Source organism: Myiozetetes cayanensis, unplaced genomic scaffold (assembly GCF_022539395.1).
Source record: "Myiozetetes cayanensis isolate MyiCay16 unplaced genomic scaffold, myiCay2020 scf28, whole genome shotgun sequence".
NCBI classification, from domain to species: Eukaryota; Metazoa; Chordata; class Aves; order Passeriformes; family Tyrannidae; genus Myiozetetes; species Myiozetetes cayanensis.
The window spans coordinates 1868041-2128412 of NW_026087499.1; the positions used below are offsets into that span (position 1 = coordinate 1868041).

Below are 260372 nucleotides of genomic sequence, written 5' to 3' on the forward strand. Positions count from 1 at the left end.
GGCGCCCGGGGTGGTGGAGAGGCCGCGGGAGGGATGCGGGAAACGAGGGTTTGGGATGGCTCGGTCCGGTACAGGTCGTGGGTTCGGCGGGCTCCAGGAGAAAGGGTGGATACTGAGAGGTAAACGGGGCGTTAGGAAGGAATAGGATGTTAGGAAAATCGGGTATTAGGAAAGTTGGGTATTAGGAAAGGAATTCGTGGCTGCGAGGGTGGGGAGCCCCTGGCACGGGTTGCCCAGAGAAGCTGTGGCTGCCCCATCCCTAAAAAGTTGTCCAAGGCCAGGTTGGAGCAGCCTGGGATGGTGGAAGGTGTCCCTGCCCGTGGCAGGGGTGGAAGAGGATGAGCTTTAAGGTCCCTTCCAACCCGAGCCATTCCATAAGTCTATGAACCCTAAGGGAGATTTGTGTCCTTGTTTGGCAGGTGGCCAGGAGGGCTTTTTAAAATCCCCTTCTCACTGCCTGCCCCCAGCCTTGTGCCTGGGTGAGATTAAGTGTCACCACACAGGAATCTGAACGCCTTGGACTGTAGAATCATGGAATCGTGGAATGGTTTGGGTTGGAAGGGACCTTAAAGATCATCCAGTTCTGCCTGCCACTAGACCAGCTTGCTCAGAGCTCCTTCCAGCCTGCCCTTGAACCCAAAAGCACAAGTTACTACTGTGTTTATATTGGCTTTCAGAGGCAATTTAGAAGTTTGTGTCACATCTCTGATGACGATACTGATGACATGTGTCCATGTAAACCTCTCCTGTCTGGCATAGGACACACACAGTCCACGGACTTTACCCCTGCTGAGGTCAGAGACACCTTGAGAACACGCTGGCTAAGTGAGGTAACACCCTGCACTCACCACAGGAATATGGCAGCAAGGTCATAAAGAAAAATCCCATGTGCCATCCCCTCTTGCCCATCAGGAGCACCATCAGAGCCCTAAAACTCAGAGGAAACAAAGGATCAGGCAGCAGCATTGCCTGGAGCTCATGGAGAGTGAAGAGAACAAATTTCTGAGACAGTGCCACAGCACAGTAGCTGTTGCTGTGAGTTTTATGCCTACAGGGTACAAAGGACCTGTCCAAAACCAAGCTTGTCACTGCCATTTGATAGAGCCAAACAGGAGGACTCGGTGTCCCTTGTCCTCTGTGTTGCGAAAAAGTGATGTTGGCCAGGCCGGTTAAACACACGTTGGGCTGACTGTGAACATGTGAAATGATGAATTGATCTGCCTTGACCCTGACCTCAACTGTGTCAGGTTGTTTCTTATGTGTTTTGTTGTTTTGTTCTTTTTTGTTTGTTTGTTTTTGCGGGGTTTTTTGTTTGTTTTGGTTTTGATGTTGTTGTTGTTGTTTGGTTTTTTTCCCCAGCTAATCTCTCTTTAAAAATACAATAAAACTTAAAAAAAATTAGAAAAGTGTGTTAGACTATTTGTGAAGGTGCCTTCTCAGGCATCAGCAGCCCCCAAATCACTGGGGTGAAATGCAGCAATGAAAACTCGCGTTGGGTGTTAGGGAAAACTCGGACTTTGTAATGTTTTATCGCAGCGGGCTGGAGCTGCACAGCACTGGATACGGGAGAGAAACCTCTGCTCTCACGTGGCCCTATCCTGTTTTTTCAAAGACATTGCCAGGAATCGTTCTTTGCCCACTGGATGCCGCTGTTACACAGAAATATCCACCGACCATTTCCGAGGCTTCTTGTTAAGCACCTTCTGTGGGCCATGGAAGCAGCTCCAGGGTCAGCCAGGCCATATGGATTTAGCCCTGTTAACCTGCTTTTTTTTCCTCCCCAAAGGGAGCCTCCTTAACATTTTGCAGCTTCCTGACATGGCAATGTCAGTGATGTTCTTTAAAGGTGAGACTGTACATGGAAAAAAACCCCAGGTTGTCCAAAATGTGTCTTTGGGTCACATACAGAAGGACACTTTCCCCAAGAACTGCGTCCTGCAGTGCTGTTTTGCATGCTTGCTACGGGAATTTGTACATGGAAAAAAAATGATGCAGAGAATTGTCTCCTTGAAAGCAGAGCCTGGAAGCAGCAGCTTTCCCTGGACCCTGCCCGGGTGTTCCAGTTACACCTTGTGGCACTGCCTTCGGAGGCACTGACCTGGATAAGAGCAGCAAGGGTATGTGTGCTTCCAGTTTTTAGAGGAAAACGGGTGGTATTTATAGCTCAGCTCAGTCTCAGAACAAAGGAGAGTGACCTACATCCAGTGCCCAGCTCTGGGAATTAACTTTGAGGAAATTCAGTTCAGACTGAATTCAGCAATTCAGACCTAAATTCAGATTTAGGTCTCTCCTCTGAAGCAAATGGAACCACGGCTTAATAGAACGCAAACCCGAGGGGAATTCCTCTTTATTCCTTTCCAACAATTTTTAGCACTGTAAAACAACAGGAAAATGCACCAAGAAGAATAATTAAGAGCAGTTGTAGTGGGTGGGGATGACAGAGAATCTCCCTGTGTGAGATAATCACCTGTGCCAGCAGTTTCTGCTGTTTGCAGTGAATTTGGAGTCCCCTCTTCCTACCATGGCTGCTCCAGACAATATCTAAGACAGGACCCATGCAATGCTCAGCATCACTGAAAAACAGGAAAACTGGATCAGTCTGTTTCCTCCAGACTTCTGGCCTTTGCTGAGTGTCCAGGCAGTGGCAGGTGGAAGACTGGCTGAATTCTGGGATGGCTGTGCCTAAAGCCCAGGGTTGAGTGGAGGAATCTAGTCAGGAAACTCCTAATAAATTGCTAAATATCAAGTCCTCCCCCTGCCCCCTGCCCACTTCCACTGAAGCACATCTAGAGGCTGAGAAAAAGCCATATGTAAGAAAAATAGGCACATTCCCGTTCAATGACTTCATCTGTTTCTAACTTCATGGTTAAAGCATTTCAAAATCAGAAATGTCTTCTCAGCCTCCCCCCTTTAATATGGTTTATTTGTTGTGCTGGAGGAATCCAGCATATGGAATTCTGCGAGGGAAGCCTGTCCATGCTGCTATAATTAGCTGGCAATGGTGACAGCAGGCATCTTGGCTTCTTCATTATTTTAAAATTCTCAGCACTGTATTATGGGATGAATTTCTACCACCTCGGAATGCTAATGCTCGGGGAAGCCTGTGAGTGCAGTATCCTCCTGCTGCATTGATGTAGCCTTCAAAATCCCAAAGTGATCCCAAGTGTGACTGCAGCGAAATCAGTGGGATTACACCGGAGTCGAACGTGGTCCCAGCCACGGAGGAGACAAGGAAACTAATCCTGCTTTTTTTTCCCCTGCTCCTGCACTTATTCAAGCAACTTAACTCATGTACCTGAGGTCAAGTTCTGTAATGAATGTTTGGCTTTGTTCCTCGCTGCACCAAGGGGAGTGAGGTCCTTGTGCCTCCCTGGCTGCACTCTACACACAACCCTTTCATGAGCACTGCCCGTGCTGGAAACGGTGCCAGGTCCGCTCTTAAAACTAAGGTAGGGAGGACATGCCAATGGTACATAAAAAGAGCAGAGAAAGAGGGGAGTAACTGGCAGTGTTTCCTAGAGAAAAAGCTGGAATATCAATATAATTGTCCTGTGCCTTGTTCCTCGGGGTGTTTGTCAGTGCACTGTGGGACTAAACCTAACAGGCAGCGCACTAACCATCAGCTCATCATCTGGAGAAGAGGGGCTTGAATGACTTTGCCCTAAAGGGGCTTTTTTCTTGTCTAAATGGTATAAAGAGGGCTGGGAGAGTCCCTTTCCACAGGGTTCATTATTTAGTGTTATGTAAGAAGCAGAGTTTGTGCTCCTTGAGGTTGACTTTGCAGGCAGCGCTGGCCAGGACGTGCATTTTTGTGCAGGAGCTGAGGGCCTGCAAGCCAAGTTGGCTGCCTGTGCCTCCAGCCACAGGATCTGAGGGTCACAGGCACCTCTGCAGATTGTAGCTCCAAATCCAGCCTCTGGTATGAACAATGAACAATGTGCTCCAACACTTCTGGGCTGGTCAGACACGCAGAGCTGGAAATACAGGCAGGTAACAACTTCTCGTGTTCAGAGGTCTCTCTGTAATTAGCTTGTTGGCCATGGAGAGAATTTCTGACAGGCTACTGTAGAACAGGAGTTGATTTCCATTTTTACAGCTCCATGTTGTTCTCTCTGTTGAAGTCTTACCATCAAACATATCCCTTCCATGCCATGGAGGTTGGTGCACACCTGGAAGGAGGCTCCTGAAGGCCTCAGGAGGATTCCCAGATGGTCTGAGTGGCAGATGAGATCCTCTTGCTCTGCAAACAGATGTGGACCTCAGACTCAACATCTCTGTGGTAAATACATTTAGGCTGTGTTCCCCTTATTTGTGTGCAGCTGAGTGAAACCTGCAGAACCAAGAACATGAGTCAGGAAAGCCTATTCTATTTAAAATCAACAGTGATTAAGCAGCATATAAAATCTCACCATAAATCTGTCGATGGCTACAGTTAACACACAGTGACAAAGCAGAGATGACTTAAGCTCTTGGCTTATGGGGGTATTAAAAACCAGCCTGAAATCCTCCTGGCTGACACCTCACAAGCAGGGATGGCAGCTGAAGTTGCTCACAAATGATCTTTCCAGCTTGATGTATCACTCTGAACAGCACAAAACCAAACCCAAAGCAAAACAAAGCAGCCCTGTGTCCAACTGAGGAGGCTGCCTGATTCCAAGAGAATGCTTGTGCAGGCATGAAGCTTCCCCTGGAAGAACACTGGAGTGAGATCATGAGGAATTCACATCTCTGTGTCATCCCAGGATGCCACATGGCGCAGCAGAAAATCCTGGGGGAGGAAGCAGAACATGCAGATCCACTGCTGAGTGTTCTGTGTCAGCTCCGTGCCTTTGAATCCAATTCCCGTTGCTTTGGGTTCAAACTAACCCAAATCACAGACGGGTTCAGGACTGAAGGCAAAATACCCTCCACAGGAAGATTTCCAGTCCAAAGTGTGAAAGGTGAGGTGGAATTCAAAGGTAAAGATGCTTTCTTTTCCCAAAGGAATTCAGGTGCAATAGCTCACACGATGGAGGTTTTCTGCACTATAAGTTCTTGGAATAAAGGTTGGTTTTTGAAAGAATAATGAGTTTCTCTCATAATACTTTGACTCTGGGAGCTGATGTTTCAAGGCAAGCACCACGTGACATTCCAGAATATCCAGACATCTTCTGGTAACTGTGGGTGTAACATAATTCCCTTTGCAGTCCAGTTTCTAATACTCTTCTAGGTGATGAGTTTGACCCTAAACCTTGTCAAAAAGACAGAGTTTATGCTCATTTTGCTCCCCTGTTCCCATTCTTCTGCGTTATGGCCCAGTTTGCTCAGTGCTTGTCCCCGAGGCTCTGACAGGGCTGTGAGAGCACCAGGGGTTCTCAGGATCCCATATCCCCACTTTTAGGCACAGCACATCCTCAGGCCCTGGGGAAGAGAATGGAGAGTGTTGAGCCAACATGGCATGAAAAATAATTCCAGCAAGGCATCCCGAGAAACGGTCCCATCGACAGCTCTAATGAATCCTAATTAGAAGCTGTCACTCCTCGTTATGGGAAGGAAGGAATGGTTCAGCTTTCCCACCCCTTAACCTTGGAGACACACAGGGATGAGACCTGTCCCTAGAAATGGTTTAATTTAGGGCATTTCTGCTCCTGTAAGACATTCTTTGGGAATTGCTGTGTGGGGAAAGGGCAGGCACCTCCAGGAGTGCTGGCAGGTTCTTCTAAAGCTCTAAATTCATGCACGTACAGATGCCCACCTGAGAACACTTTATCTTTTAAACACTCGTGCCTGTCATTTCTCATTCTCTGGCCTCCTGCCTCAAACTCCTCTCCTGCTCAGCCTATTCCCTCCCCCATTTATGCACTGGATTCGCAGAGTGGATCCCCCTGGAATGCACATCCAACCCCCAATAAGCCTGCAAGGTGACAACGTCCAGTTTTCCAAGGGCCGTGGATGTTGCCAAGTGTAACAGCAGGTTTATAAAACACTGCTGTGAACCTGCAGCCCCTAAACAATCCAACCTCCCCTCTGCCTCCTGCTAGCACATTCCTTACATCCATCTTTTTGCAGACACACGGGTTTCTTGACAGCATTTACATAACCTGGCTGGAAACGCTCCCCCCCCCCGGCCCATTAAACGCCTGCTACGAAATCCAAAGCTCCCGTTAAAAGGATGGAGCTTTCCAGGACTGCAGCACTCACACAGATGGTTGATGCTCGTGGTTTGTTCTGCACGGGGAAAGAGTGGTGTTTTCTTTACCAGCACGCACGGCCAGAGCTTTCCCATGGGAATTGCTTGCTTTGCTCAGATTGTTATTTTAAAGCTGTCGTCAGATGTGATCACCCACCGGATTAGAGGGAGCAAAAGGAGATGATCAGATAATCTCCCAGGCACAAAAGCATTTTGAGTTGGATTTGAAGGGAGCTCTGTCACCTGTGGCCCATTTGTGCAGCTCAGGGTTCTCCCTCCTCTGTGTTTTCCTAAAAATGCTCATGCCTGGTGGCAGTAGAGCTGTAGAGATGTGGGATGTTGTAGTAATTTGCACAAGGAAGAATCCTCTGCATCTCACAAATACTGGCAGAGCACGAGCAAGAAGCAAAGCCTTTGGCTCTAACCGTGGCTGTGCAATTCATCTGGCCCGAGATCTGGTGCAGGAATACAGAATTAAATCTGTAACTGCCTTTATTGCAGTTAGTGTAGTAGAAGAGTAAAGTGCTTGATCCCAGAAATTCTGTCAGTCAAATCTTTCTCAGATAAACATTCCCTAATTCAGGATTTTAACCTTTTCCAGACTCCCCTCTTCAAAGCCTCAGAAATTCCCAGTGTTTCTCAGGCAGGAACCAGCACATCAGAAAGTAATTAATGAGAGCAGGAGAAAAAAAACCCCAAAGAATGTGCTGAATAGAGGCAAAACTGGAGACTCAAAGCCCTCATCCCATGGGCTGCCTGCTCAGTCCTCAGGATGCAGACAAAAGACATTCCAGCTCCTGACAAAAGGCCTGAAGAGATTCTGGAGCATCCAAAAACCCCCCAGGACTTTTGTGTCCCTGTGGGACAGAAGGACTGGCAGATACAGGGAAGGTGGAGTGCCTGGAACTGAGAGCTGTGAATCAGGTTATCCCTGCTCCTACCTGTAGGTGATCCATGGGAGACAAAGTCTGCATGGAGCATCCCATCAGTGCTATTCTGAAAGAAAGAGCTAAGCAGTAAGCCTGAAATAATCAGTTAATTCATTAAGCAAAACCTGTAATGTTTTCTGGAAGCTGTGCCCAGAGCCAGGACCACCAGCCAGTTAATCCCATTTCCAGCAGGCTGAGTCTCACCCAAGGTCTGGCAGACACCTCAAATCCACTCCAAATACTTTGGAAAAGCCCCCACCATAAAAAAGTTACTTTGGATAGATGATAACCTTAAAGGAATTGCTGTGCCTCAGTTTTCCCATCGACAAATTCGGGTGACAGAAATGCCACTCAGCTAATCCCCTGCAGTGCTGTAAAGATCATTTGCTTAACATTTGCAAAACCACACATGATTCCTAGAGGGGAACTGCTGATGAAGAACTGTTATGATGGTTTGCTTATTCCCCTGATGCCTGAAATATGGAACTTGGCAGGATTCCAGGGGGAAAATCCTTGTGAGCTGAGAGGTGAGCCAACCTGACAGTCAGACCGTTGGTGCAGGCAGGAGTCATCATAAACCTGGGGGTCTGATCTGAGCTCAGAGCATGGGCAAGGCTTTGTCTGAGCCATGGAGTGCAGAGTCATGTCATGGTTTGGATTGGAAGGGACCTCTAGGGAGCATCTAAGCCGCCTTGTGCATCACACACCTTGGTAAAGCAGGCTGGTACCTGCCAGGAGAGAACACCCACTCTAAAGGCAGCTGCTTAGGAGAGGCTCAGCTGCCAGGAACACGAAGGTTCCTCCCAGACAAGAGGTGCCAGCACAGAAAGCTCTTGCTGTCCATGGAGAGCCAAGAGTTGCCCACCAAGTGCACGTGGTGGAACAGTCCAATTTCAGCACAGCACTCCTGCAAGTGAAGAACTGCCCTTCCACCCAGGAAAGACAGCCCTGGCCCTCCTTCTCTCACGTGCACTTGGTGGGCCACTCTTGGCACTACGTGGACAGCTTGAGCTTTCTGTGCTGGCACCTTTTGTCCTGGAGGAATCTCCTGGAGTCCTTTGCTTGCAGGAGCCCTGCTCTTGAATTGGCAGCCCGCTTCCCAAAACTGACCTTGGAATCCCCCATCCCTGGAAGTGTCCAAGGCCAGGCTGGTTGGGGCTTGGCGTAGTGGAAGGTGTCCCAGGGGGTAGAACAGGATGAGCTTTAAGGTCCCTTCCGACTCAAACCATTCTGTGACGGTAGGAAAAAGCCCTCCCGTGTCCCTCACCCACCTCCCGCTCCCAACAGGTGCCGGCAGTGGGTGCGGCCGCTCCTGTGGATCAGGGAGGGGAAAACACGCACGTGGGAGAGGTCGGGGGGTCGAGGTTGGGCTGGGGGCGTCGGTGCCGCTTCCTCCGCAGAGGAAGGCGGGTGGGACCTCCCTGCGCCACCGGGGCAGGGGCAGCGGGTCCCCCACGGGTGTCCCTGGGTGTCCGCAGGGGCTCGGGGCGCTGAGGTCCCCCCGCTCCCCCCCCGGCCCCTCCCGCCTCGGGGGGCGGACTCGCCGCCGCCGCAGCCCGGATGCCACCGCCGCCGCTTTCCTGGCCCTGCTCCCGGCTCCCGGTGCCGCCGCTTCCTCCCGGGAGCCGCGGGGAGGGGGCCCAAGGGCTTCTCCTCCCGCCGGGTTATTTTTTCCGGCCGCTGCTCCAGCGGGGGAGGTGGGAAGAGCCAAAGGCGGCGGTACCCCCTTCCCGCTCCCCCCGGCCGCTGCAGCACATGGGAAGCAAAAAGTTTTCCTCCTCCTCCTCCTCCTCCCGCTGCTCCTCCTGCTTCTCCTGCTCCCGCTCTCTCCCCTCCGCCGGCTGCCCTCGCCCCGCAGCCCCCCCGGGCCGCCCCCCGGTCCCCGCATCCCGAGGATGCTCCCGCGGCCGCTCCGCTCGGAGCCCGGCCGGGAGCTGCGGCGCTCCGCGATGGACGGCCGGGAATAGAGCGCGGCTGGAGCCTCTCCCGCTGCTCTGAGCGCTGGGAAGGGGGGAAGGCGAGACTCGGATCGCATCTTCCGGAGGGATCTGCGAATTTGCGGAGGAGAGGGGCTGTTGGGCAAATTTAATCAGATGGTTTAGCAGCGCCGGCGAGGCAGCGCCGCATCGCTGCGCTCCGGCCCCACCATGGGCACCGGCATGTGCTCCAGGAGGCAGAAGGGGCTCCTGCAGACCGCCTTCTGCCTGGTCACCGTGGCGTGCCTGGGCTCCGGAGTTTTCCTCTACAACCACTTGCAGCAGAAGGTGCGGAACGCAGAAGCCCTGGCCCAGAAATACAAACAGCAGCAGGAAGCGCTGTCAGCGCAGCTCCAAGGTGAGTGACCTGCTCTGTGCGTGTGTCTGTGTGTGCACACTCTGCCCGGACTTCCCTCGCTGGCTTTGCTGCCCAGCCACAAGCCTTGGGCACGTTCAGCTTTTTAAAGAGCTCTAAGATGTTCCCGTTTCTTTCCTCCCCCGTGGGTGTCTGGAATTAGAACAGCCGCGAGTGTGAATTGCTGCTCGCAGCGAGGGGAGCGGAGCGTGTCGGATGGGCGAGTTCAGCTGCGTCACGTCTATTCCATTTCTTCTCCCTTTGGCTGCAAAAATTAAACCTCTGTGAAGCAGCACCAGCTCAGACAGGGCTGGCTGGGCAGGCTCCGAGATGTGGCTCCACTCTCTACCCTGTGCCTGTCCGGGAAGTGGAGGGAGAGGGAAGGGATCCTTCAGTAAAGTTTGTTGTCACGCTGTGCTGCCCATCGCCTTTGCAAGGAAACGAGCCCACCTTCTTCTCGAGAGGTTGATCCGTGGCTACAGAAGGTTTGCCGGCATGTTTGGGGCTGATGGATGCAGCGGCATCCAAAGGGGGAGGAGGAGGAGGAGGAGGAGGAGGAGGAAGAATTGGCTTTTCTGAGCCCACTGACCAGCACTTGGCTCCTCTGGCAAGAGCTGCCAGAGACCGGAAGGCAAACACAGTGTGGGTATTCCTCCTCCCCCTTTCTCCCCTCAGTTGTCCTCCTTCATAAACGCCTGACTGTGGGAAAATGGCATTTTAGCCCAGGGGAGGTCTGGGCAGGGAAGGCTGAGGACACACGTTACTCCATCCATGAACTCTTACCTCCTTTGCCTAGTCTGTCATCCCAGCCTCAGTGCATCTGCCAGAGCGACGTTTCCAGCAGCTGTCACCAGATTTGGAGTCTCCAGAGGGATTTGCTGAGCTCCCCGTGGAGAGGTTTGGTGGGAACCCACTCCGGGGAGCCAGCACTTGGGTGTGTAACGCTGGAGGACGGGCTGGGTCTGGGCGCCCACAGAATGAATTTCATGTGGGCAAAATATTGTTTGCTGGGGTTCTACTCAAGGTCAGGAGATGCATTTAACACCCCCCCCCCTTTTTTTTTTTTTTTTTTAATCTGACAAGTCGGTTTAGATCGCAGTGTTTACATTGGAGCTCTTCCTGGGGCTAAAATCAAACACAGGGTATCCATCCTGACCCCTGTGGACCCGTCCGGTGATACTGTTTCCAGAGCTGAGGAATTCTGCAGATCTGTGGCTCGACGTTCATGTCTTTTAGGGTTAAATCTTCTCTGGTGGTTCTGTGTGCGGTGTTGTGATGCAAATGTAACATCCTCCAAGGGCTGCCGGAGCCCAGGGCTGTGTATTTGTGTTTGTAAACAGCGAGAGCAGAGTGTGGTGCGTTCCTCTCCAGGAAACACGCTTTAAAAAAGCCATCAGTCTTGGAAAGGGATCTAACTGGGTGTGTTTAGGTTCACTGCTATTATCTTAGGGCTGTTCCCATTCCTTCTATCAGGCAGTCAAACACCTCTGGTGTCGCTCGGTTCCAGCCACGATTTCCACCTGCACCCTGGGTTGGGGAGATGCAAAGATCAGCAGGGCAGAAGTTAACCCACATTCCTTTCTGGTGTGTCAGCATCTCATGCTCCTCTTGGAGAGAGGGGCTGATTCTTCAGAGAATAAAACGACAGTGGTAGCCTCAGGGAACCCCAGCTTTGGCAACAACAGGCTCAAGCCAACAACTGAGCCAGGCTTATATTTTTTTCCACCCAAATATGTTTGAATGGCAGAGCTGTTGCCTGTTGCTGGGGTTTCTAACCCCCTCCTATTCCTAAATACAGTTGTTGCCATGGCTACCCCTCTTTATTTTGAGAAGACACTTGCTCGTCCAACAAATTTAACAAAGGCAAGGCTTCTCTTTGGGTTTTGCTGGTGGGAGAATCCTGGTGGCTGGCAGAGAGGAGCCAGTTCATGGCAGACCTGCAGTGCAAGGCTGTCTGGCTCATCTGGTGTCAGTGCTCTGGTGCTGGACACAGCAGAGCAGGGAGCTGGGGCTCTGGGTTCCCTCCCTGCCCTGTGCTCACTTGTTGCATGACTTTAATTCCTGTCTCTTGACTTTAATTCCTGTGTCTTCTGCATCTCATTCTATCTCTTCAGCAAGGCACTGCCAGGAGCTTCATTGTTTCAGCACCTCAAATTCTGCATTTTGGCTCATTTGGCAGCAGGTGACGGTTCCTTGGTGCCGAGTTCTGGCTGAATCCCAGGATTTAGACTCTCACCACCCTCCATCCTCCCTTACAATAGCAAATTGTCAAAGACTTCCTGGCTCCCTGGCCTGTGGAGCTGTACAGTGCCAGGTTGGTTGGATGAGGTGCCTGTTCCACCACCAAGATAAGTCCTGAATAGAGAATCACAAAATTATAGAATATCCTGAGTGGGAAAGGACCCACAGGGATCATCAAAGTCCAAGAGCAGAGACACCACTCTCTGTAAAGCTGAATCCACCTTCTCTGGGCTCTGGACACCTGGAGGAATAGCAGGAGATTACAACTTTCTTTCCCAGTCACTGGGATGTGGAGCTGTTCCTGAAGCCTCCCCTGCTGTGGGATGGAGCACTGGGATCTGTGGCTGGGGGTGCTTGCACCAGCCCACCCCTACAGATGCTTTTCACTGCTGCTGTGAGGTTCCCATCACACCAAAGGCTTGCCCTCAGGAGCTCTGCTAGATAAGGCTGCAAGAAAGGGAGATGCTTCTGGCAGAAAGATGAGTGCCCAGAGCTCCCAAATCCCTGGGGAAGGGGCTGATGTTCTCAAGGTGACAATTTCCTTGAACAAGTAGTGAAGGAGCACCCAGGGTGTGTGCTTAGCTGGGGAAGCCCTCAGGGTGACATCTGAGTAGCCTGCTGGGAAAAGTGTTCCTAAAAGTAAAGCTGTCATGAAGTAGACACTTGGACAGCTGCAGTGATGGCTTTAGCAGGGATGCTCTGCAAGGGAAACCTCCCTCCAGATGGAAACCTCCTATTTCTGCTGGCATGGTTTGAAGCACGTGGGAGCCTCCTCACTCCAGAGGAACATCTTAACCAAGCAGCCCAGTCCAGGGGAAGCATCTTCACCACTGGGGTCTGTCTGTGTTATCTGGGGAGGGTAAGGAAGAGAAGGAGGGAGACAAAGTGGCTGAGACAATGGGAATTCCAGACCTAGGGCACTGGTCCTTCCTGCTTACCCCACTTAGTTCATTTTCCTGGAGATTGTGTGTTATGGCACGAGTGGCCCCCAGAGGTCTTGGCTCTGGAGGGATCTTGGCTCTGGAAGGTTTCTTTTATCACCTGTCCCCTCTGACTGGCTGCCCAGTGGTGTTCTGGCCCGGTGTCCATCTGTGCCAGGGGGATGAGGGGCCTGTTCCAGCTGAGTGCTGCTGCTCAGGGAGAGCTCTTGCTCTGCATTCAGATGTCAGGGTGCATTAAAATCACCATCCAGCAGGAAGCTTCCGTGGTGCTTTGGTTTCTCACGTGGCTGCTGCTCAAAGCAGCCCCATCCCTGTCCCTCCTCTGCTCCTGTGCATGGTGAAGGTGCTGCTTTGGGTGGGATGGCACAGGGAGCTGCCCAGCTCGCTTTTCCTCACTGGCCTGAGGGCCAGTCAATGGAAGGGCAGAAAATGCCTCTCCTGCATGCAGGAAGGCTCTGGTTGCCTTAACCCTGGCTGGGCACTTGGCCCACAAAGACATAATTCAGCCCTTGCCCACTAAAAGCAGCTCTTGGGCATCACAACTCGGGCTCTGAAGCAAAACCTGAGTGCAAATACCCACAGGGTGTGTGGTGTTGTATCGTGAATATGACAGCCTCCAGCTACCAACTGTGCCCTCCCTGCTCCAGACAGGGGAGGAAATAGGTGGGGGAAAAAAAAAAAAAAGCCCTGTGTGAAGGAATGTGAGGCCTCTCTGACTCTGTGCCCCTCTCTGCTCCCCAGTGGTTTACGAGCACCGCTCCCGCCTGGAACGGTCCCTGCAGAAGGAGCGAGGGGAGCACAAGAAGACGAAGGAAGGTGAGTGCCTCGCAGGGAATGTCCCAGCAGTGGCCAGACAAGCCCCCAGCTGTCCTGGGGCCCTGTGTGGCTGTCCCTGAGTGCCCCCAGGTGAGCTCAGCCCTGGTTTGTAGCTGGGGAGCAGAGAACTCCCGTGTTTGTTGTCCGTGGGCAGAAGGTGCTGGGAGGGAGGTTCTGTTCTCTCCTACTCCTACTCATGTCCTCAGTGCAATCTGTGAGTAACAGTGCCCAGGATGTGGTGTTTGAGCACTTGAAGTGGTGGCTAAACCTGGCACTGGATCAGGGTTTGTTTTTTTTTTTTTTTCTTGGAAATATGTCAGCTTTCCTCTAGAAGTGAAGATGCTGAGCTCTACAAGTGCTGAATGGTATCAGCATCACTGCCCTCCACGGCACATGGACAATGTCAGATCCCTTAGAGCTGATGCACATAAGGAGGTATAAACATGCAGGATATTTTAAGAGCATGAAATCCAACAGGAAACAGAAAGCCAACAGTTTAGCCTTTCAGTGGAGGGCTGTGCTTGGATGTCAGGCCCTTCTGCACCTGATTCTTGCTGGCAACTTAATAACTTGGGTTTTATCTTCAAATCTGGTGTAACACCAGTGCTCCTTACTCCAACATGCTCTGTGTTTCTGGAGGTGCTGCCATGCAGATTTGGCTGCCTCACTGAGGGAGAAGCTGCATTTCTGCCACCTCTAATTTACTTGGTGGGGACTGACTGAGGAAATACATCCTAATATATGTTGTCTAGTCATGGCACCTTCCCATTTTAAGAAGGTGGTGCAGATGAGATCAGCAGATTCATTCCTTTTGGCCTCACGGAAGCTTTGGTTTCTCTTTTCCAAAGTCTTTTCCTTCTGCAGCCTCAGAGACATCAAACTGTAGCCTTTTGTGTGCTGAAGTAGGAAATCACTTGGAATTTCTGTAGGCACTTGCCTACAGAATGGGAAAGCAAAGACATTTTGGGCCAGTCTAGCTGGGTGGACAGCTCTCATGGAAAATACTCCCATTTTTCCAAGGGCATTGAGTGGCCTCCTGGCAGCATCTGCATTCCAGCTTATTGACTTGCAGCCTTTTGCTCAGCAAGGGGCTGATTCCCTCCTTCCCTCCCCCTCCACCCCAAAATATAAACCAGATCCCTGTTAAATTCCAGCTCGTCAAATTCTCTTCTCTTCTTCCCCTTCCAGATTTTTTAGTGTATAAGTTAGAAGCTCAGGAAGCTCTCAACAAGGAGAAGGTGGGTCAGGTTTGTTCCTCGGGGTGTCTGTGTGATGTTGGGAAATGTTTTCCCGGCCCCAGCGGGGTTGGGAGGCACGAGGGGCTCCGTGTGTGGATGGTACAGGGTGAACTTTGGCTGACTCCACTGGGCAAGGCTGCTGGTGTGTGTGAGGATTTGAGCTGCTCTGCCTGTTCTCCCTCGTGGGGCAGCCCAGGGGACGATTCCCAGCTCCTGGTGCAGCCCCAGGCTGCAGTCTGAAGGGAGAATTCCTGCTCCACGCTGCAGGAGAGTCCTGGAGAAACTGAATTCAAGGCACACCACGGGGGAACAGGGAGAAGAAAGACCATGTGGTGTGGGGAAAAGCATATCCATTGTTTTGTGTCTCCAGGGACCGTCAAATGATTTTCACTTGCCTGTGGACTTCTCACGCAGCGGGAAAGGGCTCTTCAGTGAGGGTTGGGAAGAAATGCATCCCTGGGATACAGTCTGTCACATCCACTTAGGTTGTAAGGCTGGGTTTATTCCTTTCCCAGAGCATCTGCTGATGAGATGCTGGAGAAGGGGAATGGCTTTTAGCCCCTCCATCTGGGGGTCCATGTCAGCCTGTTACAAGAAAACTCAACGATGAACATCTGAATTTTTTTAACCTGTGCTCATTTGCTGGTGATATTTTGTTCCATATTGAGTATTTACCACATAAATTGATTTGGGGGCTGTAGTGGGAATGTCTGCATGAGGGTTAGTTTGCTGTTTTGTGGATCAGCCTCGTTGCTTTAAGGTCCCCAGACGCAGGTCCCAGTGGATGTTTGTAACCCTGCGTGTCCTGGGACAAGCTCAGGTGCCACTGCTGCCCTGGGGACAGAGCCTTTGGGCACAGGGGGTGGTGACTTTCACCCCTGCTGTGAGGAGATGGTGGTGCTGTGGTGAAGAGTGGCACTTTAGGGGCACAGGGGAAGAACATGACAAGGCACGAGCAGAGCTGCTGAACTGCTCCAGACCCCTCCGTGGGCACATGAATCCCTCTGCACTGCTGGTTTGTGCCAGCTGAGCCTAGCCTGGCTGCTGTACCCTGGTTACAGAGCTTGCTGTAGGCTCCCTCAATTGCCTAGTGATCCATTTTTTGTTAAACGGTGCAATTTGGGTGTGTAGGCGACGGGCTCAGCTCTGCTGCTCTCTGCCTCCCCCTCAGCTGCTGCCAGGAGAGCTCAGCCTTCGGGGAGGGGGGTTCACTGTGCTCAGCTCCTCCAGCCTGGGCCTGGCCTAGATACAGAGCTGAAGGCTGAGGAAAAACTGCTCTGAAAGTGAATTAAGAGTGCAGTTAATGAGCTGGTTTGAAAAGGTTCTTCTCCAGCCCTGCGTGTTCTGCCGGTCACCTTGGTGGGCTGGTCCCGGTCCCCACCTGTGTGTGTGAAGTGCTTGGGTTTTTTCTCCCTGCCCTGGGTTTTTCTGGGCTCTAATGGCACTGTTGAATCTCTTTTTTTTTTTATTCCCAGCAAGACTCCATGAACAGATACGGGGCCCTCAGCTCCCAGCACAAGATCCTGAAGGTAAGGGAGGAGGCTGGGTCATGGATTGCCCATCTGCTGCACATTAAAGGATGCTCCTGGGAAGGAGAGTCCTAGGAGGGAGGAGACCACTCCGTGCTGATCTACATTCCTTCCTGACTGTTCAGGTCCAGGGGAGTTTCCTATTTATTCTGTATCAGGTTACAACTTTCACCTCCACCTCGGTTCAGTGGCAGCCTTTGTGCCCTTTATCACAGGGGATTCTGCTGTTCAGCCTGCTCCTTTCTGGGTGCCTTTGGTGTGAAAATGGGTCTATTCATCCTAGCTTGCCCTTTGGGCTAATACAATATATTCCAGCCCCTGGAAGAGGCTCAGAGCAGGGCAGTTTATAGCATTTTATAGCTGATCACCTGCCCTACCTGGAGCATATCCTGATGTTAAATTTTCCTTTTGTTGGAGCAAGGCAACCGGGGCTGGTGGTGGTTTTTAAAGGTTTTTAGCTGGAGCTTTGGCAGGGAGATGGTAATTTAATTCTGGGCTGTGGAAGGAGGGCTGGGTTCCAGCAGCCCTCAGCACCGCTGGGTTGTATTTCCTGAGCAGAGCTGGACCTCCAGCTGCCTGGCTCTTGGATTCAAACTTGGGGAAAAGGGAAGTACAGTTCTGTCTCTTGGGTATTATCCAGCACTGTGGACTCTGGGAACGCTTTGCAACAGCAACATTGCTCCTCATAGCAACTGCAGGCTGAGCAGGATGCTCTGGTTTGCTGCTCCCGAGGGGACAGGGAGAGCATTTCGGGCTGGCTCCCTTTCTCTCGCTTCCTTTTATTGGAGGGGTGGGGAAAAAAACACCTATTTTTTTTTTAAACTACATTTACAGCTGCTGAAAGACAGACCAGCCCTTGGGGCTGCACAGTGGGAGATTTCACACACACCCCCACACCCCAAAAAGCAGCATTTAGCCCAGCTCCTGCTAGTTAGGAGCCTGTGAGTAACACTTCTGCTGCTGGAGCCCAGGCAAAAGTGCTTCCCCCTGGAACTGGCTTCCTCAGGAGGAAGATTGCTGCCAGGATATCGTCCTCCATGGCTGATTTACATCTGGAGCTGGCACAGCAGCCCAGAGGGGCAAGGGCCCTGACTCGGTCCAAAAATAGCAGTTGTGATCACTGCCTGTGCTGTCTGAATTCCTGCTGGGGCCAGACTTTGTCTTACAGTTCCTTTCTCCCTCTTGAGTGGAGGTGAAAATGTTTTTTTGCTCCCACCCCTCTGCAGTGTATCCTGGCATTCTCTGGAGCAGGCAGGGAGGGAGGGGGCGGCCTCAAACAAAGGATTTCTGACATGAACTTCCTGAACTTGCTGGAACACCAAAACTAGCAGTGAGCTGTGCCCTTCCTCTGCTCGTGGGTTAAGGCATCCACCTACTGATTCCACTTTGTGCACTGCTGTCCACAAAGCTGCTTTTGAATCCCGGCAGGAACACCCGGGTTTGAGGGACTGTTATTTTCTTCTCCCCCTTCACCTGCCCGTTCCCCCCCAGCCCTCAGTGACCCAGATCTGACACATTTGGGCACTCCCTGTTGTCTGAACAATGAAGGGAAGGTGAGAGATGAGAGAATTCCTGCAGCTGAGCTGGGGAACTCCTGAATTTTGGAAGATGATCTGACTCCTGAGTGATAAGATTTCCCCATGTGAGCACCAGAGAAAAGCCACGACAGTTTGGCTGCCTGGGTCAGGAATGATCTGCCTGCAGGTAATTAAATTGTGTCTCTGAAAATAGTTTAGTGTGTTCCAGACTCCCTGCCTGCCAGTGACACAAAGGCATCTGTGGGTTGCTCCCCAGGGCTGCACACACCATCCCAACACCTCAGAAAGCAGCTGAGAGGAGGATGCTCCAGTGTGCTCAGTGAGGAGGCAGCCTCAGGTGCTGCCTGTGACCTTGGGCAAGGCACTTATCTCCCTCTCCAGCTTCCTGCTGCTGCCAGAGGATGAGCATTCCCTCCCTTCTTCCTGCCTGGGAGCAGTCTGGGGACACTCATTATGCACATCCCCTTCCAGGCAGAATATGGGTTAGGAATTAATTGACCTGAGCTGATGAGGACTTAAAATTCCTTGAATTTCTTACGGGTTTCTTGTCCAGATCAATCCTCACTCGCTAATGTTGGCGGTTTCTGATGTGTTTGGTATCAAAATGATTGTAGGGAAGTGGTTCCTCCACAGGGCTTTCTGCCAGGGGCTCTGATGAGAACTGCAAGCACCTCATGTCTGTGAAAATCAAAGCAGGAATCTTCTGTGCTCTTTATTTCCCCTCCAGATCTTGTGATCTGATTAACCTGACATCCTTGTGTCTCTTCTCTGCCCTGGCTCCGGGACCCCTCTGCACCAGCAGCCTTTTCCTCTGCATCACATGTATTTTTGGAGCACAGCTATATCTCTTTTAGTGGAGGATAATTTAACTTCAGGGGGAATGCCAGGGCTACAGACACTTTGTTTTCCTGGGGGCAAATGCAATCATCAATAACATTTAGAGGTTTGGGTGTTTGTTGTTTTATTTTGGCTTGGGTTTTTTTAAGATTTTTTTTCCCCCCAGGAAGGCAGATTGAAATGACTGCCTGAGTCCTAAAGGGGGATTGTGTGGCAGGGCCAGGGTTCACCTGAGAGCCAGTCAATCTGCATACATAATTGGTGTTGACAAACTGAATGTGGAAGGAATCTCTCTGGGTTACCATGGGAACAACAACAAAAAAAAAAAAAAAAAAGGAAAAAAAAAAGGAGGTGAATTCTGGTTCAGCGGGTCCCAGCAAAAGGATGTCTCTGCATGTTTTGTTCTTGGGCCCTGCAAGAGGGGAGGGGAAAAGAGAACAGCCGTTCAGCCCCCTTCTATCTGCTGAGTTCTTGGCCTGCTTGAAATACTCTGTGGTCTTGGGCGAGTCTTGTTATCCCGGAATTTGATGCTCCTGAGGGGAATGTGGGCTCTCTCTGGTCCCTGTCAGAGGCTGTGGTGTCCTTGCACAAGCTCTCCCTGCTCCGTGGGAACTTCCCTTGCAGGTAAAATCCTTCTGCATGGTTGGGGTTCTGGAGAGGACCCTGGATTTGTGAAGGATTCCACAGGGATTTGGTGTGACAGCAGCAAACATCCCAGCCTGTGGGCAGGGGGGCTGGGAAGGAGCAGGAGCAGTTCCTGTGTCCTGGAACAGCTCCTGTGTCCTGGAACTGCTGCCAGTTTAGTGGCTTCCCAGGAGACCTCTCAAGGTGGAGTTTACCTGGTGTTCACATCCCCCTGAACCCCTGAACACAGGAATACCTGGGATTTGCTGCCTCCTTGAGGGGGGGAACAAACATCCCCTTCCTCCCCAGGCAACCTGTTCAGCAGAGGCACTCAGGGAGCATTTGCCAGTATTTAAATCACTCCCCTCCTTGCGCTGACTCTGTCGCTTCTCTCGTCCCCAGAACCAGCACGACGATGTCAAGAAGCAGCTGCTTGACCTGCAGCTGCAGCACAACAGCCTGAAGCTGGAACACCGTAAGGCAGTGGAGAGCCAGAGCCAGAAATACGCCCAGCTGCAGCAGGAGAAGGACAGCGAGGTCACCAACCTGCAGGGTGAGCGTGGGAAAGCAACCAGGCTGAAGGGCTGAGCTCGGGACAGGGCAGAGGTTCCTCTGCAGGTCCCCAGAAGGGTCAGTGGACACCCCAGAGATGTTCCTGCGTGACAATGTGCAGCACCTTGGCCCTTCTGGACCTCAGCCAGGTGGTGGGGCAGGAACAGCCTGCAAACCCCAATATTTATTTGAGCCCGGGAGCAAATTTAACACGCTTTTTGCAATTAATGTTGCAGGTCTGTAAAATGCCTTTGATAGTGCAAGTTATCACAGACAATGCTGATCCCTTTAATTCCCAGAGAGTGGTTTATATTTGGTCTGCTGTTTAATTACATCGTGGGGTTTTCGAGGTTTACATCTGTTCTCACTTGATTAGGTTTGGAAGAGCGAAATCTGATGATGTTTTGTTTGTTTTTTCCCCTTCTGGTCAACAAATCCTTCTGTAGTATCTGATGAGCACTCCTGGGTTTGAAAGGGGGGAAATTGAGGACAAATAAGTGAAACCTAAATATTTAAGAGGCAGCTTCTCTCTGAAGGAGAACCTGAACCCCCAAGATGTGATAAGGAGCTTCTCTCCTTAAGGAGAGAAGCTCCTTATCACATCTTGGGGGTTCAGGAGACCCAAGAGACCTCCCTTGTGGTTGTTTCTTAACCTTCCAGTCCCCACAGGGAGGGACAGAGAGTGCTGCTCTTCAGCTGCAAGGGGTAAGAGAAATGAAGGAGCAAATATCTCCCTCTGGAAGCAAACATGGGAAGAGCCCTACCCTGAGAGCAGTGGGTGATGATGATCGGGTTTGTCCATCTCTGGCTCGGGCTTCGCTGCAATTCCTGGGCTTGGGGAGATCTGGGAGGTCCAGGCTAATTTATAATAAAATACTACACTTGCAAAACCAGCTCTTTCAAGCCAATTTCTTCTCCTCCTGCAGATACAGTGTTTAAACTCAGGGAGGAGAGCAAGCTCCTTCGGAAGGCCCACCAGGAGGTTCACTCCCAGCTCCTGAATGCCCAGGTAACCAGCCAGGGGCTGCCTGTGGGACCCTGGGGTCTGCAGGCACATCAAATATCCTCTGATTAATAAATCTTACCAGCTGTATTCCAGTGAATAATTATAAATATAAATAATAAACCACTGCTGATAGGTGTTGGTAATGTAGATCCATAAGAGCAAAATTTTCCAGCCTGGCAATCTGTCCCAGGTGATGCTGCACAAGTCCCTGGGGGTTCAAGGTAGCGTCAACCAGCACATTCCCAACCCTGGAATGCCTCCTGTCACCTCCACACATCTCAAACACTTCCAAATGGTGGTGGGTTGTCTTTGTTTACGCCTGTAAAATTAACTGCAGAGAGAAACAACGCCTGGTTTGCTGAGCCCCCTGACAGGCACAAGCTTTGCATCCACCCTGGTTGTTCTGACTGGAAGCAGCATCCTCCAGGTTCATATCCCATGAACTGCTCTTGGCTGCCTTCTCCTCGTTCCTCTCACGTCAGCTGCGCTGAGTGTTTCTGTAGGGGTTTGTTTTGTTGTTTTAAAAGTCAGTTTTAAGGTCAGATTTCAGGGGGGAGGACTGAGATCAACAGAGCCTGCTCAGGAATTAATTTCCTGCTAAACTTTCCTTGCTGCTTGGAAGCTTTCCTCCCCAGCCCCGTCCCTAATTTGGGCCATTTCCAGGTACCCTGGCAAGCACATGAAAAGCTCTCCCCCCTCGCTTTCCTATAAATAACCAGGGTGGAAGTGGGGAGCTTTTCCTGAGTGGCTTTTTCAAGCCCTACTTTTTGGAGCTGAAAGGAATAAACTGCAGGAGAGAAAAAAAAAAAAAAAAAAAAAAGAGGGAAAAAAAAAAAAGTGTTGCATTTGCATTTGCAGTCCAGGAGAATTGATTTTCATTTGTCTTGCAAAGTAAATTGGGTTGTCAGGTTGGATTATGCCAATTATTGTCAGCCCTGCTGAGATGAGCACATCCAGGGAGAAATGCTGCAGCTGGGAGGAAAGAAGTTGACCTGGAGGTACGTGAGTGTGAGGCACAGGAAGGAGAGGGAGGCACAACTAAGACCCAGGGTACAATTCTCGTGCCAAGGCAGGACTTGCAGCAAAGGCTCATGCACGGAACAGCATCAGGAAAAGGACCAGTGTCACAGCTCAGCACTGCCAGGGTGAAAATGTCCAATAAGGTGCAAGACTGGCACAGGGGGAATACAGAACAGCCATGAAATCTGGAGGGAAAGCTGAAAACAGGCTTGTCATTAATGGTTGTGGATTTTCTCTGACCTTCCACGTGTATAAAATACCTCTCTTTAGAGTCCTCCTGTGCCAAGGGTGGCCGTTCCCAGCAAGGAGGTCCTTAACCCTGTTACTGTGGGAGGTTTCTCTGTGTCCTTCTCACCCCCTCAGGCCCAGATGGAAGAGTTCAGGCAGCTCAAGGAAGCTCTACAGAAGATGCCAGGCTTCAGAGGAGGAGGAGGAGGAGGAGGAGGAGGAGGGAAGGGGCAGCAGCCCGTGGTGCCAGCCCACAGCCAGCTGCAGCTGGGCAGGCAGAAGGTGTGGTATTCCCAGGAAAAGCCTGGTAGGAGCGTTCTGCAGGGCTCCTGTGGGTTTCCAGCACGGGGAACAAGCCTAGCTCCCTCCAACAGCTCTGAACCTGCTGCTGTCCTTTCTCCCTCGCAGGGTTTCCCGGTCAATCCAGAGGATGGGATCCCGTTGGCCTCTCCCGTCTCCGGGTTCCAGAAGCCGGCGGAAATCCCGGTGGTGCTGCAGGGACAGAACTCCTACAGCCAGGACGGCCCGAGGCCACAGCCCGTGGTGCCCTTAACCCAGCCCACCCCACCCCGGGGTGCCAACTCGCTGCCAGAGGCCGTGCCAGCCTGGCCGGCGCGGCGCGGGGACGGCCACGTGGTGAGGTTCACCCGGACCATGAACAGCCTCCCCAACGGGAACCCCGTATGTGTGGCCTTTGCCTGGGGAGCTGTGGGAGCTGCAGTGCTCTGGGGGTGGGAACCCCACGGCCCTGGGGTGCTTTCGGGCTCCTGGGCACTTGTGGTTTCACCACTGGGCTCAGCGGAGCGGGATGAGGTTCTTCTGCCAGAGCTGCAGAGAGTAAATCATAAAATCAGCAACCCCTCCTCCTCCCCCTCCTGGGCTGATTGAGAGAGAGTTATGGAAAGTAAATATCTAAAAAAAGACAATAAATTGCAGTGTGGCTAGACTATAATTACAGTGACTATTATGAGGATGGGAGGTGGGGGGTTTAGGGGTGGTTTTGTACCTCTTTCCTTGGAGATTCACCTACCCAAGACAGGACCTAACTTATTTCCTTTTGTCTTGGAAGGAGAAGGGCCTGTTCTACTGCAGGCTGGACAGGACTGCAGATGTGTTCTGGAGCACTTCTGAGTCTCTGTTCTCTGACAAAGAGTTTTCTGGCCCATAAACCTGCCCAAATGCAAGATGTGGGGGTAGATTAGACTTTGTGCACATCCCAGGTGTCTTCTCCCCAGGATGTGAAGATGGTGATGCGCATCCAGGTGAGAAGCCACGAGGAAAGCCAAGCTCCTGGACTGGCCCTGCCTGGTCCCAGACAACCCCCTGCAGCAGAAAACCCTCCAGTTCCAGACAGCCACCTCTCCACAGGGAACAGGCAGGGGCAAATGCAAAGGTTGGTGACACACAACTCCCTTCTGCTCTCAAAAGTTCAGGCTGAAGGTTCCAAACAGGGGCACCCCTGGTCTCTCTCTTCTCGTGTTTATTGTGGGTCTACCTGAAAGGTGGGTGAAGGAACAACCTTTCCTGGGTGTGTTAGTGGTATTGTCTGCTCAGGATCCTGTTGTACTGGATGCTGTAAGGCACTGGGGAGACTGTTTACTGTCTCAGCAGCACTTTAGGAGACTGGTTTGTTTTGCAAAGGGAAAAAAATTGTCTCTGTGCAGCTGCAATTCATCAAAGTCTGGCCATAATCCAAAAAGGGACTCTGAAAATAGTGCTTCCTCCTTTAACTTATTTATCCCCTGTGTGGGTCCAGGTCCTATCTGTTCAGTTTACCGGAGCAAACAGGATTTCATGTCTGTTTTATCTGTAGGAGAAGCTTCTGGATTTCACTCTAGAGTCAGCCTGACCCTTTCTGCTCTTCCATTTTTGTTTGTTCACTAAACCTGCAACCTTCCCAGGGCAGGGATTGTGCTTTTCTTGCTCCTTTAAAAGGCAACGTCCTCCCCGAGCTGCTGTGACAGGCACCATCTGCACAGGCACAGGAGCTGTGCCCAGGGGATGTTCTGCTTGTTCAGGGAAGGGCTCGCTGAGGGTGAGGGGGTGGTGGCAGAATGGTTTTTCCTCAGCCATGCAGAGCCCAGCCAGGTGACCATCACTCTGTGAGACTGAGAACGCAAATGTTGACGTGTTTGGCGAACGGTTTTGGCCAGGCCACACGTCCTGGCGTGTTTGGTGAGCTTTGCTTTTCCTGGATCTATCATCAAGGAATTAGGGAGCAGCTGGAGGCTGTTGTTTACACTGTGGGAGATTTGTGATAAGGAACACATAACCCAACCTTGTCCAGGCCAAGAGCAATAAGGGACCTCAGGGCAGCACAAAGAGCCCATGGATCCAAGGCCAGGAACTGCTGCCTGGGGTGGCTGAGATTGCCTTGATGGGGCAGTTTGCATTTTGATGGTTTTAAAAGGCGGGAATCTGAGCTGAGGGCTGAGTTATGATTTTCCTTACTGAAGGTTTTGTGTGCTGGCTTGAGAAGCTGCTGAAGCCAAGGCCACTTTCTCAGCTTTTAAACACAGAAAGTGTATTTTTTTTTCTCTGCTTGCCATCATGAAATAGCTTTATCTGCTGCTGCACTGAGGCAGGGGGGTCATGTTTTGTTTCACGCTCTTGTTGCAGCTGGAAAGACATAGTGAACAAGGTGAATGCCCAGATGGATGAAGAGCAAGCACGTGGTTACCCAAAGAGCCTTCAGTTTGCCCCCCAGCCTGGGCAGGAGGTGCAGAGGGACAGCTCCCAGGTCCCCAGCCAGGGGAGAGGGGAAGAGCATCACAGAGCTGAGCAGGGAGGAGAGAAGGAGAGGACGGATGAGGAAGAGCTGGAAATGGGTATGGCTTCCCTAGTGGCACTGGAGGAGCATTTCTCTGCAAACACAGAGCGCTGGCCTCCTCAAATCCCTGCTTGGCACAAAGTTAAGACACTGGTGACGCTGGCTTTGAGACACCACTGACTGTGCCTGTTCCTTGCAGATGCAGGAGTGATCGAGAGGGAGGAGAACTTGCACCCTCAGAAACAGACTGCTGTCCAGGAGCCGATGGTAAGGAATGGTGGAATCAGAAAACCACAGGGTGGCTTGGCTTGGAAGGGACCTCAAAGACCACCTCATTCCAACCCCCTGCTGTGGGCAGGGACACCTTCCACTAGACCAGGTCACTCAGGGCCCCATCCAACCTGGCCTTGGAAAGTAGCAGTGCCACTTTTCTTGTCCAGATGCCAGATGATGCTGCAGATCCTGCCCAGGATCCCAATAACCAGGGTGAGGATGAGTTTGAGGAAGCTGAGCTGGAGAGACCTGACTTCGAAGAGAAGGTGGGAGGTTTGGAGAAGTTCAAGGAGCCCAACTTGAGAGAAGAGTCAAAGGAGAAGCCACCGAAGGTGACTGACATGAGGGCAACCAGCAGGGCCAGGGAGGGACCCCCAGCTATGGAGGGGGGGAGGCAGAGAGCTTAAGGACTCAAAGGAGAATGTCATATTCCTCTGGATGGATCCATGATGCCACTGCAAGGACGTGGCAGGCAGGAGGAACCTCCTTCTGAGGGAGAATTGGTGGGTTGGTCAATCCCAGAGCTTGTTCTGGCTCTGTCCTCTCTGCTTGTTAAAGTCACCCCTGGCACTTGGAGCACCTACCTGGCTGGAGAGACGTGGAGCAGGGGGTGGCTCACCCCCAGCTGCTCCTGCAGAGGGGCTGTGGCTTTTCATGCACTTGAGACCAAAATCAGAGACAATAAAATGAGTCTCTGCTCTTCTGGTCGGTGCAGCCCTGCCTGTTTCAGGCTCCTGGCAGCAGTGGCAGCACAAGAGAGCTCAGCCTGCTTGTTTGCCTCCTTGCAGATGGAATCCATTTACTTCCCAAAGTGTTTCTTGCTGCCTGAAGCCAGACTTTGCATCAGGGAAATGTTGGCTTGTTTTGACAAGCAGCTGAGTGTTGCTTGTTTTAAAAAAGGAGTGTTTTATCTGCCAGGCTTTAAAATCATGATTAATAGTGAGATTAAGGAAAAAAATAAAAGGCATCCAGGCCAATGAAATCAAACAAGAGAGAGATGCTGGCACCAAGAGAGTAACACCTCCTGGAGATTAGTGCAAATGTGGAAAGAATTAGTGACATCAGTACCTGGCTCTCAGATGGGGCTGTGCTGTGTGCCCTAAATAACTCACAGATTCCCTGCAGTCCTGGGACTTGAGGCAATGGACCTGGGACCTGAAACCTCTCTCCACAGTGGAAGGAGCTGGGAAGAGAGACTGGATGGAGGAAGCACAAGGAGTTTGGGTTGCCTGATTGTCTCTCTGCTCCCCCTGATTCCTGGGGCAGCCCAAGCTTCCAGACCTGGGGCTCTGATGCCAGGGAGTTGTGTCCCTGGCAGGGAATGGGAGCAGGCTGGGGCACTGTCAGCAGTGTCTGACTGTATTTTTCAGGATGCTGGCAGACCTGCCAAGCCCAGGGAAGACCCAATGGATGACTATCAAGAAGATCAGGAGCAAGAAATTGTACGACACCAAGGTTCTCCCCCTTTCCCTCTCTGGTGTGGTTGTTACCTGGGAGTGTTGGGAGCCAGGAGCTGGGGAGGATTCAGATTTTAGGGAGCCACTGGCTTCAGGTTTGCCCTGCCTGCCCAGTGAGGTGGGTCTCCAGAACAACCCTGGAGCCCACCTGCCTCTGCTCCCTCTTCCAGGGGTTCAGAGTACCCTTTATGCTCTGTCTCCCCTCCTCACTTCTGTCTGCATCCATCTGCAACAGCTGAGCTGTGGGATGCTTCCCAAACAGGAGCTGGGGGGAATTACAGGCTGTGCCAGTGCAGGATCCCTGTGTTTCTCCGAGCATGAGCTGGAGAGGATCACCCAGAAAGCTTCTGGCTCACGTAGATAGAAATGAGGAATCCTCTTCCAGTCCCACTCATCCTCTCCCTGCCCTTTGGGAGTAGCTGCTGTGGGTTTTTTCCTGCAGTTTCAACATGATTGCTGAGGAATTGAGGGCTTGGGCTGCCTGCTGGGAATGAAGAGAGTGGGGAAACAAGGGGTGGGCAGAGCAGAGCTGGTGTCAGGAGGTTTCCTTTCCCTGTGTGAATCCAGACCTCTTGTAGGTTCTACTGGATTGCTGGACCTAAAAGTGTCCCTGGAGGCTGTGCTGGCTGCTGATCAGGGGTGGGATTTGGGACACAGTTTTCCACGTGGTAGATGTAGAGTATCTTCTATGGTGTCAACAAGCTGAGATGTTAAAATTGCACTGTAATGCCAGGACATTGAATGTGCTTAAAACAAACAGGCTGATCATGGCAACACCCCTGCCTTGGCTCAGTGGCTTGCCAATCTCACCTGGCAGAGGTGGATTCTTCCCTGTTTTCCCAAGTTTCCGAGCTGGGCTGGTATGGCAGAACAGCTGTAGCCAGAAGCAGCACAGTGTGCTGCTAGTTAGGGTCTCCTTTCCCAGGCCTTGCTGATTTTTCCCTTCCTGGCTGTTCCCTCTGCACCCAGGAGGATCATGGAGGTGAGGTGGACGACAACGATGACCTGGAGCTTGTCCAAGAGCAGAAGGACCGTGCGGGCCTACCGGGAGCTGGTGGCAAGAAGGACGACTACTACTGAGAGATGCTGCAGGAAAACGGGATACTCTCGGAATGAGGGGACGAGAACTCCTCCTGGGAACTGGCTCCTGTATTAAACACTGCCCAGAACAAAGGCAGGAGGAGGTAACTCTTGCAGGCCCCGAGCAGGGGCCTCGCAGACGTGCGTTCCATCTCCGTGTGGGGGTCTCCGTTGGCTCTCCGGTCGATGGCATGGAAGTGCTCTCAGACTGTAGGAATGATTTTATCCTGCTGCTTTTTCTTAGAAGCACTTTTTGATTTACAGTGTTCTTCACGTTCTTGTTTTCCATATCCCCTCCAAAGCCGGAGAGGGGCTTTTGGTGTTGGTTTTTGGGGGTATTTTACCCCCCTGGGCAGCAGAGGGGTGCCTGGACCGGCCCCTGGACTTACTCGACCGATTGCTAATACAAAGGAATCTCTCTTCGTAAAATATTTTGCTCTGTGGTGTTTCTTTAACACAGCCTTTTTGCTCCCCTCAGAGTAAGGTGGGGAGGGAGTCAGAGGAAATTATCCTGCTCTTTGTCTGGAGCAGTGCAGGGATGACAACCAACCCTGAGCTCCCGCAGACGGGACTGTGCCAGCAGTGTGTGTGTGTGTGTGTGAACAACTGAATCCTCTTCCTGGTGCTGAGACCTCCCAGTGACCCGGAGGAGAATCCTGTGGAGTTCTCCTTTCCTTGGCTTTGAGCCATGAGAGTCCTGCTGGGCTTGGAGCCTCCCCATGTAATGCTGTGCATCTTGGCCTGGCAGTGCTGCTGCTCCCTGGGTTCCTGGAGATGGGGGTTAGGACAGGCTCTCCTCCTCTGTGCCAGGGACTGCCATGAAAAGAAATGGGAAAGAAGGAATATTTGCAGCCCAACTAACACAATTCCACCCTGTTCAGCTCATTTCCAGTCTCCCAACGCTTGACAGGGAGCTAAGAGCAATTTGGCGTCTCCTAGACAGGTTTTAATCAGCAGGTTTGATATTTCTAGTGTTCTGTTGATGCAGTGGATTGAAACCTGTGGTGCTTTACTTGATCTCCAAAAGACACCTTCCCTGACCTCAGGTAGAAAGAAGGAATGAGTCAGCTGGAGTCCCCAGGATTTAAGGAGGCAGCTGAAAGGAGAGTGGGCTTAATCATGATATCTCAAAGCCCAGGACCTGTTTTAGTCATCCTAAGAGGGCAGAGCTGTCACACTCCCTGCCTTGTGCAGAAGCCACATGTCTGAGCTGTCTCCTGTTTCCTCATCACCACTCAGGAGTCCTGGACCCCAGGACCTTGCTCATCACATGAATGGTTTGAATGTGGTCACCTGGTAAAAGATCACAGCAGAGATCTTTGTTCTCTGTTTGAATTAGTTAAGCTTTTTTAATCCCTGGTTTGGGGCATACTTTGTAAGCCCTTTTAGACACTTGGGAAAACAATATTAATTTCCCAATGAGCTCAGACTTTTTCATTCTGACAGCCATCTGACATCTATTAGCCAAGTGCCAGAGCTGCTCATGTAGCTCACTGAGGAGCTCGCTGCAAAGCTACAGGGGGGATTAAGACATCCAAAATGCCTTGAAATGGTTAATGCTGCCTTAGTGCTTTCTATGCCAGCCCTGCTGTATGATGCAACACCGCTGGGCCCTCAGTGCCTGCTATAAATAGCACATTCAGAACAGATTAGCTGGAGTTGCAGTTACTGGTTCAGAGCATCCTGATCAGAAATACCTCCAGTTCTCAGCTGGGCTGCTGAGATGTCATTGTTTCACGGCTCAGTGCAGGATCCATGACCTCACAGAATGTGGCCTGGCTGCCAAACCTTGGTGCCCAGGCTGCCTCAGTGAGGTATTTAGTGCAGCTCTGTGCCTGCCACAGCTCACTCGCTCCTCTCCCGTGGCCTGGGACTGTCAGAGCACACAAGTTCAGCCCCTGCTGGAAGTGAATCAAGCGCTGGAAATAGAAGCCCAGTGGGGGAGAGGCTGCACACTGATTCAGGCTGCAGGAGCTCTCTGGATCAGGAGGCAGGTTCTCTGCCTTTGCATGTCTAGGATGAGTAATCCTCGAAGTTATGACTTGGAGGGAACTGCAGCAGCTCAGGCCTAAATGTAAAGCTCCCTGCTAGGAGGATGCTTTAGCAACCATATGTCATATGCTGCCCTTAGCTGAGAGCTGAGCATCTCTGCTCTGGGGATTGTCTGCCCTGGCCACATCCAAGACTAAAATTAGCGGAGGGTTGCATAAATTGTGAGCTGTGGTTGGTTAGTGCTTCCTTGCCTGGCCTGCAGCGAGTTGCCCCCATTTTAATAGTAGTTCACTGTTTCCTCTAACAGGAGACAATAAACCCAGTGAAGGAGAACCAGAAAAGCTGAAAACCCGCGGTGCTGGGTCTGTCTGAAGGCCTCCAAAGCAGTGTGGGACGCTGCTGGTTTTGACGTGCTGCTGGGGGTTCACTGCTGACAGCAAATCCTGGTGGTTTGCCTGAGCAGTGAACTCTTGAAGTGATGACATGAGAAGTCCAGGCTGAGTTTTATTGCAGGCTAGGGCACAGAAGAAGGGCTTGGGAAACAGCTGGATTACTAAGAGAACAAACCATGAGACAAAAGGTTCCTATGAAGCCAGCACAGGCAGACTGACCAAACCAAAGCACGTGGGTTTGCTTGGCCCCTGCATAAATAATTGGTTTGTGCTCAGAGACACAGTGAAGAGCCAAAGGACTCGGGGCAGAAGGTGTAGTTAACCTGTAGTGCTGGTACAAATTTTTGACAGCTCTGGAGTGCAATCTGCTCTCCGTAGTAGCTGGGAGAAGTACACAAAGTTGAAGGAGGCAAAACTTGCTCGGTTTGGCTCCAGCCGTTTCCTGAACAGCCTCACGTTTCTCGGGAAGGGCTTTCAGATCTTCAGTTTTGCATCCAGCTGGAATTCCACAGGTAGGTTTGCCTCAGCCACAAGAAGTGCCTTCAGCAGCACAGCACCTCTTACTGCTCTGATAACAGTGTTTTCCAAGGAGAGCAGCCATAACTACAACTTCAGCATCCTTTTCTGTGCTGAGCCTATTTTTTGGTTGGTACATCTTGGCATTAAAAGAGATTTCCAGCATCTTTTTATAGGCTAGCAGACACCCCCATTAAATTTGGTTAAAAACTAGATGTGGAAATAACTTATAATACTTGGTATTGTTAAATAAAGAGTTCATTAAGGACCATATACTTTAAAGGGCCAGTCTTTTCTGGCAGATCCTTGAGTTTTGTGGATGTTGCATCAGAAAATGAAACTATTTAAACAAGTTCCACGTTGCTACAAATAACACTTTGTGTGTAAAGTAACACCTTGCAAAGCAACTTTACCAATTTAACTGTTCAAAGGTTCTTCCAGCACTGCTTATGTCTGTATTTTTATCAGTGTTTCATTAGGATGCTTTTGTTTCCACATTTAGACAAGCCTATACTCTCCTGTACATCCCTCAAGGTCGTTCTGAGAGCATTAATTACGGTGTAATGCTGGGATGGAGCACTGCTGTCTCCTGCTGTGCTGCACAATCAGCTTGCTGGCTCCACATCCAAGGGATGGATTGGGGTTGGTGCTGCTGCAGAGAGAGGAAATGGCATTTGGCAGAAGACAGGAGGAAGAGGAGTATCCCTTTTCCTTCCCATTGTGTACTAAGACCCAGAGCGTTATCACCGCTCTCAGCTGACCTCCCGGGGTGTCTTTCTCTCTGTATTACATCCGTGCCGAGTTTATTTAAATTTGCAGCGCCAAGAGGTTAAAGCAGCCTGGATCCGAAGGTATAACCATTAAAAAATAATAATAATTAAAAAAAAGTCTGCATAACCCCCGTTTCTTTGAGCAAGCTTTGCATCAGCTGGAGGGGAGCTCTGCCACTTCCCACAGCCCTGCCGTGGATCTGCATCCCTCCTGGCTTTGAGCCCCCGGGGGGGCAGAGGCACCTCTCGACCATCCGCGGCCACACTTCTGGGGGTTTAGCCATGTAACGGCGATAATTATTGCATTTTTAAGAGTTAAATATCGACAAATGCTTATGATCTGCTATAAAAACTAAAAGAGGATCCTATGTAAAACCTGATCAAAACACGCACACACACAAAAGGCAATCCCCCCCCGAGGAAGCTAAAAACAAAACCCACACATTTTTTTCGGTGCGGAATGAATCTGGAACTCGGAAAAGGCAGGACTGAGCATCGCTTGGAGCCGCGCTCGCCAGCCCCTCGGGGCCGCAGCCCCGGCCAGCGGCAGCGGACGCAGCAGAGCCCGCACGGCCCGGGGGAGGGATGGAGGGAGGGAGGGGGGCGGCCGAGCATCCCCTCGCCGGTCCTCACGGGGGTCTCATCCCTCGGGGCACCCCGAGGCGGGGGCTGCGGCCCCGCTGGGGGTCCGGAGCGGTGTCGGGGGCGGCGTCCAGCCCGGCAGCCCCGCGTCCGGGCGGTCAGAGGCGGCGCGGCGGGTGCTCCGCAGCCCAGCGAGAGTTAACGGCGGCGCCGCCTCTCCATTGGCGGCCCCGCAGCCGCTGCGGGAGCCCCGCGCTTATAACGCGCCGCGTCCGCCCCGCTCCGCGGCCCGGGCTCCATGCGGCGGCCGCCGGCATGCCCGGCATGCCCAGCCTGCTGCTCGCCCTGCTCTGCCTGGGGGCGCGGGGGGCCGAGCGCGACCCCGAGCGCGACCCGGAGCCCGACGAGCCGTGGTGCCCCTACAAGGTGGGCGCGGATGGCGCGGAGGGGGCGCGGCTGTGCTTCCGCCCGCCGGCCCGCGGCTTCCAGTGCGCGGCCCGCGGGTGCCGCGCCCACCGCTCCGCGGGCGGCGCGCTGGTGGCCAACGTGCTGCGGAACGGCAGCGTGCTGCTGCAGTGGGGGCTGCGGCACTGGGGGCCGCCTCGCCCGCCCGCCGCCGCCGCCCTGCGCGGCTTCGCGCTCAACTGCTCCTGGGACGGCACCTACACGCGCTTCCCCTGCGACAGCGTGGAGCTGGGCGCCGCATGTCGCGACTACCTGCTGCCCGAGGCGCACGGCAGCGTGCGGTACCGCCTGTGCCTGCGCCCGCGCTACGCCCCGCCGCGCCCCGCGCCGCCCGCGCAGTGCGTGGAGTTCCGCGTGGAGCCCGCGGCCATGCGGGACATCGTCGTGGCCATGACGGCCGTGGGGGGATCCATCTGCGTGATGCTCGTCTTCATCTGCCTGCTCGTGGCCTACATCACCGAGAACCTCATGAGCCCCGCGCTGGCCCGCGCCGCCGCTGCGGCCCCGCGCCGTGCGTGACGGGGGATGCTGCGGTCATCCCTCCCCGGTCCCGCCGTGCCGAGGCTCCCGGTCCTCCCGCGCTCGGGGGAGGGAAGAGGTTTTCCAGGCTCTTCTCGCAGCCGTTCCCCCAGACTTCCAGGATTTGGGGTTCACCGCGCCCGCCGCCGTCCTTCCAGCGCGTTCCGGAGAGGGAACGGGTTTTCCAGACTCTTCTCGCAGCCGTGGGTCTGCCACTCCTAAACCTCGAGGATTTAGGCTTCCCTCGGTGTTTGGAGCTCTTCTTCCTCCTAGGCTGGCTTTTCAGCCAGAGCTATGCGTGGTTACTGAACTCATGGGATCTCAGCGGATTGAAAAACAGTGGCAGAGGTCCACAAGTGCTAGAAATTGTCTGTTTTTAAGGGCAAGCAGCAGATCTTACAAGGGCCTGTTTGAGAAGACTCTCCAGAAAACCCTTATTTTAAACCTATGCCTAAACCCTCCTGCTCTTAGACCTGTGCTTGATTTTTTTTTCCTATGGGCAAAAGTTGTTTAAAGTTGAGGAGAATAGACCGCTGGAACCACAAACAAACCCTGTAGCTAAGTGTGTGTTTGATCCAAGGCCCACTTAAATCTCGTGACTTAAGTGGGTTTTGTATCACTCCTCAACGCTGGTCACAAATTCTGGGGCCTGTCCAAAGCAGTGGGGGTTTCTGGTCAGCTCGAGCGAGCATCAACATCTTAACACCTGCTTTTCTCCCATTAGAACTGTCATCTTGGTAGTTCCACAAAGAGCGATGGCAAAGGGACAAACTGAGTATGAAAACTCCATTTTGTTGAACAAGTACGAACCAATCCTTAATTATAAAATAAGTACAGTGTAAGTGAGCACCGTCCCTCCCTCTGAGATCCCCTCTTTTAGCAGTGCTGTGTGCAGCTACACTAAGGTAGACGCTTCTTGAACACAGAACTCACTAATGTAGCCGAGCGTTTTGAGCGTAGGAACACTCCTCATTAACTACTCACTCGATGCTGTAGTAAGTAAGGTTTTAGCCATACTCTAGTATTAATTCTATTGTGCCTTAGTGCTAAGAATTCATCCCATTTTCTTGGTATATCTGTTCCTGTAGTCCTCATAGACAAGTGTATCTCGCTCGTGTTCTTGTCTCTGAAACTGGTGGTTGTTGGTCTCGTCTCTTTGGTTGTTTGTTTTCTTAAAAAAAAAAAAAAGAAACAAACTCGGGCTGATCATTACTTGAACTTTATTATATATACACAAAATAGTTACCGTCAGGTATTTATTCAGTGAGCTAGTTTTTAGTTCGTGTTGTTTGTATGTAGTTGACTGCTGTAACACGGAATTAATTTATATCACTTAGAAACTGAGCACCTAAAGCAAAAAAGAAAAGTAGGGGAACGACTCTTCTGTAAAGGGGTGTTGCTGTTAAAACACGTCAGGTTCATGTGTGATCTGTTTGTGTAAATGTTTAGCACTGGTGAATGACCTGTTTGCTTTTCTTTGTGAAAGTAGTTTGTGAAGTATCAGCTTGGTAGTAGAGGGTAAGTATAGACAGTATATGGAATCCTTAATAATACACAGTATTTGTACTGGTCATAATCCCTTCAATAACTTGGGAGTGGCTGAGAAACTGAAGGTCTGTATTTCATCAGGCAGAAACACCTTTTATTTGTTTGTTATTCTTGCTTCGTTTTCTTTCCCACATGCAGCTGACTCAGTTTAAGTGTTCTCTGTTTATTATCTTGCCTGTATACTTGATTTTGGCAGGCTGGCAGTATCCAGCGTTGTGGTAGCAGGAAGATGGTGTCATCATGGTGGATGAAGGACAATCTCATAATTTTTCTTTTTTTTATCTCTAGGGAGGTTGACTGCTGAAAGAAAAGGCAATCAATTTTTAAGAGCATTAAGACAAATTTTGGTCAAAGGTCTTTTAAAGGTTTCAAGTCAGCCTTTCCTGTAGCCAGTTCTGCACAGGACCATGAGAATGCCACTGATTTTGTACATCTCTGTCAACTTCTGTCAACCAGTGTTACTGTTCTGTTCTTCATCTTGTCACGAATTGCCAGATGTGAAAATCAACTGTAGAAACAATGAGCCTTGTACTACCTTGGCATTGAACTTAATAAATTAAGAGAATAATGAAAAGAAATGAAAACTTCATAAATATTTAATGGTTCGAGATCTTGTTTGACTGAAAGTGGGAAAATCTGCCCAAACATTGGTCATAATGGTATTCCATTGCCTACTGTAAAATTATGACAACATTAATGTATGCAATACCATACATGTACCGTACGTGTGGTACGTTCTTAGGTGTTGCATTAGCCTGCATTTCTGCAGGAGTTGAAATGGAGAATCACATGCTCATTAACAACCTTTTTTTCCTTGCCTTGTGCTAAATGTGAGGAAAACTGCTGCCTAAATGTGAGCAGCTCAAAGCCCAGCCTGACCCCAGCTTTTCTGGAGGAAACAGTCTGTGCCTCAGGCAAAAAATCTCTCTTAATTGCATTATGATATTTTTTGTGGTACATAAAAGGAAAAGCTGCTCATCTTTATTTGGAGGTGCAAGTGAAAGCTGGTATTTTGCTTCCATGGAGACCTGGAGTTGTAGTCTTACAAGACTGCAAACTGCTGCTGTATTTCACCAGTATGTTCCGAAAGAAAGGCTGGGAAGAGTGGGCTGAAAGTAGAAAAAAGTGGCAGATAACAGTGTCACATTCCTGTTAAAGGCTTGGAATTACAGCAGTGATGCTTGGACGGGGTCTTTGGCAGTTTTAGCCTAAGCAAACACCCCCTGACTGGTGTTTCATTAGGTCTGGTTGCTACATCTCCGATAATCCACTTAACCAGGGATCCCAGAACCACCAGACGATCTCCAGGGTGCCTTTGCAGAGTAAGAATTAAGAAAGCAGTGGGCAGGGTGATTGGGAATGGCTGAGCAGACACCTAAAGGAAGAAGGTTTTGCAGGAAGGGCCGAGGAAGCTCTGAGGGGACATGTTTAGGTGGGAAACGCTGGGCGACAAAATGGCTATGTGAGAGGGAAGATCTGAGGGGAGAGGGAAAGATTTCTTTGGGAAAGTTGAGGGAACAGTGAGAGAAGGGATTTTTTTTTTTAATGGAAAATACAAGAGGAAGGGTTTTACATGGATGCACTGAGGGAGGATGAGGCTTTTGTCAAGGAGAGAGGAGAGCAGCGGGTTGTGGGAGCAGGTGATGAAGGTGCTGAAAGGTGGGAAAAGGCTCCTCTGGAAGTGCTGAGGTGACAGTGTGGAAAAAATTCCTCAGAAAGCACAAAGGAAAAAAATACCAATGGGAGGGCAGAACATATTTTTAGAAAGCACAGAGAAGAGTCCTGCCTTGCTAGTGAAGTTCAGCTGGGCTGGGGAATAGATTTGTTCCTTTGATGTCCTGATTTATCTTGTCTTTCTCTTGCTCCCTGTTACCTGCTTCTGCCACTGAAACAGTGCAAGTAAACCAAGTTGGAAAAGCACGATGAGATGGAAAACAGAAAAGATGACGAAAGCCTCAGGGAAAAATGGAATTGGGCTGGGCTGAGCAAGGAGCACCATGACAATTTTGATCTGTCTGCCTGAAAACAATCCTGAAATCCTTGCATTTTACAAGCCAGTGGGTACCTAAATAACTCCTTGTTTTGGCCACTCTTATTTGTGCAGTTTTCAGTAAAAGCCTGAGCGTAAACGCTCCTAAAAGGCGTAATTTCATGATTAATTGTAACAGCGAGCATGTGTCTGTGTTATGTTCACTTCAGATCCCTCGGCACAGAGCGCTCCGGGCACAGCCATGGCGGTGGGATTATCCAGGGTGTCGGACCCAATTTTCTTCCTCGGGATGACTCAATTCTCCATCCAAACGCTTCCCCTCGGGATCTTTCCCGTGTCCCAGCCCAGCTGCCCCACCGCTGACATTTGGATGCCACCTAGTGCCGAGAGAGAAAACCATCCGAACGCCCTGCTTTTCTGACGAGTCGGTGGTTTTAAATTTCGCAGCCCGAGGAGCCAGCAAGGCTGACGAATTCATGACCCACAAGGATCGTGACCCACAAGTCGAACTCCGCACAGACACCCCAACAACAATCCCACCCTGTCCCCTCAGGGAGCTGGTCAAACACTCCTTGAGCTCTGCCAGCCTCGGGGCTGTGACCAAACCCTGGGGAGCCCGTCCAGTGCCTAACCACCCTGTGGGGGGAACAACTTTTTTACTGATATCCAAACTAACCCTGCCCTGGCGCAACTTGAGGGCATTCCCCCGCTGATCGCCGGAGGGATCAGCGCCCGCCCTTCCACTTTTCCCCCTCCTCAGGAAGAAGCCCTTAGGCCGCCATGGCGTCTCCCCTCAACACCCCCCCTCTTTCCAAGCCGAAGCCACTCCTCACAAGGCTTCCCCTCAAGACTCCTCACCACCCTCCTTCGCTCTCTAACAGCTTAACGCCTTTATTATATATATATATATACACACATACACACTGGTTTTTAATATTCTTTAATGCCAACCCCCGTCAAACCGAACGCAAGTATTCAAGGCGGGAGCGCGACTACCCCGTCCCTCCATGTCGTGCCTGAGGGCGCGGCGGAGCCCCAAATCAACCATGCCACGGACCCCCCTAATTCCTGACAGCGTCCCCCCACAAGCCGCGGACCCGAGGCGAGGGGCGGGCGGCGGGGAGGCGGAGCGGCGGCCGCCGCTCCGCCTCCCCGCCGCCCGCCCCTCGCCTCGGGCCCGCGGCCCGGCCCTGCTGACACGTCCCGTTCCCCGCCCGCCGCGCCGCGCCGCCATTTTGTGCGAGCCGCGGCCGGCAGCCGCGGGCGGGAGCTCCTTCTTTCCCCGTCCGTTCCCCTCCTTCCCTCCCGTCCCCGCCGCTGCCATGCCTTCCGCGCCGCTCCGCGTGGCCGTGGTGTGCTCCAGCAACCAGAACCGCAGCATGGAGGCGCACAACATCCTCAGGTAACTGGGGATGGGGTGGTGGTGGTGGGGTGTTTTCCTTTAGGCCCCGGCCGCTCCGCTGTCAGGGCGGGCCGCGCTCGGTGAAAGGGCTTGAGGGACACGCTCCTCTTCGGCTCCCGATCCCCTGGGTCGGATTTGGGGGGGGTCCCGGAGCGGTGGAGGCTGTTCCACCCTCCCTGGTGGACCCCTCTGGAGCCGGCGCTGAAAACACGGGTTGGGCCCTTCGACAGGCGCAAAACGGTGTCTCACCGCTTGGAAGCTTAAAAGTTCCTTTTTTTTCAATTTATATTTTTAAATATTTTTATTTTTTCATCCCCCTCTCCCCCTCATTTTTTTCTTTCTCCCCACTTTAACGCATCTGAAGGGGGCCCTAGAGGGGGAAGCCGGAGAGGGACTGACTCTTCCTGAGGAGCTGGAGTAGCAATAGTAATAGGACAAGGAGTACAGATTGAAAGAGGGGGAAATTCTTAGGTTAGATGTTAGGAGGAAGTTTTTTTTACTGCGGTGGAAAGGGTGGTGGGGCACTGGCACGGGATGCCCAGGGATGTTGTGGCTGCCCCAGCCCTGGAAGTGTTCAAAGCCAGGCTGGACAAGGCCTTGAGCAACCTGGCCTAGTGGAAAGTGTCCCTGCCCATGGCAGGGGGTGGAACGAGACGATATTTAAGGTCTATCCTAATCCTTTAACGTCCTATGAAGACTGGAACCACTCCACGCCCTGAAAGGGAGCCCTTTCCTCTTGCGGAAAAACCAGACCGAGTGTTTGGGTCAGAATGTTAAATGTCTTTGAGATTATACGTGTTAATCTGTTTAGGACTCCAGGTGTTTTCAGCTTGGCTGAATTCAGAAGGAGACATGGGAGACTGGGGATGGACTGACGGGCAGGAGGAGACCTGATCTGCCTGAAATCATGTCCCTCAATCTTCCCTTTGCACTGCAGGAACATGATGAAAGTGGCTGGGTTTATTTTGTTGAAGTTCTGCGAAGAAACGTTCACATTAAAAATACACATAGCTGGCATAAGAAGCCGAACAGCTGTCTGTAGGTTGTGTGCTACATTTAAATACAAATAATAGCCTTGGAAGGAAGAAATAATAGAAGCATCTGGTTCTGGCAGCCATCTTACTGTGAGCAGCATTTCGTGCTGTCAGGGATTAAACTTGGCATCATGAAAACATCATGAAAACATGATGCTGTTTTCTTTTCTGCTGATAACACTGAAACTGAGTTTTAATTGTACCCTGAGTACTAATGACGGGGTTAAATTTACTTCCAACGTCAGGCCTTTTCCTTCCTGTCGTGTTTTTGCAGAAGAAATAAATCACTTCCGGTGTGACTGGTGTTTGGCAGGCATGGGAGGGGAATGTTCGGGGTTTTTTTAAAGTCTGTTCTCCCTCAAAATCTTAATTTAAACGTAACAAACTGAAACGTTTAGTTTTGTGTCATTACGGCAGTAGTTGGCAATGCAAAGATAAGGAAATAACTGCCCCATGGAACGAGAATGGTGGTTTGTCAGGAAAATGTCTGTGTTGGCTCAAAGCCCATTATCTGCCTCACCAGTTCAGGCAGTGTCTTGCTGTGTCTTGCACTGCAGTTGAAAAAGAACACATGATTAAAAGAGGAACAAACTGAGGAATTGGGAAACTTTCAAGTATGTTGTTAGTGGATTATAAGACTTTAAGGGATACAGATTCTATCAGGAATACAGGTAACTATCAGCAAACAAAGTCTGGGGCCCAGCCTTCAGTGTGTGCTTGTGTATTTTGTAATAAACCAGGTTTAAACACTTTGTTCTACTTTTCCAGCAGAAAAGTCAGGCTGGAGGTCTGTGTGAAGTTTGTTGATAGGATAAGAGCCATCACCACAGGGGGCTGTTGGGATGTGGAAGCAAAGGGGAAGCAGGAGCAGCAGTTAGGGCTGTGCAGAAGGACATGCTCCTCCTTGTCAGGGGGTGTGGAACCAGTCCCTGGGTTACATCTTACTCATCCTGCATTATTCACCACCTGACCTGCACCCTCATCCTGCTGGGGCGGGGTGAGAAGCACAACAGGCCTTGGTGCTGTGTGAGCACCGCTCAGCAATGACAAAATACCCCTCTGTTACCCACACAGACCCAAACCACTGCTCACACCAACACAATCCAAACACTGCTGCTGTGAGGAGAATTAACCCAGCACACTCTGTAGGTCTCCTTGACTTTTATTTGCCCATGCAGGCAGGCCATGGTTCTCCCTCAAACACAGAGGAGGGAGGCAGAAGAGTAATTTCCTTTATAACCAAACGTTTTTATGCAGCAACTTCCACATTTCCATTTGTGTGTGTTTGCTTGGTAGTACCTTGATGGCCTTGAAAGGAAGTTACTGAGTTCAGTCTCTGTTCTGCTGTAGGATGCTGATACACACTTAAACCACATATTCTTTTGTTATAGGAAACAATGTCTTAGGAGTGTCTTAGGGGCAGTATAGAGTTTTAAATATCGAAACCACAGTGGCTAAAACTTAAATTTCATATTGATGGTAAGACTTCAACATTGACCCTGTGAGAGAACTCAAGTTGCACCAGTGCTGTTTGTGTAATTTGTTAGTCACAGCTTCTCTCCTGGCATCATCTGTCAGCAGCTAAATGCAGTGAGGTATTGGCATTTATATTTCCTACTTAAGCTGTATTATGAAGCCCTCAAGAAGAAGGAAATGTTCTCAAAATTTTAGATTAAAACACTTCATTTGACGTCTTGTTAGTGATGATGCAAATTACAGCAAGTTGGTAGTATTCAAAATCAATTAACAGCACTTTTGTCCTGCTTTTTAACAGTATGGGGTTGTTCTGGGGGATGGGATTTTTTATGTTTATTGAATGGCATAATATGCTGTCTAAGTAGCCTACAAGGAGGGCACTGTTGGGAATTATTTTCCTGCTACATCTTCTGGAAAGGGTTGTGTTCAAACTAGTGATTGGTCCCCTGAAAATCTTCACCACTACCAGCTGCAGTGGCACTGCAGGATTGCATTTGCTTTAAGTTTAGTAATACTGCTGGCCACTGTAAAGAGAAGCTGTGCTGCTGGGACTGTCCAGAAGGCTGAAAAAATACCTTAAGAAGGATGTGTGAGATCTTGAAATAACAATGACACAGAAGAAAGGTGTGGACAGAAGTTCCCATCTCAGTCTGCACAGGTTAATATTTCTGCTCTCAGTACCTGAAGCTGAGTGGTACCAACCCTGTGGAGTGTCAGTGCTTTGCTGGGGCAGTGCTGTATTGCTTTCAGCAGCACTTGTGTCCCACTGAGCAGGGCTGTTTGCAGTGAGCTCTGAAAATGCTCAGGGGCACATGAGTAGAGCGCAGTGAACTCATTGTCAGGAGCTCTGCACTGGGACTGAGGTGAGCACAAAAGGAATCCATGCACTGACTCACTTTGTCCGTAATGTATCGGTAGTTCATCTGCATGGGTCTCAATGCTATTAATAGAAACAGCTTCCTGAAGTGTGGCACCGTGTATAGTTCTGTTAATGTTTAAGCTCTGTGTTTGCAGAGATCAGTGCTGGGATAGTCTGTAGGTCCGTGCCACCCTTTGCTGTTCATGCCAGAGCTGCAGCTCGTTGTTTCCACCTCCTGGGTAGTTTAAGAACAAACCCTGGGTTCAGGTTGTCTTGCAGGAGCCATTCACGGTGAACAGGCTGTGCCACGTGAGCACACACACACACGGTGACTCACTGCACTGGATCTCTCCAGCTGTTTAAGAAAAGCAGGCTGGTGAATAAAGGCTCTGTGCAGGCATCCTCCCCTCTCCCGTGCCCCAGCTGTTGCAAGAAATGTGTTGAAACACTTCTAGAGTATTTCCTAGCAGTTCACCCAGTGTGTAAAAGTTGACACTACCAGTTGCCAGGGTACAAAGCATGAAATTCCACGTGAGAAACACATATTCCAGCTCTAAGGAAGCAATTTTCGATGGGTCACAGGCCTTGGAGGCACCAGTTTTTGCTGGGTGAAACATCAAATGAAGATTTCTGGTTTGCTTTATATGAGATCATTCAGGGACACTTCCAGCAGTGGGAGGTGGGGGTTTTGATCCTATGATGCAAACAGACCTCTTTCAAAGATAATATTAAAAGAACAAAGTAAAAGTTAGGAGGAAACCATAGAAGAAAAGATTAGTTTGAAACTAAATTATTAGCATTGCAGTTTCTTCTATACATACTATGACTCACTTTGTGTCCAGTAGGAGCAGCAGAATAAAAACATGGGTCTGGAAGTATTGCAGGGAAAATAAATTACCAGTGACTCATAACTGCACCAGTTACATGTGATGGAGGGCTGGGAGGGGCAAAGAATTGCACTTTTTTCCACTTGCATCCGTTTTCAGTCATTAGTCCTGCAGAAAGAAGCAAAAATCATCATGTATCCTGTCTGTTTACAGAAATAGGGACCTATAAATAGTTGCTGGAGGAAAAAGGAGGGGAGCAAGAAAAGAGAAAGGAGGGGCTGTGTCCTTATAGGAGGAATGAAAGGAAATAAGTGTTGATAGCTGCAGAGCAGTGTCTGAGCTTGGGGCAGAACTTGATCCCAGCAGTCTGTGCACAGAAGCATTTTGGGTCACTCTGAAGGCAAACAGGCAGTTTGAATCGGTGGGTCCTGCTGGATTTCCTTGCTGGTTTGTTTGTGCAGACCAAGGAGTCCAGGGGTGACTCTTGCACAGGTCCCCAGTCTCCTGTTTTCAGAGGCAAACTCTACAAATTTGGGGTTGTTTTTGGGGAGGGGGAAGGCACAGGTGTTAGGTTGTTTGCTTGCTTTTTGCTTTAACGTTGTTCAGTCCATTCAGTCTCTGCTAAAATCATTGAAGCTGGAAGTGGGAGTCCTGGAAAAAATAGATTAAGTCATGGTCTTGACCTGTTTCAAGTTACATTGTCATTATAGACCCAAATGTTTCAGCCTTCTGGACAACAGCAACAGTATCTTACCATGTAACTTTGTCCATGAGACCAGAGAAAACAAATCTGGTTTTGGTCCTGTTACTCCACAAATATATTGACATGTTTGTAAATATTACCGAAGGATGTATTGAGGTTCAAGTACAAATATTTTGGTTAATCAGAAAAAATATTTTGACATTACCCCTAAAGACAAGCAGGTTCCTGCCTCCCTTTTTTTTATTTTAATTAGAACTATTCAACAAGTGGTTGTTCCTAAGAATGGAATGGAGCAGCCCCTGGTTCACCCCACAGTTTTAGGCACCAGCCAGCAGAATATCTCCCCCCTTGTGTAAATGTAATTACACTGGATGGTTTGCAGTGCACTTGAGCAAAGTGCCAGGCACACAAATGTTTGTCTTGGGCTAATTAAATTACACCAGAGGTAGTTTGGGCATCAGAGTGAGAGGAATAATGTAGTTATCCCAGGGACTTTAGCAGAACATTTAAGTATTGATCAGTTGGTACTTTTACTTACTAATACAAAGAGAAAAACATCTCTGCCTCTATTGTTAAGAAGTGAACACAAAACACACGCTTTGTTGCAAATCCAGGATGTCTGAAAGCACAAAAGAAATATCCAAAAAGCTGTGTACCATAACTGTAAGAAAATTCCTGTCAAATATAAGTGCTCCTTTAGAAAAGGTGTGTGAGCTGGGATTGCAACTGCAAGGAAATCTGCACATTGGGAATGCCTGATGGTTTGGTTGCTGAACTGTTTTGGGGTGTGATTTGGCTGATTGCTGAGAGGTGTTTTGAAAGTTCACTGTGTTGTTCAGTGCTTTTCCTGTTGGAAATCACCCAATCTCACTGCCTCCCCTCTCCCCTTCCCTCCTGTCTTGCAGCAAACGAGGATTCAGCGTCCGATCCTTTGGCACAGGGACTCACGTGAAGCTGCCGGGACCGGCACCGGACAAGCCAAATGTTTATGACTTCAAAACAACATATGATCAGATGTACAATGATCTGCTTAGGAAAGACAAAGAACTGTATCCCCGTGGCATGGCCTCCTTAAAAAATCCCATGTGGTTCATCCTTGAAAGGTGTAATTCATTACTTGGCATTATGCATTAGGAACAGGGAGTTGCTTGACTGGAGAACTTAAAATGATTTCAGGTTGTAGGTTTTTTATTTTTTTACAATGGGCCTCTAGTGTTCCCTTGTAAAATTGCTGAGTTACAATGCACACATCCCCAAATGCTCTTTTGTAGTGTGTTAACATGTTTAGCTCTTGAGTGAAAGCACATCAGTACTCACAGATTGCCCATTGGCTGCTCTGCACTGTGGATCACACGCTCTCAGTGCAAAGACTGTCCTGATAATGGAGCTGGGAAGAGCGACCACCTCGACATTAATGTTGTATTTAGCTCAGACAAACTGCCAGGTAAGGTTTACAGATACTTTCTCTGGGAGAGAGGATACCTTTCATTAAAGAGCTCACCCTTCTCACTGAGGATTTCGTGGTATGTGATCTGTGCACCAAGAAAAAAATAATCCTGTAGTGTATTATAAAGAATGGACATAGGAGAGCCCAGTAACATATTTGACCCTGGAGAGCAGAGGTGATCAGGGTTAGGCACACTACTAAAAACCATGACTAATGTCAAACTGTGTGATTTTAAAATACCTATATTTAAAGTTGATTTTTTTTTTTTTAAATTATTGTTAGGAAAACCCACAAACCTACTATAAAATTGGGGCACTCACTCTAGATACTCTTTTTTTCAACAAAGATCTTTTTTTAAAAAAAAAAAAATTCAAAATGTAGGATATAGGATATAGTCTCTCTGGATCACATGTGATGTGCTGGTTTATTTGTTAGTTGGGTTTTTTTTTAAATCCCTCTGCCTGTAGAGAAAAGGCAAATCTTGCAAACCCATCATATTGAGGTATGTCATATCCATATCTTGATTAAAAGAACTGCTTCAAAAGAAAAGAACTTGAACTGAGAATTAATTTTAACAAGCACTAACGACTTGTGATTTCCTTTTTGCATCCTTCATTGCTGCTGTACTGAGTATGGCAGTACTTAAAAAAAAACAAACAGCAGAAAGCCTGCCCAGCCCCTCCAGCATGTTTAGGAGTTGCCTTTGTGGTTCTGCTCCATGCTGGACATGGTTACTGTGCATCTGCAGTGTCCCAGTTAACCCTTTTCTCAAGAGGAAGGGAAGCAGCTTTGAACAACAGCCATCTGAAGGGAAATAGTGCAGGAGCAATTGCCTCTGTGACTTTGCTTTTATGGTCCTCGGCTGATTTGAGGTTTTCAGACTGAAGACTCAGCACAGAAGTCAACTCCATTTCCAGAAGTGGGTTTTGAGGGTAAAGACTTTAGGCAAAAGCAGAGCTGCTCTCATCAGCGAGGTGTGGAATAGGTGTTTGTGAACCAGGGGCACAGGGACCTCAGTCCTTCTGGGTGAGCATTACCTGCTAGGGGTGGGGGGCATGTGGGCATGGCCTGGGTGGGGGGAGGGCCTGCTCTTCTCCTGGGCTTGGATTGGGGTGGGGAAACAAAGGGACCTGTGTTTCCATATGATTGAGCTGCCTGTTCTGTTCCCCAGCCTTGCTTCCATCAGCTCAGTGGACGTGACTCAGCTGTAGCCTTTCCATGTGGTGTGAAATGGAGTGTCCTGGGGACATTCCCGGTTGGCAGCAGGAGCCACCGGAGGTGTGAGGGCTCAGCACTCAGTTCTGCCTCACTCAGGAGTGATCTCCTTCCAGTCCCACGTGCCAGCAGGGATCCCAGGCACTGTGCACCCCACATAACCCCTGAAATTGGGGCTGTGAGGGACACGGACCATCCCCTGCCCAAAGAAACGACCCCAGTTTCCAAAAGCAGTGGTCACAAACAGCAAAGAGCTGCTGCAGTGTTGGACCTCCCTCAGAGCAGGGTTAAAACCATGTTAGAGAGAAGATCCACCAAGCCTCTCCTGTTCACTTGTGAAAAGGGGGGACAACTATTAAAAACCCACTCTACAGAGACTAAAAGCACCTTCATTATAGTTAATTAGTGAAATATAGAGCACAGGCTCACATACCTTGGAGGCATATGTTGAATTTAAGAAGCACAGGAATAAGAGATTCGCTTGAGTAGGTGGTTACAGTGTCTCTAAAATGGAAGTACTTCAAAGCCTTTTAAGATGTGGCAGTTAAAACTTAGAGTTAAAATAAGTACCCACATCTCCCATTGCATTTGGAGAATATAGCATTTAAATTCCCTGAGCCCTAACAGGGGGCTGTGACAAAGCTGTTCTGAATGTGGCTTTTGCTTGCCCTTTTTTTTTAAATATTCCTCTATTATTTCTAGGACAACAGTAGAGGATTCTACTGCTAATCTGGAGGAGACATGGCCATGCAGCACCTCTGGGGCTGTGTGTGTAATACATGTAAATTGTACTTGCATGTGTAATCCACCTTTCCAGGATCGTGATTACTTGCCCCTTAAAAGTGTGTGAGGGGGTTTGAGGACTTAATTCTAATTATATGGTGTGACTTCAAAAGTGAAGCAAAAATAGAGCAAAACTGGTGAGCCCTGCCTTCAGCTGAACTCAAAAATTAGTCAAGGATGAAACTTGCTAAACACCAGTTTAAATCTTCATCAGCAGTTGCTTTTATGCCCAGGGATAGGATCTGTTCTTCCCTCTCTTACCTCCTCTTTTAATGTGACCTGCTCTCTAGATAGCATTCCAGTTTTAGCTCCACAGTTACATGAGGATATAAAATTGAGGGGAGGGTGGAAAAGGTGTCCTCAAGATGTTCCTAAAGATGTGCTTGTTAGAGGGAAAATTTGAAAATGAAGAAGAGAAACTGGCTTGGTACATCTCTCTTGAAGACATAGTGATTCTTTTCTGTCAAAAGAAAGGTAGTGCTGATCTTGGTGATTGGGATGTAGTTCTGCTCTGAGAACTCCATGCTGAAGCTGGATGCCCAGGTGGTATTGCCCTGTAGCTCAGTCTTGAGTAGTAACTTATTTAATTCTACTTCAGGTAAGCTCTTCATGCATGTGTTTATCTTACATTTTATCTGGTTTTCTCGTGGATTTGGAACTGATAAGCAGTTCAAAGCTTCTGTTCAGAGCTGTCATTCCAGTGGTCAGCAGGATAGCTTCTCTGTCTGGAAACCACTCTGGGATGGTTTATTTTAGATATGTTTAGGGTTGGGTTTTGGTTTGTTGGGGGTTTTTTTAGGTTGGATTTGGTTTTTTTCTTCTCTGTTTTTTTTTTGAAGCCTGACCTTCCAACAGCTAAAAATAGTTGGAGTCATGGCCTGCCTGTCAGTGGCAAAATTCTTCCAAATGCAGTGCAGTACAAGTCTCATTTTCTTCCTTTACATGTCTTTCAAAGTACTTCAGTGCTCCTAGAAATAGAGGGAAGGGATGAGGGTGGAAAGCAGTGTTTAAACTGCATTTGAACAGGCTTCTAAGAGGCACATTTGTGTGAATCAATATGCTTCCAGCCACAGCTGAATTCCAATCCCTTTTTCTCCATGAAGGATCATAAGACCAAAACACTTCACAAAGTCCCAGGCCTTTCCAGCACAGCAGTTTTCAGTACTTTTTAGTCTGACTTCTGATCAGAATGCCTTTAATCTTGGCTTCATTTGCATTAAAAAGGAAATATATAAAATTATTAAAAATATATAAACTAGAAATGTATTATTTAAATGCTATTTCCCCTGTGTTTGAAACTGCAGTCTAATATTAAATGCTTTTCAGCACATAAAACATCTCTGCCATCCTGTCAGTCTGCCAGGTAGTCTTTGGAAGGTTTATTTCCTTAGCCAAGGTGAGTCCCGAACAGATGCTCTAAGGAATTCTGACCCAAGGATCCTATCTGAGGCTGAGGACTCCTGTAAAATCCACTTAGAGTTGCAGTGATTTCATTTATTGGCCCAGGTTTGGCACTTTCATCCCCACTTAAAGGAGAGGAGCGTTGAAGTCTTTACCTCCCATCAACACAAAACTGCTGTGCCAACATAAGGGATGCTTATAATTCTTTTTTTTCCCCTTAAAATGATACCAAATCCATTTCCATTTTCATGGTAGTGACTGTAATTTCTTAAACTGGCATTAATTGCAAGCCAGTGTTGCACTGAGGACTGTTTCCTGCAGACTCATCCAGGGTGCTGCTTCCCTGGTGTGCTGCTGTTCCAGAGTGGCCCTGCTGGCTTTGTGATTGTGTTCTCAGCTTTCCCAAATGCCTTAAATGAAACGGCTTAATTGATTTAGGGTTTGTAAATGCTTGTGGTTTGCTTTCTCTGAGCTTCCCTATCCATCCCGAACTCCAGGTAGCTGAAAATTACCTGTGGCTTTTGCAGCACAAAGCAGTGAGAGCAGCAGAAGGCCGTTTGAGCAGGGCTGCTGCAGCCCCTGCTTCCCTGACACGTTCAGTGGGCTGACTCATCCTCTCTCCCAGACCTCCCTCTCTCTCCTCACAGCTTCCTCAGAGCTCTTCCCCCCTCACCCCATTTTGCTGCTCATCCTCTGGATCCTGGCACTGGTTTCCAAAGCTGAGAAGAGCCTCTAAAAGTCCAGGGTGACACTTGTGAGCTTTCTTGCCTGCTGGTCCTGACAGTGACTGTTGTGGTGTTTTTTTTGACGTGTCCCTGTCACGTTCTGGACTTGGCAGTAGTTTGAACCAAGTGATCAAACACTTGAACATTCCAGCATTCCAAACTCCTCTTCAAGTTCACCCTTGGATGAAGTGCACAGTCAGCTGTTGGATGGCATGGGCAGACATGCCACATCTTCCAAGTCATCTGGTGGTCTGTCTGCTCTCCTTATCTTCCTTTAGTCCCTTCAGTACATCTGTGCCATCCCTTCTCCAGGTCTTTGGTTTTCCCATTATTCCATTTCTTGTCCCCTTTGACAGCTTGTTTCTGTCTAGTTCCATCCCCAAGCAGTCTTTCAGCTCTTCAGCACCAACAAGTCACTGGCATTTGAGCTCTGGGCTTAAACTCCAGATGTTTCCTGCTTCTGCTGGTGTTTGGGTACGTACCCTCAGCTCTGGGGCTCAGCCTCAGGCCTGAGGGAGTGAGCAGGGCTGCCATGTGGTTGTATCTGGACCAGCTCCTTTGAGCAGGCTCAGCTGGGCTTCTCTGTGCAGTTTGTAACTTAAAAATCCCAGGTAGTTGTACTTCACAAGGAAAAACAAGTTCATTTCTTTGCAGGTCATTAATGCAGGCACAGATGTTACCAGAAATGCTACTTAACCCAGCTTAATATCTTTGTTGGGGTTTGGAATGGCATGTTTTAGAATCAAACAATCCCAGAATGGGTTGGGTTGGAAGGGACCTTCCAGATCATCCAGTGCCACCCCCTGCCACGGGCAGGGACACCTCCCACTAGCCCAGATTGCTCCAAGCCCTGTCCAGGAGCAACCTTGGACACTTCCAGGCATGGGGATTTTAGATGACTATGTAATTAATTTATATACCCCAAAACTTCCAGCTCAGATCACTTGGGAACTGCAGCTTCACGTGGGACTTAAAATGCAATTTACTGAATACTTGGATCAGTAAGATCATTTTCCCATTATCATACAGGATGAGAGACTTTATGCTCATGGCTAAAAGTGTCCCTGTCAGGGACAAATTACTGATAAAGTGGTTGGAGGGGTGAGGGATGTTTGGTAAAAGGCATTTCTGGTGTCTAGGACAGGAATTTTAAATTTTGGGTAGCAGAAGCTGTGAAAGCTTTAGTGGTTTATCCAAACATGCACATAACTTCCTTTTTTTTAAGTACATGTATATCTTCATCTCTAGAAACTATTGCAAAAACCCAACCTGTATTGCACCACCTCCTTTTTGTATCAGGTCTTTCCACTGCTGAGCTGTCATGCAGGAATTCCATCCCACTGAGGATCTGTTTAGAGTAGTCACTGCAATAAAGGTGAAATCTGAACTGGACCTACTATCAAAATGTGATGGATTTACTATGCCAGTGGTTTGCAGGAGGTGAAGGGCTCTTAGAGAAATGCAGGCACGTTGTGTTGAGTGTGAGCAGGGCTGGGAAGGTGTGACAGCAGGGAGGGAGTCTTGGGAGCACCTGCTGAAGAAGTGGCTGCTGAAGAGAAAAAGCAGAGATGCACGGGATAGGGAGCGTGGAGCTGAAATCTCTTGGAAGGAGCTTATTTCAGTCTCCTATTATAGGCAGATGGACCCTTGGAGGGAAAAGGAAAAAAAAAAAAAAGCTGCAAGTTGGCAGCAGAAAGCTCGGCTGTGAGGCAGAAAGCTTGTGTGGGTTTTTGGAATATGCGTAATTCTGTCTCCAGGCTCAGTCAGGAAAGCTAGGGGACAGATGCCAGCAACATTTTATCCTAGAAAGGGAAAAAAGAGAACCCAAAAAAAAGCGTGTGGGATGTTGTGGATTTTTTTTTTTTTTTTTCCCTTTGAACTGCATGGGGTAGAAATGAGGAATATGGAGCCCAGAAAGGGCTCCCCTTCCAGCAGAACAAAACAGCACAGCCAGGTGTTGACAGAGATTTTGAAAATGGTATCTTGAAAATGCAGTCATCTTCAAAATGCTCTAGAAATAACCAGAGGTCAGAAATGGCTTCATCAAAGTGTTGTTTGGGTTTTTTTTCCCCAAGCATGACAAACCCAAGGAGAGTTTACAGGGGTGCTGAGAGGAAACAGTGGGTGCTGCTGTGCAAGAGAGCTTTGGGCTACGAAGGACAATTTTTAATAACATAAGGAGAAATCTTTTGGGAAAGAAGAGTGAAAGAAAGGCTTGGGAGCGACCTGGAGAAAAGAAACGTGGTAGAAGTCAGTTGGCTGAGAGAGAATTGACAACATATATTTGTGATAAACAGCTCATTCCACTTGTTCCCAATTGAAGTGGTTGACCTGCAGTGGTGCAGACACAAAAGAACTGAATATATTCTCAATATAATGTAGATCTAATCGGTAGAACAGTGAGCTCAGGTTTTGACAGAGCTCAAACACTTGAGAGATTTAAGAGGCTGTTTGCTTGAAGACTGTTCAAGAACACCTTGGGGCACGTGCTGCACATCTGGCTGCCAAGGGGAGTAGAACTTTGAGCTACCAGAGGGCAACTGCAAAAAGGTAGGCAGAAAGTTGTTGGCCTTTTGTTACAAAAATATTAGGACTGCTCTCTGAAAAGAAATACATGTATGTGACCTTTTCAGCAAGGAAATAAGCCAAGATGACCCCTTACATACTGCTGCTAATGATTTTTTTTTCTCAGAATCCTGTTATCTCAAGAAATTACAGGCTGCTTTTTGAATGTAAAAATATCTGCTTAGATGGCTAAAAATACAGCTGTGTTGAAGTAAGGAAGAGATGCATCTGCTTTTCCAGGCTTTCTCCATTCAAACCTTTCCTGGTAATCCTGATTTGCCCATACAACTTGGCCTTCAGAGGGAGTTTGGTTTTTCTCAGGCGAGCAGATTGGTGTGACAGTCACCCCTGGAGTGCTCCTGATGGAACTGCGTGTCCCAGAAGGCTCAGGAGACAGTGGGGTTGATGAATCCTGCCTGGAAGGGGGGTGCAGGATGGTAAACCTCAAGGTTACAGTAGCAGCACAAATATAGCTCCCAAGCAGCATAACAGATTCCTTTCACACGGTGATGAGGCTCTGACAGGCACAAAGTCAGTGTTTTTCTTATTCCCTAAATGGGAATGTATCTTGGGATATTTTTAAGGGATGTGCTTCTGTTGTTTCCTTGACTTTCTCTGGGAGTTCAGTTGCATAAACCCAGGTAGGGCTTTGTGCAGGTGACACCCCAAACCCCCTGGAATTGCCTTTGGAGAGGGAGGCCCCTGAAGGGAATGTGGGACATTCTGCTTGTGCCAGCAGAGCAGGCTGTGTGTTTCTAAACATTATGGCTATAAAAATAGTTGTCCAAGAAAAGCTGTGCTTCTGAGCTCTTCTGAGGGCCTTCTAAAGCTGTCCTGCTATTGCACTGGTGACTGATAGATCTCTGCATGGATTACCCTGATGGGGATCACTCTGTCATCTTGGGAGTCTCTAATAGTCATTGAACTTTATATTTGCAAACAGAAAGAATCTTATTTTAAAGATACAGTAATAATTTAACTTGTACCGGTCATTTGCTCGAAAACATGACTTGTCTTAAAGTGAAGATACTTAACTCCAGCGACTTCAGATACACACAGAATGGAATTTTACACATGTTGGACAGAAATAAGAGAATCAAGCCACGACCAGAAAGATTCCAGAACTGCAAAGACGTTTTTGATTTGATCCTAACGTGTGAAGAAAGAGTCTATGATCAAGTAGTAGAAGGTAAGGACCTTCAACTGATAAACCAAGTTAACTTTGGCTGCTTTCCCCCCCTCCCTCCTCCTCCCTGAAGTCCTTCACAATCTGGAACCACCTCTGTCTCCTCCAACTACTGCTGCTGGGACACCAGTGGGGACAGGAGCTTGCAGTCCTTGATGTAGACTTTGTGTCCCCGAGCTGGGATGGCTGAGCACTTGTTTCTAAAAGATGTTGGCAGCTCCAGGGAGTGTGTATGGGTAGCAATATGAAGGGCTGACATGGGGAAGTTTATGGAAGCTCAGGTACGTGTTTGGTTTGGAAATGCCCGTGGATCTCAAAACCCAACAAGTGGTATGTGATGAGCGTTTTTCCACCCTGGGTTGATGGAGCAACAAAGCCTTCAGATCTGTCCCTTATGCAACTTCTGCCTGCCCTGCAGGCAGCTTCCTGTGGCCTCCTGAGCAGTTTCTCCCCATTAAATACCTCTTGTACAGGTGGAGAGGCTGTTCCTGAGTGCTGGTAACACCGTGTAAATGTGCCATGGCCTTGCCTTGAGTGAGTCAAAGTGAGATGTGCCTGAAGCACCTGGGCTGGAGGTTGGGTCCCACCTGACCTCAGTGCACAGGCTCCACGTGAGCTCACCCAAAACCTTGGGCTCTCAGCACTGACCCAGTTCCTGGGCTGAGAACCTTGTCTGCCTGTGGAAATGCTGGCTCCAGGATTTGAGGAGTTCCTGTCACACCGAGGGACCAGCCAGCTGAGTTGTTATCATACACAGGACTTAGAGGGCTGTTGCCTTGGCTTTTCCATCCTCAGTGGCCACGTCACAGCGAGTCAGAGCGCACTGGGGCTCCTGCAGACCCAGCAGTCAGTGCTCTGAGTGCTCAAGGGAAGGGTTGAAATGTGTAAGTTAGTTCTGAGGGCAGCTCTGGTTCCTGAGGGGCCTTCAGCCAGCACAGAGTGTCTGATGTAGCGTTCCCTCTGGTGTTTCAGGTGAGTATCCTGAGGAAGGGAGGGGGAGATGAGCAATTAAACCCCTCCAGGTGAGAAAGCCCAAAATCCTTCTTGATTTTTGAGACTCCTGAGCGTGGCCTTTAAAGAGTAAAGTGAGCAGGAACCTTTCTTGAGCAGAGCAAATAAACTGTCGTGACCCTTCCACAAATCTGAATTGTTCTGTGTCCAAAATCAGTTTCTTGTTTCTGAAATGAAAGGGACAACGTGTAAGGCAATGCTAAATAAAAAATATTCTAAAAACTAGTTTGGGGAAAGACTGATGTGACAATGCCTATGCATTTTTAAAAACCTTGTTAATACTTCATGTACAACATGATACAGTTCCACCCCAAGTTTTGTTTCCTTTTGTTTGTTTGTTTGTTTGTTTTCAAATAGATTTAAATTCCAGAGAGCAGGAGACGTGTCAGCCAGTCCATGTGATCAACGTGGACATTCAGGATAACCACGAGGAGGCCACTCTGGGTGCTTTCCTTATCTGTGAGCTCTGCCAGTGTGTAAGTAGAGAGGGCTCCTTGCCTTGGACTGCACAGGGGCTGGGCTTTGTTTGCTCAGTGCTCCTGAAAGGAGCTGGCTCAGCAAAATCCATGTCAAGGTGCAAGTTCCCAAATTCTTCTGATTGTTTTCAGAGCTGTTGGGCAAAGAGATGAACTCAGCCGGGTTCGTGGTTAAAACAGGTTTTTAATTACGTGGGATTTAAAGGTCAGAGCTGCATCCTGAATCCCAGGGTTCCTGAAAAAATTCCCGTCTAGGTGTGTTCCATAGCACCACAGTGCTGTGTGTGTGATGTGCAACAAAAGAGTGGTGCCCCAGCCCTTGGTGTGAGAGTGAGAGGAGCTGCACTGCCAGTGGAACTGAGAGCAGAGGAGGGACCTGTGCCCTTGGCACTGCCCAGCTTGAGGAGTTCACCTGGGCCAGGGTGGCTTTTTTTTTTTTAAACTCCAGCCTGTGTGGTTCTATTTTGGTCTCAAATCCTTTCCAGATTCTGAAAGCCTAAGAGGGTTCAAGGACTTGAAATTTTAGCCATCTGTTCAGTGTGCCTGGAGCTATTCTGGAGGGTTCTTATCTGGTGGGGAGGGATGTTGCCTACTCAACAAAGTACTAGTGAAGTGCCAGTTGGGTGGGTTGGGGAAGGAAGGATCTGCAGATAAACATAAAGCAGAATATCTGTGCATTTGGGAGTGCTGGGGATGCCAGTAAAGCACCCAGGGCTGCACTGTTGGGCACAGCCTCTGCTGGGTTACATTTCCCAGCAAGCCAAAACCCTGGGATTGTTCTAATTTTCTGAACAGCAGCACGTCCTTGGGGTCTGGTTGCTGAGCCTTTTTTCTCTTCTAGATACAGCACACAGAAGACATGGAAAATGAAATAGATGAGCTGTTACAGGAATTTGAAGAGAAAAGTGGAAGGACTTTTCTTCATACTGTCTGCTTTTATTAAAGCACATCTGTCTCTTAGGCCTTAATACAGATGAGGGAAGCATGTGTTTAAATTTCTGATTATACTGTATTTTCCTGGAAAATGAATATTGATCTTTTGTTTGTTTGTTTGTTTGTTTGTTTAAAAACTCCTTTTCAGTGTCTTTTTGTTTCAGGTGTTCTGTCACAGGTAGGCAGAGGTACTGGTTGGGCTTGTACATATGAAATGATTAAAAGTATACACAAAGGCCACCTATTTAAAAATTAAATTCAAGTTCTTTTTTAAAATCCTACTTTAATTATTACAAGTAGGTTTTTAATTATAAAGAGAATGTTTCTTGAATATAAGTTTATAATGTATTTTTCCAGCTTACAAATTTATTTTATTTCAGTTGTGCTTTTTGTTTGTTTGTTTTCTTTTTTTTTAGATTTTATTTTATTTTAATGTGACAGAATGGCTGAGGATGTGAATGGAACAATTAAATAACTGAATATCTGTATATTATTAGCTATAAAGTTGGAAGCATCCAATAAAAATGAAAAACCTCTAAGTTTGTCTGTTTTCAAAGTAGCAGCTGAGGAAGTGTCTGTTCATTTTGAGGTAAAACACAAAGTATCTGGGTGAGATGAATAAAACTGAGAGCCTGTAACTGTAACAGTCAGGGCCCAATGTGTGAGGAAGATGGGGAGAAATGGCAAACTCCACTGGCAACTGAAATAACTTAAATTTGGAGGTTTGTTTTTTTTTTTAACCAAATCAGTTTTGAATAGAAGCATTTTCCTCCCTTACAGCAGCGGTAAATGTGGTTGCCATGGCTCAAAATCCAGGAGGTGGGGATGTGTGTACAAACAGAGCAGAAACCTGCTCAGACTGATGGAGGTGAACCCAAATTATTGCACACTCAGCATATAAAGTGCTGTTGCTTCCAGGCAAGAGAAGATCTTAAAAGCTGTGAAGAATTTGGAGCAAAGGAGGCTCTGCTGGGGTAGCTGAGGACAACAACCACCAGGTTGGAAGTGAAGCAGCATCAGGTGGGGGTTTGTCCTCCTGGCTTCTCCCATTCCACCACTGACCTCTGGCAGCTTGCAGGAATTACCTGGTTTTCCTTGCTCATTGTTTTGCCCATGCAGGAGTTTGGTGCAGGTGTTTCCAGTTCAGGAAAACGTTACCCCTTCTGTGCAGACAGCTCTGGCTGTGGGGCAGTAAATCCTCAGGTGATGCTGCTTAACCTCTCTCAGTGAACACACAGCCATTAAAGAGAAGCATTTGGGGTTCCACACCTGAGAACTGCAAGTTCAGGTTGGAAAACACTTCCTGGTCGGGCCCCCAGAGAAACCTTACACCTCGCTGCTCCTGGGATCTTGGGGGGTGGCTGTGGTTTCAGCTGCTTTGTGGGAGAACTTAGACCTCTGCCAGCTCAATCCGTGTCCTGGCCAGTGTCCAAATGGGTCAGTGCATCATCCTCGGGTCCTGGGAGTGTTTAATATCCCTGAGTTACCTGGGCTGCTTCGCTTGTCTGTTTAAAAATGCTTAAAAATGTCGTGGAGAGGGACTGGATCAGAACAAACAGGGGCTGGGGAGCTGGAGCAGCAGCTGGGACGAGGTTTGCAGGGGGTGTGATTTCCAATTGGCTTGTCCTGTCCCGTTTTGTTCCTGGGGACTCTGGGTTTGATGGATTTCCTTGGCCTCCTCTGCTCCTCCTCGCTGGTGTGTCTGATACCATCTCTGTTACCATGGGGATATTTTACAGCCAAGGGAAGGAGATGGTGCTGTGAGGACTGAACTGCTGTAGTGGATCTCTTTAAAAAGACATTCCAAGCAGGCACAGATTTTTTTGGAGCAGAGTTTTCCTTCCCCATGCAGCACCAGCACCGAGTTCTGCTCTTGGCAAGGTGAAACCTGGGGAGTGTTTGAAAAATGTTTTTGCTCTCAACTTAATTCGCCCTAAACAGAGCTCTTTGTTGTTATTTCACAGAAAGGCAGGAAAAACCCACACAGGGTGTTTTAACCTGAGTTTTGTGTTTATATTGGGATTCACAGCAGAGTCCTCTTTATTGCAGGAAGGTTGCACTTCTCATGTGTGTGGTTGGCAGAGAATTCTGGCTGCTGTGCTGCTAAGTGTGGAATAATTAGAACTTCGCTGCATCTCTTAACCAAGAAGCCTAAAACCATAATAGAGTGTACAGGATGTTGCAGAGCAGTTCTTTCCATCCTAAACATTCTGTTCATAAGCCAGAGCAATGCTGGGAGCTGGTCGTTTGTCACTTGTTTATTTACCAGTGTGCAGAAGGATGGATGGATGGACAGATGGATGGATGGATGGATGATCTGGAAGGACAAGTCAGTATTTTGAAAGATCCACAGTCAGTATTTCAGCTTTCTTTGAGCATAACTTGTTCTTCAGCTAAAGCTGTTCATACTCTGACATGTTACTTCTCATTTAACATGAAAAATTTATGCATTTGTGTAGTTACTTTGTCTCCACACGCTTCATTTGCATCGAAATCCTCAGATTCCAAAAGCTCAGTTTATACAGGAATTTTATGGTCTCTTGTTTGAGGTACACAGAAGTGTAGAGGTATAAAACTGTGGCTAAACACAAGGTCAGAGCTATTTTCTGTGTCAAAAAAAAATTTCAAGGGAAACTTTGGTCTGCAGGAAATGGGAAAAATATCTGGGATATTCTCCCAGCTTCCCTAAGGCCAGGAGAGGTGGCTTTAAAATGCCTGATCCATGGGGGTGGCTTGGAGATGAGGAACGTGGATGGGTAGCCAGGCAGAACTTCACTTCCACACCGTTCCCTGGCACTTGTCTTCAACTCTGAGGAGCTGGGCAGGGTGTGGCAAGCGATGCCTTCCTAGGCATGAAGTGCCTGGCTTGTCAAACGTTTCATGTGTGTGGTTTAAATTAAAAATTAAAAAAAAAAAAAAATCATCTGCAATGCAATCTGTGCTCTAATTTGAGGACACCATTTAGTGGTTTTAATTGTGTGACAGTATTTTGGTATTTTCAATACCCAGTAGTAGGTTAATGACTGTTCCTTGAAGAATGGAGTTTATATAACACGAGTCATTACATAAGAAGGCTGATTGTGGCCTGAGGAGCAGAAGGAAAACAAATATGCAAAAAAGCAAAACCCAGCACCAGCAAACTCTGCTTTGATGGCCCTGAGAAGCCTAAAAAAATAAATACCTGGGTTGTAGCAAGGTGAAGCTCACCTTGAGGAGGGCTGAGGACGGGGCGGTGAAGGCGCTGCAGGACACTCCAGCCATCAAGCCCTGTGCTACCACGCATTTCCCACGTGGTGGCTGGAACCGCTTCCCTTCAGCCACGTCTCCTGCCTCACAGGGAAAGGAGCGACAGCCAAACGAGCAAAAAGTTACCGGCTGGCCACTTATTTCCTTTTAATTTCCCCAGGAGCTCCTAAACGTGGTCTGGGTTGGACCGACCAACCCCGCGGTGAAACAAAGCCGTGGAGAACCCGAAGCACGAGCTGTGCCTTGGCCCTTGGATCTGGGGTTGACAGAGGGGGCAAAGCTGTGTTCGTACTCGCGCCCCAAAAGCGAGGCAGGGGTCTCCTGTGTCTGCACCATCCCAGCTTTCCTCAGGGGCCGGCTCCAGGGAGGTGGGATTTGCTCGGGGCAGGGCAGGGCACCCTCAGCCTTTCCTGGGAGCCCTTCTGGGCGCTTTCCCCGGGGCGGGGGGCGCGGGGCCGGGACCCCCACCCCCCAAGGGCCGCTCTGGGTGCGGGCAGCAGCGGGCGGAGGGAGGTGCCGAGGGAAGGCGTGTGCGCGGCGGAGCCCGGGGCTCGCACCCACCGCACGGGCCGTGCCCGGACCCCCGGCCGGGCGGGGGGTCCCGGCGGGGCCGCGACGCGGGATGCGGCCGGTCCCGCATCCCCCCCCCGCCCCGTCCTCCGGGAGGCGAGAGGGGCCGGGGCCGACCCCGGGCGGAGGAAGGGCGGGGTGAGGATGGCGTGTGGGACTCGAAACGCGGCCAAGCGCCGCTGCCGGGGCTCCGCGTGCGGCTGCGGGGCGGGGGGAGCCCCGCAGGGCCGGCCCGCAGAGCTGCCGCCGCCGCTCGCCATGAGCCGCTCCCGGAGCAGCGCCTCCCCACGTAGGTAAATGCCCGGGGTGGGGAGGGGGCGGCCGGCGCTGCCTGGGCGCATCTCCCCGCTGCATCCCGCATCCCTCCCCTGCATCCCGCATCCCTCCCCCGCCGTGCGGGGCCGGCCGGCGGCGCGGAGCCACCCGCGCCCGGGAGGGGCTGGGCCGGGGGCTGCCGGCGCCGAGCGAGCGGCGGGGACACGCAGCCCCGAGCAGGGAGGGTTCGTGGGGGCTTATTTTTGGGGCGGGTGGGCGCGCTGATTTTGGGGTGTGGGGTGGTGGGGTATATTTTATTTTCAATTCTATTTCGCAGCGGGGATGATTTTGGGGAGGGTCGGGGGAGAGGATGCGATGAGGCTCCCCCGGAGCGGGTGATTTTTTTGCAGCCTGCCTCCTCCTCCCCCAACCTCCCACCCCCAACCCCGCACCCCGGGTTTGGCTGCCTCGCTTCCCAGTTGCTGCATGAAGGCTGTGCTTGTGGCGGCGGGTGCCCGCTCCCGAGCCGCACACCGCCGCGGCCGCGGCCGGGGGGAGCCCGGGGCCAGCGAACGGGGGAGCACATTTTTTTTTATTTATTTTTTTTTAATTTTTTTTTTTTTTACCTGTCACGTTCGTCCTAGAAAAATAAAAAAATAATTAAAAAAAAAAAAAAAAAAAAAAGGGGAGGCAGGGGCGCGGGAACCCGAGGCATCCCCGGCACGGGGGAGTGCGTGTGTGTGCGCGGGGGGCGCCCCGCCGCCCCGCCGCCCCCCGCCGCACCGCAGCGTGCGGGCAGCGAGCGCGATGCGCCCCGCGCTCGGCTCTGCGGAATAGCGCGGCCGCCGCTCGCCCTCCGCGGGCTTGGGGCGCACGGACCCGACCGCTGGCCATCCCCTATTGATGTCCATGAATGCAAACACCATGATTTTCATGATCCTGGGCGCCTCTATCGTTATGGTAAGAGATTTTGCTTATCTCCCTCCCCTCCATCATCTCCCCCCCCCCAACACACACACCTCCCTTCCCCTTCCCCCCCCACCCCCCGCACTGTCCCTCAGCCCGAGCACCTCCGTGTGTGTGTGTGCGTGTGTGTGCGTGTGTGTGTGCCCCGGTGAACACCAAAGATTATTTTCTTTATGACTGCTTCAGTCTTTGGCAATCAAACTAGAGTCAATGTTTTATTCCATCATCCAGAGTTGACCAGATGCCTTGGTTGTGGGCTCTTACAGGCAATAGCTTGCTTGATGGACATGAATGCGTTGCTGGACAGATTTCACAATTACATCTTACCGCATCTGAGAGGGGAAGACCGAGTTTGTCACTGCAACTGTGGAAGGTAAGTTCACCTGCAGAGGATCTGCCCCCCCTGCCCCCCCAGCCCCTTCCCACCTTGCCTCACAGGGGAGGCACAGGGGAGGTGATGGCCAGGGAGCCGCTGGCTGGGCTACCATCTTTGCATTCTGGCTGTGTCTCACCTTGCTCACCAGCTCCTGCATGAACACAGGGAGGGGGGGATTTGTTTTTTTTTTCCGGAAGAAGAGTTTTCTGTGGGCTTGGAAGTCCATTCTCCTTTGTGTGCGTGTTTGTGCAGGTGCATCCGCCAGCCCTGCCAAAGTGAGTAACTTTGATGTGAACGGTTGTCATTTTGCCTTTGCTGTCAGCAGGTTGTGATGGTTTGGGGTCCTCAGCCTGTTTGGGGTCTGGGTCTTGCAGTTGTGTGGCTTAAACCAAATGGGGTTTGGAGGACCGAGAGGATCCGTGTCCAGGCTGGAGTGTGGCTGTGTAGGACAGTGTCACTTTGAGGCTTTGAGATCTTTGATCAGATTTTTAATTCCCCGTGGCTTTTCCTCCCGAGAGTTGTGATGCTGCTGGACACAGCACCCCGAGGAGGCTGGGCTGTGGTTTTGTGGAGCGTTCTGTAAGCCAGGTGGATGCTGTGCCAGGAGTGATGCCTTTGCTGTGCACAAGTTTATGACTGGACAAATCCCTGCCTCTCCCCATGGCTGTTGGGAATGCTGAATTCTCCTAAACAACGTCGTTCTTACGTCGTGTGTAATCGCTTGAGTGCTCAGCTGGGAGCTGGGAGCTGGGAGCTGGCTGCTCCCTGTGTTCAGGCCTGGGGGCTGAGCTTTGGGGAGGTGAATTTCTCTCTTCCTTGTGGGATTGCTGCCGGTGATCCTTGTCCTGCGCTCCTGGAGGCCTCGCTCCCCTCCTGTGCCTGGTTACTCACAGCCTGCGGGAGAGTTTCTTGTCTGTGGGGGAGTGAAGCAGCGTGAGGCTGTGCCAGCTAAAGGACACGCTGGGGGAGCCCTCCCTTGTCACATCCAGCGTTTAAATTGAGCTTTACTCCCCTTTGAGCTGCCTCTGGAAGCAGCTGCATCCTGTCTCCCGGGCGTCACATCCCTCTGGTGTCCCTGGTGTGGGAGCTGAGCTGGAGCTGGGATGTGCTTCGCTTAATGAAGAGAAACTGCTTTGCCCTTCCACTTGTGCTTCAGGCACCGAAGGTGATCGGTGCCTTCCTCCCCAGGCTCCCGGGGCAGAACAGCAGAGAAAGGTGCAAGCAGCACCTCCAGGGCCAAATTCAGCCGGGCTCTGGATGATACAGTGACAGACCCTAAATTCCTGGTGCTCCTCGGGCACCTCAGGCATCTCCCTGTTAAGGTCAGTGGGGAAGACTGTGGGCAAAAAACACCCACAGCATCTTTGGCTTGTTTTTGGCAAGGCTTAGCTTTTCCCCAGCTAATGTTTTTTGAGTCCTCTTGATGTTTTTCACTGGTTTAGATTTTTTCCTCTGCCCCTTCCACCAGTTTTTGTTTTTTACTCGTCACAGCTTGGTTCAGTGGTGGTGAAAACTGGCTGCTGACGAGAGAATTTAATGTTATCTGAAGGGGCTGAGGAGCGTCGGGTCTCGCTGGTGGTTTGGCAGAGTGTCCTGCCCAAGCCTGAGAAGGTGGCAGGGGGACTCTAACTCTCTGTCTGCAGAGATGCTGTGGAGGCAGATAAATTAGCCATGGCACTCTCCCCAGACATCGTTAGGTCATTTCTTCGAAAGTGCCCAAAACAGCTTCCAAATCGTCGAGCGAGGATCTGAGAGGAGGCAAAGAAAGCAAAGTTTACCAGTTGCCTCAGGTGCGTAGAAGCAACGGCTCTTGCCAACAGAAACACCAGAGCAGTGCCTGCTCCTGAGCCTCGGCTCCCACGTGCTCCTGCCCCGATGCAGGAGAAGCACCCTGAGCTGTGGGACGTCGCGTGGCCTCACGCTCGGGTTTGGGGTGTGATCCTCTCTGCCCCTCTCCCCTCCCGTGCTGGTGTTTTGGGCGCTCTGATTTGAAGGCAGGTGGTGCTGGATGTGCCTTGTCCTTCCTTGCCAGCTCTCCAAGTGCTCTGAGCAGGGGGCAGGGAGCCGTCAGCAGCTCTGCCTCGCACCAGGCAGGGCCGTGTCCTGGAGCGCATTGTCAGCGCCGCTACCGGGGCCTTGATGAAGAACTTAATTTGCCAACAACCAAAGGGAGTCCTTGGAGGAGGGAGCTGGCTGCAGTTCAGTGTGTTGCAGGGAGGGAATGGGGAAAATAAGTAAATGTTGCAGAAATGGAAGGGAAGGAGGAATTGGAACAAATGAAGATTGATGTGCAGTGGGCTGAGCTGCTGCAATTAAGGTTTTCCCTCCTGCCCTGGCCTGGGTCGTAGTGTCAGTCAGACCAAATAACTCATTCAGAAACGCTTTCCTTCCGCTCTCCTGCCCTGGTTGGACCCTTCCTTGGGGTGTCAGAGTGGCCCCCTTCCCCAGGAATGGTCTGCCATGCTCAGGCACCCCAGGCTGGACTGTGGACCTGGCACTGGGCACCAGTGTACCACAGGCTGTGCTCCTCCAGGAGGAACTGGAATGTGCACCCTGTGAGGGGCTGGGAGCTGTCCTGGACTGAGGGTGGCTGTGGGCAGTGAGGGCTGGCTCTGTGTGTGCCCCACGTGCCAGCTGATGTGTGCCAGGGGATGTGGGGCTCTGTGCTCTGCCAGGCTGCCACTGGAGCATCCATAGCCTGGATCCCCACTGCCCTGGCAGTGGGATGGGCCCTGGCTGTGTTTCCAGTTCCAGGGGAGGAGTCTCTTGTTCCTGTCCACACTTTCTGCTCCCTGGTGAAGGGTGCTGGGGCGTGGTGCTGGTCTGTGGTGGGAGGCTGGCAGGCAGCAGCATGAGTTGTACCCAGGGGTGCCCCAGGCTCTGTCCATGTTTTGGGGGCTCTGGGGTCATTGTCTGCTCTGGCTGCCTCCTCAAAGAGCTCTTCAGGCTCATGGGGGCTGTGCTGGGGTCTGTCCTCGTGGGCAGTGATGGGCCTTTCCCTGGACTCTGCCTGTTCTCCTCTCCATGGGGCACTGGCCTAGCAGGAAGGTCCCAGACAAGTGGAAGGAGTGCTGAATGGTTTTTTCTCAATATCCTGAGAACTCTGTGTGTTCAAAGTGGCTGGAGAGTGTCATTAGGGTCAAAACATTTGGGGAAGAGAACCAGCCCCATCTTCAGGTGCTACTGGAGGCTGAACACTTGGCTCTGCTGGGGCTCATCCCAACCCTTGCCGTGCCCATCCCCACGGAATCAGAGCCACTGGGGCTGCTGGAGGCTGGAGCTGTTGCTCATCACTTTATGCCAGAAGCAGGGGAGCAATTTTGACGGGGCAGGAGTGACCTGGCTGGGCCCTGGCAGGTGCTCTTCGGGTTCTGTGATGTCAGATGGGAGCTGTGGCTGCTCTTTGTGGAGAACCAAGAGGGAGCTGGTGACATCTGCACTGTGCAAAGTTTCAGTGACTGCTGGAGGCTGCAGGAACTGGATCCCGAGGGTGTGGGGTGCTGGGTGATGCTGCCTGGGGCTGCACTTGCTGCCCTGCTGCCCTGCCCAGTGCACAGAAACGTGGCCAGGGCTGGCCCACTTTTGCAGTCTTTCGGGTGACAACGTCCATGGAGCCACAAATCCTCAGTTTGAGGGAGCCTGGGTGGAGGGCAGTGCCTTTGGCCTGGAGTGCTCCTGCTCTGAGGGCTGGGATGGGCATTGCTGTGTGCTGAGATGGGCACTGCTGTGTGCTGGGATGGGCATTGCTGTGTGCTGGGATGGGCATTGCTGTGTGCTGGGATGGGCATTGCTGTGTGCTGGGATGGGCATTGCTGTGTGCTGGGATGGGCATTGCTGTGGGCTGGGATGGACCTTGCTGTGTGCTGGGATGGGCACTGCTGTGTGCTGGGATGGGCATTGCTGTGTGCTGGGAGGACTGGCAGATGTTCTCCTCGTGTTTGGCTGGGCTGTCACCAGCAGGCTGGGCCCCACCAGAGCCAAGGAGGGCAGGGCTGGCAGCACCCCCGGGGCCACCAGGGAGCACCCACGGCTGTTCCCTGGGAAAACAGTGGCTTGGGGAGGGGGGCTGGTGTGGGGATGGTGCATGGAGCGAGGACGTCAGCAGAGAGACGGGGCTGGCCCTGGCACCTGCTGCTGGTGCTGAGCCTGCACACGCAGGCAGGGTGTGACAGGGACTGTTCCTCTCCCAGCATCTGCCTCCTGGCTGCGGGAGGGAGGGGTGACAGCCACATTTACACTCCTGCTGGCTCCTGTTGACGCCGTGCAGGAATGTGGCTGCTGGAGCAGATCCCTGGGGGAGTTGGCACTCCCTGTCCTCGGCGTGTGGAGCATCCAGGCTGTCCAAATCACCAAATCACCATGGTGGGTCCTCCTCGCACGCAGGCTCTGGCCCTACCCCCTGGGGATGTGGCTGTTCCCAGGGCAGAGCAGGGCTGGGCAGGACTGCAGAGGTGTCCGAATTTCTCCGTCCCAGCCAGCAAAGGGTCCTCTCTGGAAGCAGAGAGCTGGCAGCAGATCAGGAGCTGGGTGATGTCATGCAAAGGAAAAACACCAAAGGGCGTCCGTGGAGGCAGAGGGAGCTGGAGGGAACAGATGACACCTGCATGGAGCAAAACAGCCTGGGGGGCTTGCAAGGCCCTTGTCTGGAGAGGACAGGGACCTCAGCAGCTCTGGCTCGTGTTCTCCTTGCCACTGACCTTCTGGGTGACCTTGGATGAGTCTTTCCCTCCCAGGCAAAGTGTCTCCCGTGAGCAGGGTTGGAAAGGAGCAGGAGGAGGGTCAGGCTCACCTGAGTGCCAACACCCTGCAGCAGAGCTGGGGGCCTGGCCAGCCTCGAGTCAGCTCTTGCTGTCCTGGGGATGCTTCAGCCCTGCTGTCCCTGGGCCCTGATCCAGGAGGGAGAGGCTGTGCTGGGACCTCTCCTGAGTGACTGATGTGCATGGAGACCCTGCCATGCAGTGGGCTGTTTCCTGGGAGAGCAGGGTGGAATGTGGAACGTGTGAGGAGGCTGCTGGCTGGGGTTGCTGGTGATCCCTGGAGATCCTGGGATCCCTGCCCTGCTGCTGGGATCACTGGTGAGGGTGGCACTGCTGTCATGGGGAACATTTCTGCTCTGTTTCCTCCTTTCCCAGCCCCTCTGGAGAAGTCATTACACCCCTCAGCCCCTCTGTGGATGTGCTGGGAGGCTGGGAATGCTCACTGCCTGTTGCTGGAGACCACCCTGGGCTTCTGGGGGCTGTGACAGTGTGCTGTGTCCCAGGGAGACGTTTCCAGCTGTGCAGTGGTGCCACCACACTGGTGTGCAGGCTGGCCCTGCTGGGAATGGCTCTGAGAGGTGCTGGGCCGTTTGGAATGTCGAGGAATGGCTGCAAGGTCAGGCAGGGATGCAGGACAGGGAGGCTCTGCCCTGTGCAGGGCATTCCTGGGGGGCTGGATGAGGCCCAGTCCCCAAATGCTGCTGCAGCTGGAGGTGGGGAGTGGGCTGGTCCAGCCAGGATGTGGCAGCTGCAGGATGAGCCTGGGAGATGTGACGTGTCTGCCACAGGCAGAGACAGACAACACCTGCCCAGGAGGGAGCCGAGCCCAGCCGGAGCATCCGCCGGCTCTCGGCCACCCCCATCCCGTGGGAGGGGTGATGTGGGAACTGCAGAGGCACCGAGGGGCTCTCTGTGCTCCCAACAACAAATCAGTGGGTTCTCTAGAGGCTCCTGAGCCGTGCTGTGGCTGCAGCAGCCGGAGCACACACAAGGTCACTGGAAGGGACAATGGCGCTCGGGGCACCGGAACCCCCAGCCTTGGCACTGCCCTGCTTGTCCTGGGGAGGAGAGGAGCTGTCCCCCCTCTGTCACACCCTGGGAGCAGGGACAGGGCTGCTGCAGCTGGGGCACACCTGTACAGACACACACACTGTGCTCCCTTTGCCTGGCAGCTCCAGTGTGTCACCTGAGCTGGGCTGGGCAGCAGCAGCAGCTCCAGCGTCCCATGCGCTGCTCACCAGACCCTTCTGCCTCTGGAGTGCCCCTGGCCTGGAGTGCTGGCACTTCTGTGCCCTCCTGAGGAGGCTCCAGCACACCCAGGGTGGACACAGCTCAGGATGTTCCACAATCCCCTGAGGGTGGGCATGGTTGAGGGGAGGTGGCTCGGGATTAACCCGGTCGGAATAACTCGCCCTGGATCTGCTGTGACAGCTGATCCCAGCTGGAATTGCCACCAGCTGGCCCTCAGGTTACTCAGGACATATTTTTCTTGTAAATAAACGTGGACAGAATGTGGGTTTGGCTTTTGAGGACCACGTGGAGCCCAGAGACCTCCCTGCAGTGCCAGTGCCCTGAGCCAGGGCTGAGGGGGGGCCGCTCTGAGGCAGCTTTTTACTTCTTCTCAAAGCCTTTGATTGGTGAAACAGGCACAGCCAAGGACTCCACAGCTCTGAAAACAAGGTTTGGCCCAAAGTGTTTGCCCTGAGGAGCCAGAACCTGCTCTCCAGCACTCTCTGCCCTCCCTGGAAGTGCCTGGCACGGAGCTGGGTGGGTTTCCTGCACCCACCCTCTGCTCAGCTCAGAGGTGGCTCATTCCCTCGCTGGATCCCAGAGCCATCCAGGGCACGTTCCAGATTCCAATCCCCTTGGCATGTGGTGGGGACCTGGACCTCTGTGCACTATTAATAACGTGCTGTGCTGGTGTGACCGTGTCTGAATCACTCCTGTGACGTCCCCGAGGGCTTGAGTGGCAACAGGAGCCTTGTGGGGGTCTGTCCCTGCTCCCCTCCCCATCCCAGTGGCACCACTCGGTCCTGCCAAGGCAAGACAAAGGATGGAAGTCCCTGCAGCCCAGATCTCCCAACTGTTGCACCAACAGGAAAAAAATTCGCTTTCCCTGAGCTTTGCTAAACCCTTTCTGGAAAACTCCGTGGGGTGGAAATGTCCCTCTGGGACCTCCTCTGTGTGGAACTATTCTGGTAGCTTGGGGTTCCCAAAAGCTGCTTTCCTGGGGAGCTTTAGTGACAGGAGGCTTTATTTTTTTAAGGAAACCTGCGCTTGGGATCCAGCTTGGATTTTTGATGCTTGGGTTAATTAAGTTGCCAAATCCAGGCAGGTCAAAGGTTTTGCTCTCTATTGAGTTTTGCCTCCCATGAAGTGGAAGAGACTTCAGCTCTGTGTGGCCTCTGGAATGACAGGAACAGTCAGCACGTGGCAAGGGAGCTGAGAACACAAAAGGAGAGCCAGGCCCTCCCAGCTGCCCCTGCCCAGCCCAGGGATGAGCACAGGGAGCCAGGAGAGCTGGAGGAGATCCCACTGCAGTGTGCAGAGTCAGCCTGCACCCAGCAGGGACGAGGCAGGGAGGAGGTGACTGTGTCCCTTCCCTCTGCCTGGTGAGCAGGAACAAGGGCTGTGCAGGGAGCAGGATGGGGGGAAAACCTCCTGGGAAGGGTGTGAGGAGAGCCCTGTGTCCCGTGTGAGCACAGCTGGCCGCGTGTGAGCCGTGTGTGTCACGTCCCTGAGCACTGGTGGGTTTGGCAGAGGGAAGGGGGAGGACTCCAGGACCTTTTTCTTCTGGCTCTGGGCTGAGACTGTCCATGGAAAGCACCTCCTGTGTGGGGACAGGTCTGTGCTCACCCACTGGGCTTGGATCTATCCTGGATGTGCCTGGGACAGACACAGAGCAGAGGGGACACACCCCAGCTCCTGCTGGGGAATTCCAGCCCTGGATCATCTCTCAGGGAGCCCAGGTGTTGGGAGGTGTCTGTGGATCCCGTGTCTGTGTTGGCAGGAAGCAAAAGGGAGTGAGTCAAGGACCTGCCAGGTGTCCCCATGTCACGTGCAGGGATTTGGGAAGCAGGGAATGTGGGAGTTCTGTGTGCAGGGATTTGGGAACTGTGGAACACATGGGAGGTGTGTGAGGCTTCTCTTTCCCCCCTCTGCAAAGCTGGTTGGGTTCATGGGAACCTCCCAGTCATGGCAAGAGCTCCCTTTGGAGGAGCCCTCCCTCACACCCCCTCTGCCCTTGGGTTTTCCCAAACCAAATGAGGGAAAGACCAAACCAGGGCTGCCCTCACCCCTGAGGTGTCTGTGAGCTGCCATCAGAGCTGGCCTGGAGGCACCTCCTGCTGTTACATCCCAGTCTGGTCCCTTTGCCTGATGGAAAGGGGGACTGGATTCCCACTTCCCACCCCCGTGCCATGGCACCAGGCTGTGCCAGCCCTGCCAGTGCCGGTGCCTCTGGTGCAGGTGGCCCCCATTAAGTCATCGCCGAGATTAGGGCTGTTTTCAGAAGGTTCCTTTGAGTGGAGGTTTGTTTGTGTAAATATTTGGACGTTTCTCAGGCGTGATTATCGAGCAACCTGCACCTCATGCATATTCAGAGGCCTCAGCGAGTGCCTCCTCTCCTGCGAGTGGGAGCAGGGCCGGGGCCGTGGCTGGGGATGCTGGGGACGCTGGGGACACTGGGGGTGCTGGTGGCAGCACTGGGAGAGCCCGGGCAGCTGTGCCCAGAGCTGGGAGCACTGGTGATGCCCCCAGTGCCAGGACTCCTGGCTGCTCCCCGGGCGATGCTCAGGGCGGTGCAAAGCAGATGCAGAGGCTCCAGAGCAGCCTGGTTTGCATCCCTGCATCCCCCAGCAGCTGGGATCCTCCCACCCCACAGGCTCAGCTCTCAGGGACCTGTCACTGCTGATCCCCTCCCATGCAGCCCCCACAGACCTGCCTGATTTTTCCTGATCCGCAACTCCCTCACTCCATCCCTGCCATTTTCCCGCTTTTCCCAAGTTAACCAGGGGTTTTCCAGGCAGTTCAGCTTCATCCCAGCCTTGGTCCCCATCACCTCATTGCACAAATGAACCCAGTCTTGATCATGCAGCAGGAGAACCTGAGGTGATCTTGGATCTCGTGTGACTTTTCCAGGAGCGATGCTGAGGGAGGAATTCCTTCCTCTGCTGTTGGAGGAGGAATTCAGGGATGCTCTCAGGAGCCTCCTCCGTGGCTCTGAACACTCTCTGCTCTGCTATGGGAGGGATTCAAGCCTCATTTGGCTCTGGGATAGAACAGCTCAGCCTGGGGCTGTCCTGCAGGGCAGGGACAGGACAGTTCTCCCTCCTGCCAGGGGATGGGTGGTGGTGACCCTTGCAGGGCCACACAGCTGCTCCCAGCCCCTGTGTGCTCACAGGAACAAGTGGCCTCTGCCCCAAACACAGACCTTTGTGTCCCTGGGGGTGGCTGCTCCGACCTCGTGCTCTGCTCAGCATTTTCTGCCTTGCAGATGAGGAGAAGCTCGGGCACGGGGAGCGCTCCAGGGTCAGCTTTCTGTGCCTCCCTCCCTCCCTCCCTGCCGGTTCCTCTGCCTGGCATCGTCTCCAAAAGCCAGGACAGCCCTTCAGCTCCCTGGGGTGGTGGTAGGAGCTGGGAGGAGGGTGCTGAGCAGTCTGTGAGTGGGTGGACAGGGAGCTGACCCCTCTCGCTGTCCGTGTCCCCACCACAGGCACCACGTCCACTACGTCATCCCGTACGACGGGGACCAGTCGGTGGTGGACTCCTCGGAGAATTACTTTGTGACTGACAATGTAACCAAGCAGGAGATTGACCTGATGCTGGGACTTTTGCTGGGCTTTTGTATAAGCTGGTTTCTGGTGTGGATGGACGGGGTTCTCCACTACGCGGTGCGAGCCTGGAGAACCAGCCGACGGTATGGTAAGTGCAGCCCCACGGGCTCCTGCTCTGCCCTCACACCCCTGCCCCGCCCTTGGAAGCAGGTGGAGAGGCAGGAGATCCACGCTCCTGCCACCTTTATTCCATCTGGGTTTGGCCCAAGTCTGGCCAGACCTATCCCAGCCCTTTCTATCCCGGGGGTTGGGCTCGATGATCCCTCGAGGGTCCCTCCCAGCTCGGGAGGTTCCATGAGCGTGTGAGAGCAGCAGGAATGTTGATGTGGGAAGAGCCAGCTGAGGATCCCAGCCCCGAGGGTAATTAATGCGTGTGTGGGTGCAGAGGGGTGTTGGAGGCAAAGGAAGGTGTTTGGGCAGGATGGTGATGGGGGTTCTGTGGCTGCTCCTTTGGGCAGAATGTTTTTCAGGCCAGGCCAAACTTCCAAAATCTGGATTTAAAAAAAAAAAAAAAAAAAAGGCTAATAAAAAATCTGGATTTTTCCAATTTACAACCAGGCTTGTGCTGATGGGGAGCAGCCTCGTGTGGTCATGTAAACCTGCGACATTGTGGTGACAATGACAGACATCTGTGCCGTGTCACCTGAGGTTTTTCCCACCCTCTTTGCTGTCCAGATGTCTCCAGATGTGGTGACATCAGCCCCCCAGGGGAAAGTGCTGGGCAGGCTGGTTAGTCTTTGGACCAGTAAGCTCAGCATCCTGAATTAACACCCTCAGAAGGACAAACAGATGCTCCTTCCCTTCCCCCTACTCCCTCAGCATGGACACCCCATGGACTTTAATCTCTGGAAGGAAAAAAAAAAAAAAAAAATACAAAAAACCTATTAATCCAGGGAATGGCTTGAAATTCCCTCACACTGTACCCATAAATCTCGGTGTCTCCAGTTCTGACTGATGGTGCCTGTGAAATTGCAACTCGGAGGAAAAGGAGAGCGAGCAAGAGGAAGATTTATCTGCAAAATTCTAATTAGGGAAGTGGACTATCTCCCTCGAAAAACTCAGATAAAAATGATATTAATTTCCCATTAGTCTTCCCAAATGCTGTGTGAGCAGGCTCTGAGTCAGGGCTCCCTCCAGGCTGTGGTGCTGCTGTTCCCCAAAGCAGAGGGATGAGTGGCAGGGTTTGCAGTGGGATCTCGGGTGCTGAGCCAGCGTTGAGACCCCGACCCCTGTTTTGACTCCTCAGCACCCAGGAGGTCAGAGCTGGCAGGGGGTGTTGTGGGGAGCAGGGAAATATTGTTCTTCCTCAGAGCTGGAGCTGTGAGCTGCACTTGTGGTATCACCATCTAACCCACCCCTTGTGAATGGAGACTGCAGAGGATTTTATTTTTAGTAATTAATTTAGTGTTTAAGCTAATTGATCTCTTTTGTTTCTTTTTTTTTTTTTTTTTTTTTTCCCCTCCCTGTCTATGCCCATTCTAAGCCTTTAAGAAGGGTTTGGCCAGTGGTGCAATGTTCTTTTAGGTATTTCCTATTCATTCAGATCATCTGTTCAAATTAGGCATTTTAAAAGGCAATAAGCAGAAAGGAATCCCATTTCTTTGTGGAACAAAGCTGAAATTTTCTTCTAAAGAGAGAAATGGTGCCTGTGAGGGTGAGACAGGGGTAGGGTAATCCAAATTCTGTGCTGGTACAGGACGAGGAGCCCTCCCTGAAAAACATGAGCACCACTTAGCAGTGACTCAATGTCACATTGGGGCCTGATCAGCTTAAATCATAACCTATAGCTCCTTCCCCATGGAAGGGGTGGCTTAAAATAGAAACTATTCCATGGAAGCTCAGCCAGCAGCCTGTGCTCCGTAGTAGCTTGGTCAGAGCAGTCACAGCCACCTCATGGCAGCTGCAGTTGTGGGCTCAGGATTATTTGGGATGGAAAAGACCCCTGAGATCACCGAGCCCAATCATTTCCCAGCATGATTGTTTAACTTCACTCTATCTGTCGCTCTCTGGGACTTCCCAGCTGTCCTCTGGGGGGGTTTCTGGGGGGGAATCACCCAGAGCTCTGGTGGGACTGGAGGGCAGCTGAAATGTTGCTGTTTCAGGGGAGGTTCAGGGGCTGAGAGCTGAGCCACTGGGGAACAAAATGACATGTTCAGTGCCCGAGCTGAGGGGCAGAGAGTGGCCCAGTGGTGCCACATCCACCTCGTCCCTGCTCCGTCCCGATGGTGGCTTTGCTGTGGGACAGCCCTGGGACAGCACAGCTCTCACCACTCCTCTCACATCTCACCTCCCTTCTCCTTTCTGCCTTCCAGACAACTCCTGGTCTTGGATCCCCAAATTTTGTAACTTGAAGGAGTTCAGGAAACGTCACCACAGGCAGTACGAGGAGGCCACCGGGAACATGGTGCACATCAAACAGAAGCTGTACCATAACGGGCACCCCAGCCCACGGCACCTCTGAGGGAAACCTGCCCCTCCTGGGGACTGCAGTGAGCTTTTAAAAACAGGACTTCTGCTCTTCTTCCAGCTTCTGGTTTGCTCCTCCATGGAAGCCCAGCCGAGGACACGATTTTACTGATCCATCCCGTGTGTCCCCCCCCCCCTCCAAAAGGGACACACCACGATGCACAACTAAGCCAGTCCTGGATGCTACGCAGCCAAGACATTGCACTGTGGTCCACATTTTATTGTCAGACTTGTGTATATATGTAAAAAAAAAAAAAAAAAAAAAAGCAGACAAACTAAAACAAACAAACAAAAAAAAAAAAAAGAGAGAGAGAAAAGAGATTTGCATTATACTTTCAAGCCCCCTGAATTTTCCCGGCGTTCCCGGCTGTCCTGCACATCCAGCTGCCCCCAGGGGAATGTTGGTCGAGGGGATGGAGGTGGGACAGCACGAAGATGATGCAGAGTGTCTCATCCAAGAGCTCAAGTCCCCCGTTTCTTTGGTCCTTTGGCTTGGTTTTGCTCTGCCCTGTCCTTTCTGTTGCTAAAATGGCGTGGCTGGTCACAGGTTTGGATGGGAGCTGCTGCCAGCGGGCTGGGAAGGCACAGCGCCCCTTTTTGCTTCGGTTCATGTTTTGGGGAGTTGTTGTGGGGGAAGGAAACGCTGGGAATGTGTAAGTGGTTTGTTGTTTGAGTTGCTGTACACTGAAACCTGCCTTAAGCAATCCGGGGAATCTCAGTGCCAGCCCCAGTGGGGCAGGGCTGGGCATGCCTGGGTCACCCCTCTGGTGGGACCTCGGTGGTGTCAGCGCTGCTGCTCCTCACCAGAGCTGGAGAGGAGGGAGGGAGGGAGGAGTGGGATGGTGTTGGATCTGACTTTGCACCCTGATCATACCCCTCTGCTCATAAACACCCCCCACCCCTCACCTGGGAGGGAAGGAGCTGCTCCCCCCTCTTTCAGAGAGAGAGCCCGAGGCCCTGGTTAAACCACCCCAAAAACACTGGCAGTGCAGCGAGAGGGTCCTGTGAACAGCCTCACTGCCCCTGCACATGAACAAACACCTCTCTCCCGTGCTCCTGCCCTGGGCTGGAATAGCAGCAGGTCTGGCCTTGGCTTGAGGGACACAGAAACGTGGACCTGAAGCCAAACTCCTCTGCAGAGTCCCAAATGTCCCAAACATCCCACGTCACAACGTTGAACCAAAGTGTGAGGATGCCCTAATTTGCTTTCCCCAGTCACATTTTAGGTGTGGGGTTTAAGGCCTGAGCATGACCAAGGGTCTGAAACCAACCTGCACACCCAGAGACCTCCTCCAGTTGCAGGCAGAGGTGGCTGAAGGAGCTGATAAAGGCCCTGTGTGGGGGTGTCTGGTCCTTGCAGAGGGTTGTGTTCTGCTGGGGGAGAGCAGCAGAGGTGCCCAGAACACACCCATGCCTCTTGCAGGTGCTGGGCAGCAGCACTTCTGCTGCCCGTGGTGGGCAGAGAGAGGAACAAAGGAGGGAGATGCCCCAAGAAGCTGAGATGGTAGCCCTGAAATCACTTCTCCTTCATTCGCCACTTTGTATCGAGTGGGTTTGTGCTCAGGTGGGGAAAACACCCCAAAGAAGGTGAATATTGGCAGAAAGTGCTGGTTTCTTCCATGGGTTCCTTGACACTGGCAGTGGCCTCCCATTGTCTGATGGCAATCCCTGTGGAGGGAGAAGGACACCATCACTCCAGCTCTTCCCTCCCTGCTTCAGCTTCTGTGTCTCGGAGTTTGTTTTCTTTAATTTGCTATGCCCAGGGTCAGTTCAATCACAAGCCCCAAGAGCCAAACACTCCCATTTTTCTGCCATTCCTACCTTTGTTATTCCCTAGGACCTCTTGTCTTGGAGCCCCCAGTTTGTGTCTGGGCCTAAATAACTGCCTGGTCCATAATTGTGTCTGTTTGACTGGCTGGAATGTCTGCAGCCACCTGTTGGGATCTGAGGAATGACTTTTCCTGGAGCAGCTCCTTTCCCAGACACACAGCTTTGCACCCTCCCTGAGCAGGCAGGGGAGAGCAGGTCCTGTGTTATCAAAGTGTCTTCAGGTGGGACAAACATTTTGCAGAGGAGAAAATTCCATCGTGGCAAGGACAAATATTGAGTCTCTGGAACTGGTTATGGGAGGGGGGGGGAAGGAAAAAGCACTTTAAATAATCTTTCCACTTGGAGCCTCTCATGAGAGAGACTTAAGGCAGTGACTTAAAGTCAGACTGAATATAAAGCCTGGTTCTGCCCTGCTCTAGCAGCTGCCCTTGGTTGAAATATTATTAAATATGGGACAACTGGAAAGAGTGAAGTGATGGCTCTCACTCATTAAGTCTGATCTGTCTGACCCACAGTGAAATTTCAGAAGAGCAGGAGGCTCTGGAAGAAAAAGAAAAAAAAAATCCCACACAATACATAATCCCATTATTTAAGAACAGATTTTTTTCTTTTTTTTTCTTTTTTTTTTTTTATAATTTGGGTCTGTAGCTCTCACCTTGTGAGCCTCTCTCTTGTTCACACAGCCAAAAAAAATAAATCAAAGACGGTCTCAGTGCAATTAAATTTACTGGGAGTCAGTCATTTATGGTCTTAAATGCACAGAAATCAGCCATGTCCCCTCTGTGGGGAACGAGGTGACAAAGCCCCCAAGAGAAGCAGAAGGTGGAGGAGGTTTTTGGGTACCCATCACTGCACTGCAGCCCCTGCTCTCCCTGCCTGCCACCCTCTCAGCTGATCCTGCTCCAGGGGGAGTCTTCCCAGTCCTGTCTGATGTGTCCTCTCTCGTCCCCCTGTCCCAGTGAGGTTGCTGCTCTTGCTGTCCGTGGTCTGCTGTTCCTCTGTGCACGTGTTTGTTTTGCTTCTCTCTCTGGTGTGGGGGTGTTTCCTCCTTGTTCAATTGTCCCAGATGTGCTAGTGTTGACTTGTTTGTTGTTCTCTTGCCTCTGATCCAGTCTTCACACACACACACACAAAATAACAAACCAAAAAAACCAACCACAGATGGAAAAAACAACAACACCCAAACCCAGCAACAACCCCAGGCAAAAAGGGTTCGGTTGGGGGTGACTCTGGCATCAGGGAGCTGACAAAACAAGGGCAGGCAGAGAGGAAAGGGGGTGCAAAGCTCTGAGCTGGCAGCTGTGGCCGTGCTGGCAGCTCTGTGGGACACGGGAACAGGATCTGTGGGACACAGGAATGGGATCTGTGGGACACAGGAGTGGGATCTGTGGGACACAGGAGTGGGATCTGTGGGACACAGGAACGGGATCTGTGGGACACAGGAATGGGATCTGTGGGACACAGGAATGGGATCTGTGGGATACAGGAACGGGATCTGCAGGGCAGGGGAGTGGGAAGTGCCGGCCCCGTCTCAGCACTCGCCCGCCAGATGCTTTGAGAGAGGCTCTGGTGGTGCTGGTGGAGGGTGAGGGGGGGTGTGTGGGATATTTTTAGAGCAGAGACAGAGCTTAAAAGTGGATGTGTCGATCCTCCAGAGCTGGGATTGGCACTGGGAATGTTCTCCCGTGTTTTTGGTGTGAGGAGCCCAGGCCTGGCTGCCTGCACATCCCATGGGTGTGTGCTGGTTGCTGCAGAGGGGAGGAGTGGAAAGCCAGGTGGAGAAAAGCAGGGGACTGAGAAATCCATTGCATCAACCAGTAGCTCCTTTTTAAAATCAGATCCTGTCCTCAGTACCAGCACTGCTGAATAAACCCCTTTTGCCCATAGAAACATCAAGAAGGACCTTTCCTCTCCGAGGAACAGTTTGGGAAGGTGTCTCATGTGATTCCATCCATCCATCCATCCATCCATCCATCCATCCACTGTACCCTCTTACTGCTCAGCCAGCCCTTGAGCCAGCCAGGGACACATCCACTGGCCCATCCTGGCTGAAAGACCTGGCAGCACTTTATCCATAATCAGTCCAAGGCCAGGAGGGAGCCTGGAAGGGCACTGGCAGCAGGGTGGGGTGGGTTTAGTTACTCTCACAGCTGTTCTACCTCATTTTCTGGTTGTGCTCAGCTGGGAGAAGGGAATCCCTGATCAAAAGGGATGTTAAACACAGCCAACTAAGGTGATTAAGGGACTGGAGCATCCCTTCTGTGAGGGAAGGCTGGGAAAGCTGCTCTGGGTGGCTGTGCTTGAGCAGCAGAATTGGACTAAGTGAATTCCAGAGATCCTTTCCAGATCAAACCGTTCTGTGGGGGGAAAGTACTAGAGCATGCGGTACAAGCAGACACTGGGATCAGTGGTTTTCCAGCCTGGATATTTTGGTGGGATAGATCTGGGATGGAGGGCAGGGGACAGGCAGGGCAGGGACACAGGACTGCAGGTTCCACCCCAGGATGGAGTGCAGATGAGGTGTCCTCTCAGTCCAGCCCACTGGGGTGCTCAGGAGAACCTGAAGCAGCAAGTGAGCTTAGTGAAAAAAAAAATAAATTAAAAAAGCCAAGTCTACAATCTTTCTGCAGGGGCAGAGAAGGAAGCAGAGGAGTGGGGAAGCGTGGCAGGTTAAGGAGGAGCTGGGCTGCCCATCTGCTGGGTCCTGCTGGGCCCCCAGGGTCCCACTCCGGGTCCATGTGTGTGCACTCCCAGCCGTGTCCTCACGTGTTCACTGCATGAGCCTCCTCCTCCTGCAGTGCCTCCCTCCCATCTGCACTCACTGCTTGTCCAAAGGGGTTGCCACTCCGAGTCCCCTCTGGGAGCTGAGGGGTCCCAGGAGGGGCGAGCCCAGGGGGGCTCAGGCTGACCAAGGCAGGGAAAGCCCTTGCAGGACAGAGCACTCAGCTGGGGTGGATTTTGTCACTGAGAACGACGAGAACAAAGCTTGCAGTGCTGTTTTCCCCTGATTGTTACTCCTTCTTTTCTGTTTTTTTTTTCTGCACCCAAACCAGTTTTGCATGCACCAGGCAGGGAGAGGCACAGCACACGTCGAGACTGAGAGAGAGAGGTCACGCTCTGCCCCGAGTCTGATCACAGAATAATCTCTACTGTGGTTGAAAAGCAATAATGGCTAATTTTGTTTTTTTATTATTATTATTCAATATACTTGCACGGGCAGATGTCACCCAGGGTTTGTGCTCTCCAGTGGCTGTGCTGGAGGGGTGACAACCTGTGCTGAGGGAGCAGCTGAAGGCGCAGAGAGAGCTTGGGGTGAGGGGGGAGGCAATAGAAAAAGCACACTGTGATTTTATTTGGGTCAATGAGTGGAGTGTATTTCAGCCATTCCTTCCCTTTCAATAAGATGTTTGTACATAACCAGTTCAGCTCCTGGAACTAAGCCCGTCCTTTGCTGTTTGTCAGTAAAATAGTTTTTTGCATGTTTTGCATCTGAGTGGTTTTTTTCCAACCCTTTGAACCCCCAGGGTACCCCCAGGGCAGGGGCTGGGGCACTGCAGAGCAGCAGCTCCCCAGCTTTGGGCAGGGGCTTGAGAGGAGGAGGAGGAGGAGAAGGTACCAGCAAGGCTGGAAAGGTGTGGGAAAACCTGTCCTGATCTCTGAAGAAGGGCTGGGTGATTCCCCCCAGGTTATGTGACATCACAGGACGCTGTCCCAGATTTTCACCTGCTTGCCTCCTGCTCACTGGGATCACAGGGAAGCTCCAAGGTCCAGAAGTGATTTTAAAGGGAGATAAATATTTTAACTGTTCAATTGTGGGTGCAAGTTACCTCCAGAGAGCAGCCTGGGCCCCTCGTGTTGCCTGCACAGGCCAGAAAGGCAGGAAAAGTGCAGGGAACTCAGGGCTCTGGCACGGAGAAGGAAAAGTGGGAATATTTCCCATTCCAGCAGTACCAAAATCTGCCACCATCACCCAGCCCTTGACCATCCTTCAGTCTGCTCCTGGCTGGAACAGAACCACACCCACAGACAGAGCAGGTCTGAGCCCGGGTGGGACCCCAGTCCTTGTGCACAAAGATTGTGTCGCTCTCCAAGCCCGGGCACATCCCAGGCCCGGCGCAGACTCCCCGTGAGGGCAGAGCAGTAAATAAAACCCAGCACCCAAGACAAGGCATTATAAAAGACTCTGAGTGTTCCTTCTCCATTCCAAACACAGACACAGGTTGGCAGAGAAAAGCTTCCCGGGCAGACTCCCCCTCCCCGAGTGCCACAGCGCACGGTGCTCACACCCTCGTGCTTCCACAGCGGGACTTTGCTCCCCCTGCGTCACATCCAGAAGTAAATACTTCAAAGGATGGCAACAGGGAGGAGACAGAGGTGACCAGGCTGTAAATCTGCCTCCCAGCTGCAGTGCTGGAGCACAGGGGAGCACGTTTGAGCTGGCACAGACCAAGCTGGGGAGTGATGGATTGCCTGCTAATCCATCTGCTCTGAGATTTGCTCTCCACCACAAAATACCATTTTAATAAAGTGCTGTTGGCTCGTAACTCACTCAGTGTCATGAGAGGAGCTCACCTCAGCCTGGGGTTGCCATCCCCTGTCCCTGCAGGGAGTGTTACATAGCTGGGTGCCACCTCCACAGGGACAGCAGTCACCCTGGAGCTGATGGCCTGGGAGGCTGCCAGAGGTGACAGGGCCCTGCCTTTAGATCTTGGAGGAGGCAGGAGTTCCCTCCCCTGTCCCACTGCACAGGAGCAGCAGCAGTGACAGCACCAGGGTGGGCAGCAGAGCTGGGGACACCAGTGGCCTGCCTGGTTCTGCTCCTGAGCCCACCAGCTCCTTCCTGCCAGGTGAGCCCCTGAGCTCAGCCACAACCACCAGTGAGAAAAGGCTGCTGTCGGTTCCTGTGTGAGGAGAACAGCTCAGCAAGGCACTCAAGGGCGCAGATTTGGGTCATGTTTGCACCATGTAGTTACAGAAAGGGCCTCAGAGCAGAGCACAGGGTTCAAATGCAGTTCAAACTCAGGAAAAAAAAAAAATCAGGAGATGTTCTGACCTGTCTCTTATATGCTCACAAGCAGAATGAATGTCAGCTCATCAACACAGGCTCGTGTTCAGGACTTGACAATGGCACAGTTCTCAGCTGCTCCAGAAATGCAGCACAAGACTCGAGTTGCAAGAGCAGCTGGAGGGCAGCAGTGGGAGCAAAGGAGCCCCTGTCATCTCTGGAGACTGTGCTGGACACCTTTGTGCCAGAGAGACCCCCTGAGCCCTGCCTGCTCACCTCCTGCAGAGAAAGGGCAGTTACTTGGGGGAAAAATTCCTGGGGCTGCTCTCAGACTACCTGTGTGGACCCCAAGGTAAGCAGGTGAGTCACACCAAATCCACCCCTGGAACACAAAGCCTGTTCTGAGCCTGTGAAGGACAACACAAGAGGGATGCCACGTGGGGATGTGAGCAAGGAGGTAGGTCATGGATCTGGGGAAAAAGGGTGAGAAATACCTCTGCTGGACATAAACCTCACAAATGAAATACATGGGAGTAGCAGGCTTGGACAGGCCCTTGGCTCCCACTGGCTCTGGGACACTGCAGAAATGTGAAATGGCTGGAAGGGATTTGGGGTTTGGGCCCCTCCAGCAGGACAGGCCACACAGACCAACACAGCCAGTGGTATTTCAGCAAAGGGGTCCTTTAATTCAGTTGCTTCTGCCTCCTTTAAACCACGTTGCTCTCTGGAGCAGTTTAAAACCACGAGATCCAAGGCAGGCTGAGGCAGCACCCCTTCCCTTGCACCAAAGGACACACCTCTCCCAACCGACCATCCCACCGAACCACAAGACCCTCCCAGCTCTCTCCCGGGGCCTCAGCCCCACGCGCGCTGGTCCGAAGCCCTGCAGACTTCTCACACCGGGGTTCCTCTGGGGAAGGGCAGCAGGGGGTTCCCACCAGTCCCTTTGTTTTCTTCAGCACCTTCTGTTTTCAGCCACTCCATCTTCTGCCTGTGCTGCTGCACAGCGTCGGCCACGCGGGCGTCGATCATGGCCTCGGTGAGAACGCCGTCCTCGGAGGCGTAGGCTGCTGCCTGCAGAGGGACAGGCAGGACACACAGGTCAGGGATGGCAGCTCTCTCTTGTTCTCCGTGCATGTTTTCCCCCACACCCCCCCAGCACAACCCCCAGGCTGGTTCTCAGGCAGTGGTGGCACCCGGAGCGGTCGCTGACAGGCACGACAGGCACCTCGGCCCTCCTGCCTCTGGATTTCCCGGGAGATGAGATCTTTGCTTTCAGAAGAGACAAAGTGAACCCTGCTGAACTCATGGTCAGGCTGCAGCCACACCTGGCCTGTTGAAATTCCCTGTCCTGCTTCAGCAGCCCTGCACTGTGGGAAGCCAGTGAGGTAAAGAGCAGCAGGGGCAGGATGGGGATTGAATGAGCCCACCCAAGGCAACAGGAAATGTTTGAAACACCTGCACAGCAGAACCAGCACCAGTGCTGGGGTGAATATGGGCAAGGTGGCATCTCTACAGTGATGTCTAACACGCAGTGATCTTGCTTTCCTCATGCTCAGCTCTCCCCCTGTACCCTTTTGTCCCCCTTCTTTTCATCCCACAATTCCTGTCCCTCCAGTCGTGCTTGGTAAGCACTCGGTCCTGCAGCTGCTACAACAGGCAGCACAAATCTGATCACAGCCCCTCGGAGAAAGGGCTGTAAACTCCTGACAGCCTTGCCAAACACCCCCCAGGGGATGCAGGGCTGTGGGACTCCTCTCCAGCTGCAGCAAGAGGACTGTGCCCCTGGCCCACGCAGCCAGGGCAGCTGGAACTGCACTGATCATCCTGCAGGTGACAACGTGCAGCCAGTCCCCTCCGAGCAAGGGGAGGATGTTTATGCTGTTAACTGCACCCATCTCCAAGGAAACAGAGCAACTCCCAAGCTGCAGATTTCTAAATCTGGTTCCTCCCCCTGCAAGTGCTCCCCTGCAAGAGCGAATCCATGTCCTGTTCCCTGTGCAGTTATGGAATGAGGGGGTTTGACACCACGCAGGGTGGGACCCCCTCCAGCTCCTCACACCCACACTGCCTGCCCTAAAGAGCCCCAAATTTCTGCCCACATCTCCCTCCACAGAGCTGTCACGGCCTGGACAATCTCTCTGCAGGGTTTGCAACATCCCAGGCAGGAATATTAACCTGGGCTTTCACGACAGACTGAGGTGTTTGTAAGGGACTGCACGCAGGCTCCATCAGTCATCAACAGTGCAAAACATCAGTTATACCAGGAAATGAAGTTTACTGCACAAGCACCACAGAAATAAATTCCAGTGAGACCATTTCCTGCACCCCCTGGCCAGAGGTGATGATGATGATGAGGGAGGAGACAAAGCCCAGGATAAGCTGTTGCACAGGTACCATCCCAGTACTGTAGGTTATACCTGCCTATTAGACTGGTGTTACCTCACTGCAGGAGGAATAATTATATCAAGAAATGAGCAAAAGGTCACCCAGTTTGGTTCTCAGCCTCCTCTAACCTACTTTCCAGCCCTTTTTGGGGAACTGGTTAGCTCACAAAAGGGCTTTCTGCACAAACCACAGAGCTGGTTTTTCCTGCAAGAAGCATCAAACCCTTTGCAAAGATCCTTCCCTGTGCAAAACCCTTGCAATCCTTCCTTCAGGCAGCAGTGAGAAGTCAGGCTAATGCTCCTGCTTGAGATTAGGAGTAAACAGTGGCCACAGGGAAGGAGAAGGTCTGTAAACAGAGAATTCACTCTGCATTAAAAGCACTTGTCCTGCTTTCACCGGCAGAGCAGGAGGCATCCTCAGCACAGCCAGGCTGCCACTTCCACCCCACCAGGAGGAAAGCACAGCTTCCATAACCTGCCAAATATTTACACAACACCCACCACAGCCTCACCTGCCTTCCCTCACCCCCCTGTCCAGTTTTTTTCTTGCAGGACCTGCCAATGCAGCCCCCCCCAGGCAGGAGCACGGGGTGTCTGAGAAGGGCCAAGGTGCTTTCCTGGGATGCACTGGGGTGTCTGCACAGCACAGACAGAGGATGCCTTCCTTCCCTCCCCTCCCCTCCTCCCTGCCACTGCACAGCCCATCCAGCCCACTGTGGAACCTCCTGCAAAGCTGTGCAGTTCACGCTCTGCTGATTTTCTCAATGACTTTCTATTTTTAGAAAGCCTCAGGCCCTTGCTGTCAAGAAAGCAAATGGGAGAAGCAGCTGCCCCTTCTGGGAGTAGCTTGCACACACACAAAAATGGTACCAAGGCTCATTTATATTCATACCTCTGCCTCCTGCATGGACACATTTTAACCCATTTTCTCCTAGTGCAGCTATTCCTGGTTTACAGCTCCACTCCAATCACGAAATAAGCCAAAAACAAAGTGTTTGGTGGGGAAGTAGAGGGAGGAACAGATGACAAGTCTAGCCTAGATGACCTCATGCTTCATTTCAGCCAAGACTCCTGGTTTATTTTAACCTGGCCAGACTAATCTGTATCCTTCGAATCACATTTATAATAAAAATAGCCTGATAAAAAAAAAATCCCACACAAGCACTATTTTTAAAACACAAACAAGGTTCAGGGAGTAAAAAGGCATTTGTGTCAGTGGCATAAAAGGCAAGGAAATGACAGGAAGCTCACACTGGGACATAAAACTCCTGGGAATTCTCCTGATGTGCTGCCAAAACAATTTTCCAAGATTACAGCTTGGAATAGTGAAAGGTTGATTGTTTTGGTTTTTGTTTTGGGTTTTTTTTGACATTTTATCTAAAGCACATCAAGGGGTTTTAAGCACAGGGTGCAGAGCTAGAAAGGCTGCACATTACTACAAACAGATCTGAAGGGAGTTTTTCAGTGTATAAATGCACCCAGTCCATATTCTAGTCCTAAAGGGTTAGATCTGGGGGATGGAAAAGCACAAGGACAAAAGGGAATGCTCAGTCTCCTGCAGAAGAGATTAAAATGGATTTCTAGCACGCAGACTATTAGCTGTGCCAGACAGCAATATTTTTCCCAGTGCTAGAGGTTACACTCTCTGCCTCTCTGCATCTTATTTTTTTTTTTCTGTTGGTAAATTCAGGACAAATCAAACGAGACTGAAACAAGAGTGAACCAGAACTTGGTGTAAATGACAGCCAATCCATCTCAAGCCCAGCTTATGGTGGAATTAAGCCCAGGAAAGCTGCAGCTGTTGCTCAGTTTAACTGAGATGCTTTTGTTAAAGGGCAATATTGGCAGAAGAATCCAAAAAATATTTTCCTGGGAACTTGGCTGCAGGGCCACAGGGCAGCAGAGTGGCACTGCTGCTGCCCAGGTACTCCTGGCAAGGGCTGACAGTTGTGATGGTTCCTCCTCCAGCTGCTTCAGAACTTCACCCCTCCCCAAACCACCCCCGAGATTCGGTTCTGGCCAGGAGAGGTGACCCCAGGGAAGGCAGGAAGAGCTGATGGCATCTCCAAACTCCATCAGGTCCCTGATTTCATGGGTAAAACTCAAGTGTGCATTCACAAAGGTGCTGCTGATTATGGAGTTTATCCTGGGCAGGGCCAGGGGTTGGGCTTTGATGATCCCTCCCAGCTCAGGATGTTCATGGATTCTGTGACCAGGTTATTTCCCACATCAGCCATCTCTGGCATGCAGCACCTTGAATCCAAAATTCAGCTGTACAGGGAGTTTAGGAGACCAACAGCTCAAGAGTTAACAGTGGATCTGCAGCACACAACCACCCTACAGCTGTTCCATGCAGCTGAGGGAAGCCTGACAAGCGTTTTTTGAGTCAGTGATGCTGGTTCCTACAGCCCCTACCTCCCCTGATCCCCTCCCTGGGATGTGCCACAGCACTGTAGCTATGCAGTTCACTTGCCTTGCCAGGCTATTTTTAACTCTGCTCAGCTCCCTGACCCAGTTCACAGCACAGCCATGCACAGGGGTGCTCCAGCACCAGGGGAAGGGGAGCAGGAAGGCAGGAATGTAAGGCAGGAATAGCACTGCCAGGAATGCTTGTAAATGCAGCTTTAATCCTGCCCTGATAGCCCAGAGCGCTGCACCAGCTACAGAGATCTCTACAAGTTCTCTGTTGGTGCTAAACCCAGAACACCAGCACCACTCAGGAGATCAGCAGGGGTTTAGAGTTTACAGCTCTGCCAGGGAGCTCCCAGGGCAGTGCTCCAGACAAGTTTTATCCCATTCTGGATGCCCTCACCAAGGAAACACCATCCACATGTCCAGTCCCCACCTGGCACACCCCACCTGCCCAACAACAGAGCCCCCTGTTCCAGCACACCAGCAACTTTGATTCTGACACAGATGAAGCTTCTTGCAGCTCCTACATCAAAGCAATCCGTGTATTTTTTGCCCACCCTCTCCTGCACGGTTTTATTTTAAACCACTTTGAGCGTTTTATGACAGCAGAGAGGAGAGAACTTCCTGCTGCAATTTGCCATGGAACCTTGTTAATAGGCCTGGCACTATGAGGCACATTTTAAAAAGCTATCAGGGCAACGCTGAGGAATTAGTCACCCCCACCTTCCCCTTCCTTCATGATCACTTAAAGGATAAATGATAAAAGCTGAGGTCATTGCTGGGGACTAATGACAAGCTTGCAGATAAGGGGTGATAAAAAGCAACAGGATCATTTATCACAAGTTTTTATTACTGGAAATACCTGGCAGTAAAGCCTTTAGCACACATGGGGCAGATGACAGCACAGAGTTTGAAATATGCTTCAGTAACACAAAATTCACCTAGTAAAGTTAACCAGCTGTGTGCTACCAAAGAATAAAATAACAGCTCTCAAATGGCTGCTTTGGACCCTCAGCTCATGATTGCTGAGGTTCAAATTAATTTAGGTTAGAAAGGATAAATATTTTCTGTACCTTTAAAGGTGGAAAAAAACAGTAGTAGGAGGAATGAAATGCATAAACTTTGTAAAATGTTGGTGACCTGCTAAACTAAATAAAAAATTTAAAAACTAAACAAAAAGCCACTTTGTTTGTTCAATCCCTGAAAGGAAGCTGACATGGGTAAGCTACATGAGGTACAATTTGGAGCATATTCCTTAAATTGATATTTCTAGGTTAGTTCATGAAAATGCACAATCCCTAAGAAACTGGCAGCTGTGACAAAACAAGGTGAAAGGCTGATTTAAAAATAAAAGAAGCGCTTAAGCTTGTTAAGCAGGTGAATAATTGTACTCCAAGTGACTGCTTTTTTTATTTCTATATAGGGAGAAATAAATGCTCCATTTCCAGTTGGTTTTGTTTCTTTAGTTACTCCAGTTGCACTACAAATGTGTTTAGAACAAAGTAGGGAAGCAGGGGGGTTTAGTGCCCTAATGCTGTCGATACCTGAGGCACTTCCTGAGCTGGACCATCAGTCATGGCCAGCATGATTTGCCCCCAACCCATTTCAAACTCACCTGCTTTACCTAAATTCAGTGAGGGATTTTCTACCAGTGATGGACTTGATGATCTTGAAGGTGTTTTTCAACCTGGATGGTTCTATGGTCATCAAAACTATTCCTGTTTATGAGATGAGGAGCTGTGCTGATACTCTGACACCCACCCCAGAGCCAGGAGCGTTGTGGGACCACCCTATGGACATAATGGAGCTTTCAAAGGGAGACAAGCTCCAAGAATCCAAAATCTGACCCTCAAACCTTCCAGAAGGGGAGAAGGAGCCCAGTGTGAAAGCCCCACTCACCTGCCAAGCTACAGCAAGCTGTGAGATCTCTCTGCCAGACATGCCCTCGGTCAGCCTGGCGATCTCCGAGCACTTCTTCCCATAGTCAAACTGGGCCAACTTCAACCTCCTGGGAGACACAGGAACCAGGGTTAGTTGACATTTAGCCACATGACACTGGAGTTCCAATGGTGTTGCTACTTGCATTATGGCCTCCACTGCAGCAGCCTCCTAAATTTTAAGGCCACAGCAAACCGTGACACAAAATCCTAGGATGGCATCTCATCCTGTAACAGGGAGAGGCATCTCTCCAACTCTTCACTGTGCCACTTGGTTAAAGTGACAAAATACAAAACACACAGAAAAGGAGGTGAAGAAAAGCCACAGAATTGCCCAGGGTGGGAGGTGTGCAGGGACACTCACTGTTTGCCCTCTGTGGCTGGTTTCAGGACGTGCCGATCGAAATACATCCGGACGAGCCGCTCCCGCTCCTCCAGCTGGGGCAGATCAAAGTTCACCATCTCATCTATCCTGTCATTGATAGCCCAATCAAACTGCTCAGGCTGGTTGCTTGCTAAAACAAGCATAAACCTGGAATGATGAAAACAGGAGAGGAAAGACTCAAAAAACCCGTAAAAACAAAAATCAATGAACTCGTCTGAACATCGGGAACTGCCACGGTCGGTACCAAAGACATTTCATCACCTGGGGAGATGAAGATACCCTAGAAACAGCTTTGTAACAGCATCTCAAGGCCCATGCTAAAATGCAGTGCTGTTTGGGCTATTCAGAACAGTCTCATGTGTGCAGAGAGACATTCAGAATGAACATCATGAACCAAAGCTGCTCTGTTTCACCAAGCTCTGCTCCGCTGTACAGATGTGCTGCTTCCAGGTCCTGCTCTCTCCTGCTGCATTTTGAAGCTAGAAAATCCTTTTTTTTTTTTTGCTTTGTAATGATGCTTCTTCCCTGTGCCAATACTTTAATGCTTTAATTGATGTTACCAGCTTAATAGTGCACAATAATTTGCAATGGGCTTTTAACCACAGCTATTGGAATATCGACGTTCCTCTTGTCTGTTTGAATCACGGTCTACAAGGGGCCGTGTTCCTTGCTGTCATTTCTGAGGATAACTCTGCCAACCCAAGAGCCACAGAGGCAGGAAACTGTGGCTTTTCTCCCCAACAAGGACTTCCCCCAAGCTGCAGAAACACAGCCTGGATAAAGGGCTGATATTCAACCTGATCCTCAGGCACTGCTCGTTTCCATCATGACAACGACACAAATGAGCAAGAGGTGCTGGCACAGTCTGATACCCCAGCAAGAAGATGTTGGGAGGTTTAAGCCAGCAATTCACATTGCTCAGTTATGCTGGTGACAATTCACTGCTCAAGTAACAGTTCTCCTCAGGGTCTCACCAAAGCAGCCACATTTACATGGCCCATTACACTTATTCAAGTGAACTCCCGTTCATGGATCCAGGACTCCTCCTTGCCCAAAGCAGCAATAAGGCTGTTGAGAAGTCAAAAGCAGTGCATGAATCACAAGGGCATGTTCAGCGTCCTAGAATGGCTCATGGTTTAAAGCAGGGCTGAATTCAACATCTGCTCAACTGCTCTGAGGGGAGGCAGAGCACCCCCAGCACCCAAACAGAGCCAGAGCAATTTAACAGCAGGGGAAAGAAAGAACCCTCCCCTTGAAAGAACCCTGACCCTGCCACCCCCTGCCTTGCAAGTACAGTATCATTTAATAACAATAAACTCAGCCTTACAGAGCAATTCTCTGCATAATTTCAGAAGAGATTTGCTATCCTCCCAAAGGGAAAAATGAAGCTCTTGCAGGCTCAACACCTTGCTTTCTAACCATTTATTTCAAGACACCCCGAGGATGGAAAATGCCCTGCTTTTGTCCTTCCTGAATGTTCCTTTCAATGTCATGAGGTTACTGTAACAGCTATTTCATTCCAACACTGCTAAGGGAGCAATTCATCACAAGAAACTCACTCTCCTGCATACACACACTTTTCTTGTTGGCTCAATTTCTTTGTACAAGTTTAACAACTAAGTAAAGTTCACACACACACACACATCCCCAAAAAAATCAAATATTACTTGAAAAAGGTCGAGGAAAGGTCACCTCTCTATTCTGGGTTTTGTTAAACCAAGCAGTGCTGTGCAGGAAGTTCACATCAATGTGACATGGTGAGCACGGCTGGATGGACAGTGACAGTCACAGACATCTGCCAGCTCAGCCCTGCAATCCCACGTTCAGCAAACCCGGGAAGGGAACAGCTCTGGGATCCCTGAATTCACGAGCAGCGCTGCTCACAGATGTTCTGAGCAGCTCAGGCGAAAGGAATGGAGTCAGATTTGAACTCATCTGCCCCCAGGTTCCTGCACACACACATGCACCAGGTGGAAAGAGGTCACCAAGGCACTGGAGAGGAACAGCAGCTCAAAGAAGCACCTGCTGAAGTATTTTTTTCCAAGAGCATCCAGCCAGGATCAACTCCGAGCTCTCTTTTGTGATATTGATTTTCATGGGCCCAATATTGTTCTTGTATAAACAGCCACTTATCAAAAAAGAAAACATTAATCAAGCTGTCCAAACACCATCCCAGTCTCAGGAAACAATTTCTCCACAGTTCTGTTTTCCAAGTGCCAGGAAGGGATAAAGGAGGAGCAAGTTGCACTCAACACATAAATTGAAAAGGGGAGATTGTTTGCAGATTTTTTTTTTAAGCCCTCAGCAGCACATATCATTCCCAACTTTCATTTGTACACCACAGACCCTTTACAGACCTTTCCTCCATCCAGAGAAATCCCAGCTGCTGGAAGGGCTGGAACTGGATACTCACTTGTTGCTGTGCTGCCCTGTTCTGTGCAGGAATGCATTTAAAGTTGCTCTGAGATCTTCACTGATTTTCTCCTGCAAAGATGAAATCCAAAGGGAGATCAGCTGCTGGGCTCTGCAGCCAGGTCACAGCTCTAAGCAGCATTATGGACAAGGGGAGTTCTGTTATTGTCAAGCACTTGAATTACAGTAGAACCCAAACCACTGTAATACCTTGGGGGAAAAGGATCAATTTATATACCCAGGAGAAATGTTAGGAACTAAAGGTTCCAGTAGAGATTACATATTTATCCACACTCATCCAGTGATTTTGATTCCAAACCCAAGGCTGCAGCCACTGGCCCAGGTGGCTTTCCCTGCTGAACACTATTTTAGCTGGGAAGTCCAGCAAGATACAGGAAAATAAGCCAGAGCAAAGACTTCACTTATACACTCAAAGCAGTTTTCTAGAGAGAGCTCTTTAAATAGACCACTGGGGTTCAAGCAGCAGGTCCAGACTGAATGCACAGTGTGGTGACTGACTTTGAAAACACAAATTATTTGTCGAGGGGAAGATGCTGGTGCAGCTTTGCTAACATAGCAAAAAGTAGTTTTGTCATGAAAAAACCCCCTGAGATAAACATCTGCTGGGAGAAAACACAAACCCTGCAGGGCACCAGCTCTGCAGTGTGAGCAACCTCCCTCTTGTTTTCAAGATATGCCTCTTTCCTTGCTGCTGTGCCACCCATCCCCTGCAGGGAGGGACCCTCAGTCGGGCTGGAGATGCTCATTCCGCTGAGCTGCGAGATGCTGATGTCTTGTCTCTGCATCAGTTAATTAGGTGAGCACCGAGGCCCCTGCCAGCCCTCATCTCTTGCCAGTGGAAGGCAGTTAATGAGACTGAACAGGGCTGCTGGCTGGTGACAGACACAGACAGAGCACTCACCGTGGCCCTTTTCCGCAGGAACGCGTCCGCCTCATCCACGAACAGCAGGAGGCTGCGAGAGGAAAGCACAGCAACAGGACAGGTAAGTGAGGCTCAGACAGCCCAAGGATCCTCCTGCCCCACTGCCAGGCACCCAGAGCTGTGCCCAGGTGAGCTCCCAAAGGATTGCACAGGCAAACTCGTTTCTTCAGGCAACGCTTCCCACCGAGCTGCAGCAACATCTCCATTGCCCAGCAGTTGAGAAAGGGATGGGATTGAGACACCTCAGGCCATAAATCTGACCCCAAGCCTCTGGAGTTGTGTTTTTTTCCTGCTGTTCAGAAGACTGAAGCAATTCTAGGGCCCATGACCTCAAACTCCCCCAGATTTTTAAATACCTAGGAGTTTTCACAGGCAGGGTTTGGCAATGGGCTTGTATCTGACAGTGCTGGTGTGTCACAGCCAAGCTGCAGGAGATATCTGAAATGCAGAGAGTGCTTATTTTATCATTGCCTCCTATTTAGAGAAATGTGTGCAGGGTTACAAGACAGGCACACAAGCACAGAAAAAACCTTGGTGGCAACAGCACCTTCCTGCCATTTTTCTTCCTTGTGCCATTCTGAAGAACCTCAACCCAGAGTCCCCTCCTCAACTTGCTTTGTTGTTTTGAGAGGTTTTTTCTCTTCCAAACCACACTGGCACTAAGGGTTTTTACTACCTGTGGAGCAGTGAATTAATAAAGTCCATGAATTATTCACAAAAATAAATTCACTTATAACCCAAGGGCAGTGCTCTTCCCAAGAGACTAAGCCTGTAAAGATGTTTATCAATAACAGAAGTTGCTCACAAAGCTGTCACAGCTTGTATTACCTCCTTGCCAAGCTTCAAACCCAGCTTTTTTTCCAGGGGATTTCAGGGCCTATTAACATCTTTTACTCAACCCCAGCCTCTCAGAAAATATTCTCAGCTACAGAGGAGTGTCTTTTATCACAACAGCTTTCAGCTAATAAAGGCAACACTTCCTCACAGCTAACACTGGTGGAGATTCAGAGTAACACCTGCTTAAATCCTTCAGTGTTACTGGAGGTGAGAATATTCATCTGGACACATGTAACCTTTGATCAGGCTACCTGAGGTGCATGAAGTTCAAGTGCACGCAAGTTTTTATCAGGGCAGAGGAACTCAGAGCCAGGCAGTGCTGTGAGAGAATTCTTTAGTGGGAGCATCCAGCAGTCTCCATCCAGCTGAGTATCCTCACATCTCTTCCAATTTCTGTTTCTGAGCTCGCTTAAATTCTCACACCTTCCCTTCTATAGCTCCTCAGGGTAGGAGAAGCTTAAAAAATTTAAATTCTTAGGACATTTCTGTGCCTTTTTTTTTTTTTTTTTGGGTTAAGGGGAAATAGAAACATTTAGGTGATGAATGCAGCAAGGATTAAAACAGACACTGCAAGATAATGTCCATCTAAAGCAATCAGAGAACACATAAATCACTGGTTGGCCATATTTACAGAAGATCTGAGATCAAGACAGCACAAAACCCAAACTGACACCCACTGAAAATTCTATATTTAATTTAAACATCCTGGCTGGACAAGCAACTTCTCAGCTACCTCTGCACTGCAAAAATCCATTTGCATTAGGATGAGCAAATTAACTCCATACTCTTACAAAATCAGGGAGTCAAGATTTAGCCTCAATAGCTTGTCTGCAGACAGAAGTTTGCTTTTAAAGGTGACTGAAAAAGCACAACAGCTTGTGACTTTTACACCTAATGCCAACGCCTTTAGCATCTGTCTCCTCCTTATCCTCATTTATTTCTTATAATTCACTGCTTCTGCTTGAGAACTCAAAAGTAAACACTATCAGTGTTTATAATCTGGGCAGCAGAAGAGGGAAGATAATATTCAGAGAGTGTAAACAACTGGTTGCACCTCCATTTGTGCTAAATCTTCTAACTTCTGTCAGAACACTCATCCCCCTGAAAGAAACGTGTCCCAGCTTTCAAGTGGGCAGCATCTCCCCCCCTGCCTGGTGAGATCAGCTCACAATCCAGTTATGACTGATCTGGAAAATCTGAGGTAAACAAGGAGGGTTTGAGGGAAGAGAAGAGCAAAAGCTTTCAGCCTTTTAAATATTACCAAGCAGGAAGAATTCCCCCACTCCAGGAAAACTTCAGATGTCACGTTTGGTCAGTGTTACCCACCCTGTGCTCTAGTATTGCTCAGTAACAGGAACTGAATTGCTGTGGTGAGGTTTTTAGAGCAAGAACCTAATCCAGGACCCAGGGAACAGGTACTTACCCTCTCCTACTGGTGTTGGCCCAGTCAAAGAGTTTGTGCATGGCTGTGACCCCCTCCCGCCCCATGGGGGCCACGTCCCCTCCTGTCATGATGGCATAATCCATGCCTGAGTGCACAGCTAATTTCTGGAGGGAAACAAAAGCAGAGAGTTCCATTCACTGCAAGGCCCCTGAAGATGAGGGAGAAAAGATGAGTTTACTCCTATCAGTGTGCTTATTGGCAGAGGCTCAGTATGCTCAGAGAAGAGAGTACTTTAGTCACTTGGTGTCAACTTTTACTCGTGTATTGTTTATTTCTTCCATTTCTGTCCATCTCTACTGTTTCCAAAATCCAAACTAGGTGGCACGCTGCCAGAAAAACTCCTGGGATAGGGGTTTAATGGCAGGGTTGTTACCTTGGCAAAGAGAGTCTTCCCAGTGCCAGGAGGACCGTACATGAGAATGTTCCTGTACAGGCTTTTGTTCTTCTTGGTGTTCCTGGTTGCTATGGCAATGTCTCTCACACGAGCTTCCAACTGTGGCTGCAAGACAAGAGTTAAAACTTAAGGAACAGAAAGGACCAAGAGACCTGCACCTATGCCAGCTTCCCAGATCAGTACCTGCAAGAAGGAGGCAGCATCCGACAGGCTCAAGCTTTTAAGTCTTAACTTCAGCTGCTCCTGACTCCAGACCAGGCTCATTTCCTGTCCTATGTCAGGATTTACTTCATTTTCTGTCCACTTGGCTACAGTTCTTTTGTAAGAAAAAGCAGCAGTGCAGGAAGCAGTGCAGTAACTACTACAGATAACACCTAAATATAATAGAGTAACTACTACAGGTACCACCTAAATATTCACTTCCTACTGGATGCCCTGGGAGGGATAAGTCAGAACACAAGCAACTCTTTGCAGTGCTAATTCCTTCACAAGTCATGTCTATATTTACTACTGCAATTGTGGATACTGGGAGAAAGCTATTCCTGCAGGAGCATTTTCTCTCAGCAGCTTCAAGGAGCTCTTAAATTTGCCTGATATATCCAGGAACCAAACTCAGAAGCAAATATACAGAAGCAGCACTAATTAGCAAGTCAAGAACCATTCAAAGGTGGGCAAATGCACACAGTGCTTAGGACTTTTTGGCCTACAAGCAGATCAAGGTCCTTAGGGATCAGATGGGACAAGTGGAACGTCAATCTTAACATGCTGACTCCAGAGAGAAACTGCAGCAGAGCAAGGACTGAGCTACGATTTCCAACTGCTTTTCACAGAGGAGAAAAGGTTAACAGACTGCTTAATGCACGTCACACTGAACACAGGAGCTTATTTATGGTCTCGGTGCCCCAAGGGTGCTATGCCTCCAAAATTGCTGGAATTACAGCTTTTGAAGTGAGTTTAAGGAAACAGCCCTTCTTATTTAGATTCTAAAGCCATCCTTCACGGAGCAGGCCAGGCAAACAGAGTACTCACACTGAGAACAACTCCTTCAAGGGCATCCTGAGCCTTGCTGGTGAGACGTTTACCAACCTAGAGGGGACAAATTCAATTACTCACATAGAGAACAGCCACAGGATTTTAACAGCTCACCTGGACAAAAAGGTCATAAAACACCAGTGAGCTCAGCCCACCTCTGCTCCCTCCAACACTGGGTTTATTCAGAGACCCCCTGCAAAGGGAGTTTTGCATCCTCCTGGCTGAGGGTGACACAGAAGCAAAGCTGAGCTGTACCTTGATAGGATGTTTCAAAGCTTCCAGCACAGTGATCCGGGAGGTTTCCCTCACCAGGGAAGGTTTGCCCAACCGTGCCTCAATGTATCTGCCCGCTACTGCAGTGGCATTTTTGGCAGAGTAAACCCCCACTGCCAGCAGGGTCAGACCTGCCACCTGCAAAGAAAAGGGGGAAGGGTTAGGAAAAAAACACTTGGCAAGGCAATGGTGTTGTGTGGAGCAGCCCCTGGTAGGGAATTGAGGTTCAGGGACGACTGCTGAGCAAGAGGGGGTTATTTTTGGTGAGGTGTCACTGTCTCACACTCCCTGTTCATGGGACATTCACTGCACAGAGAAAGGCAGAGGAGTCACAAGGAAAGGATACAGTCCTGGGTGCAGAGGTATGTACATCCTGCTCAAAATGTGTGGGGCTTTTCAGACTTAAAATTAACTTGAGCAATGAAGACAAACAGCCACATCAACCAGGTGCTGTCTGCCAGACCTCCCCTCACTGTGCAAGACAACGAATGCTGAATTAAAGATGCCAGGATGAACATCTGAACTGGGGCTGCCACCGAGGCAGTGCACAGGAGGGAACAGAAAGGACCAGCCAGGGAACACCTGCCAAAGGTGACAGTCCCAACATGCCAGGGAAATAGGCACTCCAGAGTACCACAGCCCAAACCACATGGGAATTACCACCCCTGAATTAGACTGTTCTGTCAGAAACCCCAGAGGATGAGACATTGCCATCGATTCGCCAGTGAAGCAGAAACACTCCAGGCTTAGGAGTCAGCTTAAAGCTGATGCCAATAATTTACATCAGGGAAAGGCCACACAGACAAAAGAGCAAACTGCAGCAATTGCTTTTAAAATAAGCAGGCTTCTCCTGCAAGTACAGCCCAAGGTCAGAAGCCCCAAGGACACCAAGGATGGCACTGCTCAGTAAACCATGAGACACCATCTGTTCGCTCTCTCTGCTTAAATGGGTGACATCACTTTCGCTCGGGGTGGAAAACGTGGAGGGTTCAGAACTGAGAGCTCTGGGATGCAAAGAATAAGGGAACCTCCACACCTGATTCATGCACTCCCACACCACCCAGTCCTGAGCAAAGTCACAGCTCACACCTCTACCTGGATGGATCTGATGTCAGTATTTCAGATTTTTGGACTTCCCTGACGTTCATGTTACAAGAGACAGAGAAATGGAGCTGTAAGACTGACAGCTCTGTATCAAAACAAGAACCCAATTACCACGCTAGCTCTAAAAATCAGCCTGATTACAGTGCCTACCTGGTTAGCATGCAAAGGGCTGGATCTCTGATCAAGGAACAAAGTGAATTTCCACTAAAAAGCATAACAAGCCCCAAAAAACATGGAGCAGAACATCTGGGGTTCTGCTTGGATGGGGAAGAGGTAGGAAAAGAGCAATACAATAAGCAGGAAGAGCTGAAAATTCCAGCCTCATTCCCAGGAACCCTGAAATAACTGTCTACTTCTTACCTCACAGTCATTTTTCAAAGCAACAGAAAATATGAGTTCCAGCTGTGTTATCCCCTTTCCAAATAATACATTTGCTTTTTCTTTTTTTTTTTTTTTTAACCTAAATGTCCCAAATTCACAAGACAAGAGTGTGTCAGAAGCAAAAATGACCACAATGCAGGAAATCAGTATCTGGGTCAGGTGAATACACAGCTCAAAGCACCAAGCACTGATCTGCACAAGGCTCTGAATACAGAGGCATCCCAGGTACAGATGACAAAAGGATCCATTAAAAGCATGCCTTGTTCTCCCTCAAAGTGTCTTTTGAACCAGCCTGTGTGTATAAAATCAGAGGGTGGAGCAGGTGATGGTGCCTGACTTAAAGCAAAATGTCCATTTTAACCAGCCAGGCTACCAAAAATGTATTTTCACTGGAGTTTTGTGGTAAGAAGTACAATTGAGAAACAACTTTGTGTCCCTAAGAAGCCCTTTTGTCCTGTGAAAAGATGTTGGTCTGGCTTTTAATGAATTTATTTAGGACACATAACAGATCTCTAAGTGCTCTCTAAGCTACATCAAAATTAGATATAAAGCTGTGATAAAAGCAGCAAAGCAAGTTTTAGGTCATCATGGTCTCCAGTTTATAAACACACCAAAGCAAGGAGTTGGTTTAACACACATTTACAGACAGACTTCTCTGGAAGTTACTGGCAGGTATCACAATCTTACCGTGGCTGTAACTTTATCCCAGTCTGTTACAAAAGCACGGAATCCTTCCCCAAAGAGCATCCCAGCTGTCCTGTGGTGAGCAAACAGCAGGGCAAGAAGGAGAAAAAAGGGATTTCAAAGACTGAATTGAAACAATTTACAGGACAACTTGATAATGATCTCCTTCGGAACCAGTCCAAAGCTAAGTGAGGGCTCACCATGGAACTGAAACATGAACAAACACAGCAAATGCATTTATAATCACCTGATGTCTATACCTGATCTGGGATTAAGTCCAAAAAAACATTTGGCCACAAGATGGTATGTATTTATTTCTTTAACACATTATTGGTGCTGAACTGCACTAAAAGGTATTTAATTCTAAAGCTCTTTTGTTATTCCAAATCTCAAAGGACCTAAAATTGACAAATTCCAAAGCTAAATACCCACCCCTCCGGAGACAGACTTTATGGTATACGCTCAGAAAGTGAAAGTACTGAGGGGTTTCAGAGTATCTGAGTCTCAATATTAGAGGACAGGGTTTGAAATAATATGATAGAAAAATTGTAGAAAACTCCCAAGTCTACAAATAGCTTCTCTGGTTCACATTCAGGTGACAGTGTAGCAAGACAAGTGAAAGAGAGGGTTCTTGTTAATACAATTCCTGCTGTTCAGAATCACAGAATATGCTGAGCTGGGAGGGACCCACAAAGGATCATCGAGTGCCGCTCCTGGCCCTGCACAGGCCCATCCCCAAGAGCCACACCATGAGCCCAAGAGGATCATCCAAACGCTCCCTGAGCTCTGGCAGCCTTGGGGCCGTGCCCACTGCCCTGGGGAGCCTGTTCAGTGCCCACAAACCCCCTGGGGGAAGAACCTTTCCCTGAGATCCACCCTGAGTGCCCGGGGTACAACACCGACACTCCTCAGAGCTCTGAGGAATAAACGAGTTTCCCTACATGATGGGAGGACTCTGCCAAAGGAACAAGGCAGGCTGTGCCCTCCTGCTCGTCCCTGCCCGTACTTGAGGGACTCCAGCACGGTCTGGCGGTGCTCAGCGGCCTTGAGGCGGATCTGCTCCCGGATGATGTCCGCGTTCTCCCGCTCCGCCTTGGCGCGGGCTCTGGCCTCGGCCTCCACTCGCAGCATCTCGTTCTTGTGCCTCAGCTCCATCTCTCTCTCCACAGTAGCTTGGGAAAAAATTAAAACCACCAGAACAGCTCAGTCTTTTGGACTGGCTTAACCCCAGGGAGCAGAACCCTTGTAAGGATGAGAAGCAAAACGGAGCTGCCAGGCCCAGATGGGATTTGGGAGGCTCTGTTACTGCAGACACCAGGAATGGTGGCAGACAGGTTAAGATTAAATCTCCTTTCACATCAGTGAGAAACCTAGAACAGCCCAGGAGATGGGATGAGGGTTTCACAGCCAGCATCCTCTGTCTTCACAGGAAGAAGGAATCCTGACTGCACCAGCAGGGCTGCTTGGTACCTCAGTGCTGCCCACGTCATGACATTCGTATTTGTGAGCAGGGGGATACTACAGGAGTAAAATAACCCACTGCAGGAGTAAAACAACACACTCCTACAGGGTTTCAGCACTGAGCTTTGTCACATGGATGCTACAGCACCTCCCTCAGATGCTGGGAGTGCATTAGATGGCAGCCAGCAGAGGACAGCACAGCCATCCACATCCACATCCATGCTCGGAGCAAACCGGCCTTTCATTCCCCCAGAGTCACACACGAACTGCCTTAACAATTTTAAGGTTTGGACCCCAGTGGAATCCCACTGGAGTTCTGCAAACCCCCAGGGCAAATGTTTAGAACTGCAGCCAGTAAAACTAATCTTGGAAGCAACTGGTAGTTCTGGTACTACCAGGATTTACCTGTTACTTGCCAATGTGACATTAAACACGTGACATCAACGGAGCATCAACCGATATGGACAAAGAGTCAAAGATCAGTACAAGGAATTCATGGGGCCACACACTCTTACAAGCCACAGAAAAATGACTTACCACGCCTCATGGCCTCCTGCTTCTGCACAGATTCTTCCTGCTTCCTCAGATTCTCCTCATTAGCAAGTTGCTACAGGCAGAGATGACAGCAGAAGATGTGTTAAAAGTGGTAAGAACTCCATCAAGTAGGCATTTGTGTAAGCTCATGCCCTACAAATGTTTTCAAGAAGCCAGTGCTCAGGTTGAAGTGCATTCTTCCCATCTCCCAGATTTATTCCCCTAATCCCATGCTCCTGGCTGCTCTGCCCTAATTCCCAACCTTTGATTTGCCTGGCCAGCAGTGCAGATGCCAAGCAGGTAGTACAGATGAAAGCAACTGTGCCCAGCACCAGCCATTGGCCAGGGCACAGATCCAGATCATCTCTTGGGTTTAAGAGAGCTCCTACCCCATTCCCAGCTGGATCAGAGGAGGAATCCATCTTACCTGCTGTCGCATCTGCTCGTCGTAGCGCTGCCGTGCCAGCTTGTCCTGGTACTGGGCTCTCTTCAAAAAAAAAGAAAAACAGGACTCAGAACACAGAGATTTGGCAGTGAAGAGAGAAGAACCTGAGGGAAATGAGGTTTGGAATGTGCAGGGGGGAAAAAAGCAAAATAAAACCAACCCTGGGTTTGAACATGAACAGGGCAAGATATGGGACAGCCAGTGTCAAAAACTCCTCTGTGCTGAAAAGTCTACAAAGTCTTTGTTTTAAGGTGTTACAGAAATAAAAACACAGAACAAGTGTTTCTTGGCCCAGAAGTTACTTAATTCACTGGGAAAACCAGAGTTTTCGTGCTCTAAAACACAATATTTGGACTGGTGACCGCAAGCAACAGACCTGTCAAGATGTGCTGCCTGTCACACGGGCTCTGGTTTTGACAGATTTACCTGTTCCTCATTTATTTCTCTATCAATTTTCCACTGGCAAATAAACCCAAGCCACCTACACTCCACTAGAAGCGGTCTGAGGGTCCATACCCATCAGCAAGGAGAACTCTGTACAAGGGATGGAACCATTCCCTGTTCCAAACAGATGGATGGGGGAACAGCCTGGAATTGATCTCCTCAGCCACTGTAAAACATGGCACTCCAGGAGTAAATCAGGGCTGAGCTTGTTCTGACTTCAAATGATGCCTTGGGAGCTGCAGGGGGTGAAGAGCCAACTTCCCTGAGCCAGCCCCGTCCAAAGTCCAAACCCTGACAGGATAAAAAGCAACATGTGCCAAATAAGCACTTTCAGCTCATTTCCCAAGCGAGACGATCCATCAGAATTAATCAATTCCCTCATCTCCTGTGCTCTCAAATTAAAAAGCCACCACATATGAGCTATCAGCATAAACTTGGCAACGAGAGCTCAGGAGGACAGAGCTGCCTGGAACTACAAATCAAGCTCAACATTACCAAGCCAGGAGAGAACACGGGCTCAGCCTGTGAACATCCCCACACCTCTGGCTGCCCCTGAGCCCCTTTCCCCCTGCCCCAAAAGGGGTAATTAAAGCACTGGTGGCTTTTCCACGAAGGAAGACACAAAGAGGGTTTCCCATCACTTGGCTTCCCCCTGATCCCCTTACTGCTTGGTGCTGTTTGGTTTCTTCACTGAGTGTTTTCCTCCTCTCCTCTGCCTGTACCCGGATCTGCTCGTTCTTCAGTTGCTCTATGGCAGCTTCATACTCCTGTTAAAATGGATAATTATCACAAATGAACTTAACAGAGAAATGCTACTGACAGCTACATTCTAAGAAATCCATCTGTAATCAGAGTGGTGCCCTTAAAAGGTGACCAATGCCAGTAGAAAGTTAAATAGCATCATAAAATATGACTGTAAGAAATCTCATAATTAACCATTTCAGGATTAAACACTATTTTTTTAAAAATACACCAAACCAACCCTCAAATAACCCTTAAATCCCTTTATAAAACATACGTAAGTCTGTCCTCACCCAGAACAGGCCAAATCAGCTTGTACTTCACCTCCCAGAAGTGCTTTTTTTTAAAAAGAGATAAATAACTTCAGCAAATAATGCTGAACCTGAACAGCAACAGGAAAACCTCACCATCCTCTGCAGGTAGAGATTTGAACTCCTGTCCTCCCCAAACCTGGCAGCTGCCTCAGGTGGGCTGGGTGTCCAACACAGCAGGAGTTCCAAAGCTCCAACATACCTTGAGCTTGGCTTGCTGCTCCAGCTGCAAGGTCTGCTCCTGCATCTGGGCAAGGCTGAGGGCATCTTTGGCGTGGCCTGCAAGGGGTAGCAGGGAGAGATTACAGGCAGAGAAAGGTCTTTTCTCAGGGAAGATGATGCTCAGATCATTCAATCCATTCTGGCTCCCTGGAGCACAGCTCTGCAGCTGCACACTCAGCCCTCCCTGGCAAAAATGGATGTGTTCCCACACAGCAAAGAAGTTCTTCCACATATTCGGGGGAACTTCCCAGGCATGAGTTCCTGCCTGTTCCTCTTGTCCCATTTCTGGGCATCCCCTGACGTCGGGGTTTGGAGATGTAAGTGGAATGTACCCTAAAAACTACATCTAGATAGATAAATCACCAAGTGATTTAAAGGGACTAATCAAGCAGAACAAAGAGACGATGAGGAGGGGAACTGAGGCAGCCAGCCAAGCACACACAGCCGAGCTGTATAACCAAGTGAACTGCCCTGAACAAGGTCACAAGGCAGAACTACAGGGTGTTCAGGCAGAGGAGAGCACCAAAACCCCTCGAAGAAGCCCCTCATGAGGTCTCTGAGGGGATGTTTATATATATTACCAGGATATGCACGTGTGCTAACAGGTGTTGGGAAATGCCATGAATATGCAGCAGGAATGCGGGGAAAACGAATAACCACGTAACAGCTGCTATGGAGATACCCCGGGCTGCACTTTGGCCAAACGATGACCGAGGAAAGAACGCCTTTCTTTGACTTCTGAAAATCACCAACAGGACTGGGGGGTTTCTTTCACGCCACACCCCGAGCAGAGCCCGGCGCATCGCCGAGCACCCCCTTTTCCCCCCGTTTTGGCCACCCCCCCGCCCCGCTGAGGCACGGATGTCCCCAGCCCCTCACGCACGGGACGCGTCCAGCTCCCGCGCCGCCTTGGCCGCCCGCTCCAGGCCCGTGGGGTCGAAGTTGCTCCATTTGTCCTTGGGCGCCTGGCGGTCCCCGGCGCCTCCAGCGGCGGCCCCGCCGGGGGCGGGGGGCAGGGAGAGGCCGCTCCCCCCCACCCCGGGGCCCGCGCCGGCCCCTCCATCCCCGCCGCCTCCTCCCGGGGCGGCCCCGCGGCTGAGCCCGAACAGCCACGACATGAGGGAGAGCGCCCCGCTCCACGCGCGCCTGCGCCGCGGGGCGGACCGACAGCCCATTGGCCCGCGCAGGGGGCGGACCGCCCGCCCGTTGGCCCGCGCAGGGGGGCGGATCGCCTTGTGATTGGTGGCGGCAGAGCGCGTGTGAGGTTTGATTGGTTGTGCGAGGGGAAAGGGGCGGGACAAAGGGCACTTCCGCGTAGCAACGGGAGAGCGAGGCGTTGCTAAGGGCGGGGCGGGAAGTGGAGATGGGATATCGGGATAAAGGGAGGGATTTCCCCTGGAAATGGGGTCCTGGTGTGACTGATTGGAACGGGAAAGGCTACACAAGAGCCTTTTAAAAAAACAAGAGGAGTGGAGGGAAACCCGTCTAGGCGCTGAGCCAGATTTTCCCTGAAAATCAGCTCCCAGTCCATCTGCTGGGAATGGGAAAGTGGACACAAGAGCCTTTGGAGAAGGGGAGGGGAGGGAAGTGCTGTGAGAGTGAGAAACGGGTGGGATTCTGCAGCCTGAAGTGGTGTAAAATGTAGAACAAGGCCGGCTCCTGCCCAGCCCTCAGCAGGCCGGGGATGCCATTCTGGTGGTTTTTTTTGCTTTAAATCTTCCTGTTTCTTCCCAAGTGCACACTTGGAATCACAGAATCGTGGGATATCCCGAGCTGGAAGGACACAGAAGGATCAGGGTCCAGCTCCTGGCCCTGCACAGGACACCCCAAAATCCCCCCCTGTCCCTGGGTGTTATTCACAAGTATTTACCAGTTCTGCCAAGATTTGGGGGACATTTACTCGTTGGCTCCTTGTAAACCCATCCTTACTGGAGCTGAGACTTTACTGATCCGTTTCTATTTATATATTTCCAGCACATTTTTTGAGGGATGGGGGTGAGGTTTTGTGTAAATCAGACTGTGAAGTCATGTGTTTTTCCAGCCATTTAAAATTAAGATGATTTACCAGCTGAACTTGGTGATCTCAGAGGTCTTTCCCAGCTTTTATGATTCTGTGAACACCAGCTTTGAAATAAAAGCTACACTCCCCAGATTTGCCCTTAGTGCCATCGAGAACAAAGTAATCATTCAATAGCTCTTGTATTTATATTTAATTATTTTCCAAAGGGGTGTGTTACAATGGGGGGAGGGGGGTGACATGTTAATGGATTAATAAACTACGCAGGGAGTTGTGCAAACTTAATTTCTGTCCTACAGCAAGAACGAACAAGACCATCCTATTGCATGAGAGGTTCCAGAGGCTTGATCATCCCTTCAGCAAGGAGCTTAATCAGTCCCAAATGCACATTCCAAAGGACACAAATCCCAGGAAATCTCCTTATGGAGTTAATGAGTGACTCACCTCCCTCCATCCCTTCCTCCTGGGCAAGACACACCTTGGAAAATGCTCCACAAACCTACAGGTGATAAAATTCAGCACTCAGGAGACAAGGCCAGGGATAAAGTTCCTCTCAGCTCCCAAAGGAGCTGTTTTAAGAAGTCCAAAGCAGGGTTTGGGACGCTGAGTGGGGCTCTCCAAAAAAAAAAAAAACCAGCACAGCTTCAAAAAACGAGTTCCACGTGTAGGACAAATAAGCAATACATTTAAAACAGAGCAGGTGCTACTGAGGGAGGGTGTTCCCACTGATCTGGGGTTTAGCAGAGAAGTATTTACATTTCTTTACAGCTCTAATTTTGAGACCAGTTGCTGTGTCACTAGGTATTTAATTTGTTTCTTTTTTTTTTTTTTTTTGCCAGCTCCACTTTCCAGGGGAGCTTCAGTGACAGCAAATTCAAGCCTGGGGCCAAAAGGAAAGAATCAGATTTACTCTTCTCCCCTAAAAACCTGATTTTGAAGTGTAGCTCAAGCTTAGCACTGGGTGGAAGCCCAGGACAAGACACTAAATATGGGCTAGGTGTGTGCAGAGGAATGATAATGCTGGAGACTTAATGCCTGCAATTAGTCACAGAACAGGCTGATTAATCTCCATATAGCTGCTCTGACAGCAGGACTCACATCCAGTCTGGTGAAATGATTGCAGTGGTGATGAGCCAGGCAGGACTGCACTGCTGTTTGGAGGAGAAACAAAAATAAGTGCTCTAGATGGTGTTGCTGTCTGGCTTTTCTGGACTCACTGCTGCTCCTTGAGCTCAGCTGAGGGCTCAGAGCTCTGGAATAACCCACTGGGAAAGCAAATTCCCAGGGTTTTGAGTTTCCTGCTCTCTCAGACTCCAGGTTCAGTGGCTGTTGAGAGCAGGAATGGATTTGGCCACACGGAATCTTCCTCAGAGTACCCTGGATGAGAGGCCAGGGCAGTGAACAGTCAAGTCTAGAAAGTGCTCAGAAGCTGCAAAAATAAAACTGTGTTGACATTTAATAAATAGAGAACAGGCAGCAAGCAAGCAAGAGTGAGGGTTCACCACTTTGCCTTCTGTTTGTTATTTGCTGGGCATATTCCTATAAAAGAGGGCATGGATTTGGGATCTGTTGCTCAGATTGCTTGTTCCACCCAGCCAAGCCAAACCTTTAAGCTTTCAGAGAACTTGGCTGAGGACACCTTTGGGCTCCACCACCAGGACACCTGAAGGGACGGTGCAGGCTGGGAGATGATCTCTGAGCTTCCCCTGAGCCCTCCTTTTTGTCCAGGTGTTTGTCCAAGCAGGATCCCTTGTTCTGCTGGGAATCTCTTCCCTCCGGTCCGTCACGCTCTCTGTCGGTGCCTGTACCCCTGGGCCTCTGTCGCTGCAAGAGCACAGGAAATACCATGTCAGCTTTCTCCACCCTTCCCCAAATTTGACTGAGTCAGAGATCTCACCCCTGAGGTCGGTTTTACTCTCCCTCCAGCCTCTTGCTGGGAAAAAGCTTCTTTTTAGCTCTTACTTCAGCCTGTCCAGAATCCCTTCATGTTCCGTGGCAGGAAGTGGCTCCTGGGCAGCAGGAGGAGGAAAGCAGATGTGCTGTGTCTTAGTAACTGGCTTGAATAATTGCCTGGTCCCAGCCACGTTGAAGGGTAGTCAATATTCTAAATTAAAGTGTTTCCAATGCCTGTGCCAGCTCTTAGCAGTGTTCCCACCCTTGTTATCCCAAAGTAGTTCCAGGTCTGTCTCCACTGTACGCTTTTCCTCCTGCCTGCCATACGCTCCACTAGGAGGAGTCTTGCTCCAAAAAATAGGGGACAGAACCCATCTTGGGTCACTTTGGTGCTGTGATGAAGCCCCAGGACAAGCCAGCTGATGAGCACAGAATATTCCAGCCAAGAGGGCTCCTCTGGGCTGGTTCTCCAGCACCTCGGGGCTGATATGAGAAACTTCCCTCACAGCATCCCAGAATACCCAAATAAGGAACAATGTAATCTTAGAGAAGCCCTGGAGAATTAGATAAGGGACAGAACTCAAACCAACAGCACGTAAACCGAGCTCTGTGTACCCTAACAAGATAAAGAACAAATGTTACACTTTTTGGGGGGTGAAATACTATGATGCTGTGGCTGCTCAAGAACTGAGGCCAAGACAAGGAGGAAGACCAAAAAAAGGACTTCCAACAAGGGTGTGACTGTGTAAAGCAAAGCAATGAATATGCATTAAGCAAGCAAGACTATCGAATGACTATGTGTAATAAAAAGCCCTGTCCATCTGCCATTTGAGATGAGCTCTCCTCCCCACATCCCTCGTGCCGATGAATAAACACCGCCCTTTCTCACACCTGCAAACCGGTGTTAAGGAGGGTTTGGAGCACCAGGGCCCCCACAGGAGGTGCCTTGTCCCCCCCCAGCTCACCTGGCTGCGTGTGCACCGTGCGGCAGAGCCTCCTGCCGGGCTGGTTCCTGTACACGGGCTTCACGCACACCTCGGTGGCGGTGCCGGCGGCCAGGTCGGTGAGCAGCACGCTGTGCACCCGCGGGGACACGCTGAGCACCGAGGACGGGCCCGCCTGCCGCCGGCACCGCACCCTGTACCCCACCACCTGCCCGGCAGCAGAGTCCCACGAGGCTTTCAGGGTGTTGGGGCCCACGTCCTCGAAGCGAAGGTGCCTCACCTTGGAGCCCTCTGCAGAGAGAAGATCCGTGTCACTGTGGGACAGATGGGTGGAGAGGACGTTCCTGCCTCCCTCCCTGTTCCCCCAGCCCGAGGAGGGGCTGCCAGCCAGCCTGGGCTTTGCTTTGTGTTGTTCACTGTTTTCTAACAGTGCCAAGAGATGAAGATAAGATAGCAGGGACAACTAAACCAGTCTGGGCCATTCCACAGTTGGAAAGGCCCGATTTCTGCCTGCCAAGGATCCTGCCTCTCCTTGCTCTCCCAGAAGCAGGAGGGGTGGTGATTGAGGGCTGCCACACTGGACATATGTGGCTTTAAAAAGGCAAACTCAGATGATGTTACCAATGGCTGGTATTTTGCTTAAAGCACCAACCCCTGGGTTCACGTGGGAATCTCACCTCCCATTAAAATCTCAGAGCTTTTACACCTGGCAGATGCACTGACCCAACATAACTCTACATCTCCACGCTGGAGGAGCTCGACCTAATTAGCCCTTAACTTTGTCCAGCACAAAGTACTTTTGTTGGCACCATTAGGCACTGATTGTCACCTCCCACACCCTCAGCCCTGTCATTTCCTGAGGTCCTCACTCTTGAGTCCTGATAAGGGCTGGACTTTGCCTCCTGCAATACCTTCACAGGTATTTCTTCAAAGGAGAAGCTTCTGCTGGTTAAACTTCTACCCCTCGAATGCTAAATCACAAAGAACAGGCACTGAGGAGACATGAGGGAAAGGAGGTTTTCTTTCTCTTTTAGAGAGATCCAGGGATCTCCAGGTCCGTTCTGCTTGTGCTGAACCAGCAGCATCAGCAACCCCTGTGACATCCATCACGCTGTGCGTGTCTGATTCTCTTCAGTCCTCACACATCTGCTGCACCCTGATGGCACATCACTGCTCCTCATCAGGAGCTGCAGCTTTCCCCTTGACATCCCACCCCAGTAACTGGATTCAGAGTTCTCTGGCCTCACCTAGAGGCAGGTGGGAAAGACACAGGGACACTTCAGGGACTCCTCGTGCTGCTCGCTCACCTTCCTGGGTGCACGCCTTGGCTGACAGGGATTTCTCCTTCCCCGACCTGTAGATTGCGGTCACTGTCACCAGGTAGGTGGTGTTGGGTGCCAGGTTCTCCACCACGGTGCTGTTGTGCCTCCCATCCACCTCCAGCACCTTCACTGAGTTCCCTGGGAGGGGTCCATACAGCACCTGGTAGCCCATCACGCTGTCCAGCGTGGGAGCCCAGCTCACGTGGAAGCTGCGTGGCCCGGACTCTGAGATGAGAACCTGAGCTGGGCTTATTTCCTCTGCAAGAAACGAAGAGAGATGGGAGTGAGGATGGAATTCAAGGCATAGGAATGCTGTCACAGGAGCATAACTGACCTGCACCGTACCTGGCTTTCAGGAGGTGGAAGAAAATCAACCCAGCACAACCCCACTCAGCCCTAAGAGATTGGTTTCTCTACCTGTGCTGCATAGACTGAGCAGAACTACCCAGCCAGGACTGTTCTTGCTCACAAAAAATTAATATCAGATACAAATCCACCTTGACTTTGCCTAGGTTTTCAGTGCATCCAGCAGAAATCTAAGTTACCCTCTGGCCCATATGTCTGCACAGAGGGACTGGTTTCTGCTCCGAGCGCTCCCCCTCTCCTTCCCTCTTACACAGAGAGTTCCCATCAGTCACATACACCAGCTTCCAGCACGCTCCTCTCCCCCAGCTGCTCCTCCAGCCTCCAGGTAGGAGACAGGAGCTCCTCGTTCCCAGAGCAGCTGCTGCAGCCTTGCACATCGTACCTGCCAGCGTGGTGACCCTCGTTGTCTGGGGAGGGAAGTAGTGGACGTTGGACTCAGGAATGAGGGCCACCTCGTAAGTGGTTTCTGGTGCAAGGTTGCTCAGCAGGAGGCTGGTGTGAGCCCCAGACACCTGCTTTGTCCTCTTCCTTGCTAGGTCATCTGTTGGGGCGTACTGCAGGGTGTAGTAGCCAGTTTCCTGGGAGAGGAGCTTGGGCCACATCAGACGGAAGCTGCTTGAGGTGACATCGACTGCGTGGAGCCGGTTGGCTTGGAGAACATCTGCAAGGGAAAGAGGAGCAAGAATCGACACCCAGGACGTGCAACACCTGAAATCCCAGCCCTCCTGGGTGGGAGATGCAGCTGGCAGCAGCACTGGCCGATCCCTGAAGTCACCAAGGCGTGGCCCATCCTGAGCTCCCTGTGGAAATCACCTCCCAGTGAAGCCAAACATTCTGTCCTGTGTGTGAAGCAGCCCGGGGTGTGAAGAACTCCATTTTTCCCTGCTCTCTGCCAGTGCCCAGTGGCCAGGAAAAAGGGGCAGGAACTGGGGACTGCCCAGCATTGCTGAGCCAGCTCAGTTCACCCCAGCTGAGGTCACTGCCCACGGGGTTTCACAGAGCTCTGTTGTTCGGTGACATTCAACATTCAGAGCCCTCTTGTGCCGTCTCACCTCTCCCTGCCCCTGCACAGAGGGCTCCTCTTCAAGGCTCACGCTACCTTTGAGTCTCAGACCCCAAATGCCAGGCACAAATACCTCTTCTGATGCTCACAGCTGCCCCAGCTTCCTCTGCTACTTGACCCTTCCCACATGTGTGGCCTCCCAAGCCCATCTTGGGCAGAATTCCAGTGTTCTCTGGTCTTGCAGAGGGGCAGAAACACACAGGACTTTGTTTCTCCAGGGGAGTGACATATGAAAACATAAAGATGCTCTTTTGTTTCTAAAGAATTTTTAGAAGCACCCTGAGCCTTGAAACTTTATGATAGAACCTTCCAGCTCATGCCTAAATCCTTCACAGAGTCCTGGGGGTAGTTCTGTCTGGCTCCCCACTGCACAGAGGAAAAAGGAGGCACAAAAGTCTGCCCAGACCTGCGAAATGGGGTCACTTTGCACTCCCAGACTTGTCCTTTAGCAGGGAGAGGATCAGCTTCTCCTCCTCCGAGCTGCTCTGAGTCCCTGCCAGCTTCCCTGTACCAAGTAAAACAGCCTCAGTTTTTCCTCTGAGCTGTTCTTTGGCTCTCCCAGGCAGGCAGGAACATTTCCCTCCCTGCTCCATGCCCTACCCTCCCATCCACACGCTGCCAGCCAGCAGCACTCCACCCGCTCGGAGCGTGGAGAGGCTGCGAGAAGAATCAGAGGTCCTGGGACACTGCACCCTTCTGTGAGCCCCACAAACACCAGTGGCCAAACCACGACGGAACAGGGAGCAGAGGAAATGCCTCGGTGCCAAAAGTCCTGCCAAAATCTCGGGGAATGGAAACAAGTGAGCCTGGAGGCTCAGGGACACCGGCGAAAAAATCGGGCATATCAAAGTGACAGGGCACAGGAAGCCCAGAGCAAACAGCTCTGCCCCTCCTTGCCAGATCACAGATTCCTTAAGCACATAAAGAGGGCAATAATCCCCAGAAAATAGATGTCCTTGGTGTGCTTCCCAGCACCTCCTTGTTCCCAGAGGGAAGCAGCAAGTTAATCTCCTGTGTTAGCCCCAGGCAGGATCCAGCAGCACTCAGAGAGGGCTCATGACACACTTTCCTTCCACCTCCTGCCTCTTGGTGACTTGGAGCACTATTTTGCAGCCACAGGTTTGTTGGCATCCTCTGAACTCTGGCAAGGTCAGGATCAGACTTGCAGGAACGCTGCTGCTTTCCTTTCTAGGGGTGTAAAAAATGCAGCCAGGCAGCAGGTGAACCTTTCCAGCCCTGGGTGCCCTCTGTGCTGCAGGGCTTTGGGACAAACCACTTCTGCTTGGTGGTTTTAGTTCTCTGGTTTGATAGGGATGGGAGAGGATCCTGATTCTGGGAGGTGGGGGGGGAAACACTTCTCCATTACCAGGGGTGGACATTCAAGGTCTGAGATCCCTCCCTCTGCCTGTATTCAATTCCAGGTGAAAACATCAGAGGGCTTGGAGTAAAACCTTCCCTGCTCCAGAAGTTATCCAGGATTTCATTTCAGACCAGAAATGCGTCACCCTGAACTGAGTACCCATGGGAAGTGGCTGATGTTTTGTGCCTGCTGGGCACACGGGCCCTGGCAAAACTTGGCTCAGAAGGTGGAGCCTGAGGATGGAACAAGTCAGCAGCTGCCAGTTCAAGTGGCTGAGTGGAGAGCAAGTGGGTGCAAGCACAGAACCTGGTGTCACCTCACAGGAATGCCCTGGTTTCACAAGGCTGGTCCTTCCCCAAATGCCCCATTTTGGTACACACTGATGTATGAGGTGCAGTGGAAAGAGCCTGTGCTCCCTCCCAGCCTGAATCCCTCTCCTTCCCACGTGGAAGGAGCCAGCTGTGCCATGGCCAGGCTGGCTGGCAGCTGCCTTCTGCAGACTTGTTGTGTCGGGACAACATGCCAGGGAAAAAGAGGGGGAGTGAGCACACACACCCATCCACAGGCCCTGCTGTTTGCACCCCTTCCACTGCTGGCACTGCCTCAGGTCCAGCACATCTCTCTCTGTGGAGACCGAGTGGTTCCACGGAGGATTCTCAGCCCACCAGAGGCAGCAGCAGCAGCTTGGCAGGGACCCTTGTGGTGGGGTATGTGTGCTTTGTAAGAGAACAACAGCTGCAGGAGTTGGATATCTCAGGGAGTGCCAGCCCATGATGGGGTATCTGGGAAGTCAGATCTACCCCAGACGAGTCCCAGGCACACACATCCCATTTTGGGTACATGGTGTATTCCACACCTTTGTGTCCTCCCTCTCCATCAGCTGGCACAGAGCCAAACAGACAAACATTCTGGAGAAAAAAAAATCACTCTGAATAGGAAAATCAAGTTCAGGGGGCTCAGACACCTCGCTCCCACAGTCAGCAGCCTCTTGCTGAGGTTGAATCGTTGCCTGTATGGGAAGCCTCTGGTTAACAGCCTGTGCAGGTGGGGGAATTTTCCTGCTCTGCTGGGATTGTACAGATGCCTGACCTGCATGACTCATTCCAAAGGCTTGTGGGGTTTTTAAGGAATCCAGAGAATACCCTGCCTGAGCCTCCTTCCTTCATTATCAACTGAAACACAAACACAAAGCTCCTTACAAACACAAGCTCCTCTCACTAACAGGAGGGAATTTGTCCCACTCAGTCACGGAACCTTCCAAGGGGAAGAGAGATGTTTGTCCCAGACCTCCCAAAAGCTCTGGTTTATGGACCTGTAGCACTGTGGACAGTTTACAAGGGCAGCACCTGTGGGCCAGCAGGACCACTGATTTTGGGGGGATTCTCCCACTGCCTGCCCTGCAGAGCCAGGCATTAACTCATCCTCATTAACACTTAAATAAATTAGTAGTGGGCTTATCTGGGCAACCAGCAGAGAGAGACTGTGCTGCTGCCCACACACACGTGTGTTTTGAGAGATTCCCTCTGGGCTGTTTTGCATTGTCATGTGGTTTTTCCATCCAAACCCATCTTCAGCCCCATTGCACACTCCCCGTGACCACAACCCCAGCCCAGCCTACCTCGGATCCCATCCTGCAGCTCCTTGGTGATGATGGGCAGGTCATCCACGTCCACAAAGTGCAGGTGTTTGTCTGGGGGCTGGCTGGCAGCAGCAGACAGCTCCAGGTAGTTGCCCCGGCCCGTGCTGACGATGAACACCGTCACCCCCATGTCCTTCAGGAGCCGCATGGGCTCGGAGATGTCGTCGGTGGAGAAGCCGTCCGTCACCCAAACCAGCACCTTGGGCACGTCTGGCCGGGCTCCAGCCTCGCCGCTGAAGAGCTTTTCCTTGGCGAAGGACAGCGCTTTGCCCGTGTTGGTGTCCCCCATGAGCTGCCGCGTGCCCCGGATCGCCTGCCTCAGGCTCCCGCCGGACAGGTGCCGGTCGAACGGGAACTCCATGGTGGGCGTGGTGCTGATGTGGATGATGCTGGTCTGGACGTCTCTGGGGCCGAAGGTGAAAGGTTGCAAAGGTCCCACATGAATTCCTTGACCCTGGAGAACTCATAGTGGGAGACGCTGGCGGAGCTGTCCAGCAGGAGGAGGAGGTCGCCCTCTGTGTTGGAAATGGGCGGCCGGGGACCTGGAGGGGAAAGGGAGAGGGAGGAGTGTTAGAGGAGGGATGTGAACCCAAAACCTGCACAGGCACCTGCCAGGAGAGCTCGGTTATCCTGTGCCAAATCTGAGACTTCACTGGCTGATGTGGCAGAGTTGATCTCCCGGAACAGCAGGAGAAATCAGGAGGAGCCTTCAGGAATGGAGGACATGAAAGGTACCTGGAGGTGACTGTTTGCAAGAGCCTGTGGTGACAGGACAAGGGGGATTCAAGCTGACAAAGAATAGGTTTAGATTGGATATTAGGAAGAAATCCTTCCCTGGGAGGGTGGGGAGGCCCTGGCGCAGGTTGCCCAGAGAAGCTGTGGCTGCCCCATCCCTGGCAGCATCAAGGCCAGGTTGAAGCAACCTGGGATAGTGGAAGGTGTCCCAACCCATGGCAGGGGGTGGAAATGGATGATCTTTAAGGTCCCTTCCAGCCCAAACCATCCTGTGATTCTTTGATTCTCTGACTAGTCTAGAGAGGCCAGGAGGAGGCAGGAGATGTGCCATCCACCTGGATCACAGCCATTTCCATGTGACCAGCACAGCTCAGCCCTGTGCCACAGACACACCCTCCTGCTGACCTGGCATTGAGAGCTGAGCAGAAAATGAAAGTGAAGTCCAGTGAGCTTTCCTGTGTGCCTGCAGCAACTGCGATTTCATCACCACATCACGCAGTGCAGCTGAACTGTGACCTACAGGTCCCTGCCACTGGTTCCCAGAACTCCTACTGGCATTCCAGCAGGGCTTTGTTTAGTGCTTCTGGCTGCAGGGAGCAAGGCAAGCACATGTGGCCACTGCTCTCTGCTTTTTTTTTGGGGGGGAGGTTTAGGCTGGATACCAGGAAAAGGTTCTTCCCCCAGAGGGTGGTTGGGCACGGCCCCAAAACTGCTCAGAAGCTCAAGGAGCATTTGGACAACGCTCTCAGGGACAGGGTGGGATTGTTGGGGTGTCTGTGCAGGGCCAGGATTTGGACTGGATGATTCTGATGGATCCCTTCCAGCTCAGCATGTTCTATTATTTTCTCTCTGCTGGGAGCAGTTCAAGCCACTGACTTGGCTGGCAGGACACAGGGAGAGACCTTGGAACACCACTGCCACCTCCCTGGAGGACATGGCGGCTGCTCACTGGTTCCAGGAGTGTCACTGGCGTCCCAAATGTTGCAACAAACAGCTGTGAAAGCTTCTGGCCCTGGCAGGGCAGGGGTCAATGGCCAGAGGACACTGCTCACAAGCAGTAAACAACAGGGTCACATGCACAAGCCCTGGGAGCAGAATCCGAGGGAGCAGAAATCTCACTGCTGCCAGAACTACCTGCAGGGAGCTGCACCGAGGTGAAAACCAGAGTGGAACACCCCACTGAAAGAGAAGGACACCACAGGAGAGTCACAGCCATGCCCTCGGGTCTGTGCCCTGCAGCTCTGGGGCAGCAAGAGAGCTGGGCAGAACACTGGCCATCAGTTAAGCATAGCTGGGAGTAGCTGTGTTAATTTGGAACAGCTACAGCCTGACACCACAGGGTTCTGCCTGCATTGATTAACAACAACTGATTAACAACTGGTTAACAAAACCAGCAGCTAAACCCGCTGGTGGGCAGGGTGTATTTGGGAGCTGAAGGGACTGTCTGTGGGTGGAGCAGAAGGTTTATCCTTCATGCAGACAAACGCCATCTACCCAACACTCAGCCCCGCATAAGATGGAAACAAATTGCTCCCATTCAGGTTTTGGCAGCAGAAAGAATCCATTTAAAAAAAAAAAAAGAGAGAGAGAGAGACAAAAGGCTCTCACTACACCGGGAGCGTGGCAACCCTTACAAAGCCACTGGGCACCCCATCGTCCTTCCCCTCAGGTCTAGGCTTTCAATTCCCTCATCATCCTTCTTCCTGCTCCTTGTCCCGCATCCAATCCAAGCAGGCGGGCCGTGCCAGAGGTGGGGCTGTGGAGGTTACCGCGAAATCCCTGCCTTACGCAAGCGGCTGCTGCTTTCGGGCACTCTCCTCGCTCCAGACCGAGCGATGATTGGCTCCTTGGCAACGTGCCGAGTGATTATTTCGCGCTTCCAGGGGAATTTGGAGGGAAGAGGCATCCACAAGTGTTTCCCTGTCGGGTCTTTGCTTGGAATGACTCTGCAGATCTCACATCACTGGTGTCCCTGCGCTCTGCTTGGCTCCAGGGAACGACAGAGAGCACAGGGCAGGATCTTCTTGTCGCTGCCTAGTCGATAAACTCACATCAGCCACGTGGAGGAGTGTTTGGAAGGGATTGATACGGGAGCAACACGTCACTATGGAAACACGGTGCTGCCTCGTCGGCTTTTCCAGGAGAAAAACAGCTGGCCAGACTTCCCTGTGATGCTGACAGGAGACATCCGCTTGCAGAGCTCCCCCTGCTCCCAGCTGGGACCTGAACTCAGGCCACACGCCTGAGTTACGTGGGGCTTGGAGCTCGTGGAGCGTAATTACAGCCAGAAGAGATCACGTCCTGTCTTGGTTAACTGTGCTTGACGTTCCACATTTGTCTTCTCATCTCGCCGTTTGGCCACGCAGGGGAAGGGAAGTTCTCCTGGGAGTGGAGGCAGGTTTGGAGGCTGAGGAACATGGATTGTTCTTCCCTGTGGCCCCCCTGGATCACAGTGAGAGGCAGGAGGAGAGAGGCACCACCTCTCCCAGACGCAGAGGTTTACACTTCAAACCGCGGCAGAGGGGTCTGTGCCAGGGGAGGTGGGTTGATCACACCCTTGGTGGAGGAGCTGAGCCCCACCAAGCACAATAAACTGGTGTGACTAAAAGCCCAAAATGCCTGTGCAGGTTCCAGCTCGTCTGTGCCACAGATTTCAGGCTGAGGGTTGAGAAATGGCCCTTCAGACAAATCCCAACGGCAGGAATGAAGCTGTGCCGCCACCTCTTAGGGTCTTTTCAGGAGTTTCATTGTCTCTGCTGTTTTATTTGGGACCTCAAGAGTTCTGGAATCATGGAATTCCAGCAGGTGCTGAGCTGTGCTTCGGAGATCAGTAAGGGCTCCCTCCACAGTGGGTATGGGTGGGCCCAGTCTTCATTTTTCACTCACTGCACCCACAGGGATGGCAACATCCCCACCATTTTCAGCTGATGCTAGTCCAGAGTAACCCAGCAATGACAATCTAACTTCATTTATCAAAGCCCAGACTATCCAATGGTCACACTTTACACTGCTGCAACAGAGATCTGAATCTGGACCCAAAGAGGAAAGGGGTGGAACTGTGGGATGCTCTGCCTTGACTCTGTGCCTTAGTGCATGAAATCAGTACCCATTGCCCTGAACAATCTAATCATTCCTGAGCATGTGGAAGCACCACTGGCCATCCAGCAGCTTCTTCCCTTTGCCCACTGCAGCTGGAATGAAGCCACAGTCCTTCACCTTTGGTCAGATGCCAAGGGAACAGGGTTATGGACATGCATCCTGCACTCTCAAACAGTTCATCTGGGTATGTGTTGATGACACAGCACCCCAGCACCTCTGGACAAGCACCAGCCCATTCCCAGGAGCCTCCCCAGGCCAGCTGCTCACTCAGGGCTGCCTTAGGGAGCACCCAGAGGAGCTGAGGAGGCTCCACATCAAAGCTGCTGGGTGGGCATCTCCCCCACCAGCAGGTTCGTTCCTCTCGGGGTGCCTGGCAGTGCAGCCCCAGGCAGCACATCAGCAGCACAGCACACACACCTCTGCCTCTGGAGCAAGGCACAGTCCTTCTGGAATGCCATGCCTCGCTTTGTCACATGCCCTGAAGGTCTGAGCATTGTTTTTAGCCTGGGCTGGGAAGCTGCCACGTACAACTCCCAGGGCAGCAGAGTGGCAGGACAATAGGAATAACTGCTGCCTGGGTGGACTTTGAGCACTGTGGCAGTGCCAGAAGTGCCATTCCTGAACCAGCCTGGGACACCGAGGGACAGAATCCAGCACCCTGCAAGGAGAGCTGAGCTGTAGACACAGCCTGCTCTGGGTACCAGAGGCAGAATCAGACCCCAGCAGTCTGAGCTGCTCTCTGAGCCCGAGGACCTCCTGTCCACACAGACAAGAGGTCCACTCTCCTTTCCCAGTGGATTACACTTCCCAGGTGCAGTGAAAACCAGACACAACCAGCACTTTCCCCTGCAGCCTCAGAACCTTTTCTGCTTGTGAGGAAAAAGGCAGCACAAAAATGAATTGCACCAGCTCAGCCACCACGGTGCAGGATGAGTCTCTACCCAGCACCACAGGGCAGGGACCAGGAATGAGACATTCACCTCCCTCACGTCCCTTTTCCCACTGTCAGTTCTGCAGGACTGACCCACAGTCATTTACTTTCCATGAACAGTATCCAAGAGAAAGCATTTCAAAGAGAAAGCATTTCAAAGAGAAACTGTGATGACTGAACCGCAGAGATTAGCAAGAGAGCAAGACAAGGATAGTGTTAATCACTGGTTTACTTCTCTTAATGCATGTCCCTCAGTACAGAGGTACCAGTGAGGAGCAAGGGTTTTTTCCATATGATGACACCAAACTCTGCAAGTTTTTCAAATAGTTTCCTTTTCCCTACTGGAAACAAACAGGACAACATTTCCAACAGGCGATTTTTTTAGACAGGTTGGTTTGTTTGTTCTGCCCCTGTGCCAGCGAAGGAACACACAAGCATAACTATACACCTCAAGCATCAAGACAACCTCAGCTTTTATCCTGAAAAGGTTTCGGGAGCAGCTCTGAGGAGCAGGAGGTATGAAATGGGGGGAAAGCACCACGGGAATGCCTCGCCTTTCCAGGCACTCACCTCGCTCAGGTGTGTCCTGTCCTGCAGCGAACCGCAGCCACAGACCAAGAGAAAGCACTGCCTTGGCCAACATAGCAAAGCCTGGTCCTGGGCAAACTACCTTAAATCCAGCGGCTGGGCTCTGTGGAGGCAGATGAAAAGCTCAGGATCAGTCATAGTACGCGCACGGATCCGCCAGATCCCGGGGTGCCACTTCCACGCTGCTCATGCCTTGGGATCCGGCTGCTCCTCCCCGCGCCTTTCGCTGGGCTGTGGTGCAAGCTCTGGCTCCCGGAGGCAATTTTCCTTCCTCCCCCTATTGCCCCCACCCCCTCACCCCACTCCTTTTAGAGTCATAAATCCATCCTGACAGGAATAGCTGGAGGAGAGGCACACACAGGCACCCCTGCTGCTCTTCCTCTCCCGAGCTAAGCCTGCCCCAGGAGCGCGGATTCGGTTGCAGCCTGAGCGCAGCTGGGCTGGTTTGAAAAATATATCCCCGTAGATAAAAACTTTTTTGGCCCTGCGAGACCCTGGCAGCAGGCCAGCTGCCAGGGAGCGGGGGGGGGGGGAAAGAAGGAGAGAAAAGCTCCGAGAAATCCAAAGCTCTCCGCTCTGGAGTGAGCTGGAAGAAGGAAAAACACGTATATAAAGGAAAGAAAAAAGTAGAAAGGCTGGGGAGCTGCCCTGCCCTGGGAATATTGGCCAATCTTCAGGGAGGAGGAACGGAGCGTTCCACAGGTCCTAGCGCTGCCCAGCGAGTCCCTGCCCTGCCCTGGGGGCACACGGGGGGACACAGGACCTGCCGTGCCCTGGGGAAGGAGCAACACTGGGAATTGCAGCAGCTGAGTGCCCATGGATCGTCTCCCTCGGCGTGGTGGTGTCAAACACGTCCTCAGGTCCGTGGTGCTGAGGCAAGGGGGACTCACACGCCCGAAGATAAACCTGTGACGAACAGGTTGGATGGAGGGGCTGAGAGTCTGGCAGACAGCAAATAGCAAAGCCCCCGAGGGTCAGCCTTCACTGGCTGCAGCCTCTCAATGCTCCTGGGCAGGAGAATCTGCCAGAACACAAACCAAACCAAACCTTTCCCTTCTCCTGCCTGCCCTGCTCTCCGTGGATCTGCTTCTGGTTCCTACTCCTCAGCTACAGGTGACAACAGTCCCTTTCCCTTTTTCCCCTGTGGGTTTTTACATGTGCTGCGTCTGGACAGATCCAAGATGTTACTCGTAGAGGAAAAAGCTGGAAAGTTACACCTAATTATGAAGAGACCCATCAGCCATCACCTCCTTAACACAGGGAGTGACCAACAGGACAGGCTGAAAAATAGCAGAGGAGGAATGCTCCAAATTTTGTGGGATTTATGAAACCAGTGAGCAATATTTCCCCCAGTTTGATTATCTCCCCTCCTGGGGATTGCAAAAAAGGCTTTCCAAGCCACTGCTGAGCGCAGGATTTGTCCAGTCTCATCCTTGTTCTCTCCTGGTGTGTGTGTCCTGCCTGCTGTCCTCACACTGCTTGGATCCTGGACCTGGGATACCGAAGGGAAAAGCTGGAGGAACCAAGTGTTGCCCCACTGCAAACCATTTGCTTCTCATCAGCTAACCCAGGCACTCCTGCCCTATCCTCCTCCTGCCCCAATGTCCTGCTCTGAGAAAACCACCTAGAAATGCTCTGGATCTTGTTCCCAGGGCTCTCAGATGCACATCCAGAGCCCCTTGAGCAGGGCTGGTGGGTATCTGGAGATGATTTCCTTCCATTACTCACTTCCCAAGGAAATGTTGCTCATCTGAGAATAATCCCCTTTTTTGCCAGTTTATCAATGTGAATGCCATTCAGCCTCACACCCTGCAGCCTTTCAGTCCCTGTAAGTCCTGCTGGGATAGGTGGAAGCAGGAAAAAGCAGCCTGGAAAATAATTAGATCTTACACAGTTCGGGTTTATTTTTAAACTTTACAGTAATTGGCAAATCCTGTTTCCAGTAAGTGCCTGCTCCTGCTGGTTCTTTCCTGGATGCATCCTGAGCTCTGAAGTGTCACTGCAGATCTGCTCCTGGATAAATGAGCCCAAAACTCTGGCTGCAGTCTCAGCTCAGGCTCAGCTCCCCATCACTGCTAAGCTCGGGTTCTCCACCTGCCTTGGCCAAAATTCAGCCAAGGTGATGATCCAGCCTGCCAAGCTGTAGAACAGCTCAGGATAATCTTACATCTGTAAGAGGGGGGAAAAAAACCCCAAAAATCCCAAATAAAAGCCAATCAACCATATTTTGGTCCTGATGTTGCTGAGGTTCAGGCAGGTACACAGATATTTTACAGAGCACAAGCCCTCGGTGCCCTGTCCTGGGGGAGGTTTTGGTGTCGTGCAGCAGCTGCTGTGACATTCCAGGGATGTAAACAATCCACCATTTCTGAAGAGATGCAACATCCTCCCCGAGACAAATGACTGCAGCTGGAACAAACAGGCTTTTTTTTGGGAACACAGCCCTTGTTTCAGCTCCACATAGGGCGGGTTTGTTTGCTGGGGGATCTATATACGGCAGCTTGGAAATTCCCCGTTTGGAAAGGAAGCAGAGCGACTTCACGAGCACTGGGGGTGATGATGAGGGTGAGAACTTCCCCTGGAGCTCCAGGCAAGGTTTGTGCAGCCCAGCACAGGTGGGGAGATACCCAAGGAGCCAGGGATCCAACTGGAATCCACGCACCAGGTCTTGGGCTGAAAGGCCAGACCTGAGCAGAGGATGCTGAGAGCACTTGAAACACCAACAGCATTCTCAGCCAGCTCCAGGTTTTGCCCCCAAAATGTCCAGGCACAGCTCATCCCACTGCCCCAGTCACACTCAGCTTCTGCACAGCTCCAGGCTGCATGGCCAGAGGGTGTGAACTTCAACTCCCTGACCCCAGAAATGCCAGCCCGGCTTCCAGCAGAGGATCAGGCCCCGTGTTGCCACTTCTCAGTTAACAGTGTGTCCTGGAGTCTCCAGCCTCAAGTCATCTCTTATTTTTGTTGGACTTGGAAGACAAACTACAAAAATAGACGTGTTTACTCGCTGCATTCACCAGTTTTATGTTTCTCAGAGGTCGATCAGTGCCTAGGAATGACTCCTCAGTGAGGTAAGGTCTAGCTTATAGATGATCTCTTTTATCCCAAAGCACCCTAAAATGTCACACAACACGAGATTACAGCCACTTCTGGGCTGAAATGCAGGAGCAGCCTCGACTCTCAACCCTAAATTCAGAGTACCTTAAGCCCAGAGATTTCATTTTCTGCTGTAATTCCTTTGACTCCTCCTGACTGCTCACAGCTAGAGCAGGCTACTCCACACAGGGCAAACCAGTGAAGGGGTAAACCAGGAGAAACAGCAAAAGACAACGTGGACCTCTGCTCTCCCAGACGCTTCTGGATGTGTCCTGTTGTCAGGTAGGTCAGAAATAGCCCAGCTCCCTGTCCCTGTCCCTCCCTGTTACTGTGAGGGCTGCCCTGGTGTGCAGCTGGCTGAGTTCAGAGCTGTTGGGATGTCAGAATGATCCTCCACCCCTCTGCAGAGATGCCAGTGCTGTCCACACGCATCAGCTTGCCTGCCAAGGAGGAGCTGACAGAGCCCTGTGCCTCACATCTGCACCCCCAGCTCCCAGCTCAGCCCAGCACGAGGAGCAGGAGCAGGGTGGGGAACACTGATCCCCCAAAGGAACAGGCAGGGCACAGCATCACCATCCTAGCGTGTTTCACTGCCTTTTTTTTCCCAGCTGGACCCAAACTCCAGCCTCTCTTTGCTTGCCAGGAAGACAAACAGCTCCAAGAATTGGACCCACTTCTAAGCAGTACAAGTGAGGTCTGGATGCAGTGGTCAATTTTTAACCAAAGGCTATTCTTTGGAGTGGATCCTTTTCCTTATTGCTTGACTTTTATCCCTTATCTCCATCCTGTTAGGAAAGCCCAGACAACTGGGAAAAGCCAATTTTAAGAGAATCTCCTTAGAACTGGGTTTCCTGAGGAATTTCCACCTACACAATAAGCTGCTATTTCCCACACTGAGCAGCAAGTTCTCAGCCTTGAGAACCCTCTAGAATTGTAGGCTCTCAACATGTCAGTCTGGGAGAGAAAGAAAAGACAATTTAGAGCATCCTGCAGGACACAAGAGCCAGACACAGCAGAGAAAGCCTCCTGCACACGGGAGGTTCTGCATTTGGACAGCCTTCCCAGCTTGTTTGTCTGCAGGATGTCTCAGGGAGGAGCCAGGAAAGAAACAACCGAAAGCAAAGGGGATCAGATTCCCTCCCCAGGAGGCTGCTTTGTCATCTGTTTTGCTTATTTTACCTTCTGTCCCCAGTTTCTTTGAGTCCCAGCAGTAATTGTTCAGGCAGTTTCACAGCCTGATGTCCCTGCAGCCCTGACACAATGCTGGGTGGGTTTGGGAGGGCTCAGTTAACTCCAGCACGACTTTTAGCAGCTTATTTGGACAGTAGTGCTGTTCCATCCATCTCTGCCTCACCTTTCAGACTGCGGTGGTGGCACAGGGAGAGGCCACCAGGGCATTATTTCCCCCTCCCAAACCGGAGTGTCCCTGGAGCCACAACCCATGGACGGTCAGGAATGGAGCAACCCCCCCCCAGCAGAGTTCCTGCTCCCATCAGCTGTATTTTAGGTGTGCTCTATTTTTAGAGGCTTCCCTAAATCTTGCCAGGCTCTGGGAGTTCTCAGCGTGGTGGGTGGGGGGAGGCAAAGCAAAGGCAGTGATGGATGGGGCTCTGAGCACCCCTCAGCCCATCCAGCCACAACAGGAAAGGGAAGCAGAGGATGACTGTGAATTCCTATCAGGAGAGACCGCCCGGCCCCCACTTCAAGTGCAGCTGCAGAAGAGCTGGCCAAGCCCTGCTCTCTGCTCCCAGCCTGGAATCCAGACCGGAGTGAGGCCGATTTTCCATCAGCCTCAACACCCAGGTGACAGCTCGAGCCTCTGCACTCCCAGCTCTGCAGCTTTCCTGTTCTCCCCCTCACTCCAGCAGCCTATGGGGCTAGAGAAGCTTGGCTTCAGGATAAATGCCATCCAAAAACTGGCATGCTGGGGTGGCACAGGTTCAGCACTGCAGCAGAGGAGCCCAACTGGACCAGTCTGGGGACAGGGATTTCCAGATATTTCCCTGCTCCAGGCTGCCAGAAAAGCACTGACCTCCAGTTTTGGGGTTTATAACGGGGCTACTTCTCAGGTGTGGGCTCTGCTGAGATGCTCCCTTTGCATCTGGAGCCTTTTACCCCCTCTCAGGAACAAGGCAGAAACATGTGAGCAGGAACAAAGCTTGGAGCACAAGAAACAATCCCCCTTTTTGTGTGAAGCCAGTAGGGAGTGAGTGGGAGGAGAGGGAATGACTCCCCGTGCCGTCAGCAGGGCTCCTCCAGCCCCGCTGACCTCGGCCAGCTCACTCCATGCTCCTGGAACACTTGGAAAATTGTCCCCCCATGCTGGGCAGCGACAGAGGGAGCATAGCATGGGCTCAGGTCTGAGTCAGCTCCGAGTTTCTGCTTCAAGGCACTGGTTCTTCATTTCCCACACGCTCAGCACGTTCTGGAGGTGCAGGTGCCTCGTGGGTCCAAGGCTTTGGGGCACAAAAGCCACAGGCAGGATGGGACAATCCACATGCCGACTTTTCTGGCTCAAAAGAGCTGAGCACTGGAGCACTGGGAGGCTGAGGAGGGAAAGGATGTGGAGCAGGACACACTCTGTCCCTGGGCAAGGCTGCCACTGCCCTCACAAACCAACCCTCAGGAGCTGGCAAAGCTCACCAGTCCTTTTTCACCATCACAGACTCGGTTTGAGGTCATTTTATCAACTCAAGGGGTAGAGGAGGGCTGGTGAGATTTCCAAGGACTGAACAGTCCCTTGTTTCTGTGGGAAGGGACCAATTTCACCCTGGGCCACCCAGGCAGCCTCACTGCACCTGATGCCAACTCTGGGGGGACATAATCCTTGATATCCAACTTGAACTCACTCCCGGAAAGAGCCATGCTGGGATCTGAGAGGGCAGGATGAAACCCGAAAGTAACAAGGGGGGAAAGACTTCCTGCCATCAACAAGTTGCTGTTTACAGTCAGAAGAAGGCAGATTAGAAATCCTGCTGCATAAACAAGCCCGAGGGGGTGGAGGGTTCTGCTGGGGAACACTCTGCCCGACTCTTCCTCACTGCCAGTCCTGCCAGCCTTGTGTCCTCCCACGTCACACCAGGGAAATAGCTGCAATTCCAGCAGTCCATAAAGAAAGAGGTGACTTGATGCATGCAAAAGCCATCAAAACAATTCCCATCTATTTTGGGGATAAGAGACTTTTGTTCCAGAGCTGGGTGCCGTAATGCCTGACCCGATGATGAAGGGACAACAAGAGCACAAATATTCCCCCACAAATATGTGGCAGTATTAGATAGAAATGTTCCCTCTGCTCCCCACCCTTCCAGGGAGGCTCCTTCTGCAAGAGGAATTTGTTTCTTCAGTCCAGAAAGAAGAGGCAGGTGATGGGAATGCAGAGCCCCATCCACACTCCTCACTTCCCAACAGGAAAGAGGAGCCAAATCAAATCCAACAAGAAACATTGCTGAAGCTGGAAAGGAATTGATGTCCACTAAGCTGAACAGATTAGCCCTGTGGAAATCTGCCACTGCAGCAAATTCCTAGAAATGGTCCTAGAAATCCCCCCCAAAAATGCGATGGGTCACAGGGATTGCCACAAAACATTCAGAGAAACAGAGTATGGAAACAGCAACAGAGCAACAGCTGCTCTCACACTCACACTGATCTCTGTGCATGATTAGACACAAATCCTGGTCTTTACTGAAAATCTGCAATTCCAGCTATTCCTGCCCTACCCAGCTGAACCAAGAAATGAAGTAACACTTACCACTTCCACAGCCATTTTCCCTCCTGGCTCTCAAAAGAAAGAGAGCAGCTCTCTGTGCATGGGTTTATATATGGATGGGACACAGGGCAGAAAAAAGGGAGGAGGGATGGTCACCCTCGAGCACCTTCAGCTGGGAATCCCAGGTGGTTCTGTTGCTGCTCAGGAGAGGTGGCAGGGCAGGCTGGGCTGCTCAAAGTGTGGGGCCTGCCCTGATCCCTGGTCCTGCAGAGGAAATCTGGCAGATCCTGTTTTGCAGAGTTCTCCCACACATGGGGCTCTTTCTGCCTCTGCTTCCTGGCACCTGTCAAGGACGTTGCTGTCGTGACACTCTGCCAATAAAAGACACTCAGAGCTTCTCTCCTCGTGTGTTCTGTGCCTTTCCTCATCTCCATGACTGACAAGCTCTTGAGAGGCCGTGGCAAGCTGGTCAGGAATGGAGGTGACCCATGGGACATGATGGACAGGTGTCCCAGAGGGTAAACAAGGAAAACTGATGCACAGCAGACCTGTGAAATGAAAAAAAAAAAACACAAAAAACCATCTTTTTCCTGCAGTCTTTCCCCCAGACTATTTTTTGTTGCTTGCATCACCATTCACGTAGGCTACCAAGATTGCTCTCCCTGCGTGGAGTTCCCTACAAATCTCCAAAGCAATGGTGAAATTCTGGGGGCTCTTCCCTCTTCTCCCCTGCCCCTTCAGAGGAGCCCATGGCTGGGTGTGAGGGGACACCCATTGCTCCACATTTCATCAGCAGAACCCAGCAAAAAGGCAGCGTTTCCACCCCTCGTGTCAGACCTCTGACCCCCAGCAGGAATCCAGCGTTTTCCAGGATTGCAGATCAAAAAGCAGGCAGTTTTAGTACAGGGATTCCTGGAATCATTTTTTTTGTTACGGGCTGCCATCAATCAGGATGACAAGACCTTCCTGTGTTGCAGTTTTGGAAGGAGCACGAAAGCTGGAGCCCGAGCCACGTCATGTGTGCTGCAGAGAGTGTCCCAAATCCTCCTGGAGCAGATATGGAGGATGCCAGCAGGAATGCAAAGACACCTCCTGTCCCATGGTAGACCACAGCAAAACATCCTGCACAGGAGGGGTCACGAGCTCAAAGAGAAAGTGTTTAATTTCTGGTTGTGAACGATCCAGACAGAGGAGAGACTCCAACAGTGACCTCATGGGAATGTGTTGTGCCAGAGGAAGGCTTGGCCAGGCTTTGGAGGGAATTTTCCTCGTCTCCAGAATGTTCATGGGGTTTTGCTGAGCAGCCACATCCAGCAGGACTGACGGGGAGATGGTGCATCTGTTCTGAACAGCCCTGCCTGTCCAGGGCACAGAGAACAACCTCCACCACCTGTGGGTTGCTCTGCTCTATCCTTTTAGTCTTTCCTGGATAAGAAAGGGGACTTGCTGGCCTACAGCTTTTCCTTCTAACCATTATTGTGGGGAATCTGTGGATTACTCTGTGAAATGGTTCAGCTTTCTGGCTTTGTGGCTTTCTGGTGGAAAGGGGGGGATTCTGTGGCTGCAATATTTGTACCCCAAGAAATCTCCACCTGTGTTTTTTTCCAGCTGACATGTCATAACAAACCCCATTCTCCATCACTGCTGTCTTGATGAGACACCCCCAAAGGCTCATCACACCCTTTGGGTACCACACTGGTGTGGCTAAAATCGTGGCAAGGAGCAGCAAGACCTTAAATGGTCAAGGCAAGCACCAAAAAAGCCCGGTGAACAAAGGGCCCTTCATCAAGAAACCAGGCAGCTGAGGTGAGTTCCACCCACAGAACCTGTGCAATCCCAAGGAAACCTGATTTGCCAAGTGCTGACAGGAATGGTCTAGCCCAGGTAGACAGGCAGGCACAGAGCCATGCCCAGGTACTTGAGAACAAACCAGAAAAATAGCAGAGGTATTCACACCCTTATCCAGCTGCATGACATCCTTAACTGCAACCAGGCAAAAGGGTTTTCTGTCTCACCCCTCCATTTATGTGGGATATGGAGAACTGCATTATTAAAAAAGGCTGAATGAACCCTTTCCCTGCAACCTGAACTAAAATCCTCTGGTGCTCTGAAACACTTGGGCTGATTGATTTCCTCTCTAAGCTTAATGTTTTTCTTCTCTGGGTTTCTGAGTTGTGACTAGAAAGCAAATGCCAGAATATCCCAGGCAGAGTGTTTGCCTGGTGCATCTGGCTCAGATGGAGTCAGACACCGCAGCAAATTAAATGTGTGCAGCAGCAGGTGAAGTGCAGCTGGTGCCTGCAAGAAAAGTGCCCTTTGTGACAGCATCTGTGCCCAAAGCTGAGACAACCCCACCCTCCCCGTCTAGGGGTCAAGACCTCGTGAGGGGAAAGGCAGTGTGAGAGGGGAAAGCCATTTCCAAGAAGAAATAGGAGCTATCTGAGAGCGGTTTTTGCAGAAAACTGGTTGGATCTCTTCCCTCCCTGCCGTGCCCTGCTGTGGTAAAGCCCAGTTCTCTGGCAGGAAAGGCAGTCCCTGGGTGTGCTGCAGGGCTTGAGCTCGTTTCAGGACAAGGATAAGGATAAGGATAAGGAGTTTCATTTCCCAGCTGGGCTCAGCTAACACTTGTTCCTCTCAAACAGCAAGCGCTGTGTGAGTGGAGGGCTCTGTCTACATCTCAGCAGCAGCTGATTTAGGAAGGTTGAGGGATCCAGGATGGCTGGAAAGGTGGGGATCCCTGTGTAAGTGCTGATGGCCAGCATGGGACCACGGTCAGCAAAGCTAAAGTAGAAACCAGAAGGCCAAAAGGCAGTTCTTTCCAAAATGTGCTGAGCAGAGCCCCAGGCTCAGCATCACAACTGAAACAGCCCAGACTGATGAGGGGAAGCTGGTGAAGGAGCCAGGAGGGCTTTTCAGGGACAAAGCAGATATTCTGGGCTTTCAGCAGCAAGATGCTTTTGTCTGGAGGAAGTCTGCTCCCCTGGCTTCTAATTTTGCTTCTGTTCTTCTGCGTAGGGCTTGGTTTCCTCAGTTCCATCCAAGTACTTGAGGAACAATGAAGGAGGCATGAGTGGAACTGGAGGCATCTGAAGGCAGAGCAAACAGCACCACTGTTTCCCTGAGTGGTCTGTCTGGGTTTTTTTGGCTTTGCTTCTTATCTCTCCCCGAGCTTCAGACAAACCATTGAAAGCCAGGTCCGGCCCTGCACATCCTGTCTCTTTTTTACCTGCTGGAGGGTTGCCCACCATGTCTCAGGGGGCAGGAGCACTCCAGTGTCTCCTGGTGTGACCCAGCAGTGCTTCCCAGGATGGTCTGGTTGACCTTTGTGATGCTGAACCCACCAGCTGTGCCGACAGTGGAACAAATTGCTTCACGCAGAGATGTCCTGTCTCCCAAAGCAGCCCCAGAGACAGGATGTCAGAACAATCTCCAGCTCCTGAAAGGGCTGGGAATGGCTTTTCAGCTTCCCCTTAAATATCCAGGGTGATAACTTGTGCCAGTAGATCTGCTTGAAGCCCCACTTTCTGCAGCCTGACAGGAATGTGCTGAAAGACCCCTGGAAAACAGCACAGTTCTGTTTCCCCTCCCTCCTCCCCAAATGTCTGCCACGAGGAGTTCCCTTCAGTGGCATCAAAGGTGGGCCACAGCCACTCTGTGCCTGTGGGAAATCCTCACCAGCCTTTGATTGCATCCTGCTCTGTCCCACGCCCTGGAGGTGCCAGGGATTTGGGAAGGGCTCAGCAGCAGCTTTTCTGAGCAGCAGATCCCAGGGGCAGATTGATTTCTCAGGGATACCCCCTGCATCCCTGTGTTTCCCCCTGCAGATCAGAGACCTGGAGCCAGCTCCCTTTTCACTCTTGGCCACCTGCCCTGTCTGTCCCCACACCAGCCAGCACTTTCTCTTTGCAGTTTTCACCGTGTTATCTAAACCCATCCTCCTCGGTGGGGTTGGAAGCAGATGATCCCTGCAGTCCCTTCCCACCCAAACCATTCCATGATCCCTCAGGAGGCTTCTCATCCTTTCCTGGGGAGAGAGGCAAGGCAGGTGCAGGGGCTGGGAAGTTGTGATGAACCCCTTGCACTGATAAAACACGAGCTGCCAGCCCCGCCCCAGGATGGGCAGAGCAGTCTTGTTGGCACTGCAACACTTCACAAAGGCTTCAACACACTCCAGCAGCCTCCTGCCTGGTGCCACGCTGATGGAAAGGTGCTGACAACAGGGTGATTTTAGCACCCTGGTTTATTGACTCTGCTGCTGAAGGGCAGGAGCAGACAGCACTTTTGGGGGAGAGGGAGGAAATGAACCCTCCTGTTCATCACCACCTCTCTGCTGCCAAGGAGTTACAGAGCCAGCACCTCTGGCAGCTGCAGACACCTCCCTGAGTGCTCATCAGCTGGCACAGCTCAGCAGGCAGCTCAGAGCTGGGATGCTCTCTAAGGACCAGTGTCCCTTCCAGTAGCTCCCAGTCACCTTCCTGAGTGCAGGAACGTCCCGAGGAAACTTATTTTTGCTCTTCCTTGCAGCAGGCTCAGGAAAGAGGAGTCCTCAGGCCTGGCTTTGGGGAAGGAAGCCAAGGACAGGTCCCCAGCGAGCTGGAGTTCCTGGAGCACAGCTGCAGGTTGCACTTCACTCGGTGTAACTGGAGTAGATGCTCCGAGTGTCCCGTGTCCTCCCCTCCCTTGTGACTCAGGCACTCGTGTCTCTGCTGTGTGGCCAGGGAGGAGCTGGCCTGGAAAGCTGACAGGGATTTAATTGCTTCTGGCATCTGAGGGCACCCACCCACAGCCTGGGCTGGTCCTGCTTCCCCACACCAGCGTTTCCATGAACTCATGCCCTGGCAGAGGGGGAAATGAGCAGCACAGCCGTGACAATCCCTGCAGCTCTGAGCATCCGACGTGGACAATCCCTGGCTCTTCTCTTGAAAAGTGCCTCTGTCGCTGGGCTCATAAATGTCCCTATTTTTTGTCCCTGGGGTGTAGATCCTTCCCTTGGGCTGCCACCACAAAACCTGGGAATGTTGCCCAGCCTGCCTTGGCACTGCTCTTTCACAGGGGGACGATGGCAGCCCCAGCCAAGTCCCAGGGGAGGATTCCCAGAACGGGGTGCAGTTGGTGACCCATTCTGCGGGCACTTACATACCAGGAGGACCAGCAGAGGGAAGGAACCCTTGGCAGGCCCTCTCTGATTATTCCTTCTTTAATTCCTTCCATTCATTCTCACCAAGTTCTCCAGCAGAGCTGGAAACAATCACCAGTGACCACTTAGCTCAGAGAAAGAGCAGGGAGGGGAGGGAGGACAGGGAAGCTTCCCTGAAGCCATTCCAGTTACAATGAAGCTGTTAGCAACACCAGCGGAGAGAGAGCACAAGAGACTGTCCAGAACATGTGTCACTGGGCTTATATTACCATGCAAATCCTGCCAAATTAACCTGGAGAGTTATTCACAGAAAACTCAGCACTTGGAGCGTTCAGCTGCCCGTGATGGGACGGGGAGCAGCACATCCTCTCATGGTATGTGCAGCAGGTTCCAGCTTCCTTTCCCTGGCCTCCCTCAGAGGAGGAATGTAGCATCCTTCCAATAAATTCCATGTTGTCCTTGGCTCTAAAAGATGATATTCCTGATTTCAGTTCAGGCTTGACAGATGGTTTGTATTTGCACTGCCCCCAGCTGAGAACTCCAATAACTGGAGGCATCAGAGGGCTGATAACCACTGAGACATGGCATCTTCCTAATGACTTCATCTGCACTGTTCACTGATGAGGGAGGAGCAGGAAAGTACAAATAAACATGGACCTGAGCACAGGCTGGATGGAAATGTGTTTTAGTGTCTTCTGAGGTCCTTCAGTACCAGGTTGGTGCTGTGGCTTTGAGCATGGAGATGTCACAGGGAAATTAAACCCATACAGAGTTTGGACTTTAAAAAAACCCCAACAGTTAAAACCCATTTCTGTCCTCCTGCAGCACCCTGCTGAGCAGAGCTGTGCTCTGAGCTGCTTTGGGAGCTCTCAGCACAAAGCCCTGCCTGTGGGAGTGCAGAGGAGGCATCACCACATCTGTGGGCACAGTCCCTGCCTGGCACATCAGCCCTGCACGCAGCAGGCTGGCACAGCTGCCCTCAGCGCTTGAGCCGAGGCCGAGGATGCTGAGGATGGCTCTGTGCTCTCTACAGGAAATTTAGGATCAAAGCAGTTTCACCTCAGAGCTCTGGCACTGCTGGGAATGCCTTGTTGTGGGCTCTGCCTGTGCCAGGACACCCTGAGGTGCAGCCTGAGCTGTGTGTTCTGCTACTGAGATTTCAGGCAGATTCATTTCCCCTTTGTTATTAAAATTTTCTGTGAAGGAAAATACCAAATGAAATCCATTTTTTGCTTTATTGGGAAGGCTGTAGCAAATAACCCTGAATTTCTTTGCAGGACCAGCCGTGGGGATGGTTCACTACAATACTTGCACCACAGCCAGGCTGAAGAAACCTTTCCTTGTAAAAGCAGCTGGATTAAACAGGTGAGCAAAGGGAACAGCAGCTCATATCAAATATCTGTACCCAGTGAGCAGATATGCCCCCAGGCAACACCTTGTTATCCTGTAGCACGATATCTCCTTTCCATGGAACAGAACTTTCTTGTTTTTCCTCAGTCCTGCCAGAAGCTGACAAGTATTTTTCTCCCCCCCTCCCTTTATTTTTCTCTCCAATTCACTTGCACCTGTAGCAACCACTGGTTATTCCTCAGGGTGGTACCAGGGCCATGCAGGGCAAGGAGACTGGAAAAATCAATCCTCAGAAGGAAGAGAAAAATTACCTTTTACCCTACGGCGCTTTGTGGTGTGGAACAACAGGTACAGCGTGGCTGGTGCTGCTGCAGCCGATGCCTTGAGACAGAACAGAGAGAAACTCCCCTGGGGCATTTGGAACCTCCTTTATTTCTACAGAACACTGGAAATGGTTACAGGGGGGAGGCAGGGGAACAGCACCCAGCGGGAACACACAGCCTGCAGTGATGACGAGCAGCACACAGACCCCACCAACAATGCTGCAGAGGCCGCGGGGATGTGATGGGATGGAGCTGCCCTGCCTTCCCCTGCCTGATCTGTGCCACCACTTCAGACACCCCTGGAATCCCGAGGGAGCCCCAGCTGAGCCGGCTGAGCATCAGCTCTGGCCCCGTGGCAGCTCCGCAGGGCCCCGGGGAGCCGATGAGCGGGGACCGGGCGGGGAGAGGATGGCGTTGGCGATGCCAACTCACACCCAGGCCTTGACCTGAGTGTTCCAGCCCCTGGCACAGCCGCAGGGACCACCCCCCTCGTAGCGGCACCACCTGCCCCCCTTGTAGACGGCCAGGCTGTAGGGCTGGAAGCACATGAAGAGCCGCAGGCGCCGGGCCAGGCTGCAGTAGATGGCCATGGCCACCACGATGAGGGGGGACATGATGACAAAGCCCAGGATGATGAGGGCAGAGGAGCTGTTGTCGTCCAGGATGCTCTTGCAGTAGCGGGCAGATGAGTGCAGGACCTGTGGGGAGAGTGAGACAGAGCTCAGAACAACAGAGCCACTGAGAGTGGAAAACACCTCCAGGATCATCCAGTCCAGCCATTGATCCACACTGCCAGGTCCACCCCTAAGCGACACATCTACAGCTTGGCACAGGCCCGGTGGTGGGTGGGGGCCAAAGCACCCTTGAATTCCCAGTGCTTTCACACAGAGACACCTCTTCCCCCTCTCTGAGCTGAGCTCAGCAAACTTCAGGCTGCACTAGGGGGTGACGTCACATCTTCATCAAGATTTCAGTTTTTCCAGCATCGCTGTGAGACAAGGACACTGCACACTGATCCTGAAGCAGGAAACACTGATCTTTATTAAATCATCAAATAGCATTTGATAGGCAGCAAAAGGCCTCCTGGTGCTACATCGGTGTGTGTGGCACAATATTGGAAATTACAGCAGAATAAATAAAAATACAGCAAGATGTGAGATCCTGCAGACAGAGCTTGGTCATTCCGTAGCTTCTTGCTGGCTGGAGACCCCTGCCCTGGAACAGACCCTCTGTGTTCTCTCCTCTGTACACACTGGACTCGTTTCTGCCTCTGAGCATCTCTTTGCACTGAAAAACCTGCCAGGAAAGACCATTCACTCCATTTGCTGCACAGCAAAGACTAAACTAGGCCTCGCTGAGTGGTATTTAAAGCCTCCTTCGGTGCTGGCAGCAGCAGAGCCGAGCTGAGCACTCAGTTGTGGTGCATTAACAAACGCTGCAGGCAGCCCCCACGTCCCCAGACTTCTTTCCTTTCTCCCTGTCCTTTCAGCAGTAAAAAAACACACAACCCATCATACTACAAAAAAAAAAACCCAAACAACAATAAATCCATCTAATGGACCTGCAGTGCAGAAATCAGCCCCTGGCTACCGGGAAGGCATTGAAAGGCCCAAAGACAAAGGACTGCTCTTGTGAGGCCGATTGCCACAATCCCTTGCTATGATTGTATTGAAGAAAAGTCCGTTTTAAAAAGACTCCTCGAGGCTTCCAGCAACGCAGGGGCTTTCACTTCTGGTCTGTTTGGCTGCACTCAAAAACCTTTTGCATCTCCTGAAAGCCTTTGGCTGTTCGTGCAAAGAACTTGAGGTTTTCCAAGGTGAGGGAAGCTGGAAGGGGCAATTCTGGGAGCCAGTTCTCATCTTTTCTTCCCATTTTCTGCTCAGTTTGAAGCCAGTAATTCTGACTTACGAAACAGTCATGTTGAGCTGGTCTAACAGTTAATGCCTGCGAGGGCAGCAGGAGAACTGCTTTTTCACCTCCGTGTTTTGTCAAGTGATCCTAAAAATATTTATAGGAATATACCAAGAAGGAATGTGTAAGGAAATAATGCAACTCAGAGGACAACAAACAACTGGAAGAGCCATGCACACAACCAGAGCCTTTATGGGCAGAGGGGGCTCATTTTTGGTGTGAGGAGCTGCACAACATATTTAGGAACACATCTGAATGTTAGACTGTAGTAAGGAGGGGATTAAATATTCTGTCAGACTTCATTAATTCTATCTTGAGGCATTGGGCAGAACCAATACTACAATACTTTAACAGAAAGCAGCAAACCCTTCCAGAACCCTGGCAGGACTGTGAGTTACAGAGGAGCTCAGGTTGGCAGTTCTCAGTCACGGACAAGAGAGAAATGTTGTGACATTAAAATGCAATGATTAAATGATTAAAAAGCATTTTAATCAAAATCAAATCAGGGAGTGTGTTCACCTCACCTGGCACTGCTGCTTGGTATTGCCATGGGGATACACTTTATTGCCCAATCAAGCTGCCATTTCCCACAGTCCCTGTTCTTGTCAGCCCAGATCATACACATACCCCCCCTTAGGGAAAAATCTGTCCAGGCACACACCCCTTATGAAAACAAAGCCACAGCTTGGGGAATCTCACCTTGCCTTTACAGCCACTGCTCAAATAAACCCTCAGGGATGGCCCTAAGGTGGCTGGGAGCAGCCAGAGGGAGCGAGGCTTTCTTACCTGGGAGTGGCACTGGAAGCCAAAGTAAACCACCACAATGGTGGGGAGCAGCACGATGGTGAAAATCACAAACATCAGCAGCAAGTTAATGAGAAAGACCAAGGAGTTCATGGTGCCTATGACCAGGGTCCAGGCCAGGCAGCACCAGGGGTTGCGCTGCTCCCTGGGCAGGAGCTGGTCATCCATGTCATAGGGGGGGAGGCCGGGGATCATCCGAGACTTCTCTGAGAGGTTTTCTGCTCCAAAGTCCTCAGTGTCCTGGGCAGACATTCTTCAAGGAGATCAGTCAGCCCACGCTCTTGTCCAAAATGGTGTCTTTGCTTTCGGAGGCAATTTGCAAAGGCTTTTTCTGCCTCTTCCCCACGTGGACAAGAACCCCTTAACCAGAGATCATTATGAAGCAAGGAAGGAAAGATCTCTTTCCTTCTTTCTTTTCTTTGCCACCTGCTTCCTCAGGACCTTGCCAGCACAGGTTGTTTTCTTGAGGTGGTTTCCCAGCAGTGTCCCAGTCTCAGTTCCGAGTAGATCTGGCTGCTGGAGGTTTGATAGTAGTTATTATTTTGGTTTGGAATCCAGAGCTCTTTTAAATTTGCTGTTGTTCTTCCCGGGATTATGATCCCAAGAGGTCCCAAACAGTCACTGTCTTAGCTGTGACAGGCTGCTCAGCTCCAGAAGGTGACTGGCTTTATGTCCTCCTCCTCCACCTCTGAGCACTGCTGGTTCTTAGGAATATCAGGCACTGACAGACACTTCCTTGTCTTCAAACCATCTTTCCATGCTCTTCACCCTGTAACCATGTAGATATTCCTGCTCAAGCCTCACCCAAATGAGGTGACTGGTGGAGATAAACAACAGGAGCTGTTTCTCCCCTCTCTGGAGTCCTTGCCCACACGGTGCAGACCTGGAAGCGGAGATGGGAGCGCTGTGTGGTGTCACTGCTCTCAGCTGTCTGCGCTCACAGACACTCAAATCCAGGCAGTGTCGTCCCTTCTGAGCCAGCTCTCAGCTTTGCAACACTGCTTTGTTTACAGAACAGGCTCAGAAGCTGCTCTCTGTGCTGGCCAATCCTTCACATCTGCCTCACCAGGGATGTGATTTAGCACTCAGCACCCAAGAGCCACACTCGAACCATCCATCCCCAGGGCAAGATGGTCCCTCTCCAACTTCAATTATTCTGCCTCTGATTCATTTTCTAAAATTCCTCTCTAGATTAAAAAAAATCTCAGGGAAATTGATAACAATCACTCCATACCTCAGAAATCATGTGTCCCCTGCAGTCATCGCTGTTACTGATGGCAGAACGTATTGATATTCTTGTAGTGAAGGCTCAGCAATTATCAGTTATTTAATCTGCCTCATATGATCAATATTATTTAAGAATTGCAGAGGCATCTGCATGTTTATGTAGCTTTTTAGATATATTCATGGTAATAATAGAGAGAGAGATTAAAAAACACAGAGAGAATCAACCTTTAAAACAGACATCAGAGTATGAAACGTCCATTTTCATCGTGTTCCTTCACACGGCTCCCAGGGGAGGTTGCAGGGCACTCAAAGCTGCAAAATGTGAAATTTCTTCACAGATCTGTCCAGACATCCAGAGGGAAATAACTGCTGAATCCAGCCTGCTTTCAGTGCTGAGAGACAGTGTTAATAAAGCCAGATGGTGTTGGGTGTAATAAATGTGACAAGTGGCATGGAGGCAATGAAAGAGTCCCAGTATTTACTCCGCCATCTAAAAGCTGCTGATTTAAAGGTGTAATATTTTTCAAGCTTGATTTGTGCCTTATTAGTGGAAAAAGGACAAGTCACACAAGCACAAAGAACCCAGCATAAAACTATAGGAAGAACAATCAAGGTTGGGTTTAAATCATGGGAAGATGAGCTTGGTGCTGGGCAACTCAAAATCCTCCAGCTGGTTTTGCCATCTGGGGAGGGCACAGTGGGGTAGCACAAGACAGAGCTCCTTAACTAGTCATAAAAATGCCATAAATTCTAAAAAGCTCTGCTAAATCCAGTGAAAAACTTTCCAAAGTTCTTTTGCTGTAATGAGAACGCACTGTAACCCGTGGGAGGTCTGTAAATTTATTTTCCTTTGGAGAAAGGAATTCGACACAAGCAGATTCTAATGGCTCTTCTGATATTGTGTTAAACAAATCCCAGTGATAGCAAGAGAGATTGCCCAAGCCTCCAATTCTGTGAAATTTCTGCTTCTTTAAGAAGCACCTGCCCAGAAATGGGAAAGATATCTGGCTGATGGAGCAAAATTCCTACCAGCAGCATCATTGCTTTGAGATGCTGGAACTGGTAATGATTAAAGAGAATCAGACAAACTCATTAGTTCTCTGACGCCAAGGACCGTTGCTCCTAAGGAATAATTTTCTGGCAGCACCATCTTGTGGTTTGCTACGGTTCATAAATTTTTATTTTACGTCTCACAATCTCTCACACACACAGGACGGTTCCACCCGGGTTGGAATCGTCCCAGTCACAGCGAACACCACCAAATCTTTGCTTTTAGCATTGCTGTTTTGGGCATTTGTTGGGGGTCCCACAGCCCAGAATCACAGAGATGAGAGCACACGGTCTTGAACTGTGCCAGGGGAGGTTGAAGTTGGACATCAGGGAGGATTTAATCACAGAAAGGGGGATTGGATATTGGAAGGGGGTGCCCAGGGAGGTTTGGAGTGCCCAGCCCTGGAGGTGTCCAAGGAAGGGCTGGACGTGGCACTGAGTGCTCTGGGCTGGGGGACAAGGTGGGGATGGGGCACAGGGGGGATCCATGGGCTGGGAGGGCTTTTCCAACCTCAGTGATTTTGGGATTCTGTGAGAGCGGACGAGGCGAGGCGGGGGGAGCGGGGCCGGGAGCCCGGGGAGGGCGGAAAGGCCGGGGAAGGAGCAGAAGAAAGGGCTGGGAAAAGGATCGGGGGAAGGAGCAGGAGAAAGACAGAGGAAAGAACCGGGACAACGATCGGAGGAAGGGCAGGGGGAAAAGAGACAGGACCGGGGGAAGGGCCGGGAAGGACCGGAGAAAGGACTGGGAGAAAGATCGAGGGAAAGGCCGGGAAGGGGCGGGAGGAAGGGCAGGAGAAGACACCGGGGGAAGGAGCGGGACGGACGGAGGGAGCCGGGGGAGCGGCGGGGCCGGGCGAGGGGCAGGGCCGCGGCCGTGCCCGCCCCGGAAGGCGCCGCCGCAGCCATGGTGGTGCTGAGCGCGGCTCGCTGGCTCCGCAGCCGCCTCACCGACCGCTTCTGGAGGGTGCAGGAGGTGCTCAAGTACGCGCGGGTGAGTGCGGGCTCCGAGCAGCCCTGAGCCCCCCACCCTGAGCCCCCCGCGTGTCCCGGCACTGCCGAGCCGCGTGTGGGGTCCCGAGGCTGTTCCTGCTCCATCCCCGCGGGTGTCCAGGGCCAGGCTGGACCGGGCTTGGAGCAGCCTGGGGTAGTGGAAGGTGTCCCTGCCCGGGGCACGAACAACAGCAAGAATCCTGAGAAGGAATAAATACAAGCGCTGTGAGAAGATCAGTCTGCAAATCGATCGTGCTGTAGGCTGGTGTTGATTGTGGGGTTTTTTCGTTGAGAGGGTTTTGTTTTTTTTGGTTTTTTGTTTTTTTTACTGGGCAAAGAAGCTGGAAAAAAAATAACCTTGCCCTTAAGTGCGCTTTGGAAGGGGGGGAAAGAGGCTGATGCACGATGGGATTTCAATAAAGTTCAGGCTACTGAACCTTTCTCAAGGGCGTCCTGGGAGGTGTAGTACATCTTGCTGTGATGTTGAGGTAGAAAATGGTTTTGGCTCCATGCTGGACCAACATTTTCTAGCCTGCTCCGACTTTCCAACCTTACATTTCCCATGCTATAAACCAAGGGAAGAATATTTTCTTTACATGCCAGCGGAATGTTTACCTGACGCTTGTGAAGCGTCGGGTGATCCTTGCTGTGGAGAGCTGTGAGATGCCAGTGAGCTTATATTGGTGTTACTGGTGGGGTTTGCCAGCCTTAAACATAACGAGAACATCGTGTTTCTCCCGCAGCATTTTCGTGGGAGGAAGAACCGCTGCTACAAGCTGGCAGTGAGGAGCGTCCGCAGGGCGTTTGTGAGGTCCACAAAGGCCAGGAGAGAGAAGAAGAGATTCCTGAGAGCGGTAAAGAGCAACGTGTTGGCTGTGGGTGACCAGTGACAGGACCCCAGGGAATGGCTGGAGCTGTGTCAGGGCAGGGTTGGGCTGGATCTCAGGGAAAGGTTCTTCCCCCAGAGGTTGGTTGGGCACTGAACAGAGTCCCCAGGGTTTGGTCACAGCCCCAAGGCTGCCAGAGCTCCAGGAGTGTTTGACAACTCTCTCAGGGACAGGGTGGGATTGTTGGGGTGTTTGTGCAGGGCCAGGAGTTGGACTGGGTGGTCCTTCCAGCTCAGGATATTCTGTGATTCTATGGAAATGTTATATTTAATATGAGCAGACCAGCGTGTCAGAAGCATTTTATCACTCAAGATGTTCGTTTTATACCCTTTCAGCTCTGGATCACAAGGATTGAAGCAGCTTCCCTTGAGCATGGTTTGAAGTACCCAGCCTTCATAAGCAACCTGGTTAAGGTAAGGATGGGGCTTGGGGAATAATTACTTACTAATTCTAGTGATGAAAGGCCTTCTGCTTGTGAAAGCAGTTTCATTCACTTCAGGAATTAAGTTGTACCTAAACCTGTTTCTCTTCCTTACATGCATCATCCCCTTTTACCCTGATGGACATTGTGGTTCTACACCTTGTTCTGTCCCCAAAACTCTTACTGAGCATCTTAAGACTTGTCAAATGCTCTTACACTGTTGCTATTGTGGGCATTGAGTGACAACCTGCTTTCCTTTTACTTGAAGAAATTTAAAAGTACAAAGCTTGGATTAGAAAAAAAAAAACCCACCCTAAGAAATCTCTATTCTCTTCACTGACTTTGTGTTTTGCTGAGCATGGACAGTGCAGAGAACTGGTGCCACTGTTCTTAGACATGCTGGGAATTGGTTTTAATTTGTAGATACAGGTTTTTAATGTGTTGAGACTGTTGGTTTTAATTTGAACTGGTTTTAATTTTAATCGGTTTTCATTTGTTGATACTGTTTTTAATTTGTTTGAGCTGAAACAAATGCCATGGGTTAACCTGGAACACATGGCCTGGAGCAAAATAAGAGATCCTTCATCAGCTCTTGGTTTCTACCAGAAAAACTTAGCAAACAGATTTTACACATGAGATACCCGTGGCCAGGTAGTCACATCTGACAGTCTTTAACAATTCCAAAATTATACAGGGTAGAAAAAAGGTAATTTCCTTTAAGAACTCAGGTATTAAGCATGAAGAGTGTTTAATGAAATTTAATGAAGAGTGTCTACATAAACAAGAAAGAGTGTTTATTACATTTAATGTTTAATAAAGTGTGATTAAGCAGTGTTGCTCCTAAAAATTACACGACTTAACCAACAAATTTTCTTGCACTTAGTCCCAGGTGGAGCTGAATAGGAAAGTGCTCGCTGATCTTGCTATTTATGAGCCAAAGACCTTCAAGTCCCTGGCTGCTTTAGCCCAGAGGAGGAGACAAGAAGGATTCCTGGCTGCCCTGGGAGATGGAAAAGAACCAGAAGGGATATTTTCACGGATTGTGCGCCACCACTACTGATACCAAAGAGTCTGTATATTTGTGTTATAAACAGGGATGGGATTGCAAAGTAAACCTGCTCTGGGACTGCTGCTAAGATGGAAAATACGGGACAATGTCCCCTAAGGATGGTTCCAGCAGGATGAGGTAGGGGCTGGGTGTGAAGCTTCACCTTGGTGGCTTTTCCCTGTGTTGTTGTCACTGAAACCTGTTAAATTAAAAGCACAGTTCAATGTTAGCAGTCAGGCCATACAAGAACACACATACCCTGTTCTCTTAATAACTTAATAAAGATATATTTTTTTTGTAACTTTGGAAAAAAATTCATTTATGTGGCGAATTCTGGCGCTGGACAGCAAAAACCCAGCCAGGGGTGGGGGAGTATGTTGACATGGACCTCAGTGGCCAGTGTGTTAAGGACACAAGGACACATACAGCCTGTTCTTTTAAGGACCTAATAAAGATTGTGGGTGTTTTTTGGTAAGTGGCTACTGGAAAAAACAATATGTGTGTTGATTTCTGGCACCGGAGGCAGGGAGGATATCGATCCTCTCACGTGGACCCTGTGTGTTGAGGACACAAGGGCACACACAGTCTGTTCTTTTAAGGACTTAATCAAGGCATTTTTGTTTGGTAACTGCTATGTGGAAATAATATGGGGAGAATAATTTGGTGAGTTCTGGCTCTGCGTGGGGATAATCCTGCCCTAGTGACATTTGCATATGGAATCCAGCAGCTGCCGTGCTAAGGACACAAGGACACAGAGGAACTTATTAAAAGGGGGGTTTTGGCAACCGTTACTCTGAAAAATAGTATGTTTTGGGGTTTTTTTGTGTGTGTGTGGTGAGTTCTGGCGCTGCATGGGGAAAACCCAGCCTGGGGACAGGGGAGGGGGGAGAGAAGGGCGGGACGTCGATCCCTCGCGACGCACGAACCGCGGCGGCTGAGGACAACACGGGTACAACACAGTCTGTTCTTTTAACTGCATTGGCTTAGCGTTTTGACCGAATAAACACATTTATCCGGTAACCGCCGTGCGCAATCAGCGGCCGGGCCCGCCCCGGCTCTGAGGGCGCCTCCCCCCCCCCCCCAGCCCCGCTCGGATTCCCGAGCGCTGCGTCACCGCCACCCCGGGCGGCGTCTGACGTCGCGGCCGCTCCGCCAATCAACGGGCGGCGCCGCGCGGCTCTCGGCCAATCAGCGTCGGGCGGGCGCGGGGGGGAAGGAGAAGGCGAAGGAGCGCGGAGCCAGCGAGGCGGCGGCACAAAATGGCGGCGGCAGCGGCGGCGGCGGGCGGTGCGGGAGGCGGCGGCAGCGGCGGCCCCGCGGGCCCTCAGGGGGCCGGCGCGGCCCTCACCCCCGCGCCGGGCCCCGGCGCGGTGCTGATCGGCGACCGGCTGTACTCGGGCGTGCTGATCACGCTGGAGAACTGCCTGCTTCCCGAGCACACGCTGCGCTTCACGCCGTCCATGAGCAGCGGCCTGGACCCGGACACCGAGACCGAGCTGCGCGTCACCGGCTGCGAGCTCATCCAGGCGGCCGGGATCCTGCTGCGGCTGCCGCAGGTGGGGCTGGGGCCGCGGGTGGGGGGGGCTCTGGGAGCGGGCCTGGCCCGGCGGGGCTCCCCTTTGTCCCTGGGCCCGCTGTCCCGGGGCCGGGCCGGGGAGGCCGCGGGGCCGCCCGGGGTGGCGGGGATCGCTCGGGGACCGCTCGGGGACCGCTCGGCGATCGCTCGGGGCCTGGCCCGGCCTGGCCCGGCCGCGGAGCGCAGGAAGCGGGTGATGTCAGCGCCTTTCCTGCGCCGCCCCCGCCGCCTCCGCTGTGATCGGGGATTGTGCAAAGACGGATTTCTCTGAGTCGTGACCTCGGGAGGCTTTTGTTCCGTTGGAGGACTTTGGGCCCGAACGGCCTCGTAGCTCTCTGAACGTTAAAACTTTTCCAGGCGTTTCCCCGGTGCCGGGCCTAGGCTGCTCAAATATATGCAAATCATAATGTTATTAGTTTCCCCTTCTCTTTCCACGCCCAAAAATCAAAGGTTTTCCGGTATATCCTTATAACTTTCGGTTTTATTGGGGTTTGATTTTTTTTTTCTCCTTTAAATCACTATTTCTTTAATTAATTTGGAACATGTTTTCATACTTTCTAAAAGAAAGCTGTGATTTAATGCATATAATGTACTTGAAGTATTTATGGTCTTGATAAGTAATTAAACAGAAGTTCCAATTTTCCTTAGGTAACACTGAATGTACTCCCATGCTTACCCAGGCTTCTGGATCTCAAATCTGTAGAAATTTCTCAATGGAACTGCTGGTTTTGTTCATGCCTGTTGTGGTTATATCTTTTTTTTTTTTTCTTTAGGTGGCTATGGCTACAGGACAGGTGCTATTCCAGCGGTTTTTTTATACCAAGTCTTTTGTGAAGCATTCCATGGAGGTAAGGAAACATTAAGTAACATTTGTTATTAACATACACGGAGCCATATCCACCTCTTAATCTTTGGTCTCGTTTGGCAAGTTGTCTTCTGAGATGTGATCATTGTTAATGACCAGCCTAGAGATTGTAAAATAAGGTTGCTCTATAATATTGATTTTTGCCTCATATTTACTGTTTCTTTTTTTTCCCCACCGCTTTCTCCCCCTTAAACTGTGGGGAGAGATGAATTCCCGGGTTTCTCAGTACCAGGAACTGATATATTATATATTTCTATTTCAGCATGTGTCCATGGCCTGTGTTCATCTGGCATCCAAAATTGAGGAAGCCCCGAGACGGATACGGGATGTGATAAATGTGTTCCATCGCCTCAGACACCTGAGGGAGAAAAAGTAAGCTGAGGGTCTAAAATAATTTATTTTTATTGTATCTTATTAAACCCCTGGTGGCATCATTCCCTGCTTCGTAAATCAGGGAGCATCTTGAAGAGATCTCACGAAGGAGAGTTGCCACATTTTATGAAGTCATTTTGAATACCTCTTATCTTTACACAAACACAGCCTGCCTCTGAGCCCTCTCTGAGGTTAAGATGATCTCCAGAACGTGCCCTTGTCTTGCAGAAAACCTGTGCCTCTAATACTGGATCAAGAATATGTGAACTTGAAGAATCAAATAATTAAGGCAGAAAGAAGAGTCTTGAAGGAGTTGGGATTTTGTGTTCATGTGAAGCACCCTCATAAGGTTTGTACTGCATAAGTTCACCTCACAACCCAGTGTTTCATGTGCTGTAATGCTTTGAGGAGGCTGCCTGGCTGCGTGGATTGTACATGATAACTTCAGTTAATTCAGAAAGATTAGTTTCTTACCATCCTGATGTTTTCTTTCTCATTTAAGAGACTCTTACTAATTGGTCTTGTATCACTGCTGAATGACGACGAGGTGGATGCAGGTGCTCAGTGTCCCTTGAAGTCAAATTGGATGAGTAGGTAGCTTTGGTGTTAGAAAATGTCACTGTAACGTAGATTCTTGAGCAGAAAAGGAGTCTGGGGACCTGGAGTTGTCATGATCTCTGCTTGTGGAAACCTGCTGAGGTATTAAACCCATCTAAGCCAGTTAGGGGGTTTTGTGTTCTAAAAGTTACACTCAGGTGTGAAGGGCTTGGCTAGAAATGAGACAATTCTCAGTGTCTGAGTATCAAGTATCAGACTAGGGTGATACTGGAGAGTTACAACTACTGCAGGTGTTCAGTTGGTGCTTTATTACCCTTAGTATTAAAATGGGGTAAAAGAACTTCCGACTTCTGTGCCAGCAGAACTTGGGATCTTCCACTTTCCTCCAGAAACTGCTGTTGAAAGTCTTCTTTTTGAGCCTTCTTGACCTCCAGAATTCCCTCGTGTCACCCACCCCAGGGGGCAGCTGCACTTGTTCTGTTCACTGGTGTGAACTTTGCTTTTGGTCCTCTTGTCTGCAGCCTCGTTTTCCTTTCAGAGGAAAAGCCCTCGGAGCTGAGCAGGCCAGGGGCACACAGGGTGTTAGATCTGTTCTCTGCACACACTTCTCTCACTGCCCAGTGCAGGCAGCAATATTTCCTCCCAGGTTGCAGCTAAAAGGAGCCCTGAGGTTTGTGGGAGAACATCCTTAGGTGGAAACAAGACACCTGGCTGAGGAGGATGGATGGATGGATGGGCTCGGAACGTGGAGAGCTAGGAAGGCCAGAGCTGTGTGGATAAACACTGGGGATGGTGCAAACACTTCGTGTGGAGTGTTGTAGGACTTGAAAGAGGCTGACAGATGCCTCATGGATGTCCCTCTGAAATGAGTTGGTGGCTCTCCAGATGCTCGTTAATAACTCAATAACCCATATCTTCCAGATAATCGTTATGTACCTTCAGGTATTAGAATGTGAACGTAACCAACACCTGGTCCAGACCTCATGGTAAGTTGATTTTCCTTGTTCTAAGAGACCAGAAGGGGCAGTAGCAGAAATATGTCACTTGAGGCACTGGGCAGCATTGCTCAGGAGTGCTTGGGGCCACACCAGACAGATCCACTGTCCTTGGCGTGCCCCAAACTACTTCCCAAATGTTGATCGGCCTCTTAAGTCAGAGGCACTGTTTTAATGGTAAGGTAGCTTTCCACCCTGACTTCTCACTTCCCTCCTCTCTGCTTCCACTTTTTCAGCTAAAGGGAAAATGTTGGGGTGGGTTTTAGTGTTTCCTTGGGTTTTTGTTGTTCATGTGTAGTTCAAGTCTGTTTCCAGCACTGGGAAATGGATTTTCCCGGGGCTTGAGCTCGATTACAGGTGTATCAAAACCTCAGCACAGATACATTTCTGTTATCTATGTGGATAATGCAAGTTGTCAGCTTCTAAGCCTGGATAGATGGATAAACTGCATTCTTGTTTGCCAAGAAATGTCCTCTGCCTTATTGCTCTCATTACAATAAATATTTGCTTGGGGGTGGGAAGCTTCTGTAAAATTCCAGGTCTTAAAACTTAACAACCGATAAATAAACGCTTTGAAACCGTAATGCTTTTTTTAACAATAGCTTGGTGTAAAAAAAAAAACAAAACACCTTTTAGTGAATCCAAAGACCATATTTCTGCTGACTGAACTGTCTGGTACTGTGACCTGTGTGTAGAGAACCAGTTTTGACTTTTCTTTTCTGTACTCTTTTAATCAAAGGGTAGCCTCTGAGGGTAAGTGACTAAGACTTCTCCTCTGCTGCCCATGGTGCAGGGATAGCTGCCGTCTTCAGTCAACCCAAAGCTCTCCAAAGAGAAGGCTGGCTCTAGACAGGTGGTATATACATGATAGTAGAGTAACTGGCCAACTGCTTCTTGTGCTTTATACTTTTTTAATTTATTTATATATATATTTTTTTTTAAATCGTGCATTTTGGACTGTTTGTATCTTTTATAACCTGACTGTCGAAGTTACGGAAGGGATTTAATGTTCTGGTTTATAATGTCATGTGTTCTTAAGTGCTAAAGCAAATTTAAGGCGGGGTTTCATTCTTAAAGGGATGGATTAACACGAAAAAATACGAGTAGTTTGCATTTGTAAACTAGTCAGGGAACGTTTGATACGTGTTTGAAGCGTTGGAGACAAATGTAATACTTAGAGACACTTCCTGACTTCCCAGTACCATTGCATGGAGTACTGGAATGTGAGGTGTGGACTTATCACTGCCAGTTATCTGCTTGTAATGGGAGAGGAGGGGTAGGGGAGGAGGAGGGAGGGAATTACCCTGGTAGAGAAATGGGTCAGATGTTACAACAACACATCTCTGTGCTCATGTTGGTTGCTACCTGCAGACTGGTGGGTATCCAGTATAACTGGTTTTTGAAATGTGCATTTTCACAACATTCCCTTTTCTTAAAACATTGTGACAAGGATTCATTTCCCCACGTGTCTGATCCTGAGCCCACAGGGAAAAGGTGTGCAGAGGCCAGACCTGGAGCAGGCATGTTTTTTTCAATTTGGCAAATCAGAAAAAAAGGCTGTGTGACTTCCAGCTGAAGTTCCACTTTTATCTCTCTCTCTTTTTTTTTTTTTTTTTTTTTTTTGACCAAAAGGTTTGTACTCCCTTTGTTAACGGGACAAGAAAAGTAGGGTTTGAAGTTCTTTTTTTCCCAGGAAGATGAGCTGATGGGTGTAGTGTTGCTTCTCTGGGGTAGCAGTTGCTCTTTGTGCAAACAGGAATGTGGGACAAGTGGGAGTTGGATACCCTTGGGATTCAAGTTCCTTGGTCTGCCCTTGTATAAACTGGTTGGCCTGTGGTCTCTGCTTTGGATGCCTTGGGGGTCAGTGAATCCTTGTATACTGGGTACCCACATGGTTACTTACTACTTTAAAACATAATATTTTGAGGATTTTTATTGTGTCTGGTTTTAGTTTTTCTCCATCTGATATTTTGCTTGGTAGAAGTGCTCAAAACCTAGACCTCTTAAAGCTCATCAGCTGAGAGAGTCAGAGGAAGTTACTTTGTGTATTTAAGATTTTAGCAGGATAATGCTTAAGTGTACTGACTGGAATATGTGCAATATTTTACAGTTTTCTCATTCTGTGAATATTCATTTTAAGCAACCTTTCTGAAATGGGACAATTTGGAAACCTTATTTCATGTGCCAAAGAGGAGATCTGCCTGAATACTGACTGTTGTCCTGAACTGACGTTCCCAAACACCCTGATTTCTTCTATGGCTGATTTTTGCATCCAAAAGAATTCTGTTCTGGCTGGAAAATCCTGCTTCTGGAGGAAATGGACCCCTCAAATCCCAGTGGGAGTTGTCATGTGCTGAAGAGGACTGCATTTTCCTGGGACAGCTACTGAAGGAGCTGCAGCTTTTGCCAGACATCTGGTTCTGCCCTATTGCAGGGAAACATGTGAACCTAAAATTCTCTAACTGAGTACTCCAGAGCATATTGTATGTTGTCCTGATGAAAATAACTTGTCTGTTGCATGAGAGCAGGCCAGTAGAGATCCAGCAGGAAAAGTCAAGTTCAAATTGGTTCTCTTCTCACAGCTGAGTTTTCAGCAGTCAGTCAGGCTTAATTCCTGTCACACATCCCTCCCCTTGAGGGATTTACTTTAGTTTTTCTTTTTTTCCTAGTTAAAAAAAAAAAATAATCATTTAACGTCTCTTTAGAGTTACAGGACTGTAATGTTGAAGTCTAGTAACTGAATGCAGAAAGAAATAGCCCTTGTTAGAAGTAAAAACCAAAATAAAAAAATTAAAAAACCAAACAAACAAAACCAAAATAACAAACCCCAGAGAGCTTTGCAGTGCTTTGCAACCCTCTGCTCTCCTGCCTTCCAGGAACTACATGAACGACAGCCTGAGAACAGATGTCTTTGTGAGGTTCCAGCCAGAAAGCATTGCCTGTGCATGCATTTACCTGGCAGCCAGGACTCTGGAGGTGAGCCACGATTCCCTGGATCTGGGGGAGTTTCAAGGCTGCCCCCAGGAGCAGGGAGAGCTGAGCTTGTCCCTGTCCCTCCCTTCCAGATCCCGCTTCCCAATCGCCCGCACTGGTTTTTGCTGTTCGGAGCGACGGAGGAAGAAATCCAAGAAATCTGCTTGAAAATCTTGCAGCTCTACACACGGAAAAAGGTTTGTTTCTCTTGCATGTTGGGAGCCCTCACTTTAAAAAACAACAAAACAAAACACCTTGTTCTGTTTAAATGCAAGGCTGGCACATGAAGGGAAGAAGGGAATAAGGAATCCCAGCTGTCTGGAGGTTCAGTTCACTAAGTGGTTGTCCCCACCTGTGTTCACAGGTGGATTTGTCTGACCTGGAAAGTAAAATAGAAAAGAAGAAATTGGCCATTGAAGAGGCAAAAGCACAAGCTAAAGGTCTGGTACCTGAGGGAGTCCCGAGCTTGGATAACACATCAGGATTTTCCCCTGCCCCAAAAAATGGTAAATGGTGGGATAACTGGGTTTTAGTGACTTTCTCGTCTTTCATGTATATTTACCCCTTTGGGATGCATTTACAAGTGTGGTTTGGGGTTGGTTGGGGATTTTTTTTTTTTTCAAGCTGGCTTTTAGCAACTGTTCTGCTGGCAGAGTTTGAATAGTGTTGTGACTTTGTGATTTCTTGAATCAGATAAAAAGCTAAAATCAAATTAGTCTAAAATTAAGACTAGTTTAAACTCATATAGTGCAAGGGCTTGTTTTTATGTGGTTTTGGCAATAAATATTTGCAAAACTGGCATGTTATGCTAAAGCAGCATTAAAGCAGAGGTGTGTTAGGAGCTCTGGCAGGAGTAACATTTTGGGATGGCGGGTGGGGAATATTTTCCTGCACTTCTTGGTTGAGAGTTTCCTGCCTTGATTAAGAGTCTTGCCTAGAAGATAACATTTACCATCATCTCCCCTGAGTTTTCCTTTAAAACGATACAGAATAACTGGCAAGGAAGAGGAGTTGCTGTCCTGCCTTCAGGTCACTCTCTGGGGTTACTTCAATGCTTTGGCAGAAATGTTTCAGATTTGTTTCTGCTTTCTGTGAACTTGTTCAGATCTGTTTGTGGGTGGTTATGTGTGTGGAAAATACAGCTGTACAGTTCTGATCATGGCAGAGATGGTGAAGAGGGGGCAAGGGGAGCCCTCAGTCCTTTCAGGTACTTCCCATACGTGCAAAATAGGTAACAAAGGCTTGTTTTTTCCAGAGTCCCCAAAGGAGGTTAAAGGAAATAAACCTTCCCCACTCCCTGTCCAGGCAATGAAGAATGCTAAAAGGAAAACAGAGGGAGCCAAAAGAACGAGCTCCAATAGCCCAGTGAATGGGTAAGGCCTCAGAAGGAAGCAGCTTATTTCTTCTCACAGCTACTTTAAGCAAAATAACTGAGCGTTTGTTGTGTCTTGCAGTGTCCAGAAAGGGAGAGAGAGCAGAAGTCGGAGTGGGAGCAGAGATCAGAGTTACTCCAGATCAGCCTCGAGATCTGCATCCCCCAAGCACAGGTATGTGCTGCTGTCCGGGGGGCTGTGCTGGGAGACCCTCCCAGGCTGGCATTTCACAGTAATTTGTCACCAGGGGGCTGTGAAGTGACACAGCAGCGTGTGCTGCTGGTTAAACTGCAGAATGAACTCCAAACTGGGGCCTTTTGGTGGCAGCGGCACTGTAACTGGAGCTGGAGAAAGGGATACAAGATGTTTTAGGACACACAAACAACAGAATGCAGAATGAAGTTCTCGCAGTTTAAGAAAATCATGTTTTTTCTCTTTTTTTTTTTTCCCCAGGAAAAGCGAGAGTTACTCCACCTCCAGCGGCTCCAAATCCCACAGCCGCTCCCGGAGCCGCAGCGATTCCCCCCCGCGCCAGTTCAACCACAGCTCGGCCTACAAGGGCTCCAAGGTGAGGAGCTACAAGAAATCCAAAGACTACAAATACTCCACCCACAAGGCCCGCAAGTCCCGCTCCCGCAGCTCGTCCCGCTCCCGCAGCCGCTCCCGGGAGCGCTCGGACCACTCGGGGAAGTACAAGAAGAAGAGCCACTACTACCGGAACCACCGGCACGAGCGCTCCCGCTCCTACGAGCGCGCCGGGCACCGCTACGAGCGCGAGCACCCCGGGCACAGCCGGCACCGCCGCTGAGGGCACGGCCAGGGACACCCCCCCAGCTCCACCACCCGCCTCCCTGACACCCATCTGGGAGCTCCCCTGCTCCCTCCCCGATCCAAGGGGCTGCTGCGCTCCGGGTGCTCCCGTCCTGCCCTTCCTGAGTGATTCCCGCCTGGGATTTCCACTTCCCCTGCGGCTCAGCCCTTGGAATGCTGCGCCCTGTGGAACTGGGAGGCCGTTCCTAACCCCTGGGAGTGGCTCGGTGCTAACAAAAAGCTGTCTTTTCGTACCGACTCCGGTGTTGTACAGATGGGAGGTGACTTTTCTAGCCCTGTTGCCTATATTAGGTTCTATGTGTATATATATTTTGCAGTGTTACAGTACAGTATGGGAATATGGCCTTACTAAGCCTTTACACTTTATCCACAATTGTAAATAAGCATTTGTTTAATACAGGTGAAGATATATACAGAAAATTCAAAACTTGAATTCTATAAAAAAAAAGCAAACCCTTGTGTAGAAAATTCTGATAAATGTGAAAGTATTTAGCTCTGTGCATTGAGAGTAGTATATTTTTATCTGTGCAATGCTGTGTGCAGGCCACCAGCTCCTAAGACATTTCCTATATATACATTTTGAGTGGTTTGAAATTCTTTACTCAGGATCTTTGACACTCTGAAGAATTAGTAGTTTGTCAGTCTGCATGCTTGTTGGAGAACAGAGCGTTTAAAAGCAAATTAGCAGACCCCCACAGCCCAGTAGTATCAGTTCTAGTGGTATATCTGAGCTGTTACTCTCTCATGCTCCCTAATTTCATTAAAGTATTTGATTTTCTATTAAATTTACTTGATGGTAGTTTCTTATGAGCCACACCAGTGTGCCTACTCATAAGGAAAGAATGAAGAGATTATCAAATTGTGGTGGGCTTAAGACATCGGATTGAATCCCTGTACCCTTGAAGTCAGGAATTTTGGGATGTTCTGTTAGTTCAGGCACCTCTCCAGGCAATCCCAAACAAAACATCCCCTGATTCTGGGAGCTGGGAAGTGCATTTCCCTGCCTCCAGGTGCAGCTGGCAGGGTCCAGCTGAGGTTCCTGAGCAGGGGCTCCTCCCCTGTGCATGAGGAACGGATGGCAGGAACACCTGGGGTTTTGGGGGCTTGCACCCCTTGCTGTGGGGGCTCTGTGCTGGTTTTTGGGGGTGAAAGGGGCTGAGCAGCTGTGGTGCTTTTGGTGCGAGGCCACAGGGACCTGCTGGGACATTTTGGGATGTCAGTGCTGCCGCTGAGCACAGCAGAGGGTCCTGTGGCTGGAGCTGGCAGAAGAGGAGAAGCTGAAATCAAAAATAAAGCCCCACGTTTTAATGTGCCTGCACATGCAGGTCTCAGCTCTCAAGGTGAGTTATGACTTTGTTTTCTCATCATCTGATGACTCTTCCCAGGTTCTTGCTGGTTTCTGCTGTCTCCTCTGTGAGCACTGAGATGAGCTTTTCCCAGCAGCTTTGGGGTCATGGAATCCAGGCTGATCCAGGAGCTACTTTGCTCACAGCCAACACTTGGTGTGTCTGGGGACCTGGGGAATGTCTGCAGGTGTCTTGTCACCTTCCTCTCACCCTGGGAGTGTGACAGGAACGTTAAACCTTCGGACACTTCCAGATATGTAAATCCAGTACATTTGTGGAGCTACTGCACTTACTTAGAAATAAACCAACAAATGGGAAAAGGGGCAGACCCAGCAAATGTTTGAGGCTTTTCCACAGAATTTTAGCAAATTACCAACTCTCTTTGTGGTTTAGTCTCCCACGTCCGAGGGGAGAGGCTATCCCTGACCTCTGTCAGGATGGAGTTCATGTTTTAAAAGCTCAGTGAGCTGTTAGAAAAGAAAATACAATATTATGCTAGCAGATGTAATTGAAGCCTTTATCCCTACATCTATTCCAGAGTCTGTACGAGTGTGGGGACCAGGAATAGGTTGTTGATCTGGGAAGGCACACTCAAGCCCTGTGGGGAGCCTGTGGTCAAGGCTCTCCTTGTTCCCTGCAGGAGTTCCTGGAGCTGGGCTTGGGAGCGAGATGGGCTTTGTGAGAGGGGGAAGAGCAGATCCACCTTCCTCTGTCCGAGACCGTTCCTTCCCTACCCCGGGGGAGGCGCCGGGCGGGGGCGGGACCGGGACGGCCCCGCATCGCGCAGGTTGAGAACCGCGTGTGGTGGAGAACTGCGCCGGGAGCGCAGCGAGCCGGGACCAGCCGGGCCGAGCCGGGACCAGCCGAGCCGAGGACCAGCCATGGCCCAGCCGCGCTGCCGCTCCGTGCTCATCACCGGCTGCAGCCGCGGCATCGGGCTGGGGCTGGTGCGGGGACTCGCGGCCGCCACCCCCTCCCCGGACTTCGTCCTGGCGACCTGCCGGGACCCCGAGAAGGCGCAGGTAAGCGGGCCGGGACAGCAGGGGGTCCCCGGGGGCGGGTAACGGGGGCGGAGGCGAGGAGAAGGCACTTTGGGAAGCGCGGAACATCCCGAGCATCTCCGCGCCCGAGCGCCGGCAGCGAGTGCCCGGGATGGGATGGGATGGAGAGAGGATGGGATGGAGCGGGGATGGGATGGAGCGAGGATGGGAGGGAGTGAGGATGGGTTGGAGCGGGGGCTGAGCTGCCCGGGGCAGGGACCGGCGCGGATGGAGCCGGTGCCGGGGAGGTCTCCGAACCTGGAGCAGGGGGTTATCGCCGCTCGGGAGCCTTCCCAGGAGGAGCAGAGCGAGCAGGACACTCCGCAGCCCCCAAGCATCTCCAGCACTCCTGCTGCTCCCCCGCCTCCCACTCCCCTCCCCGAGCCCCGAGTTTCTCGCTGGATTTGCAGCTGGAGATAAGTCTGTCCTGGCCTTCTGCCGTTTTGCACTGACCCGGAGCTCGGCAGGAGCAGTGCATCCTTCAGAAACATCCCCAGTGGGACCCGTCACAGCTTTCCTTCTCTCCCCACGCGGTGTGTCTGTGTCCCCAGAAGGGGCTGTGCCCCGTCTGCCTCTTCTCTTTCTCCACTGCACTTGCAACAAGTGAGGGAGCCCGAATGAAGGATGAATTCAACACTCCGTGAATTCCACGCTCCTCTCGGTGCCCCCCTCGGCCGGGCAGGGACCAGCACTTTGTGCTGAAAACAGCAGCTTTTGTTACCTGCTGCTGATGGAGCCACTTGCAGCCCTGTTCCCTTTCAGCCCACGTCCCTGCTGCTGCAGGGTGCTGGGACTCCTTCCCCATCCCTGAGCTGTATAAATGACTGTCAGACAAATTTGGGAGGCAAACTGATGAGGGTCACCGGTCACTTTGGGGCCTCCAGGGGTTCATCTCAGCTTGACTCTGCTCAGTAAGGTGAACTTAGGGCAGCAGAGCTGTATGTACAGGTATCACCCTCTTCCTGGTGCTTCAGAGCTGCAGAAATCGGAGCTCTTGGCTCTGTGACTGTCTCAAACCCCTCTGTGATGCCTTTGGTAGGAGAATTGATACCCAAAGCCCTATTTCTGCATCTGCCCTATTTCAAGGGAAAGGTAAATTCCCCGGCACATGCAGAGGAGGTGAACAGAACCTGTTCCTTCTGGTGGATTTGATTCCTTTCACACAGAGTGTGATCACACCACGCCAGCAGTAAACCAAACACAGCCACTTTGTTTACTGCTTAGCTACATAAAACCTTAAAAACGTGGTGCAGGGTTGGTCAGGCAGCACCTGCACCAGAAGCTTCTGCTGCTCTACAGGGACTTGTGAAACTGCAGGGAAAAGTCTTAATTTCCTTTTTTTTTCCTGTAAAATTAAAAAATCTCTCCAGCACAAAAGCACGTTTAGGATCTTTCTGAATAGAAGTGCTGTGAAACAGCCCGGCCAGGCTGAAATCAGGTGCACAGGCTGCCTTTCAGAGCTCTGGGCCCTGTGGCTCCCCCTCACCCCCTTCTGCACCACCTGAGCAGGAATCCACTGCCCTTCTGTTCCCTTTTAACTCCTGTTCCCACACCTGGCACCGCTCCCAGCCTGTTTCCTTTAGTGGTTGCACAACACCGGTGCAGCAGTGGCACAGGAAAGCAGCAGAGACATCTGACCTGTGGCAGATAGAGATCTCCCCGCGGAGCTGTTTGTTCTGAAGCTGCTTGAGCCGCTGCTGAGGGAGGTTCTTTCTCCTTTTCACCGGCTGGCCCTCGTGTTCAGCAGAGATTTCTCACTGTAATGGTCTCGGATCGATTACACGGAGAAGCGAAATGGTGCCTTCAATAGGAAGAGCTTCCTAGGAAACGTTACACGGATGTGTCTCAGCACAGCTCCTCGGGTTTCTTGCCTTGTCAGTACCTAAAACTGTGGAGCAAAAAGTCTGGTAAGGCTGCACAAGGAGATTAAACAGCCCTCAGACAGCGCAGGGTGTCTGGGAAGAGTCTGGGTCACTCCTTGCCTGCGGTGAAACCTGGAGAGTCTGCTGGCAGCGTGTCCTGTAGGCAGGAAGCTGGCCCAGAGCCACATTCCAGGAACCCCGGTGGGGATTCTGCAGGACACATGGGGTGCATCCTAAGCTTTTTGTTGTTTTAGGGGGGCAAGGTTTGTCCTTGGTGGAGCAGGGTGGGTTTTTGTTCTCTGCGAGGACCTCTAGGCCATGTGCTGTGCTTTGGCAGGACATCAATAGAAGCCTCTGCAGCCAGCTGAAAGCAGATTTCTAACAGATGGGTTTGGAAACCCCGCAAGGGAGAGAAATCTTTACCAAGGGTACTGTGGTGGTTTTCACCGGCGTTATCTGCCCCATCTGCAATGCACTGAGCTGGCACAAGACCTTGTGACCTCCTGAATGTTTGCACTTTGTGCTGCTGCTCCTCTGGGCTGGCACGAGGCGAGCAGGGACCTGCTGGAGCCTCCAGCACTGCGAGTCCTGCTCGTGGGAGCACAAATTCAACCGGCGATCTCCAAGCTTGGATCCAACCTGGCAGTGCTGCTGGAGTGTGGAGTGGTAGGAAAGGCAAAGGTTCAGTGATTTTCTCTTGGGGTTTGTTTGTTTTTATGGTTTTTTCCTTTCCCAGAAAGAAACTTTTGCCTTCATTGACTTTTCCATCAAATCTTGAACACCCCAGGTTCAGGTTCCTGCTCTCCAGAGACTGGCACTGCAGGCTTGGCTTAGGGCACATGAAATGGGCTTTGCCCAACTAAGACCTGCTTGTTGACCACTCAGAGTGGGCTGCAAAGTTGAGTGAGTTCCTTCTGTGCACGCTGAGTGTCAGTGCTTGCTTTTTCTCTTGACAGCAATCCAAGTCTCATTTTCCTCCCACTTTGCTTTGTGATAAGTGACCATATGAGAAATCTTTTTTGATATGAGTGCACTGTCCCCCCCTCCCTCTCTTGCTTTAGAGGATGAACCTGGAGAACAGCAACTTTGGACAGTTCCTTTAACTTCTGCTCTGCTCTGGTTTGGCTGAGCAGCATTTTCCCGTTGCAGAACACAGAGGGTAGGGAAAGGATGGGAAAAGCTTAAATGAAGAGGCTCTTAAAAAATCACCTTCCAGTTTTTGGAGGAAAAATGATTAAATATCCTTAGCTGCTGGTAAAGACAGTGTCCATCTTGGGTAGAGAATGTCTCAGCAGTGATGACTGAACACTTTGCAGTCCTCCAAACACCGGACACAGAGAAGAGCCCTTGAAGACCTGACTTGAGGAAGATGCTGGGGAAGGCTGACTTTGCTTTGCTTACCAGGGGAAGCAGCACATCTCCTGTAACTCCCTAACCTTGGGATAATGCTGAACAGCTGCAGGCTTTTGCATGTGAGTCTGTGCTGGCAGAAGTTGTAAAAACCCGAGCTCTTGTGCTGAGTAGCTCCTAGGTGGCCTCCCCAGAACATTTGCCTAACAAATGGGCTGCAGATCACACGATAACATGCAGCAGGCCCGCAGGCACATCCAGATAACCGCTGCCCCTCCTGGAAAAGTACCATCGGGAGACTCCTCCAGCCACACTTGGATTCCAATCTGCCTTTCCTTGGGCTGCTCCAGCCCTGCGAGTGGAAGCAGCTACAAATCTCCTGCAAAATAACCCTGACGTCCTGTCTTTGCTCTCCAGATGGACCAAACCCCAGTGCAGCCTGCAGGGGCTCATGGACACAGCTGTGATTATCCCCACACTCCTGCTTTTCTTCTGTACTCTTTCCTCCCCCATCCTGCTTTCCCATAAAAGGGAAAAAAATACTCTGACCCAAAGTCTAGAACCGCACTTAAAAATGGTGTAGCCCCTTTAGTCCCTGCTCTGAGGGGGGAAAAGGAGGAGGTGGATGTGGGACCTCAGCACAGGAGCATCCCCTGTTCCTCCTGTTCCCAGGTGAACAAGGAATCGCTGCTCAAGAGTCCCCTCCAGAGCTCTGCCAGGGCTTAATGTGCTGGTTCCCTTCCCATGAAGAAGGAGACAGTGTTACCACCAGGGCTGCCCCCATCAGACCCAGAGCTCTCCTGCCCCTCAGGGGCTCTGTCAGCCTGGGGGGCCTTTTCTTCCCTTTGCCCACCTTTCAGCCATGGGGTTTGCAACTGGGAAGAGCAGCTGAGCAGTGATGGATGTGTTCTATCAGGCAAAGGGGGCATTCTTGAAGTCTTTCCAGTTTGGGGTTATTGCAGTATTGTTGTTTTGGTTTGGTTGGTTGGTTTTTTGTTTTTTTTTTTTTTTTTTCTTTTCCTGGAAGTGTTTTACACTTCCTACAGCATTAAGGTCTGGCTTTTCTTGAGTCAGAGGGGACTGTGGGGCTGGGCAGTGCTGGTGGAAGCTGTCCCACACTGAACACTGAGCTGGCTGTACATTGGGATAGGACATAACCTGTCTCAGAGGGACACAGAGGATACACCTCTGGCTTTGTGCTGAGTGCAGGCAGGATGATGTGAAGGATACCCAGAAATGCTCATCCTGACAAAGCTGCCCACAGTCTGTGTTTGTTTGCCTTGATTGCTTCCAACTGGCCTAGCAGAGCCAAATCCTTTCCAAGGGCTGTAACTGGAGTGGATAATGCTTTTGTAAAGAAGGCAAAGTAAATCTTGCTAAATGACAAAGGCAGCAAAACATTCCTGGTTGAAATCTAGCAATAAATACCCTGTGTGCTGAGGAATCTGTATCTGGAGCCTCGAGTGCCAGAGGATCTTGTTTAAATCAGAGAAGGCTGACTCTTTGTTAACAGTAATTAAAAATCAGGCAAGCAGGAAACAACAGATGCTAATCAGAGTTTAATTTTCTTCTTGGACTCCCTCAGAGTGGATTCTCAGGGGTGACTATTCGGGTGCAGAGCAGTTCTAGAGCTACCATGCTAAACACAGAATTAGGGCCTTGTGTTGTGGCTTTTTTGTTGGGTTTTGTTTGTCTTGTTTGTTTGTAAATTGGCTGTCACAGCACAGTAACTAAAAATGCCTTAGCTGGAATATGTTGGCTGGACCTGCTTGTCTCTGTCCTCCTCTCCTCATGTTCCTTCAGGTCACAATAGGGGAAAAAATAGGCTTTCCTGCACTTTTTAGGTTTTCTAAGTGGATTTTTCAGCTTTTATCAGGTGTAACATTCTTGAGGACCAAAGCTGTCTAGGTTACCTTTATGCCTGGAAGCTGCTTCTGAGAAACTTAAACCACTGCAGTGGGAGTCACTTGTTAACTAAGTCATTAACTAACTGGAAAAACCATTGAATTTTAAACCTGATTTGCATGCAGTGATTGTAATTTCATGCTGTTTATGTTCTGGAGAATGTTTAATGCTACAGTGTTTGGAGTTTTTTAATTGGAAATGTTGCTTACTCACTTCAGAAGCCTCTCAGTTGCTGTTGCTACACAAAACAACCCTGGCCTTTTAGCAGGAGTTAGTAGCTTGTTTCTGTCAGAGAATAAAGCATATAAATAAATGAACTATAAACAAATGAACAAACCCCAAGAAGCCACAGCGCTTGTGGAGTTTATTATCAATTAAGTGATACTGTCAAACTGAAATCCAGTGACAGTGCAAAGCCATGTAATTATTGCAGGCCTTGACACTGCAGAACTATTTCATCCTGGACTATCAATGAGCAAGACAGCGTGTTCTGGGCCTTTAATTTATTGAAAACTGCCCCAACTAAGCCCTGTCCAGGGGAAGGAATGTCTTCTGGTTTTGTGCTTCTGACTCGTTCTCCTTCCCCCTCCCCTTAATATCCTGAACTGCAGTTGTAGATTGGCCTCAGTGGGAGAACAAATTTCCCAAACAAGCCTGGAGAGGATCCTGAGGGGTTTGAACCGAGATAAAAGTTGTAATGCATTCGAGTTTGTCAGAGGACACCGAGTCCCTACGTGTCTCCAAGTGGCAGAGAAGTATTCCTTCAAACCCAGCCCTCCTGACCCCCATTCCCAAAGGGCTGCAAAAGAAAGGGATTTGCTCGAGCTGGAATGTTTGGCCAGGTTGCTCTGTCTCCTGAACATGGCTGGGAGTATGCAATCCATCTGTTGTGTTTGGCCACGCTTCCCACTTGGCTGCATGGCACAGAAACCTAAGTATTCCAGCTGGGCCTATAAATCCAACTTGGACACACTTTGTCCAAGCCATAACACCACAAAGGCCTGATTTTCTCCAGGAACATCAGTCTCTGCTGAGAGGCACTCGACAGATGACTGAATTATAGCAGGGGATATTGTTGTTGCATGGAACTGGTTTCATGTGTGCTCCACCTTCGGCTCCAAGCTTATGAGGCTGCCGGGGAAGCGGAATTTCCATGGGAAAACTGCCTTTCCTGCAAACAGTAATTCCAGTCTACGTGTTCCTGTTGCCCTGAAGTGATCTAGAGCACTAGCTGAGCTTCAGGGGAATGATGCTTTTCTTACAGAATTGGGGAATTACTGGCTTTTTACTGGAAAGCTGCCTGAGCCCCGAGGCTGCTGTGGAACTGCTGTTTGGTGCTTACACTGCAAACACACCCTGGAGCTGAGCACACTGAGAACTATCCCACTAAAAATCCAGCATGCTGGGATCTGACTAAGCAGGGAAAGAGTCCAGTTTCTTGGAGCTGTTGATCTGGCTCTCAGGAAAGCTGCTCAGCAGGCTGGAAAACAAAGTAGCATCGATGCCTTCGGTCCAGTCATGGCAATATTTCAGTTACAGTCCTGGAGGTGCAGATCTCAAACTGTTTTATGTAATAGCCATGGAGATCTCTCTCTCTCTATTATATTTATGTATGTGGAAGATAACCAAAAAAAATGTCTTTTTCCTAGGAACTCCAGCAGCTTAGCAAGCAGTACAGCAATATCAAGCTCCTCCAACTGGGTGAGTAAAGGGCTTTATTTCTGTCCATAGAAATATCTTCAGCTTCCTCAGGTGAGTACACCTTAAGAACCCACTCTCCTGGGTGATCAGCAGCTGGACATGATCTCCAGCAGCTGAAAACCACCTTAAGATAACACTGGGGAAACAAAAATCCATCTAAAATCATCTGTGCGTTGTCATCCATGCGCTGCCTAAATGTCCCCACTCTGCTTTAGCTTTGGTTTGGGCACGTGTTGTGTCATGCCAGACAGACTGATCCACACTGTTCACTGTGCCTCCTCCGTGCAGATGTGGTCTGTGAAAACAGCATCAAGAAAGTAGTCAAGGAAGTGGAAGAAATCGTGGGGGACAAGGGGCTGAACTGCCTCATCAACAACGCCGGCATCAACGTGCTGGCCTCCTTGGAAGAGGTGACGGCAGAGACAATGCTCACCATCTATGAAACCAACACCGTGGCCCAGCTGATGGTCACCAAGGTAAGAACTGGGAGGAATGTGCTTCATCTGGGGTACCACAGAGGGTTTTTTCTTATAACCAAGGTGTTTTTCCCCTGGAACTGCACGGATACAGTTCTGATGTTGAACTGCGTGTCTAGAGAGCAGCAGTTTGTCATGGATGTTTCTCTGCATTTAGATCTGCCTGATGTGAGGCCACTTCAGTGGGCAGGTGGGGTTAGGACGTGGGTAGAAGAGTCTGAAGGTCCTTGCTACTTCCAGCTGGCTGCTTTAGAAAGGTTTCCTATGGCCACCAAGTCTGAGGAACCATCACCATTTTGTGCTGGTGGTACTGGAATTCTTCAGGAGTCTGGCTCGCCTCGAATGGGGAAATTATGCAGACTAAATCAAACCAAAATCATGAAATTAAACCAAACTCTTGTTTCCCCAGGCGTTCCTACCCCTCCTGAGGAAGGCAGCCCAGCTGAGCACAGGAATGGGCTGCCACAGAGCTGCTATTATCAACATGTCCTCTCTCGCTGCCTCCATGCAGCTCGTCCAGGCCAATGAGATGTTCCTCAAGGTCTATCCCTACAGGATAGCCAAGGTTTGTGGGCTCCCCTGGGCTGGGAGTTAGAGACCAGCTGAGCTTAGGATGGTGATGGGAGGTGGGCAGCACCTCCACGGACACAGAAACTGTGCTTGCTCTCCCCGTGGGTGGAAGTGGGACCTGTGCAACACCTGCAGGTGAACTTCTGAAGAACAGGCTCCCCCAAATTACTGCTGTGATTCAGAGGGATTTGGCACTCGGGGAAGAACTGATGCCATGAAATGTGTGTGCTGTCAGCTGTGCTCCCCTCCCGTTGAGGCGAGACAGCAAGGAACTCAGCAAAAGGTGTGCTGACCTGTACGTGGTGATGCTGCTTAGTGAGAGGTGGGATTTTTAGTTTTCTCACCTCCAGAGACTGAGTTTGCACAGAGAGTCAAGATCAGACACGGAGTTTCTCCTACACCACCTACTCATAAGCTGTTAAACACTTGTTTACCCTGTTCAGAAGTAAATGAAGGTTTGTGTAGTGGTTATTGCAGAAAAACACAGTCCTTATGTCAACATTATTTTCCTCATGGCTCCTTAGGAGTTTCAAATGCTAGTGTATCTTCCATCAAAACTTAGTTTCATCTTTGGGCAGTCAACCTGTGGTTATAGAGCTTCCACAATGCTCCTACTAACAGGTATTTCTGAGAATGCAGGGCCAGTAAGTCTGGATAAGTTACTGTGATGCTGTTACTGCCAGAATGGTGGAAGGGAGGTGCCAATTAGCTTGGTTTGAGGTCTTGCTCGAGGTTTATAAACCAGCACCCTAATAGATGGTTTCCACCCTCACAGACTGCACTGAACATGATCACCAGGTGTCTTGCTGCAGACCTGAAATCGGATGGAATTCTCTGTATTTCTTTGCATCCAGGCTGGCTCCAGACAGACATGGGTGGCAACATGGTAAGTGACACCTCTGAAAAAGTGAAAATAGAGCTCCCTTTTTATCCCAACCCCTGATCAAGAACTCCTGGCACAGTGTTTGCCTCCTTGTGCCGCAGAGGCACGCTGAGAAGCAGGAAAATGCATCCCTCTTGATATCAGTAACTCCTTAAATGCATTTGATTCCCTTCCATAGGAAATTCCCAGTAATGACCTAAGCTTGATCCTTTCCAGGCTCCCATGCAGGTGCAAGAGGCTATCCCTGGTATTCTCTCTGTTCTGGAGCGTCTTGGTGAAAAAGAGAATGGTTCCTTCCTGGACTGGCAAGGGGAAACTCTGCCATGGTAGAAGTGCACAGGTTACTACAGAAACAGCACGTCAGTCACGATCTAACCTCTCGTGTCCGTGTCTCTGGGGTTTCCTCACACACTAGTTGAAGTAGCCAGTCTGATATCCAGCCTCTCTAGGTGTCTTTGAAAAATAAAGTGGCTGACTCTTTTCACTTGGTATTGCTACTGCTCTGTTCTAATGCTTCCTGCAAACACTGCTGTGCTCTTGGTGGTGGGTATCTCCTGGAACCCTCTGAAATGGATTAACACCTGCAAGTTAAATCTGGGGGCTGGTTCCTCTTCACTTCCCAAACCAAAGTGGGCCTCTTGCTCTCTGCAGGGTTAAATGACCTGAGCTCAGAGCAAGGCCAGTGTAGGCTGTCAGATCCCAGCACGCTCAGTCTGCTGGAGAAAGTCTGCTGTCTCCAGAAAAAAAGGTCCTGTGGTCTCCTTCGGTCCTAACTGAGCCAAGGCTGAAATTGCCCAGCTCCAAACCACGTGAATTTGGTACTTCTGTGAATTCCTTGGCAAACTGTCCCCAGGTTGACAGCGTACACCAGGCGTTGCTTTGTTCCCAGCGGGTGACTAACATCCTGATATGGGGGTGGGAATGTTGTTTTGTACATAAACTTCTGAAGTGTCTCCAATAAAGTCTTGTTTAAAAAACCAGTCTGTTTACTGAACCGCTTCAGTTAATTTCTCTTCATTGGTTTCTCTTCCCTGATCAGAGAACTGCACTTCTACCTTGCAGTAGGAACTCCAGCCACTGCTGTTCCCTTTCAGGCCAGATGAGTTTGACATGGTGGGGTGTAAAAACTGAGACAGACCCTTGTTCTGGTCTGAAACACTACAAGCAGCTGGTGAATAAATCCCTTGTGTGCTGCTGAGGGAGGTATAAAAGCAAAAAGTTCTTTGAAGTCTGGGATTGGCTTCACCATCCCTCCCTCGTGCCAGCTGATTAGGCACTTTCATGCTGTGCCAACGTGGTGGGTTCCTGCACCAAAAGCAAGAAAGACAAACAACAGCCAGGTAAGAGGGAGAGACAGGTGTGGCTGTGCCTGGACAGCAGCCACCGAGACCTGCCCACAGATGCAGACGAGGGTGTGTAAGGGAGAGGTGTCTGCCCGCCTCCCATGATCCCCATGTCAGCAGGGATAGACAGTCTCACTGGAACAGAATCACAGGATCACTGAGGTTGGAAAAGACCTCCAAGAACGCCAAGTCCAACCTTTGGCTGATCTGCACCTCGTCAACTAAACTGGAGCGTTGAGTGCCATGTCCAGTCGTTCCTAGAACACCTCCAGGGATGATGACTCCACCACCTCCCTGGGCAGCCCCTTCCCATCTTTAACAGCCCTTTCTGTGAGGAAACTTCTCCTGATGTCCAAAATTCCTCCTGATGTGTGCTTGTTGTGCCACAGTTCCATGCTCAGACCTGTTTCAGTGTGGTGAGCACAACGCAGACATCGACTTTCCAGGTGCAACTGAGGTGCCTGTGCAAACCTGGCGGGTGAGGGGCACGCCGGGTTTGAACTGCTCGAATGATTTATTTTGGATCGCAGCCGGGGAAGGGTCTGGAGCACCAGGAGAAGCTGAGGGAGCTGGGGGTGGCTCAGCCTGGGATGGTTCCACAAGGTCATTGAGACCAGGACTGAGACTGCAAGGGGTCGTGAGGGACCACAAGGACTGTGAGGAACCATAAGGTCCATGAGGGACCATGAAGGGCCAAGACCATAAAGGACTGTGAGGGACCATGAGGGACTGTGAAGGACCATGAGAGACTATGAAGGACCAAGACCATGAAAGACTATGAGGGACCACGAGGGACCATGAAGGGCCAAGACCAGGACCATGAGGGGCCGTGAAGGACCATGATGGACTGTGAGAGACCATGAAGGGCCGAGACGGGGACCATGAGGGCTATGAAGGACTCGTGAGGGGCCATGAGGAGCCGTGAAGGATTGTGAAGGACTGTGAGGGTTAGCGAAGGACCATGAGGGACCATGAAGGGCCATGAGGAACCATGAAGGACCATGAGGGGCCGTGAAGGATTGTGAAGGACTGTGAGGGTTAGCGAAGGACCATGAGGGACCATGAAGGGCCAAGACTGTGATGGGTCATGAGGGACCATGAGGGACCATGAAGGGCCATGAGGAACCATGAAGGACCATGAGGGGCCATGAAGGATTGTGAAGGACCGCAAGGGTTAGCGAAGGACCATGAGAGACCATGAAGGGCCAAGGCTGTGATGGGTCATGAGGGACCATGAAGGGCCATGAGGAACCATGAAGGACCATGAGGGGCCGTGAAGGATTGTGAAGGACCGCAAGGGTTAGCGAAGGACCATGAGAGACCATGAAGGGCCAAGACTGTGATGGGTCATGAGGGACCATGAAGGGCCATGAGGGACCATGAAGGACCATGAGAGGCCGTGAAGGGCCATGAGGAACCATTAAGGACCATGAGGGGCCGTGAAGGATTGTGAAGGACTGCGAGGGTTAGTGAAGGACCGTGAAGGTCCATGAGGGACCGTGACCACGAAGGACCGTGAGGGACTACGAAGGGCCGAGACCGGCACCGTGAGGGACTGTGTGGGGAACCACGAAGAACCACGAGGTACCGAGCACGAAGGACCGTGACGCTCGGTATAAACCTCATCCCCCCGCGGCCCGCAGAGGGCGCCGGCGGAGCCTGCGGAAGTTCCGGCGGCGGGGCCGGTGTGTGATGGCGGTGATGCCGGGGATGGCGGCGGGGATGGCGGCGGGGAGGGCCGGGCGGGCTCCGTGCGGGCCGTGCCGGGGCTCGGGGGGGAAGAGCGGCGGGAGCGCCGGGAGGGCTGCGGGGAGCGGGGGCTGCCCGTCGGTTGCGGCCCCATCGTTGGGCCGAGCGGCCGCTCCTGCCGGCCTGAGGGGGGAACAGCGCTGGGCCGGGGGGACTCGGCTGCGGTGGCCGTGTTTTTAAAGCTAAAACAACCCGAGATTTGTTAATTGATCACCTCCGCGGCTCAGCTACGCCCTCCCCACAGCACAGCCCGGCAGAGTGATACAGTAAAACGAGGAGGGTGCTTAGGGTGTCTCAGCCCGTCTTTTGGGGGTTTGGGGTTAAATAGAGAATGTTTGGTTTTTGTTTGTTTGTTTTGTTTTGTTTGTTTGTTTGTGAAATGCATGTTTGCCTCCTGGAATAAACGTTCTTATTTTAACAGTCACTGCTGGCTCTGCCAGTCAACAAAGTGAAACAAAATGTTGATAGCACAGCTGAGTTCCCAGTTGCTGAAGGCTTCGAGAATTGCAGGTAAACTGGTGTTGTGCGACCTTATTTGTTTATTTGTTTTTTTGTTGTGTTGTGTTGTGTTTTGTTTTTTTCTGGGGTAATCTGTTTCTCAGAAATTTCTTTTTGGGGAAGCAATGGCAGGAGTGAGGAGGCTGTTGTTGAGTCAGTGCTTGCTGAGTGCTGTTAACATCTCTGATCCATTATGTCAGGATTGAGTAGCTCTGATTTAACCTTTTCTAAGCCAAAGAGGAGATTCCTCAGCAGCAGGAAGGTTTGATACAGCAAGCAGTTCCTCACCGTTCCAAATTGCACTTCGTGGAATCTCGGAATGGTTTGGGTTGGAAGGGACCTTAAAGATCATCTAATTCCAATCCCTTCTGTAGGCAGGGACACCTTCCACTAGACCAGGTCTGCTCAGTGAAGGAGAACCTCCACCCTGCTCTGCCTGGGTGACTTGGGCAGTTCACACAGTAAAGCACGATGTATTTTTAGCGGGTGGCGTTATAGCAGTGTAATTAAAATTTAGAAAGGCTTTTTTGTGACGACAGTACAAAAATTCTGCCTCCTCAATGAAATTCTTTTCTCCTGAAGGCCACCTTTTGCCCAGGTCGGTGTCTTCCTTCCTTTGCTGCCGCGCCACGTCCGCCCACTACAGCACCCAGCCCCCCAACACGAGCGGGGCCCAGCCCCAGCACTGGCACAGCCTGGACCCTGAGCTGGAGGAGATCCTGGTTCCCAGGAAACTCTCCATCAGCCCCTTGGAGAGCTGGCTGTCGGTGAGATACTCCCTCCCCGAGGCAGAGGGAGCTCAGGGGGAGGTGGGCCATGAGCCCGCAGAGGGGTCCGAGTGCCCCCCGCCCGCCGGGGGAGCGGCCGTGGGGGAAGGAGGGGCGGCCCCCGGGGACGCCGTGCAGTGCAAGAACGTCCTGAAGATCCGCAGGAGGAAAATGAACCGCCACAAGTACAAGAAGCTGCTCAAGAGGAGGAAGTTCATCCGCAGGAGGATAAAGGAGGGGCGCAAGAAGAAGCGCCAGGTGAGCTCGGGGAAGGGGGGGGATTCTCCCGGTGTAAACGTGTTTTTAAGTGGAATTGATTTCATGTTGGACATCAGGAGGAATTTCCTCATGGAAAGGGTGGTCAGGCACTGGAAGGGACTGCCCAGGGAGGGTGGAGCCCCACCCCTGGAAGTGTCCAAGGAACAACTGGACATGGCACTCAGTGCCCCGGGCTGGGGGACAAGGTGGGGATGGGGCACAGGGTGGACTCAACAGTCCTGAAGACCTTTCCTAACCTTAATGATTCTGGGATGGTGAGATAGTTAATAAGTGAAATTTTTCTTCCCTGATAGTAAATTGCAAAAAGATGGGGCTGATGGAGAAGAATTTTAGTGTTTGTGTGAAAGATGTGTCTGTGTTATATCACGGAGATTGGTTTAATCCTAATTTCTCTCCTGTCTTGCCAAGATCCTCAAATGCTTCCTGTTGTTTTATCCTTTAGAGAGGCCTTTTTCTTCCCTTAGTAGAAGGGCTGGGGGAAGACACAGCCCTCTCTTCAGGCTGTGGATGTTCTCATCAGTGCTGCCTTTCAGTAGGGTTTGCTGTGATACAGTTTAGTTCATTCTCTGCTAATTCTCACCTTGCCCGGATGCAAATTGGGGTTAATTGTAATTCCATGCCTTCAGATTTGTAGGAGGCAGTGTTGAACACTTAAATGATGAGAAAATCCTCCTAATTTTCTTGTCCATTTCATTGTCCATTTTCTCACTTTTTCTTGCACAAGGCTTTTAAAATAAAGCTACCAAGATCCTTGTGCATTTTAACATCTTCTAATGTTTTGTCTGCAGCAAGGTTAAATATTTTGTCACTCAAAACAAGCTGCCTTTGTTTCCTTTGTGTGTGTTAGACTGTCCTTGGGACATGTGGGCAGTGGCTGTGAATGAATATTCAGGTGTTGCTTCTGGGCTGTGTTACCTTTTTTTTTTTGTCCTTCTCTTTTTTTCTGTTTTAGATCAAGTTCGAGAAAGATTTGGAGCGCATCTGGAAAAGGGCGGGTTTGAAAGGCCCTCCTGCAGGATGGCAAACACCCAAGATATTCCTGAGGAGCTCAAAGCGATAAAACCCACCTGTCACGAGTTTTGACCTGTAATTGTAATTAAAAAAAAAAATAATAATTTCAGTACGTGGATGACATTTAACCTCTCTCTGAATGTGATGAAATAAGCAGTCCCAGAGGAGTGGTGTGAGCTCTTGGGTGCGGGTTTGGCACTGCTCTTTTGTCTCAGCAGAGGTGTCCTGGGCTGCAGCTGAATTTCTGGAATTCCTGTCTGATTCATTAGAACATAAGAGTGGAAGAATTCCTCTTGATTGTATATATGGCACAAGCATTTGGAAAAGTTCAGACCTGCGTTCTTCAGTAGCCTTATTTCAGAAAGGCTGGTGTTTTCTAAGAATTCTGGGGAGATGGGAGTTGGATCAGAATCCCATAGAATGTGTTCTGTATCTGCAAAAGCTTTACCTGGAGCCTTGGTGTGCACGTGCCTTGGGCATTGCATGGACAACCTTAAAGGCACGTTTGTGCTCTTATTTTGTGCTAATAAAAGACTGGTTTGGTTTTGGTTTTTCCCCTTTGATTGATCCCTGTCATACAGAACATCTGGATCTTGGTATCAATAAAAGCTCAGAGCTAATTATTCATGAACTACGAAAACTTTTGTGCCTGAGGCAACCCTGGTGATAATCACCTGGTTTTGTGTGGTTGAAGAGGGTCGTGAAAGCTGTGAAAAAATACAGTTGTCTGAAAAATAAACCCTGACAGAGGGCTTTATATCTGGGCTCTGGTTTGGGTTCTGCTTTGAGGCTCTGTGTTTGAGGCAGTTTTGGGTGGTTCAGTGTGATTTAAGTGTCTGCATCCATGGGGTGAACTGAGCTCTGAGAGAGGAGGGAATAAGAATCAGACTCCTTCGGGCTGGTCATTGTGCAGTGCCCAGGGAAGCTGCCCTGCAATTGCCTTCCCTTTGTCCTGCTTTAATGTTCCTGAGCGATTTGAAACTCCCTCCCTTTGCTAAAACAGAATCAGACAAGATGAAAGAAGCTGCCCTTAAATCTTTCTGTAGAGGGAGCACGAGTCCAGGAGATCCTGTTCACAAAGCCTCACTCTCCAAGACATCTGCACACCAGTGCATCTGCACACTTGGTGAAATGTGCCTGTGCATGTGTAGCTGTGGTAACAAAAAAAAAGAACAAAACAGGAAAGGTTTGAGTGTTACAATTCCCAAAATATTTAAGACTTGGAAGATTTCTCCTTCGTCTCGTCGTTCTGCTGTGCTGAGAGGAAATGGTTGGGAGCAGGAGGTTGCTGAGGCAAATTTGTGCTCTTGATTCCAGAGGTTGGAGATAGCCAGGGGGATGGTGATTTTGTGTCAGTCATTGGTCTGGAAAGGTCCCTCAAAATGGGTCTATTAAAACCTGGGTTCTCTCTTGCTTTATCCCCTTAATTCTTGGATTGCATGCACCTCAAATCAGCCAGTGAGCTCAGCTGAGAACACTGACTGTAATGGTTTTTCTCACAGTGATCAGGTTTGTGCTGAAGTGATTTGGCTCTAGAATAGGAAGTCAGCTGACTTGGAAGGGCTGAAAGTCCTGAATTTTGTTTCTTTTAGCCAAAACATCCCACTGCAGGCTCAGAGAGCATTCTCCCTCTTGGAAAAGTGGGAGCCCAGCACCGTGTGGTGGCAGTGGCTGCTGGCTGGATGTGGCAGAAACACCATTTCTTTTCAGTGCTGGCAAATAATGCTTCCTGGCAGATGAAATTTTGGTGGTCTCCTTGGCCTGGATAGCAGTGTTTCCTAGCAGGGTAAGAATTAAGTGCATTTTTAGGAGTCTTCTCTAGAAAATGTGGTGTTCAGTTCCATCAGCCTGGTTCTTGAAGTGTTTTGGAGGCTTCTGGACATAAAAAAAAAGAGTTCTTTCAGCCACACAAATGAATCCAGAAGAACTTGCAGCTGAGGATCAGGCCTGGCTGTATATGGGAAAGGAAGCAATGCAAAGGAACTGCTTCCTGCAGCTTTTTCCTCAACTATTGTGTTAACACAGTCCCAGATAGGCTTGCTTGGCACAGGGGTGGAAAAGCCTGGATCAGCTGCCAGTGCTTTGCATAGTTTAGTGCTCACAGCCATGAGGTGTTTGCAGTGACAGGGCATTTTCAGGAATGGTGCAGAAGAAGGAGATTTATGATACTGATGGGGAAGCAGAAAATTATTTTCAATGAACTTTTTATAAAGGGAGCACCCCTTTCATTGCAGGGCAGATCAAGAAGCCAGGAGAGTTGGTCCCTTGGCAGCAAGGATTGAAGCCCAAATGGGTGGAAAGTAGAAACATTTAAAGTGTGTAAAAATTAATTTACCTCTCTGTGCCCAAGTTAACCATAACCCCTCGTGGTCTGGGGTCTGTGGAAAAGATTTCATGGGAACAGGCCTGGATATTTGGACTCCCAGCAGTGTGTTGGGAGTGCTGAGGGCAGGCTGTGGGATGCTCAGGGAAGCACACATGGAGCAGCAAAGGGCAAGGGAAATCCTCTTTGTGTTCCTGTTGTGTTGGCTTCTGTGCTGTGCCTGTGAATCTGTTTTTGGGGTTTTTTTGGAGTCTGGGGTTTTTTGGGGGGAAATGTGTGTTTGGTTTATTTCTCTTTGGGTTTGTTGTTTGTTGGGGGCCGTGGGGTTTTTTTATTTGTTTGTTTTTCTGTTGTGGGGAGTTTTGTTTGATGGATTTTTTTTTGTGGGGTTTTTCTGTTTGATTGTTTGGTTTTGGTTTTTTTTAATATCAGAGGGAGAGGAGCATTTCTGTGGGACTGGAAGCCCAAGTTCTTTCCATGTCTATATTGTGGGAACTGTTCTTTCTTCCATTAGTAAACTCAAGACCAGTATTAGAAAGGAGTTATCAGCCCATGTCAGGGAAAGCTCATGAGCACCTGGTGTACAAAACACCTTTCAGGGGATTAATAGGACCTGACCTTGCCTAATAATTCCTGAGCAGAAACAGTGGCCACCTTTACCCTGGTGAGCTCATGCCCGTGTTAAATGGGACACTTTCATATGAAAAACTGTCAAAATATTGGTGTGTGTTTGTTGGCTTTGACAGCTCTGGGGCCTTCTGAGATTCTGAAGGCAGCTCTGCTCCAGTGGGTCTGATCCCTGCTCCAGGGGTTCCAAATTTAACAAACCAGGCTTGTTCCCACTGGCTGGTCTCACAGACAGCACCTGTGGACAGCTAAAATGACATCTTTTCTTTTCACCAGCCGTGCTCTGCTGTTGGCATTTCTCTTCTGACTGGGAAAACATCCTGGGTTGGGTTCATTTGAGCCTGGCGAGCTCCTCTTCCAAAAATAACAGCACTCAGTCCCTCACCTGGAGCGTTTGCGGGTTTGAAAAGTGGGGTCTGTTTTTCCTGCTGATTTCCAAATAAATAAATAAAATATCGATAACTGTAGCTCCTGCAGACATCTGAGCTGGCTTTGAGCAAACTCAGTGGGCTGGCTTTCCCGTGGAAGGATCCATTCTTGCTTGGCTTTCCCTGTAAAGCACAGGGACAAAACTGCAGCAGGGAGTTCTGTGAGCCAGGGAATTCAGGAAAACCATCTGATACGTCACTTTTGCGTCAGCTCCCTGATTTAGGGGAATTTTTCAGTCTTGCTCCCAGCCTGGGCACTAAGAGCTATAAAACTGAGGCTTGTCCCTTTGAATGCAGCTGAAATTTTCTGTTGTGTTTCAAAATAAAGGGAAGGAGGAGGAGGAGGAGGAGGTTGGATGGACTGTGGGGCCACGTAACTGCAGGTGCCTTGTTCCCTTGGGAAATGGAAACAGGGCTAAATGGGAGTGGCTAAAGATTAGTTGGAAGTAGAAGAATAATGTGAACTATTGGTTGTAAAATGAGGTTTTTCACTTTTTCAGTATCCAAGGCTTGGTGCAGCTCAGGCAGGTGTTGTGCTGAGGGACTGTCATTGCCTTTGGTGTGGCCAGGTCTGGAAAAAACCACTCCTGGAGCCTGTCAGCAGCTGGAGCACCTCAGAGTCCCTCTCCCACTTGCAGAGTGACTGGTGTCAAGGCAAAGATGTGGAGTCCTGAGCACAGAAATGACACAGCAGGTAAAAAACTAATAGCTTGGGATGTGAGAGGTTTGTTTTAAGGGAATTAGCAGCTCATGGTAAGGAGGTTCTGGCTGAGCTTCATCACGAGCCAGTGAGGAACTGGTTAAAGCTGAAGGATAAGCAGAGCCTTAGAAGAAAAAGGTAGAAGAGGCTGTAACAGAGTTTTTAGTCAGCAAAGGGAGGTGTGTGAGCAGCAGCAGTTACTCACCAGCCCCCCTGGCCGGGTGCTCCTGAGTCAGAGCCCTTCCCTGCCTGGCCAGGGGTTTTCCCTGCTGTCAGCACGGAGGGAGCCAGTCCCTGGAGGGGCAGCCAGCTGGACCCTGCCCAGCAGCAGCATCAGCAGGTCCATCCCGAGGGCAAAACGTGTGCCTGCTCCCCCAGGCTGTGCCTGATAACATCACCCCTCGGGGAAGCCAAGGTGGGGGTGAAAGGCTTTCCTCTCAGGAGTAATTCATGCAAAAAACTGCTGCTGTGGGAAAAAAAAAACTGAGAGGAAAATAACGATATCTGGGTGCAACACCTTCTCCTGGAGTGTTTAATTACGGAGCTGGGGAGGAGAAACAAAAATAAAAATAACACACAGGTGGTTTTCGGTGCAGGAGCAGCTCCTCCTGGAGTGGGGCTGCCAGGATAGAGTCACCTGAACCTTTCCACTTGGTCCTGATGGAGGAATGTGCACTTCTAAATGTGGTGTCATCAGGCTGCTCTCCTGTGGAGTGGGGATTTCATTTCTAAGGGAGGCAAAGCCAGCAGCACCCTGGGGTTTTTTTTAGCTAAAATGATGGTTGCCAGAGTTCTCCTGAACTGATCCTGAGCAAATACACTGTTCCCACAGGCTGCCCTCAGAAGCTGGCCAGGCTCCATATATGTGTGTCTAAATTAGGATTATATTGCATTATGGAGAGCACCAGAAGTATTTTTATTTTAGATGAAACGGCCTGCAAACCTGAGGTAAGTCACAGAACTCAGGGAGGCCCCTTTGAGCACCCTCCTCAGAGCCAACCTATTCATTTTTCCACCCTTTCCCCGTCATTTCTGATCTCAGAATAAGCTGGTGAGCCTGGAATGCCGCTGCTTAATTACTCTGGGCGGGGGCAACGGATGGGCTGCAATTTGTGTGAGGGTTGGAGGTTCCCCTGCAAAAGCTCCTGGTGCCAAGAGCGCTGTTCCCACGTGCAGAGGAGAGACCAAAAGGTGTTGTGGTTTGGTGCTGGTGGTCAGGAAGGGGACACAAAACGCGTGTCCACTCCCCTGAGCACTCCCAGAGCTTTGTTGTTGCTCACAGAAATAAGCAGTGCTGGCTGCCTGTGGTTAGACAGACCAGCAGGGAGATGCTGCACTGTGCCCCATGCCAGCCTGCTCCAGGGGCATGGATTTGGGATGCTGGTGGGTGATGCAGGAGTTCTGGGCGCTGGTTTTTGTGTCAGCCCTCGGTCCAGTTGCTTCTCCCTTCTCTTCCTCAGAGCCCGCCTGCCTTCTGCAGGATTATCAACTTCCACTCCTGGAGATCTGGAAGGAAAGAGCGGGCAAAATGCTCGCTCTGCCCTTCCCTGCAGCTGCTGAAAGAGGGGACCCAGGTCTGCCCATCTGGAGTTTGAGGGTTTAGAAAGTGGGTGAGTAACAGCCAGGTGGAATGTCACAGCTTTGAGCTGCTGCTTTCTCTCCCCGTTCTCCAGACGAACACACTGTGGCTGAGCAGAGTTCAGAGCGGTGATTTGATCCCTCAGTCATTTCCTCTGGAGCTTCGGCTCTGTCTGCCCTCTGCCAAGTTGGACCAGAGTGGATCTGTCCCCCAGAGCGGGGCCCGGTGGAGTCAGCGTGAGTTTGGAAGAGCCAAGATGCTCCAGAACCACATGGCAGTGACTCAGTGCCGTGTCATGGGTTGGACACCCTTTTGTCTCAGGCATTTGAGATTCTGAAGTTAATTTGGGGGCGGTCCTGGTATAGATCTGGAAGGTTTGGGGGCACTCAGTTGAAAGTGGCCCTGAGAAACATCCCTTGTTTCCCCAGCAAAACACAATTTCTGGCTGCTGCTGTGATCCTGTCACTTAGGGGAAGATTAACAGATGCAGAGCCACTCCTGAAGTTCTGATTGATGGGAACTCCAGTTCAGATCTTGTTCATATTTCTCAGTTCACATCAATTCATATTTTTCCATCCCCTCAGGAACTTCATGGTTCATGTGGTGATTTTGAGCTCGTACCTGCAAATACTCTGTTGATGACACTGCTGGCTCTCAGAATAGACTGGGAGGCAAGAGTGCTTAATAGTTTAAATGAGATAAAAGTTACAAAAGATAATTTCACTGTGGTGTCCTGAAAAGAAGCAGCAGGTAGAAATTACTCCTGTTCGCCCTGGGGAACTGGAATATTGGGAAGATCTGAGGCAAGAGGGATGCAAGAGGCCATTGTAAAGTTAAAAACCAGGGTTGTGTCCAGATTCTGAGTTCCACTGGAGCTCAGACAGGACAGAGGTTTGTCTAAGCTGATTCCCTGAGCACAGTGGGTGCTCCCACAGTGCCAGGGCCATGCAGAGTGACAGAGGCAGCACAACCTGACTGAGGTGCCACAGCCTGGGCTGCAGCTGCTTCGGACTCTGCTCCCAGTTGTGCCGCTGCTCTCCTCTGTGGGTTTGGGTGAGTCATTTCCTTCTGTGTTCCACATCTCCCTCCTGCTCCTGTCTGTTTAGACTACAGACTTTTCCTCCCAGAAGCTGCCTGTGCTGTGTGGGGCAGGCACAAGAGTGCTACCACCGAGAGAGAGCCTTCACACATGAGTGAGGGACCAGGAAAAAAACATTTACTGTGTTTTCAGGTTGTCTAGTTTTTAAAGACATTTAAACTGAAACAACCATGACAAGCTTCTTAATTTTTTTTTTTTTCCAAGAGAACCGACTTTCCAGATTTACCTTTTCAAACATTTTGGTTCATGCCACAAAAATATTAAACTTAAGAGAAACCTGTAATTTACACCTGCTTTGTGGGTGTCAGTGAGGTGCTGCTTTGTGTCTCTGTTTCCACTCCTGATTTGCTTTGCTGCTTGTTGTTTTCTCCTCTCTCCTTGGTCAGTGTTTTTTTTGGGCAGCTTCTGTCTGGGGGAAAAAAAAAAGTAATCTGTGTTGGTTTCCTGGGCAATTTCTCTGTTTTTGTAACTGGTTCCTATTAATAATGGTTTTGAGATGAATCCCAGGAATCTGGAGCTGAGCTGCTTCCCGGCCAAAGGGGGTGTTTAAATATTGTGCCATCCAGCTGCTGCAGGAACCACAGAGCTTTGGAGGTGCTGATGGCAGAGGGTGCAGACAGAGCTGTGACCTGGTGTGAGGACAGCAGTGCTGGAAGAACACACAAACACCTTAATCCCTTTGGTTTGCTTGGATGCTGCAGTTTAACCCCTCGTTTGTGCATGGCCGGGTCTGTCCTGGGCAATCTGCACAGCTCAGCAGGTTAAGCAGATCAGAAACCTCTCAGCATTCCAGCTCACTACATACCTTGCATACCTGGACAGTCCCATTAATTAATTTATGCTCCAGTGCCTTGGAAATAGAGCCTTCCAGCTGGAGATTCAAGAGAGCGAGAAGCTGAGGAAAGGACAGCCCCAAAAACACGGAGTGTTCCTGGGAGACTTCATTTTGCTTCAAAATGAAGCCTCGAGCTGCTCCAGGGGAGGTTTGAATTGGACATCAGGAGGAATTTCCTCATGGAAAGGGTGGTCAGGCCTTGGAAGGGGCTGCCCAGGGAGGTTTGGAGTCCTCACCCCTGGAGGTGTCCAAGGAAGGACTGGATGTGGCACTCAGTGCTCTGGGCTGGGGACAAGGTGGGGATGGGGCACAGGGTGGATTCCACGATCTTGGAAGTGTTTTCCAAGCTCAGTGATTCTGTGACTGTGTGATTCAGGAGTGCTGGGGCACAGCACAGCTCAGCATTCTTCACCTTCCTCTGGTTGTCAATGATTGCCATGATATCATTCCATACCCCCCCAGAACAAAGGGTGGCAGAGACCTGCCCGCCTCACACACCAGGCCTGTGCTTGCCCCCACAGCTGCACCTCGGGCTGGTGGTTACAGTGGACTCCAGTGATGTAAAACAAAGCAGAAAAACATCTGGCCAGACCTTCAAACTTGTCATTCTGGACATGCCTCTTCAGAGAAGGCAAATCAGGGGCTTTGGTGTTCACGGCTGGGGAGCAACCCTGGTAATGCTGGGGCTGAGAGGTGCAAGGCTTGTTACATCACTGCAGTAATGACAGGCTTCACTCCACAGCCCTGTTATTGTGGTTGGGTTTCAGTTTTGTCCTTTTGGTTCGCAGTTCTTGCTCCAAGTTGGATTTCTGTATTTACAGAAGGTCTGAAGAAGTTGTTCATAACAAGCCTGGAGTGGTGACAAATCCTGTATGTAGGGTCTTGTACTGTAATTTGTGTTAATTAATCCTGGCATTCCTTTTTAATACATGTATTTATAGCTGTGAAGAGGAGGGGGGAAGTGACTACTTCCACTCCTGTTTCCCAGGGTTAGTGGTCCTTCAAAATTGCGACAAAGGATGGAGGGTTCCTCTTGACATCACCTTCTTCCTGATCTGATACTTGCTCAGCTTTTCTGACTGATGGTCTTCAACTCAGATTTATTGGGAGGGTCCTTCAGTGCAGCCTGAAACCAAAAATGTTAAAAATGGAAGAGGTGGGGAGGAGGAAACCTCCTGGCAGACCTTAACCTTGTGAGCCCTGTGCTGTCTTTTGGCAGGGCTCTGTCCACCCGAGTCACCACATTTCATACCTGAAACGGATGGGAAATGCCCCTTTTCTAGTGCCACATCTTTCATCTCTGAAATAGGGGTGACTCTGGAAACGTGGGAGCCTTTCCCTTGCTGCTGGGCTGGTCTGTGATGAGGGTGGCAGGTGCAGAGCCTGCAAATCCCACTGCAGAGCTGCTGGGAGGAGCCTTTCCCTGGCCTGGATGGGGTTGTTTGCTTTGGTCAGGCTTTGTGGTGAGGGCAGGCAGCTCTTTGGGAGGCAGTGGGCAGCCAAGGGATGGTGCTTGTTGTGAGAATCAATACCCAAATTCCCCTGGGAGCGAGGGAGGAGGAAGGTTGGGGGACACAGCTCAGGGCAGCCTCCGTGGAGAATCGACTTATGAATTCAGCTCCTGACCAGGCGAGATGTTGACACAGCTGCTCTTCCAGGATTTCTTTGGAGGAGCAAAGCTCTAGGAAGCAGGGGCTGTGCAGAATTAGAGTGAGGAAAAGGCAGAGATCAGCAAAAATAGGCTCCTGTGTCCCTTTGCTCCTCTCTCTGTGGACCCCAGAGAAGCTGTTGCTCTTCCCTTCCAGTGGGGGATTTTCTTTAGGAGACTTCAGCGGGTCCAGCCTGGACTTGGCTCCTCTCAGTCAGGAAATATCCAGTTCATGACAGCAGCAACCACAGCAATCTGCATCCCTCCCAGAAGCCCTGCAAGAACCAGGCAGTAACCTCTGCAGTGCCAAAGCCAGGAGAGGGGAAGGTGGGAAAAGCGACGTGGAATTGCAGCCTGGAAGGTTCCGACTGAGGCCGAGAGAAACCAAGGAAGGAGAAGGTGCTGGGTGTGCTGGCTGTGCACTGGGAACAGCTCTTTGCCTCCCAGCCAAACATTTTCCAGGCTCTGCTGTGACGCAGCTCAACAAAGGGCTGTCACATTTGAGCCTGGTGTGGCTCCCTGGGCTGACAGAGACAGCGGGAAAGGCTCCTTCTTCCATGAGATTCCTGGCTTAGCAGCAGCCCAGCACCTCAGCTCTGGTTGTGAACCTGGCAGCAGCTTTGCCCTTCAGGGGGATCAGGAGCCTTTGCTGCATGGAGGTGGTTATGGAATCGGACTAATGGGAATTCCTGAGGCTTGCAAAGACGAGCTGATGGGTTTGGAAAGGGTTATAATTAGGCTGGACCCGCGAGCAGGGAGGTGGTGACGCAGCTCAGGTGATGGGTGTGGGAACGTGGAGTGAGGGAATGTTGGTACCTCTTTCCCCCCAGACCTCCCCACTTCCCAGAAGTGCCAGAGTTGGAGTTTGCAGGGAAATTTTGTGGGGTTCTCAGCTGAAGATTATTTCAGAATTTGTCCCTAGACACAAACCAGCAGTTTTCTGGATCTGTTTTGGGCAGTGGGGAGAACCTGCTGGAGTTTTAACAGCAGGCTCTTTTCATGGTCATATTATATAATAATATTAATAGCTCCAGTTTCTTGGAATGTCTTTGGAAGTCTCTGGCTCTGTCTGCTGCTGGAGACAGGATGCTGGACTAGGTGAAGTTCTGATCTAGACTGGATGCTTCCCAAGTTCCATGGTTGCAGTGTATAATTATTTAGATGTTTATTTAGGGTTTTGTCATAATTATAATGCCCTCCACTTTCCTGAAACATTTTCCCCTTGGGATAGAGGAAATCTATTTTCTGGTATAGTAGAGAGACAGAAAAATGTCAGCAGGAAAAACTGAAGTGGGGCAATTAAGTTTATCTCCATGGATGCCATGGGAAGGCTTGTGTTTTTAAACTCTGCTACAGAGTCCCACATATATTTAGCTTTGATCTACAGACAGGCATTTAATAAGTTTTAATTCCCCTTCCCCAAAATTTTCCACTTGATGACTAATTTGATTTTATTGTTAAATTCACTAAATGGTGCTAACAATAAACAACAATAATCTAACGACAGAATGCAGGAAAACAGAAAAAAATTACCATATTCTGTTTTTAAACATACACTAACAGCAGCTACACTATTTCCTGACTTAATACTCATTGTAATTTTCTTGCAAGTCTTGCATTAAAAGGCTCCTGGCTAATTCAGTCACCTGCATGGATTAGGTTGTTAGGCCTTATTATCCTGTTGCTGCTCTCCAGCCCTCACTTACAAATTACAGGACAGAGTAAATGTTGTTTTCTAGGTTGTCTTTGGAGACTTGGGCTTGAAGTAAAACCAGATGAGGAGACAAAGATCAAAAAGCCATTGAAGGCAGCAGAATAAATCCAGTCTCAAGCAGACAGCTGGATGAGTGTCAGACAAAGGCAGGAACAGCTGGATCAAGTAAAGCACAAGGAAAATTAGTTCCATCCCAAGAGGGAGGGAGGAAGATTGTTCTGTGAGCCCAGAGCTGTGTGGGACCAACTTCACCCGATAAAACTTTGACATCAAAGTCAGGGGCAGATCAGAAAGACCCAGAGGGAGGGGAAAGGGAAGGGAGGGAGTTCAGAGGGATCTGCAGAAAGTGTGAGGGAAGGGAAGGAGGTGGAGTGAGAGCAGAGAGGGGAGGTGGGGATTTGGAAGTTGGAGGTGGAGTAATCCTGCAGAATATGAGCTGCTGTCCACAGCTTTCTGGATGTAAATTGATGAGGTCATAGTGTTTTCCAGCTACAGAAAAGAAAAAAAGCAAAAAAAAAGTTAAGGGAAAAAAGAAAGTCTTCAACTTGTTTTTCAAGAGAGACGAAAACACGGAGGAGCCGAAGAAATGGAGCAACTTGTAAAACTCCTCCTGTGGCACATTTTGCTTCAGCAAAGTAAGTTCTGAGCTGTTACTTGGTTGTGTTTCAGCTGCAGAGGACGGGGCTGGAGGTTTGCTGGGAGGTTTGGAACTGTTGTCTTTGTGAGATTGTGTTCAGATTCCTGAGTTAGCTGTGTTTTCGTCCGTGGAGGGGAGGGAATCGTGGATTTCTCCTGCTTTTTGAGGAGAGAGTGGAGAAATGTTTGAGGTTGTTGAAGCAGTGCTCTGTTCAGCATGTTTGTGCAATCTGCTTTTTCCTATCAGTTGCCCTCATCAGCAAATTCAAAAACAATAAGCTTCAGTGTGAGTACAGTAAACCTCACACAGATAGATTTGCAGAATCCAAAGTTATTTTGTACAGCTTCTGTGTGTGTGTTTGAGTGTTCAGATGGAGCTAAAAAACGAAGTTGTGGGTGTTTGTGTTTTTTTGGTTTGTTTTTCTGCTGTCAGAATTAGGACATTCAGACACAGGAATTCACTTTTGGGTAAGGTGCAAGAAAGGGATGGGGACAAGTCTGATGAGCCTAAAATAGCAGAATGGCTCGTACCTTTTCCTTAATCACAGTTTTCTGTAAGAGCTGAAAGCAGATTCATCATCCCCAAGACAACAGGGACACCACAGTGAGGCTTGGGTGGCAGGAGGGGATTTGAGGATTAATTGCAAAGCCCCAGCACATCCACACCTGCAACACTTTGGGCTCTAAGGAAGGTCCTTGTGAGCAAAGAACCAAACACAGCTCTAAGAACAGTGTGGAGAGACTTCTTTCAGGGTGCTGAGGGTAGGAAATGAGGAGCACGAGCTTTATGGGGACTGGTGACCCCCTGCCCCTCCCAGCCCTGCTGGTGAAAGGCTGGGGCTCAACACCTGAGCCCCTCAAAACTCCTCAGCACTGAGGTGGGGGAAGGTGAGGAGTTCTCAGTTAGGTCCCTGATTAATCCAGTTTCCATGTCATGCCCAGTTTCTGCAGTGCCTCAAGGCAGGGTTTAGGAATTGGCAATTTATGGGATCGGTTGTAGGGACAAGAAAGGTTGAAGTGGCTCAGAGGACAGGTTTGTGGGGCGGGTTAAGGAGAAGGAGGAGAGGCCACATCTTGTATTCCAGAAGCACCAGCCAGCCCAGTGACTCCCCAGGGAGGTTTAGCATGTTGGCAGAGCTTGGGGAGCACCCAGGGCAGGAATAGCAGGTTGTGCTGCTGCAAAGCTGTGGGGAGGCAGAGGTGTCCCACCTGAGGATGGGTGATCTCTGGCAGGTGCATTTTGGAGATGAACTGTCCCCTGTGGCAGGCAGCCCTGATGTCTGAGTCCTGCTGTCCCCACAGAGACCAGGCTGTGACGCAATGAGTGAAGATGGGCAGGGAGGAACTCTGTGCACACTGCTGAGATGGTCCCTCCTGGAGAGGCACCACACCCTCAAAGTGTTAATGTCTGGCAGGGAGGAACAGCTCCGTGTTTGGAATGGCTCCCCAAGCTCTTCCATGGGCCTGGAGCCAAGGTGAAGCACGCAGAGCAGGGAAGGGTTTCTAAAAGCTGAGCTCGTATCTGAGCTGCCTGTCAGAAAGTTTGGGCAGATCTCTGAGGGATCCTATCCGGGGCCTAGAGGGGGATTGGCTTCTTGTCCAGACACAAGGCTCTTCCTTCCTGCAGAGGCAGCACATTCCTGCTCTTTGCATGTTCCTACCTGCAGGGAGGTGTTGGAATTGTTGGGGCTGGCTGGGTGGTGAAGGGCTCTGCAGCCCCGACATCCTCTTTGAAAGCAGAAGACTCTGCTCTTGGGAAAGCTGTCCCAGGAAGCCTTTAAAAATAAACAGACACAGAGACTTCGATAAAAGCCCAGTTCAAAGGCTGGCTTGACCATCTGTGGGCTCTGAAAGGGAAATTTTGTTTTACTGAAAAGCTTAGTCTTGCATTCCCAGGTGGTAAATGGGAACCTTGGTGGAACTGCATCGCTCACCATCTCCCTCCTTTGCCTCTTTGAGATGAGCCCAGATGGTTTTCCCCATTGGTGCTCAGTGGGTTTTAAAGAAACTGGCACCCAGAAGAGAACAGAACTCATTTGTTTGGCTGCTGCTGCATCCTGAGCCATTATGGCCTCTGAGACACGGGGTCAGCTCCCCAGGCAGTCAGGATGGAGCCACTGCCACTCCCCACAGGGTTTGGAAACATCTTGGTGGCACAGGCTGCTGTTTTTGCAATAACTGTGGAATGGCTCTACAGAGACCATTAAACCCCCTCCGTAGACAATGGGATTTATGGGAGGAAGGAGGAGCCTGACACATGCAGATTTTGTGAAGATCGTGTCCTTTCTGCAGGGCTAGACCAGCTCCTAAAGAGAGGAGATGTCACTTCCTTTTTGAAAAGGGGAAAAAGAAGCTGAGACAGAGCAGGAGATGCTGGAGGTGTGCAAAGGAATAATGAGCTGAGCTTACTGAGGCCAGTGGAGTGTGAACCCCACAGGCTGTTGTTCACCCACACACCTGGTGGGTTCTGACACATTTCTCCAGTGAGATCTTTGTTTACCCTCACTCTGCTGGATCAGTGTCCAGGCTCTTCCTGAGTTCAGCAGAGCCCCAGCAGGTAGAGCTGCTGCTGTCACGTCCCGTGGAGTGTCTGAGCCACCTGGCACTCGTGGTGTTTGCAGTTTCCTCTTCTGCTCTGGTAGTTTTTCATCCTCCAGTGCGAGGCAGGAACTCGGTGGTTTCATCAGCAGCTGCCCCAGGAGGAGAGAAGTGGTGGGATGGTTCAGGCAGGACTCAAGGGACAGTTTTCTGCTTGACCTGCTCCAGAGAGCTCTGAGTGTGTAACACGTCTTTCACAGCCTGAGGGTTTCTAGTTTGCCCACAGTTTCTGTGGCTTAATTCTTGGCTTGAAAAGTGGATGGGATTCAAGAAGTAAGAGCTGGCTCTGCTTTTTACAAGGGATTAAGAAATACTTTTGCAGGCTGCTTTCCTCTTCCTATACTGTGGGACCACAGAGTACCTCTGGGATCCTGCTGAGTCAGCACAGGCTGTGTAGGTCTGAGTCTCCTGAGCTGGGGGGAGCTGCAGTGTCACCCAGAGCGTTAACTGTGCACACAGTGTGTGTGCCAGGAGGGGGAAGAGAAACAGCCAAGGTAATACATAAATATTGACAGAGGAGGGAGGAATAGATGGAACAATAACAGAGGAGGTGGCTGAGTTTGAGCGTGTTTGTTGTTATCTCTTCCTTTTGTTGTCAGTAACGTTCTTTATTATTTGTTTTGACAGGTTCTGTGTGTTCATACTCAGGTGAGTGACATCTTTGTCATCTGCCTGGTTTTGTGATCATGAGAAGAAGCGAGGGACCCTGAATCCATAGCATGCACTGGGGGTTTCACTGCTGACTTCCATGGATGAGAACCCTGCACCCCGTGCACTGGTGTCTCTAAACTTTGATTAAAGGGGGGGTTAAGATTAGGAAGGGTAGGTAGGACAGGTCAGGTGTACAGTCCTGATAACAGACATTGCTTTCACTGACTGAAATCAGTGTGGTAAATTTTTGTATTGCATTTCTTTATGAGGCAAAGGCTCTTCCCCCAGAGGGTGGTTGGGCACTGAACAGGCTCCCCAGGGTTTGGTCACGGCCCCGAGGCTGCCAGAGCTCCAGGAGTGTTTGAACAACGCTCTGAGGGACAGGATGGGATTGTTGGGGTGTCTGTGCAGGGCCAGGGGTTGAACTGGATGATCCTTGTGGGTCCCTTTCAACTCAAGATGCTTCATAATTGCCCACGAGAGTGCCCCGTGTTGGCCTTGAAGGTCACTTTCGGGCGGAGGATGTGCGGAGAGATCCCGGGACGGGTCCTACTCTACTGTCCTCACGCTGTTCACTCTGATTTCTGCCCTCTGCTCCTTGGCTCTCAGTGCCAGCTGATGCCTCCAACCCGGAGAGCGTGGTGGTGTCCGTGCTGAACATCAGTGCCGTGCTGGGCTCTCAGGCCGTGCTGCCCTGCAAGAGCCACCGCATGGTGTGGACGCAGGACCGGCTCAACGACCGGCAGCGCGTGGTGCACTGGGACGTGCACAGCACCTACTACGGGGACAACAAGATGGAGAGGCTGTGTGACATGTACTCTGCTGGGGACCAGCGTGTCTACAGCTCCTACAACCGGGGCAGGATCCTCATGCCCGAGAATGCCTTTGTAGAGGGCAACTTCTCCCTGGTGATCAAAGGTACGAGGCAGGAGCTCTTCGCTGTCTTGAGGGGGTGGGGGGGTTCATGACCCACTGGAGGTGTCCAAGAAGCAACTGGACATGGCACTCAGTGCTCTGGGCTGGTTGTCAAGGGAGTGATTGCTCAAAGTTGGGCTCAATGATCTCAGAGGTCTTTTCCAACCTAAATTATTCTGTGGCTCTGTGAGGTTCTCTGAAGCACTGGCAATGGTGTTTTAATTGCCTCTGAAACAGTCACATTTTGAAAGGGAATTTGTAACAACCTGGAAGCCACTTGGGCTTTTTGTGGGCCTTTGATTGTATTTAATTTCCTGAGCTATAAACACTCGATGGTCGTTCTTCCTATGCCTGCTTCAGCTAAACTTAAATCAGCTTTCTGTTTCCATCTGTTAATACAAATGACCTGCCTTCCAAGAGCAAACAAACTGAACAAATTATTATATTAAGTGAGATGATTCGTCTCTGTTTAACCCACCCAACAACCAAGTTGTAAAAAGGCCCTTTTCATCCATACAAGGATTTGGGAAACACTGTAAATGATGAAGTGATTAAAACATTCAGCTTCCCCTCTCTTCCCTGCTGTACCAGGCGTCGCAGAGCATGATGCAGGCATATACTCCTGTAATCTTCACCATCACTACTGCCACTTGTACGAAACTGTGAAAATCCAGCTCACCATCACCAAGAAAGGTAGGTGTGGCTGAGAGCTCTGCGTCCCTTCTGTGCTCACTGTGCTGCCTGCTGTCTGATTCCCTGAGCTTCAGAGATTTCTGTCAGTGCGTGTATTTACGAACCTCCCTCCTTCCTTGGCGTGTGCCAAACAGTGCATGGAGCCTGTTTGCTCTTGGCAGCCCAATTCCCAGACTGTCCCCTTGCTTCTGCAGCAGCAGCACATGCCTGGTGACAGTCCATCCCCACTCAGCTCAGCCACAAGGACCTGCCCTGTACATTGGCTTCTGAGCTTGTCCTGAGAAGTCTGTACTTAAAAACCCACCTCGAGTCACCACACCTTAAGCCCAGCTCTAAAAGCGAGCTGTTGGCAGCTGCAGTGTGTGCCACCCATGCCACACAGCCACCACTACCATGTCATTTAAATCTACCCCTGGGTAACACACAAGTGAAGCTGCTGGGGCTGGTTGTGCTGGGAAGCTGTTGGAGGGAAAATGCATCTCCTCTGCTGCTGCACTCACAGTAAAAACACCCTGTGAGCCCCAGTCTGCTCAGCTGGGTTTTGGGCCTTCTCTTGTTCCTTTTCAAGAGCAAAATGCAGAGCAGTGCTGCTTCAGCTCCTCCAGTAATTAGGGAGTTTGTGGGTAGCAAAGCATTTCCTGCTCGGAGGATTGGGATGCAGCATATCCAAGATCCTCGTTCCATTCTTAGTCTGGAGAGGGAATGTACTTCCTGCTTTCTGCAGCAAGAGATTAACTCTCAGTTCTAAGGGAAAGAAAGTGGCCTTGCCTAAAGGGTTTTGGAGGGGTTGTGTTATAGGACTGCAGGGTCGAGAGCAATCTTAGGGTGTCCTTGGGAACAGGACAGGTGTGTCAAGGTGTATGTTCTGATGTGGCAGCTGGAGAATGAGATGCTGGAAAGCAGTGCCGGGAAAGGGCCCTGGGGGTCCTGGTGAGTGGCCAGTTGGCCATGAGTCAGCAGTGCCCTGGCAGCCAGGAAGGGCCAACCCTGTCCTGGGGGGCATCAGGCCCAGCATCACTGGGTGAGGGAAGGGATTGTCCTGCTCTGCTCTGACCTGTGGGGGCCTCAACTTGAATATTGGGGCAGTTTTGGGCATCACAATGTAGGAAAGATTGAGCCATTGGAGAGTGTCCAAAGGAGGGGACATTCTGGGGCACAGGGTGTGACTCCTGGGGACGTTCCTTTGCGGGGCTGAGGGTTGGACTGGATGACCCTCGATGGTTCCTCCCAGCTGGGCGCATCCCATGACCCTGCACGTGTTGCCCCCGCAGCCGAGGACGCCGGCGAGTTCTGGGACGGGGAGAAGCCGGTGCTGGTGGCCCTGGAGGGCAGCACGGTGACGCTGCCCTGCGTGAACCGCAACCACATCTGGACGGAGCGGCACAGCGAGGAGGAGCAGCAGGTGGTGCACTGGGACAGGCAGCCCCCCGGGGTGCCCCACGACCGCGCCGACCGCCTCATCGACCTGTACGCCTCCGGGGAGCGCCGCTCCTACGGGCCCCTCTTCCTGCGCCGCAAGATGAACGTCAGCGACGCCGCCTTCGCCCTGGGGGACTTCTCCCTGCGCATCTCGGGGCTGGAGAGCGCCGACGAGGGCACCTACTCGTGCCACCTGCACCACCACTACTGCGGCCTGCACGAGCGCCGCATCTACCGCGTCTCGGTGACCGAGCCCCCCAGGGAGAGGAAGGTGGTCAACCTCACCACCCACGACGTCGCCCCGGCCGTGGGTGAGTGGCCTCTGGAAGCTTCTGGAAGCGGCTCTCCTGGTTGAGGGGTGGGCACCTTGGGGTTCAGCCTGGCTGGGTGGTGGCCGAGCTGTTCCCGTTCCCCTGGGCGCACCCGGAGCTGGGTACGTGGCCGTGGCAGCGAGGATCCACCAGCAGGGCAGTGTGTAGGGCCATTTGCTCAGGAGTCGGACCCTGTGGTCCTTGTGGGTCCCTTCCAACTCAGAGCAGTCTGTGAAGTCCCTGAGTGTCCCACCCCTGAGGGTCGCTCACCCCGCTGGCAGTGCTCTGGTGGCACCACGTCAGCTCTGCCTCCTTTGCTCCAGGGCAGTCCTGAGCCAGCTCTGCTCTCACTGCTGACAGGCCCCGAGGCAAACAAGCTGTTTTTGGAACAGGCTCCCTTCCCTCCTTGCTTTTAGGATCGGGTGAATTGTGGGCAGGGGGTTGATGCTGCTCTGCCTGTGCTGTTACAACATGCCACCACTCTCACCAGTGTTTCTGTCCCCTTTGTTTGGGCTGTGCAAGGTGCCAGACCGTGCAGAATCAAGCCCCAGGAATTTTCCTCCACCCTTCAGCTTTTCTTTTTTTGTGTGTGTGTGTGTGTGTGTCTTAAACCAATTTTCATATTTTCCACTGCACTGAGCTATCATCTGACAGCCTGTCCAAACTCAAAACCATCACGCTTCATTCAGGCAGAAAAAGAAAATAAAAATCCCAAGTTTAATATTTTTTTTAAAGTCTTTTGGGCATAGTTCTTTATTAACATTTTAAAATATTCATTGTGGTTTAATATTTATTGGCTGTTTAATACAGAATTTTGATACGCTTCATACATTTTTAAATAGGTTTATTCTTCTCTAGAAATTGGCTTTCTCAAGTCACAGAAAACCTAAACCTCCCCCCCTGGGATTAAGGTTGGTGTCCAGAAAACCCTGGCAGTGCTAAGGAGAGGTGGCTGCTGGGGCTGACACGGAGACCAGGACATCCAAATCTCAGCGTCCCTGCCTGCAGCCCTCTCCAGATCACGCTGTGCAGATGGAAACTGGATCTTGTTTTCGGAGTTGTCCACCCAGGAATTTATTCCTCTCTTTCCTGGATGTTGTCCTGGCTGTTGCTGAATAGTTCCCTACCTGCTCAGGACTTAGATGGAGCCTCCATGTGGTTTAACCTGCCAGGGGCTGTCTGGGTTTGGCAGCAGTGCCCTCGGCGCTGGAGGAATTTTCCTTCCTGGGAAAAGCCATTTCCACCCTCAGAAAGAGCAACCTCTTGGAAGAGCTTTGCCCCTCCAGGCAGTGAACCCTCAGCTGGTCTGAGAGCACCACACACACAGGAATGTGCTGAGTACCTGGGAATGTGTGAGGAATGCCTGTTCCAACCCTCTGCTGCCCAGGAGCCTGCAGGGACCTGCCCTGCTCCCGTGCAGCTCCAAGGGCTGAGGGGCTGCCCCATTCCCTGGAAAACTGCGTGGAGTTCTGGGGGATATAACATAAATGAAACCTCAGGAGACGACAAAATGGGCTGTTTCAGAGAGCAGCTACAGCTTCTGGCCTTGCTCCAAGTCCTGGAGCCATTTCCAGACAGGAAACTCGGTCTTGTTTGGAAGAGAGGCCGGAGCTCAGCTCTGCTCCCGGTCTCAGCAGTGTCAATGGGGTGCAGGTCTGCTAACTCAGAGCAGTTTTGCTCGGTGTTTGCTTTGGAGCAAGAGCCTGAAGAATGGCTTCTGCTGTGTCTCATGCTTAGTGCTGAACTATTCACAGCCCTTTGCCAGCCTTGAGCAGAAAACCGGCCCCGTGGCCAGGTTTGTGAGCTCTCTTGGTGGAGAGCTCTCCACTTGCCCCAGCAGAAGAACCTGACCCTTGACACTTTGGGAAAGTAATTACTTAAGTTTTCTTCAGAACTTAGTTTTCAGTAGTTAAACCAGATCCTGTGGGTGAACTGGAGGCAGATGGGCATGAGATGTACAGATCTTGATTACAGAATAAACCTTCATCACCTCAGCTTAAATTCTGGTGTAGGACTAGGGTGAGGAGGAGAGTCTGTGTGACCTCGATGAGCCTGTTTTGGGCCCTGAAATTCACTGGTGTGACTGAACCAGCAGTCCCTCCGTGCCTCAGTTTCCTCAGTTATAAAATGGGTTATATTCTACTGCCTTCCTGATGATGCTCTTCGAGGCCCACCAGTGATGCTCTATCTAAACACTGGTGTGACAAGTATTTTTAATCTTACTTGAGGAAGCCAAGGAGGCCCAAAGTTATTTAATCTCTCTTTGCACTGTTTGTTGTCACAGTGACCTCTCCAACGCTGCCTAAAGTTTAGCTCAGCTCTTAACCCTGCCTTGCAGGACTGTGGGAAAGCAAAAAAAGCCAGGAATAGGATGCTTTTGTTTGCTGACTCCTGGCCCAACAGCTGCTCCAGTGGCACTGTCTCATTGTGGCAGCTGCTGGAGGAGCCCCTCAGGATCTGGGGGCGTGATGAAGCAGAACTGTCACAAGCAGTGTTTGCAGCTTTGCAAGTGGGTTTTTTGGTTTGGTATTTTTGGAGCTTGGCAGGGGTGAAAAGCACATGGCAGTTTCCAGCAGTGCAGCCAGGGAGCACATGGCATCTGGCAGTGCCAGGATCAACTGGAAGCTGCTGGAGTGGAGCTCTGGGCCAGCAGAACAGAGAGACTGTTGCTCAAACTTTTGCATTTTCTAGGACTGCTGCTGGCATTAGCAAACTGTCACCTCTGGTTTCAAAGTGTTTATTTCAATCCACTCTTGTGTGATTTGATTTTTACTTTTTTTTTGGGGGGGGGTTGGTGTTTTTTAAATGCTGGAAAGAAACTGCCTGACAAACTGGAAGCGGTCACTGTGCCAGCACTTCCAGAAATGTCAACATTCCTCCCATTGGAACACATCTGCTGAATGGTACTGTGGCTTTTGAGGTATTTCCCCCCATCTTTCCCCCTGTTCCCTCTGACTGATTCGCAGGGGGAACTCCCAAGGGAATGGAAGGCCAGGACTCCATCCTGCTCTTGTTTGTGAATGTTCCCTCTCAGGAGGTGAGAGTATCATCATTTCAGCTCTGTTTTGAAGAGCAAAACCTCTCCAAGCACAATCTTATGGGTTTGCAGTCTGTTCCAGGGCTGGATTTGTCCATTCCTCTGACTATTGCAGGCAGAGAAGTCTCTTCCTCTTTATATGTGTAAAACATTGACCTATTTATTTGAGATCTACAAAAATGTTCCACGTAAAACTTTAGAGCTCCCCTTCCCCGTGCTGGGGAACTGAAATGCTGCTGCACCCACAAATGGAATGGAATCTTGGCTTTTCTTTGTGGTTGGGTTTATTTTTTTGGTTTATTTATTTTATTGATTTTTATTTCATTTCAAAGGAAACTTATTCTTTTGGCGTTGAAAATTCCTCCCACTCCGTAAATTATAACCCTTGGCAGGGAGGGGCTGCTTCATATTTTCTCTGTCTGGAGCCTGAGCAGTGTTGGGGGTGTGTTGTGAAGGACCCAGAGGAGGGTTGTGTTACCCTCAGGAAGGTTTGGGGCTGGGTTTGGGGGTGACTTCTCTCTGAACTTCCCCTCTGCAATGAGCACTGCTGGCCAGGCAGCGGGGAAGGGAATGTGCAACATTAAAACTTCACGTTGCTGGGAATCGTGGTCTTGTGAAGAGCACAGGCATCTCCCACCTGAGGTAAACCAGAGCTTTTGTAGATCAGGCAGGGATTTGCTCCTTAATTCAAGCAGCTCAGATGAGTTTCTCCCTCAACATCCTTCTCATACCCACAAATGGCCCCACCTGCGACCCTACTTTGCTCTGGGTGCCGATCACAACGACCAACCTGTTTGCCTTTCCCTCAGACCCAAATGTTGTCAGGGGCCACAACGTGATAAATGTCATCATCCCCGAGAGCCGGATGCACTTCTTCCAGCAGCTGGGATACATCCTGGCAACGCTGCTGCTCTTCATCGTCCTCCTCATCATCGTGGTGCTCGTCACCCGCAAGCGCCGGCAGAGAGGTGAGTCCCGAAGAACCCACCCTGTCCTGCTTGTAGGGAAAATCCTGGGATGATTCTGCAGATGGTTCCTGCTGAAGGCAGGGATCCCCCTCCTGCAAAACCAGCAGCCTGCACAGGGGGGAGTCTTTGCAGGCGCTGATGCCACGAGGGATTCATTAGTGGGGTGTAAAAACTTCCAGGCTTTGATTTCACAGAGTCATTAAGGTTGGAAAAGACCTCCAAAGGTCATCAAGAACCAACCTTTGACCAAATACCACTCGTGATTTGCTGAGTTGCGCTGTTGGAAGGGAGAAGAAAATTAGAAGTGCTAATTTCTGCAAAAAATAGAAGCTCCTGTTTTTGTGATAAATGGGAGGTGGAAAGAAATGAGGTTTGGCGGTGGCTGTGGCTTCTCATAGCTGGTCACCCATCGAGTCTGGGGAGACCACTGGGAAGCTGGTGAGGAAAGGATAGGGAAGCTCTAATTCCTGGGTGTTGGGGGGATTGTGAAAGGGACCCTTGTAAAGCAGCACAATTAAGGAGCAGTGTGAAAAGATACCAGAGGTTATCGTTGTCAGAGTAAGGGGTTGGTTGCACTGGACCTGACTGCTCATCCTGTTTCTTCTCCCTTTTCAGGTTATGAATATAATGTGAAGAAATATGGAGAGTGAGTATAATTACAGGGTTTGTTATTTAGGATTGAAAGGCATAAAAATGAACTTGTGGCCCCTTTCCTCAGCTGTCAGTAAGAACCTGAAACAGCTGAGGATTTGGTTAGAAGGGGAAGGTGGTTTGTGGGGCTGATTTGGCAATTGCATTTCCTCTTGTTCTGCTTTGGGAACTGATTCACAGATCCTGGTTCTGTGGGACATCATTAGGAATTAGTGGTATAGGAATAATGCACAGATCTGCTATGAGATGGGGCCAAGATCATGTGTCTGGGTTCCTTTATGGTTTATTTTATATTATTAAAGTGGAAGGGATGGGAAGTTCCAGTAAAGGTTGACTGCCCATTGTTCTAAGCTCTGGACAAACACATAGGGAAAAAAAAAGAGGTCCAGCTATACCAAATAAACACTATAAATTAAATTCCTCAAAGTCCCATTGGAAAAGCTATTGTGAAAAAGTGTGAGAGGAGACAGTTATTAAAGGATGTGACAATATTCCACTGTTATTCCCTTTACAGGAAGGATGTGAACCTTAAGGAATTTACAGTGGACACAACAGATCTGACCCCCCACAAAAGTGAAGACATCAGGCTGGGTATGTGTCAGATTTCATCCTCCCTGGATGTCAAAAATCCAGTGATCATTTGGGCCTTCTATCCAGATCTGTGAGAGCAATTGGGGCAAACAAACCTGGGGGGAAAATGGCAGGAAAAAAAATCTGCAACAAAGGCAAATCCTCCGAATATCTGCATCAGTCACCTCAAAGTGAGCTTTGGGTGGATGACCCAGAGCTTTCTGTTACGTGCTGGGAGAATCTGTGGGATTCTCCTGTGAGAAGAAGGAACCCAAAATATCCATAACTGATTAGGGCCCAGGGGCAAAAATGAGGTGGGAGCAGCTTCCCTTTTGCTGCTGAGTGGCTGAGTAACTCCACTCCCAGAAATCTGAAGGCCTGGAGTACATCAGGGAAAGCCTGATCGTGTCTGTCTTGCCTATAAAACTCTTGTTTTCTTTTAATATTCTAATGCCTGTCTGAACCACGCTCCTCCCTCACGCAGATTACAAAAACAACATCCTGAAGGAGAAGGCTGAGCAAGCCAGAAGCTTCCCAGCAAAGAACATCGATTTAGACAAAGGTAATAATGACTTGCTTGCCCCTAATTGGTGGCTGTAGGAACCTTCTTGCTGGGCAGCAGGAGGGAGGCAACTCAGCCCATCGGTGGAGCTGACCAAGCCACAGCCCAACCAGGAATGATAAACACCCTGGCAAATGGCAGCAGGAATGAGGAGCCAGTTCCCTGCCCAGCCTTTCATCAGGGAGCCACAAGATGCAAGTGGTGATTAGGGCTTTTCAAAGCTTTTGGCGTGGCACAAAGCGAATTTTTCTTCCTTGGGAAAAGAATGCCTGGCAGGGCTGGAATAGGGCCTGCTCTGCTGTAACCTCAGAGGGAGATGGATCCCAAAAATGTCCTGGCAGCGCTGTTTGGGGAGAAAACACTGTGCTGAAGATAGTGTTTTGAGCTGAATTAATTTATGGGCAGTCACTCTCTTCATCCAACAAAAGCAAACAGCTCTCCCTCCCCGGGGGCTGAACCTCCTTTTGCTTATCCAGTATTAATCCTGAGTGTCATGCCTCAGTTTGTAGAGTAGCACTTATGTCAAGCAGTGCTTGTAATAAGCTGCTAGATTCCATGAGTCATTTAAGAGGAATTTAGGATATAACAAATGGGACTGAAATGATACCGAGCAGGGAATGGTCTGGAGAGCCCAGGAGTTGCCTCAGACCTGCTGTCCCTGCTGGAGTTCTCAGGATACTTTTCCCTGCATTCTTCAGAGGTGATCTGTGCAATGATTTAATACCAGGACATCTCACTGGGGGCTTTATGAGGGGATATTTATATGTATTTATGAGGGGGTACTGGGGACATGGCTGACTGCCAATGGTCACTTGTCACTGCGTAGATAAGTCCACATTTTTGTGCTCATTTGAAAGGTTTGAAATCTCTCTCCAGGTGCTGACCTCCATTTCCATTTGCTTTCAGATTTCAGGAAGGAATACTGTAAATGAAGACATTCCCAAGCTGCTGGCTGGACCAGAAGCTTCAACCAAAGATAGATAACGTGGAAGAGAGATGACTTTTCTTAATGCCATCTCCCTCCAGTTCCCATAGATTGGTTTTGGGTTTTTTTTTCACATAGACTTGAGGGTGTTTGCAAATGCTTCTTGAAAGAGTTAGACTGTCTCGTGTGCATTTATGGGTTTGGGTTGCCTTTCCTCCTTGTCTCCCAATCCTCCATTCCCCTTTCCTTTCTTGATATTATTGTTGGTTTTTATGCATCAATGATTTTTATGAGCTGAATCAGCAGACCTTTTGCTTTGATGTTATTGCTTGAAATAAACCAACCTGCATCACTGCATCCGGAGCCATCATTATATCAGGCTTTTTCCCATGTAGTGCATTCATCAGAATAACAATAGCAGAGCCTGGTCTCTCGTGGGCTGGCGTAAATCAGTGTGTCACACAGCACTTTACATCTTCCAGGTGAAGCACAAAGAGCACAGCCCTCACAAATGGCAGTAGAAATACCTCATTTGGTGAATGGGGAAATGTCAGTCCCCCTCATTCTGCAGGGGAAAGGGAGGCAGGTAAATGACCAAGAGTGGATTGGGTTCAGCTCCAAAGAGCTCTGGAAGCTGAACTCTGTATTTCTCACTCTGAGCTTGTTTGTTTTCATTTCAGTGCAGACCAAATCATATTTGGCAGGAGCAGACACTTGACTGATGGAGTTGCAGTGCTGTGAAAGCAGTGTCAGTTAGATCAGAACCAGGAATGCTTTGGAGGGGGCTGGACTCCTGTGTGGAGCCTGGGATGTGATTTTCCTGCAGCCCTTGGGTGGACCCAGGCTGGTGTGCACATCAAACCACAGGTATGGCTCCAGCACAGGCAGGTTGGTAAAGGGAGGAGCTCCTGGGGAGCCAAAAAAATCAGCAGCAATTCAGTGTTGTGATCCCAGCAGGTTAAAGCACCGTGGAAGCTTGGAATATTAACAGTTCTGCGCAGCTCCTCTGACCACTTGGGGTGTTCTGGTGGCACCATTCCCAAACCAGGCACTCCCATGGTCCTTGGGGCACAGAAGAAAAGGTTTTGGGCACGATGAGAGGGAGTTGTGCAAGGGTGAAGGTGGCTGAGGATTGCCAAGGGTGAAGGTGGTTGAGGATTGCCCACCTACTCTTTGGTGGTCTGGAGAGAGTGGCAGAGGGAAGGGTTGTGTGTGGGCTTGGTGACTGGATGGAACTGGGGGCAGGGTCTCCAGGACCCCTTTCTTTTCATCCCTGCCACCTTGGGTGTCTTGTCTGACTGATGCCAATGCTCTGAGACATCTAAATCCCATTCCAGACCCCGTCTCCCTCCTCCCACAAGCACCTGGTGTGTGCCAGGGCTCAGGAGGACTCCCAGCAGGTCACAGGGACACTGCAGTTGGTGGGATGGTCCTGAAAAGCTGAGCTCAGCTGCCCAGCTCTGCCAAAAGCGTGGTGGGTGAAGCCTCCTGTGTGCCAGGGCAGCTGTGTTGTCTGTTCAGAAGGGTTGGGCATCATGACTTCAATGCCCACTTTTTATAGGGGTGGAAAATGGTCCAGGGATGTTTTTATAGATATCAGTACTTCTCTCTGTCAGTGGGGTTTATGTGAAAGAATAATTATAGTGAGGACCCTTATTTTTAATGCCTTCAAATAGTAAATATTAGTAATAGAATATAAGTTAGAGGTGAAGGTGAGCCTCTCTAAGCTTCAGCTGAGCAGCTCCTTATCTTTTAGTTTGCTTAGCCCTGCCACTGCTCTCTGGACATCTTTTGTGATTTGCAATTAAACTGCCTTTGTCTTAATTAAGGAATCACCTCCACAAAAGTGCTCAGGTTGGGCAGACCCACGACTAGTGGAGGGGAGGGTCTGGGGTTGGTCCCAGGCCCCTTTTTTGCCTGCTTTCCCCCAAAACAGGCAGGGATTCTCAGCCTGCCTTAGGCTGGGGCTGATTGAAACCCAGGCTGCATTCCTGCAGGTGCAGCAGGCCCTGCTGGTTATTCCATCAGGGTGGCACAGTCTCAAGTAATTGTCATTAATGTCTCTCTCCCTCCCTTTCATGTCTGTGAGTCAAAGGCTGGAGATTTTTCACTTGCCAGTTCCAATTGCTGAGCACAGCTCACAGGGACAGCAGCTCCTCACAAACTCCAGAGGCATTTAAATACTTCAGTGGACTTCTAGGCTGCAAAACAGCTTAAGGGGAGAAAAAATTAATATGTTCCCTGTAACAAGGAACTAGGAAGAGCTTTATGAGTTCCTCACCCTTAACTTTGATCACCAGTTGGAATCTGGGTAATGGTCAGACATGCCAGAATAACCCTGGACTGATCCAGTTGGGATTGTGGCCCTTTTCCCTCCAGGAGAGGCATGTGCTGGGTGATTTGCCTGCTGATCACTGACAGTGGGTTTCAAAAAGCAGCTGCCACGGCCAGTGTGTAATTCAGGGTGTTAAAATTCGGGCTGAAGGGGACCCAGGCAAGGCTGCTGGACAACCAGTCGTGTTTTCAAACCCTTGAAAAAAAGAGAAAAGGACAACTGGAATGGCAAACTGAAGAGTTCTGCCTGTTTAATTCCTGATGCAGAGGGATTATCAGGGGCTGTTTGCCCTCAAACAGTGATGAGAAGCCACCTGGGTCTCTCAGGTGCACTCTGCATTCTCTCAGTCTCTGGCACTGGGGGGGAAGGCCATGTAGCTGATCTTGCATGTGAAAATTAAAGGGTTCAATCTGCAGGACCACAGCTCTCAGTCCCCACTGTGCCACAGACTCGCTGCAGTGCCAGACAGGTTGGTTTTCTCTCTCTCTCATCTCTCTTTCCCTAATCTGGGGCTGTAACTTGCCTCTTGTGAGGAAACACTTTTTTAAAAGTGTGTAGCACTTTGGTAAATGTGCTTTGCCTGAGTTATTCAAAATGATGTTCTCCCTGTACCAGTCAAATGCTGCACCTTGACAGACTTCTTTGCCCATCACTTTGCAGGCTTTGCCTCCTCACAGCCTCCCTGGCTTCCTGAGACATGCATTTTATGGTCAGTGAGTTAAAATAGTGATAATCCCTAATTGTTACAGCAGTTCCTCCTCAGTGAGGGCAGAGAAATCAAAGTCTCTTTTAGGATAATGTGTGGACTGTGAGCCCTTGGTGTGGGACAAGGAAAGGGTGTTTGGCAGTGACCTTAAAAGGGGTTAAAACTGAGACTAGAACTAGACCCTTTTCAGCTTTGTGCACACTCTGCTTCCTCTCCAGTCTGAGAGAAGGACTTAATCCATAAAGCTTGATTTCTTTTTTTAATTTGTTGTAACTGAATCAATTTTCATTATTAGTGTTGCTTAACTTTTACCGTTTGTCACCACTGTGTAACTCTCCTAACGTTTAAGAAATAAAGCAGAATATAATGAAGTTTCCAGCTAAGGTTGGTTTTATTTCTTGCTCTTTGCAGATGCTATCTCAGCCATTAGCCAGCATTAGCTAATTCTTCCCAATAGCTGTGCAGCCTGTTTCATCTCAGAGCATCCCGAAGCGCTTTACAAAGTGCAGATTGGCTTCAGTAAATTATTCCAGTGACTCCCAATATCCTTTCCACATGGGGCATTATTATTTGACAGGAGAAACTGCAGCTCTCCAAAAGTGTTGGGTAAGGGGCGGATCCACAGCTGTAGGTGGAGGTCAAACCATCCATCAGAGGTGAAGGCTGGCAGCTCTTCCACAGGATTTCAGTTTGCAGCTCCAGAAGGGAAGATAACACATCCTGCTGGAATATGCATTTCCCTCCCAGCCCGAATTCCTCTCTGCCTTGCAGAACTGACACCTTGTGAAGTTCCTGCTGCACATTCTGCTCTTGGAGGGCTTCCACCCCCCCTGAGCGGTTTCCCAGCTGGCACCAGAGTTCTTCCAGGGACACTGATGGAAACAGCTTGTACTGCTGCCCGGGTGGACAGCGCAGGGACACAGGAATTTGAAGGATCAAAGCAGGATATGGAACTAAAAAGCGGGCAAAAAACTGCAAACTTCAGCAAACTGAGATTATTGACCGGCTTGTCCAGCTCTGGTGAAAGTATTAACTGCTCTCTTCCCTGGCTGGAAATCCCACTCCATCCAGTCTCCTGCCATTCCATAGCACCTCTTCCCTGGGGTGAATCACCATCCTAAATCCCCTCTCTGGTGCTGCTGTGGGGCTTTACTGGTCTCTGCTGGGTTATTGCTGGGGCATCTTGTCACTTTTCCCTGTCTCCAGGCAACGGGTCTGATTTTCCAGGAAAGCAGCTGGGAACAAGGAGGAGCTGGTTTAGCACCCACAGGGCCTGCTTTGCAGACCACTGAAATTAAATATTGTCATTGTCTCCCACTTGTCTGAAATGAAGTCCAGATTGTCCCCATTTCCTTTCTGCCTCCCAGTCTGAGCAGAGCCTTACTTGTAAGTCATTAACAGAACAAATTTCTGAGGGGAAGAATAAACACTGGGGACCTGAGAGAAGTAGGATAAAGACCTGAATAGACATTTCTAAGCCAAATAACACTCCTTTTCCACAGGTCTGTAGGTGGCCCTCGGCAGATGAGCTGCTCTGAAGACAATTGCTGTAGGGACTCTTCCTTTATTAAAGGAAGGGTGACTCTATTTTTTAAAAAAAAAGTGCTGCAGCTGCTAAGAAGAGGTTAGGAAACCCAGAGGAAAGAAAACAGAGTGGGTGCTGATAAGCAGGAGCTGGGATCAACCCAGTAAATTAACTTGTGAGGTGCAGATCCCATGGAATTGTTTGAAAACCAACACGAAAAGTCATCCTCAATCCTTCTCTTTTCCTCTCCCATGGGACCTGTGGGGCAAAACCCCTCCGTAGCACACATTCCTCAGTTAAGGGGGGTTTGGGAATGTCACTGCAAATGCCTCCTGTCGTTTCCCCCCGGGTTTTTTCGTGTTTAAATCCAGCGGCCAGGGAAGCCCCGGGGAGCTTTGCCCAGGAGGCTCCAGAGCTGCACTCAAAGGCTTTTGCTTCCCTCTAGTGTTTAATGGCTTTATTTCCTTGTCGGCTGCTGTGACTGAGTCCTGCCCGAGGTCCACTGCACAGAGAGGAAGAATAAACGGAGGGGAAAAAAAGAGCCTTGCAGATCTTTTGGACCAGAGCCAGAAGTGTGAAGTGCCTTGGATTGCATCCCCCTGCCACACCCCACCCTGGGAGCAGCCTGCAGCCTCTTTAGCACATCCCAAATACGTTGTTGCAGCGATATTTTCCCACTTCCCTTTCTGTTTTAGGATCATTTCCGTGTTCAGTTCACATTCTGCACCCGTGCTAATCCTGCCAACAGTCCTCCCAGGGAAAGGTGATTCTGTTCTTTTACAAGTGAATTCTTGCAGGTGGATGAAAAATACCCCTGGAATCGCCAAGTGGGTGCCCAGAGCGTTGGTTTCTCCTTTTGTCACCTCCCTGTGCACAAACCCTGATTTGCTGAGCACCCAGAGCGTGATGAGCCCTCAGAATTCCCTGAGACAAGCAACAACCGTTGCTATAATTCAAAGGATGGCTTTTTAAAAGGCCTTGCTTATTCCCTGTGTGGTACCCAAGTGCACTGCTGCATAAATGAAGAAAAGGGTGAGCAGCTTTTATGCCTCGGGACACTCTCAGCTCCCTGCAGGGGCCAGCAAGACTATTTCCTCTATCACAGAGAGCACAGCACTATTAGCAAGGGATTTTGTGCCTCATATTTATTTTTTGCTGAAGTGTTCAGGCCTGAACTCTGCAAGAAACGAGATATTAGCCCTGATGGACCAGTGGTGTCTCCTGCATTCCTGTGTCCTCTCTTTAATTGGATTAGCTTGTGCTTTGACTGCAACATGAAAGTGGGTTTTCTCCTCTCTTCTGTGCTTTATGGGGACACAGAAAGCTTTTTGTGAGTCACAGATCCAGTCTTATCATGCCCAGTTCCAAGGTAGTCATCTGACAATTATACAAGTCGTTATATTTTCAGTTGTCGAGAGTGAAAGCGAAGCTCAGGGAGCAGGAGCAGACTTTGCAGCTTCAGTCTTTGTGTGGGCACCACCTGGGCCTCTGAGCAACTCAGGAGCTCGTTAAGTACCAGCTGAAGAGACCAAAGGGCTGGGTGTTAATATTTTGCCTGAGTCTCACTCTGCAAAATAAAGGTCAGCACCTCGGAAGATACAGTTTGTACCAGAGTTATTCCTGCCAAAAGGGAGCCTTCCAGTCCTTGCCCAGAGTTTCTCGAGGGTGGTGGAATTCGGGGGCTGATGGAGCACTTTTCTACACCAAGGTGCTTGCAGAGCCCTAACTCGTGTCTGCACTCGTGGGGCTGAAAGCTGAGCACATATTTTCACAGAAATCTTCAGGGCTCTCAGAATGCCAAAATTAAAAAGGTGAGTAACGACCAACCATCCTGGGAAGTTTTTTATACACATAGAAACAACTCTTGAAAATTACTCTTTGGAATGCACTAAATTGGTCATTCCTGGCTTAAACCAGCACCAGATCACTAATTACAGGACGAGGACTAAGGCCATACCTTTACCTTGCTGTTTATCTCATTTGGTGGTCACACAAGCATTCCCATTTAGCAGTGAGGAGTGGTAGGAACATCAGCTGGAGAACCTCAGTGGCTGTGATTTTGTAATTCCTTCACTATAGCAGAAATGGCAGCAGGCAGGTGATGATGTTTTGGTTTCTCGGGGTTGTTAAACCTTGCTGAGTTGTGGATTATCCAGTGCCATTGGTAAAGAAGTTCCCAGTCAGGATCTGGGACCTGGTAACTTTCAGAAAATTGAAAATAATAAATAGCAATAATGTTTACAAACCTTCTGGCAGCCACTAACACAGTTGGCTCCTCTGTTTTGTGCTGGTAGGAAAATCATTCCAGTGCCACAGGTAATTCAGTCACTGAGCTGTGATTTACCCCTTCACAGAGAGCAGCTGAACACTCTGAGAAGTGAATGTCCCCCTCCTTTGAAAGGGTAGAAGAGAGAACATCATTAGCTTGGGACTTACCTGAAGAAGGATTTTTTTAAATGAACAAAAGATTCCTCGAGACCTAAGGTCTGAAATGTTCATTTTCTGGTTGCCATCTTTTGGGGATTTCTAGAAATATAAAGGTGAACTCTTTCTTCCCAAATTCATCACCTGCAAAGCAGGGCACTGTGATTCTGTGATCCAGTCCCTGTTCCTTCACCATCCCTGTTCCATTCCCCTTCTCCATCCCCTTCCCTGTCCTGTCCCTTTCCCCTCCCATCCCATCCCATCCCCATTCCCTTCTCTTTCCCCATCCCATCCCCTTCTCCTCCCTTTCCTCCTTCCCCGTCCCATCCCTGTTCCCATTCCAAACCCTTCCCCTCCCCTTCTCTTTCCCCCTCCCCGTCCCGACCCTGCTCCCATCCCTGTCCCCTTCTCCTCCTTCCTTCCTCTCCTATCTCCTTCCCGTTCCTCATCTCCACGTCTTTGCCTTTCCCATTCCCATCCTCATCCCTTTTCCCTTCTCCATGCCCATCCCTGTCCCCTTTCTCCTCCACCCCGTCCTCCTCCTTCTCCTTCCCTTTCCCACCCTCATCCGTATCCCCATCCCATCCCATCCCTCCTCCGCGGTGCGGGCGGGCGCGGTGCGGGCGGAGGGCGCACCGGAGGGGGTGAGTTCTCCCTCGCACCCCCCGTACCCGCACCCCGGGACCCTGCACCCCGGCCCCACCCCCGGCCCCGCACCCCCGGCCCACTGGCCCGCACCCCGGCCGGGCCGGGCCGGGCTCCGCTGGCAGCCGGCGGGGCGGCCGCAGGAGGATGCGGGCGGGGCGGGCGGCGCTGCCGTTCCCGGGTCGGGCAGCTAGAGAGCAGTGCAGGGAGCGGAATCCCGGGAGCCGGGAGCTCCCTTCCTGTCGGGAAGGCCGTGAGCGGAGCCGAGCGCCGGCCGAGAGGCCCCGGGCCGGCCGCCCCCGCTCCCCTCGCCCATGGCGGAGACCAAGATCATCTACCACATCGACGAGGAGGAGACGCCCTACCTGGTGAAGCTGCCGGTGCCGCCGGAGAAAGTCACGCTGGCCGATTTCAAAAATGTCCTCAGCAACCGGCCCGTGCACAGCTACAAGTTCTTCTTCAAGTCCATGGACCAGGATTTCGGGTGAGCGGCCGCGCTGCCGGCGCATCCCGGAGCCCCCCGCGGCGCCGGCGGAGCGCTCGGAGCATCCCCGGGGCACCTGCCGGGCTCGGCCCCGCTCGGCCCCGGCCCCGCTCGGCCCGGCTCGGCCCCGGGAGCCACCGCCGCGAACATGGCGGGCGCGCCCGGCCGTGCCCGGAGCGGGGTCGGCGCTGCCGCCATCCCGCCCCGGAGCCGCCCGGGGCACCCCCGGGAGCCGCCGGAGAGCCCGGCACAGCCCCCCGAGCCCGCCCGGCGCTGTCCCCGCTGCCTCCGGGCCGGGCCGGGGCGATCCGCGGCTGTCACCGCAACCGGGAGAGGCCGCGGGAGCGCCCGGGCATCGCGGGCACGGCGGGCATCGGCGCGGCTGGGGAGAGACCGGCGGGTCCGCGGGCTGTCACATCCTCGGGGGTCACACAGATGGCCAGTGGTCAAAAGGGCTGCAGGGGCTGCGCTCAGACAGCGGCTGCAAACCCTCGGGGGTCAGGGGGGTGACAGGCGGTCCCCGGTCACACGGGTGACAAGTGGCACCGGCGGCCAAACGGGGGTGGAATGGTCGGTGGTCACACGGTGCCGGAGGGCTGTGCTCAGACGGCGGCTGAAAATCCCTGGGGGTCAAACGGGTGTCAGATCCTCGGTGGTCAAACGGGTGATGGGGCTGGTCAAACAGGTATCAGATGGTCAGTGGCCAAACAGGTGACAAGCGGTCAGGAGTCAGGCAGGTGTGGGAAGGGTTGGCTGGTGGTGAAACGGGTGACGAGAGGTCAGTGGTCAAACAGCTGTCAAGTCCTTGGGGGCCAAAGGGGTGTCAAATGGTCCCTCGCCTGGTCGAACTGGTATGGAATGGTCAGTGCTCAAATGGGTGCGAAGTGGTCAGTGGTCAAACTGGTATGAAATGGTCAGTGGCCAAAGGGGCTGTGCTCAGATGGCAGCTGTCACATCCTCGGTGGTCACACGGGTGTCACATCCTTGGGGGTCAAACAGGTATGAAATGCTCAGTGGCCAAACAGGTGACACAAGTGGCCAGTGGTCAGATGTCCACTTGCAAGGGCACAAGCCTTGCTCGCCACTGCCCACGCATTCCTTGTCCTGGGAATGCTGGAGGAGACAAGGGCCAGACTTTCAAAGGCCCTCTGTGGTGGTGCAGGCCAGGGCTGTGAGCAGAGCCAGGGGATATCTGCCATCCTTCTGGTCCCTGCACACCCATGTGGGTTGTGTGCCACCGGGCTTATCGACAGCCATAATAAAATAAACCAATAAAAGTGCCTTTGACAGGTTGCCAGACAGTAACTTTCAAAATGTATTAATCCTTTTGTAGCAAATCACTTCCCTTTGTACTCACATCTGTCGCTGGTGAGGCAATTTTGCACAGTTAAATGCCTTGCCAGGAAAAATAAAAATAAAAATAAAGGGGAGCAGGTTTGTGGGAAACTAATACGGACCTGACTCCAGAATAACGCCGTGGTTGGGGTGCAGGTTTCATGTTTGGTGGGATAGATCATCCCAAGCATGCTTTTATATGTTGTGCAGCCCCTTTCTTACCCGTGAGACCCGGAACCTTTCACGTTGATTGTGTTTTTATCCCCTGGTGGAATGTGGGTATTGTTTGTTGACACGTCTTCCTTATGTGGGGAGCTGTTAGTATTGGCCCATTACCACAGGAGGTGGGTTGACTTTTTTTTTTGTTTGTTTCTTCTGAGTCGTGAAAACATTTTTTTTTTGGGGGGGGGGGAGGAAACAACTACATGGAATGTTTGTTTTCAAAATAACGTCTTTGAAATCGTCTGCCTGTAAATTTCTCTCCTTCACCCCCGAGTGACAGGGACGTGCAAACCCTCGTCTTGGAGCTGATGGAAGGCGAAGGGCTGCACTTGGGGGATGACCTGGGCATGTAAATTCTGTCTCATTTAAATAACACTCTCAAATGCAGCTACTGAAAGCATTTGGGTGACGATCCCTTGCCTTGAGACAGCTCTGGGTAGCTCTGTAGATGGGACTCTTGGAAGCCACGAAGCTGACAGATTTTTGTTTGCTTTTGGTTTGTGTGTCTCGTTCCTTGTGTGTTTGTTCCTCTCTGAATCCTAAATACTTAAAAAAAATAGGCAATCAAAAGAAAAACTGGAAGAAAACTTGGGTGAATTTCGGTTGTCTTAGTAAACATTAATAGTAAACATGGGTTTGTTTGTTTGTTTTCACCAATTTGTCTGCAAACTGGCTTTTTTTAGAATATCCTGAGCTGGGAGGGACCCACAAGGATCGTCCAGTCTCCTTGTGTTAGGAGAGCAAATGTTTTCCTGGAGAATTGGAGCCTCCTTGAGAAGCCACTGATCGGGAACTGACTTTGCAATTCTGCACATGTTGTTGTAATTAAGGCACGGCCTTTTCCTGGATCCTGAAATAATGGAATAAATAATTGTGCTCAGAAGCAGTGGATGTGTTGAATGGTTTCCAGCCGTGAAAGACAGAGTTATTAAGGGTTGGAACAGAGCTGGGTTGGGGATGTGGAGCTGTGTCAAGGATGTCTTATGGAACTGAGCAGTCCTGTGTTCTGTGTACCTGTGCTGAGTCCAGCTCTGCTGCTTGGAAGCTGCAGGAAAAGGTGTAGGAATGTTGTGTTTCCTTCTGAACTTTGGTTACAGTTTAATTTACTGCCTCACCCCTTTTCCCCCGTGCCAGTTCATTCCCAAGGGTGACTTCTTCCCCAGCTCATGGTGGGATGGCCCTGCCTTTATTCTGCAAGCTGGGGCTTTCCTGCTGACTCCATCTGTAGACACGATGCTGTTTCTGTGATGCAGGATGTCCAACTGTGCCCTGACATTAAGACTCAACCCTTGGAAGTGCTTTGTAGCTTCTATTTTTATTCTGCTTGGTGGGAAATTAAGCAGGGGCATTGCAGGCTCAGAGTCGTTAATGTGACAGTATCTACCAGCAGTGAAATTTAGAAAAGGTGATGTTTGTGGTGTGGTTTTTATAGACAAGGAGCTGTGTCACCAGCTGATTTAGTTACTTACAGCCACTGGTTCTTTCCTCAGGGGTCACTTCCCATCACTGAGAGTGCTGATCGTAAGGTTAGAGCCACACAAGAACACACAATGCAGTTCCATTACTTCTGTGATGATTGAAAAATGACAACTAATGAATCCATCTAAAAATAAAGCTTCAGTTTGTGATGTCTGGGCTCTCATGACTGAAATTGTGACAGCTGTGTGGGATCCAAATGATTCATAATGAATCTGTGTGACAGATCCTACAAGAGGAGTTCCTATCTGTCTGCTTTTAAATATTTGATACTTCCAGAGCTTTGCTTGTAAAACACTACCATTAACTTCCAGAAATACGAAATTATGAATGTGCATGATCCAGGCATTGCTGTAAGTTATGTGTTTTAATTTTGCTGTGTAATAACCTCCTCTGAGGCTTGGTGCTGCTGTTTCAGCTCTGGTCCAGATGCTGTGACAGGATTAGGGCAGGAGAGGTTCAGAGGAAGAGCTGAACCATCTGAAATACGTGGGGTTTCAAAAAAAAACCTGATAAATATTCCCTCCCTGCATTGCTGTGGTTCCTTTGCTCTGCTCAGTCACCCTGTCCTGGGCTGTGCAATCTCTGCCCGTGGAATTCCAGAGTGTGTCTGTCCTGCCATCCTTCTGGGTGAGGTTCAACTCCTCATTCTTTCCATTGTGTGAACTAATACTCCTTTGATTATACTTCTTTAGGGAGTACTCTGAGGAGTGGCTTTTGGAGCATTCCTTTGGTATCAGCAAAAGAGCTTCCTTTCAGACTGCACTTTTAGGTGCAGCTGTTTCTGCACAGAAATTTTGGGTTTTCCTTGTGCCTTTTCTCATGGGGGGAAAGCACCACCTCTGTTTTCACCCTTGCCCCAAGAGGAGTCATAACTGAGAAAGAGGAGTCCTAATTGACAGGTATCTGTAGCTTCAGAATAATTTCATAATTGGGAAAGCTTTTAGAGACAAGATATTTAAAAAAAAAAAATCCACAAGGTATTTTTTATGGGGAGAAGTGAAAACAGGAGTTGGTCATAAATCCATGAGGCTTAGACAGTTGTGGGACTGGATGATCTTTCAGGGCCCTTCCAACCCTGGCCATTCTATGATTCAGTGCTGTTTAAAGTGTCATTTGGACACTGGGCATATATAATTTGGAAAACAGTGAATTTGTGTGTTATATCCGCAGAATTCCACACTCACTGAAAGAAAGCTGCTGTAAAAATCCAGCAAGGAAAGGAACATTGGACGAAAACCTGGAAGCCTCATTCCTGCCTGGTTCTCTGTTATCAGTTGCCACAGGGGTCTAAATTCAAGAGGAAGTTTTTGGGCTTGAGTTCTGTGCTTGGGAAAACTGTTTGCAAGCTTCATTCAGGGATATGCAGCAGGCTGGCCAAAAGGGCTTGCAGGTAGGGTTCATCCTTTTAGGTGGACTCTGCTGTGCTCTGGGTTAGTGAGAGCACAGATTTGGGCTGGGTGGTTTTTTTTTTGGGTGGTTACTGCACCACGGATTTTAATGAGGTATTTTTTTTTGCTGGTGTTTTTAAGGAGATCCTCTCAAGACTAAAGAGCCACATGAAAGGATGCCAACCACCATCCTTGTTTGAACACTGAGCAAGCAGGTGACAGAGGCTGATATAGGGCAGTTGCAGGTAGGAGTCTGTCTTTTTTGAACCAGAAATAAAATGAAGGCAAGTGCTTCTTATTTGCATTAGAAAACATGGAGCTGGCAGGCCAATGTGCAGAGAGGGGGCATGTGCTAAAAATAACAGCTCAGGAAAATGATCTTTGCAGCTCCGTGACAGGGATTGATGCCCACAGAGAGAGGCTGTGGCGGATCAGAACCAGGCAAGGGGGATGTTGAGGCGACTCAGAGCTCTGGCAAGGAATTTCTGCTGTGTGAATGGAAAGCTTCAGGAAGGCTGCACAGAGTGTAAGAGCTAAATGGAGGTGGGATGTGAGAGCAGCCAGAGGATTCAGGGTGATGGCCCAGGTTACAGAGCAGAAAAGGGGCGTGCCATGCAAAGTTTGGTCTGGAAATGCAAGCAAGATAATCTTCACAAAGCAACCAGGGGGGGAATTTCCTCCTGAGTGCTTGTTTTCCCACGTGCATCTGCCTCTTCCCTGTTTATTCTCTTGTGCCCTCGATGCCACTGGGAGAACAGGGTGTTTTTAGGAGAGGTGGATGAGTAAGGGAGCAGTTCCATGTGGGCAGAACTAATCAGAGCAGGTTTTCTGAAGATTTGTGTCCTCTCTGTTCTCTCAGGCTGCTTCATCAGTAGTAGATATTTAGAGGTCAGACCAGTTGGACTGAAGAAAACACAGCAGTTCACTTGGGCACAGGTTAGAAAGGGTTTGGGCTTCAGCTGCTCATGCAGTCTCCTGATTTCCCAGCCAGACCTTTGTGACACGTTTACTGACAATGTCTTCGGGATAGCAGCAGATGGAGCAACAAGTGGGCTTCTTGTAAGGATTTTTTTTTCCTCCTTTTTGGCCAGGTTTGCCTGTCTGGAGGCTGGGGAGGGACGATGGGTTGTGTAACAGCCAGAGCTGGCTCCAGGTCACGCTGGGACAGCTGCTCCTGGGGTGTAAACAGGCAGGGCTGACCAGGGAGGTGAATGTGAGGCATGTTCCAGCCTCCTGGGTGAGATCCATGACCCTTCTCCTCTGCTGCTGCCAGCTTTGCTTTGGGAGCCCGTGGCAGGGGATGTGGCAGCCCTGACACTCACTTTGGGGCTGCTCCAAAGCCTGGTGAAGTCACTGCTTTCTGAAATACACTGAATTTTTGAGCCAGTTCCTCGCTGTCACGTGGACAGTGCTGGTGCAGATGTGTGACTTGAGTGCAGGGGGAGGGAAATGCTTTTAATGAAGGCTTTCCTCAAAAACCCACAGCTGGATAAGTAGGTTTAGTTGTGAAGGTGCTTGGATTTTCATTAGCTCTTTGAGGCAGCCCTTAAAGCTGAGTGTGGTGACTCTGAGTGCACAGTTCAGCGGGTTGGTCGTGGTTCTTTCCAGCTTTCATTCCACTCCACAGGGTCTGTCAGACACTTGATCAGCCTGGAAAACACCTCCAAGATCACTGTGCCCAGCCACTAACCCAGCACTGCCAAGGCCATCACTAAAACATGTCCCCAGGTCTCCCCAAGTTTCATCTTGATTCCATCAAATGCATCTGGAATAACAGGCTGAAAGTCAGGATGACCAAGAGCAGGTCCTGGGCTTGATGTGTGGATCAAGAGCAGCCACACAGAGCCCTTCAGAGGGGGGAAGGAGAATCAGGGCTGGAAGGGAGAGTTGTTAATACCTGCAGAAACTTGGGAGTACTGTTACCTGCTGGAAGGAAATGGACAGTTGCATAGTTAAAGCACTGAACTGAGAATTGGAAATAGAAAAAAAAATTGTATTTAGGCTTGGACTCAGCAAAGGACTTGGACACAGCAAAGTACAGGCTGTGTTAGGCCTTGCCTGATGAGAATAGCCCTCGTTTTTCCCAGCTTTTCCCTGTTTCCTCTGCTGAAATCCAGAAACTTTCTGGAGGCTTCCACTACTTATGTTTATACAGCATCTAACACTGTGGTGCTTTTCTGTTTGCTGACATCAGAAAGCACTGTTGCAGTACAAATAATAAAAATAAGTGTAAGAACAGGGGGCTGACAGACCTCAGAGCTCATACTTTGCAGCCACACCAGTGGAGCTGACACATATTTTGCCAGGCTGATTCTGATAACTGTCTGCAGTACAAGCCACTGCTTATTTTAATGTCCCAGCTGTAATGTAATCTAAATATTTAAAACAACCACTTTTTTCTGCTGGAACCTGAGCCCTGCTCGGCTCCGAGGGTGGAGTGTGTTATATTTATTAAAAGCTAATGCTATGAAAACACGCTAAAGGGACACATCAGGTTTGGTCTGCTTCCTGTGGGCTGTGATCTGCAATGGGGCGAGTTAGAAAAACAAGTTTACTACTGTTCATTTAATGAGCACCTCCACGTAGTGCATGCAGAGTTTTGTTTTTCTTTTTTTTTTCTTTTTTTTTTTTTAACCCCCGTGCTCAGGTAGATTTGTTTGGGCTTGAGGATACACAGAGGCTGTGCAGCTGTTGGAAACATCAACCACCTCCCTAGGATTCAAGTTCAGCGACTTATCTGTGGGCTTGAGTGTATCTCTAATTAAAATTTGCCTGGGAAGTGGGTTGAATTAAGTGGGATTAATTTAATTACAATTTCTGAAGGATTATCACCGTCCTGTCCCGCCACAGGAGAGCGAGCAGGGAACCAGGAGGAGGATCCACATGCAGAGCTTTGAAAGCAACCCTGAACAGCCACGGAGCAGGCTAAAATTTGGAATTAGGGAGCTGATTCCCACCCAGCCTTCGAGCCTGCCCAGGTTTCCGTGGGGTGTGTGCAGCAGGATCACTTGGATCACTTGGATCCAGCAGGATCACTTGGATCCTGCTCACCTCCCAGCTGGATATGGAGCCTGGCATTGTCCAAAGCAGCCTCACTGCTGCATTTCAGGCTCCACTCTGAGTGCAGCCTGAGAGGTGTTTCCATGGCTGGGCAATTAGCATTCTGATTAGTGCTTCCAGGGAATTGTTCAGGAGCACCAATCCTTTATTCCAGCTGTTGTGCCCCAGCGCCAGCAGGGAAGGTTGGTGAGGTGGTTTTTGGGAAACACAAGATAGGGGTTTTTTTTTCTGTAAATGGCATCACTTGCAGAATCCACTCCCTGTTCTTCTGGACTTTTGTATCTTCTTCAGGAATCAGGACATGTTTCAATTTGCATGTCTTGAGAATTAAAGTTCCTTCCTTTCTCTCTTTTTTCCCCCCAACAATTGGGGTTCCTGTGTGTTTGACTGATAATGTTGCTGTGCTTGAGACCATCAACAGTGGATTTTTCTGCCTTCACCTCTACGTGAAATTCTTTTAAATGTTGGTTGTTTTCCCTCCCTTAAATTCTGGCTAATTTTCACTCTTTTTTTTTCTGTGCTTTCCTTCCAAAGTTGGTGGAAATCCAGTATTTTAAAACCACATCCCCTTGTTAGCAGGTGTGCACCTCTCTCACGTGCCTCACATTGTGGGAGGGAAAATCAGTAGAATCAGCTGATTGTTCCAACAAATGGGGCTGAGTCAGTGCAGCTCTTTACACATGCATTGTTGCAGTTCAGTCTGAGGTTTGTGCTTTGAGATTTCTGCCTTCCACTCGGAAAGGAATTAAGAGAGAGGAAGCGAAGTGACAGGGATTGGATTTACTCTCCATTTACCCCACTGGTTGGATTCCTTTCCATAAGAATTCTCCTGTAGTTTACCAAAGCTGAGTCTTGTACATTGCTGAGCAAAAATACTCCTGGTGCAGTTTAATGGCTAATTACTTAATATCCAACATGGCATCTTTTCTTTGGCCATGTTATGGATAAAGCACAAAACTCCAGGTGCCTCATCCTTTGCTGAATGTCTGCTTTATGTGCTCTAATTGAGTGGTAATTAAGAAGAGTCCTGCAAGGGTTGTGTGTGTGTGTGTGTGATCTGCAGATGAACCTTCCCTCTGTAATGTCAGTAGCCAGCATTCTGAGATCCTCCTGCGTGTGGCTGATGGGGAAAACACATGGAAATTCAGCTTAAGTGCAGCTATTTCTGGGGAATTTGGCAGGATGTTGTCTGTGCAAGGCCAGTTCCAGAGAACTGTTTGCAGACAAGATGCACTGAGAAGTTCAGTTGGGAAAATGGAGAGGGGGAGGAGAGCATTCCTGACCATCTCTAATATCACTTTTACTGTTTGTTTAATCTGGGCTTGTTTTCGTTCTCTTGGTTGGGGTGCTGAATCCGGACAGATGATTAAACTCATCTGTTTTTCTTCTCCCAGCAAAATGTGCTGTTTATTCATCATCATTCAGGGCAGGTCTAACTGTAATTCCAGTGGAGTTAGAGGAAAACCACTCCTGAAAATCTCCCCATTAGTGCTCAGAAAAGCAATCCTGCCTATCCCAGAGTTCCAAAGAGGGTTTTTTTTTTCCTCCTTATCTGAGTCCTGTCCAAAAATTTATCAGTGAGTACAGACAATTAAATTGCTCTGCATCATTACTTTAACTCACAAAGCTCCTGTTGCAGATGGAAGCCTAATAGGAATTAAATCCAAAAGTCTGTTTAAGAGCTTGTTGCTGACAGTGAAAGTTATAATTACATGTTCCAATGCCATGATACAGAGACTTACCTGAGGTTACCTCCCAAAATGCAGACACCTTCTACATGCCTGGAACTGTGTCAGGTGTAATCCCTCAATAGCCAGTTCAGGTATTTTGGAAGATATTTCCTCATCATGGTTTTAATCAGCCTAAAAATCAGTGTGTTAGGGCAAATTCATAAGGTAAGTTTTCCAGAAAGCAGCATCTGTTGACAGTAATATCAGATTTTTTTTCCTCCCTCTGAGTTCATGGCAGCTCCCACTGTTTTCTGACCCTCTTTTGCTTTGAGAAGACACAAAAATGAGAATTCCTGTCCTTACACACCCTCCCAAAATTGGCAGAGAGATGCTCCTCTTCTGGGGGAAGAAATGAAGAGGTCGTGTGTGTCCAGAAAACCTGCAAATCTCAGAGCTGCCTCCAGTATCTTCTGAGAATCCTCTTAGATACTGAATTTTGTGTGTTTTCCCAAACTTGGTAGTGACCTTGAGGTGGCAGGTACTGCTTGGACTGAAACTTGGGGAAGGGTAACAGTATTTTCTAGCAGAAATGCATTGTTTTGTGGAAGTGCATTACCCATTTTTAGTCATTGTTGTTCCTACTGGAAAGAAAAGGATATTTATAACCCTCTTTATTTTTGTGGGATGATTTGGTCAGATTGCTTTGTCCTCTGTGTGTGTGAGGAACAGAATCTAGTGAAAATACTCTCCCACCTGAGCTGAAAAATACAGAATTTCCAGGGGTTTACACCCCAACCTTACAAGGTGAACTGATTTCTCCTCTTGGGATGTTCTTTCCAGGGTATCCAGTGCTTCAGGAGTCTCTTAATTTTGCTGCTTCTGCTTCATTTGTTGTTTGCCTTTTTGGCAATGGCAGAAATATTCCTGTGGTTTGGAGCTCTGAGGAAATGTCTCTGTAGCCAAGTAGGGGATGGGAGCAAGGGCTTGTTCCTAAAGCCCCAGGGCTGTGGTCCCCAAACATCAGCTCAGGGAACTGCTGACACACAGAGCTTTTAAAACCCTCATTTGGTGAAACTCCTGAATGCTTATTATTTCACTTAAATCTCCAAATCCACCCCTAGGTAGTGATGTGCTCACCCAGCTCTTCATTTCTGGTTCTCTTGCTCCTGCTTCCCAGAGGGGCCTGATTCCAAACTCCTCCGTGGTACCTGGAAACAGGGAATAGTTAATTCTGGCTGGGCTTTGGGACAGGTTGTTCTGACCAATTTATTTTGCCCAGGTTTTTGTTGGATACCAGCAGTCCCTTTGCTGGGAGTGCAGGTGCTCTCCTGAGAACAGGAGTGGGAGATGCTCCAAGCTCTGAGACCCCAGAGTTTGGGTATAAATATGTGCAAGTAACTAAATTACAATGGGTTTGGAAGGTGTGCCTGGCAATAAGGAAACTCCTGGTGAGAGGGGGTGGAATGTGGGGGATGTCTGTGTTTAAAGGAAGAATATTTGGTCGTGGTAAGTTCTTTGGGATCAGTCAAGGTGATTTTTCCACCCTGGATGTGACTGAGCAGTGGGATCTGGGACGGGCTCACCGTTCCCCTTTAGCCTTCAACTCCCTCAGCACCAGCCCCCAGAGAAGATTTACATGTTCTGTGCAGGGAAAGCTTTTTATTTGGTGCAGAGACTCTGCTTTCCCCATCTTTCCACTGCTTGCCTTTGGGCTGCCCTGCCACTGGAATGCCACTTCCCAAAGAAATTAATTAGGCACCCAGCCCGTGGCTTAATGAGCGTGTTGGGGAAGGGTGAGGGTGTCACTGGGGATTTTGCTGATGCTGGTTTGGGGTCCCAGTTCTCAGAGAAGGCTACTGGAGGCTTGTCCTGCAATCCCTGCTGCAGAGTTTAATCAGTTGAGACAAGCTGCTGAGCAAACACAGAGGACCTCTCAGAGCTCGAGGAAGGAACGACCTAAATAGTTGCCCTGTGATTCTGTTGTGGCTTATTTCCATGTGAAATGTGAGTAATTGAGGGAATAACCATCATTTTTTGGTTATTTCAGTGGCCTTGGTAAGATAAAGAATGAAAATCATTCTGGGAGGATGTTCAGAATATCTCTGATTTTGGAAGAAGTGCCCTGTAGAGGCTGGGAGGCAGTTTGGGAGGAGCAGCCCTTAAAAAGGGACGCTCCAGATTTTTATTTATTTATTTGTTTATTTTAAAACCGGCCTTTGCATTTCTGAGGTGTAGAAGGAGATAACATTTGGAACATCCTTAGTGAGTGTTTTGCTTACAACTTCCACTGTGGGGAAGAGGGACAAGAGCTGTTCTTTTAACAACTGTTGGCTGTTCAAACCAAGAGCTCGTCACCTAAAGTTGAAGAGGAACAGCCAGATTTGAAAACTGGCTCAAAATAAGAGTTGTTTTTTTTTTTTTTAGTTAAACCTTATCTGAAACCTGCAATATTTCAGTGCCTTCTGTCTGCCTCCCCTCTGGAATGTGAGGAGAAGGACGGGCTGTGTGGGTTGGGATTTGTGGGTTTGAGTTCAGTTTTCCCTCTTCCAGCTACTCTGTGTTTGACCTTGAGTAAGTGATCTACTCCCTGAGATTACAAGCAGTTCAACTTGTGCCTAACCTGATTTATGTGCAGGACTTGTGCCTTTGGAGGAGGCTGTGAACATGTTAAAATTACATGTCTACTGCCTTGATTTGTTGGCAGTCACTGTGGTGGAAGTTCTCTGCACTGACCAGTGACTGTTCCATTTGTACCCCTGTCACATTTTCCATAGAATTTACTGTTGTGGTGGAGTTTTTAGAGTGATATAAATAAATAAAACCAATCTGCCAACGCATTAAAAACAGAGCTAGGGGGAAAAAAAGTGGATTTGCAGGACTTTGAGGGGGAGCTGCTTCTATAAATATGTTCATTTCCAGTTGTAATTTATGACCTGTTTTAGTTACAGCCCCAAATTGAAAACGGGTACAGTAAGTGAAATGAAATTAATTGAGCCCAGAGACTTGCCTGGTGCAGAGATGAGGAGGGACTGTGGGTGCAGGACAAAGTTCTTCTTTATTTGGGAAAGAATATGCAAAGAAGTGCCTGACACTGATTACATTTTGCTCTCACCAAGGAATAAAGCTGCCCAGTGGCAGCAAGTGATGATGGCAAGGCAGGAGTGCTGCAGAAAACACGAATATTTAGGAACCTCTGGACCAACCACGTGATCTGTAACTAGAGGTGCCACTTAAATGCTGAATCCCAGGGAGAGGTTGGGTTTCTGATGTCACAGGTAAATATGTGGGGATACTGAGTCATGAGAGACTGTTGAGCAAGTGCAGTGCTCACAGACATGCTCGACGAGTTCCTTATTTCAGCGTATGCAAAAATCCTCCCTGCCTTCACTGGCACTGCAAACTAATCCTGAAAGGGTACAGAGTGTGCCTTTCACAGGGCTCTGGGGATTTGGAGGAAAGGTAAAGTCAGTGCTGGCCCTGGAGCGTTGTGAGGAGCTCCTGGTGATTGACTGCTTTCACAAGAATGTCTCCTGGTGGATTCTGGGTGAAGATCAACTTTGATTTTTGAGTGAAGTTTTCTCGTGCAGGGGGAATTTATTCCTTGTTCTCGGTGCTGTTTCAGGGCTCCAGCCTGCAGGAATCACCTGTGGGGTAGGTGGGGATCCTGTGCCTGACGTGGTGTCACAGCAGAGCAATCAAATGGTTAATATTAAAAACTCTGCCTCTCCAGTTGTGGCAGCAGGGCTTGCATTTCATGGCTGACATCAGCCAGGCTGTTCCAGCTCCTGCTTCCTTCACATCCTGCTTTCCATCCCTCCTCCCTCCTTAGTTGTTTTTTTTTTTTTTTTAGTGCATCTCATATTCTGTGTGGTTAATAAGCAAATTTGTCATCTGCTTATTTTTGTCTTTGCTAACACTCCCCCCCACCCTCCCTCCTGCTCAGCCCAAATTACCAGTAAGCCAGTGAATTGAAGATAATGCTACTGTGAATTATCCTTTGCTGCAGGGCAGCTTTGCAGCCCTAGTGCCAAGCTGACTTCAGTTGTGGGAATAACAGCAGGCAGTGCGAGAAAGAACTGGGAATTTTGCTCCTGCCAGGAGGGGCTCGTGGGTGTTGAAGGGTGCAGAGGCTGAGCTTTAGGAGGCACCTCCTTGCAGGTCATTTTTGGGGACATCTTTGGCTGGTCTGTCCTGGCCTTGGCCTGTGAGTTGCTGCTGAATTGCACTTGCTGTTTAAAAAGGAGCCAGAGACAAATACAACAAGTTTATTTGTTTGCACAGTGAGGGGGTCTTTGTGGGGATGTTTTGTGTCAGCTCCCAGTAAGAAAACAGTCCTTATTCTAATGAACTCACATGGCAGCTAAACAAAAAGAAACAAACATAAGGACAGGCAGAATTGAAGGGATTTGGGGTTTTGGTTGTTGTTTTGAAACGAGAGGATCACGGAATAAATAATGGGTTTTAAATGTTGAAAAGAGAGAGGTTGGACCCCCCCCTTCACATGTTTTGTATGCACACATATTCCTTTATCTGAAATAAAAGTGGAAGTAATAAAAAATGAGTGAGTAGAAGGTACAATCCCTCTCTGTGCCCGTGGCCTGGGACCTGCTGGGTACAAGAAGAAATCCATGCCATAATTCTGTGGCCAAGCCTGGCAAACTGACTGAAGGTTGCTTCCAGTGACTGCTTGGGGATGCAATTGGTTTTGACAACCTTGAGTCTATCACTGTCATTCCAATAAAATGTGTTGCTTCAAATTAAGCAAAATAAGACCCTTCTTCTTTTTTTTTTACAGTCCTAGAAACTCTTGGGTCTTATTGTTCCCTTCTCCTTTTTATCCTGAGGGCTCCTACCGGTGGCGATTTGTCTCCGGATTCGGAGCTTCCCAATGTGTCAGTTAATAACTGGGGCACTGGGAACTCTCAGAGCAGACTGAATATCGTAATTAGAGCTCTCTGGGTTTGATTTCTTTGGAGTAATGTCATACAAATCAGGAAATGGCTTTAGAACTGTGCACAAGTGGGACACTCCTGTGAACTTCCACGGCCGAGGGGGTCCGGTGAGGTTAAGTGATGGTGGAACAGCACTAAATGGGGCCAACTCTCTCATGGAAAATCTGGCCCTTAAAATTTGCTGTAGCTCTTAAAAACTTACTTAAAGTAGTCCTAGAACTACCCTGACTTTTCCTTGCCAAGACTTGTGATTTTTTTCACGTTCACATGGTCCTGTTTTTTTTTTTACAGTGTTTTCTTTTTGCTTGCAGCAGCCAGGTAAAACAAATAACACCAACACATCTGTCAGCTCATGGAGTCTTAAGACATTCTTTTCTCCAAGGGTAGGAAGCATAGAGATATAAATGCAAAACAGAATGCTCTTGAAAATAGATTATTCCCTTCCTAATATGATTTGACTCTCCGGAGTGTCAAGCTGTGAGTGCAGGTGTCAGGAGCCATCCCAAAGGTGTTCTGGGAGGCTGTGTACAAAATCTGAACTTTCACTGAGCCTGTGTTACCAGGAAAAGCTGTGTCTCCAGGGGTGGAGAGCAGGGTCTGCTGAGGTGAAGTAAAGCAGCTCTGGGGTTTGAGAACCTGACAGTGCCTCCTGTGGCTGCTGTGTTTTCTTAGGGCCAGATTTCCTTTGGAAAACAGTGACTCAGGACACGGTCAGAAGGTGATAGCTGTGTTAGAAAGTTCTGAGATGCTGCCAAGCTGTCAAACCCTCTTCGAGATCCTTTGCTTAATGTGGATTTCTGATCTCCCCACCAGACAGACTGCCTTTTGAAAGGGTTTTTGGTGGCTTCCTGGGTACTGGTTTTGAAAGCAGCAGGTAGACCTTTGCCTGAGGATAAGGCACTCAGGATGTCTTTGGGCAAATTTAAACAACTAGTCTGTGTTTCAAAGTTGAATTCCCAGCCCTGCCATCCCCCTGCCCCCCCTTTCTCACCCGTGCTGTCTCCTTTTAATAGCTTCTGTGTTTCTGTCTCCAGACTCCAGGGATCACTAATTAAGGAATCAGCCCCTGGTTGGTTGGATAAACCACTGGCAAGTGCTGCAGTCCCAGAGCTGCTGGTGTTCCCCAGCCCCTGGCAGAAAATGAGTGAAGACAGGGACACAGCTGTAATGAAGAATGGGCAGATTACAAACCCACCGGGATGGGGGCTCCTCTTATCTGGCTGTGCCAAAGAGCGGGGTATGAGTCTCAGTGAACCGGGGATTAGGAAATGACAGACTGCAGTTTTACTCCTGAGAGGTGCTATTGGTATCCTGCCACGAAAAAATAGGATTTGGGAAGCTCAGAAAGGTGTTGAGGATTTATGGGGTTGGACTGGTTGAGCTGGAGCTTGTTCAGCTGCTCTTCGCTGTGTTTGTGGCAAAAAGCAGCAAGAGAAAGTTTAGGGTTTACCCATCCCAGGGTTACCTCTGCTGATGTTGGGTCAGTTCAAAGTGTGAAAAGCTGCTCTGGCTCCTGAACTGTAGCTCTGCTGGCAGATGGGATTGTTGGTGCTTTAATTTGAGTTTTGATGAAGGATGGATGATGCAACTCCGACAGCTCCAGTAATAGGGGAAAACTTAAAACTACTTTGCAGTTTCAAGCCCGGCCTTCTTCTTGGGGAGATGAATGTGTTCATTAAAAATTAGTGATTGGGGCCTGTGTTTTCCTCCCCTTCTCCCCAGCACTAATGCACTGGAAAATTAAGGGCAGAGTTCTGGTGGATTCAACCTACGAATAGTAGGTTTACAAAAATTTACAAGAGCTCGTAGTGCCAGGACAAGGGGGAATGGCTTCAGAACGTCAGAGAGGAGGTTTAGATTGGATATTTAGAAGGAATTGTTGGCTGTGAGGATGAAGAGGCCCAGGTTGCCCAGAGAAGCTGTGGCTGCCCCTGGATCCCTGGAAGTGTCCATGGCCAGGTTGGAGCAGCCCACAGCAGGGGGTGGAACAAGATGGTCTTTAAGGTCCCTCCCAACCCAAACCATTCCGTGAAACACCCATTTAGAAGTCAAATGCGCTTTGGAATGAAAGGTTTGCATTTTCCTTGCTCTCCCTTTGCATATGGAGAAGGTTCAGCTCTCTGCCTGTGATGCATAAAATCCCAGCACCTTTTATCTGAGCTGTTGCTCTGAGCAGCCTCTCAGGTTGCTGAAATGACTCTTTCTTTTTTTTTTTTTTTCCCAAGAGTGGGAGGTGGGGATCCAAACAGGCAGAGCTGGGCAGGTAAAGAGCAGGTCCCTCCTGTGTTAATGGGGCCTCTCCCAGAACAGGCTCCCTGGGTGTTTTTCCAGCTCCTGGATAAGGGTTCCACGGGGGCAGTGTTTGGAGGAGCACCATTTCTTGGTGCGTGGCAGTTCTTGGCAAGCTTGCTCCCCGTCTCAGCTGAATGGTTCAGACCTATCTGAGTTTAATTTTCCTTAAATGGGTGGCTGGAAGAGCTGTTGGCACACGTGTCTGGCTGCATGAGGAACGAGGAGCTGGTGATCTGATGGAAAAGCTTGTGGTGCACCTGGGGAAAAGGGGGGAATAGAGCATTCCTGTGTCCTTCAGTGCTGCTGGATCTTGTGGGGATGCCCTGAACAAGAACAGCTTGGACAAGTATTTCCTTATAAATAACTCAAAAGCCTGTGTCAGGTGCCTGAGTGAGTCCCTGCAGTTTTCCTCTTGCTTACAGTTCTTCAGGAGCATGATGGTAAATGAAATAACCACCTCTTATCACTGTGTTCCAGTTCCAAACTGTGTTCCAGTTCCTGAAATGAGGGAGGTTGGCTCACCCCTGTTTATATGGACAGCTGTGATCCATCAGCCCCTGCAGTCTGTGCTACCACTCTGCTGTTTTTCCAAGTGGAACGGTAGATATTGTTGTAAAATGTGTGACAGTGTGGGGGGGGAAGTCTTTTGAGAGTGCTCACCTTCCCATGTGGACCCACACCCAGAGGCTCCCTGCTCCTTAATTTATATCTGACTTGGGATTCTGTGACAAGCTGGAAATCTCCCTTTTAACGCCTAAACAAACTCGTAGGTCCAGTTGCACTTTGAAGTCTGAAGTGTGGGTGGAATTTATTACCAGGTCTGAATGCAAGAGGTCTGAACCCAGTTTTTCGTTGTGTTACAAGTTTGTCCTGCAGTGTGGCTGTCCCAGGGAAGTGTTGGAGGGCTGGGGCTCTGCTGACCCCACCACCAGCAGCGTGTTCCTGGTGGGAGACTAAACTTCCAAGGGGGCACCCAAGGACGACCTCATTTGGGATCTGGATTGCAGAGTGCTTTGTCCACAGAGAGTGTCCAGGCCATGTGAGCAGCTGGAACATGAAGTGGGTTCGTGTTTTATCCCTTTGAGGGCAGCTGGAGGTTCTGGGAATTGCGTGCAGGGTGCAGTTCACTTCCCAAGCTCCCACAAAGAACCCACCAGTGAAGGCTGCCGGTGGTTTCCCACAAAACAAAAGGGTACATGGCCTTTTGGGGGGGTTTTCTGTGGGAGGGTTGACCTTTGGCATGTGCTCTGAAGGTGCCAGAGGTGTTTGACTCCACCCTGGTGGTGCCTGTGTTTTATCCATGTCACATCCACTCCAGCTCACATCTGACTCGTGGGCTGTACCTCTGGAAGCTGGGCTGGTACAGACCAAAAGACCTCGTTAAACTGAACTAAATGATTTCCACCACATCAGTGACCAGAATTAGGCCATTTAATTAAAATATGTCTAGACAAATAACCTAGGGGGAGGGAGATATTATCTGTAATAAGTGTTTGAGGTTTCTGCACAGGGACCATACTAAACAAATTTATGAATAGCTTCTTTTCTCTCCCAAGTATCTGGAGTCTTGGAGCACTGTAGCCACTGGTGGATAATGTGTTTTCTTCTGGTGTAACTGGATTGGCACTTATCTCTTTGTTAGCAATTATTCAACCTGTCTGTAAATAATATTTCTGTGAGGTATTGATTAACACTTGTGGCTGTTTTCTGACCCAGCTTTATTATTATGATGAGGTGCTTTTAGGAGAGCACAAAAGGAACATTTCACAGAGGAATCAAAACTGATTCTTATCTTGCCCACTCTGCTGTGGGTTTAGCATTTCTTGGGTTGTGTTGTTTGGCAGCTGGTTGCTGACTTTGCCATGGCTGTGTGACACCTTTTATTGAAAATGAATTGGTCAGTTGTAATAAGAGGCCTGGGGTTGCTGCCATACCCAGTGCTTACTTAGAATGGTAGAAATAAACTCCCTTGTTTTGCAAAATTAATCCACACAGTTACTCATTTTCTAAAATGAGGACCTGACTGTGTCTGGGATTTTTGTTATCCCATGCAGGAATATTCAGAGAGTTTCAGAGGAAATTAGATTTTTAGATGGAAACTTAGTTATCTTAAAAGTGATGTTTAGGGGAAGAAATGATGAAGAGAAACTGATGTTTTGGCCCTGTTCATGTCTCCTGCTGCCACCCAGAACCCCCTTTCTGCCTGACTGGTGGGGGGATGTGAGCCACGGGATGAGGAGTTGCCTTTGTGCCATTTTGGGGGTGTGACAGCAAAGAGTGGATCTGTCTTGATGTGAATCCTGTTAGTGTGGGAAACCCTTGGAATAATTTGTGGCAGCAGGGGGCTGAAGGGTGGTCTGGCAGCCAGAGGAGATCCCTGAGCCCCTGGTGTGATCCGTGGACTGTAATGAACCCTGGGGAAGTAATTCCTGCTGCTGTCACTGCTTGAGCCAGCTGGGTGCAAACTAATTTGGGTTTAGTACCTCGAAATGCCTCATTTGGTCCATTTTGATCGTGAGCAGATGAATTCCAGGCTCAGGCTGGGACATCCACACTCAATTCTGGCTGGAGATCCAAGAGCAGTGGCTGCACGTTGGTGAATTGATGTTATCCCAGAACATCCTTGGGGATGCTGTGACATCCTGGGCATCCATGGAGCCCTTAGAGCTTCCCAAATAACTTTGGAAGGACTGAAAGCACAGCTGAAAGGATGTGCTGTTCGTGTCTGTGCACTGCCAAAAACCTTGTCTTTCAACCCCAAGCCTCCCAAGGAGGCTCCAGGAACGTCGTGCAGCTCTCAGAGTGCCGGGTCACGACCTGCCTGCAGAGCCCTGGCTTTCCAACAGGCTGCATCCCTGCCTCGACTCCGTGTGAATGACATCCCTGAGCGCTATTTTGAGCGTCCTGCTCCGGAGTTTTGGAAGATAATTGCCCCCTTGGGGAAAGCCAAATCTGAGCCAGCTGTTTGAAATGGGCATTCCACAGCCAGCTCAACTGCTGGCACTCATCTCCTGTGCAGTGATTCTTTTTTTTTATTTTTTTTTCCTAGGTTGTTTGTCAAGACCTGTTTAATTTTACGGGGGCTTGTTAATATTTATTGGTTTGTAGCTCAGGCGTTGGAGTGGGACTCGGAAAGCTGGGTTCAGGTCGTAATTATGCTGACCTGTCCCTTCAAGACTGTGACTTCCTTGGTTTTGTGGCAGAGATCGTGCCTGTCCCCTTGGGACAGCTGCAAGAATAGGTTCATTAACACCTGTGAGATTGAAATGTAGCCACATAAATAATTTACTAAACAATACAGGGAGCAGGGGAAAAAGGGGACTAACAGAAAAGGCAGAAAACTGTCAGTGTGGCTTAAATGCTTGTTTTGGCCGGTTCTATTCCCAGCTCTTTCTGAGGGAGTAGATGGTATAGATAAAAAGAAATTTTAAGGTCTTAGGACTCCAAAAATCAACCATTTCTTTGCTTCTCTGGGCACAAAATTAAAGGTAACCTTTTTTCTGGGTTAGCTGGGCATGGAGTGGAGGGGAACAGTGTGCACAGTTGTGCCTGTTAGTGCTCAAATCAAACTAATTTCTTGAGATATCAATTTAAAACCCATAAATGCCTGTATTTTAGTGGGATTTTTCACACCTTGAGCGTGGCACAGCTATTTGAAATATTGTTAATTAAGGGGCAGAGGAGCAAATCATATTCTCTACGTGCCACTGCTCTTTAACAGTCAGTCATAAATATTTCAAAGTGCTTAATTGGAAGCCGTTCCTCACAGAGGCTGCAAAGTGCAGCGTGTTTGGAGACCCTTTTGAGGTAATGGGCAGAATTGCTGGCAGGGTCTGGAGCTGGGCTGAGCTGCTCTTGACTGAAATGGGAGGATGAGGCAGCTCTGGGCTGCGAGCCCAAGGACCAGTTGGTTCAAAACACGTGGAAACCTTTTCCTATGAGTCACTGTGTCAGAGGGCTGCACTCGGGGAGGACTGACAGGCCTTTCAGAGTGCTTGGGGGGTGATGCAGAGGGCAAAACGGGCTTGCTGTGGATCAGAATTCCCCTGTTCCCAGGCAGGCAGCTGCAACACAAACGCTTCCCTCCCTCCCTCCCTCCCTCCCATTCTCCCGTCCTTGCTTTGGGATTCTCGTGCCCTGATCTCGCTCAGGCAGAATCTGGACCTTCCCTGACCAAGTAAGGAGGTTTTCTGCTGCTTGAATGTCTGTCTTAAATGCTCACAGAGGAGCTTTCAAACGTGGAGGTGCCATAATTTTCTTGCCAGGTGCCCTCCTCGAGGTCATGCAGCGCGTTGGTGCCAGGGCAGAGCCCGAACAAATTTAGTTGTCCTTGAGTCCCAACTTAACTGCCATAAAAAGTGAAGCTTTATGCTTGGAATAAGGACAGATTTGGGCTGATTCTCTCTCAGGGAACACAGCAGTTCTTACTTCATCCACGTGCTTAAGGCTCAGGTCACCTAACCTGGTCCAGGCCCAAGGTGCCAAAACTTTTCCGGTGTCCTGCAGTTCTCCTGGAAGATGATAAATCATCCCTGCTGTTCCAGGAGGCTGGCAGGGCAAAGTGCTTGGATGTGCCTGCAGGAATAGGGGTGGAAAAAACCAGGGAAGAGGCAGTTCCGTGGGCAAAAGCGTTTAGTGTGGTGCTGAGGATCAGATGTGGCAGGGGATAAGTGGTGTGTAAATAAACGGGAGCATTAACTGTTTTAATTGCAGACAGAATCACCAGGACTGTGTGTTTGGGTTTTCACAAGGGTGAAGAATAACACGAGGCAGAGGCTAGCAGCTAATTATATAAACGAAGAAAAAGAAGGTGTTTTTTGATGTGCTTGTCACCTGTGTGGGAAGAGGTGACTTCCCCAACACCTCGTTTCCCGTTTTCTCGCTAAAATTTCTACAGAACCTGTAAAAAAAAGGAGCTCGTGTGCACTGAAGCTGGGTGTCTTTGTTTGAAGAGGGTTTTGTTCCACAGTTGTGTCACTTTTGTAGATATGGGTGTGTCATTTCTGTCATAATTGTGGGTAGCACGCTCATATCCATTTTTGACAGGTTTATGGGGGAGCTGGCACACAGCAGTGCTTATATGGAAAGGCACAGCACTGACAGAGTAGTTCGGGAATAACAACCCAAAAAAAGAGAGAATGCTGGCTCCACTGTGGTATTTTGAGGAGTGATTGGCACGAGCCTTCCACAGGGAAGGAGGAAGGGGAGTGCTGCCACACAGTTCCTGCTCACCAGCTCTGTGGGGTGCAGGCAAGATGTGAGGCTTTCGTGCAGCACAGATCCTTTGTGCTGAGCAGAGCCCTTCCACTCTGCTCTGCACTGGGGTGTTTATCTGCTCAGCAGAGGGATTTCTCTTTTCCATTCTTCCTTCTTTCCAGAAAAAAACCCACTACATCCGAGCCAAGCCTCACCTGTAAATTCAGCAAGGGGCTTAATACCCATTCCTTTCTCTGTGCTGGGAGGGTGGTTAAAGGCTCTCTGTGTCCTGGCCTCAGCTACAAAAAGCCCAAGGTTTTATTTTTAAAGATTCAAATTGAAGTGTTAATCAGCTCCAGCAAGACTGTTTCAAAGCTCTGCAGCCTTGGATTCCAAATTCTGATTACTTACAGTTTTACTAATTTAAACAGGTTTTTGGAAAACTGCTGCTCCGTCAGTAGAAGTTGCCCAAATTATGTTGTGGAATATCCATCCTTGGAGATACTCAAAGCTTGACTGGACATGGCCCTGAGCAACCCAAACCTGCTGTGAGCAGGAGCTTGGGCCAGATGATCCCTGGATTTCTTTTCCAAGCAACGTGATTCTGTGAATCAAAACCAACACCTGAATAATCTCCTACCTGCCTTTGAGGTGGCAGGAGTCACTGAAGGTACTTGAAGGGTTTCATTCCTTTGATTTCTCTCTGAGGATCCCCAAGCAAGTCAGTAAGGAATGAAGCTTCTCTCCCCTTCTCCCGTCAGTAAAGGACAATTAGAGTTAAGGAAAGACTTGATTATGATCCCAGTGATGAGATGTGATTAATCTGGTGCTGAATTAAATTAGGATGCTCGCTTTGTGTCATGGCAGACATTAACCTGCAAGGAATCTGCAGGGCCACACTGCTGTGTCAACCCTGCATCTCCCCTGGCTGTGATCTTGGAGGACTGGGCCTGCAACTGGAAAGGGAAATTTACTTGTTAAGCTCATTTTCCAAGAAAAATCCTCCAGCTGGTGGTGGAGGTGCAGTCTGTCACAGACATGCATGATGCAATCAAAATGCAAGTGTGAGCAACACTAACAAACCCAGGGCTTAATGGGCAACTACCTAAATGCTCGTGAATCCCAGTCATCAGGAGCTTGTGGGGCTCACCTGTACATCCCAGTTAATGTGGGATCAGCGGATATTCTGAGGCAAACGGCTTGGCAGAAGGATGAGAGACAGGGTGAAGCTAAACAATCCTGGTTTTCCCAGCTCTTTGGAGGAAAACAAGGAGTCAGGGTACTGGGAAGGTGAGCAGGAGCGTGACCTGTCGCAGAAACAGGTGAGAGGGTGAACAGGGCTGGGGTGGGTAAATGCACAAACACCTTTTTGTGCAGAGCAGGGTGGTAGGAAAGCCAGAGGATCCAGACACAATTCCAGGAAGCGAGAGGAAGGAGGGGCTGTTACCAGCAGTGATTGTTTCATTTAGTAATTAGTTGTTAAATCTCCTCTAAGTCAAATAAAGCAGAGGATGTGAGCTCCTGGAACTGCTCCCTCCTCCCCTTCCCCACATATCCACACCCTTCTCTGCAGATCCCCTCAGATGGGAGGTGTGGTAGTGGGGGGCTTGCTGGGGATGTAGGGCAGCTGCTTGGGGGCTATTCAAGAGTGTGGGGTCTTTCTCATGCTCTGTCTCTGATGTTCTGAGTGACCTTGGGTGAGCTGTTCCCCCGTGGTCTTCTTTTACCTCCCTTTTACCTGGTAGGTGCATTCGAAGAGGAGGAACTGAAGGATCTCGTGTCTGGTGCATCGAGGTTTTTCCTGGAGTGCAGGGAAAAGGAAAGCGCCTCAAGTCTCTGAACAGGGAAGAAAAAGAAATCTCTTAAATAGTTGGTGTGCTGGCAGAGTCTCCCCTCCCTCCCCTTTTCAAGAGAGAACCGTGTACAGGTGGAACACAGAGGGGTTGGTGACCCGGCTGAGCTGGAAGTGGCTGTTTTGTTGTGTCACCTTTGTTGTTTTTTTTTTTCACTCAGTAGTGGCTTTGTGGACAGACAGGTGTTTATTTGCTCTCTTCTCCCTGACCCAGAGTGGCTCCTCACCTCAGCTGGGTGGGAGACTGTGTGTGCTGGGAGGGGGACCGTGTGTGTCCCACCCCCCCCAGCAATTACAGAGGCAGGATGTGACCTGGGAAACAACTGTCTCCTTTTCTGAAGGGAAGCTTTCACTCTGGGAGAGCAGGGGATGTGTTTCTTGGTATCAGATGGTCTTTGGTCTTGGTACCAGACAGTAAGCCTGTTAACAATCACACTGAGGGCGCTGGTGATGTGTCTCCACAGTCGATCACATCCAATGCCAGTGGACTTCTTCACCTCTCAGGAGCTCTCTCTGGCAGATGAAATGCATCCCCTCTTCTTTTCCACACTGCCTTTGGCTGGCTCTGGGTTGTGAACCCGTTATTTAGGGCTTTACCCACCCTGATATTCAGGATATCAGTTCCTAATGGACTGTGTGTTCCAAGACCAGACAAAGGCAGGTGTCTCCCCCTGCCCTGGCTCCCAGGTTTTTATGGACAAACACAAAGCTGCTCTCAGACTGAAGCATTTGCTGCAACCATTCCTGTTCCTTTCTTGCCTCCTCTCCATTGCTTCTCTCCTTGCTGAGAACTGAAAGGAGCTGCCTCTTCACTACAAATAATGATTTGTAAAACAGCGATATTTGAAATTAGTGGCTGCTGCTGTCTTTGATGTTCTTGGCGCTGTTGATTGCTGCCCAAAGCAAGCTGGGAATTACAGTCTGTCATTCTCTTGCCTCATAGCTCAGGGCTATATTTAGTAGTTCAAGTTGCAACAGATCTGGAAGTTGTTCCCTTCAGCTGCAGCAGAGGCTGGGGCTGTGATGGAGCTCGTTGGTTTGTCGGTGGCGAGTCCAGGAGCTCGTTTTCCATCACGAGGACAACTGAACCAGTCAGTGCAGTATTGCAGGGAGCTCCTTCTGAGAAAGTCCCCCAAGCCTTTTCTGTCAGTGTGGTTTTAATGCCTGATTTTTGCCTAAATCTTGGAGCTTGGTGCAGAAATCCTCCATGTGATTCCTGAGGTGCCATAAGTGTCATTTCCTTATGGGGGGGTAGGGGGAAGATGCTGCCATTTAAAACCTACAGCTGTCAAGATAAAATTATTGCAGTGTCTTTCTTTGCTGACTCAGCATTTGGGGCTCTGCTGAGGGAGTGTTCTCTGCAGGACTCCATGAAGATCAAAAGGTAATGTCTGAATTTGAGTCCATCCACTGGGGCTGGAGATCCCAGGCAAGTGTCTAAATCCTCTGCCTGCACACAGGCTTTGCAGCTTTCCAGAATTACAGGTCTGAGAGCTTTGCTGAATTGTCAGAGGTTTTTAAAACCCTGGGTATTTTGTTGCTTTCAGTGGAGTTTACTCTTAATTGTCTCCTCAGAGTCCAAGTATAAATGACTAAAACCAATAAATGGAACCATGTGATCTGATTCCTGCTGCCAAAAGGTGAAGGGAGGACGGATTCTTTAGGAGTTAAATGAATATTTTAAGATGTTTTTCTTTCCAATAATAGGAAAGGGGTGAAGAACTGCCTAATATTGCGCTGCCAGGCATTAACAATGCAAATAAGTGTGGAGAAAAGAAGGTGGTGTTCATTGCCTCTTAAAATATGTGCAAATGCAGGTATTAGTGGTGGAGTTATTTATTTGCAGTTTTCCAAAAGTAAGTTGGAAAGAAACTGCCCATTTGCTCTGCAGTCTTCTCCTTCCTGACCAGTTTTCCCCCCTCCATGTTTCAGTTGCTTTGTGGCTGTGGTGGTTTTTTCTTTACACAAAGTAAGGCAAAAACATAAATAAAGGAAAACGTGGTTGTGGATCCACACATTTTTATGGAGTTTGACTGGACTTCAGGTTGGCTTTTTGAGAAAACCACTTCTAATCTTATGTCATTTCAAACTCCTGATTTTTTTCCTATTTTTTTTTTTCCAGGGTGGTAAAGGAGGAGATCTCAGATGACAATGCAAAGCTCCCTTGCTTCAATGGAAGAGTGGTGTCCTGGGTATGTTGGCTCATGTGTCTGTAATAAATCTGTGCTGTTTGATGCAATATGTACAGTAGCAGCAGAGTTGGTACCTGGATCCTGATTTTTAGAAGGGTCTTGAATCTCAAATTACATGAGAACAAAAGCTTAGTTTTTAATTATATCTATAACATCCTGTAATCTATTTTAAAAATAAGAGTGAAACCCACAAAGTCTGCAGGGTTGAAACATGATTTAAACATGAAAACAGTTTTAATCCTTTAACTAAACAGCCAAAACAATTTATTCCAAAACTGATGAATGTGATATTCTAGGGGGTTTTGGTTGTGTTGTTTAAATTTCATTGCCCTGGCATTGTGGTAGTGCCTGGAAGGTTTAAATGAGGTTTAAACATTGTGTTTGCATTCAGGAAAAAGACACAACAATTTATAGCCTTGGAAAAATAAACAGGGGCAGAGGAATTTGGGCTGGAAGTAATTTTGCCCAGTTATGGAGGGAGTCAGTGATCCAGATGTTACCGAGCCCTGCTGGGATCCCATCTCCCTTATTCCTTCTCTTGCCTGTTTTTAATGTGCTGATGTCTCCAGCATGCCGTGATGTTTGTTTGTCAGCTAACTGGAGTGATTAATTACCATCTCCTAAGTGTTGCACAGCTTTTGGTTGCTTCCCATTCACAAGCAGGTGCCGAGCTGGGTGTGAACAAGCTGTGTGCTTGGTCCCTTCTCCACGTGCCTCCTTCTTTAAACTTGTTACTTTCTACTTAATGGAGATGCCATAAAAGCCTGGTGTTCCCCAGGGTTGCTCTGTGAAATGCAATCATTTCCACCTTCAGGTGATGTTTGAGGCACAGATAAACCCCTGGATAAATTTGGTCAAGTCATACACACTTTTCTCCACCTGGGGACCGGAGGTTTAACCCTGTCAAGGTTTATTAAGTGGTTGTGCACCTTGAGGGAGAGAAGAGAGCACTAGTATTTCATATTTCAACACCAAATTTGGGACGTAGTCTGTGATTTTAATACCCTCTTTCAAGCTGACCTTACAGTCTTGGGTAGAGGGACACAATAGAGGACGAGAAGAGTTGCCCATTTCCCCAAAACTCAAGTTTGTCTCGAGCATGAAATGTATTTTTATTAAGAGCTTGGCTCCATAAGTGAGAGGTTAGAAACATAATGCCATGGTATGAGAACTCTGCTGAAGTAACTGGAGATGTGGGGCAGCCTTTCAGCACTGGGTAAATTAAATGTTTGGATGTTTGTTTGCAACCTTCCTATTTCTGGTAGGATCGAGGTCCACAAGAAAGGAGTAGTAATAAAGTAGGTTTGCTAGAGTTTTTTCCACCTGCACAGCTGGGGCTGTTGGCATTCTCAGCTGGAATGAGCTGCTCTGCCTCCACCTATTTCTCCAGTCCTATACTGATTTTAGAAGATGAAGATCTTCCTCTCCCATTCACAGCCTGGACCCCTAAAATATTTTAGTATCTTAGACCATGGTCTGAAATATTTTAGACTTCAGTTGCTGAAGTTAGACAGGATGAGGGAATTTGCATATAATCCTGCTGGGTAGCTTAAAGTTTCTAAGCCTGGCTTCTTGTAGACAGGATTACGTGGCCTTTCAGTCTAAAATCAAATACAGTATTGATTGCATGCTGGTTCCTGCAGCAGAGTGTGTGTGTGTGTGTGTGTGTGCAATCCATTGTTGTGTGAGGGAAGTGCAATGGATCCTGTAAACATCAGTTTGACTGGGAGATTGTTCTTAGGCAAGGGATGCCTTGTGGATTGTGGGGCTGGGATCTGAGCAGCTGGAAATGCTCCTCATGGGAGGATTGCTTTGCATTTTAGGGCACTCAGGCTCTGGCAGCTGTGGAGTCCCAGCAGCTTCTCAGGTGTTGGGCAGGCCAAAAAACCCCCGTGGCTTTGTACGGCGTGAACGTCACCTCAGTCCTCCCACGCACCCACACGTGCACGGAGTATTAGGCACTTGTTAGATTTTGGTATTAAATTGAGGTCTGAAAAACTGGGAGAGCGTTCTCCCTTCGTTCTGTACTCTTAAAAGTGACCTGCTTCTCCCTGGAAAATGCATTCAGGAGGAAAAGCAGGGTTTTTTTTTGGTTTGTTTCTGTGGGACCTGCTATACCTGTTGAGGTGCCCCAACCTTTTGCCTCAGCATCAGCAGGTGACTGATAACCAGTGTGACTTCCAGAGCTGTTCCAAGGACTGCATTTCCACCCAGCAGTGTGGGTGTCAGGCACTGGAATGCCCTGGTTTGCAGATGGGGGAGTGTTTTAAAGCAGAGTTAAGCTGACCTGAAGCTGTGCTGCTGGGCAGTGCTCAGGGAAGGCAGTGAGCACCACAGGCATCTGCCCCACTTGCCTCCACGAAAAAGGGGGTGATCCCCACGTGTTGTGCTTCGTGGAGGAGTAAATCGGTTGTCAAAGGAATAAAATCCACTGGCATCAGGGAATCAAATTAATGTTTAAACCAACAAACAAACAGCCGTGGTCTGTGAGGCCTGATGGTCCATCTGAAGGCAGCACAAAGTTCTTCCTTAATGAGGGGGTTGGCTGGTGTCCATCCTGGTGTGGGAACTGTTAACCCCTCCAGGCCGTGGCTAAGCATCCATCCTGGTGGCCACTGGTGTGGGATGTTCCCTTGGAGAGGGGCTGGATTTGGCTGAAGGGCTCAGTGCTGCTGAATCTGCTGCTTTGAGGGCACGCCTGAGCCCTGGGTGCTGGTGGTGCTGTTTTTGTCCCTGCTCCAGGGATTACTGAGGGCTGTAGCGTGGGGCTCTGACAGTATGGGAATGGAGGGGACAAAAAGGGACCTCATGTGTGATTAACGAGCCTCTCGTGAAATGGGCTGGGGGGGTGGCACTTGTGTGGCCGTGGCCTGAGAGCAGCTGCTGTTGGAAAAGCAAATTAATAGTAGCTCTGATCAGGAGAGCGAATTAATCCTGAGAACCCCTTTCCTCCTCCTCCTCCACGGTGTGCAGCACCTGCACTGTGTTTGCTCCTCAGTGTCATTCTCTTCCCTGTTTCTTCCCCTTTCCCCAGAGCTGCTGAGCTGGTAAATATTAATTTAGACAACAGGCTGATCATACCTGGATTGTCTTCTGCGTCCCTGACCTGGCTCTCTTCTTCCCAGTCCGGTGGTGTTTGTTTTTATCTGTGTGGTCTAGTTAAAACATTTATCTTTGCATTGTTGGTTCAGTACACCAGTGATTCATTCTGACTCCTAGACACCATTTGGGCTCTTCTGTGCAGCAAAATGTGACTCAGGTTGTTCCAACAAGGGCCAACGTTCCTGGAGTGGAAGCAAAAGCAGTCCCCCAACACCAAACTATTCCACATCAATAAGGCATTAACCTCTTTAACCTCTTCCCTCTCCCAACCAAACCCCCAAGGGTATTTTGTCTCTGGTTGAGAGCTGAATTCTTTTCCCAGCTCCTTAAATAAAATGAGACTTGAAAATATATGGCTTTTCTGTTCTCCAGCTGAAAAACAGGAGAATATGAAGATCAGAACAAGACCATATCTATGTACACACACACACAAGTTCAATGTTATATTTTAATTCTGGGGCTGTTACTATTTTCACTTCAGAGAAACATTACAATCTCTGAAATTTTAAGAATTAATATTAAGAATTTTAAGAATTAATCTGATTCATCAACACAGTTCCTGTGGCAGTGTAGGTTGCTGGCCAGCCCAGGAACTTCACCCACGAGGATCAGTCTGAGCCAGGCCTCTAACAGAGGATGCTTCTACTGCAAGGATCTCAGAGCAAAATTTAGATGTGTGGCTTAAATTGATTATTTCAGAGAATTAGCACCGTGGAGCCTTCTGTGTGTGCTGCAGCAACGTGGCTTTTGCAGACTCTGCTCTCAGCAGCAAATGACATAATGCATTATAAACCCATTTAATTCAGCTGAGGCAGACACACGGATTGGAGGCAGTAGGGAGAAGATACATTGCTTCAAATTTTAGGCTCTTTCCTCCCATCAGCCCGTTTCCAAATTTATGTGCTTATCCCCCTGGTTTGGCCTTGGTTTGGAGCTCTCAGAGATCGCACAGGGCACTTTTTGCAGATGATGTTGACAAGGGCTTCTGTTCACTGGCTCAGCAATCAGCTGAAACATCTGTGTCTGACCTGCATTATGAATTGCAAATTACTTTTTCCACACTAACACCCATAAAATTGCAGGGCTTATCTGCCTCTATTTGCTGCTAATTACTGGAGGAGTTTTATGTAAATCTTGCTGTAAGTTAATTGTTCACAGTTTCGAATTCTTTAATATCCTATTCACTGGAACTTACCAGATAATTGCATACAAATCTTTCAGGGATAGCAAAGTTGGTCTTTACCTTTTGGAAAAAAAAAATTAAAAAATAATGTGTTTTGGGCAGGGCTGTTTCCTTCTCTGGTTTTCAATGTGCTGGGCCTGAGCTTTTCTTTGTCTCCAGCGCTATAAAATGTGTGTCAGCTGGTAGCAGACAGCTTGGGATTCTTTCACAAAACCATCTGTGATGATTGTGGCCCTCACTGTAAATGACTGCAGTGGCCCTGCGTGTGCATTTCAGACCCACACAACGCATTTCAAATTTCAAATCGGAGAATTAAACGCACACGACAGAGCTGAACTCTCTCTCCCCCCCCCATCTCCCCTCCTGACTGATCCAGGGGCTACTTTGAAGTTTTACAAGATGAGTGGCGTTTAGAAATTTGAGATTTTCATCTTTTTTAATAACATTTGAATCCTTCTATTTGTCAGAGGTGGGAACTTTGATCTTGGTGTCATGTGCAGGACTGATTTCCATAGGGGAAGATGTTCAAGGGAGGATCTGCAAGTCTTTAGCTGTTGCTTACTTTTGCTGCCCTGAGAACTCAATGTACAGCTAAATTAGGATTGAATTAGAATCACTGCTGCTAATTAGCTGTTCAAACTTCCTCCCCAGCCCTCCTGTGTCCTGCTTGTTTTTCTCCTCTGCATCTTAGATCTTGTTCTTTTGATTTCAGGGTGGGTTAGGTTTGTTTGTTTGTTTGTTTTTGTGCATGTGTGTGTGTGGTTTTGTTTATTTAGTGGGGTTTTTTTTGTTTGTTTTTCTTTTAAGCACTAAATAATTTGGGACAGAGGGGTACTGCTTAGTAGATCCCTTTTCAGTGGTTGACCTTTAGGTTTTCAGCAATATAGAATTGAATGTCAGAATTCTACATTGACTCGTTTTTACTGTAAATGCAGCTTCTGCCAAAAATAGCTGATGGATTCCCTGTTCTGCTGCACACACAAAACACAGAATACAATTTTTCCCTGGGAATCATTTATTTTGAGTTCTTTGGGACACAAATGAAATTATGTTTTGTTTTTCTCAGGTCCTTACTGGGCAATTTGGGAAAAAAACCTAAAAATAGCTTGCACGGAAGAGATACAATATTTTACCTTCGGGCTTTTTTGCAAGAGCTTAAAATATTTTTCTGTTCTCTTTGCGTGGTCCAGGCAGTGGAAAGAACTGGCTCGTGGGTGCTGCCAGGTCAGAGCCAGGAGGGAGGGCTGTGCCAGCAGCTGGCTTGGCTGTTATCTGTGTCTTTTAGGAAGGATTTACAACATCTGGGAACAATCCCTTGCCTGGCTGCTGGGAATGTGCAGCGTTTCCTATTGGCTGCCAGTGATGTCATAGCCTTCTGTGAGGCTTTCCCTGGTTTTTCTTCTCCATTATCTGGGTGCCAGCAGATAACACTTGTCCTGTTTGTACATAAGCTTTTGAGAGGCTGGATTTGCAATTACAATTAACCCCGTTGGGTAGAGCCACTTAACAGGGCAGCACAGGAGCTTCGGGACTGTTCAGTCATCTTGAGCAAAGTGCACAGAAGGAAAACCCACAGAAGCAGATTTCTGGTGATCTCTTCTGTCTAAAACCGAGCTGATTTCAGTCTCTTCACACATCACATAAACCCTCCTCCATCTGGAGCCTGATCTGCCCAGCATAAGACAATTTCTTGTTACTCAAATAAACAGCCCTTTCCTGATGGGCTTTTCCAGGCCTTCCAGCAGCGCTGGAGTCCTGGTGCCTTTGACAGAATTCCTGCTGGAATACAGGGCCTCATCAGCAAAGCCTTTTCTGCAATTGGTCCTGTGGGAGCAGCCTTCGTGTGGATAATGGGCCACGTCTCTGAAGCCTTGGCTGGGGACTCGAGATGCCTGTGACTGTATGGGAAGTAATTACTTTCAACTTGCAGATAAAATGTGGCTGCTCTGAAGTTGCTGTCAGAAATATAAACGGCTCTTTTTTCGGGTGTTTCTTTAGTTGCTGGTGTCGGTCCCAACACCAGGAGCTGCTGCTGCTGCTCTCAGTGAGAATTTAAATATTGTAGTTTTCCTGCTGATAAATTAATAAATGTTTAGGCAGGTGGGGATATGAGAGCAGAGTGTTGCTCTTTCCCCTTCCCAGGCTGGTTCTTTTCTGGTGTCCCCATCCAGGGATGCTACCCAGGTGATTCCTTGGGCTGGCTCAGCACCTCTGGGGAGTTTGTTCAGATGTCTTCTGAGCTCAGTGAAAGGCAGGCCTTGCCATAATTAGTTAGAAATCAGAATCAAACATGGTGTAGAGGAGAAAAGGGGAAATGGAGCTCCAGGGAGGTGAAACAACTGTTCCAAAGAGTCACTGAAGATCAGGAGCAATAATGGTGTCTGGAAGCCTGGTGTTGACACAGGCAGTGAGCTGAGCACTTACTTCTGCAAACAAGTTCCAATAGAACTGGTTTTCAGCCTTGTTTCTTGCTGGAAATGCTGGAACCTTCTCCAGCACAGAAGGAAACAGGAGTTTTTTTTTCTCAGCATGAACGAGCTGCAGGGTTTGTGGCCTGCACAGCTCACTGCTGTTCGTCCTGCCACGGATTGGAAGTGGCTGTGTGGGAATCACTGGGGATATCAAGAGAACATAAATTTCTTTTCTAACATGCCAGGCTTGCTATGCTTTCTCCACTTCCTGGGAAGGACTTCGTGGGGAGTGTGGTGGTGGGACCTCAGTTGCAAAAACAAACGGCGTTCAGGAGGATGGAATGAGCTGAATCAACAGTTGCAATTAGTTCCACACTTCTTTATGAACTTCCTCCATGTGCCCCACACAGGGAGACATCCCCGTTTCACATGGAAATGCAGTCCTTTGGGTGGGACCCAGCAGCTGTTTCCCAGCCCACAGGCATGCTCCTGAGCAGCACACAGTACCAGCACAGTGCGGGCAGAGAAACCCATTAAAATGCTCCTGCCAGTCAGAACTGCAGGGGAGGCTCGATGGGTGAAATGTAATTATCAGGGCTGGCTCGTGGCCAGGGAGCTGCCTGTGGCACTGCCTTTCTCCTGCAAACACTGGGCAGTCTGTGTTGTGGCATTACCTCTGCCATTCAGAGGGGTGCAGTATTGGAGGGCTTAGTTCCTACCCTGGCTCATCAAAGAAAAGGACAGAATTTATCTTAATAGTGATTTACAGCCTCGTTGGTGGGAGAAATGAGGGACTTCAGGTGGCCCAGCAAGGCAGGGAGCAGCAATTCCACGTTGGAATTGCCAGGGCAAGGACATGTCCAAGTGCACACCCCCCAAAATTCTTCCCCGTCTGCAGTCGCTGATGAACCCTCACCAAACTGAAGGCATTTGCCCTGACAGAGGCAGGGCTGCTGCCCACCACAAAGCTCCAGCTGAGCCCAGGATTCCATGGAGTTAGCTGTTCCACCACCTTTCTGATCCCTTGGATTTGTGGGAAGAATAAACCAGGCAGTGCAAGCAGAACAGTCTTGCTGCATGTGCCATCTTCTGCTGCAGATTTTCTTTTCTAGCACAACAAATGTTGTTCTGATGCTCTTTTGGGGTGGTTTTTCTTTCTTTTTTTTTTTTTTTACTTAATTTGGTCTGCAGCCATCCATTTATATTCAGGGCTCTTGAACACAGTAAGTCAGGAAGGAAAGCTCTGATGAAGGGCAACTGCTCCACTCGTAGCCAGACATAGATGTGGACAGTCTGTGTCTTGTTTTAACAACTTAATTGCTTCAAGATCTCTTGCTTAAACCTCTGAACTCGGGTCCTCTTGCAGGAGCTCCCAGGTCCTGCTTATCATAAGAGTAAGATCACCTTAGGCAACCTGTTCAAACTGTTACACTCCTTCCTGGGTTTATTTATTTATTATTATTCCTCAGGGGCAAAATTTCAGCCCAAAGGATGTGTCTGTGAATTCAAGTGTGCTTTGTGTGGAAGTGCCTGCACCAAGCAAGCACAGCCAGCACGACCTGGATCTTGTTTTGGGAAGGTGAACATGGGGATATCTGCCCTGGCCACCCCGTTATCGTGGCTGTTGTGCTTGTGATTTGCTGCTTGAAACGTGAAAGATGTCTATCTGGGATTACCAAGCTGCTCAGAAACAGGGGATGCTGCCAGTGTGTTTTCTTGAGTTCAAATGTATCTGGAGTTCACTCTGTCTGGTACTGAACTGATTCAAGTTCAAGGTGATTTAATTCCTGAAGGTGGCTTTAAGATCAGTGTGGGTAATTTCTGCAGCCTTTTCCCCTTTGTAATGGTAATGGCAATGTCTGAGGGTGTTTGTGACTCTTAATCCCACTGCAGGTGAGTAAGAAGTGGGTACCCAGTGCCTCATCCTTCAGGAAATCACAGCCCAGGGCAAACATTCCCGAGGAGTTGCTTGGCTGGGGTGGAATTTGCCCCTGCTCAGCAGCACTCCCAGGGTGACCCACAGCCTCCATCAGCTGGGTTTCCCTTCACCTGGGGTCCTGCATTGCCAGGGCTTCTTCTTCCAGGAGCAGGGAAAGGCTCAAGAGCAAATACCCAGAAATATGGAAGGGATTTGTCTTGGAGTCAGGGCTTGTCATCAGCAGAAAAACCCAAAGGAGGGACCTGTTATCCTGCCCCCAAAAACCTTGTGCCAAGTGCTTGTTTGCAGAACTTGCTACAATCCAGAGTGTGGAGGGTGTAGATCTCCCTTACACCCAGTTTCATCTTTTTTTTTTCCCTCTTTCTTTTTTCCTCTTTTTATCCCCTGGTTTGATTTTTGTCAGTGAAAGCCCTGGCAGAGAGATTCCTCAGGGGATGAGCCACGCTCAGAGCCATCCTTGCATCTCCATAATGCCAACATACTTTCTAAACATCTCCCTTTAACTCCCCCACCTGAAAGAAAGAAGCCTTAATTATCAAGTTATTAGGAGAAGCTTGTGTTGTTTTTCCCTTCAGTGTTTCCTCTGTTGCTCTTGCTTTGGTGATAAGAGTTTGAATAATGCAGCTGACTCCATGTGGTGCTGGAGAACTGTTCTGTCTCCAGGCAGTTCCTTTTTGACAGCCTGTATGTGTTTCCCTTCTCATATTTATGGGTTATGCTCTTAGGAATAATGCACTGCATCTGGAATGCCAGTGCCCTCCTATCCTGGTCCTTCTCCATCCTTTTCTTTAAAAGCCAGCATCCATCTAATCATTAGATTAAAATTAGTCCTCAATAAATTAACCAGTTATTGTTGGAGCCTCTTATACTCCAGTTCTTACACAGCTAAAAATAAAGGGAAGAGCTGAGGCCCTGTTGCTTCTCAGTGAAAGGTATTAAATATATCATTAATTGAGCACTTAGTTAATTAAAGACCTTATAATTGTGTTGTTTAAGGAGACTTGGCCAAGTGATTTGAGGGCTCAGGGGACTGGTGACAGGATATAACCCTGGTCACCTCCAGGCCTGTAGTTCAAGTCTGATTTCTGTGGATGATGGCCAGAAAGTGGTCAATGGACTGTGGAAATGCACCTTTTGCACAGGAAATGCAAAATTCTCCCAGTTCAGTGGGAGAATGTTCTTTGTAGAGTCACTTAAAATGAGAACTCGGTCCTTCAGCTCATGGAATTCTCTTTTCATTTTACTCAGGTTGGTCATCTGCCTTCCTGCTTGAACAGTAGAGAACTGGGATCTCTTTCTCCCCCTTTTAGGCTTTTAAATAAAATATAACCACTTAATCCAGCAGGTAAAGCTGAATTAGAACTGGGACTGCTAATTGGGAATCATCATGTTCTGTTTGCAGAGATAAATTAAAAGGAGTCTTGGATCAGAGCATGTTTGTTTTTCTGCAGTGGATGGTTCTTGCCCCCTGGGGTTCAGGTTGCATTTAGGCAGGTTGATTGCTTTCATCTCAATCTTGTGCAAAATTGGTGGTGTCCTGCCTTTCTAGGTTAGAAAATTGAGGCAAAACCGCTGATTTCATGATAAAATATTCCCTGAGTCATTGACAGAGGAGGGACCTGCTCTCTTTGGTTCCTGGGTGTGCATTTCAGCTCTTTCCCAGCACTAGTAAGATTTAAAAACAAAAATAATGTGGAAAACCAGTTTCCACTGGATGTACAAAAGGATTCTTGAACACAAAGGATCTCTGCCTGTTTAAAATACTATTTCTTTTTTAAACACAGAAAAGTAGGTCCTAGCCAGTAGATAAGTGGGTAGAATCAAGTAAAATCTGAGATCCTCTGTCAATCAGTGTATTAAAATGAGCTGCAAACCAGGAGGGTGGGGAGGGGAAGAGACTCAAATTCTTCTTTCTCTTGTCTATCTGCTGATTAAAGATGTCACCCTGGGAGTGCTGAGTGGAGATGGATGCCCTGAATTTATTGGGAGCAAGACTGAGTGTAGTGAACCCCTCGTGTGCCACGGCCGTGCCTGTGATCCATTATCCAGGAGCATCCCTGTTAATGATTGAGGATGTTGATGGCATCGGTTGTTCCGTGCAGAATTTACATCCTGCCTCGTGACAGGACTGGAATATGTAATAATTCCCAAGCTCACCAGGCTGTGTGTAGACATGTGGTGTTTGGAATGAGAAGATGGATTGTTGCAGCGTGTCTCTAAATTCCCAGTTTCCAGGTGGATTCTGTGTGTGTGTGTGTTTTGGGTGCTCTGCAGCCTTCCCTTCCAGCCTGGCTGAAAGGCTGCCAGGCCCCTCCAGCTTCCAGGAATGCCAGTGCCAGTGTCAGAGGAGTTTTGAAGGTGACAGCTCCCCATTTTGTCCAGGTTTTCAGGTCCTCAGGAATTACAGAACAGTGCTCACTGCACATCCTGCTTTTATGGCACGGCTGGAAAAAGCCTTTTCCTACCTGCAGCTCTGCCTTAAGGGAACACTGAGAGATAAAACAGGCACAAGAGATGAGCAGAATGAACATCAGGAATCTGGTCCTCCCCTAAAGTGTAAATGGCTGTTGAGGTTGGGTGGATTTGGGTTTTAATTCAGGCAACTCGGAGATTTGGGGTCGGGCCAGACTAGGCTGTGAATTTTCTCTCTATGTCAGAGTGGAGAAATGTGGGTAATTCTCTTTTTTTTTTATTTTCCCTCTTGACAGCTGGTCCTGGCTGAAAGTTCTCACTCTGACACGGGTTCCCAGTGCACTGAGAGCCACACAGACCTTCCACCACCCCTCGAGAGGACAGGAGGCATCGGAGACTCCCGCCCTCCATCCTTCCAGTAAGGGCAAATTGTCTCATTTATTTATTAAATTGCAATTCCTGCCTGTTTGTTTCTCCTGCTGCTGCAGTTGTTGTTGCTGTAAAAATAACAACTCGAGGCATTGAAAGGGAAATGGAAATAAACATCCAAAATACCTCATTTTCAAAGCCATTGTGGAAGAGTTAAGCGGCGAGGGAGCCCAAAATGCTTTCTGTGGTGGATGGATGACAACTTATTAGGGTGTTTGTGTGTAATTATGGAGTGTGCAGAGCCAGCAGAACGCTGCTATCAGGAGGAAAAAATTTCCATGAGGAATAATGCCTCCTCCATGGTCCAGCCAGAGGCTGCCAGAGCTCTGTGTGTGGCCAGACTGGGAATCATCTGCTTTAGTGGGAGCTTTGTTATTTCCTGTTCCCTGTGTCCATCCAATGGGTGTCCTGAAAATACCTTCATTTTCAGGGAGGGCCCTGGAATTTAGGCAGGATTTAAAGCTGGTTCTAACTGAGATCTCAGCCTGTGTTTGGAGAAGGAAACGTGGCCTTGATTTGCCTGGTTGTTTCCACTGATATCTGGGCTCACTATTCCCTGGGAGAGCCCTTAGTGTTGTGTGTGAGTGTTTTTACAGATAAAAGCCTTCTAGAGGGGACGAGAAATCCTGGGAAATACCTGACAGCGTGTCTTGCAAGGGCTGTGCTGCCCTCCTGTGTTCAGGAATTGCCTGGGAGAGGCCTCTGCCAGTGCATGTGACCAGAAAATAGAACCAGTTCTTTGTCTTTCCAACCTAAACCTGCATGGAATAGCTCTGAGATCAACCTTTATTTAAAAACAAACAAACAAACAAACCACCCTGGAAGTCAGACACTCTCTCCCTACCCCTTGTTTCTTTCTTGTTTTCTTTCTTAAAGTGCATTAGGGAATCTGGCTTGTGGGGAGATCTTGTGGGCTAAAACTTGTTCTGCCTTAATGCCTTTTTAGGTTCTTCTCTTCACAGCTGAACATCTCAACATGTTACAGTGGTTTTTGCTGTTGTGTTTTATGAAATAATGGCCTAAGTTTATGTCCATAACTTGGGGCAGAGTATCTCAGCCATTCTGCATGAGGCCCTAAATTCTGTTTCACTGGTAGAATTTAATTTTAAAACACACCCATTCCAAGTTTAAAGATTCCAAGTGATAAAGAATCCACTGGGTTTTGAAATTGTTTGTTTCTCTTGGGTAAACTTGAGCTGCTCAAGTCTTTTTAATTGTAAAGCCTGGCTACCAGAACCTGAATCCTGACTGTTGTCCTCCAGAAATTTTGGAAAATGATGTTTCTTGGGATTTTGCTGTGGTGATTCTGCACTAAGTGTGGTTTACCTCCTTGATTCCTAAATCCCTGAGATTTTTTTTTTTTAATGCTATTTGAGCTGCCAGAGATGTGTCATCTCCTGCCTTCCTCCTTCAGTGTTGATTGGGGCCTTATTTATTAAAGAAGCACCAGCTGTGAGTTCCTTTTGCACCCTTTGTTAGGGAATAAACCACCTTTTGTGGGCGGGTTTAGCCCAGGAAGCGATTCGGGAGTGGGAATTACGAGTGGAGTCAGCAGATGGTGCTGCTGGGATGTCCAAGAGCCTCAAGAGGGTGACCTGAGGGATCTGCCACCCCCTCTCCCCCTTTTCAGCCAAACCAAAAGTGCAAACATAAGGTGTGACAAGCGCTGAAAGGCAGCCTGGCGTTTTGGCAGGGCTTCAGATGTGCAGGCAAAGGTTTTCTCCCACCACAACCTCGATTTCCTAACTTCTGTGGTGGGCACATTTATTTCCTTCCTGCCCAGAAAGTGTGTGGGTGTGCAGGAGGCACAAAGGCTTCTTAAATATAACATTCCATAGTCCTGCTTACACACAACCAGTTCTGGGTCCAGGGGCTGGCTGGTTGGATTGCTGGGGGTTTAATTCCCTGTGTAAAACGCTCAGGGCAGTGTTCTCCAGCCTCGGGGAGTTCTAGGAGTGATGAATTAGTGACTCCCATGCTTAGGAATTCCCAGAGAAGCTGTAGCTGCCCCATCCCTGGAAGTGTCCAAGGCCAGGTTGGACAGGGCTTGGAGCAACCTGTGCTGGTGGAAGGTGTCCCAGCCCATGGCAGGGGGTGGAACGGGATGAGCTTTTTAGCACAGAGCATTCTGTGCTTCTACACACTTAATTATTTTCAGCTCTGCTGTGACTTGCAGGACTTCAACCTTCAAGGTCAGTGCTCTACATTAAAAGTGGCCAGTGAGCTGCAGGAGCTTCTGCCCTGTGGTTGGGAGCTCAGCACGTGCCAGAACGATCCCTCCCCTTGGCCCATCAGTCCCTCTCTCCCTCCTGTGGAAATGTCAGGCAGGAGCCTTGGGGCAGCTTCTCCCACGTCACGGAGATGTGCAGATGCTCGTGCAGGCAGCACTGTGTGTCCCAGGGCGTTTGAAAATAACCCTTCCACTGTTGGAGTGACACTTGCACTGTTTGAAAACAGCACCGTGTGTCCCGGGGCGTGGATGTGGAATTGTTGTTTTCACCCCCCAGGTGGTTTTGGGGTGGGCAGAGCCAGGCTGGGTGGGGGGTGGGTGGTGCAGAACAGTTTTCTGGCTTCCAAACCAACTGTTTTTGCTGAAACAGAAGAACGAAGGGATGACTTTGGTGTTTGTTCCTCTCTGTTCTGTGACAGCCCCAACGCTGCCAGCAGCAGGGATGGCCTGGACAATGACACAGGGACAGAGTCAGTCATCAGCCACCGGCGGGACAGGCACCGGCGGAGGAACAGGGAAGGGCACGAGGATGGTGAGTCCTGGCTCAATTCCGACCCCTTCCCTTCCTTTTTTTTTCATTCAGAAAGAACAATTTTCCTGACAGTCTTTCAGAGCAGCAGTTGCTTTTGCCTTGAATGCTGCCCAGGAGACTTGTGTCTGCGTTCCTGTGTGCTCTCAGGGACTGTGATTATTTTAATGGAATAATTTGATAATTGCTTTGAAACTCTTTGAAGCTCAGCGTTTTCCGAGAGGTCTGGACAACCTACAGTAAAGTGGCAGAGAGATTATTTTTGACAACATTCAGAGCTTTCTGTAGCATTAGGAGATGAGTGGCTTGGAGAGGACTAACTGTTGGTTTCTCAAGGCTCAGATCAGCCATGGTGTTTTATGCTGATGTAACATTGGCCCTGGAGATCTTTTTTTTAAATATCTAAATACACCCAAAGTACACAAATAAACTGCAGAATTCCATCTCATGCCTCTAGTCTGTACATCAAAGTAAGCCTGGTTTTTTTCATTCGTTGCCAGACAAGAATTTCCAGGCTTAATTAAGAATTAATAGGTGCCACCCATTGAGTTTAAAATGGTCCAGAATCTGCAATACTTGAACCTTCTTCTACCTGAAGCAGGTGACTTTGGTTAACATGCACAAAACAGTGGTAACTGCTGTATCTTCAAAATATCTTGTTTAATTTCCATCGTGTTTCTGTGGTCATAACAGTATTTTATTTGTCACTAATGACATACAATACATACAATAACACACCAGTTTGTTGTTTTCAGTGGAAAGCATCCCTAAAGTGCACAGTTGAGCACTGTGTCCTGAATGGCCACTTGAAAATACTAAAAGAAGGGAAATACCCTAATTCTGGAGAGGATTTTAAGGCTTTTACATAACAGGGATTGTTCTTTTCTTGAGTCTTGGTGTCTTGTTTGTGTGGAGCGCAGTTGGATGTAAAATGGGGGAACAGTCCTGGGGAAAGGGGGGCAAGGATGGGGAAAGGGCAGCAGGGTGTGACAGCTGGATCACAGCTCTTCCAGGGGCAGCTCATTATGAAACAGTGGTAATTCCTCCTTTCCCTGCAGAAAGAAGGGAATGCAGTGAGAGTGTTTGATCTGGTCCTGCAGGGACTCGTTTGAATAATACCAAAATTACAGCTCTGGTAGTTTTGGAGGGGCAGGACGAGGGATCTCCTTGGAGCCCTGCATTACTCACAGGTTTGTTCCAGAGGTGTTATTGCAGAGACACGGGGAGGGCCCTGCCCAATAACCTGACCACGGAGTGTTTGTGACTGTTGGGTGAAGTGTCAATGTTTGAGCTCACTCAATGTTTGTTGGTGTGAAGGACAGAAGAATTACCTGCAGTGAGGGTTTCCCTGGGTACTCTGCAAAGGGAGAGGAGCACTCGATCCTCAGGAAAACATGAGCAGTGTGTTACAGCCTTCACTTCAACCTGGTGAAGTGAGAGAAGGTGCTAATGAGCCGTTTGGGAGCTGTGGAGGTGTAGACACATTGAGGCTGAGCCCACTGATCCCAGAGGCTCAGCTGAACCGAGCATCTTCTTCTGACCTGGAACAACCCCAGGGCTGGGAAGAGAAGGGAAGCAAAACGAAGCTTTTCTGTCCTACTTTCCGTTGTAATTCGCAAAAATTATTTCCTAATTTTATTGAAAAGCTCTGCCAGCTCTCAGTCTGACAGTCTGGGCTTGACCTGCAGCTGGGCTCTTGCAGAGGCTTTCGGGTTTGCCTTGGAGCCTGGGTGATGGGAAGTTAACCAGGTGGTAATTAAAAGTGTGGTATCATGGGTGGGTTGTTCACCAAACCAGCCTGTATGTTTTCCTTCGTTGTTGCAGGATTACTCATCTCAGAAAAGCTATTTCTGCTGAATTGCTGCTGGGCAGTTACAGACACACAAAGAGAGAGAGAGAGGCCATCATAAATATTGATGGCCCTGGAAGATGTGGACACACCTGGTGATCTGACAACGTTTTCACACCTCTTCCCATTGAAAATGCAAAAAGGATTTTGCAGCAGGAGGGGCTGTGATTTGCTAGACCAGGGATCCACTCAGATAACAACACAGGCTTGGGGCATTTGTAAACTCTTCCACCCATTTCCTTTAAAAGATGCTCCTCTTTTTAAGTGCAGAGGCAATGAATGCTTGTGTCTTCTCCTGTGCTTGAATATTCTCTGATTCCCAAGTGATACCCACAAGGTGGTGGCTTGAGGAACACAATAAACCTCTTCTGTTAATCCACGTGCTTCTGGAGGTTTGTGACACTGCAGATACGAACTGAGGAAATCTTTCAGGAAAGCTGGTCTGGAAAAGAAACCAGCATGCCAGGGCTCTGCTTTGTCTCTTCAAGCAACAAAAAAAGTTGCTTTGGAAAGCTGACAAAGTCCTATTAAGTGAAAGTAGAGTGAGGATCTTAATTAGGGACGTGGGAGGTCTGCCTGGCACATGTTCTGGGGACCCCTCGCTGGGCAGAACAAAGCTCCGGTGTCAGTCTGCTCAGTGGACGAGTGGGAAAGGGGCCTATGGAAGCTCTAATTAGGGAGGTAATTAAGGGACAAGTTTCCTTTGGCGTTGAGGGATGTTTTGGAGCTCCTGCTCGGTCCCTGACAGGTCTGCAGATGTCAAGTGTCGACGCTGGTGTTTCGACACCCAGCTCGCCGTGGGGTGAACTGAACTGTTGTGCAGCCAGCTGAAAAATGCCACATAATGGCCTGTGCCTTGAGAAGCTCTTCATGTGGGCTGGCTTGTAGAGCCCCAAACGTTTGGGAAGAGGAGCTGTTGCAGCTTTCCACTCAGTGCTGCAATATATGGATTTTTTTACCACAGGGGGTGCCGAGGAATCTGAAGAAGGGCTGGAACTGGAGAACAGTTGCAGTGGGAACTTGAAGCCTGTCTTTGGTGGAGTGATTAGAGGCTGTTTGAGGGTTCCAAAGAACTTCAAACACAAGGCAAAGCAGGATGCAGGGCTAGAGCTTGGCCATGGGTGCAGGCATAAAGCAGGAGTGGACAATCTCATGATTCTCCCCTACTTGCATAGCAGGGAAGAGCCCTGCACCCAGAGGAGTTATGAGTCTTTATTGAGAAACTGGGAACATATTTCTGTTAATAACTGGTAAAGACTTCCTGCACTGGAAGGGATTGGGAGGGCAGTTGTTTTTCCTCTTAACTGGGAGCTTGGATGTGCCTTCTCCCTGAGACACCCTTGTTCTCTGCAGTATCACAGAACCCTCTCTACACCTTCCTTGAGCAGATGCTGCTCTTCCCTTTCTGCTTTCGAGGCTGCTTTGATTTGGTCTTTGATGTGCTTCTGTCCCTCAGGCAGGGCCTACTCTGCTGCTGATAAAAGTCAAGGAGGACATATTTTACCCTCCCAGGCTATGCTTTATTGTCATCTCTGTGAGACACTCAAAGGCTTTTGTCAGATGGGCCCAGTGAACTCTTGTCATTCCTCCAAGGAAGAAACAGGGGCAGGGGGTCAGCAGGGCAGAAAGTCCCTGGTCATTAGTGGGACAGGCATTGAACCAGAGCAGGGAATGATTCTGGTTGGGACTTCCTTAAAACTTGGAGATAGGTGAGAGTATTTTGTGAATAAACTCCTTACACTGCTTTGTCAAAGTACTCACCCAGTTATGTTTCCCAACCTCCCCGCCCCCAAACTGTGCTGGCTAAAATTAGAAGATCTGGGAAAAGGGAATTTTGTTTGGGTGGAGAAATAAGGAAAACCTTTTTATTTGTTTAAATGCACACCTTAATGACACAGGACACCTTTCTCGTGAGTTCAAAGCTGCCTGGTGCTGTTTGTGGTGTACAAAACAGAGCTAAAATTGAAGTTTAAGTGGCTGATAAAATAATTTTTAGCTACTGGAGCAGTGCACAGGAGCTTTTCTGTAAGAGAATATCTAATTCAAACAGGAAATGTGAAGTTGAACCCATTTCTTTCTTTGCTGTTTGAAATATAACAGAGAAGATAGAGCTGGAAAAAGGGGAAAAATATAAACAGGAGGCATTAGTGGTATAGTGAGCACTTCTAATCTACATAAACCAGGTTGTTTTGGAATATCTAGAAATAAGGGTGGTTGTTTTAAGGTTTTCTGTGCTACCAGGCTCAGATTGTGTTACCTGCTGCTTTCCCAGGGGCTTTACCACTGACATCAACTTCTCGTGGCCTTTCTTATTGCTGTCTGATACCTTTACAGTAGTTGTTCATGCCTCCTCCTTCTGCCTCAATCCATTTGTGACTTGTCCACGAACTGAGCCACAGGCAGATGGAAAAGTGAGGGAAAAGGCTGGCAGGACAGTAGATTTGCCAGCTGTTGAACGGGATCAGCTTGGTTTTGGCATGAGGATCCTCTGCAGCTGCTCGCAGTGCCACTGCTTCCCTGCCTAATAACGCCCCCACCCCGTGTGATTTTTTGGCAGCCCCTCGGATCAATGGGCACTCAAAGCTGGACAGGCACCGTGAGCACCCCCCTGGCTACGACAGCTCCTCCACCATGATGAGCAGTGAGCTGGAGTCCAGCAGCTTCATCGACTCCGAGGACGACGACAACACGAGCAGGTGGGGCACTGCCACGGTCACTGCAGCTCTTTGCATCTCTCTCCAGGCTCTCCACTGTGGTTCTGGCCTTGATTTAGATCTTCTCCTTCCCCCTTTTCGTTCCTTTTTTGCCCTGGTGTGTACGATTTGAGCACTGCATGTGGCGCTCTGTGCCCTGGTCCAGCACACAAGGTGATGTTGGGTCAGAGGTTGGACTTGGTGATCTCAGAGGTCTTTTCCAGCCTTGTTGACTCATCAATAACATCCTGTTGTGTAGAATCTCTGCTCTAAGAGCCCAGCTCAGTCACAGGGTCACTCTCCAACATTGCTCCAATAAAGAGGAAAATTCTGCTCCTGCCCTTTCCTTTCAACAGCAAGAATGGTCACATTTGAAGATCAAAGCAGTGTGCAACTGCCTACCTATTTATAAAGGTGTGAATATTATAATAAAATACCTTCAGCTTAGGTTTTTAATAAGTGTGCACTTCACTAGAGCTGAATTATAAAGGAATTCCTGGGTAATTGCATAGTCTGAGACCTGAGAGCAGCACAGGAATTCATCAAAGTTAATGCTATTGCAAAGGCAGGCTGGGTTGCCATATATTTATGGCTTCTTCATTATTTCTGTCTTTCTGTGAGTTATTCCTCACTTCTTGAAAAATACCTCTCCATTTGGAGAGATCCTTGTAAATCTCTAAAGACATTTCCATAATATGTTTATAAAACATTGTTCCATAAAAGGTTTATAAGCCAATACATTTCTTGGATTTAAAATACTTAATTTTTAAGGGTGTAAAATGAATCAAAACAAATACTCTTTCCTTTCCTGGCAGCATTCTCTAAGCAATGTCTCTGGAGCTGTTGTGAGCTCTGAAAACCCATTACAGATTTCTGTGAATTGTCAGAGAACAAGACTGTAGATCTTTGGTGGTTCACAGAGATCTGCAGCCTAAAACAAATAAAGGTACAATGGGATATTCCTAAATTCTAGGTAGAATGCAAACAGCAAGAGCAGCTCCTGGAGATACTGAAGCACTTGCTGTGTTTACAAACACGATCAGCTTATGGAACTCAGTGGACCTGTTTGGTCTTGCAGTTGGTCAGGGCTTAAAGAGCTGCTGAAGGACAGCAGTTCCTCCAAATTCTGCTTAAAGGCCATGTGCTGAAGGGGTAACTAAATGATCATTGAAGATTTAGTGCTGTGTTAGTTTCAAGAATTTATTTTGCAGTTGCAGTGAAGTAGAAGGTGTCCCTGCTCGTGGAAGGGGGGTTGGAATTAAGGTCCTTTCCAACCCAAAACATTCCAGCATTCTCTGGTGAAGTTCCCAACACCTGAAGATACAAAAAAAATTGCTTTGTGCTTCACCTGGATGTTCATGTGCATAAAGGCTTGGCAAGATCAGCAGTTAACCTGAATGCACTCTCAGCCTCCCTAAAGCCTTTAGGGCTTCTAACCCTCCTTCCCTCCCTAAAAATGAAACCCACAAAAACAACAACAACAGCAACAAACCCTGCAGCTGATTTGGGGTTTCTGGTAAATAAATTAACCATTTCCATGGCAGCAAGCAGTGCAGTGGGGCAGGATTAGCACTGAAGCACTTCAGAGCAGACCCAGCAAAACCTTTTGTGTGTTCATAAAGTCGAACTTCCTGCGCCTGCCCCGAGAATAAAGAGATTCTTCGAAGCTGCAGCTCAGCCTTTCCCTCTCGAGGCTGGGGCAGGAGCTCTTGGCACAGGGAGCAGCTGCCAGGCCAGCTAGTCAGGAAGAACCACTCCATGGAATGCTCCAAGGTATGCTGTTGTGTTCCAGGGATGGTGTTCTCAGGCAGATGAGAGATTGCGCTGGCAGGGAGAAGTTTTTTCTTCCGAGGCGAGCGCAGGCAGAGAGCACGTCGAGAATGCTCCAGAGCTGCTGGAGGCAGCCCGGGCAGGAAGGGGGTAAGTTTGGGGAATAACAGCTCAGGGACTCTGCTGTCACAGCCTGCTTTGTGGAGGAGATTGTGCAGGGAGGAGGCCACACTGGGAGAAGAAATCAGATGTGAAGGATGTTGCTGTCTCGGAAGAGGTTGCAGGTTGAGGATGCTTTTCTAACTCTGTGTGTTTGGCACTGGGTTATTTTTATTTTGAACTTGGAGCAGTGCAGCAGAGCTGGGCAGTTCCCAGTCCAAGGAGAATCTGTTGCATTCAGTTAGAGAGAAGGAGTCATGTCTTCTTTTGGTGAATTGACTTGTTCACAGGCATTGCAGGGCAGCACAGAATGGCAGTGTGAGCACAATAATTCGTGTGCTTTCTTATCAAGGGATGGTATGATTGAGTGCTCGTGTTGTTTGCAGGTAGGAGTTTGCTGTAGAGAGCTCAGCGTGAACTTTACAGTAAAAGCCTTATTTTTGTTAAGCAAACAAAGGTCTAGGAGAGGTGACATCCGTAGGATTATTGTCAGCTGTGTGCAACTGGTGTTCTCAGTTCAGTGTAACTAAAATAATTCACTGCAGAAAATTGATGATGTTTATTTCTCATTTAAGAAATTAGCATTAGTTCCTTTTAAACTGGATGGATAAGCTGTGTTTAACAAATGTTGCCTTTTCCCCCTTCCTTTGGGGGATATAGATTGGTCAAATTATTATTATTATTATTATTATTATTATTATTATTTTAAAAAAAGTCTTCTGTGGGATTTATTAGCCTTTGTGTTAGAAGTGCAGTCAGGGATTTTTGGGCAGTAGTCAGTGCTGGAAATCATTTCTGAGGATACTTCAGAGAACAAAATATTTCCTCTCATTAGAATAGGTTTGAGCTGTTATTTAGCATCCTAAAATATGAAGGATTCAGCAAGGATACATTAAGGCTATTGGTTTTATAGAAATTGCAAGGGGAGATGGTGAAATGTGGCATGGCTACATGAAAATAGGTGTAAATATATTCCTGCAGTGCCTCATCAATTTTGTGCAGCTAATGGGAGAGACTCTTTCAGCTCCAGGAGTTAATTCCCTGAAATACTGTCTCGAACTAAACCTGAACTGGGGCTTTTTGAAGGAGCTGATTCCCATTTTTCCACTCTACTATTGGGTAGAATGGAAAAAAAAATACCATAAAAAGAAGAACTTCACTTTGCACATGTTATCATCGTCTGGTAACAGAAGTTCAGAGGGTTGCCAAAACCCTCTGATTTTGCTGGTTTAATTTAAAAGAAAATCCCCTTCTTAAAGAGCAGGTTCACTGAGAGCAACACACCTTTCCTTTGCTCAGATTCCCCTAAATTCTTGAGTGCTGGAAGGCTTTGGCTGAATCCTACTGGTGGGATATTCTGGGAGAGAAGAGGAGGAGAAAGAAATTGGGAGAAGAAATAGGAAAGGGGAGAATATTGGTAGTAAAATGCTTCTGTGTCAGTCTTTGCTGGTGCTGTCGAGAGAGTGGGAAGTGTTGAACAAGTCCAGTTTTGGGAGCCCTGAGAGAGACCTCCTTATTTTTCCTGTTGGAAAGGTGAAGCCTCCCAAACCCAGGTGCTTTGAGCTCTTCCCACAGACGGAGAATTATCGAATTTCTCATCTCTTTTTGCAAATCCCAACCTCTTGGCTCTTGAACTCGCCTTGCTGGCAGGGGGGAAAAGGAGTGTGTGAGGTTAACATGCCTGAAATAGTTTTGTGAACCCAAAGGGAACGTCAGGAGATTCACACCCTCCGAGCAGCTCCAGCATCTGTAATGCTCAGCTTGGTGTCCTTAGTGAGGACAGTCCATGCACGGTGGGTTTCCTGAGCTGGGCTGGAATCTCATGACACCAAGCTCCTGGTATTGAGTCTTCCTTGAGGTATTCTCACATTCCTGCATGTGGCTGGAACTGGGAGAGACTGGGGAAGGAGCCTGGCACTGTTTGTTTTGTGACAGTGCCAGTTCGGTTCCTTGCCTTGTGCAGGGCTGGATTTTTTAATCTTGGTTAATGATGGAGCATTACTTTTTTTCCCCCCCTCATTCTTAACTTAATAAATAGAGGGGAGATGTCTCTGTGGTGTTATAGTGGTATCTGAGAAATCTAGGCTTTGTTCCAGGCTCCTGAAATTAATTTGGGCAAATCCATTTATGTCTCTCTGAGTCTCATTCCGCTCTCTGTAAATTGAGGATGATTAAAGCTCTGAACTATTAGAGGGATCTTAAGAATTTCTGTGGAGAATGTGGCACATGTAGGTTCTACAAGTTTGAAGAGCCTGAAAAAAACCCCACAACAAGGTAAAACTAACAGAATATGTGAAGGTAAATCATATTCACTGCTGCTCTGTCACTATTTGGTGTTACCGGTTGCTGTTTTATTTCACTGAGTTCAAACCTTAACTTTAAGTTCCTCTTAACAGTGGAAGACAATGCAGCACCAGGACAAGACTCACAAAAATTGGCATGAAGGGTTGCACTCTGACTTGCTCCCAAAAGAAAGGAAGCCACTAAATTATCCTCTGATCCCTGCTGGAGTTTGGCTGGAATCTTCTCCGTGCTCTCGCAAACCGGCTGATGGTGCCGGCAGGATTTACTCCCTCCTGCGTTTGGAATCATCCTGGGGGTTTTTTTTTCTGGCAGGGAAATGCAGATGGCTCAGCTGTGCAGAGGTGACATCTCTGCTCTCCTTTCCCCTCAGGTTGAGTAGCTCCACGGAGCAGAGCACCTCATCCCGGCTCATCCGCAAGCACAAACGCAGGAGGAGGAAACAAAGGATGCGGCAGATTGACAGGGTAAGGTTGGCACCATCCTTCTCCAGGGAGGTGAACCGTGATTCCTGAGCGTAGCTCATGGCTTAGGAAGGGATCCAGAGCAGGTCTGTGCCTGTTGAATTCTTTGGAAAGGCTCCCTTTGGCTCCAGTCTGGGTAAATCTCTGCATTTGAAGTTCTGTAGCACCACAGTCAAGTTTTTCTCCTCTCCTTTTCTTCCTTTTGCTGGTCGGTGATGCCATTTCTTGTCTTTTCCAAGACCAGTCCCTGCAGGAGAAGGTCCATTATGCCACTGCCTGATGTGGGAAGGGGTGTCAGATGCCTGGTGTATAAATCACTGAGACCTGCACTGTGCTGGGAGGAGAAATCTAAATTTATAGGAAATCTGTACTCTTCCCTCTTACCCTTTCCTGTGCCAGTCCTGAGGCAGCAGGATGAGGATGGCCTAAATGACAGGCTCTTGGAATAACTGTTCTGTTCTCCCATAAATACCAGTCTTCACACATTAAAGAATGAGCTCACATACATTTTATCCCAAGAACTGGGGTAGTGTTTGAGAAGCACATTTGTATTTAGTTTTGGAGGCAGGGGAGTGTCTGTCCTCTCACTTCCTGGCAGATCATGTTGTTCACCCCTCTCTTCAGGGAGGGGCTGTGAATGCAATAATTCACACTGCACCAGGCCACTTTAGGATTTAAGTGCTTGCCTGTCAGTCACAGTCAGGAAGCAGAAAGGATTCAAGGTGAAGTTCAGCTGAGAAGCCTCAATATAGGAACGTGCTCTGTGTGTTTTGGGAACAAATCTTTGGGGAAGGTGCAGACTGTGTTCAGATTTCTTTCCCTTGCAGATTCCCTTAACAGTAGTTTCTTGATGCCTTCCAAATGGAAACCTCTTAATCAAATCCTGATGAGTTAATCCTCAGTAGTTCTTTTTATTGTCTAATTCTGAGCCGTTTAAAACCTTGAGAATTCTCTGTTGTCTTTTGCAGTCGTCTTCGTTCAGCAGCATCACTGATTCCACCATGTCCCTAAACATCATCACCGTCACACTCAACATGGGTAAGAGGATAAACCACGTTTTTTGTGATAAATTTCAAGTGATGGAGATGTGTTTTGTGGTGGTGTGGTAGCCTTTGGAGCCAGGAGAAAGTTCCTTGGTTTGAAAGGATGCCTGGTGGACTAAAGGGAATGGCAGCTGAGAGTTGCTGCTGTGTTGGCTATGCATGGATTCCTAGTCCACAACTGGATAGTTCTGAGCCATTTGCACAAGCAGATCACTGTTATTTCCTGGGAAAGGGCTGGAACTCCAGGATATGGGGTTAGTGGTGAGGTGTAGGGATGGTGAGGGGTCAGACATTGTCAGAAGCAAGGGTAGAAGGGAACTGGAGGTTTGTGTTTCTGCTGCTCCTGCGTTTCATTGTTTAATCAGACAGAAATGTGCAGGGCTGCCAATTAACTCAGCAGCTTTCAGTAGCACCAAACCCTTCCTGCCACTCTGATGTGTGGAACAGACATTGCTCAATGCTGATGGGGTGCCCAATTTCGAGGTGTAGACGTGTCCTTTCAGTCTTGCTGGTTTTTTTTTAATGTAACTTTTCATTATCCTGTATGAACAGATAATGTCTTTAGTAGTATTTCCCTGAAGGGGCCAGGCAGACACTGGCCACCAGGGCAACCTGAAATCATTGTAAGTCAAACCTGGCCCAGCTGATGTGTTGAGAGAGCTGATTTTTTCCAAGCTGAAGTAGCCTGGTGTTAACTCTTCGCTGTCATTCCAATCACTCTGTTTGCTTTTTTTTTTTTCCTCCCCACCCTCCACCTTCTTATCCAAACAGAAAAGTATAATTTCCTGGGAATCAGCATTGTGGGGCAGAGCAATGACCGGGGTGATGGTGGCATCTACATCGGCTCCATAATGAAGGGAGGAGCGGTGGCAGCGGACGGCCGGATCGAGCCGGGAGACATGCTCCTGCAGGTTGGTCCCAAAGCATCCCAAAATAACCTGCTGCTGGCTTCTGCAGGGCTGGCTCACTTCAGGCATCCCACCAGGCCCCCAGGCTCGTAGTGATCAGTTAACAGAATTCATTCTTACTCAGAGAAACGTGTCACACAGACTCTCTTTTTGAGAGTTCTTTGTGAGATGTGCTCTGAGGAACAACATTTCTGCAGCTGCTCAAAGGAATGGAAACAGTTACAAGGCAGATAAATTGGGGCACAAATAATTGAAATGTCTTTACCTTTGCTGTCCCAGAGCCTGACCTCTGCTTTCTGCACCGTTCCAGGTGAATGATGTCAATTTTGAGAACATGAGCAATGACGATGCAGTTCGGGTTCTACGGGAAATAGTCTCCAAACCAGGGTGAGCACATTACAAAACCTCCTGCTATTTACCCTCCATGTGCAGTTGTTGGAATGGGGCAAACCTCAGAGGAATCAGCATTTTGATCCCTACCAGGAACCAGCATGACTGATCCCAGCCCTGAACTTCTCGATGTGATGATGGATAGGTGAGACTGGTTTTCAATGCACCAGCCAAAACCAACACAAATTAGGAGCTGCCTGGTTTCAGCAGCACTATTTGTTTATGTGATGAGCATTTTAATATCTCCAGAGCTGATCACTCAACAGATTTCACCAATAGTACTCATCACCTGTGCAAAGCCAGAAGTATCCTGATACTGGTTCATACGGAAAATATTTCGACAAGCATCTCAAAAACATTCTCAGAATGTGCTTGACAACTGTTGGACAGGAATAAGTTTGTTTCGAGTAGTTCTTGTAGCAGTTCCAGCTCTGCAGGGAAGTTAAGAGTCATCCTTACCTGTTTTCTCTCTTCCTAGACCTATCAGCCTAACAGTAGCCAAATGCTGGGACCCTACTCCCAGGAGTTATTTCACCATCCCCAGGGGTGAGTACACATTTGGGCTCTTTGCTGGGTTCCTGTGGAGCGCTCAAGGTCTAGAATATTTTCACTTATTTTGGCATCTAGCAGATTGCCATTCCCCACAAGTTCAGTTCTTTTAAGTTTGGTTGTTCTGTTTGTTTACTCTTGGTTTGGGAGGCAGGGGTTTAAGTCCCTTTCTGAGATTCCAGTGCCCACAGAATTCCTGGGAGTTTTTCTTTTGATTCACATGGATTTGGATCAAGCTCTTAACCTTTTGGAGGGTATATCCTCATGATCTTGACCTTTTCATTTGATAGGAAGTTTGGAGGGTAAACATCCATAAGTGTTAAAAAGCCTCATTTTGTCACATGTTCACTTCCTGGAATTTAAACTGAGTATTTTTAACATTTGAGGCGAACAGCAAAGAGATACAAAATTAATACTGAAATACTTATTAATATATAATAGATAACATTAATATAATATTGAACTATATTTCTGTTAATAGATAATAAAGAAATGACCTCATTTTACAACTTGTGGCTTAGTAAACTTCTCACTAGCAATCTGTGCTCATGTGACAAACACAGCTCCCTCTTGGTAAAGGGCTGAGCTTGTGATGGTGAGACCAGTCTGAAGATGAGGATTGTGTTGTCCTCTGAAATTAAGGCAGTAGAAAATGATCTTGTTTTAGAGATCTTGTTTTAGCATTAAAACACAAGTTAAAACTCGTGGCTTAATAACAGGGCCACCTCCTGCTGGTGAGGGCTGAGCTCGTGAGGGTGAGCCCGGTCTGTTCCCAGCCTCAAGCTGAGGATGGCATTGCCCTTTGGAATGAATTCCACAGCCTGACACGGGCTGGGGGGGGAAAACCAGCCTGACCTAAAGCAAACCCCGTGGGCTTCTGAAGGTGTCAATGCCTGGTGTGACCCCCGTGTGTGTCTCTCTCTCCCCGTGTCCTGCAGCTGAGCCGGTGCGGCCGATCGACCCCGCGGCCTGGATCTCTCATACCACGGCCATGACGGGAGCGTACCCCCGTTACGGTATGAGCCCCTCCATGAGCATCACCACATCTACCAGCTCCTCACTAACAAGCTCAATTCCCGAGTCGGAAAGTAAGTCACCAGGGCAAGGGGGTGCCCGGGGCCGGCCGTGCCCGGCTGTGCCCCAACCCCGGCCACGAGCACGATGAGAGCGGCAGCCACCACACACAGCCCCCTGAAATGCCTTTCCTTACACTGGGGATTCCTGTGGGGAGCAGAAAAACCTTTATTTTTTTTTTCCACAGTTTTTGGTCAGGGTTCACCCTCAGGAAGGAGTAGCTTGTGGTCCCTTTCAAAAGGTTTTAAAGGTACAAAGTCGGGCCTCCAGCGTCACCCCCTCAGGGGAGTGGGAGAGCTCCCTCCTTGCACTGGGCTGTTTTTTGATAAATTTGAATAACTTCAGTAAATTTAAATGATTTTAATAAATTTAAATAGCTTTAGTAAATGTAATAATTTGCTAAGTTTTTAAATAAATTTAAACAGCTCGCTTCAGATAGACGTCACCGGTTAATAATGTTAGTGTGCCTTTTAGGAAATCTTCCCCTGATGTTCCCATGGCCCTTCTTTTGTACTTTTTTATACTCTTAGAATTTATAGAGCAAGGAAAAAACAAGTTTAGTGTCCTATGTGAAATTATTATGGTTAGAGCTCAACTTCCTTTCCTGGTTTTGTCTGTGGCAGTCTCTAAACTAATCATATCCAGATAACCAAGAACTGCCATGGTGCCTTATCTTGGAAGTATTTGTTTAAAGAATATTAACTCCTCCTTTCTTTTACTCAAAACAACACTTTGATGATGTTGAAGACCAACGTTGGTGTTGGTTATAAAATCTCTCAGGTTTTATAAGCTCATATTTCCTGGAATTACACCTCACCTTGCAATAAAAGGGAAGGGTTTTTCTGTAGGTGTGGTAGCTCAGTGCCTTTAGATATCAGGCAGCACCACTGAGGGGAAATACATTTGCAGCAGAAAGCAAGTGAACCTCTTCCCTGGTGGCTGCTTTGTCCTGAGGTGTGTTTTCAGCCTTACAGGTGCTACAGATTGCTGGAATCAAATGTATCTGCTGGTTGCTGTCAGAGTCTGTACTCAGCATTCCTCTTGATTCATGTATTCTGTGCCTTGATTACGGTGCTGTGATTGGGAAGTGGGGAAAAGCCACCCTCTCAATCATACTTGGAAAATAAAGGTGTTTGGGAGCAGAACCACATTTCTGGAGACAGCTTCTCATTTCTGTACTAGTGATTTAAATTGTTCCCTTTCTGGAGTGCAAGAAAATGTGGAGTACCCCCCCTGACCTTTATTGTGGCCTCCTGCTTTACACCCTTCCCTCAGCCCTGCCCTGGGAGCTGCCCCAAACAGGGCAGCAGCACCTCAGGGCCCCAGGCACAAAGAGCACCTCTGTGAACATCCCACAGTTCACTGAGTTCTCTCCAAAGTGGGAGCATTTTAGATGCCTCTTAGAATTTTCCTTATTTGCACAGCAACTAGAACTTAGAACTGATGACTGTTTGGCCAGTGTTGTTCTTTATATACAGGTCTCCAAGAAAATACAAATTATTGCTCCCCACATACTTTACTTGAATGTCAGTGTGTTGGGTTTTGTTGTGGTTTTTTTTTTTTTCCCCAAAAGAACATGTTGCTTTTTGCCACTAACCAAACTAACTTAAAGCAAAAGCAAAATGTGAGTGTTTATTCAGAGTTTGTAAGTATTGAAGCTGCATGCATAGCCTGGGGTATTTTCATGCATATTGGCAGTGCATGTGTGGAAAGCAGCATTTTCAGTTTTCATTGTTTCACGCTTGCTGTACCTCCTGTCAAAATTCTGGGTGGCTGGAAAAGGACAGAATTGGTTCCCTGGTGCTTTTGGAAGGTGGGTGAAACGGGGAGAAGGGAGGGGAGAGGAGGGTTTCTGGATTGCTGCTGGAAAAGGGTCCTGCTGCAAGCACAGACACACAGGTTCAACATGAAATTTTCTGGGGCTGGAAGATGGGACAGGGAGGAGGACTGGGTGCTGTATCCAAGAATAGTTGTCTTGTGTATGACAGGATAACTGAGTTCTGCACAGAACCCAGAAGTTAAAGAGCAAGCACAGAGTTCTGCGCTGATCCCTTGGGTGGGAAGGGCAAAGTGAAGTGGAAGGGGATGGTCCACAGGACTCCCTGGGTTTCCTTTCCTGCCAATCTCAATGTGGATTCCAGCCCTGACTGACCTGGAATGGGAAATCCAGACATGTGGGGACTCAGCATTTCAGTGACTAAACTGGTGGCACAGAGCACAAAATCTGAAGAATTGGTACAAATGCTGTAATTTATACCACGGGGTGAGGGTGCATTTGGGAACCTTTGTGTCTTTTTTTTCTGCGTCTGTCGGTAAAACTGTGTTCTTTGTTTCATCCAAATGGGGAGCTGAGAAGGTGTTTTCAGACTCAGTTCATTTCAAAGCAGCCTGTAACCTCTCTTCCTTTTAGAATTAGAAGAATCTCCCTTAACTGTGAAGAGTGACATGGCTACTATTGTCAAGGTTATGCAGCTCCCAGACTCAGGCCTTGAAATTCGGGACAGGATGTGGTTAAAAATCACCATCTCCAATGCAGTGATAGGTAAGCAGATCCCAGGAATGCTGGAGGAAAAAAAACCCAGTGACTTCATGGTAATAAATTCAAGAAACTACCTTTATATGAACTTTTTATTTTTCTGCCCATGACCTCTTAAATTGACTTGCTATTTATGAGCAGCTCTGAGTGGGACAGGAAATAATTAATCCCTCTTGTTTGAGCCTGGGCAGCCAAAACTGCTGCATGTTTCTCATGCCCACACAGAGCCTGGTTCTTAATCCTCAGTTTTATATCTCAGGTGTTCAGGTGGCTCTAGCAATCTGCCCAAGCTCAGTAGAGCAACAGTCCTTGGAATTCCAGTTCCAGCCTTAATAAAACACCTTAATTAGTTTTAAAATTGTCACAACTAGTCTGCCTATGGTCTGAGCTGTGCTAACACTTAGTCAGTCTAGACTGCAGTTACTTTTTGCTGAGAAAGGCATTGGAACACAGGTCTTTTGACAACCTGACTCTTGAGGAGGATGACTCTTCTAGTCACTTGTTGTTTGGAAATGCTGTGTAATTTTCATGGTAGAGTTGCACAATGTGTGTAAATGAAATTTTCTCTGTGTGTATTTGATGTCAGTGTTCATGGAGTGGATCAGTTGGGCTCAGACGATCCCGTGTGTCCCCTCTCCCTGTTGTCATTTCAGGAGCAGACGTGGTTGACTGGCTTTACACACACGTGGAAGGCTTCAAAGACCGGCGGGAGGCGAGGAAATACGCCAGCAGCATGTTGAAACACGGCTACCTCAGGCACACTGTGAACAAAATCACCTTCTCAGAGCAGTGCTACTACGTCTTTGGAGACCTCTGTGGCAGTAAGTCCCCCTCTGGGGAGGGCAGAGCTCTGTGTGTGTGTCCCTTGTGCTCACAGGACGTTTGTCCTCAGCATGAGGAAGAACTTTCCAGGGAGGGTGGCAGAGCACTGGAGCAGCTGCCCAGGGAGGGTGGGGAGTTGACAAGGTCAGAGGTTGGACTTGACGATCTCAGAGGTCTTTTCCAACCCAGCTGATTCTGTGATTTTGAGTCTCCCTCTCTGGAGACATTCCTGACCCACCTGGATGCGTTCCTGTCTCACCTGCTCCAGGTGACCCTGCCCTGGGCAGATCCCTGGGGAGGTCCCTTCCAGCCCTGGCTGTTCTGGGATTCAGTGAGTCCTGTGGGGTTTCACAAGTGGGTGTTGCAGAACAGGTCATTCATATCCTGAAGCTGTGGGACAAGTGGTCGATGCTTCCTGTTAGACCAGGAATTAGAACACTTAGAAGGGTGAACTCCTCAAGTAATGGCACTGAGGCTCAGGAAGGCAGGATTTACTTCTGCTGGTGCCACAGACCTGCCAGTCTGTAAAATTCTCCCCTGCCAGGTGAGAGCAGAGTCCTCACCCTTTCCCTCTTTTCCAGACCTGGCTGCACTGAACCTCAACAACGGTTCCAGCGGCGCCTCGGATCAGGACACCCTGGCTCCACTCCCACATCCTGCTGCTCCCTGGCCCTTAGGCCAAGGATACCCCTACCAGTATCCTCTGCCCCCTCCGTGTTTTCCACCAGCATACCAGGACCCAGGCTTTAGCTATGGCAGTGGCAGCGCAGGGAGCCAGCAAAGTGAAGGTAGGATGGTTAATCCGGGTGTTCTTTCCGTGCCTGTCATTATCCCGAACCATTTGCTTGCGTTCCTTCCTCCCTTCGTTCTGTCTGTGCCTGTCTTGTGGTTTTGTTTGCTACCTGCATGGGTTTTGTGCAACAGCACTTTAATCAGGGGTGTGTGTGTCTCTGGTGGAGTGGGCTTTCAGCTCTGTGTGGAAAAGGCCAGCCTGGTTTTATCCGAGTCAGGAATTGCCAGCACTGGGGCTGATAGTGCTGGAAATGAGGCCATTTCTTTGCTGGTGGAACAGGGATTAGAACAAGGTGCTCTTGGCTTTCACTTCCAATGCCCCAGTACAAAAGGAAAATCACGTTCTTGGCTTGTGTGAGACACACAAGAGGGAGGTGGCCAGCCAGAGGTTTACAGGGCTGAAACACTGCTCACAGGGAGGAGAGTCCCTTCTGTCATATGTGACAGGGAAAAAAAGAGAATACCGCATGGATTAAAGACCTGACCTCCTCCTTTCCTGCCCTAGCATAATTTTGTGATTCATTCTTAACCTTAGTAAACAAAAATGATGTATTTTTGGCTGTAAAGATATTATTTTTTAATTTCTTTTTTTTTAAAAAATCACTTCCAGAGTGAGTTTTGCTTTTGGAAATGCTGCCAGTAAAGAAAGGGTGAGGTTCCTCTTGTGTTTTTGCAGTGAGCATCCAGTAACTTGGATGTAACTTATCCCTGTTTACCACAGCCATTTGGATCTTACATTTGGAACAATGTTGGGTGTAATTTTTGGAAGCTGTGGGAATTTGTCCTGCTGCTGGGATAGGAAAGGAATGGTGTTTTATCCATGCTGTGTCCCCTGGTCGTAGAGAGCCTCACAAAAGGTGCCAAGGTGTTTGATTTTGAAAGGTTTCAACGCTTTCCTTGTTCTTCTTTTGGAAACTACACTTCTGTGTCGTTTCTTGGTTTGTAACTTGTTATTCCCTTGTTTTGTCCTGAGCAAGCATTAGACTGAAGGATTCCTAGAGGAATGGCTGACTCTAGGGGATTGGTAAGCTTCAAATGCCTCCATAACAAATCCACAGCATGACCATTTAGACTCTTGTGACCCAAATGTTTAGCTGTATTTTTTATTATTATTATATTATTATTATTATTATTATTTTGATTTTTGTTTCCTTTTTGATTGTCTTGGACGCTGTCTCAGTGCACGGCAGTGCAGTAGTGTGACATTGGCATATCAACCTGTGTGGCCCCTGTGTGATTGTTGCTGCAGCAGCTCAGAGGGGGTGGCACCACGTCCTTCACTGTCAGAACCAACAACAGAACACTGTAGTGGTGTATTTTGAAAAGAATCTCCCCATTAAAGCCAACAAATCTCAGGAATTTGGCCCTGGGTGCCAGTGTGCCCAGTGAGACCAAGGATGACAGAGAAGGCAAAGGAGTTTCTTTGGGAAAAGGTAGAAGGTACCAAAGCAGAGACAGTCACAGATTGAACCTCATTTGCTGGAGTCGAACCCCAAATCCTGCTCCTTCCTTCCGTTCCTGCTCCTCCTGGGTGGGTTCCAGCCGGGAGCTGCACTTCCAGCTGCTGCTGCTGCTTTCACTGTGCGAGCTCTGAGGTGTCTCCGTGTCCCTGTGCATGGCACAGCCTTGTCAGCTTCGTCCCACTGACCCTCACCGCCAAACCCCACGAGCCACCGCGGCTGCCGGTCCCACGCGGACCTGCCGGGAGCGGACCCCGAGCTAACTGCGCTTCTCTCTGCTTTTTTTTCCCCCCCCCGCCACCGTGGGGTGCAGGAAGCAAAAGCAGCGGCTCGAACCGGAGCACCAGCGAGAACAGCAGGCGAGCTGTGGGCAGGGAGAAGGACCGCAAGTCGGGGGGCAGTGGCAGCGAGTCGGAGCACACGGCGCGGAGCGGCGGCAGCACCGCGCGCCGGGACCGGCCCGCCAGCCAGCTCAGCCACCGCAGCCACGGCTCCGCCGCCCACAGCGACAGAAGCCACCACAGCCACCACTCCTACGGGGGGCCCCCGGGGGTGCCCCCGCTCTACAGCCTCCCCAAGCTGGGCTCCAAAGTCTACGGGACCAGCGGCCCGCCCGGAGGGCCCCCCGTGCGGGAACTGAGCGCGGTGCCCCCGGAGCTCACCGGGAGCCGCCAGTCCTTCCAGAAGGCCATGGGCAACCCTTGTGAGTTCTTCGTAGACATCATGTGAGAGGAAGTGCCTTCAGACTCTGCCTGGGGTGGCGGGTGGGTTGTTTGTTTTATTTTTTTTTGGGGGGTGGTTTGTTGTCGAACACTTAATGGAAGAGACTCGGCTGGTCTTGCATGTCACACCTTCCCGTTTGCAAAGTGTGTTGCAAAACAAAAAAAAAAAAAAAAAAAAACCAAGAAAAAACAAATAATCAAGAAAACGGAGCAAAAAATACAAAAAAAAAAAAAATCCCTCCGCAAAAAATGAACAAAAAAAAAAATCTCCTGGGATTGTTAAATATCAGCAAACCGATGGCATCTTTTCTTTATCCTTATTTTCCTCCCCCCCCCCTTCCCCTTCCTCTTGTTTTGGATTGTGAATGGCTGGTGTATATTCACATCTTGATGAGCTTTGGTCGTTGTGGCACCTACTTCGATGCAACTGGTGTATCTTTTTGGCTGATTCAAGGACTCTTATTTCACACGACTTCTCTAAATTCCCAATACTGCATAGGAGCACTTTTATTTTTCCCTGCTTTTTTCCCTCTTACAAGGATTAAAAAAAAAAAAACAACGACCCTTGGCTGGTATCTGTGATACTGCCTTGGAATGCTGTTTCTTGGATGCATCCACAGCACTGAGCAGACATTGCACCCACAGGTGTACAGACAGCACGTGCTTGGAAAGGAGCAGGATCAAACCAAGTGGAAAACAAAGTTGTGGCTACCTTCTGCTGACTAGGGAGTGTAAATCAACCTTTCTTTCTTTTTTTTTTGTTTGGTTTTTTTTTAGATATTATTCTATCAAGGGAGTGCTGGAGTCTTGCTGCTGTGTGTGCTCATTGTGCAGAGCTTGTCAAGTTATTTCTTTCAGTGTCACAATGGTGACTTTGTAGCTGCAGTCGGCCCCTGGGCATTCCATCACATCCCTGCTGACAGATGTGGCTCTTCCTCCTGGATGTGCACTTGCTTACACGGTGGAAAAGTGATTTCCACAGAAGCAGGACAGCTGCTGCCATGCAATTCTGTTAGGGTAGCTGCAGCTTTTCCCTTTTGAAGGGGATGTTCATCCCATTGCAGCAGAGGCGTAGCTAAATCCTGGCTCCCACTGGGACGTGGCTCTTCATTTTGATTTCCTTTTGGTCATCACCTGTTGTCCTGTCCTTCATTTCGGAGCAATACCTTTCTCTTCTTGTTGAAATAGAAACCTGGGGCTGTCTAATCCCACTTGCAGTGTTACCCAGGGGAATGCTCAGTGGGTAGCGTGAACATCCGAGGTGAGTGCCAGAAGAGAACATCCTTCTCAGGGTGGACACACAGTTCCATGTCCCTTTGTCACCCTGAGAAACGACTCTTCAGACACTTTGCATGTTGCCCATCCTGATAGATTTGTCACTTCTTTCCCTGTGTGCAAACACATCCCTTTGTCAGAGCCAGGGTGACGATTCCAGCCGAAGCTCCAAACGTCTGTGTTAACTGGAGACTCAAGTCTCTCCTTCAAAAGGGAACCAGGCATTTGGGCAACTCTGTGTCACTCAGACTAGGTACTCCCCTTACTGGCCTTCTAAACTAGTTTTCTTCACAAAAAACTCCCAAAAAGCTGCCTGATGTCTCTGAAAGCAGTGCTTTCATCATCCTCCATCCCATGGGCTGGCATGGATTGCCCCGTGGGTGATGGCTTCTCCAAAAGAGTGGCACTACTTAGAGCTTGACTGTGCAAACAGTACCTTTCTTTTCCTTTCCTCCTCCCAGTCCCACAGCAAAGATGCTTAACCTAACCTGGTAACCTATTCTGAAAGATTGACATTGAAAGCAATGAAGTAAATCAGGGTAAAATAATGGTGTAATTCTGCTATGTCTCCAGGAGACACTGTTAAGGAGTCTGTGACTTTACTGACAATCACTAGTGGTTCTACTTTTAAATTAATTTAAACTTTTCTGGTCTCTTATATATATATTGATTCTTCTGGCCCGCTCTGTCTTAAGGCAGAACTCGGAGGGCCGGAGGAAAAGACTCTCATTTTAATATTTCCTAAAGGGATTAAAGCTGGGGGGCTGAGCTTTTCACCCGTGGAAGAAACGTGTTTAATTTCCTTATGTCTTTCCAAGAGTTGCAGTTTACACACCTGCTGGGTTGTTTTTTTTGTTTGTTTTAATTTTATTTTATTTTTTTTTTTGGTCTCGTTGTTAATGCTGTCGGCAGAAACCGTTCTGTGTCTCGCTGGTCTTTTTGCTGCTATGTTGAAATGACTGTGTTATATAAACTCGTGTGTTTGTGGGTCACTCTGGAACGAGGCTGCAAATCCAGAACACAGGTGTGGGGGAGCATTAGTGTGCTGAGGAGTTCAGGCTGAAGCAGCTTCACCCACCCACGATGGGCACCCACCGCTCTGGGCGTGCTGGGTGCTGGGCCCTGAGGAAGCTGCTGCTTGCAGGGAGAGCAGGAGGGTGGCGATGCCCCTGTGTGGACAGTGCAATACGTGATGGCCACTGTGTGTAAAACAAACCCCTGATCCCCCCCCATCCCCTCCTTGTAGTGTCCAGTGGAATGAGTGGGAGGTCAGGCCTGATTCAATCTTTGCTAGATCCCGATTTTCAGCAGTGAACAAGAGGCAGGAGATCTCCCCAGATCCCATCCTTGGCTTTCAGTGCATGTGTCTCTCCACCAAGGGGGCCTTGGGACCTGCCTGTGCAAGGCTCTCCTGTGGGGCACAGCATTCCCTGCTGTGCCAGGTGGAAGGAAGTTTGGAGGCTGCAGTGCTGGCAGATCCATCTGTCTTCTCTCACCAGGGCCTCAGATTTACCCCTGATTTAATGTCAGTGGCTGGGCTCCAACTCCAGCGAGGGGTTTGCTGTGCAGGGCATTGGAATAACCTCAAAACAGGAGCCTTAAGTGGTTGACTTTATTTTTATTCTGGAAGTGAGACCCTGGGCTGAGCTTAATGCTCACACATCCCTGCCAGCGGATTTAACAGCAGCTTTGTCTGGAGGATCATGGAAAACGATGAGGAAACAGTTTGGGATGACATCTCCTCCCCAAAGAAGGCAGGGTCTGTAGGGGGAGTGTGTCCACCTGGTACATTAACTCTGAGGAATCTGTTTTTTTGGCAAATAAGTCTTAAAAGCACTGCTATTGTCTTTTATCTCCTGTTAGTAAATCTCCTTTTCCAAGGTAACAGTCCCCTGGACACTTTATCCAAAGGTTTATTGGATGGCAAGCAATGATGCACAGACATTGACTTTTGCTATTATTTTTGTTCTCTTCAAATGGGCAGTCCCCTCCTGAGACTTGACAGCTCATGAGTTGATGTAATTGTTTTTGGTTTTGCATTTAACTGGATTGTAATAAGATTGACTTAAAATTATTAATTCTAATCAGTGATTAGAAATACATGTAAAGAATTTTATGTACAGTAGAGGAACAAAGTTACATGATTTTAAATAATGAAAATCCAGACTATCACCTATCCTAGAATTGGTTCTACTCAAAGAGTGACCTCTTATTAGCATGGACTGCACTGTTCCTGTTAAATGTCTATTGCATAATTGAATTCTTTTTTGTAGATATTGTATTAAAACCCAAGTGTCTGTATAGTTAATATATAGCTGCTTATGTGTAAATGCTATTTTAAACACTAAAAAGCTTTTAATTTTATGTGATAACCTCGGTGTTATGTCTTCAGTTCTTTGCACTGTTGCATTTTATTCTTTATTCAAGGTTGATGAAATCCTGCTTCAATCTCCCTCTTATTTTTTTTTCCCCTCCATGTCACACTGAAGTTTTGTCCTCTCAAGAAGGTTGTTCAGGAGGTGCTGGTAGGCAGGTGGGAGTTCTGTGAGGGCTGGAGGAAAAACTGATCAGAATTTTGGACATGCTCTTGCAGCCTTCGGCTGCAGGGCCTGATGGGCCCCAGCTGACCCAGAGTGAGTTTGTCTGCAGGTGACTGGAGCTGGTTGAACAATCTGATCAGCTGCTTTTCCCTCCCTCCCTCTTCCCCTGAAAGAAAACTCAGTCTGTCATGGCTCTGGTTGTGATCAGAGTTGGCTTTCTGGCTGCTGCCAATAGGGGTAAATGGATCTTTTTTTCCTTTTCTATTTCTGGAATGATGATCAAAAGCTACTTAAGGCTTCTCTGCCATGGAATCACAGCCCTGGAGCAAGGAGAGTCTCAGGTGCAACAACATCTTCATGAAGACTTGCTGCAGGCTCCAGAAACAAGGACTCCAGGCCTCAGGTCAGAGTTTTGGTATTTTTAATCAC

At 49.6% G+C, this 260372-nt stretch overlaps 13 protein-coding genes across 26 annotated transcripts; 10 read left to right on the forward strand and 3 right to left on the reverse strand.

Moving 5' to 3' along the window:
* The first annotated feature begins 8700 nt into the window (after positions 1–8700).
* LOC126643766 (Golgi integral membrane protein 4-like) lies at positions 8701–28008 on the forward strand. 2 transcript variants are annotated; one of them, XM_050322388.1, is made up of 14 exons: positions 8701–9432; positions 13353–13427; positions 14616–14665; positions 16141–16194; positions 19596–19746; positions 20672–20754; positions 22135–22281; positions 22408–22680; positions 23235–23392; positions 24619–24827; positions 24969–25036; positions 25210–25374; positions 26413–26497; positions 27469–28008. In XM_050322388.1, exons 1-14 carry the CDS (start codon positions 9246–9248, stop codon positions 27483–27485), a joined length of 1722 nt encoding a protein of 573 aa, XP_050178345.1. In that variant the 5' UTR covers positions 8701–9245; the 3' UTR covers positions 27486–28008. The 2 variants fall into 2 exon arrangements, with proteins under 2 accessions (XP_050178345.1, XP_050178344.1); XM_050322387.1 differs by having other exon boundaries at positions 8703–9432; positions 26413–26484.
* Positions 28009–32146: 4138 nt separating this feature from the next.
* FNDC10 (fibronectin type III domain containing 10) lies at positions 32147–34963 on the forward strand. The gene has a single exon (XM_050322707.1). It carries the CDS (start codon positions 32147–32149, stop codon positions 32813–32815), a length of 669 nt encoding a protein of 222 aa, XP_050178664.1. The 3' UTR covers positions 32816–34963.
* A 2622-nt stretch (positions 34964–37585) lies between these two features.
* Positions 37586–54935, forward strand: SSU72 (SSU72 homolog, RNA polymerase II CTD phosphatase). Its single transcript, XM_050322376.1, has 5 exons — positions 37586–37755; positions 43560–43703; positions 51840–51979; positions 53345–53463; positions 54305–54935. The coding sequence occupies exons 1-5, from the start codon at positions 37676–37678 to the stop codon at positions 54404–54406; spliced, it is 585 nt and encodes a 194-aa protein (XP_050178333.1). The 5' UTR covers positions 37586–37675; the 3' UTR covers positions 54407–54935.
* A 3444-nt stretch (positions 54936–58379) lies between these two features.
* TMEM240 (transmembrane protein 240) lies at positions 58380–77176 on the forward strand. Of its 4 annotated transcripts, none has more exons than XM_050322463.1 (4): positions 58380–58505; positions 59700–59806; positions 69281–69489; positions 71714–77176. In XM_050322463.1, the coding sequence occupies exons 2-4, from the start codon at positions 59715–59717 to the stop codon at positions 71860–71862; spliced, it is 450 nt and encodes a 149-aa protein (XP_050178420.1). In that variant the 5' UTR covers positions 58380–58505; positions 59700–59714; the 3' UTR covers positions 71863–77176. The 4 variants fall into 4 exon arrangements, with proteins under 4 accessions (XP_050178420.1, XP_050178418.1, XP_050178419.1 ...); XM_050322461.1 differs by lacking the exon at positions 58380–58505 and adding an exon at positions 59030–59427; XM_050322462.1 differs by lacking the exon at positions 58380–58505 and adding an exon at positions 59042–59427 and having other exon boundaries at positions 59665–59806.
* A 2186-nt stretch (positions 77177–79362) lies between these two features.
* On the reverse strand, positions 79363–100604 carry LOC126643794 (ATPase family AAA domain-containing protein 3). Its single transcript, XM_050322427.1, has 16 exons — positions 100369–100604; positions 99466–99542; positions 98877–98978; positions 97750–97809; positions 97326–97395; positions 96334–96499; positions 95331–95400; positions 93141–93296; positions 92883–92939; positions 91833–91958; positions 91439–91563; positions 89158–89209; positions 88237–88307; positions 85803–85970; positions 85401–85509; positions 79363–79776 (listed from the first exon to the last, which is right to left on the reverse strand). Exons 1-16 carry the CDS (start codon positions 100601–100603, stop codon positions 79597–79599), a joined length of 1824 nt encoding a protein of 607 aa, XP_050178384.1. The 5' UTR covers position 100604; the 3' UTR covers positions 79363–79596.
* A 1078-nt stretch (positions 100605–101682) lies between these two features.
* Positions 101683–115709, reverse strand: VWA1 (von Willebrand factor A domain containing 1). The gene is given in 7 exon segments (XM_050322595.1): positions 101683–103326; positions 104361–104630; positions 105647–105919; positions 106410–106688; positions 110069–110518; positions 110521–110631; positions 115425–115709. Coding segments are annotated over 7 exon segments (1497 nt in total). The 5' UTR covers positions 115498–115709; the 3' UTR covers positions 101683–103285.
* A 13431-nt stretch (positions 115710–129140) lies between these two features.
* Positions 129141–132744, reverse strand: TMEM88B (transmembrane protein 88B). Its single transcript, XM_050322609.1, has 2 exons — positions 131752–132744; positions 129141–129752 (listed from the first exon to the last, which is right to left on the reverse strand). The coding sequence occupies exons 1-2, from the start codon at positions 132019–132021 to the stop codon at positions 129483–129485; spliced, it is 540 nt and encodes a 179-aa protein (XP_050178566.1). The 5' UTR covers positions 132022–132744; the 3' UTR covers positions 129141–129482.
* A 2159-nt stretch (positions 132745–134903) lies between these two features.
* Positions 134904–137693, forward strand: MRPL20 (mitochondrial ribosomal protein L20). Its single transcript, XM_050322611.1, has 4 exons — positions 134904–135037; positions 135780–135890; positions 136259–136336; positions 137228–137693. The coding sequence occupies exons 1-4, from the start codon at positions 134951–134953 to the stop codon at positions 137402–137404; spliced, it is 453 nt and encodes a 150-aa protein (XP_050178568.1). The 5' UTR covers positions 134904–134950; the 3' UTR covers positions 137405–137693.
* Positions 137694–138650: 957 nt separating this feature from the next.
* CCNL2 (cyclin L2) lies at positions 138651–147724 on the forward strand. 5 transcript variants are annotated; one of them, XM_050322591.1, is made up of 11 exons: positions 138651–138948; positions 139742–139816; positions 140096–140205; positions 140434–140554; positions 141685–141749; positions 144635–144734; positions 144824–144928; positions 145096–145237; positions 145987–146104; positions 146186–146278; positions 146558–147724. In XM_050322591.1, the coding sequence occupies exons 1-11, from the start codon at positions 138652–138654 to the stop codon at positions 146910–146912; spliced, it is 1581 nt and encodes a 526-aa protein (XP_050178548.1). In that variant the 5' UTR covers position 138651; the 3' UTR covers positions 146913–147724. The 5 variants fall into 5 exon arrangements, 3 of the variants coding, with proteins under 3 accessions (XP_050178548.1, XP_050178550.1, XP_050178549.1); XM_050322593.1 differs by lacking the exons at positions 138651–138948; positions 139742–139816; positions 140096–140205; positions 140434–140554 and adding an exon at positions 142498–144241 and having other exon boundaries at positions 140579–141749; XR_007629823.1 differs by lacking the exons at positions 144635–144734; positions 144824–144928; positions 145096–145237; ... (1 more) ...; positions 146186–146278; positions 146558–147724 and adding exons at positions 142498–142611; positions 143869–144444.
* A 1433-nt stretch (positions 147725–149157) lies between these two features.
* LOC126643869 (C-factor-like) lies at positions 149158–159028 on the forward strand. The gene is made up of 6 exons (XM_050322604.1): positions 149158–149303; positions 156088–156139; positions 156428–156615; positions 157025–157180; positions 157961–158071; positions 158285–159028. The coding sequence occupies exons 1-6, from the start codon at positions 149163–149165 to the stop codon at positions 158396–158398; spliced, it is 762 nt and encodes a 253-aa protein (XP_050178561.1). The 5' UTR covers positions 149158–149162; the 3' UTR covers positions 158399–159028.
* A 2048-nt stretch (positions 159029–161076) lies between these two features.
* On the forward strand, positions 161077–164338 carry AURKAIP1 (aurora kinase A interacting protein 1). Of its 3 annotated transcripts, none has more exons than XM_050322606.1 (4): positions 161077–161096; positions 161582–161670; positions 162241–162683; positions 163657–164338. In XM_050322606.1, exons 2-4 carry the CDS (start codon positions 161619–161621, stop codon positions 163762–163764), a joined length of 603 nt encoding a protein of 200 aa, XP_050178563.1. In that variant the 5' UTR covers positions 161077–161096; positions 161582–161618; the 3' UTR covers positions 163765–164338. The 3 variants fall into 3 exon arrangements, with proteins under 3 accessions (XP_050178563.1, XP_050178565.1, XP_050178564.1); XM_050322608.1 differs by having other exon boundaries at positions 161092–161109; XM_050322607.1 differs by lacking the exon at positions 161077–161096 and adding an exon at positions 161242–161426.
* A 10746-nt stretch (positions 164339–175084) lies between these two features.
* MXRA8 (matrix remodeling associated 8) lies at positions 175085–188957 on the forward strand. Its single transcript, XM_050322596.1, has 10 exons — positions 175085–175303; positions 178530–178550; positions 179163–179471; positions 180060–180161; positions 181433–181891; positions 185738–185896; positions 186512–186542; positions 187062–187138; positions 187602–187679; positions 188586–188957. Exons 1-10 carry the CDS (start codon positions 175255–175257, stop codon positions 188609–188611), a joined length of 1311 nt encoding a protein of 436 aa, XP_050178553.1. The 5' UTR covers positions 175085–175254; the 3' UTR covers positions 188612–188957.
* A 7474-nt stretch (positions 188958–196431) lies between these two features.
* Positions 196432–259775, forward strand: DVL1 (dishevelled segment polarity protein 1). 4 transcript variants are annotated; one of them, XM_050322588.1, is made up of 16 exons: positions 196433–196723; positions 222292–222361; positions 233705–233826; positions 236487–236599; positions 241003–241141; positions 245742–245835; positions 246801–246870; positions 247647–247786; positions 248094–248170; positions 248652–248719; positions 249661–249810; positions 252207–252338; positions 252986–253153; positions 253736–253942; positions 254920–254970; positions 255720–255856. In XM_050322588.1, exons 1-15 carry the CDS (start codon positions 196554–196556, stop codon positions 254943–254945), a joined length of 1746 nt encoding a protein of 581 aa, XP_050178545.1. In that variant the 5' UTR covers positions 196433–196553; the 3' UTR covers positions 254946–254970; positions 255720–255856. The 4 variants fall into 4 exon arrangements, with proteins under 4 accessions (XP_050178543.1, XP_050178544.1, XP_050178545.1 ...); XM_050322589.1 differs by having other exon boundaries at positions 254924–254970; positions 255720–255820; XM_050322586.1 differs by lacking the exon at positions 254920–254970 and having other exon boundaries at positions 196432–196723; positions 255720–259775.
* The last annotated feature ends 597 nt before the right edge of the window (positions 259776–260372 follow it).

Bases quoted from the DNA above. Each gene is read 5' to 3' on its own strand.
- MXRA8 (XM_050322596.1), top strand. From the start codon at position 175,255: ATGGAGCAACTTGTAAAACTCCTCCTGTGGCACATTTTGCTTCAGCAA. The intron at 180,162-181,432 runs GTAGGTGTGGCT...TTGCCCCCGCAG, and splicing joins GCTCACCATCACCAAGAAAG to CCGAGGACGCCGGCGAGTTC. The intron at 187,680-188,585 runs GTAATAATGACT...ATTTGCTTTCAG, and splicing joins GAACATCGATTTAGACAAAG to ATTTCAGGAAGGAATACTGT.
- MRPL20 (XM_050322611.1), top strand. From the start codon at position 134,951: ATGGTGGTGCTGAGCGCGGCTCGCTGGCTCCGCAGCCGCCTCACCGAC. The intron at 135,891-136,258 runs GTAAAGAGCAAC...ATACCCTTTCAG, and splicing joins AGAAGAGATTCCTGAGAGCG to CTCTGGATCACAAGGATTGA. The intron at 136,337-137,227 runs GTAAGGATGGGG...TCTTGCACTTAG, and splicing joins TCATAAGCAACCTGGTTAAG to TCCCAGGTGGAGCTGAATAG.
- DVL1 (XM_050322586.1), top strand. From the start codon at position 196,554: ATGGCGGAGACCAAGATCATCTACCACATCGACGAGGAGGAGACGCCC. The intron at 241,142-245,741 runs GTGGGGCACTGC...CTTTCCCCTCAG, and splicing joins GACGACGACAACACGAGCAG to GTTGAGTAGCTCCACGGAGC. The intron at 253,943-255,719 runs GTAGGATGGTTA...CGTGGGGTGCAG, and splicing joins AGGGAGCCAGCAAAGTGAAG to GAAGCAAAAGCAGCGGCTCG.
- FNDC10 (XM_050322707.1), top strand. From the start codon at position 32,147: ATGCCCGGCATGCCCAGCCTGCTGCTCGCCCTGCTCTGCCTGGGGGCG.
- TMEM88B (XM_050322609.1), bottom strand. From the start codon at position 132,021: ATGTCTGCCCAGGACACTGAGGACTTTGGAGCAGAAAACCTCTCAGAG. The intron at 129,753-131,751 runs GTAAGAAAGCCT...CTCTCCCCACAG, and splicing joins GCTTCCAGTGCCACTCCCAG to GTCCTGCACTCATCTGCCCG.
- SSU72 (XM_050322376.1), top strand. From the start codon at position 37,676: ATGCCTTCCGCGCCGCTCCGCGTGGCCGTGGTGTGCTCCAGCAACCAG. The intron at 51,980-53,344 runs GTAAGGACCTTC...GTTTTCAAATAG, and splicing joins CTATGATCAAGTAGTAGAAG to ATTTAAATTCCAGAGAGCAG. The intron at 53,464-54,304 runs GTAAGTAGAGAG...TTTCTCTTCTAG, and splicing joins TCTGTGAGCTCTGCCAGTGT to ATACAGCACACAGAAGACAT.
- LOC126643794 (XM_050322427.1), bottom strand. From the start codon at position 100,603: ATGTCGTGGCTGTTCGGGCTCAGCCGCGGGGCCGCCCCGGGAGGAGGC. The intron at 97,396-97,749 runs GTAAGATGGATT...CTCTGCCTGTAG, and splicing joins ACGAGCAGATGCGACAGCAG to CAACTTGCTAATGAGGAGAA. The intron at 85,971-88,236 runs GTGAGTATCCAG...TCATCATTCCAG, and splicing joins ACAGGGCAGCACAGCAACAA to GTTTATGCTTGTTTTAGCAA.
- CCNL2 (XM_050322591.1), top strand. From the start codon at position 138,652: ATGGCGGCGGCAGCGGCGGCGGCGGGCGGTGCGGGAGGCGGCGGCAGC. The intron at 139,817-140,095 runs GTAAGGAAACAT...TTTCTATTTCAG, and splicing joins TTGTGAAGCATTCCATGGAG to CATGTGTCCATGGCCTGTGT. The intron at 140,555-141,684 runs GTTTGTACTGCA...CATATCTTCCAG, and splicing joins ATGTGAAGCACCCTCATAAG to ATAATCGTTATGTACCTTCA.
- LOC126643766 (XM_050322387.1), top strand. From the start codon at position 9,246: ATGGGCACCGGCATGTGCTCCAGGAGGCAGAAGGGGCTCCTGCAGACC. The intron at 14,666-16,140 runs GTGGGTCAGGTT...TTTTATTCCCAG, and splicing joins AAGCTCTCAACAAGGAGAAG to CAAGACTCCATGAACAGATA. The intron at 25,037-25,209 runs GTAAGGAATGGT...TTTCTTGTCCAG, and splicing joins CTGCTGTCCAGGAGCCGATG to ATGCCAGATGATGCTGCAGA.
- LOC126643869 (XM_050322604.1), top strand. From the start codon at position 149,163: ATGGCCCAGCCGCGCTGCCGCTCCGTGCTCATCACCGGCTGCAGCCGC. The intron at 157,181-157,960 runs GTTTGTGGGCTC...CCACCCTCACAG, and splicing joins ATCCCTACAGGATAGCCAAG to ACTGCACTGAACATGATCAC. The intron at 158,072-158,284 runs GTAAGTGACACC...GATCCTTTCCAG, and splicing joins CAGACATGGGTGGCAACATG to GCTCCCATGCAGGTGCAAGA.
- AURKAIP1 (XM_050322606.1), top strand. From the start codon at position 161,619: ATGTTGATAGCACAGCTGAGTTCCCAGTTGCTGAAGGCTTCGAGAATT. The intron at 161,671-162,240 runs GTAAACTGGTGT...TTTCTCCTGAAG, and splicing joins GAAGGCTTCGAGAATTGCAG to GCCACCTTTTGCCCAGGTCG. The intron at 162,684-163,656 runs GTGAGCTCGGGG...TTTCTGTTTTAG, and splicing joins GGCGCAAGAAGAAGCGCCAG to ATCAAGTTCGAGAAAGATTT.
- TMEM240 (XM_050322460.1), top strand. From the start codon at position 59,607: ATGACTGCTTCAGTCTTTGGCAATCAAACTAGAGTCAATGTTTTATTC. The intron at 59,807-69,280 runs GTAAGTTCACCT...TCCCCACCACAG, and splicing joins TGTCACTGCAACTGTGGAAG to GCACCACGTCCACTACGTCA. The intron at 69,490-71,713 runs GTAAGTGCAGCC...TCTGCCTTCCAG, and splicing joins GAGAACCAGCCGACGGTATG to ACAACTCCTGGTCTTGGATC.